The 258821-nt window shown below is 38.4% G+C and overlaps 2 protein-coding genes across 3 annotated transcripts; one reads left to right on the forward strand and one right to left on the reverse strand.

Annotated features, from left to right (window-relative positions):
• Positions 1–3158: 3158 nt before the first annotated feature.
• Positions 3159–15116, forward strand: REELD1 (reeler domain containing 1). The gene is made up of 6 exons (XM_045550671.1): positions 3159–3366; positions 7395–7617; positions 9436–9599; positions 12451–12763; positions 13270–13333; positions 14143–15116. The coding sequence occupies exons 1-6, from the start codon at positions 3159–3161 to the stop codon at positions 14749–14751; spliced, it is 1581 nt and encodes a 526-aa protein (XP_045406627.1). The 3' UTR covers positions 14752–15116.
• Positions 15117–32357: 17241 nt separating this feature from the next.
• SLC10A7 (solute carrier family 10 member 7) lies at positions 32358–242893 on the reverse strand. Of its 2 annotated transcripts, XM_045552085.1 has the most exons (12): positions 242541–242893; positions 236279–236361; positions 230113–230249; positions 223848–223923; positions 180513–180551; positions 97458–97493; positions 82994–83077; positions 72261–72426; positions 71232–71283; positions 62660–62733; positions 37808–37953; positions 32358–34896 (listed from the first exon to the last, which is right to left on the reverse strand). In XM_045552085.1, the coding sequence occupies exons 1-12, from the start codon at positions 242638–242640 to the stop codon at positions 34867–34869; spliced, it is 1023 nt and encodes a 340-aa protein (XP_045408041.1). In that variant the 5' UTR covers positions 242641–242893; the 3' UTR covers positions 32358–34866. The 2 variants fall into 2 exon arrangements, with proteins under 2 accessions (XP_045408041.1, XP_045408042.1); XM_045552086.1 differs by lacking the exons at positions 62660–62733; positions 71232–71283 and having other exon boundaries at positions 242541–242828.
• Between the last annotated feature and the right edge of the window lie 15928 nt (positions 242894–258821).

The following is a 258821-nucleotide window of genomic DNA, read 5'->3' on the forward strand; positions in this document are numbered from 1 at the left end:
GTTACCACTCTCCCCCAGCAGCAGGGTCTGCAGCAGGACCCAGTGCAGGGGCCCTGGGGAAACTCAGAAAGGAAATACACAGGGTGCAGCTGGGAAGGCTGAGCCCGCAGTGCCCCCAGCAGCAATGGAAGCACTTACTCTGATTTTCTCCACCTCCCAGATTTTCTCATGGTTCAGGGAGACTGAGATTTCCTCCTTCCTAGTGGGATAGAGACTTAGAGAAACCAGGTTTAATTTATTTGATTTCATTCTGTGTGTGGGGAACACTGGAATCACAGGCCAAGGAAGCTCAAAATCCCTTGGTATTTATAAGGCAGATAGTCTCATTTGCACTTGCAATGAAAAGCTAAGCAACTTGTTCTGCAAACCAGTGCTTTGCCTATTAAGTCACTCCTTTCATTATAATTTTCTGGAGCAGAAATGTGGCCTTAAGGTGAGACCATTGCTCTCTCCAGAGCTGCCTACTTCATATGACCCTGCATCATCAATCCTGAGATTCTCTCTCTCTCTCGGACATCCTACGTTCAGTCAGACGCCAAATCCTAATTCTACTCCTGAGCCCACTCCTCTTTCTTTATTCTCATCGTTACTGTCACAAGCCTCCAGGTGATGCTGAAGTTGTGCTCTGGGAACCCAACTTTGAGGAACACTGATCGCTAGGCTCTGTGCTCTATCAGGTATCTCAGGTGGTTCTTATTTGCATGCAAAATCAGCATTAGTGTGAGGGCCATGGAAGGGGGTATATATACTGTGTGCTGGGTTTTGTACCAGATACTGCTCTCAGGCCGTGGTGTCAATCCCTCTTCACCAGGAATAACTTCAGCCCACGCCGACTGAAGAAAGAGAGAAGGCTGAGATGTGTTTGATTCAAACATTCTCCCCTTGGCAGGGAGGCCAAGATGGAAGCATCCAGCTCGTGCAGAGGATGCCAATGCCAGTCGCGTGCAAAACCTGTTCCAGTTCTTTCTCCTTCACACAGGCTTGAACAGTGATGTGGCCGAAAACTCTGTGTGTGTGTGTGTGTGCGGTTTTAGAGAAAACTAACGCAATTTAGGCTGGATTTAGACACGGGGACGGTTCCTGGAGATGCCGAGGATTAGTGGTAACAGCTGTTATCCTCCCCATTCGTGGAAACGCTGAAAGGAGAAGAAAAGACTTTTGTTTAAAGGATGTGTCTTCGCAACTCAGAGAGGGGCAAGCATCCCTTCAAGCCTGCCGGGAAGTGTGTTCCCAGGTAAGTGGATGTTTTTCAGGGTTCAGGTAGACAAGGTGCTGGGGGGAAGAAGACACAGTGAATTCTAAGGTGGGGAGCACTGGGGTGTGGCTGTGGCCGTGGTCTTCCTCCATGGGCACCGCGTCTCACCTGCCTTTGTTTTTTGGGTTTTTTTGAGACAGAGTGTCACTCTGTTGCCCGGGCTAGAGTGAGTGCCGTGGCATCAGCCTAGCTCACAGCAACCTCAAACTCCTGGGCTCAAGTGATCCTCCTGCCTCAGCCTCCCGAGTAGCTGGGACTACAGGCATGCGCCACCATGCCTGGCAAATTTTTTCTATATATTTTTGCTTGGCCAGATAATTCTTTTCTATTTTTAGTAGAGACGGGGTCTTGCCCTTGCTCAGGCTGGTCTCAAACTCCTGAGCTCAAAGGATCCTCCTGCCTCGGCCTCCCAGAGTGCTAGGATTACAGGCGTGAGCCGCCGCGCCCGGCCTGACCTGCCTTTGGAAAGGAGACCGCCTTCTGCCATCAGCCAAGGCTCGAGGGGTGTTTTCTATGCAGCCCTCATGAAAGGAAATGGAAAGGACCCTGTCCTCCTTGACTGAATGGGCCTCCACAGATCCTCTTTGTACCTCCTAAGGTGTCTGGGAAGCTGTGGGAAGGTCCCTGCGGTGTAGAAGTTTTGACGTTTAGTGACTCATGGAAAACAAACTTAGAAAAGGAAGGCATTGTCTGAAGGACTCTAAAGACAAGTCTGAGAGGTTTGAGTTCCAGGTCATATTCCTGTCACCTCTTACCTCATGAACCTAAAAGGCGGTGGTGTGACAGCTTGTGGGAGTGCGTGACACTTGATTGTTGTATGGGTTATTTCCTTAGTTTACTGTTTTTATAGCTTGTTTCACTACATTTTTGGATTTTATTTTTACCTTTTAAAACCAACTTTTTAGAGGGGAGAGATATTGTTGCCTTGCATTGCTCCCGAGATCAAAATATTAGCCAAACTTTTAAAATGCCTGTGCATAGGACTATAAAAAAATCAAAATAGAACACTTAAAAATGCCTGTGATCATCCTGAATATTTCTTCAGAGAGATCTCCTTTGCCTTATTTGCTATCTCTCCCTTTATTTTTATGTCAACCTCTTTTATATTGTCAACTTTTAATTCTTCCTGTTGATGAGCATTAGAGGTAATGGACAAAAATAAATTTACTCTATAAATGCTATTTTATCCAATCATTGTGCTCTATTCCTGAGCCAAGTTTATCTAATGTATTTAAGAAGGTATAGAATGAATTGATGTGGGTGTAACTTTCTCTGTTCATCTTCTTCACCACCAAAAGTAGTGAAATAATTAAAAACAGCGAAATAAAAGACAAGGAGATACCAAAGCATTGCAAACTTAACAATCACCTCTAAATAATTGGTAGTTGACAAGTTTTGTAGCACTTAACTCAGTAGCTTTCAATTGTGGAGCTAAGCTGCTAATCCCAGCCACCATATGCCATGTTGCCTGACCACGTTGGAATAGTAGGTGTCTATTCCAGCAGTTTGTGTTGGAGCTCACGCTGTCCCTGGGTATCGGAGGGCTTGCAAGCAGTTCACATTGGGATACAAACATTTTCTGGTCTTATTTCTTTGATTTCATAATTAAAGTCTCTCTTTTTTTTTTTCTAAAAAAAAAAAAAAAAAGCAATCTGGTCCTACATTATGAGAAAATCACAAAGAATAGATGTTAAAGTATTTAGAAAGGAAACACTTCCTATAGCCTAGCATGTCTTTTTGATCTTGACCTTGAGCATTTCAGTCTGGGGAGGCAGCACTAAAAGTATCTCACGTGCAAAGGCAGTGTGGGATTCAGGTCAGTCACACCCCAAACAGGCCTCATCTCGTTTTCTTCAATAGCATCTGGATTGAAGCTGTTTGTCTCGACACAGGGAGGGGCAGGATGAAGGTCCAGGCTGCCCTTGCAGGCTGGGCCTGCACCACCCTCTGCCTGGCTTCCTGCTGCTCTGCCTTTTCCCACGGTGCCAGCGCGGTGTCCTGCGAGGACATGCAGCCCAGACACATCCGAGCCCAGCCTCAGCGCCCTGAGACCCACCACATCACCATCCACACCAGCAGGTCCTCCTTCGCACCAGGTGACAAGATTCCAGGTACGTGCAGGCGAGGCTTTGAGACTCTAAGGAGCTCCAGAGCCCCCATGGAATCTTCCAAGTCGTGTTTGTCCCGGGCAGCAGCTTCCTGGACTAAAGTTTGGCTTAATCCTAAGAAGCCATTATTTGGCCAAAAATAAGTGTGAAATATTTGTGTCATGAAAGCCACATGATAATGAATCCCTGTATTAATAGTGATCTATATGAGAGAAGATGGTACAAATGACATTATTATGGAAATTATTTTCCTCATCATAACATATAAATATATATGTCATAAGACATAAATATATCTTATCACAGATATAAATGTAGTTACCCCGAACAACCTTCATGCATCATGTGTGTGTGAAATATACTTTTTTCTCATGATTTAAAACTAAAATTCATCTGTCAACAGATACTTCGGTGAGATGATGGATAGGTTAATTGATTGACTATAGTAACTGTTTTACTATGCATAAGTATATCAACACAGCATGTTGTACACCATAAATATACACCATAACAACTTAAAAATAAAACTAAAATTATTTGGGGGATAAAAAGGGAATTTCCTACTATTTTAGTTGAAGTATCTATAAACGCAGAGAAAGAACTTGAGTGCAGGTAGTTTATGTGGGAGATGATCCCAGAAACACAGGTGAGGAAGAGAGAGACACTGATAAAGGGAGTGTGACCTTGCAGGTCACTGCTGTGGGCAACTAGGGCTCAATGCCAGAGGGGACCCTCTGAGCAAGCGAGTGACATGTACTTCTGATTCATCCCTTGTCGGGGGGAGGGGTATTGGTTGCAGGTTGCCCTCCAGGGGTAAAAAACACCTCCCTTCCCTGCACACACACCTCAGAGTCCACCAGCTCACCTAGGACCGTGCTCCCAAGGTGGCCTCGAGAGACAGCAGGGAAGGAAGCTGCAGGTGCTTGGACCATAGCTTAGTGCAGGCAGAAAACTGTCCAGGCAGCCACAGGCAAGTGCAAACCATCTGCAGCTTTTGCTCTGCCCCCTTTTGATCTTTGCTGATTCTTTTGATGGGAATTAGAGGTGATAAATGAAAATGAAATTTACTCCATAAATATTGCTTTATCCAATCGTGTTGTTATATTGATAAGTGTGAAAAAAAACACGTGTGGGTAGTACATGGGCCCAACAGCAACATCCTCCCCACGCTGAATTAAGTCTATTCTAACAGAGCTTCCCCAACTTTGCCCCAGCATGACACAGAAAATGATGCCACGCGGACAGCACACTATGAATTTATGTGGGTAAATGCACGAGGCTCCTCAAGGATGGAGGCCACTTCTCTGGGGGCGCCAACCCCCCAGTATGCACCCAGTATATGTCCAGCCACCCCCAGCATGAAGGGATGAATGCCTAGGCACCCCTCTGTCCTGTGGCTAGAAGAATGAAAATGATAAAAATTGAAACACTATGTTAGGGAGGAAAATCGGTAGAAATGACCCCAAAAATTGTGACACTCAAATTCTGCAGGTATTTTGAGGGAAACATAATTGGATTGTGACTGGAACTAAGACAGCATATGTAATAAATGACTTGAGGTAGCACCTCATGGATTCAGGAGAGTCAGTTGTTACTTTATTATGTTGTGAGTTTTCTTGCTGGGATCTCTGAGGTCCTTGAAGGTAAGGACTATGTTACCTTGTTCATAGATGTAGGCTCTATGCCTAGCACAGTGCCTGGGGTTTAATTGTTCTAAATAGTTGTTCATATGTGTATTAATAAAAGTTCAAATGTATGGAAAATAAAATGATCACAGATACCACGCTGCATTTAGCAAGCCTATAAAGGAATGACCCTGATTTAGCTATTCCTTCAATTGAAAATGAGGGGCTAAAATTTTTAATAAGCTTAAAGGTATTATGTGCTTTAAAAATATTAAAACAGTATCAAAGGGTAGCAAATAAAAAGTAAAGTTTCCCTTCCCTTGCTCTGGACATTCAATTTGATTCTCCAGAGGTAAGCCTTGTTAAATTTCTTGTACATCTTTCCAGAAATTTTTCATGCATATAAGCATGCATGAATATGAGATCTCTGATGAATATAACTTTAAGCAGACACAAATTAAATCATTCTGTTCAACATTTGTATTTTTCACCCAACAATAAGGTTAATATCTTTTATTGTACATGTAGCTTATCAATGATTTCATGACAGTCCATTGTCTAGAGGTCTTGTGATTGGTTCGATGGTCCCCTAGTATCCTGAGGGTAGGGGGTGGGATTAGTTCCAAGACCACCCTCTTACATGCAAATTCACGCACACTCAAGTCCTGGTTGGCCCTGAAGATCCCAGTTTATATGTGATTTCACATCCCAAAAATACTGTATTTTCCATCCACGCTTGGTTGAAAAAAATCCAAGTGGTAGTTCATGCCTACATCATTCATGGGTCAATTGTATAATAGTTTCTTATTGATGGGTATGTACTTTTTTTAATTGTAGGCATTATAAACAATTACAATTAGCATCCTTTTACATATGCCTTTGCTCATTGTATAAGTCAGGATTCTTTTAGTTGTAAGCATCAGAAAATATAATTAATAGAAACTTAACCAATATAGACATTCAATTTTCCCTCTTAAGTCTGGAGGTAGAGCATCTAGATTTGGTGAGGCTATCCAATGACATCGTCTAGATCCCAGGATTTTTCCATTTTCCTGCTCTGCTATCATCAGTGAATTGAGTTTTCATCCTGTTTTGCCCTCATTGGCCAGAATTGATCACTGGTGCAGGGAAACAGAATTACCAACACTAGTTCTCATCTAATCACAATTTATCCCCTGGTGAGAGGGAGAGACCTTACTTCCCTGGAGAGTAGAGGTCTCTACTTGCCACATGAATGTAACCCCTGGGCTCTGTGAGCAGGGAATGATGGGAGCAAGGCTGTTAGGGAGTGAGTGTCAGTGTTTGCCATAGTTATTTATGCAGGTGTGTCAGTAGGGAAAAGTCCTAGATGTGTAATTTCTAGAGTAAAGGGTGACTGCGCTTCGGGAAGGAGTAGTTTCTTTTATTGTAAAGTATACATAACATGAAATTTACCATTTTAACCAGTCTTAGGTGCACAGCTCAGTGGCATTAAGAACATTTGCAATATTGTGCAACCATCACTTCTATCCATTTCTAGAACTTTTTCATCATCTCAAACAGAAATCTGTACCCATTAAATAACTTACCACCCCTCCCTACCCCCAGCCCCTGCTAACCTCTAATCTTCTTTCTGTCCCTATCAATTTGCTGACTCTAGGTACCTCACATAAATGGAATCATACAATATTTGTCATTTTGTATCTTATTTCACTCACTACATTTTCAGAGTCCATTGATGTTATAGCATGTATCAGAGGTAACTGCACTTTAAATATGGAAGATGTCAGGGTGTCCCCCCAAAATTGCATGGTTTGTAGACCCAGCACTGGTGAATGAGTGCCTTTGTTTTTCCATAATCCTGTCAGCACTGGTTATACTCACACATTTTAATATTTGCTAATATAATGGGTATAAAGTAGTATCTCATTTATAATTGCTTTTAAAATTATGATTGTGCCTGTTTTATTTTCTGTGTCTTTTCATCATTGGGGGGTCATTTTTTTACTGATTCACCATAACTATGTATATTTGTTTTATGTCTTATAATTTTTTTCTTTGAAAAATATTCTTTATCATTTGACTTTTTGATTTCATCTATATTCAGATTTTTTAAAATATAGCAAACTTTATATATCTTTTCCTTTATGGCAACTCAATTTTGCTTAGAGAGGCATTCCTAACTCCAGTATTTAAAAAAAGGAGAAAAAATTGTCTCTAGTTCTTTTGTCTTTTCCTTTTTACACACCTTTGATCCAAATGGAATTTATTTTGGTGTGAATTAGGACTTCCCCATCTCTTCCCCCTAATGGATTGTTCACTTTCTAGGGGCTGGTGTTAAGCTTTTAGTTTGAAAATACTCGTACAAAATCACCCAGTGGAACTAAGTCAAGCGTGTTCACCTTGCATGGATGTTTTCTGTTGCAGTGACTGTGAGAAGCAGCCGGGATTTCATGGGATTTCTGCTTCAGGCCCGAAGAGTGTCTGATCATCAAATAGCTGGCACTTTTGTCTTCATTCCTCCTCGTTCCAAACTGATGACTTGCTCTGAAGAGGCCGACGCAGTCACCCACTCTGACAAGTCTCCGAAGAGAAACCTCTCGTTTGTGTGGAAGGCCCCGGCCCAGCCCGTGGGGGACATCAGATTCCTGTGAGAGTGAAGTGCTGTTTCTTGGGAACTGAGCCTCCTACTTTGAGGAGAGGGGAGCTTCTCTCCCCACTTTCTTCTTATTCCCTGTCGCCCCCTTACATAGCCACCTTGTGACAAGGGCAGGGTCACTGGGGGCTGCCCACACTAGACAGCCCATGCAGAAGGTGGCCCCTCCCCATTTGCATTATCTGTGGTCCCGGAGCCTGTCACGTCCCCTCCTTCCCGGCACAGATGAGTCTTGGCCAACCTCCCAGGAAGTTCTGACTGGAGGACGTGGGAGCTGGTGGCAGGGAGACAGGGCAGGGAGCTGAGGAAGAGAGAGACAGGCAGGTGGGCCCAGGGAAAGCCACGCCAGGCTCTGGGCCTTGACTCATGACCTGTCACATGAGTGTGACAGTGACAGCACCTACCTCACAGGATTGAGTAAGGATGAAAGAGCCAGTATTTACAGCATGCTTAGATGAGTTCCTGGCAACAGTAAGTGCTATATAAGCATCGTTATTACTCAAAATGTGGTACTTGTTTTGTCATTGTTTTCAGACACTTGCATTTATCAAGAAAGATAATTTTTTTCTTTCAGGAAAGGGTGTGGGTTCCTCAGTTTCTTTCCCCTCCTCCTCCTCCTATGTATGTGAGGGAGACTGTGCCTGAGGGTGGAGCCACACGCTGCCCTCCAGGTCGAGAGCAATGAGAGACAGGTGGTGGCCCCGTCCCCGTAGTGTCCTTTCTCCACCCCTTCCTGGTGGCCCAATGCAGCAGACAGGGTGGCAGGAAGGAAAACGCTATGCACCTGTGATCTTGCCTACGTGGTGAGCCCAGGGCCCACGTACCTGTGGGTGTAACCAGCTTCTGCCCATGGCTTTGGTTCCTACCCGATGCAGAGTGTCTGTTGTTTGAAGTCCTTAAATCAGTACAGTCACTTTTATTTCTCAAAGTGACTCCATTTCTATTTTTGGATTTACCATCATAGCTGCTATGGCTACATAGGAAGTCGTTTAGAAGCTGTTATCAACATTTGACAGAAAAAGGAGCTAAGTCCCTTGATGAGAAGCCACTCTCAAAGTCACCCTGTGATCCCTCACCTCCGGGAACCCTTACCCCCGATAATGTCGAGTCGGGACACCTCATGTCGGTGACCTGAACTATGACTCTCATGTGTGTCTTGACTCTCTGGGTGACCTCAGCCAAATCAATCACCTTGCTCCGACTGCCTTCTGAATACCTTGGGTGGGGGAAATGATGCTTGCCAGTAATCCCTACCTACTTCAGTGAAATATTTGGGAGGATAAATGGCATAATGTTTGCAAAGGTGATTTTTACTGACGAAAGGCATTATGTATTCAAACTGTTATTTAGAATATTAAGGATTTATTTCTCATTTCCAATAGAACCTACAATTACAATAGAACTGTACGGTTATACAATAGAATTATGAAGTCTTCAAATAATGATGTGACTGACAGTCTATCAGTAATGGCTAATAATAAAGTCGAAGATGAAATGTTTTATCTGAGTCTAAACAGTTCAAAAAGACACCTTCCATCAAAATGAGATTTTTAACGACTATATTTATTCAGAAGGGTAATGGATTTGTGCGTATCCTCTCCTAGTCTAATTATTTGCAGCTACTGAGATTTTGTTTTTAAAAGAATGAAGTCACTCAGAGAGTAATAAAATAATCACTCTCTAGTTCTTCTATTTATTTAGACTTTTGTTCTTTATCTTTTAGCATGTTCTCTCCTTTCTATTAGGTTGGCCTGAGGCATTATTTAAAGGAAACTAAATCCATGAATCACTCTGCTCTTTCTTTTTCCACAGTTTATCAGTAGTCCAGTCATATTTCGTTTACTGGGCAAGGATTGAATCGTCTGTTGTGTCTCAGCAGACTCATAGCAGGGCCCATTCTGAGGACGGCGTGGAGCCCGGGTCGCTGGGGCCAACCCCTGGGCAGAGGCCGGACAATATTGAAGGAACCGCTTCAGGTACAGCTAGCCACTTTATTCGCCAGCCTGGTGGTCCTTATTATTTTTGCAGTTATCTATTTTCACTTAAAAGTGACTATTGCCAGTTTCCTGTCCCTGCAAAACAAGCAATAAACACCTGTCTTGGCCAACTGCAGCGGTTCTCAGGGACGTGATAACACATCAGTGAGAGAGGGGGAATGGCTTGCAGTTGCTTTGTTGGCTGGGCAAACACACTTTTCCCGGCCTAACCTAACAAATTAAGTCGGGCCCTGGGGTGGACAGTGAGAGCCGTGTTGCAATACCGAAAACAGCACACACTTTCTACCCCCATATTTACTGATCATCACAATATTTTAGCTGTTTTCCTTAGTCCCCTGAAGCTACACAGGGAGCACAAAAAAGAAATGAGCTTTCTTTCTTTCTTTCTTTCTTTCTTTCTTTTTTTTTTTTTATATGAAAACTCATTCTGTTTTTATTGTTACTTTTCACGGTAGGTGGGTGGCTCTTTGCAGCCGGTTTGGAGAATCCAAGCAGGAATAGGACATTTTCAATGGGAATGGACTTTTTCCTTGCTCACCATGTGACTTTATACTCCATTGGCCCATGAACTTCTGAACAAAGAAAACAAAACAAAAACCTAACAAGCTAGAGAATGTTTGAATTACCTGAAAATTCCTGGTGATATGGAACTCGTTTTTATTGTTTATTTGTAGTTAAGTGCTCTGAACAGACGCACTTATAAAGATATCTGATTACTTGCACAGAAGATTCCATCCTTAATCTATTCAGTCCCATTTTCCTTTGTTCTTTATTCCTCCCTTTATTCTTTGCTAGTACGATGAGACCAGAATCCAAAGGGAATCCCTGCCTCTGCTCAGCCTAGCAGAGCCAGGCACAGAGACAGCCAGGGACCACCATCCGTTCTCTGCCTTTGCCCCAAAACCTGTCTTCTTCCATTGCCAAGAACAACTCTTCCAACTTTTCCACCAAGACACTCCTCAAAGCAGAGCAAAGAGCTTGAGGTTTTAGAGAAGACCCTACACACCTAACATTTGTTTGAAGTCTCATGTTTTAGTTTATAAATCATGCAAATGTTGCATTCCAGCCCCAAGCATAACCGTGTTAGTTTTAATGTAAATACAAATAAAACTGAGGCTTCAGGAAGAAGCATCATTTGAGCTTTCAGCTTCTCTGATGCCTGGCCCTGCTCGAACCAGACTGTCCCTCAGGCCGTTCCTTCACAGCTCAGTTTGAATATCTCCTTTGTGAGACTTTTCCCCATACTTCTTGCTAGGCAAGTGTCTTAGTCTAGTACAGCTACCATAACAAAATACTTTAGACTGGGCAATTTATAAACAACAGAAATTTATTTCTTACAGTTCTGGAGGCTGAGAAGTCCAAGATCAAGGCGACAGCAGATTTTGTGTCTGCTGAGGGCCCATGTCCTCATAGACCGTGACTGCAGTGTACTCACATGGCAGAAAGGGCAAACAGACTCCCTCAGGGAACCTTTATAGGGGCACTAATCCCATTTGTGAGGGCTCTGCCCTCATGACTTAATCACCTGCTGAAGGCCTCACTTCTTAGTACTGTTGCATTGGGGATCAGATTTCAACATATGAATTTGGGGAGGACGCATTCTGACCACAGCAGCAAGTATAATTGCTTTCTTAGCTCTGGTACCCAAGTGCTCATCACTTTATAATTTATATGGTTGGGCATGTAAGGGTCTCTCCTCCTAGATTCCGAGTTCAGGGACAGCAATTACATCTCTGCATCACTTCTGTGTCTCCAGCAACCGTAGCAAAGCCCAGCACACAGTCATCTGCAGAAAATATCCAAATTCACTCAGTATTCAGGCAGGAATTTGAAGCTATTAGCTTGCCATGTTCTGTATGTCTGGGTTAGACTGCTTTGCTCTTCATCGCAATGTTTTTGAGTGTTAGAAACACTGTAACAAAGTAGCACTCTCCCCTCCCAATCCAAAAAAAGGAGGCTTCAGTGCATCTCAGTTCGAGCCCTGGCCAGAGAAACTTCTGTCAATACTGTTTTCGTCAACACCATTATTGTCATCCTAATCATCACTGTGGAAACCCTCCATGCATGGGTAATGTGTGCCAGGCACTGTGTGTGCTTCATGCTTCTACATCCCTGATTCCATTTCACCCCCTCAGCAATTCTATGCCATGGGTACCATTACTGGCCCCCTTTTGCAAATGAAGAAATGAATGCTCTGGGAGGACTTGCCCAAAGCCAGGAATTAGCAGAGTGGAAAGAACTGAACCCAGATGATAATGTGACTCTAAAACCTGCATTTGCTTTCTTGCTGCCCTGGGTGCAGCTATTTCTAATGTTCTGGGCTATCACATGAGCCAGTCACAAATGGGAAATCAGATGGTGGAGGCAGTGGAGGACAGACGCTCAAGTCATCATGGTTACCAGGGAAAGAAACTTTTAGTGTTGATAACACGGCAAGAAAGACCTAGGGCTTTTAAAGATCTGAGTTGTGGGAGTCCACTTTTTTTTCTAGCTGGAAGCAGTTGTGGCAGAGGTGGAAAAAAATATGGTGGTCATAGTGGTTTCTCTATTCCCTGAATGGTGGCTGTTAAGGAAACACAAGCCCAGAAAGGCCAGGGACTTACTCTGTAAAAAGATGTGAGAAATCAGGTGTTTTGCTGCTTGGTCAGGGGCTTCGATGACTGGGTGGACCATCATTCTGTTGACACTTTTACTGGCGCACACGAATGGTCTGTCCCTGTGGCACATTCAAGTTTCTACCATTTACCCTGTTCTCCTGTAGTTGTTGGTACCAATCGCTCCAGGGAAAACGCTCAAACTCTCTCTGTGGTGCCTTCGGGCCTCTGCTTAGCTCCCAGGGCGCCCATGGTTCTTCTGCAGCAGCACACAGATGCCTTTGCTGTTGGCCTTCCTGAAGCTGCAAAGGAGGACAACCTAGATCCTGTTCCTGCTGACATTTGGGTGACAAAGTTTCCTGGGGCTGCAGAGACTCTGTCCCAACCATCTTCACACACAGCTACGGCAGGCAGCAGTGGCCAGCAAGCCCTCGGGGGCATCAGCCCAGCCCTAGAACCATCCCTGGATGTCCGTGGGCTGGAGAGGCTTGTGGCCTTTAGGGAATTCTCCTCAGAGGGCTTTGCTTCCGGCCCTGGCACCCACCACAGGTAAGTGTGAGGGTGGCCCATTCAGTACGGGTGGTGAGACGAGGCTGAACACTGGGGCACTTGATCTGGAGTCTGACAAAGAAAGATCTCAGCCATATTTATTCTTAAGTATGTGAAAAACCCTGACTGTAGAAAGGCTACTGGTCAGAAGAGCTGGGTATGATAATCACCCAGGGAAACTGTACTTTCTTGGAGGGGGTGAGGTCTCTGAGATTCTGCTATAAATAAAATGAAATTTTAAAGTATTTTTAATATTTTAGATATATTTATAAGATTAAATAAATATATTTTTCTATAAAGTAGTAAGTGATAGCTTTTGGTGAGTTCTTTGCCACCATCCTCACTTGCCTGTCCCCCCAACTCTTCCCTTCTGCCCCCGACTCCAAACTCAGGAGTTTTTCCAAGGGAATCTGTTGCCATCAGTATCCATAATAGTGGTGGGAAACATTGCTTTTTGGTCCAAATCCTTAGTGACCCCTTCTCAGCCCTTCCATTCTTCCCTTTAGGACTCATGATGACCCAAGCTCTGAGTCAATGGAAACTTGCCTGTCCTCGGAGAGGGATGAACAGGTAAGAGCTTGAGTTGTGAATGGAGGTTGAGATTGGTATTTTGACTCCAGAGTGGGAAGTTCCAGACTGGGAAATTGGAGCAATTAGACTAGTAGCCAAAGTCAGAGAGAAGAGGGCAAAGGTATGATATACACATAGCGTCTTTCTACTAATCAATATCGGCCTTTCCATTATATGCAGTGTCTCTGAAGTTATAGGCAATTGTAGAAATTGATGGTTTTAGTGATTTGTTTTCCCACTTAGCCTTGGTTAATAATTTCTCTCCTCTCCCCATCCACCCCTCCTTTAAAACATTGGCCTCAAAACATCATGTATGGTCCCAGAAGTTAGATCAATTGGCAATATAAAATATACATGCCCACTGATTTACTATTCCTTTGAAGTCTTAGAAGGCACACAAAATAAAACATGGTATAATATTCTTACTTAAATTTATTGGAACCTACAGTAAGGTTAAATGGTCCCTCTTGCATGGGTCCTACCATAAAAATACACACTCAAAGCTTTCAGCCATCAGAGATGACACAACCACCTATATCAGTTTGGAAGGCTCTTAAAGGACCCAAAGCTTATTCTCCTAACTGGCCTCCATGCTCTCTGCGGGGTTTCCATTAGCCACCCCATCCCCATCAATACCAAATGCATATTTATCTACCTGGGCATGTTACTCTGTGCTCTTTTAGGAGCAGGGAAGAGGGTTTCAGCTGCTGTCGGGGAGTCCTTAAGGAGCACCAGGTAGTTGCAAAGTTCAGTGGCTGCTTAGGGGGAAGACAAGTCTCTTGGACCTTTTATTCCCTTTGTTTTTTTAGGACAAAGTGGAGGCCTCTAATAGGACTGTGACAAGGCGCCCTTTGTACACTGTCCAGCTTACCTCTCCCCAGCACCTCCGGTCCTCTGAAGCTTTCACAGGGAATGGGGCTGGGACAGCCGACCCAACCCCTGTCTCCCAAACATCTGGCACTTCCATGCCACCTGCTGCTGGTGACCAGTCAGAGGCATCAAAGCCCTCTGCCAGCTTCTTACCTCAATCAAAGCACAGGGACCCCAGAGTAGGGGAGGCGGATGGAGTGGGTGGACTGGGATACCCTAGGAAGACCAACCCAAGGCCTGAAGTTGGGCTGGAGGGAGCCAGGGCCCCTTCAGGGATGCAGCTCAAGACTGCCCAGCTGGGAGTCCTGCTTGGCCTGTCAGCCGTGCTGGGCATGGCCCTGGCTGCTGGCCTGCGCTACCTGCACACCCAGTATTGCCGCCTGCGGACGGAAGTGTCCTTCAGTGAGCCTGCTGCAGATACTGTCGCCAGGAGGGACAGTGGTGAGACTGTGCACGTCAGGAAGATTGGGGAGAACAGTTTTGTTTTGGTGCAAGCTGAATACAATTGGATCGCTCCTTCTGTGGGTAGCAAGAAAACAGTCCTCTGAGAAGACCGTCAGACCAGGCCTCCCAGTGGCCCTCCTTGGACCCTGTAGAGTGTCTCAGTCGGAACAGAGCTAAGGAGAATACCTGATGAGGACAGGGATCCGCGGTGCCTTCCGTCAGCATGCAGTTAGTGGAGGAAGCTGCGAAAGGACAGTTTTATCAACAGAGGGAGTTCTTCCCCGGCTTTGTTGTCTTAACATCTGTAATTTAGCTTCTTTTTTTTTCTTTTTGCAATTAGATGTTCTGTTTGAAGAGTTAAACTCAGCACAATGAATATTGTATAACTCGCTCATTAACTAGACTCCTGTGGCCGCCAAGCTTCCTCTGTTGCCTTAAGGAACCCGCAGAAATAGAAATTCTGCCCCTCCTCCGTGTCTCGGCCTCATCTCCTCTAACTCTTTGAAAGAAAAAAAAAAAGAAAAAAGAATGTTGAGTTTGTACCTCTTGAAATAAAAAGAACTGCAGCCTTCACTTTGCCTCCCTAAACCACCCCCAAAGAAGTTTTCTTTTCAAAACTAGAATGCAAAACTAGCTAGAGTTCTGATTGAGTTGACTAGGTGAGTGCAAGGATATTCAGTCTTCTTGGAAACTTAGCAGCCTGGCAAATCCTCCATGGAAATTGATCCAAAATATGGAAAGTTTTAGAGAGCTCGATTGAACACATCTTTGGGAAAACATAAACATGTGGCACAAGGCCATAAATACCAGCGTGGGGAAAGCAAACCTCTTCATCAGGTGTGGACGGATCTGAGGCCTCCTATCCATTTACACTTGATGGAAGACTCGTGTCTCCCAACAGCTAGTGGACACACTGCCTTTTGTCAAAGGTCAGGCTGAAGAAAATTATTTCCCCAGCACAGTTTGAAGAATAGTCTTTTACTTGTCTTTTCAGGGGATGCCAGGAAGAAAGTTTCATGGACAAAGACCATCTGTCTGTTCTCATAACCCTATGGAGACTGCCTTGATTTACCAATGTGTTCCATAGACATCTTATGGGGTCAAAACAATAGGTTTGGCTACAACTGTTAAGTATGCTCACGTAACATAACCCATTGGAATTAGCTGCCTTTTTAGAGGTAAACCTACTATAGAGTCATGATCCATTTTAATGTGGAAACAAAAACCACTACAAACTAGGAAAGGATATTTATTGATTGAGCACCCAACTCATACAGGTACTGTGCTAAGAGCTTTGCCTACATTCTCACTTTTAACACTCACAAAAATTTAGTGAGGAATAAGTTCGGTAACTTTGCAAGGAGAGCAAGGCATTCATGACACCTCAATTCAGCATCAAAAACCTCTTTTTAATTGGGTATGTAGGAAACAGACAGGTTCTGCTCTTTCCCCGGCTCCCTTTAGCTCACTGGCCATCACTTCCAAGACTCTTTCCTCCTGAATTCTGGGCTGGGTGGCTCTGTTCCCTGGCTTCAATTATGAGACACATGGAGGTAATTCGTGTGTTCACAAGTGATAGTGTTCCAGAAATGCCATAGAAAGAAACAGATATATTGTACTCCAGTAGGGCCACAGATATCCTTCCTGCTTACCCAACCCTCTTAAAAGATGTCCTCCCCAAGAAGCAAATGAGGGATCCTGGGAGTGGTGGGTTCTCATCTGGCCACATTACATCAGAGTCAGGTGCGCCATGTATATAACATCTTCAAGATCTCTTCTGTTCAAGAGGGAATTTTCCTGGGTAAACAGACTGTTTTGGTTATCTATTAATGTGAAACAAATTACCCCCCAAATTTAGTGCTTTAGAACAACCACTTCTACCACCATTTATTATCTGTCATGATTCTAGGGTTGCCTGGGCTCCACTGGGCAATTCTTCTGCTCCATGTGTTGTTGAAAGGGCTGGAACAGCCACGATGACTCACTTACACAGCTGGCGGTTGGTGTTGGCTCTCAGCTGGGGGCTCGAATGGGGCTGCTGAAGAATGTGGGAAGCAATTTGGTTCTCCTCTTTGTGGCTTATCATACCACGGTAGCTGAGTTCCGAGAGGGAGTGTTCCAAGCATACAAAACCACAGGCTGTAGATCTTTTAAGGCTAATCTTGGAAGTTCCATGGTTTTACTGGTACCACTCTCTAGTAGTCACAGCAAGTCATAGGACCAACCCACATAATTCCAAGGGAAGCACAGTAGATTTCACTTTTTGATGAGAGAAATGGTAAAGCATTTGCAGCTATCTATAATTCACTACACCTTCTGGTTAGACTGCTGACCCGCCATGGGGGCTTATGTGAGAGTAGGAGGAGAGGCCATTCATCCCGAGGAGATGCCCTGGGTTACCTGCCCTGCAGAGCATAAAAGCAGGTGAGGGAAATCTCCAGATTTCAGAGTTAAGGTTTTCTCTTCTCCAGCTGGGCTTCCAGCTCGGACAAAATAGTGAAACGATGCAGAAGGCTTAGCCAGACCTCTGAGTCTCAGCTTCCTCATCAGGGAAAAGTGGATCACAAAATTATTGACCTCTTTTGGTTATTGCAAAGATTAAGTGCATGTGCAATATGCAGCTATCCATAGCTAACTAAACTGACATGCCATTGTTATGTTACCCTGCAGCTGCAACACTGTCTTTAAATCTAGCCCATTGAGAGAAACTCTGTGACCACCCAAAAATGTCATTCCCTTTCCATGACAACTTCTCCTCCGGCAACCCCCCCCAGGGGGGGGGGCCCTCATCTCCCTAGCCCAGCAACTTGAACACCACACTAGTTGTCATGGCAGCCATTGGCTACAGTTCCTGCCATGTATCAGATATTTTTTACTGCAACATTCTGACTAAACTCTTTTTTGGCAAGGGCAGCCGGAGTCCATAGGCCTGTAGTCAAGCGACATAAACCCCCTCTGTTACTCTGATCTTAAAGGTCCTCTAAGCCTGGCTCTGCAGAAGCTCCAGAGGGGGGAGTGAGTAGGATGTGTTAACTTGAATCCTCTTCCTAAAGCACAAAGCCATTAAAAGTTAAAAGAGGGAAAGGAGTCAAACGCAACATCTTAAAATAGTTTTTTGTTTTGTAGGAACAGCTACAGAATTGCTCAGTCAACCTCTTCTTGGAGGAAAGGAGGTTTGGGGCTCAACACACATTTAAGGGAAAATAACAGGAAAACAATGGCTGAAAACTCGTTATATTTTGAACAAATGTTTTTACATCTATTGTGATAATTTAATAAACACAGGTGGGGAAAGTTAGGGGCAGCCTCAATCTTTTTACATTCAGAGGCTATTTCTAATATTTCCAATTAATTTTCTCCCTTGGATACAATTCTGGTAAATCCTAACTTACTGCTTGACTGTAGCCTGCCTGAGTTATCTCACTGTGGAGGCTGTCTGCATTAGTTTGATGTCACAATGTTTGTTTTCTTTAAAAAAATTCTAATTAACCAAAAAAAAAAAATAGGTCAGCAGGCCAGTAAATATTTAAACATGTGTCACGTTTTATTTCAAAAGTTATCTGGGAAGAGCTGGCAATTTATGAATAAATTACAGATGATGGCCACACCCTCTCCCTGCCTGGACTTCCAGTATTAATCAGTGATTCTAAGCCTTTCGGGAATGCAGACTCTGTTTTGATTTCATTTCACTCCAACCTACCCCTCTTCTGAAAGTAGTACATGGCAAGAAATTTCTTTTATTCAAGTGAAAGGAATTTGCATTAATTTGTTTTATTAAACTTGAGAACTTCTCCATACTTCTTAAGGTATTCCGAGCACCCTGCTCTATTCAGCCCTGGAGTGTTGCAAAACCAGCCGCAGTACTCTCTGGTTTAGAATATCAGGAGGGCCTTTATGATGAAAGGAAGTCTAACATTTCCTTTGTTTGTGTATTCTGTTCTTTAAATGCAAAAAGAAAATGGGAGCATTTTGGGACTCCTGCTTCATTGACAATGATAGTTGGAGCAGCCAGGACAACTGTAGCCTGTCAAATGTATTTTGGTGCTTTTTCACTTTTAAAACATAAGTCAGCTTATGACACACTGTCTCTGAATTCTCTAATGGCTTTCCATCTCTCTCAGAATAAAATCTGAACATCTGATTGGGCTGGCTAGGTCCTGCGAGACCTGCCCCTCCAACATTACCCTTTTTCCCCGGCTCCTGCATGGCCACTGTGCTGCCAAGAACACGGGCAGCTCTGCTCAGCTCACTGGTCCTCGCTGTTCTGGTTGTCTGGAATCCTGCTCCCCTGAAAGCCTTCAGAACTTTCTTCCAGTTTTGTCTCATCAGAGTCTTCTCCCAACCACTGCAAGCTCTTATTCCCTGCTAATAGCCTCAGTACATAGTTCCTAGTACACAGTAAGTAGTCAGTAAAGGAGTGAATGAGAAGTCCAGGATTTGTGTTACTATCATCAGCTCTTGGTATAGATTGAAGTTGAGTATATAACACCCTGGGCAGCTCCAGGGTGCTTGGGAATCAGGCAATGGAAGTTTCCCTTCTAGAGGTGAACTAAAGAGTTCTGTGGGCAACTGTCCTCAGGGCAGGAAATATTCTTGTGTCTCAGATCTAAGGCTCCAGGGAGTTCTGGGCAGGTTAAGTCTATTCTCAGACTTAACCCCTCAGTCTGAGCTGGGGCAGAGGAAAAGCTGAATGGAGTCTTCCCAACGCAGAAGCTCACCTGTGAGCATATTTTCTTCAGGTTACATAGATTCTCAACCTCCATGCCACCGACATTTGGGACTGGATCTTGTTTATTGTGTGTGTGTGTTGGCGGGGGAGGTCCTGTCCTGTGCACTGTAGGGTGTTTAGCAGCATCACAGGCCTCTACCCACTAGGTCCCAATAGCTTCCTCCTCCCCAGTTGTAACAACCAAAAATGTCTCCAGATGTTGCCTAATGTCCCCTCAGGGCAAACCACCCCTGTTGGGGAAACAGGGGTCTAGTAACTAAGAGATGCAATTACAGGCCCCAAGCAGAAGCAACTTTTCCTATGATGTCCATGCTCAAAGATGGAGTGGGCAATATTGAGATGGAGAACTGTAGGATTTAAAAATCGGAGTGGCTTTAAAGATCATCTGACTCAGTGGTTTTTGGCTTTGCAAAGACCAAGTCAGTAAAACCATAAAAGCTGAAAGCTCTAGTTGAAGTTAGGGGAAAGCTTCCCTGCTCTTTCCCACTGTGTCGTCCTTCCACCCCACACTGAGGCACTTCCTGGGAATCTTAGGGGTCCGACATGCACGGACTGACAGTCGTTAACAGCCCCTTCTTTTCAGATGAGGAGGACAAGGCCACTGAAAGGTCATAGTCAAACAAGTTAGTCTAGGAGAGTCCTCAGATTCCTTCATCTCATCTCGACTTCCAGATCTACTTTTCCTGCCACCATGCTCGGCAGCTCATTTATTTTCTTGGAGCATCTTGGGTGCTGTAAACATTTCAACGGATCCAGAGAGAGCCTGGAACCAAGAAGAGTGGCCTGGAATGATTCCAGCTGCCATTAGAACCAGGAGGACGATGGGACTCTGGGGACTGGCACTTGTGGCGGGCCAGGCCAGGGGATGACCTGCCGGGCTGTGACAGGGCCCAGCAGTGGGCTGATGGGAGGAGAGAGAACCAAGGGGAGGGGGCCAGTGGGCCCGGGTGGGGAAGGTGCTGACTGTCACTGTCCCAGCCGAGAGCCCACCACTGCAAGGAGATGCTCCTCATTGGTTTACAGCCACTGTCTGGAACTCACTGCCTCCCTTTCTCTGAGCTCTACATTTTCCCTCCTCCAAATGGTACCTTGGGAGCATCTTCCCCTCCTCAGCTGATGACAAACAGTTTCTGCAAAGTGTTTTGCAGTTTTATAGAGGGAAGAGGCTGCCTGGAAATATATTCCATTGGATATTAAAGAATATATTTCCCTGATTTATAGTCAAGCTAGGCAGGGCTGTCTGAGAGGCAAGGAACCAATGGGGATATCCATTTTGGCTAATGATTAATTATTATATTGAAAGTGATGTTTTCCTATCAACTGATAGGCGGGAAAATAGACTGGAGCTTGCTAGGTTAGCACCACAGGTCACAGATGCTGCCTCTGCACTTACAGATTATATTATCCATTACAGACGGCACCTTCTCATTTAGAAACATAATTTGTTGTTCTGCCAGACAAAAAAAAAGAAAAAAAAGGAAAGAGCTGACATTTCACATGCAAGCCAAAGATTAGAATCACTGCACAGGACCGCACGTGGAAGTGCATTAGGAAGTGGTGTCCCTGAATCAAGGACACAGGCGCTGGTGCTGGGAGAGATGTAGGCGGGAGTGACTTCTGATCTTTATTATGCAAATGCACGGCCTCGTGAGCCAGGCTGTTTAACCTCATCAGGGGAAATGTCACTGATCATTTCAAGCTCTAAATGTAGCATGAGCATTAGTACTATTATGTTGTTATTATTATTATTATTCTTTGGAGGGCATATGTATGCCTGCCTGAGCCCTCTGATTAAGGGGAGTCCCTACTTGCCCAGAGCCTCTGAGGTTGAAAATCAACTTCTCTTGATATTAAACAAACAAACATCCAACATATTTTTTCCCTCTCTTTTATGCTCGTTGATGGACCAGTTTGCAGATCTGGTTGTCGCCAAACATGGGTGAATATGGGGAGAGTTTCACGAAGTCCCATGCCCACCCCCGAGGCTTAATGACAGGCTGCCTTCTGTCTCCTCCAGGGCTTTGCACCCCACAGCAGACATGTCTAGAGGAAGCTTAGAGAATGGAGCTGGGGCAGGAGAAAGGGTAGATCTGGGGGCGGAAAACAAGGAGGAGGATTGCAAAGAAGGTTGCATGGGCACCAAGGGTGAAGGGCACTTCATTCCCCTTCCTGGGCATTGCTCTCCCAGAGCCGTAGAGAGAACGGAGAGGCATGGATCAGGCAGCATAGAGAAGGAATAAACGCGAAGGGGAAAAGTCAAGGCCAGTCGCTGTGTGGCCCAGGCTGGCTGAAGGCAAAGGCTGAGCATCTTTGAAATCAGCATTGCTTGACCTCCATTGGCAGGGTCTGACTTTTTGAAGAAAAAGTCCCTAATGTGGGAAATGAAGTAAAAAAATAAAAAAAAAAAAAGAAAGGCAAAGTTAAAACAAAGTGAAACATTAAGCTGTAGTGCAATTCTAGAGGAAAAAGAAAGCAAGCAGAGTAAGTAGTACCCTTTCCCTTTTCCTCCCTCAGCCTGGAACGAGGGGAAAGGTCCAACTTTAAGAAGTTACCCAGGAGAGAGATGGGTCAGTTGCACCACTGGAAAGACTAGAAGCTTCTGCAAAGACCCTCAGAGCCCCTCTCATCTGGCCCCAATTCCTCCCCGTATAAACACTGATATCGGGATCCCATCCAGGGAAATCAGACTTTTGGGGAGAGGAATCCACACCCACAGCTGTCAAAGCTTTCCAGGGGATTTTAACCTGCCACCAGGGCTGACACTGCTGCTGTGGACTCTGATGAATATAAACTCCACAAGAGTAGGGATTCTCGAATGTTTATTTTCTGCTATATCCCTAGCACCTAGCACAGTCTCCAGCATGTAGTAGAAATTGAACATAGATTTGCTAAATGAAAGGATGATGGATGAAACAAGGCTTTCCTGTAATAGACACAAGTCTACGTCACTGGGCCGTTCAAGGCATCTGTGGAGGGGGCGGCCTCCCAGAGCCTCCCAGAGCCATGCTGTCAGGCACACCCTTGTCCCTCATTGTTCCAGCATGAGTAGACACATGCATGTCCCCAGTTCTTCTTGGGTGTAAAGGAGAAGTGACACCTGTGGAACCAGCAATTGTCTATAGAGAACATCCCCAGGGAGCAGCACGGATCCCTTTCCATGGGCGGCACTTCCTGAAGGCCTCCTTTGTGGCCCAGAGAAACCCTTGTGCCCTGTCTCCATCCTTCTCTGGGACTGGGCAACACGGGCTTCAGACTTCCAGAGGTTGAACAGCAACGGATAAAGGAGTAAAAAGGGAGGGATGAGGCTGAAAGGACCAAGGAAAACACATCCTGAGCTGGAGACTGAACTGGAGCCCACATTAATTGGGATCACTTAGGCACACACTGATCGGTCACCTACCATGTGATGGGATTTGTGCTGGAAGTTGAGGTTGCAAAGGGAAGTAAGGTGTGGACCCTGCCTTAAGGAGTGGGCCGACGGCAGGGTGGAGACATTGTCCGTTTTCAAGGCCATGCCTTAGAGCTGACACTGAGCTAAAGGTTGTGACACATTCAGCCCCGCAGCTCAACTCATCTCTTTCCTTCTTCCAAGCAACAGAAGTTTCTTTTCCAAAAGGAACCTGCTCTTAATGGAAGCTCAGTACATTAAGTCAGATCGAAGCACAGCTACTCTGGGTTGGAGGGAAGTCCTTCTCTGTCACTTCTCCTTTACTCCATCACCCCTCCTAGAAAATGTTTTCTTTAAGTCCTTGGGGGCTGAGAACCCAGGCCAGGTGCCATTGCTCTGAATAACCCATTCTCTCTCCATCCAGGTGGTTGTGTTGACACCAAACTGACAGCCCTATTCAGCCAAGGAGTTGATCCAACTGTCCTCCTCTGCTTTCCTGGGTCAGATGGTGTGACAATATGGTGTTTGGAGGAGAGGAGGCTCAAATCACCACGCGTGATTTCCACCGTAATTTCCATGAGATAAGGGACCTGTCTTGGTGGTCAGAGTCTAGAACTGTGCCTGGTACCAGAGTAGGTGGTCAAACCATATTTGTTGAAAGGACCCATACGTGAATGGCAGCTATTGTGTTACCACTAGAATTAGCAGTGGTTTTCAAAGTATCAGAACAAACACAAATAGATAAAAATCAGTCATCTTTGGAAAGCTGACCAGAAAGGACTGAGAATGGTCAGAAGCCATTCAAGTTTCCTCCTCACAGCACTCTGCCTGGGAACCTTTATTAAGGAAGACCGACTTTGTCCAGCCTCCACCAGGAGGCCGTCATGCCAAGCGGAGCAGGGTGAATGTGGTTTCATGACGTGGACAAGGGCTGCCTCAGAGCCTGGGCTGGGGCCACACCCTCTCCCTGGACTCTGCACCACTGACAGCCTCGGTCCCTGGGCCAAGCAGCCCGGTTCCAGTGGGAAAGCTGACCTTGGCCAGGAAGAACCAGGAAGAGGCACAAATGACTCATTGTCCCACATCCTCCAAGGTAAAAAGCCAGCAGTGTGTGTGGCCTTTAGGGCTGGATGTTATTGCAGCCTTGGCTCCTTCCCCAGCCAAAATAAAACACTGGGCCAGTAACACACACACAGCCTAGGAATACACCCCCGGCTCTCCGCCATGGTCCCGTTCCACACACTTCCCCGCACTTAAAGTTCCAAAATACCGTACAGAGGACATTCTGATTTCCAGTTCTAAAAGTAAGGCATGATTTCTTTTTAAAGGCTTACAACAGCCCTCGTTTCCAGTCAAGGCATGTGACATTTTACAGACTCGTGGAAGAAATGCGATATGCTTCCAGATCACGTGTGAAGGTCTCACTCGAATGTGCTTAGTTTATTCACAAGTTTGGAATCCACGGCGTTTGTGCGTAAGACGTGCTACTGCCTCCAGATTTCCACTAGAGGGCAGTCTTGGAAAATATTTATACGTATCTGTTTTCTTGCTCTGTCTAGGAAATGCTGCTGTTTCTAAAAGGAAACAAAAACAAACAACAACAAAAACAAACAAAAACCCAGCCCATCTAAATTTCAGGGCAGGCTCTTTGGCTTCACTTGGAACTATTCCTCAATCTTCCAGAACGCAGCTAGGGAAGGAAGCTGGGAGCGCGCAGGCAGCCGCCTCCCTCCCCTGGTGCTTTTGTCCACGTGGGGTGCGGCTGCCCGGCGCCCCGGTGGGCAGGGAGACCCGCCGCGCCAGGGGCTGCGAGGTCCCGGTTTGGGGGCCTCTGGTTTGACTTCGGCCTTGGCCGAGATCCTCTCCGTGGCGTCTCGGACTCTGCCCTTCCCTCCGGAGTTAGCAGTGGCCGGAAATCCTCAGCAAAGAGCCAGGAAGGGTCACAGGGGCAGCTGGGGAGTCAAACAATTAAAAATAGGGCTTCCAGGCAGGCAGCCATGGAGATCTCGCTCGATATGTAAATAAGGGTCAGTGAGGCCCAGTCTTGGCGCTGGAAGGACGCTGGGCACATTTTGTGCAGCCAGGGCTGTCTGGGGCAATGGCGAGCACCGGTTTTTGTTTTTTTTTTTTTGCACACAGCCAAATTTAGAAAAATATATATATATTTTTTCCTCCCAAAAAGAAAATAGCTTCACTGAGTTCCAGTGATGGGGGTGGGAAGGAGATTATTCCTATAACTTAGATTTCTTATTCACTGAATAGGAGAGTATGAGTGGATGAATCAGAACTGCTTTTTAGCCAGCCACGAGATCCTTATTTCTGGAGCATATTTGATACACAGCACTCAACGCTCCCATCTCTGACATTTCTGTCACTCATGTGAGTGTCTCCTTTCGTCCTGGAAGCAGCCGGCTGCGGTGTTAGAGAAGCTCACCCAAGCCCGGGGAGGACAAGGCGTCGCAGCAGGGCCCCGCAGCGGCGGCAGGGCCGGGCGGAGTCGGTTCGCCTCTCCCGGGCAATGTCTGAGCATCTGTGGTGGGCCGGGCTCGGGGCCGTGTGAATGGGATGCTGCTTCCTGCCTTTGCTCGGAGACAGGGGCTCTAAATGTCAAGGCAAGCCCTCTGACTTCGCTGGGCATGACTCCTCATTCTTCCAGAAGCGCAGCTGGCGGAGGAGGCCAGAGAGCGCCAAGGCAGCTGCTGCCTTTTGCCCACCCGGGCCTCTCCCAGGTAGCCAGAGCTTTGCTCCGCTGGGCCTCGGAGCCGTACCACCTTCTGGAAGATCAGGGCTGTCTCAGGTGCCGCAGATCACAGCTTGCTTCATGGTCCCGCCCTTCTTGGGGCCGTTCCCTCTGCCGACCTTCTGCCCCCTCTGTGGGCCCCCAGGCGTGAGCAGAGGACTGATTCTCAAAAGGCTTCTCTTTGTCCAGAAAATTTGCACCAGAGGCTTGTCCTCTATTTCCTCTGCATGGGGAGAGCATAAAGGCTGCATTTGAAATCCACCGAGGGCTCTGGGAAGAGGCAAGGCGGGCTCTAGGTGACCCCTGAAGAGCTCCTATGTGGCCCAAAGGGAGCAGCAGCAGAGGACGGGGGAGAGGGGACTGGCAGAGGGGGGCTCTGGGCCGGCGTTCCTTGCCGTGCTGTGCAAAACCTGCTGTCTCTGGACTCCGTTCTGCATTGCTGTCTGCGAGCGTGGTACCAGCTCCTGTCCTGTTTGTCAGGAACAGTAACACCGTATGCGGGAACGGCGGCTGTGCATATGGGCTCAGCCTCGCCCGTAGAAGTTCGGATTCCGCAGGGAATCTGTATTCTAAACTTCTAGTGGACGTGTACAGCAACGGATACACTAGGGCTTGTCTCTGTTTAATAATACTAGTGTGTCTGCCAGAGGATGGAAACTGAATAAAGGATGCACAGTGGGCATTTGGGGTCTTCTTTTGCCAGATTGCTTTGGAAGACTCTGAGGAGGGCGGTAGGAAGATTGGGGAGGTGAGAGAGACAGGAGCAAAGGCCCTGGGGCCACTCCTGTGCCTCTCCTGGGCTCTCATCTCTTCTCTCCACTTCATCCAAACAAGGTCAGGGGACCACTAGCTCTTGTCCTAACCAGCAGAGTGCAGGGACAGAGAGAGGAGGAGAAATGGGTCTCCCTGGGACAGAAATGTGGCAGTAGGGTTCCTGGCTCTTTGCTCCCAGGGATTGCTCAGAAGGCCCCGGCACACACCTGTGCCAGGTTCCCAGAAGCCAGGTGAACACAAGAGTTGTGGGAACCATCACTACACCTGGTGGGGGCTGGTCCACTGTGATCTGCTGACTGCGGTCAACAGGAGGGAAGACGCAGTCTGCCCCCTGCTGGTCAAGGGACCCCCTGGCTAGCAAATCCCCTGGGGATGCACCCAAACAGCTGAATGGGCTTGCCTGCTGAGAGCCGGAGAATCTTGGGAGGAATGGGTGTTTCTGGAATGACCCAGGATGTAGCCAGTCTGTGGCAATCCCGGGAAGAGTTACGCATGACACCTTCGATGACGCAGTCTCCCAGGGCCCTGGGGAAGGGGAGGGAGTTTGGAAGCCTGTCACTAAGTAAGACCACGCTCCACCTTTGTCAGAATAATCCAGGGGTGGGCGAGTCCCTCCCACTAGGGTAAGAAGTGCAGGCTGCCAGTGTCTGGTGGCTACTTTTCTGAGGGTTTGGGAAGGCCTGTCTGTGCACAGGAAGCGAAGAAGTGTCTTTCTAAATTTGAAATAGCTTCAGATCGGTAGCTTCGATTGTTCTAAGAGAGAAGAAGAGAGGTGAAAATAACACACCGTAGAGGGAGTTGTCCCCAGTGCCCTTCACCCAGAGAGGCAGTGGTGCGGGCCATTCTGCCTGCCCTGCCCCTCCTGCTCTGCAGCCCGGAGGCGTCCAGGTGGACCTACTCAGCCACACAGCCCTGCCCAGCCCTCCCAGCTGCGGCTCCTCCGGGCCATAAAGGAGTGAGCTGGGTCGGGGTTAATGCGGAGGCTCAGAAGAGCACTAACCGCAGAGCATTCCGGGGCACGCCAGCCCACCCCACCTTGGTGCTCCCCGCAGCGCTATGGGATCCCGTGCAAAGCCAGGCCACCCTCGCCTTGCTGTGCACTGCGGCCTTCAGGGAGGAAGATTATTTGTCGCGGAGCCAGGTCCCCAGCGGGCCACCGCTCCGCAGCCCGCGGTCCGCACGCCCTGCGCCAGCCCTCTGGGCTCCCCGGGAAGGACTGCGAGCAGCGTGGGGTGCCGCGCGGAACAAGAGGGAGACTGCACGGCGGACGCTGCACCCCAGGTTCCTCTGGTAATAGTTTTCGTTCATTATTAAAATGTTGAAAAATCTGAAGCACTTGAGCGATTGAACCCAATTTAGGGCCAAGGATAAAAATGTTCTCTTGCTGTATTTTTCTGTTGTGATGTTGGCTGACCTTATTTCAGCGCTGCAGAACCCGATTTTCTCAGATGTTCCATTACTTCAAGCTCCTTGTTAAACAATGTCTTCAGCGGGAGGGGATAAAAAAATCAACTGATTAATAAAGTGCTCACGGAATGCGTGAGACGAGGGAGCTGCCAGACCCCCAGGCAGAGACGCCGAAAGGCAGGCTTGGCCTGGCCTCAGAGACCCGCCTGACACTGGGCGACTTTTGCACGACTTCTCTGTCTCCACAGAGTCGAGGGCTGGTTAGTGCCAAGTGTGATGTGGACACTCGCCTGCTGGATGGAGAGAGAAACTCATTTCCCATCTGTCAGGCAGCCTGACACAGAGCTGGTAATGATTTTCTGTCAGGCGAGGCCTGGCTGGATTTGAACCCATGACCCAGAGGTAAAAGGGCCTGATGGAGGTCGCCCTTTACAATAACTGGCTGCCTGTGCCTCCTTACTCCTGGCCCCATCTCCCTGTCACATCTGCCTGTGCTTTCTCCTTGTCCAGTGGAAGTTTGGTTAGATCCTAACTGAGCCTTGGGGCCGAGTGGCTGACGTCCCTGGGCCAGGGGGGGATGCCCTTTGCATTTCAGGAGTGGGAAAGGGGGGCCCTGTTTGATTAGCCTGGGGCCAAAGCCCTGTGCTCCTCCAGAGCGGGGGGCCCACCCTCCGCAGGGTCTTTGCCCACCCATAGGCCAGCCAGAAGCCCCCCCCACAAGAAGGCTACAAGGAATGGGGGTCTGGAGGGATATTGAGGTCTGGAGTCTCCGGGTCTCATCTATTCTGGGGTTGAAATTGTTGTCATTATTTGTACTGATTGTTTCCATGAAAAAAAAAATCCTTTCGGGAGCATCTGTAGATTGATTGACACTCTCGTTCACTGAATGATAATTGTGAGTCACATGCCACTCTCCAAAAATAGCGTCTCACAATCTGAAAACATCTGTCCTCCAGAATCAGAAAAGCAAACTGGAGGGCCTTAAGGGTTAACCTGTTATTCGGTAAACGTTTATTGAGTTTCCTACTATCAGAGAAGCATTCTATCGGGGTTATAGACATGAACAAAATAAGGTCCCCATTGAAGAAATTCATCGTTTAGAGGGGGAGAGACATGTGGACAAAGACGACTTGCTTGGTACAACCTGGTAAGTGACATAATAGCAGGTGAAGAGATTTAGTAGACAATTGAGAATCAATGACTATGTCTCCCAGCAGTGGTGGGTGGAGGGAGAGACTGGGAATCAGCGTGGAGGTGGAGGGAAGCACAGGTGTTGGCCATATCAGAGATCCCGGTGGAATCTAGGCTTTGCCTCTTTTAAGCTATGGGACTTGGAACTTAGTTTCATGGAACCTCCACTTTCTAATCTATGAAGTGGGACTGATTACACCAATGTCAAAAACCGTTGTAAGGATTAAATGGGATACTACATGTAAAGCATTCAGCAGAGCACCGCACCTGGTAGGTGATTGACTAATGTCAGCAAAAGGGTTCACTGGTTGGAGAGAGGCGTTACTGCAGGAAGAAAAATCAGCGAGAAAAGGTATTTTAAGACAGTGGCAGTGGGATGCAGAGGAGGGTAGAGATGAAGGAGAGGTTTTGCAAATGGAATCAATAGAATCTGGTGACTAACTGCGTTTGAAAAGTGAGATGTGAAGGTTGAGGAGGAGTAGAGCCATGCGGTTGCTATGCCTACACAGGAAGCTGGTGGGGAGGACGGAGTGTAGGGAAAGAAGTGACTGAGTTTTCCTCGTGGGCATGTGGGGTTAGAGGTGGGAATGTCGGGAATGCAACTGGAAATAGGAGCTCAAGGCAACAGACCGGGGGGTCTTGCTGGTTTACAGAAGGTGGCTGACATGATGCAAATGGCCCAAAAGTTCCCACTGGCAGAGCACTTGGGGTAAGAAGAAAGATGAGACCAGAATTCCTGGAAATGGTAACATTAAAGGGGTGAGTGGAAAAAGGGGCCTGGGAAGGGCACAGCCAGCCATTCCTGGGCTGTGGTGGCACCTGACAGAGTGGGAGGAGTGGACCCTGAGTGCCAGAAGCAGCCCTCTGGGAGGGCAGTGACCACAAAGTGACTGCTCTATGAACAGCCCTGCAGTTGGGACTCATCTCTGACAGGTGCTAGGCAATCTGACTCGGTGAGGGCTGCTCTGTCTGCCAGCCACACTGCCAGGTGGTTCCTAACCAGCCTCAGGGTTTTGGGGAGAATTGGGCAAAATTTATGGTTGGAATTCTTTGGAGCAAGGAGAAAAAGGCAAGGCCCAGGCCACAGTGGTAGGCCTGGAGGCCTTTCCATGTGCGTTTGCCCCTCGGTGCTCTGGAGGAGGCTTGTTGGAAGCCAGGGATTGCTGCGGCTGTCTTAAAATTCAGAACCCAATGTCTTCATTAGCTGATTCATCAGAGACTCATGTCCTGGTCACTTTCTGACCTGATTAGTAACAATTAATGGACTCAGTAATAGATCTTTTGCAAAGATTAGCTGACCAGTTTCTGGATGTTATCAAACTTTAAACCTTTTGTCAATCTTTTTCATGGTGGAAACCAGTATCTCATTTAAATGTATATTTCCCTGATCCATGGTAAATTTGAACATTTTAATCTATTATCCATTTTATTTCATCTTCTATGAATTACCCAATTATATCCTCTGCCCGATTCTCTAGTGTATCTAACAGAGTCACATGCTCCCTCCCCGCCTCCCTGGCATCTACCCAGTTTGCCCAGGGGATACCTGAATCCTCACATCGCCTCATTCCAGGGCCCATGCAGGAGTGCAGCCTAGCCCAGATGGGAGGAAAAGTGAGATCCCGAAGCTTCTATCGGGTTATGTTGCCGTCTAAGGGAAGGTGGCTTTTCAAAGCTTCCCATGGCTGTTGCAAGTAGGCTCTAGGGCACGTTTGGGAAGTTAGAGAATGAATGAGAGAGAACTAAATTTCTTTGAATTTGGGGATCAGGGAAAGAAGGGAAGAGAAAGGACGGGAGCAGGAAGAGCTAGTAATAGGGCAGGCAGATGGAGTCCCCGGGGAAGGGTGGTTTCCAGGGGGAAGATTTCTAAGACAAGAAGACAGCAAAGGCAAGAACACAGAGGTATGAAATTCTACACAAGGTAACTTGCTCATCAAAGAGAAATCCCAGTGGCAAAGTGGTTGGGAGATGGGTAGGAACAGGATGTAAACTGTCCAATTTTAAGTCTGTATATCACCAAAGATTTGGTGTGTTCAGACTGCTGTAGAAATCAAGTAACTGGAGCTGAATTCCACGTCAGGGTTGGTGGCGTGCGCGGCACAGAGCAGCCGTGGAGCTGGAGCTGCTGGAGGGTTTGGTACAGGGTGGAGCTCTGGGTGACCACCTGATGGCTCGCGATGGCCAGCGACCGTGTCCCCACTCGTGTCCACAGCTGCACTGGCCCCGAGCAATCGCTAGAGTGATGGCATTTAATGTTTAATACAGAGTTGCTTATAATCAACTCAGAAGTTCTCCAGGGTTTATGAGAATTTTTTTTGCCTTTTAAATGAGATTTGCACTTTACTCACATTCGAGAAAAACTGTCCTATAAAGACTTGTTAAAGAGAATCAAGTTTTATAAGACATTTTGTATATTGTCTATGATGATGATGATAATTTTTATCTAGTTTTCAAGGTAAGTACATCAGAATTTCTACTAGGAAATCTTTTATTTTTCATGTCTATGAAGTTTTCACTAATTCAGATTGACCTAACCTGATTTAGCCTAAATTATCTATTGTTCTGTTAAAGCAAGATGAAAGTTGTTTGCATATCTGCAATCTTGCCTTGGAGAGTTAGTATTTACCCAGCTATGAAGTAATACATTTCTATGAGTAGCACAAGGCAGTGCTTCACAGTTTTATTCAGGACAGGAATAGCAGTAAAAAAGTCGTTTTTCTTGTATGTAAGAAATGATCTAATATAGTGAAGAGCTCTCATCATTTTGAAGGCTCGTGTGCTATTAAGATCGCAAGTTGGAAAGTCAACACACATTTTTTTGTGCTACTACCCTGAGTCAGGCATGTGCAAGGCACAGTAGAAAACAGAAATGGGTACCACTCTGGAGAAGACAGAAATAAAAACTAAAAGTTAGACTACACAAAGATTTCAGAAGACTTGAGGGATATGTTCTAAGGGCATGGCAAAGGGGGCAAGTCTAGCACTGGCTGGGAAACCAGGAAAGCTTCATGGAGGAGGTGACATTTCTATCAGGTTTCCAGGGAGAAGACAATTTCTAAGGCAAGAAGACAGCAAAGGCAAGAAGACAGAGGAATGAAATTCTACAGAACGTAACTTGCTCATCAAACAAACACTGGATTTGGGAAAGGCATTCTAAGGTTTCATCTTTGATGTTCCTCAAAAATATGATCAAGGTAGGCAAAATTCAGATCACCTATATTTTGTCCCTTCTGTTTGTTGCACATGTTTCTTTTTTGATCCTTAACCCTGATGCAGAGAAAAATATATGTCTAATTCAAAGCAAGGGCTACTTCTGGATTTTAACACCACGGCATGGTGGAGGTACTGATAAATTTACATCTGTTTAACCATAAATGATATAACGGTGCTAAAATGAATCAAGAGAAAATTAAAGACACTCGGAAGGCATTTTGAGTGCATCTGAAATCAGGTTAAAAAGAAGCCACAGCTTTGCTTGTGATTTCTGAAACATTTCTTTGTTTAATTATAGAATTATTTTCATCTTCCATTCATCATAAATAATCCACTTCATTACTTAACCAAACCTTTTGAAAAAAATTTGGTATTTAGCATAAACAAACACTGAACATTAGCCAGAGGTGTGTTACTTTTAAACAGAATAGGGAAGAAATATTTTTAAAAACCCACAAAAAATTTTAGAACTTAGAAAAAAAACACATGAAAAGATCAACATTATTATCCATTAAAAAATCCAATTTCATAACAACCATTAAAAAACCAGGTGGAAAAGTGAGTAAACATAATCTAATATATTTCTTTCATAAATACACTTAGACAAAACAAATGCATAAAACAGACAGCTTGACAGTGTATAAACATAAAATATTTTAAGCTCTGAATAATTAAATCCCAATAAGCATGAATTAAAAATAAATTTTGATTTTATTTTTTGTTCTTTATGAAAAAATATGCCACAGCATTTGTATAAAAAAAGAAATAGGCACAAACATGTCACTAAAGCCACCAATGTTCACTATGTAAAGATTATTTGAAAACAAAACATTTTTTAAAGCAAAAGATCAAATGTTATCATAGCATTTTCAGTTGAATTTTATCCCATAATCACACCTACTATAGGTGTTAGACAATAGAGGTAGATAAGTTGGGGAGAATCAGTATTCTAATATTAAGAAGAAAGACTTTTATGATAGCTCAGAGAGACAGATGATAGACAGACATTTCCACTTACTCTAAAATCCAAAAAAGCTTGTAGAAACAAAACATGAGAGCCTTTCTGTGTTTTCTATAAGCATTAAAAATAGCACGCAAAATTACTGCAGTTTTAGACAAAAGTGAAATTCTCGATAATTGTGTATACTACAGCCTGTTTAGCATAGATTGTTTTGTAGGGTCTGGTACTAGTCTTAAAATTTACACTGAGAATAACTCTTGTGAAATTTCTGAGGTTCAATGACATGGACAAAAGATGAGACCTGGTATTAGCAATAATATAAACGTACAGTACTGATAAACATGGTAAGTTTCTAAGGAATGATTTCTTGTTGTTGTGGGCACAACATAGCAAAAACAGCTGTGGAGGATATTGCGTGGCCTCAGTGAGACTTAGAATGCCAATACTGTCAAATCAAGAGAGGACGTGTAGAGAGGATGTGTCAGGATGGTGTGCAGGAAACAGAAAAAGGGTTCCCTTAGTTCTGTATCTTCCTTTACTCTCTATTTGGGTCCAGTTAAAGTTCTTGCAGCCACAGTAGAAGCAATTATTGGGTACTCCTTTGAAAGCTGGTACCCAATTGGGAACTAAGTTTACTTCATATTTTGGTTAATGAATGCTGTTGCATTTTCTTTCCATCTGGCTAGACAGAATGTGTATAAGTAACATTTGTTTGCAACTATGACCTTTATATTTTCATTTATTCATAAGAGCAATATGGTTAAACTTTTTAAAAAATGTTGCAAACATTTCTCAGATCTGCCAAGGAAATTCTCATTAATTAATTGTCTCAAATGCCTTGAGTGTGCTTAATTCCAGGATGTAATAGGCTGTTTCTGGCTAAAAGGGGCAATTCAGAAAGTGTTCAGCACATCTGTGTAACAGGAAAAAAAAAATTTGGTTTCAGTCGTGGAATGTGAATATAATCCATCATTAATTGTTGCTGCTTTCAAACTGATTGTAACATTTGTGTGTCTCATATTTGGCTGTTACAAGTGTTCAAGTGTATTGGAAAACAGGTAAGAAAAAAATTATAGAAGAGGAAAATCATATTAAGATATAATTTAAGGACCCTGAAAACCAAGTTATATAATCTAACTTGAAAACTTCACATAATTCACTCATAACTCAAATATCAGGCTGCTTCTTTGAAGCAGCTTATAATAAATTTAAGCCCTATAGCATCACAACCTCTTATAATGGGATTGAGAAATTTCTGTGTGGAAACTATTTGAAAGAATGCCTTAAAAAATGATGTCAAGGAATGCAGAGAACTTACTCTTTTTAGCATCTTCGCTCTATGACCCCTGCTGAGTTGATAAGAAAGAGGCATGTCACAGTTGTAGGAAAAAAAGCATCACCGAGTAAATCAAAGTGTGCATGGATAAGACTTTGGAAATGTTCACTGTCATCAGAAGGGCATTTTCCTGATGGTGTGACCTCGTTTCAAACATTACAGTAACTTATAGTATTGCACAAAAGGTGGTGCAGGGAAAGCATGTTTGCTTTTTGTCACTTTCTATGACTGTTTCCTGCATTAGGGGAAAAAAAAAAATTAACTCAAATATTATACCACCCCTGGCAGCAACCAACAAAGTATATTTTGGAAATAACGCTCTTGTCAAATACATTTTAAGGCACTTAAGCAGGTATATCATATTTTTGTGTAAAAAAATAAAATATTCATCGAAGCAAGATTCACAAGTACAAGTCTTCAGAATGGTTTGCCTGTACACTCCTGTACATATATACACCACTACAGAAAGTGCGCCTCCTGTTATACTGTTGGCCTCGTCAACTTCACTCCCTGCAAGGAAGCAGAAAACATGTTGTTCAGAGTTGGACGGGATCTGTGAGCAAAGTGAAAGTATCAATTAACACCCAATAATTTATGCTACTAGAAGGAAGAAGAGGCCCGCCCAGATGGCATTCTATAACCGATAATTCAAACTTTTGGACACAGATTTACCAGCCCATCTTGCTGGCCAGCTCACTTTGTCATCTGCCCCTGGCCTGGCTGGCTATACTCATACAGATCTGTGCACCGGATGGTGCCTTGGGTCTTCATCAGCAGTGTTTGCTGATTAAGTAGAGGAAGTATTCACGGAGACCCCGAGGACGGAGTTTTTGTATTTCTTTTAGTGGTCAAAATCAATGGATAAATTCTGGGTTTTTCTGGATTATTCTAAATTAGCCACTGATTATTCTAAATTAGCCAGTGGCTCCATAGTTTGGAGTGGTTTCTTTGCGAAGGAAAAATGAACAACATTGTCTAATTTACTCTCCCCTTTTGGAAATGCTTCTGTTACTCTGCAGAACAAATCCCAGAGCTTTTAAACATTTAGAAGAAAAATTTACTATGATTAATTTGTTGTTCACTATGACTGCTTATTACTGATAAGAGTATTAGGATTGTCAAGTAATTTTCTTCATTCTTTGTCAAAATTTATACGTACAAATTCTGACAATGCACACACATATGAGTAAACATAAGCATAAATATAAGTGGAAGTTTTCAAAGGGGATAAATAGCAAAACAAAGAAAAAGGTACTAAACTGCTTCTCTACCAACTCTGAGTAGGAGGCTCAGAGCCTGGAGTGGTCCCCAGTATCGAATGGATTTTAGGTAACAAAATTTAACATTTTGTTAAGTAACTGAATTAGTGAACATGTTGGATGGGCTAAACTTCTCAGGTAGGAGGGCCCTGGGGCCTAGGGCCAGCCTTCTAAAAGTGATCGTATAATATATTTCTATCTGGAGAGTCATTGTGGTGTCAAGGAAGGATCCTGGGGTCCAAATAGACCAGGATTCAAGTCCAAACTCCATCACTGACTGAAAGAACCACATGACCTTGGGGTAGCTGCCCAACTCTCTGAGCCTGTTTCCTCACCTGGAAAATGGGCACAGCAGAGCTTGCAATGAACATCATTGTAGACAATGATGATGACAATAATTATAGCAGCTACCTTTTATCAAACACCTGCCAGTAATCCTCTACAACACTGAGAGTGTACATCTTATCATTAGTCTCACAGTGGCAGAAACTGAGATACGGAGAGATAAAGTATGCCAAGGTCACGTGGTGAGAGAGGGGTAGGGCCGGCAGCCTGAGCTCTGCGCCAGGGGGGCTGGCCTCAGATCCAGCCCCCGAATCAGATAAAGGATGGTAGGTAATTAGCAGAGCTCAGTAGGTGGTACTGTGGCCATTTCATTTTCAGGATATTAAGGACACGACACAGGGCACTTTGTCATTGGATGTCTCTTCTTCCCACACATCTCCTGCTAATAGCTACTGCCTCATGTACAGGCAACAAGTCCTGGCGGTTCTAACCCACCAGGAAGGAGCCAGCTCTATCAGCGATACCATGTTCTATGCATTGTCTAAACTTCTTGGGAATCACCCAGTTTATTTTGGTTGATAATTTAGGAAATCAAATTGACAAATGTCTAATATGTAACAAGACTCTAAGTTTGGTGAAATTAGCATAGTGTGGGCTCCTTTGCTACTTAAATTTTATTTTTTAATGCCCGAACACAGTTTTGCCATATAAAGAAGTTATTTTGCAGGCCGGGCGAGGTGGCTCACGCCTGTAATCCTAGCCCTCTGGGAGGCCGAGGCGGGTGGATTGCTCGAGGTCAGGAGTTCGAGACCAGCCTGAGCGAGACCCTGTCTCTACTAAAAATAGAAATAAAAATTATCTGGACAACTAAAAATATATATAGAAAAAATTAGCCGGGCATGGGGCGCATGCCTGTCATCCCAGCTACTCGGGAGGCTGAGGCAGGAGGATTCCTTGAGTCCAGGAGTTTGAGGTTGCTGTGAGCTAGGCTGACACCACGGCACTCACTCTAGCCCGGGCAACAAAGTGAGACTCTGTCTCAAAAAAAAAAAAAAAAGAAAAAAGAAGAAGTTATTTTGTGTCTGGAAAATTAAAAATAAATTAACTATTCTAGGCCGGGCGCGCCTGTAATCCCAGCACTCTGGGAGGCCGAGGTGGACGGATCGTTTGAGCTCAGGAGTTCAAGACCAGCCTGAGCAAGAGCGAGACCCTGTCTCTACTAAACATAGAAAGAAATTATACGGGCAGCTAAAAATATATATAGAAAAATTAGCTGGGCATGGTGGCGCATGCCTGTGGTCCCAGCTACTCGGGAGGCTGACGCAGGAGGATTGCCTGAGCCCAGGAGTCTGAGGTTGCTGTGAGCTAGGCTGATGCCACGGCACTCTAGCCCGGGCAACAGAGTAAGACTCTGTCTCAAAAAAAAAATAAATAAAAATAAATAAATTAATTAATTAAGTATTCTAGATAATGCCAGGTTCTGTTGTATTTAGAAAGGCATGTGAAGTCAGGACACAGCTGAAAGACTGGGAGGGGCAGAGATGATGTGCACCAGAGTGGAGTGCATACATATTTTGAGTATATTTACTGAACCTTTACCCTATGCAGTATGCCCTTCAATATGAGTGAATTAAGAGCTTTATAAAACTGCATTTAAAGTATCATTGTCATTTATAACAATTTAAAACCTTTAACCCTCAACCCTCCTGTTCAAATTGAAATGGATCAATGCACCATTATTATGGTATTTAGTTAAGAAAATATGTACTTGAGAATGTGGATATGCTAGCAAAAGCTAAAGTGTATGAACAGTTCAGGTTCCAGGAATAGCATTTCAGTCTAATTTGGATCCAAATAAGATCCTTCCAGAGTCTTACCTTCTGCCTTGACACCATCCAAGACTTAATTGTTGGCACCAACACACTTCCCAGAAGGATCTGAACTGGGTGGTAGATGAGCAAGGGCACGGATATCAAAGAGAGATGTTCATGGCCTGCGAACACTATCTTCAGCATCGGAATTCCTGATGAACAAAGAAGACAGAAAACCTAGATGCAAATTCAGTCTGCCATCAAATTAAAGACACAGTCCATTAAAATCAGAACTTCAGAATAGGTTATTACCATAATTCCCTGTGTGTATTCACAGAACTGAAGTGGGAGGAACTCACCAAATCTTCCTTTCACTATATAAACCTCTAAGCTCTAACTAGAACAGATAAAAACAGAAAAGGTAGTCTGTATTCAAGGGTACCAATAACTCTCACTGCGGATTAGCAGCCTGTCTAACAAGGAAAGGAGAGAAGATTGCATGTGACAAAATAGCCTAAAGAAGGTTGAAAAATATTGATGAGGGAGAGGTTAAAAATAGATCTTCTCTTGCTTAGTAGAGGAATAGGCTGTTGGTCTTTAGGGAGGTCTGCCTGGCACCAGTTCAAAGCCTCAGCGCTTACTTTTGAGAGTTGAAAGGATATGGTCAGATAATATATGGTATATGCTGTTCCAAGCAGGAGGGTACTTTAGTCAACTGAATATTAATAAAGGCTTTGCATGTTCTCTTTTGGCCAGGGATCTCAAAGTGCTTTACAATCATCAAACAAGGCTCATGCAATTTTGTGTATGGCAGATGAATTATAAAATTACGGCTAAATGTTTAACCCTCACAATGTCTTATTGGAACTCAAATATATGAATACTACTGTGTGAGTCTACTATTCTCTTCTACCAAGGGCAGGGTGTGTATGTTTTGTAAGTGGCTGCCTATAGAGCATACCTTTTGAGCTTCTATAACTAACAAAATTCAGATACTAGCAGTTTAACTATTATTACCAATTGTTTTAATACAGCCATAGTCTTCGGAATTGCTATGTACATATATCAGTTTTTTTGAATGAATACCTTTAATAGCTTAGCTTTCTTCTTGTTTCTCTGAGAACAGCCTCTGTAAAGGAGCTGAGCTCCTAAACGTGCACAATGATGGCTCATAAATAACTTTTTATTGTAACACAACAAGGAAGGCTTGGCTTTTTCAATTATTTTTTCCTTCTAATAAATTTCAAACCTTTATGCAAAAATGTATTTCATGGCTGATTTCTTTTTCACAGCCTCACATATCATCGCCATAAACTGAAAACACTTAACCCTTCCCAAACATCAAGTCTCTCTTAGAGCTTCCAGAGTACATGTTTAGATTTTTGCAGTTTCTGTCTTCACGCTAATATAAAAAACCAAAATAGCTTTTTTTTTTTTAAATCATAAGAGTTAAAACTCTATTTGTTGTTGAAAAGCAGTATCTGATTCTATAGTTTTGGAAAGTTACTACAGTGAGAAAATTTTAAGACCAGCACACAACTCCTCCTGTTTCCAAGAAAGGTTACTCCTTGGCCCAAAGGGATGATGCCGAGAAACTGGGGGATGGGATGGAGTAAAAGTGAGGCTAAAGGGAGCAAGTGATAGAAGTATGAAGATATTTTGTCTCTAAAAGTGACCAAAGTGGGACTTTCTGACCCAAAATTCAAGGACTATGGCTGCTGGGTTAAGTCACCTGAGTTATCCTTTCTTGGCTAAGAATCTGGGCTCTGTGTCATTCTTCAGCAAGCTCCTATGGTCTCAGAAGGGAAGCCAAAGCCACAGAGACAGTCCCAGGTGCTGCTGTCACAATAAGTAAACAAAAAATCGATTGCAAAATATGCAAGATATCTAAATGTAAGCAACATCACAAATTCACTGTGACAAAGTAGGTACACAAAGACAGTGACAGCACCAATGCTAAAGGTATGTCCCGAGTGCTCACTGTGTGGCCTGATGTGCCAAATGCTTTCCCATAGTAAGTGAACTACGCCTCACAATAATCCTGTAAGGATGATGAAAATTATCCTTTTCACCATTTTACCAATGAGGAAACTGAACCATCTAGTGGTCAGGAGACTTTCCCCAGCAGTAGACTCCAAACTGACACTCAGGACACTTGAATCTCCGGTTCTCTGTATCAGGTAAGGTCAGTTCAAGATGCTACGGGCACTGCAGCTCCAGAGAAGAACGGGGCCTGGCATGCAAAAAGCTTTCTAGTCCAGCCGTCCTTTTGGAACTCATTCCCCTTGAAGCACTTCCAGGGCAGCCAGACCTCGTCAAACTCCCCCGCTCCCCACACCAGGATGTCCCTGTGATTTCGGGTGGGTGAAAAGCTGACAGCTAGGGCTACCCCAAGGGTGGCAAAAGAGCCACGGATTCGAAGACATAGCCAAGAAGTTTCTGGCGTACAAGTGACCTCTACCTTCCTTGGACCCTAATAGCAAGTTGTAGGAAGCTCTCTTCTGGCCTGTGCTGGTTCTGCAGTTCTTAGCTCTCATATTCAGACACACCCTTCCATGCGCTGCTCTCCAGAGGGGGTGGGACTCTGCACACATCAGCCCTCCTGGTCAGCTTCTCCCTCCAAGGTTCTGCCAACAGGGGCACTAGAGGGAGGCTGGAGAAGGAGGAGGAATTTCTTCCCAGGTGCTTGGGCTTCCTGCTGGCAATAGCGCCTTCACCGGGCAGGGGTAGTTGGCTCCAGCCTGTTAACTCATCATGCCCCTTGGAGCCACGGCACCAGCCCTTTTCTCACTTTGCCTTTTATGACAGTCATTCGCCTCACTTGAAAAAGGGAAGGGATTCACAATGACTTGCAGCTGCTGCAGACATTTGTCAAATTAAATAGGAATTTCTCCCTGCCACCTTATGTACCTGCAATGCCTTCTTGCTAGTCATTAAGGTCAAGACCCGAGAACCCTTCATGTGTCCTCCGTGTGTCACCCTCACATGGGGGTTGCACAAAGCAATCACTCAGCAGGGAAAGAGCACTCCAGCGACTCAAGTCACATGTTATTTGTTTGGAGAACTTCTATATTCCCTTGGACTTAAAATCTACCTTACTTTTCAATCATTCAATGATCTACTTTCCCTTTCAGTTTTTAGACTTTCTTAACAATCTCCCAGTTACGGCGGCCTTTCTTTTTTCCTGCTTTCTTTCGCCCTCTTCCCCACCATCCCTGCGATCCCAGCAGAGCTTCCACTCGGTGCGTTTTCATTTTCTCCAAGGTCAGAGTGGAAACAGAAGTTGGGATAAGCAGATGAGAGTTAACCCCTCCGTGTTCGAGTGCTGTGTTCCATGTTATGGCGGTAATCACGTGGAAGCAGGGAGTTTACTGTCTCTGCTCTAGGGAATCTGTGCCATTCGCACTGTCTGGATGACAGCTGGAAACTCAACAGAGAAGTTGGAAACCTGCTTAAAAACCACTGCACTCACCATACTGTGATTTCTGTCACCTGGGTATGAATTTGGCAAAATTTGCTCAAGTAGTCAGAGAAAATCAGCTGTACCTCTTATTCCGGAAGCCTATGTAATGCACCACTCTTTGGTCTTCCTCTCTCCATAATAATTCACTTCACCAGCCACTCATTCTTTCAATTAGCACTCCTGGCACTGACCAACCACTCTGCAAACTAGGCATGCCCGGAGGCAGTATGTGAGGCGATGCTGCCTTTACGTAACTTACTGGGCACAAGGGTGACCGCTCACACCCCGATTCCCATCCCCATCCTCCAGGGCACCGTCAGCTCTCAGTCGCACTTCCCGCATGGTCTCTCTGCCTTCACGCTTGTCCTGTCCAAGCCATTTTCCATTCTGTGACCGGAGTGAACATTCTAAAGTGCAAATGTGATCATGTCAAATCCTGCAGAAGTTTACCACATGGGATAGACTCCTAAGTGTGGCATACGAGGACTTCATGACTTGGCCCCCAGATTATGCTCTTCCTCCCTCTAAATCTCATCACTCTTCTGCCCTTGGACCTCCGTGCTCCAGCCACCGACTGGCACCTTGTGGCTCCTCCCATCCCTCCATGCCCATGCGCCGTGCTCTGTCTAGGCCTTCGCACCTGACCTCCTTCTGCCTGGAACGCCCACCTCCCACTTCCTGATCTGCTCAACTCCTTGGTATGCTTCACCTGTCAGTTCCTAGGCTGCCACCTCTGGGGAGATTCCCCAAAGTCCCAAGACTGTCCTTCAGAGCCTCTCTACTCCATGCTGACCTGTGCCAGGGCATTCCAGCCTCACCTTCGCTCCCTGAGCACTGACCCTTCTTGTGTGTTTCCCCCACCAAGCTCTAAGCCTCTTAGGTTCAGTGACTGTTTCCTCTTCATCTTTGCGCAGATGGTAAGTGCTCAAAAGGAGTGTGTTGAATGAATGAATTTGTATTTTTCCACATCCCATCATAAAGTTACTGTGCAGACTATCACTCCATTTTTACTACGTTGGTTAATTAGGAAAAAAATAGTAATAATTTAAAAACCCAAACAAACTTACTAGAAAGAGTTTTCTTTTTAAAGTAAGATTTAAATATAGGACTCTTTTCATCTTGCTATCACTGCAGTAATATAAATGAAGCAAATTAATTTTAATGCTCCCAGGTACTGATTCTGTGTCACCATGGTTGACAGGATTCAACTAGACTTTATGAGATGGCATTTGACTTTATGGAAGTGAACACTATGCACGCATTTACAATTTTACAGGGACTTTAAGCTGTCATGCTGAAAAATGTTTATAAAACATTAATCAAAAATGCCTCTTTAATACAATGCATTGTCTGAAAGATGTTAGAAGGCGCATATTGTAAATGGATTCTTTTTCTGACTAAAGTAATTTCCACCAAAAGCATTTCCCCATTGCTCTACAAGTACACTGTGTGGATAGATAAAGAGCACTTTCTCAGCACATTACTACCTGATCCAAACACTTGGGAAATCACTAATGTACAGCATGCCATATTTCCATGTCACACATGACACATTTGTCTAAAATTATCCAACAGAGTTTGACACTGCAGCACATTCCTTAAGCAGAGCTTTCAACTGACATCTGCCAAGTAGGAACTTCAAGTAAGAGCTTTCTTCTTCTAACAAGCAAGTAAGGGTTTTCTTTTATCCTATACCCAGGATGGAAAGGATAAAACAATATGTACAAGAACAAGTTTTTCCCCCTATTTTAAATATGTTTATTTTATGTTCTCTGAATTAAAAAATTCCCTTTGTATCAGTGTTCAAGTTTCAATAATTACTACATCTATTGGACGAACAGTTTCTTATTTTTCTTATTTTTTTTTTTTTAAGAAACAGACATTTTTCTTCTTAGATTAAATATGGACTTTTATTTAACTTCCACTGAAGGCTGCTCTATTGTTTGCAGTATAAACCATCTACTTTACATCACCAGTCGGAGTTTACTTACTTGTGCAGGAGCACAATGTTCCCACCATTCATTCATTCATTCAAAAATACTTTCTGGGCCTCTGCTACATGTGAGTTTCTGTTCTAGGTGGTTGGAGAATAACCCAGACAAGGTCCTTGCACTCTTGGGTGCTGCTTTCTGTGGCTCTTGCCTGGACCCCGTCGGCTTCCCACGGTCTAGTGGCTGAGTGCCAGCCCTCGTGGTCCCGGCAGCCCCGACCACCACTAGCTTACTCACTTTCTATAACTCAAGGCTTGGGATCATCTCTGACAAATCCCATTTGTCTCTCTACAGCTAGATCAAGTCACCAAATTCTGTAGATTCTTCCTCATTTACCATTCCCTTTCCCCCTCGGTTTTGACTGCCATCTTCCTAATTCAGTTGCTTATAAAATGAAGCCAAGTTCATGCTTTCAGCCTCCTGACATAACTCCCTGTCTTCATACTCTTCCCCTCATCAATCCTACAAACCACAGCCAGATTAATCTTCCCCAAACCCACATTAATTAAAGCCGATACCCTGCTCAAGAACTGCAATGACTTTCCAGTGCCCATTCATCAAATCCTTGACCTATTTAAGTTCGGTAAAAAATAATTACTACCACCACTCTATATGTGCTACTGCAGGCTGAGCACTTGGCCTGCATTATCTCATTTAATCCTTACAACAGCCCTATGAGTAGGTGGCAATTTGTCCATTTAAAGCTGAGGAAACTGAGGTTTAGGGCAGTTAAGTAACTTGCTTAACGTCCCACATCTGGTAGGTGGTAGAGGCAGAATTGGACTCCAGTGTATGTACTTTTAATCACTAAGCTAGGTTAACTCCATTAAACCAAACTGCCCCTTGCCAATTGCTGTCACTGGCTTGGGCCTAGCACTTTCTTGTCTTTGTAAAAGCTGAGCCCCACCTGGATCTTGTCCTTTCTCACCACGCACCTGAATCTGATGGGTTCACCAAGGCTGTTTTCTATCTTCCTCCACCATGAAGGTGGCCTCCTTACTGATTTCTCTGTCTTTTGAAGAATGAAGGCACACTTCCTAGTTGTAGAATATAATTTAGCATTTAATTATGTTGTCATTATTTTCTTTGTGTAGGTTTTGGTTTCCCCTGAACACAAAGTATTATATTTTTCTTTTAATCCCTTGCAATGTTTATGCAAAGGCTGGCACTCAATATATAAATGATTGATTATTGAAGTAAGAATAGGTGCTAATGTTTCCTGTATTGAAAAAGATAGGATTTAGAATAAATACTAGTTGCTTCGCTAGACTTTAAAGAGGATGCATTTATATACCCTCTGGGAGATGGTTACACTTCATAGGCAAAAATATATTCCATATGGCAGGAAGGAAAGAAACTGGATGAACCAAGGAATACAAACTTTGAAATGCGTCTTGAACTATGGAGTAAGAGAGAAAATGTATTGAAAAACACCTTTGTGTCTTTTAAAGTCTAATATTACATTTGCTTTCCCACTTAGCTAAGAGATAGTATATTCCAATCACCTGGATCATTTCCTGTCTTTCAAAGATTCATTCGCCTGAATTCACATGACTTGTTTTCCATTTAAATGCTTTCTCAGACTTTTCACTGGGTTCTGGAGAGAGCTGCTGGCAAACCTGGAATCCAGTTGCTTCTCTCTTCAGTTGTCATGGTGATTTCCCACTTTTGTTTAGTTTGTTCTTAGTTAGAAACATCCATAAGTTTACCACCCAAATGTCCTGACGTTATTTGAATTCTCTCTCTTCCTCCTTCGTGAATCTTTCAGAAAAGCTCATGTTCGCCTTTGAAATTCATGGGTATGGACGGTCTCCTCAGGCACAATGTAACCCGGGAAGGCAGTTGCTGTCTGAGGAGGAAAGCCACTCCTTTCAGACACCACTAATGCCAATCTCTGTGCCCCGTACGCACCACACACGGCTTTCTCTTCAGACTTGCTCTTCAGAGACAGACTGGTCACAGAAAGTCAAACTCACTGGCACTGATTTATCTTGAATTACAAAACAAAGGGGCAATTATACAGTTTCTAGAGCACAAAATGAAGGCATGATAAGGTACAACAATGGTTTCAGGATTTGGTTAGAAAAGGCTTTCAGTTAGGATTATCCTAAAGCAAGCTAATTTTCAGTACTAATGGCTGTTGTTTCACGCAGGGATTTATCATTTATTATATCCAGGAGCTGACATGAGGCTGCACAGTGTAGCAGTTAAGCAGCCTGGCTCAGGAGTCAGAGTCCCAGGTCTGAATGCCCTGTCTACCATTCACCACCTGCATGATTTTGGTTGGGCCCAGTTATTTAACCTCAGTTTTCCTATCTATAAAGTGTACCTATTAGTTTTTTTTTTTTAAATAAAGAGTAGGTAAAATAATATGCAATGTTTGGTATATAGTATTTATCCATTATGTGCCAGACACTCCTGTAGGTGCATCAACAAAACCCCCTGCCCTCATGGAGCTTACATTCTTGCTCATTTACTAGGGAGACAAGACAGAGAACACCATGCCAAAGCTAAGCAAAGAGCAAATTCCACCCAATAACAAAATCATGGCACAGGGTAGTAGGAAAATGTTGCACTACTGTAGGAAAAAAGTAGTTAGGCAGAATGGATTCAGTGAGTTTAGTTATTCTAATTTTTCTCTCCTTTTTAGAGAGGTGTCAAAAGAAAGGCCACCTACTTCCAGGTTGAAGGGTATGGCTTGTCTGCTAGATCAGTGGGCACTGCCCCATGCTAGCTGACAGTGTGAATTTTCGGACCAGGCGGTGTTTAGTCTGCACAGCCCCTAGAATTCCATTCTGGTTGTAAGCCTGGCTGTTCTAGGTCTTCTTCCAAACCCATTCTGGGACATTCCAAAGGCTGGCAAGTCAACTTTCTGTAGAGTCCCCCCAGGAAGGGGGACAAAATTCTCTGGGCAATTTTAATATGCAGATCGCACTGCCTTGCACTTGCTAGTGATTTATATTTCACTTGCTTCCCTGTTCTTTTGTGTCATTCCATCTTTAACTGAAAACTGCCATTTTATCTTTGGTATGACCCCACCACAGCATCGGAGCCTCTACTGTTGCTTTACAGAAGACAAAGAAAAAAATATTTTTATCCTATTTATACAAAGAATCATCTAAAATGAGGTACAGCTAAATGATATATGTGAATTAGAGCTCTCTAGCGGTTTTCTCCGCATCCCAGGGGTGGGTTCATGGAATGTGTAGATTTAGCATTTTCCAAACTGCTGAATACAAAGCCAGCAGCAGCAGCTCTGGGGTGTCTGACAAACCCCCTTTGCTAGAGGTCTGGCAGAAAAATAGGACAATTTTGTACCAGGTTAACAGATATGTGCAAATGGACTTTTAATTTCCAAACTCTGAAGCCTGAAAAGTGTCATATGGTTATCTCTATAGGTGGCACATGACATGACAAAATCCACACAGGAGATGTCAGCCAAACGTGCTACACAAACTGGATCCAAACATTCTCTCTGTGTCCACTGAGGAACTGTTTTTCCATCGAGCCTCAGTATTGTTCTCCTGGTCCCTCCTCTCCTCTATAATGAAAAAGATTTGAAGCTCAGATTTCTTTTCTGGTGTAGTCAGGAGCTATTTAGCTATGCTAAGGATTAATAAAACTTCCTAAAAGTCTTAGCCTTCTTTCATATTTCAAAACCAGAATTCAAAAATATTCCCTTATCCAAAAAGAATTAGGTCAAGAAGAAGAAAATTAACACATATAAGGTTGTAAACTAGATGTCTAAGGCCATTATCAAGAGAAAGGAAAACACTTTCCAGCAATCAAATCTTTTGAAAAAAACAAAGTGGTATTCATGTTTCAGTCTTTCAGCAATCACACCTTACGCAGGACTCCGGAAGCCATATCTAGAGTTTACGGATATTTTTAGTCTTCATTTGCTGTTGGTAAGGCCGAATACTGACTATAGCAAATACCTACACAGTGCTTACTATGTGCCAGGCACTGTTTGGAGAATGTACAAACATCAACTAATTCACTACTCACATCCTCATGTGAGTAAAGCTACCATTATTATCCCCACTTTTCAGATTAAGAAACTGAGGTAGCAGATAAATAAAAATTTGCCCAAGGCCACACACAGGTAGCAAGGGAACATATCTAAGATGTGACTACAGACAGGCTGGCTCCAAAAACTGCTCTTCACCATTCTCTGTGTCTGAAATGCCTGAAAGGGCAATATGTCAGAATACTTAGGAACCCTAGAAAAGGGATGTTTGATAATATTAAGATGGAATAATGGAGGGTGAAAACCTAGGGAAAATCATATTTATACAAGAAAGGTCTGAAAGGAAGAGAGGTACCCCTTTCATCAAGGGTGTTCATGGCCTGGGCGGGTTTTTATTTGCTTTGAATAAAGGTTGATGACCATTTTCGGCACATTAGGAAAATCAAAAATTGGGTTTCAGCCTTCAGTTATGTGGGCTTTAATCCTATTGCTTTGCCGAAAGTTTTAAGCAAATAAAGATGCAAGAAAAGACCAAAATGAGCAGCTGGTGTTTTTTGTGTTTTGAAACAGGTATGTTCTGATTGGAAAAGATGTTTAATGAATGGCCTGAGCCGACTCACCAGATGCTGACAATGAAACATTTAACTCTACCAATTGAAGGTTTCTGCCTCAGAAGATTAGGTACACCTTCACCTGTCTGACAGCATTGTAGGAGTAATTAGCAAACAGGGAATTCAAGAATGAATTAAAGAACCGAGCCACAAAGCCTTCGTTCAAATACTGGCTGTGTCTTCCAGGAGGGGCCACCATGTTTATGGAGATCAGTTGGCAGGAAGTAGTGAGATTACTTTTTTCCTTTTCTGGGCTGTGAATGAAGAGTTGTTTAGTCTTCTAAAGAGACAATCTGTCTAATGTTCACACTCACAGGATGTGAAAACATCAAAAATAGAATGAGAATTTCATATGATGAAAATAACACAAGGTCATAAGAATATATTTAAGATGGTCACCAACATAAAACTGGTCTTGTACGACTCTGGAAAGCCTTGTCTAATTTTACAGAATTTTTTAGATGTAGTTTTATATAAATGAAGAAAAACAGTTGAACCTTTTAAGTCTGATGCAGAGAAGCTGATGGCGTGACGTGAGCTTCCACTGATTCTGCCTCTGCCTCCACGACCTAAACTTAGTTTTCCCTAAAATGTTGCATTGATAATCTCATCTTTAGACAGTGGAACTTCCAGGAGGCTTCCAAATATTAGTTAAAAGGTAAATGTGAGTAAGCTGTGACCCAAATGCACAATAACTATTTTTAGTATACATTTTGTTTTGTCAACATGACCTGCCAATCTTCTTCTGGCAGTAATTTTCTTCTTGACGGTACTGTGTTTATGACGAACAAAAAACCTCACAAGAGATGTCTTCTGACATAAAAGTACCAGGCAGTCTTGATATGGGGATCGAAAGTCAGACATTTATCCTTAGATCCATCTCTCTGAAAAAGGCTGACTTAGGTTTCTGTGCTTTTTCTTACCTAGATCATGTCCTGATAACCTACTCTTGACTTTTATTTATTCTCAATAATACGAAAATTTGGCAGTTCAGACTTCATTTAGAAGAATTCCAGGCAGAGGAAGAAATTAAGAAAATTCTGGAAGTCATTTCTGGAAATAATGATGTTTTTGTAATCTCAGTTTTCTCCTCTGAATACTTAGTATGTCTAATTATGACACAGATAATTTTGGTTTTCACAAATCAGTACAAATAAATGGTCAATTTTGTTAACAAATGAGGAATGAGTAGGTATAATTTTACCTTGCATTCTTTTTAGAAAATCGTAGAGCAAAACGCATACAAATACAGTAAACTAGACTAATGCAGTGGTTCTCAGCCTCAGCTGCACATTAGAATCACCTGGGAGGCTTTAGAAACTCATCATGCCTGGGAGAGGGGCCTGGCCTCACTGTTACCAGACGGCTCCCAGGTGATTCTAATGTAAGCTGGGTCAAAGAACCAAGCCTAGTAATGAGGTGGAGCCAGAAGGCTCTGCGGTGGATGGACTGGCCAGGTATGTCGCAGAGGCATGGTTTTCTAGTTTGAACAATGAGATCAATGTTATCTATTGTGCAGGGCTGTTGTAAAGACTATATGAGACAATAAGGCAAGTTAAGTGCCCAATACAGTACCTAGCACATAGTAGGTGCCAAATAACTACCAGTCCCTTCCTTTAATGTTTCAAAGTGTCTCCACATCTACTTTCTCATTGAATGTTCACCTCAACCTTGCAAAGTTGGAGAAAAATACGGGCTTGCAAGTTTAGATGTTTATAGGTCTGGCTGATATAGACTTTATTATGATTTTGTTATCACGATGATGCTGTATCTTCTCCAGCCTCTGGAGAATCTCAGGTTCTCAGTCCTAGGAGCTCTTTTCTCCTCCATTTATGCAATCCCTTAGTCTCTCATCCAGTCTAATAGTTGAAAATAAGCTCTACAGGCTGAAAACTTCAGCCTGGGTCAAAATGAGGACTCCACTGGGTGTCAAAAAGACATCTCAAACTTCACATGTTTAGAACTGAACCCAGGATCTGCTCCCACATCACTCTTCAACCACCAGCACCTGTTCCTCTGCAGTCACCAGTCCAGCGAACGGCAGCTCCATCCTTATAGCCCCTCAGGCCAAACATCTTTAATTCCTCTTTCTCATCCATGCATATCCAAGTTGCCAGCAATTCCTACAAGTTTAGTGTTCAAAAAGAGATCCAAAATCCAATGCGTCTCACCTCTTCCACTGCTATTTACCACCCTAAACTCTGCTCTGGATCAAAGCTTCTTACTGGTTTCCTATTTCTCACTGCTGCACCCTCCCAGCCGCCCAGCCCAGGCACTTTAACAGAGCATCCATAGGGAGCCTTTCAAAGCAGAAGTGGGATCTTGTGCGTTGTCCATTCAGAGCCCTCCAGTGACTTCCCCTCTCTTTCTCAGTCCCTACAATGGCTAGTAAGGTCTAGCACAACATTACTGCCCGCCCCCGTTACCTTTACGGTGTCTCCTATAACTCTCCTCCTCACTCACTCTGCTCCTTCTTCCTTCTAACATGCCAGGCACACTGTTTCCTCTGCTTGGAATCTCCTCCCCCTAAATATCCACACGCTTGCTCTGTCTTTCCTTCAGGTCTTTGATTCAATGTGCCCTTTAAGCCTGAAAGTTTCCCACCTCCACCCTGCATTTCTTATTCTTCTTTATGGTTTTATTTTTCTCCATCACTTACTACCATCTGATGTGCAGTATATTTAAATGTCTTCTTATCCCTACTAGAAAGGAAGCTAGACAAGGGCAAGAACTTTTTTGTGTTTTGTTCACTGTTGTACCCCTAGGGCCTAGCCCAAAGTGGGGCATATTGTAGCTATCAAACAAACATTTGAATGAATGAATGAATGAATGAATGAAGTATATTGATTTTTAAAAGCATCTTTTCATTGGCACCTTGTACAACAAACTTGCATCACAGGCAGTTCTGGGAAGTGTCAGGGCTACAATTTCATTAACATGCTCAGCTTCAGTACAGATGACATTCCAAATCAGCTGGCTTCCTGGGGCCCAGGAATCTTTTGAGTTGTGTCCAATTTTGTACTTTCTTCTGCCCCCAGGGTAACTTGTCAAAAACCTACTGGGTACCCCACAGCTTTAAAAAAGTGGGCAGCTAACTTTAATTTCTGGCTGAAGTTGCTTGGATGGGGCTGTAAATGGGAACATAGAGGGGGTGTGTGACAGCCGTGCTTTGCAGCTGCAGGTTCATTTATTCTTTACTGTAAAGAAGGACCGAGCTGGCTGTCATTAGATACACACAACCTGGTTTATAGTGTCTCGTTCAATTAAGGGAACTTCCAAGAAGAGACATGACTAAATAAATAATTGGACCGATCTTTGTTTGTAAGTTGAGATTGAGAGATAGAAACTTCAAGTGAATGGGATCTCCTGGGCAAGATTCTTCACTTCAAACACAGTAAACGAGTGTTGTTTTGTGATGCACATTTTAGTACTGCTAGAGGCAAACTTTCTAAATATTGATAGTAATAATACCAGACTGACAGCGAGCGCAGAGAACAGGCGGTACAGCGGGCTGCCGTGGCTGTCCTGGACGTGGCAAAGGCCTCGTCGGAAAGGACAAGCCCCAGAACAACAGAATGTGTTCCCCTCACTTCTTTGGAATTTCCTTTTCCGAAGCACAGGGTGGACATGACTGAGGGCATGTGAATTAGTTATTAATGTGTAAAATTAATCTCTTTAGTGCTACTTCTATGATAGGATGTCTCTTAGTTTGAAACAAATAAGGAACTATGGAATTAAAAGCTTCTAACACTAAGAGGTATCATTAAGGAGCATATAGTGACAAGGATTTGGTATATAGTGGGAGGTGCCCCTGTACAATGTGTGGGGTCTTTCCTGCCTCCTTGCCATTGAGCTACGGGGTGACAACTGCAGGTAGAGCTCAGCAACAATGAGGCTGATGCACGGAAACGCTCGCCTCCTCTCGTCCCTGCTCCATCACTCAGACTCAGCAAGCAGCAGACAGCTAACATGCCACTCTTAGCTATTTCTAGAGGGTTAGGTGGTGTGATGGAAAGGACGTGGGCTTTGAAATTAGAGGCTTGGGTTTAAATCCTGACTGTATCACCTACCAGCTACGTGAGTGGATGATCTTACCCTAATCCCATGCAGCTTCCACTGCTGCTCAAAATGAGGTTAAAGTAACTATCTCAAAGGGTGGTTGGAGGTTTCAAGTGACATAGTGTATGTGAAGTACCTAGTACAGTGCCTGGCATAGAGTGAGCACCCCCAAATGACAGCTATCAGGATGACTGTTAAAGTTATAAGAAGTAGAATTATGAAATGGTATTGTGGGGCTCAAACTTAGCAGTCTCCAGGACTGTCCAGGGAAGGGGCTTGTCACTGAAATCATTCAGGATGTGGTCTGGAGCCCTTCAGAGACATTTGTGAATGGTGACTGCTGAGGACTGCCACGGGAACAGAAGCTCCCTACCGTGGATGCTGCCAAGCCCTCACTGGCCCTCATCTGCTGACAAGTCCTGTATTCTTTTAAAAGATTTTTTGAATTATTATGGGTACATAATAGTTGTATATCTTACAGGCATACAATGTGAATAAATCAAATCAGGGAAATTGGGGTACTCATCACTTCAGGCAGTTATCATTTCTTTGTGCTAGGAGCATTCCAATTCCGCTATTTTAGTGATTTTAAAGTATACCCTAACTTACTGTTGCTTACAGTCACTTTATTGTGCTATCAAATATTGGTCATTCTATCTAACTATCTAACTATATTTTTACACCCATTAACCATTCTCACTTTATCCCCCACCTTCCTGCTATCCTTCCCATCCTCTGGTAACGGTCATTCTACACTCTGTCTCTGTTCCCTTAATACAGGCAAGAGTAACAAACCCAAGTCTTTAATTTCAAAACAATGGTTTTTAACATTTAGCTCCCACATATGAGTGAGAATACGTGAGATTTGTTTTTCTGAGCTTGGCTCATTTCACTTGACATAATGTTCTCCAGTTCCACCCATATTGTTACAAATGGCAGAATTTCATGTTTTTTTGTGGCTATACAGTATTTTGTTGTATATATGTACCACAATTTCTTTATCTATTCATCCACTGATAGACACTTAAGTTGATTCCAAATCTTGGGGAGTGTGAATAGTGCTGAAATAAACACGGGAGTGCAGATATCTTGTCGATATACTGATTTCCTTTCCTTTGGATATATATTGAGCAGTGGGATTGCCGAGTCATATGGTTCTATTTTTAGTTCTATTTTTAGTTTTTTGAGGAACCTCCATACTGTTCTCCACACCGGTTGCACTAATTTACATTCCTGCCAACAGTATACGAGGGTTCCCTTTCTTCACATCCTCACCAATATTTGTTATTGCCTGTCTTTTTGATAAAAGCCATTTTAAATGGGGTGAGATGATATTTCATTGTATTTTTGATTTGCATTTCTCTGATGACTAATGATATTGAACATTTTCTTCATATACCTGTTGGCCATTTATATGTCTTCTTTTGAGAAATGTCTATTCAGATCCTTTGCCCATTTTTAATTAGATTATTATTTTTTTATTGAGTTGTTGGAGCTCCTTATATAGTCTAGTTATTAATCTCTTGTCAGATGGGTAGTTTGCTAATATTTTTTCCCGTTCTGTGGACTGTCTCTTCCTTTTGTTGATTGTTTCCTTTGCTATACAGAAGCTTTTAAGCTTGATATGATCCCATTTGTCCAATTTTGCTTTGGTTACTTGTCTTTGAGGGTATTACTCAAATCATTGCCCAGATCAATGTCTTGAAGCATTCCCCCAATATTTTCTTTTAGTAGTGTCATAATTTCAGGTCTTAGATTTAAGTCTTTAATCCATTTTGATTTGATTTTTGTATATGGTGAGAGATAACAGTCTAGTTTCATTCTTCGACATATGGATATCCCGTGTTTCCAGCACCAATTATTGAAGAGACTGTCCTTTCCTGAATGTATGTTCTTTGCACCTTTATCCAAGATAAATTCACTATAGATGTTGGATTTATTTCTACGTTCTCTATTTTGTTCCATTGGTCTATGTGTCTGTTTTTATGCCAGTACCATTGCTGTTTTGGTTACTATGGCTATGTAGTATAACTGAAAGTCAGGTAATATGATTACTCCAGTTTTTTTCTTTTTCCTCAGGATGGCTTTGGCTATTTTGGGTCTTTTGTGGTTCCATATAAATTTTAGGACTATATTTTCTATTTATCTGAAGAATGTCACTGGTGTTTTGATGGGGATTGCACCGAATCTGCAGATTATTTTGGGTAGTATGGACATTTTAACAATATTGATTCTTCCAATCCATGAGGATAGAATATCTTTCCATTTTTTGTGTCCTTGAAGTACTGTATTCTTGATAAGTGCCCATGATCATATTTGTTCTGCTCCCCTTTCAGAGCACTGACTTCTGGAAAGTAGTGATTCCATCATTCCATCTCCTTTTTTTTCCACACTATCAATTGTGTTGTGAGAGTTTTTAAATAATTTTATATATATATATATATATATATATATATTTCCTTTCATAAAGGGATTTACATAAGAATAACTTTCAAATAGTAGGCATTCTGAAATTATTTTAAATATGCTTTAGCTTGCCAGGAAGACATGGTCTTAAAGAAAGCGAGGTCCACTTCAGGAGTGAGTGCTAGGAATTATGGGCATTAAATGGATGGTTTTCTTTTGTCCAGGTAATACTTGATGCAATACTGGCATACTTCCACATCCAAATGCTGTGGTTTAACCAGACTGATACAAAGGAAACTCAAAAGGACATCTGAACTTAGGCAAGAGTATGAGAACCCCAGCTACAGATTAGAGAAACTAGAGCCAGGTTTTATCCTTCTTATATAGGCCCATAATATCATATGGTGAAACCATGCAATTAGGAAGAAAGTGATTCCTAGAAATCAGGGTCCAGGCCTACTAAGTTGTTTGTTAAAAATTTTGAGTTTTTTTTATCCAGTACCTAGTAGTGTGTGATGAGCATTTATGTCCTAAGTATCTCCTTTTGGCTGCTGATAAGACATAAAGTATTTAAAAGTGAAGTATACCATGGCCAGGCTAAAGTACAAAAAAACCACCAGCCACTCAAGGTTGACCCAGACTGGTTCCCACCATCATCAAAAAGCACTTGCACAAAACCTGACTGAATATTTTGCTAGGTCAAAAGCTTCCCTAAGAACCTAGGTGCATGAGCCAGCACATTTCAAAGCTGAGAGGTGATTCTGGATGTAAGTAATGGGGTAGATTTTAAACTTTAATGAGCATAATACCCTCTTCTGAAGTGTGTTACAAATGTCCAACACCAGGGTCTTATCTTTAAAAATTCTTAATCAGTGGGCTTGAGCAAAGGCCCAGTAATCTGGTTTTTTTAAAAATTTTTATTTCTTTTAAGAAGCGATTTGCTATAATTTTGAGGGCCACCCTTTTAGAGATGCTAATCTATGGTATCCATCCAAAGGGTTCAAGATTCTACAGCTAAATACTTAAGACTTTCAAAATCAGAGAATTACAGAATGTTAGAACTAGAAGGGCCCCAGAGATCATCTAATCTGATCTTTTCATAGCTAGTGGATCATAGGATTGAGAGGTTTCACAGCACAGGGCTCTTTCTGCAAACTCTCACTACAGTTCAGCACAGTAGCTAACAGTCAGACCTGGGTTTGATTTCTAGCTCTGCCACTTGGGATCATGTGACTTGGGCAAGTTATTGATCACTTGGGAATTTTACTTTTTTTATCTGGGGTGATTGTGGGAGTCACATGACTGGTGCATGCTAAGTAGTTTTGGGAAGTGGCCTATACCAAGCTGGCCATGCAAAAGTTCCAGATTGTTTCCAGCAGATAATGTGTAGTGGCCAAACAAAGTTTAAGGTAGGTGAAGATTAGCTACACTCCTACAACCTTGCAAGCAGGTTTTAATGAAAGTAAACTGCCTCCCATATAGGTATGTTTTAACTCAACACGTACTAGCAATCAAACACAAAAGTAGTTTGTGCAACGTATCCCATAAAATGGTAGTCCCAGCTCTGACCTTTCAGGTGTTCTCATAGCATCTTGCATGGGAGGATCTCTCAAAGCCACACAATGACATTCCAGGATTTAGTGACCCTTCCAGTCAGCCTCAGGCAACCACAGTTCCTCCTAACAGTAGCTGGACACAAAACCAAGTGGGAATCAAGCCTCCAGCACATCCCTGTGGGTTTCATATGCGGCTACAGGACCTGCTTGTTTCTTATAGCAAGTGGGAAGTGTTTCTAATAGTTTTAGGCAGTCCACATTATCAATGAGAATCCATTTATTACATTTATCATACAAATTAACAAGTCAGTAATTTCACCAATCAAAACCTGTTTCTGAATTCATTATGCTAATTAGCAAAGTGTCCGGTTGATAGAGAGATAACAAAAGTATTTGTTGTAGCTCCCTCTGGAGTATTTCCATTCTCATAAAATAGCAGCTGGACACTACAGGGAGAATTTTCTGCGAGAGCAACTGGATGTTCCTGGCACTGAAGTCTAAACTAAGGAGTATGTACATAATTACCACACTGTCAACACAGAAGTATTTTAAAGTAAATTAGCTCATGTAACTAGCACTTAGCACAATGTTTGCCTATTCAATACCCAATTAATGTTAGCTGCTATTATTATTATTATTTACCGTTGAAAATGTATTGAATAAATCAAAAGATATAGAAAGTTTATCATGTAAACTGAATAAAATAAGAATCTAAATTAAAGTAATCTTACGTTATGCAAATCAAGAATTACTCTAAGTCTTAATTTAGCTCTGGTTCCTACATGGGATCAGAAATTTGGGTAAAAGTTCAGTGAAAAAGGGACTGCAGATGTCAAAGTGTACATGATAACTATTTGAGAAAAGAAATAAAACTTTTTCATTAAATAAGGTATAAAGCCATGTTTTTCAGATCTTGGATTATGACCCATTAGTGAGTTGCAAAATCAATTCTGGATCACATTGTAAAATATATTTCGAAACGTAGGTTGTGGCTAAAAGCCCTGGGCAGTCCCTGGTACAGAAACCATGGAGGAGGAGGAGGAGGAGGAGGAGGAGGAGGAGGAGGAGGAGGAGGAGGAGGAGGAGAAACACAGGGGTACAGGGCATTGGTCTTCTGGGTGAACATCTGGCACATCATTAAGATAAATGATACTTGGAGGTCAGGCTGGGATCCTTTAAAGAAGTTTTATTATCCTTAATTTCATACTTGTTGTCTAGAATCCTTGGGACTTCCTAAATTTTGATTACAAAGTCTAAGATACCCTAGCAATGATTTTCAGATACCCAATTCAGAATAAAAAAATCCAAACAAAATAGTTCGCCAACCTCTGAGGAACATTAGTGCGTCATTTTGTTTGAGAACTTACATTTCTCCCTTTCTTTATGTGGATCAGAAAATAGCACAAAATGACAGACACTCCTTCACTTTTCTTTAGCATGATGGTAAAATCTGCTGGGTCCATAATTTCAGTGGTATCTTTAAGAATCTGTCACACGGCAGAGACTCCCAAACTGCCTTTCCGTACAGAACTGTAACTCTAGAGGCAAACTGCATGACAGAAACATATTTACAGCTGTACTCCAAACACAGTCTTCTATTAATATCTTCTGTCTTTCCTCTGAATTTCTATTTCCACTTTAATAGCTTATTGTCAGACAGCGCTGTGGCTCTTAGTTTGCAAGAACAGAGCACAGACAGGGTTACCTGATGAAAGGTAAGGCTGACTCAGTAAGATCTACTTTAAATAGGATATAACTTTAAGTTAATAATAAAAGGTTATATCCTGTAAAGAGTGAATACCAGCTTATGATTGGGCCACATGGAAATACATGTTTATCAGAACAATTACAGGTGTTAACTATTTTAAAACTGTCTTATAACCAGCAACCAGAAGTAATTTTCTTTTTGAACAATTAATAAAAATAATTCAAATCCATGCCAAGATCAAACATTTACAATACTTGGCACTAGTACAGCAATTTTTGGTCTTCAGTGCAGTTCTGGAAGTTAGGAGGCCTGGAATCTAATTTCTCGAGTATGATCTGGAGTAAGTTTAAAAAATTTTTTTCCTACGCTTACATTTCTTTGTATGCAAAATAAGACAATAAATACTGTCTTGCTAAGATTCGAGGCTGTTCAGGTAACATGAGTTACTGGGTTAAGAGCTTTAAAACAGTGCTGCCTAGTTCAGCTGCAGGGTAGTTGTATTAAGATAATATTCTTTAGGTGGCAAATAGAATATGCTTTGGAAGAAAAGAATATCAGAAATGCAAACTTCTGTATTTCAATCCTATTTCCTTTTAACAAAATGACTCACAGGTTATTAAATGATCTTTTCAGCCCAAGTTATATGTAATCCTTTAACATTCTTGGAAAAGCTTCTAATTAAAATGAAAAACAAGATCTTTCTAAGATTTTGTTTCTCCTATGACAATCTTTGGAGAGCGTGAACACATGTTTTAATCTCTTTAGGAAGAAGCAACAGCCATATTTCCTTTCCTGTAATACTGTAACATTATTTACATAACTACTCCTTTCAAGAAAGCTTTTCCTTTGCACGTAGAATAGGGAAACTGTTATTATTTCATAGAGTGGAAATACCAGTCACAGACTCACAGAAACTTAAAACTGGAAGGAATCTCAGGTATCATTTTGTCCACCTTCTCATTGTACAAATGAGGAAATGAGGCCTATGGCAGTTAAATAATTTGTTCCACCTTTGGTGAGAGAACCGGAACTTGAGTCCAGACTAGAATCAGGTATGTGCTCTTTCCACTCTTGCCAGAATCCTACGTCTACCAAAAAGCTATATATATTCTTTTAGCTTAATGCATAGTTTCTTTTTATAGTTCAGCTGTGTAGCTGTGACTAGACCCATAATGAAGTGCATATAAACAATGTGAGGAATGGTTGCCTTGTACATATGTGTCTGTAAAAGGCAGGCTACATAGCAGACTTTTAATAAGCATTGATCATGACACTATTTAAAATTTAAATAGCACTCATTCAATTCAGAACTGCTTTTGGAAATAAGAAAAAAAATTAGGAGTCTCACCATTGACTGCCAATAGTCATTTGACATGCTCTGAGTCTATGTGCTTTCATTTTGCTATCTAAAAACATTAAAAACTAATATAAATATACGCTTAAGGACCTCAAACATCCTGAAATATTCACTTGCTAGGTATAGTGAGAAAGTTTTCTACATATATTGGAACTCTAGATAAGTAAAGTGATTTGAATACTCAAGAGAAAAAGATAAATAAAAGTAAAACACCAATTCCACAGGATATCTTGGATCTAATTTCTTTCTTGATGAGATCTATTGACTGACTGTGCACTGAGCCATTATTTACCAGGGTACAAGCTGTTCTTCCGTCTCCACTATGTGAAATATCTTCTCATTATTACACAAAAATCACCATCAAACTAGAGAATAATTTGGGAGAGTTCATGGCTTTTACGGCAACCCACAGCAAGTGATGCTGTCTTGACAAAATATAAAATTACCTCAACCCTGAGCTGAAACTATAGGAGAGCAGCAAACAAGCCCTGTAGTATTGTTTTAGATGAAGCACAGTGATAGCTCTGCACTTCCTTCAGGCCTCCTCTTTCTTCCTGAACGAACTCCAGGGAATGGCATCATGTCAGGCTTTCCAGATGGATTATGTGAAGCCATAGCTCAATGTCATTTTCAATAGGAAGCCTCATAATTAAAGGTCAAATAGTCACTTCATCTGCAATCAATCAATAGAAAAAGTACTAATACGAAGAACTAATCAATCAATGGCAAATGCACTAATAAAAGCAATGAATCAAATTCAGCATGTGTGTAGATGCAAGTACATGGAAGAGATTGAGACAGGGCAAAAGCAGGAACAATAAAATAAATCAAAGTTGTATATGCAAGAGGATATTCCGAAAACTTCTCAAGCAAGAGTTTTTATCTGTGGTTCATTAGTTACATATGTATCACTTGGCCTGCAATCATTTATTCTTAAATACAAATATTGCATGTAATAACGAGTGGCATTTTATAAGTTTCACTTAATGTATTCTACTCGAGATGTTATATGTGTGTGTGTGTGTGTGTGTGTGTGTGTGTGTGTGTGTGTGTGTGTGTGTATATATGTAAGATCTTTAGAAGAAATATTATGGCAGTGACTGCAATGGGAAAGATATATTTTTAAAGTGCCAAATAGTACATTATGATATGTTGTATTTCATCTTTGTGTGAGAGGTGAGAGAAAATATAACTCTGAGTGATATTACCTGGAATTTGTCCCTGCTTTCTGGAATATGAATTCTTCACACTCTGTGCGATGTTCTTTCATTTCGATGCAGATAAGAATTTCTATTAGGATCATTATCAGCCTGTAGCTGAGGTCACTGTCATGGCATATCCTCTGTACCAGTGAGGTCAGGTCACCAGTAGAGGGAAACATATATTGGATCTTGTGAAAATGGATACAGTAAATTTATAGGGCTTAACAAGGCCATTCTAGCAACAGCATCCAAACATCCCTTGCTATATGTGGAGATAAGGGTGATCTCTCTGAGATGAGGGAAACAGCAAAGAGGCCATTCTTATAAATGCTACCTACGAGACTGCAGGAATCATACCTGGGTACAATAGAATATTTGAGTTGGAAGTAAAATTACCTAATCTTAGAGCCAAGGAAACTGAGGCCTGGGAAAGTATCAGTGTAAGAGCCAGGTTGAGTATTTAGGTCTTATAATTCCAAGAGAACTTAGGTGTGTCATGTTATGAAAGTAAGCATTTTTACTACATGGTTACTTAGATACCACACTGGTACAGTATCCTATTAGAGGATCTAAGTATCTATTTCATGGGTGAACACTGCAGAAGCAAACAAAAATCCAAGTTAACTCAATCCTTTTTAGCAAAACTACTACTTCAGAGCATGTATCTCCTTGCCTGAAAATTAGCTTTCAGAAAGCATAAAAAACAGGTGTCTTTGGGATTAAGAAAAATGAAAAGACAAAATAAGAAACAATTGAATGGGTAGGTATTTTTCTCATGGAAAAGAAAAGAATACTGATCACATGGCGGTATGCTTCTTGTTCTTTGTTCAACACAGCTAGCTCTAGCACAGAAAAACTGTGGAGAAATAAAGAAAATCCATTTTGGCCTTTCAGACAAAAGCAAATCCCTAGGAGTGGGTCAGGTTTAGAAGCCCAATGCAGAAATGCAGAAAAGAATTTGTTGCAGCCGTGGTTCGGCATGGACACTAAGGACATGGGCTCACTGGACCCCTACATTCTACAACTGAGGAGTCTGGCTGCATCCACCCCTGGATTAACTAACTTTATAAAAGTCCCTTAGTTTTTAGAAGACCCGGAACACCAGATATCACACCACAATAAAACACATAGGAAAGAAGTACATGGGGACTTCTTTGAGGTCAACCACTAAACCACACTTGTTACAGGAAAACCTACAAGACAGGGTCAGGGGACTGGAACTCTGGAAGTGGCAACAGTTATAACTAATATAGTTATTAATAATGAATAATTATAGCTACTGCTTGTAGAGCACCCACTATGTGCGGGGTATCCCATTTAGTCCACAGTAATCTATTCATGGCACAATTGACTACCTATGATCTACCAATTGCTGTGCTAGGTACTTAACAAGTGCCCTTACAAAGTGAGTGTTTTTCTGCTCATTTTACAGATGAAAAAGCTAAGGTTCAGGGAGGTTAACTGATTTGTCCAGGGTCACAAAATCAGGACTGGAATATGGCTTCCAAGGCTGTTTCAACTTCAATTTGATGATAATTATGGAGAAAACCAAAAATAGGGCCTTGCATGGATTGTAGATATATAATTTATTCAAATAAGCTGAAGCCCTAGATAACAACAGCTCCTTAAGAGTTTGTCCAATTTCTAAATCATTTTCCAAACTTGGGAAGACTGAGATAGTAGACTCTGTCAGACAAATGTGTTTGGGATTTGTTAAAACACGAAATGTCTTCGTTTCTAGCTTACAGAGTGAATTTCTTTAACATGAGCAGACTTAGAGCAATGTCACAATTCTCCACTCTCTTAAGTGAGTTGCATGCCAAAATGTGGAGGAATTTTTATATTAAGATTTTGCCATAACACGCCCATCACCTCAAGCAGTTTGTGAATGATGTATATTTCAATAAAGCTGCTAATGACTTAATGACTTTTAATGACTAAAAACATAGATTCTGGATGTCTAACAGGTTCTTGGGATAATGCCACTAAATTGGATAAAACTAAGTAGAAAATAGCACTTTTTTCCTTAATCCATTTTTATCCATTAAATAAATACTTCTGCTTTTAGTGCTAATCCTATTCAGTCAATGATAACTATATTGTTTCTTTATAGAAGTAATGTAACATTCGGAAATGATCTTTAAACTAATGTCAATATCAAATTAGAGTACTGACATTATTCGCACCTTGCTTTGAGCTCTGAGGAAATAAGTTAACATTTTCCAGGGACAACTCTAGAGCCTTCTAAGGCAAAGTTTTTGCCAATTCCTTTTTCAGAAGCAGTATTCTCCCCCACCTCTACCCCACCCAGGCTCTAATGTTAACATTCGACATTGATAATCTTTCATGAGAATTGAAAACATGATTACAAATTATGCTAAATTCTCTGCTGTTAAATTTAGGCCCTCAGATATTAGTTTGATCAAATAACAGCATTTGAAAGCAATGACCCATTCTCACTTTGCTATTGTTCTTCATCTACCAGAGTGGACAACACCTCATTCCATTTAATGTCAAGAGTTCCTTGAATTTCAAAATCATCAGTTGTAACTACATGAGGACAATGTATGGCTTTTAGCTCTGTGAATCACTTACCCAGTGTCAGGGATTTGTGTGTAGAACAGAAAATGATAGCCACTGTGTCTGCTGGTGTGAAACCCGAATTATTCCTAGGGGCAAAAGAAGTTTTTTTATAAATACTTTTATAAAAAGCCTATTTAACATATCCTAAATCAAATGTAGTACCTACCTTCATGTTAACATCCCTTTGATCAGTCCTGGTGACAGAAGTAATTCTACACCCAAATGTACAGAAGTGTCTGAATTTCTTTTTAGAGAATCACTTCTGAGTCATTTATCATGAAAAGGAGAACAGTTTTAAAACTGTGGTGGAGGTCTCCTAAGATCACATATGCAATCAGCCTGTGGTGTAGGAATTTACAAAAATAATGCAGTAAGGAACCCTTTTAGCTAGATCTTTGGATTATCACTTAATACTACCCAGAGGCTTCAAAGAATTAACGTATCTCCAAAAATGCTTATTTCAAGGAGCAACAAATCCTTTTGGCAGCAAACACACATTTTTGAGAAATACATGGTATGAAAAAAGATTTAACATTACATAGTTTAGTAAAAACAATAAATGATCATTTTTTGAGCAGTCACTGTGTATCAGACACTTACTGCTCTTGGGTCTTTATATGTAAAGACAACCACCCCACAAGGTAAGGGATACACTATCCCTATTTACAGATGAGAAAACTGAGGCACACAGAAGTGTGTAACTTACTCGGGGCCCATGGCTAAGTGACAGAGCCAAGATATAACAGTCTGGCTCCTAGGCCTGTGCTCTTAACTACTATGTTCTACTATTGTCATGTAATGTGTTAAGCATAAAGAAAATCTAGCTTAGTCAAAGCTGATTACATGTTCTGGGAGGTCAGTGCTGGGTGTGGATATCATAATCAGGTTTCCTATTTTCCGTAAGAAAGATTTAGAGAACCATGAGCCAAAAAGGTTAGAAATGTAACTATTGTTATTGTGCCCTTATATTTTAGAAACTATTTCTTCCTGCAGGAATCAGGGTTTGACAGTAGAGTGAGTCCATTCATTACCTGCCCTGAACTCTGACAAAAGATTTCATCAGCAAATGGAAATGCTCCAGAAATTGCATGTATACTGTTGCAGATAGAACAATCTACCCAATTTTAAAGGATCTCCAATGAAAGAGATCCTGCAATTTCCCTTAGTAACCTCATCTCCATGCATAATTTTGCCAGGAGAAAAATCTTCCCTAAATAGATCTCACATCCTGTTTTCTTTGTTATATACTCCCTGGAGGGGGAAGAGCTTTCTCCTTGTGCCTGTGTCAAGAATATTTGAATGGCCCTTTGGTCTCTTCTTCTTTGAAAGGCATGTATGTTCCTGCCTCCTAACTTGTCTTATTTCTAGCTCTTTCTTGGTAACAACTTTCCAAACTGAATTTTTGGTGTCTCACCTCAGTGGACGATTCTCCCCAGACATGCATCACTTGAGAATAATAAGACTGCCTTACTGTTTCCACATTTGATTCTCACATGTACATTGTGATGCCACTCTGTGCCTTAACCATTGCACTACACGGCTGACATATTTCTTTATCCCTTTATTCCTTATGCCAGGGGAAAGAGCTCCGTAAGGGGCTGTGAACACACGGGCTGAGAGATGAAAGGAGTACAGATATATATATGACGGGGAGAGAGAGAGGGCAGAGAGTAAAGTGATTTGCCACTGAAAGCGAAGGATTATCTCTAGCTTGGTGGGAGGAGCAGGAGGTGATGACGGAGCATGAGAGAACCTTCTGGGAGGAGATCACAGTTGAGCTGGGCCTTAAAGAATAGGTTTCGACACGTGCAGATGTGTGTTTTAGGTACGGGATGGTGAGGCTGTGGTGTGGGCGAAGAGAGGCCAGTGGGCAAAGAGCAGACAGACCTTCAGGCTGACTTATGTGCAGGGACGCTGGCTTGTGCCCAGGAGTGTGGATTTGCTAAGATGGGATGAGGGGAACTGCTGAAGGGTTTGGGATCGTAGAATGACACGATCAGACCCGTTCTTAATGAGGAGTAATCACACAGCGCAGTATAAGATTGAAGATGGTGAGGCTCGGCAGGAAGCAGCGAGCCGCAAGGGCCTGAGACGGCGACAAGAGACATGGAGACGGAATGAACTTGTCAACTGTTAACCTCTATGCAGCTTAAAAGCACAGGCTTTGGGGACAAACACACCTGATTTTAAATCCAGACCATCCTTTTGCTTATATATAAAATGAGGATGATCCTGCCTGCCTCTTAGTGACATTGTGAAGATAAATGCCACTGCTTATTAAGAAATTGGCACAGTGTAAGTGATTAATACATGCTAGCTGATATTTTTATGATTATTATTGCTTTGAGAGGGGAGGAGGAATTATAAACTTGGAGCACATAGGACTGATAGGAGCACTGAGGCATTAATGGAACAGAAAATGGAAGAGAAAGCCCAAGGGGGCTTGCGGAGGAGGCCTAGGGGCTGATGTTGAAGTGTACTGGATTCGCAGGAGCAAGAAGGACTGTGTTTTTAAGAAATCTGGTGAGGATAAGAAAAGGTACATAGACTAGTCAAACATGATTACAGAGAAAGAGTGAAGATGTAGCAGACAGAAATAACTGATGAACCCAGGTTCCCAAAGAGGGCTGAGAGGACAAGACTGAAAGAATTAGCTGGAGATGGGTGTTTCCTACCATCTCTGAGCCGGAAGCAAAAGTAGACAAGGTGAGTGAAAAATATGGAAATTATTCAGGTAGAGAATGGGAAAGCGAAGGCAACTTATGTCAGAGACTTTACTTCTTTGAAAAGTGTGAGGCATGTCACTCATCTACACGTAGTTGGAAGTAATATCGAGGCCTGGGAACCAAAGAAACTGGGAAAGCTTGAGCTAGGCAGATTGGAGAATGTGATGTACAGTCCATTCACAGTGAGTAAAACACCCCGTGCAGGAGCGACTGCCCGGGGGGGACTGTAGAACATGTAGTGTAATCAGCTGGCTTAGTTTTGGGATGTTCTCCTGCAATGCTTGTAGTGTTACTAACAATGCAAAGACCTTTTCAGTCTTTTTTTGCCCTTGTTTATAACCAGTGGTTGGCTGCATCTGGGTTTATACAGTTTGCTTTTCTTCCTAGGGAGTCTGGCAATACACTTCTCCTTTAGTGAACTCTGTTCTGCTTGATATCTTGTTCTTTCCCAGGTTGTAGCACATTTCCAATGTGTCTGACTGAGTCTCCCTGGTCAGGGAGGCTCTGATGTGATCTGGCACCAGCTGCCATTCACTAGAGCAGCGTTTACAATGTGGCCACAGAGGATATTTGCTAGATATGCTTGCTTGTCCTCTGGTCCAGGTGGAGACACTGAAGCTAGGCCCACGCTGGGAGGTTTCTGGCTTGTTTGAATTGGAACACTGCTTTACAGCCCTACTGACACAAAGTCCATCTGTGGGGAGGGAGGATTAGAACCTTAAGGCATAAAGATGGAATATTTAAGGTTAATAACAATATTCCTCCTCAACAGGGTGGACCTGTCCTTTAGCTATGTAGTACCAGAATGCTCCACCTCACGGCTCTCAGGGCAAGTGGACAGAGCAGATGCTCACTTAACCCTCCGTTCTTGATGATGACGAAGTACCACAGCGGTAAACATTATGGAGGACTTTTCAGAGCACTTTGCATCCAATATTCCTTCCTTCTCAGAATGGCCTTATTAGGGAGATAGTACTATTTGCCCTGCTTTTTCCACAAAGGGAACTTGCGCACAAAGAAGTTAAACAACGTCCCCAAAGTCACACAACTAGTAAGTCAGCTGTCCCAAATCTTAGACAAAAGTTTGCCTTCTGAGAAAGAAAATATGAAAAAATATAAAAAACAAAAAACACTACAAAATTTAATGAGTGAGAGCAGCTACTTTGGTAAGTAACCCACCCTTAGTCACACGCTGTCACGGGAGGCTTCTTGGCACAAGGTCCTAATGACACACAGAAAAATGAAGTGTCCTGTATATTATATTCAAGGAGCAATGACTGTTGTTGTTTTCAGTGATTAACATCTCTATTGTGTCTGCTCACATTCTTGAAAGGAATCACATTACTATTTATTTCTAACTCTACCTTATCTCTTTTTAATATTGATCTCCTTTTTATCCTGTTTTTAATGATTCTTTTGATCACTTGGCCTTCCCCTGAGATGTTTATTGCCTTTTCTTCCCAACTGGTCTTTTTATTCTCTCTTACAAAGCTTTCAATCAGTGTTTTCCACATAATATTTATTTTGCCTTCCTTTGCAGTACCCACAAAGGAAAACATGTCAGTTTTACTCGTGGAATCACAGAATGTGGAGCAGAAAAGGTCCTCTGAGAGATTTCTGTCTCAGCCTACTGTGTTTAGAGGAGAAAACTTCCATGTGAAATACTTTCCTTTGTTAACTGCTGTATCTGTGTTTTGTCTGTGCCCAATTTTAGAGAAGACCTCTTCCGTCATCAGCTGTGTGGCACTAAACAAGTCACCCAGCGCTCCATGGCTCAGTTGCCTCACCTCTGCAATGGTAAGGAGACCATCATGACAACGCCTGTCTGCCTTCCTCGCCTCCCTTCCCCTCCGCCACCCGTCAGCCACCCTCCTCCCAGAGCTGTGGTGTGAGGCCGACTGAGACATCTGACTGAAAATGTACTGATAAGACTTTAAACACCCATACAAATATTTGAATCTTTGTTTTCTTCCTTTTCCTTTCTTAACGGTTTCTTTTATCACTCTAGTGACAATCTAGATTTCTGTTACTCTAGTTAATAAACTACCAAACTATCTTTTATATAAATTTATACAGTTTTAAGACTCCCAGTTACAACTCTTTTTCTTTTTCAACTTTTTAGAAAACCTTTCCCAAAGTTGCAGAAAGCTTAGGTCACTATGGATAGCTGACTCTTGGCTTGAGGAATCAACTCTCATTTCCTAGCAACTGTGACAGAGAAAAGTAAAAAATAATGTATTACAAAGCTAGCAAATTCCCCTTCATCTATCATTAGTTTTTCATATAATATAAACTAATTTGATATAATTATAGTCTACAGTAGCTATTTATTGAACACTTACTATATGCTAGGTGTTATGCTTAGGGATAACTAGATATTATTTAATTCTCCAAATGAGCCTGTGAGATAGGTACTACTACTATCATCATTAAGAAAATTGACAAAAGTTACAATGTTATTAAATACGACTGAAACTCATGTCTGTCTGATTTCAGAGTTGGAATGTTTAACCCTGACTCCATTCTGTAGACAGATAAATGAGAACATAGAATAATCACTCTCAAATATAGTTTAAATGTGCACTAGCATGGTAACACATTAGGTAAGTGAATCTAAGAAATGCTAACCAGTTAAGCAAAGTGTTGTAGGAAATTTGAATTTTCTGGGCTGGGTTTTTCTGGGCTTTACGCTAAACTTTCATCATGCTACACACACACACACACAAAAGAACGGTTTCCATGCTGAGATTTTTGTCTTTGATATCCAAATTGGTTTTAGATTTACTGAATTGGTAAGAAAAAACTTAAAAAAAAAGGCACATACATACACACATACACAAGGCAATTTCACAAATTTTAAGTAGGAAGGAAGAAAAAGTAGGAAAAGAAAATGGTACTCAATAGAGTATAAATTAGTTGGTCATAGTTCAAACTTTTGGTATCTTTGGATAATTTGTTTATTTGTGTGTAAACTTAAAGAATTTAGTCAAGTACTCTTTATAAATTCTCTAACCAAAACAACTATTATGAATTTTAAAAATAATTGAGGCCAGGCATGCTGGTTCACGCCTTTAATCCTAGCACTTTGGGAGGCCAAGGTGGGAGGATCACTTAAGGCCAGAAGTTTGAGACTAACCTGAGCAAGAGGAAGACCCCGTCTCTACAAAAAAATAGAAAAATTAGCCAGGCATGGTGGTGTGCACTTATAGTCCCAGATACTCAGGAGGCTGAGGCAGGACAATCGCCTAGCCCAGGAGTGTGAGGTTACAGTGAGCTATGATGATGCCACTGCACTCTAGCCTGGGTGACAAAGCAAGACCCTGTCTCCAAAAAACAATAAAGTAATTGAAATAGTTTAGTATGGTGGAAAAGGCATGGACAAATGCTATTGGAAAAGTCAAATGGAAATGGATTTTAATTCTAGGTGTACTGCTTGCCATCTGATTTTGGTTAAGTTACTAAACTACTAAACTCTGATTTTAGGCAAATTACTAAACTACTCTAAGCATGGGTCCTCATCTGCAAAATAGCAGTAAAAATACAAAGCATCACAGTCTCTGATGCTTACATAAAATAACATACACACAATTCCTACGACAGTGGAGCAGGGTTCAATAAAATCCTCCAATAAAATCCTCAAAAGCTATGAGGTCTCTCAACATGAAAACAGAATATGAAAACTATCTTATAAATTTTGTTCATTTGAAAAACTCCCAAATTTTAACGGAGTATTTTGGGGCTTCACAACCTCTGACCTGGAGCTTGACTGCAGCAGTTCCATATGCTGTTGCATGTCTGACAGGGGTTGAGGAAGTTCAAAATGTGACAGAACATTAGTGAAGGTAGAATAAAGCAGAAAAGAAGGATCTCAAAAACCACAGGTCCTCATGAAAGTCCAGTCTGCTCCATGCTGAAAATTCTTCATTGCAGTCCGACTAGCTGTGACGGCCCTGTTCCCCAGCCCCCGTGCCTCCCGCAGCAGTCCCAGTGGTGGCTGTTCTGTGCTCTCTCTGTTCAGGGGATGTTTCAGCCACTAACAGGATATCTGCATTCTACCTAGTCTGATAGGATGAGGGGGTCTGATTATTACTTTTGCCACAAGGACCAGCAAACAAACAGCCACTGAAAGGAAAACATCTTTCCTAAGGTGACATAACAAGCCATTTACAAAAAGAACGTTAAAATAGCTCCTACTCTCAGATTTACCCAATTAAGTCACATTTTCTCTGTGACTTAATGGCTCCAGGCTTTACTCTTACTTCATAAATCACAATCTCAAGCTTGGGAAAATGCTTCAAATTACATCAATCAATAAGTGTATATTGACTGTTTACAATCAACCTAGTGCTATACCAAGTGCGGTAAAGCCAAGTGCCTAAGGTGAGGCCTGAACCGTCGACTGCTCTGACTTCAAGCCTCATAAACAGCCTGGGCTCTTTCCCTTGTGGCCACTCAGTGCCATCACCCGGTGTTCAAGGGCCTTGCAGTCTGGCCCAAGCCTACCTTTCCACTTATTATTTCAATCTTCCTCTCCTCCAAGTGTCCCACCATGTCTTGTTTTTTTCATGTGTGTGTCTACGTTTGCATTACTGCTTCTTGTTCCAGCAAGAACCCCTCTTGGCATCTCTGATTGCTGAACAATTAGCCATTCTTTGTGATTCATGTCAAACACCATCTCATCCATGAAGCCTTGCTCTACCACTGTCTTTGGAAAGTGCTTTCTTCCTCTTTGAATTGACTATAGGTTGCCTTACTGTACAACTCAGTTAGGCACTTTCGTGAGAACACTTAGTTATCCATGCACATACCTAGTCTATAAACTCCTGCAACATCAGAATCATCTCTTATTCGTGGCATTCACTATGGTAACTTTTTCACACTAAATGCATAATACTTTCTGAACATATAATATAGTTGGCAGAATTTACATTGGAGGTGAGCCTTTGAGAACAAGAAAGATGAACTAAGACATGGAGACCAATTTGGACATGGGGATAGCCTAAGCAAAGGACAGACATGAGAAAGCATGAGGTTCTTCCAGGGAACAGCAAAGATTTTACCTCAGTCTAAAGCTTAGACAGCATGAATACTAGTGTGGTTCATGAGGTTGGAAAATAGACTGGAGGGCCTTGCCCTCTAAAATGAACTTCATTCTGCGGGCACTGAATAACCACTGAAGATATCTGCACAAGAGAGTCATTATCTGAACTTTTAGTCATTGGACACAGGATGAAATGGCTAAGAAAAGTTGGGCCTAGAAATGGAGTTACCAGTAAGATATCCACCACAATAGTGTAGGTAGAAAAGAAGCAACAAGAGCTTGAATTAGGGAAGTGGCTTTGGGAGCAGAAAAAATACAGAAGTAGGATCAAGAAATTTTAAAAAATAATGACGTGAAGGATTCCAGCTTGAGTAACTCTGAGGATGGTGGTTCCACTAAAACTAAGTGAAGAAATAAGAGAGAAAGAGGAAGTTTGGGGGGAAAGATTAATCCATTTTGAGTATCTTGAGTCTGAGGGCTTGTTATGACAGTCAGGTGAAGATATTTAAATGATAGGTGAAAAATAAGGCTGAAACTCAGGCGAAACATTGGAATGGAAGGTCTAGACTTGAAAACCATCAGTATGATGCTAGCAGTTGAAGTCAGCAGAATGGATGGGGCTGCCCAACTGCATGATGTAGACAGATAAGACAAGGGCCAAGGACAGATCCTTTGTAATGTCTACAATTTGAAGGTGGCAGCAGGGAGACAGAATGGTCAGGAGAAAAAAATAGAACAGTATAGTAGCACAGTAGCCAAGTAAAGAGCATGACTCCTCATTTCGGAAACTAACAACAAGAGATACCAAATCACTTACCTTGTTGAAAAGATGAAGGTTAAAAGCATAAAACTCAGCTGAATAGAAAATACTGAAGAAAAAAAGATTGAATCTAAATTAGCCCTTGTAAAGCATTATCTGTAGCATATTTACTGGCATGTTTAGTTTTATCTGAAACTTATGGGAATTCGAAAAGAAAAACAAATGAATAAACCAAAAACACATTGCTAAACTGATAAAATCATTTAAATTAGAGGGACTCAACCTGTTCTTATTGATAATAGCCCCAAACACTGTCTTTGATACCTACTACTCAGGAAAAATCTAAAACCCTTTTGATTTAAGATATGGTTATTTAACTTGGTCAATTTAGAAAAAGCTGGTTTATACTATGAGTATTCATAGCAAATAGCACAAATGCAGGGGCATATGATATATACTTTGAAATAATTCATCTTGATTTTAATAACCAAAGATTCTTTAATATTACAATATTAATAAAGGTTGTCTTTAGTATTATAGGATAAATAGAACAAAAAGGTTGATTTTTGAGCCTTAACAGTTACCTGCAGTTGATAATCTGTTGCTTCTCAAAATGAAATATTACTTTGGGTATATTTTATTAGAAAATATGATGTAAATATTCACAATTTAACCAATGCAGCCAAATTATTATGGTTATAAAATATAGTAGTATCATATATTATAAATCCTGTTTTTAAATCACAGTAAGGGGTGAGATCAGTTTAAAGTTATAATAAACTAAATTAATGACAAAGTGCTCAATCTAACATTTGAATTTGACAGATATGAAGGCTTCTCTCATCTGACATCAACTATTCTAAATCAGAAAATAGTGCATCAGACCCAAAAAACAAAGGCGGTTAAGATCATAAGTGTATAACTGATGTTGTTTTACAGAACAAATATACATGATAAATGTAATTTGAAACTAAGTATTCCTTTCTAGTCATATTAACATTAGAAATGAATTTGGAGAGCACAACTTGCTACACTTTGCTACTGAGGAGTCTGAGGGATGGCCAGGGCAGCCCATTTCCAACTTACTTATGACCAGTATGAGAACAAGGCTGAACTTGTCCAGGTCGATGTTTGGGTTAGAGAAGGTGTCACAGAACGTTGTGTAGATGATCATGAGGAGCACACTGCTGCTGACGGCACCAAAAGGAGGCTTCTTTCTTTCAAGCCAATCCTTGATGTATCTCCGGACAATCTGAAACACAGAGATCAACAGGTTGCCTCTTTTCAGAGATGTAGGGAGTTGCATTGGGCATCACAAAGTGATTCTGACAGCAGAAAGACATAAAGAAAAGAGAATAATTTGGATGATGGCCACAGTGGATTTCAAAGCTTCCCTGAAACACCACTCTTCTTCAGGGGAATTTAACATTTGTAGTGCAACTTCCACTGGGTGTCCATAATGAGAGTATATTTTCAACTGCATTCAAATCCATCCTTAATCATGCCAAATGCTCTTTGCTAGCTGTCACTGAGACATGCCCATTAAGCCTCCCCAAAGTTTATCTCCTCTGCTGATCCTAATGGATGTGTGTAATTATCACAGTCCCCTTTGCCTCAACAGACAATTCCAAGTGCAACTTTGGGAATCTTAAAAATCTGACATCTTCAAGAATTTCAAGACAGTAGATAATCGAAAGTGATCCATGGAACATATTAATATTTAAAATGCTAGCAATGCACCAGAAGTTTTTAATTAAATTATAACTCATGCTTGAAAAGCAAAAGTGCATGTGTTGTGGGAGTTTAAATAATTCAAACTCTGAATATCTAGAGTTTTTGTGAATCCAAAGACAAATGCCATTTGCATACTTTTAGAATTCCAGAATTAACACTTAAAAATGAATAAACCTGTCCTAACTTTCCTACAAAAGGATCAGTGAAATATAAAGTTAAAGAGCAATCCTGTCATATTTTAAAATCAGATATTTAAAATCAGGTCAGTCTGAATACTGGTGATAACTTTCGTTTGGACATAAAAGTGAACCACTCTACTTAAAATCTTATTTCAGTTTTGAAAGAAGCTGTACAATTCCTATCATAAGGATGATAGCTGAGACATGTTAAGTTTTGAGTCACTCATTATCCTGCATAACTGAACACGAGGTTTCACAACAGGCTGACGTACCATGGATCCATTATCAATAATGAGGTCAGGGAACTTCTCCTGATAAGGCTGGTGGGGTTCTGTCATCATCTACTCTGTCACTAAAAAGGCTTAATTCACAATGGAGCATATCTTTACAGATGCTCAAGAACAAAATAAACTACTCTCCACAGAACCTTTGAACAACTGGCCGTTGGATCAATTTCAACTGTTTCAGGGACTCACTCAGTGAAATGGCAGTGGGAATAAAGGAAGTGCTGGCAGAAAGCTGACCAGCTGGTACAAGGTGCAGGTACAAAACCCTGAAGATTGGGTGGGGTGGGAAGGAAGGGGAAAGTGTGTTATATACAGATAAATAGTGGTTGATTTTTTTCAAAGAGTAGAACTTGTAATTAAAATTACAGATGGATTTATAAAATATTATGGGTAGAAGTGATCCCAAACCTTAGTTATTTATCCAGTGTTCATTTCTTTCTTTAAAGTTAAAGTGCAGTGAAGTATAGGGAAATAAGAGCAGTTCTGCCACACAGTATCATGGACTGAAGTATTAGAATACAAACTTCAGATAATAGCCCTAGAGGTATCATGGGTTATCCAGATGGCTCCAGGTTCAGATATGTCCCCGAGGGGGTAGCTGGTTATTAGAAAGCTACAGAGGGATGTCATTTAAAGGATTGTTTTATAATATTTTGTGTTTGGTAGTGTAAAACTGGTAGCTGCCCAAATTAAATGCAATTTAACTCCTTTAGAAAATAAATGGAAATTACTGGAATTATGGAAATCGATGCTGTCCTTCAATCTTGTTTTAATAATCAATGGGTGAAAGCACTAATGTTCTCTCTCTGCAACAGGCTATAGAATGTATGATTCCAATTCCAAAAATAAAAGTATCTTCCTGTCCCACCACCATTGCCCCTTCCAAGAAAATAAAGAAATAAACATGAATGAAGTGTAACTTGAAAGTCAAAGCCATTTTAAAAACCAAGACAAATCTGTAATAATTAATCAACTTTATAAGCAATAGAGATGTCCCTTGGTATCCACAGAGGATTCATTCCAGGAGCCCCGTAGATACCAAAATCCACAGATGCTCAAAACCCTGATATAAAATAACACAGTATTTGCATATAACCTATGCACACCCTCCAGGATACTTTAAATCATCTCAAGATTACTTATAATATCCAGTGAAATGTATATGATATGTAAATAGTAGTTATATTAGGTTTTAATGTTATTTTTATTGTATTGCTAATTTTTGTTGTTGTTGTTGTTGTTTTTCCTGAACATTTTCTATCTGGTGGTTGGTTGACCCACAGATGCAGAACTCATGAATACAAAGGACAGACTGTAATTTGATTTAGTTAACCGAATAACCTATTTCCTGATTACAAAGCACTCAGAGTCTCATAATAGAGTAGGACTCTCTCAATATGGCTCCACAGTCCTTTTAGCCAAAATGTCTTTCTTTTAAACACACCAGTAGGTTAATGCTGGATACCTAATCTCCACAAGGAAAACAACCGAGAACTCAGGAATTGGATGGGTCTATAAGTGAAACCATAACCCTAGGAGAAAACAGATTGTCTTTCACTATTTCTAGTCTTAGTATGATATTTGTCTGTGTTTTCTAAGTAAACCATTTTATATCTTGCCTGGCTCCATAGAGCTTTTCCATCTTCCTCTAAAATTAAATTCACAAAGCAGCTGCTTTTGCACTGTGCAGGCAGAAAGTGTTAAAATGGTTCATAAACAAAACTGGGTGAAGTAGTGTTGACATGCCTCAAAGATGCGCTTTGGACATAAACTCCAGGAAACCTCATCTTCTCTCAGTTCAGCCACTTACACTTCGGATGCAATCATTTTCCATTTGTCAAGAATTCGTGTCATTTTAAAATTCTCCAAACTTCCTTGCCTTACAGAAATCTGTAATAACCTTGGGGAAACAACACTTTGCTAGATAGAGATAGATCAACACAACCTGATAGAGACGCCTCCGAATTCTCTCTTGGGAAAAAAGAAAAATCAAGATGAGATGGGAAGAGGCACTCTGGTGAGGTGGCCCCTTCTGTCTTCCTTTAGATCTATGCTAATTCACTGCCCTCAGAAACTTAAGCATTCAAACTGAAGTGACAAATCCTCATTAATTGTCAGCTTTTCCCTGTAAAGAGAGAAGGGGAAAAAATCTTCCCCAGGAAGCTTTTTATTTTATTGTCTCACTTTCAAAATTTTGGTTTTATTTATTTTAAATTAAGTAGCAGAAAAGGTTAAAGAGAAACTTAAATTTGATTCCCTGCACTTCTAATAAGCTGAGCTACATATCAATTATTGCGTGACTTCCAAGCTGGAAGCCTGTAAAAACGACATGTCTTGGGTGAAGAATGTCGATACACTGAGATAACTGTGAAATGTAATATCCATCATTTTAATTTTCTTAATTTTTTTTTTTGTCCAGGTGTTTCCTTGCTTTTTCTTTCTATCCTGTCTTTACATTTATAAATTGATTTTTGAGTGAGGATATAGGATGGATAATTTTTCATGTTAAGTCCGAATTTTAAAATTTATTTTTCTTCAAGATGATTTCAGATTGTTTCTTTAATTTTTATTCCCTGTTGCACTGAATCCATATATTTTCATGAAGAGTTTTGTTTCTTCATTAATATCCTATTGAAATGTATAGTCAGATATGAAATCAAATCCACCTTATGGAACACTTTTCTTTAAAATATTTTTACTAAATATTGAGTAAATTCAAAATAATATTGATACACTTTGCAAAAAGTATAAACAGTAATAATAAATGGGTACAATAAACACCTATTATCTACTTCACTTTTTGAAAACTCCCACTATTGCTTTACTTCATTCTCATGAGAAAGTTGTACAGATATCACCCTGCTGAGTTTGCAGTGGAAAATGGAGGCACAGAGAGACTAGACAACTCGCACAGAATGTCAGGAAGCCAGTCAGGTGGATGAGCAGGAATACAACCCCTGCTGCCTCAGGGAACCATGACCTATGGGTTCAGGACACAGATTTTGAAGCCACAGTGTGCCTGACTTTGAATCCCAGCTCTCAACTCCTTACTCTGTGATCTTGGGCAAATTTCCTAACTTTCCTGTGCCTCATCTGTAAAATGGACATAACAGCAGTTGTCGTGAGGATTAAGTCATTAAATAAATATAAAATGCTTTAGAAACAGGGCCTGTACTTGGTAAATGATCACTACTCTCACTTCTGGGTCCCAGCTTGATGATGTTTCTATCACTATCATTATATCCCACTGCATCATGTCACAGTTACTTCTTCCTCAAAGCAATTCAGGTGAAGTAATGAAAATAGTAAAAGCTGTTCATATCTAAAATAATTTTAGAAGTGCAAAATTTTGCTAGTATTAATAACACTACCTTCAACTTTAGCAGAAGACTATTTAAAACAAAAGGCCAATCTCAAACTGAAACGAATCACTAATGGAAAGACCAGAGAATGCACAAATGATAATGTATAGGTATGCTTTTTTGTTATTAATTTATAGAGGAAAAAAAGTGAGTTTTAGTGTGCTGCTTTGAACAATATTCAAGGTGATAGAAAATAATGAAAGGTGGTAGAAATTCTATTTTATTATTTGTAAATCGCTTTTAAATATAATGCATAAGTATTTGTCATAAGCACTTAGATATATTGAAAGGGTTTGTCAGAAAAGGAGAGGAGATACTACAATGGCATAAATTTTATTTCTTTCCAGAATTGACAGAAGAAGCAATCTCCTAACCATCTACAGAAAGACTAATCTTATCTCACAGAGTCATGGCACCTTTGGGCTAGAAGATATAAAACCCCTTGTTCTACAAATGAGGAAAATGAGGCCTAGAAGTCATGTGTGCTGCCAAGCAGTGATGAAGACCAAACTAGACCTCACAGGAAATCTGAGTGGGTCAATACTGATTTTAGCCAAAAAGAAGTATTCTATGGGGAAAATGCATAAAAATAAAATTCACTCTCAGAAATACATCAAAAACAGAATGATAAAGTTTTATCCACTAAAAGATTAAAGAAAATATATTTGGCTCATACTTCTTGGTCTTTTTCTTCTTCCCCCAGTTCCCATTCTTTGTTTAATAGGTAATAATAGGCCGGGTGAGGTAGCTCACGCCTGTAATCCTAGCCCTCTGGGAGGCCGAGGCAGGTGGATCGCTTGAGGTCAGGAGTTCGAGACCAGCCTGAGCAAGACCCCATTTCTACTAAAAATAGAAATAAAAATTATCTGGACAACTAAAAATATATATAGAAAAAATTAGCCGGGCATGGTGGCACATGCCTGTAGTCCCAGCTACTTGGAAGGCTGAGGCAGTAGGATCGCTTAAGCCCAGGAGTCTGAGGTTGCTGTGAGCTAGGCTGACGCCACGGCACTTGCTCTAGCCCGGGCAACAAAGCGAGACTCTGTCTCAAAAAAAAAAAAAAGGGTAATAATAAAATCTCATTTTTTTGCATGTAGCAATCTGTAAAAATGTTTCTTTTCATAATCTGGGACTCCTAGTTACAATTTAGAAACTAGCCTGCCTGGCCTGGCCTCTGTTTTCTCTGAACTAGTGCATATGAACATGTGAACACTTCTAACAAGGTCCTCAAAGGTCCCGTCACACAGTTTAGGTGAGCCAACAGATTAAAAATAAACACAGAGATAAACTAGGCAGACGAGGTCCCTGCTCTCACGGGGCTTACATTCTAGTTGGAGAGATAAATAAAAAACAAAACAATGAACAAATAAACAAGAAGCAAAATGATGATATATGTTGAGCAGAAGTTTAAACTGGATGGTACGGCATAGCTGCATGGCTACTGAGCAGCCGTTGCAGGAGGGGCGGGAAGAGGTCTTTCCAGGGAGGGGAAAGGCGGCAAGGTGTTCCAAGCAGCGGGAACGGCCCGTGCAAAGGTTCTAAGGCAGGAGCGAGACTGGCATGTTTGAGAAATAGAAGCGAAGTCAGTGAGACGCGAGTGCAGTGGGCAAGTGGGTGAGTGCTGGGGAAGTATTACTACAAGAGGCTTGAAGATAGAGGATAAGGCGAAACAATCCTTTTGAAGAGTAGAAGAGGAAACACTATAAGGAGGCAGAGTAGGATTTCTGGGAAATGTTAAATGACATTTTAAATTTGGGGACGTGGATTTAAAACAAGAGATCAGTGTGTATTGCTCTCTGAAAAGCAAAGCTCAGCTGCTCCTGTAGAGGCATGACTGGGCCTTTGTGAAGTTAGAAAAGTGGAGAGAGAGGGAAGTAAAGAAGCTGAGAGTTTTGCCTGCGAGTGAGGCTGTTGATGGACTATGGAATGTGAGCAGCTCAGCTGCCCGCATGGAGCAGGCAGAGCTGGGTCTGACCAGGACTGGGCCTTTCTGAGCAAGTACAATAAAGGGAGGAAAGGGTGAAGGAGTTGAGAATATTTGCAAATGAGGGATTATAATGATACACTATGGACTCCAAGCTGGGTAAGAAGGGCAGTAAAGTCACGAGGATGGCGACAGATAGAAAGTAGTAGGGCGGACTGATCAGGGCTCTCGATGAGGCTGAAGATTACTGAATAAAGTAGGTGAGCTTAGAAGGCGAGGAGGTGGTGGCTGAGAAGCGGGCCTGCTGCTGGCCCTACAGCACTTTTGCGTGCATCAGAAAAAAGAATCCCTTCTTTAATATACCTTATTTCCTCCTGCCAGAACATTTTAATAATAGATATTCAAGTCCATGGTGCCTGTAAGGTGAGTACATTTCTTTGAAACATTGCGTCCTTGCGCACTACACAATCTATACCACCGTGGGTGAAGACACCCCTAAAAAGGCATGATCACAGGCAGAGGTGGCTGGGGCAGCGCTGCCTGCCCTGGAAACCCCCGCCGTGGGGATGCTCCTCGTCCTGCGACACTGGAGTCCCTGGGAACCGCGCAGCAGCGCCCCCACGACAGGGTCCGCCCCCGGGGTGCAGCGACGCCCCATCCGTCAATGCGCCTGTGGACCAGAGAGGGCGCAGCTCCGGCTGTTCTTTCACATAAACTTGGGAATCATTTATTTTTCATTGAACTAGCATCTTAAAAAAAAAAAAAGATATACATTTTTTTCATATTTGTTTTTCAGGTAATGGCTAGGAAAGAAAAAAGTCCTCATTATTGTGTATCTGTTATATACAGACCTAAAAATATTACACCCTGAATGAATGGAGATCTAGGGAAAATGACTGCTGGGGGCACCCTGGGGGCAAACTCCAAGTTTTCTTCAGTGAATCCTTTCCCACAGCTTACACCCTGCTGTTGAGTGCGCTATTAAACACACCTATAAACAGTAACCTATGGAGACCACCACTTAGCATGGAATAAGAGATTCAGTAAACAAATATGTATTGAGTGTCTACTACAAGCAAGAACACAGGAAGTAAGAAGATATAGTCTCTGCTTTTAGGAAGCTCACAGATAAATTGTAATGTCTCCTGATACATATTATGAATCAAGTCCCACGGGAGAAGTGGAACTTAGTCTCGGGCAGGGGAGTCAGAGCAGGCAGGCTTCTCATCACAGGGGATCTCGGTACTGAGCCTTCAGGAATGAGGAGAGCTTGCTGGCAGAAGGGATGGCAGCAGTAAGCGCAAAGGCACGGAGCAGGGAGGAAGGGGCATGGCCAGGCGAGGGGCGGCGGGTACACAGCATGGCAAAAGAGGAGCCCCTAAGGAGGGAGCGTGGGAGGGGACATTGGAGAAGCAGCTTGGGCCAAACTGTGAAGGGCTTTGGGGCTGTGCAAGGAAGTGGCATCAGGGAGCCACAGACAGGAATAATGCGACCCGATCTGCCTTTTAGGACTACCCTGGAGGCAGTAAAGGCACTGGATGGGAAGTGGAAGAGACTCGCAGCAGAGACAGGGTCAGGAGGTGCAATAATCTAGACAAGAGATGATGGAGGTGGGCCATCCTCTCTGGCAGTGAGGTTGGGGCTGTAGGTGCAGACGTGAGAGATTTCTGAGACAGAAACAGTGGCAATTTAGTGACTGCCTGGATGTAGGAGAGGAAGGATGTAAGGAGAGGCAGGGGGCAAGGCTGACTGGTGCTTTCTAGATGTGGAGACTGTTAATTTCTAAGGCCAGAGCACAAGAGGAGGGGCAGGCAGATGCAGGCAGACAGGCTTCCTCATAGAAAAAGCCATTAAAGGACTGTGGTACCTAGAGTGCTTACAAAAAAAAAAAAAAGAAAACAAAACTACCTATACTACTTTCTGACTACCTTTATTACTTTATAACTGACAGAATACTACTGTACACACAAAGAATAAGCAATCTAACAAATCCTTATTCTATCTGGATAAGTATTCTTTAATTACATGAATCATTTACTTCTACATAAAAAAACTGAATCATTTAGACACAGATTTTTTTTTCTTTGTCCAAATGTGTTAAGCCAATAGGAACATTTCCAAGATCTACTAAGAGGAGAATGTATGAGCCCCAAGTTATAAGAAATTATTTTCAGAACCAAGAAAACAAGTATAGATTTAAACTAATGCTACCCACAGCTTAAACTCTGTAGTGATGAGAAAAACAGGTAGATTTGGTTATACCATAAGACAAAGCATATCCCTTAGTGATCACAGAAATTCTTTCACTCACTCATTTGACACATATTTATTGAGCACCTGTGGTCTGGGAATGTGATTGTAAAAAGAACAGATGTGGTTCCTGCACTCATGAAGCTTACAGTCTAATGATGGAGATACACAGTTAACAAGCAAACAAAACATGAGTACATATTGTGAGAAAAGCCAAGACAGGAGTCAAGCAAGGTGCTGTAATGAGGACATAAACATCAGGGACGTGTACATCAGATATACGGTTCAAAGAAGGTATGAATTAAAGAGTCAAATGAAAAATAAGCTGATATGGGCAAGTGGGCAGCAAGACATTCTAAACAGAAAGAACAAGCAGGGAACGGGAAAAGCCAGAGAGGCTACAGGTAGAAAATCTGGCAGAGGTTAGAGAGGGAGGCAAGGATGTAATATTTATTAGAATTCCTGTTATGTAATCAGCATTGTGGGAAGTTTTTTTCCAGTACCGCTTTATATTTAATTAAATGCTATTCTTTGAATGCTTTTGAATTCTCCTCTTTTAAGTTAAATTTAGTCCCTTTTCTAAGTATAGAAAAATTTTTAAAAGAAAAATTTTTAAAAATAAATGCATGTGTGGTGGATGCTGTGGTGTGCCACCCAGACCCATCTCTTCGGGAATGAGGTGCGTATATGCACAGCTACAGGGAGTGCTGGCTGAATCAAAGATCTCAGTTGAATTACTCTTTGAGACTTGCCCTCAGCCTAAGAAGGCACACCCCTCACAGTGGGTAGGAGGGAAGCCAGTATCTAATGACCAGTCAGTGCAGGAATATAGAACCAGATGCTCTTGCCTTAAGGCAGGACAACTCCAAGGGGTCACTCCAGCTCCAGAGCTCCCCAGGGATCTATCGAGGTCTTTGCTGGGACTACATCATCTCCATTCTACCTTCTTCACTCCTCCAATGGTGTTGATCCCAAGGTTAGTCCCCAGCAAACTTCCTGCATAGAAACCTCTGTCTCAGAGTCTATTGCTCAGAGAATCTGACTTAAGACTGCATGTAAATATTACAGGTCTATACATATATCATTTTTATAGTCAATATTTCAAAGAATTGTTTCCAGTTCAGTATTTGTAAGGGATCTGATGGTGATGGTGATGATGATGATGGTGATGATGATGATGATGTTGATAGAAGCTATAGGGCACTTACCAGTGTCAGGCTCTATGTGCATGCATATTTTATTTAATCCTCACAACAACTCTTTAAGATAGATACCATTATCATAATGTTTAATAAATTATGAACCTGGAGCTAGGAAGATTAAATAACTTGCCTACAGTCACATAGTTAATAAAAGGCAGAACCAAATTCTAGCTGCTCTTAAACTAAAGTCTGTGCTCTTACCTATCCTAACACACTGCTTTCCCAAGACTCATTCTATACTCCATTACCATAGCATCCTATGATTTTAAAGAAAACAAAAAACTCTTGTTTTAAAATTTGTATGCTAATCATTAAATTATATGCTACTATTAACTTGTTATAAGCTAAAATAGAAGAACTTCTATCAGTACAATTGAATAAGAATGAGAAAGGAAACTCTAAATTTTCTAAGATCCAATTGTAAGAGATAGTTGGATTAAATGTTTATTTCATCAATTACATGATTACAATTATAACTGTTGTTGGAGGGGTCTATAAAGAAGCCAACCAAAGACAGATGCTTGTTCCCGAAAATGGTCACAAACACTGAGATCTTATCAGAAGTTACAGAATAAGGTAATGATTTGCTAGATGTTTTCAAGGTAGCTACACAGCTACAAAGAAAAGAGAATAAATTTTAAAAGTCAAGATTCTCTGCCGGGGTCCCTATATATAGATAACCACAAAGCAGATTAATCTTAATTTAAAAAATTAAAAAGATGAGAATATTGTGATTTATGAAACCTTGTGCTTTCAGTCTTATATTTTCATTCAATTGTCTCCTTCCTCCCTCTGAATATCCTGTCTATCAATTGCCCTGACTTTATGTAAGATTTCACACTTAGATCTATAAAGAGATCAGATAGAATTGGAGACCTTACCTGTCCAATAATGAGAGGAACCACAACAGTCATGAAAAGCTGAGAAAAAATAGATGTAAAAGGCACAGATGAGGATGAGCCAAGCTGAAAAACAAGAAAATAGGAGTTAGAATTAGTTTGAATCAGTTATTAAATATTGGTGTTAATTAAATAATGCCATAAATGAGTTCTCTCACATGTATTCATTCTCTCAAATTTGGTAGCTATCTACAAAGAGCAAGTGAAGTTACCTCTAATTTTCTAAATTCAACACACAAAAAACCTGCTAAGTATTTTAATATATAACTTTTATGGAGAGACTAAGATTTAAAAAAAACTATAATCAATTTAAACTGCTTATTATTAAATACATTTCTGAATAGTAAAGTCATTCTGTGTTCATACTGTCTATAATCATATGGCATGATATTTCATCTACAAATCATAGTTTATATGATTTTTATTTCACCTGTCTGTAGATATCTAAAATAAACATGTCTCACTCTTTTATCAAGATAATATTTTTATTTATGCAAATGAACTAGTTTCTAACCTTCCTACTCCTTCCAAACAAACACAGTGAATCGCAGATCCTTTAGAATTTAATCTTACATGTGGTCTAGCAAATGGGAAATCCTGAAACATAACTTATTTTTCAACTTAAAATATTGATATTCCTTTCCTAAATTTATATGCCTTAACACTGTTCATAATTCCTATTTTTCTCCTTCCCATTTTTGATTCTTTCTTTGCTAACAATTACAATCTCTGCCTCATAAAGATTTTATTTCCTGCAGCATAAGAGTATTTATCTGAGGAACAGTAATACATTCACATTAGCCTCAATCACCATGAATTGCTAAGTCTTCCTATTAATTTTCTAATGTTTCTCAAAACCTCCTCTGGTTTTCAAACCTCTCTGGACAAACAATACCCTGCCCCATAGATGTTTCTGTCTTTTATGAGTACCTTTTGCAACCAGATTCTCCCAAATCATCAATAATTCTCTCCCTGGCCCTTGGAACTTACTTTTCACCTTGCCCCTACAGAGCAACCTCAACTTTCATGTTTATCTAAGTCTAGTTACACTTGGAAATATCTTTTGGAAAATAATTTTTGTGAAAGGACATTGAGGAGGTGATGCATGAGGGGAGAGAATGTCAAATAAAACATATTCAGATAAATTAAGTTGATAGTTCTGAATGAAGTGATATGGGATCATTGTTTTCACTCATTTCTGGATGAATGGCTTATTAAAATCTTTTCTCCACTCTGCTGTATTTTTTTATATTCTGTCTCCCCTCCCTAGCCCCAACCCACATTCAATCAAAATGCCAAGAATGTATGTCTTGCCCATCAGTGGCCCTGTGTCCATGTAATACTAGCTTCAACACTGACCGCTGGCTGTCAATTTAACCCATAACAATTGGTGGCCTCTAGCCCTTTTCTTCCATAACCAATATAAACTAAATGAAGAGAATCAGGCAGAACTAGTGAAATTGGTGAACAACACAGACAGGATCCCTGCTGTGTTAAATGTCACATGGCTGTTAGATGTTTCTTTTTTATGCAAAAGTATTAAAAGCTAATAATTATACCCTATTTTATAGCAACTATGTCTTTGAAGCACATGGTACTTAACAAATATATTCTCTCCACAAATATTAACCCTATGGATGTTCCTGGTTCAAGGATTAAAATAAAGAAAAAAACACATTTTACAGAGAAATCAAGGTGCTAGATGAATAGAGAACTAAACTTTCAAAAACAGTGTTTTCAAGTTCAAAAATGTCCAGCTCCACACTCTATTCGCAAGGTTGACAGTGTTTAGAGACAGGCAGTAGGATTCAGAGTTATAATCTTCATATAAAAGGTGACAAATCCTGCTTGGAATCTCATGAGTGATCTCACATATCCCTGGCTCCTCTTTCTATCTCCACTTTATTAATGTGTTTTAAAAATTTTTAAATCAATAACCATGTCAAGCTATATTCCCTCTGTAAGACCCCCAAAATAAAGAAAAAAAGTCCATTTCAAGTTTGATGTTTAAAAATACTATGGATTTTAATACCTCCATCCTTCCCATAATAGACCATTGGCATGTTCAAGATTTGGAAAACTCATGTTCCTAGAAGACAGTGGAACGAGGCTATGGCTTGAAGAGGTTGTCTGTGATCTCCAAGGTCTCTTTGTCCTCTAGAAGGCCTATGATCTCTCGTCCCCTTGATCGGGAACACAGGTTAGAGCAGCCTTCCTCCGAGACCCTGTCAGAGCAGAGACTGAAGCAATCTAACCAGGGATGTAATTAAATGGGTACAAGAAGCCAGATGAGGAATGGCAGAGATGCTGCGGAGGAAGTCCTGCAGGACGGCTCCCTTAGAAGTGGCCCTGAAAGGCAGGAAACCTCAGTACTGGAGTCTAATTTGGCATAAGTCCTTTCCTTTGAATTGGCCACTAGACCTGTTGCTGTGGTCAGCGTGAAGATGCAAGGGACCCTTAGGGAAGTTTCTGATGCTATGAAGTACGCCCTGGCATCCATAAAACAGAACAGCAAGCATCTGGCTCAGGGCAGCTTATGAGAACATGACTAGGAAAGAACCAGACCCAATCATTTTGTATGCAGAATTGATTTAACTAAACCAGAAGGAAGTATGCTGCCTGGGATATTTGGTTCTTCATATTTTAAGGAGAAAATACTGTTCCGGCTTCTATTGTAAAGACCAATGTATTTATAAAAGCATCAATAATTTGCAGCTAAAGTCTACAGGTACAGAATAAGCTTGTTTGAAGCAAGTGCTCTGGGCTTCACTGAGCTACCCTGGCAGATTTAGAGTAATATGTCTCCTACTGCCAACCCATACTTTAAGATACAGCACATTAAACAAACAATCCAGGCATTGGCTAATTTCTTGCCAGAATATGTAGTACTTTAAAGCAGAAAACTCCCCATGAGGTTGGCTTGTTTGTTTTACCATCCTATGCTGAGGCGAAATGATTCACAAAAATTCAATGTGCGTGAATTTAGGATCTTTGTGTTCAACTATCCAAGTAGTTACTGAGCGCTTCCTGTGAGCCAGGGGCATGTGCTAGGCCCTGGGGTTACAACAGTGGACAAAACACAAAACCCCTCCTCTCTAGGAGCTGCTTTTTAAAAATTGAGTTCTGTGTGCCTGCCTGCCCATCACAAATACACACGTCATCACTCCTGTCTCTGGGATGTCGTTTCTCCCACTTATAACTGGAAAAGTTCTAGTGTTTTTCCAAGACACAGTTCAAGCATTACTTCTGCAGGAATTCTTTCCAAACCTTCCTCCCCAACTGCTATATTGGCCATGCCCTCTGTGTGAAGCACTGTTCCCTGTGTCTCTGATGTACCTATCAGAATCCTAGGCTGTTCCCAGGAGCCTGGGTGCTCCTGAAGGTCGGGACACCATCTTATGCATGTTTATATTCCCTGTACCCAGCAGAGTGACTGTGCTGCATCTAGGGCACTGGTTCTCCAACTTTAGCACATCAGAAACACCTAGAGGGCTTATTAAAACATAGATTGCTTGGCCCCACCCTCCAAGTTTCTGATTCAGAATGCCTGGGAGGGTCATGGCAGTGGGAGAGGGTGGTAATAATTTGCATTTCTAACCAGGTCCCAGCTGCTGCTGCTGAGTTGGGGTTCATACTTTGAGAACCATTAATCTAGTACATCATTGGTGCTCAACGAATGTGTGTCAATTCGTGAATGACTACAATACATGAGTCAAAAAAGCTTGTCAATGTTTTCTTTCCATCCTTCTAACTTCATTCAGGCAAGTTACAAAGCCCTACTTAGTTCACAGACCCAAGAAAGGATCCTTAGCCCGGTCTCCCACTCAACTGTCTCCTATGATTACAACCAATGTTTACTGTGCTTGTTTACCTGCCAGACACTGCTTCACACGCTGAATGCCTGGTGCATAACTGAATCCTCACAGCAACCCTTGAGGTGGGTCTTACCATTAGCCCCATTTTCACATGAGGCAACAGTGGCACAGAGCAGTTAAATAACTTGGAAAGAGAGGTTGCCAGAGCCTAGAAAGTAACTGAGCCAGGATCTAAACCCAGAAGGGCAGCTCCAAAGCCCTCAGTCTTAATCCTTACCCTCTGCTGCCTACTCGTTGCAGACAGAACAGAGCGCTGACTGAGGAGGGGCGGGAGTGGGAGCCAAGGCTGGTCTCCCCTTTTTTGCCTCTGTGAGAGAAAGCGAGAGTGTGGGGATGCACAGAGATGGGGATCTGGGGGGCAGGCAGGAGCAAGAAGAGGGAGGAAAAATAAGAGAGAAAAAGTGGGGTGGAGAGCTTGATAAGAATGGTTGATAGGTGCAGCCTTCCTCAGCCGGGGTTCCTTATTTGAACCACAGGATAGTTACTTGGGTGACCATTTTCTCAGCTCTCTCAAGGATGGTACAGAGCTAGTACCAGAGTAGATGCTTTAGAGTCAAGTTAATTCAGTTCACACAATGGATGTGAATTAAGGACATTAGGGCTTAAACTCTGTACACTGGCAGAGAAAGGCTGAGTGGAAGCAGGATTGATTGCTATCAATCCATTCATGGAGATTGTTTCATTTGGAAAGAATCTGGGGGTCCAGCTGGTAAAATATTATGGGGAAAAACTAACTAGACTCAGAAAGACAAATAAGTAACAATTCTTGACGAAGAGCCATTGGCTGTCTGGAATCATAGCTATCAACCTACAGTTAGAAAACAGATGGTGCATTTTAAATCACTCCTGTAAGTGAGCTGACCTGTAAATTGTCATTAATGCAGCAGTTCTTCACTTGCTCTGCTGTGTAATCAGCCTTTTATCTCCTATCAGAGAAATCCATTAGCCACAGGCGTCTTCACTATTTGTGTCTCTTCTCAGCTATTAAAACATTATTGTATTAAATAATTCACCCTTGATGATTGGTCCTTGCTTTCATTAGTACTACATTCAGGGAAAAATAAGAATAGATATTTACAGTTTATATGTAGATGACAAATGTTAAATCTTTTTTTTTTTTTTCAGCTAGAAAATCAGGAAGCAACAGCTTCAGAGGTAGAGGAGGATTTTCTCCCTTCCTGTCCAAGTTCCACAGAGCTCAGCCCTGGGGTAAAGGAGAGGGAGGAAGGGACTTTCTTACTATTGCATCTAACTTTCTTGTACCCACACAGACACACTCATAAATACCCACAGATCTTTCCTGACACAAAGACAAACATTTAGACAGAAGGGAGAGTCTCCCCAGGCCCCAATCCCTAAAACTTTTCCAGAATTCTATCTTGCCCCACAAACTGTAGTTCAGCCTTTCTTTCATTCCCTGCTGCCCCTTCTCTCACGGGGACATATGCAAACTAAACTGATTACTTACACAAAACTGCTAAGTAAAATGTATGTCAGGTGACAGACTCAATGTAAAAATGACTGATTTTTATCAAACTTAGGAAGATGCTAGTTGAACAGCCATACCCATTCAGTTGCATGCATCAAACTAAAATTGTGTTGTTTCATGGAAAGTATATAATTAGTAGAGGAAATGATCTTTTTATATCTAAATGCATGGTCTTTTGCCTTCTCTGAGAAATGAAAAAACAAAATAAGCTTTAAAAGATTCTTTTAAAGGCAAAAAATTATGTGACATGTGGCTTCACCTTTCTTTTTGTTTATATGCTAGTTTATCTTTCTTTTTTCAGTTTTATTGAGGTAAAATTGACAAATAAAAATTGTATCTATTCAAGGTATACAATGTGATGTTTTGATATATGTATACATTGTGATATGATTACCACAATCAAGCTATTTAACATATCATCACTTTACAGAGTTACCTTTCTGTGGGGGTGGTAAGAATACTTAAAATCTACTCACTTAGTAAATTTTAATTATGCAATATATTATTATTAAGTATAGTCACTATGCTATACATTAGTTGTCTAGAACTTATGCATCTTACAACTACAAGTTTGTGTCCTTTGACCAACATTGCTCCGTTTTCCCAACCTCCTGACCCCTGGTAGCCACCCTTCTACCCTCTGAGTTTGACGTTTTAGATTCCAAATATAAGTGAGATCATGTAGTATTTGTCTTTCTCTGTCTGGCTTATTTCATTTAGCATAATGTCCTCCAGGTTCATCCATGTTATGTGCTAGTTTAAAATGTAAGATGAAAAGGTTACCTTCTAACAATTGTGAGGGAAACTTAACGTGTGCAATCATTGTTTCTGGTTACTCAGACCACTCAGACTGTTTAGTGAAATGTGACAAAATGAACTGTGGACTGTAAATTGGCTTATCCTAACCCAAAGAGGAAAGCTGTGGGGAGATGGACTTCTAGGACATACAGGGCTGGAGGCAGAAATGCTCAGGCATCTAGGAACAAACTTTGCTCCCTATTTTCCAACCAAAGGATCTGGTCTTGTCAATCTGGAGTTTGATTCAGGAACCAAGGAGCTTGCTATTATAAAATACTCTCTTCAGCAGAACAAATGCCGAGTTCCTCCAGCCTGGGAGCCAACAGGCAAGGGGGTGGCCAGGAATCAGTGTTTTTCTTACTGGGCTGGACCCCACCTGCTCAGGGAGCACCGTAGTGGTGGGTGCTGGAGAGGGAACCAAAGGGCAAGGGGAAAGCCTGGCTAAGATAGTGCCGCCCCAAGTGCATTTTGTGTCTCCACCTCACTTCAGTTAAGTCTGAGAAGTCCCAGACCAGCAGTGGCATTGGCCTCTCTGGGTCAGTGGTCCTTAATGGTGCAGGCAGTTTATCAACGTTGCCTCCATCACCTTGGGAGTATTTGAAAACTGCCTACCAGGGTGCTTCCCCTGCCTTAGTCAGAAGATAAGCTACTTTCAGCTTCAAGAGATTTGTCTTCACTTGCTTTAGAAAAAACACTACTGTGCACAAGATGGAGAAATTGGCTCAGTGTGAAGCAACTGGGGCAATCAAATGGCTAGTTTCTTTTTAAGTGCTTTATGTTTTATTATCATTTTATACATCTCACACATGTGACCATTAATTATGCAACCATAATGGGAAAAAATCATAAAAAATAGAGTATTGTACATGATAATAATAGCTGTATTCATTGTTTTTGTTTATAAGTGAGATCAAAAGTCGAGGAACTTTCTATCACAGGCAGCCAATTACTAGGGAAATTAATGACTGTTGCCTTGAAAGCTGCCCCCCGATCTCTTTCTCTGACCCGGACCTCTCTCTTCTATGAACTGCTATTAAATTCAGTTTGAATCGCACAGTTTAGCAGTTGATTTTTCCTCTAAATTTCTTCCGTATTCTCCATTCCTGTTGCCCAAATAAGTTTTACGTTTCTTCCAGGCAATTATTATGCCTTAGTCATTTTTGTCTTATATATCTTACCTAGGATATGAATGTTCAGGAAAAAGTAATTGCATGCTGATAATACATCTTAAACTGTGTCTCCAAAGAGGCCTGCTTTGTAAGCATGATCTGGAAAGAACATTCTAAGGGAGGCAGACTCAGGCGGAAAGTGCCTTGTGTTCTCTACCAGTTGTGCAGTCTCAACTGAGTTACGAAACCTCTCTTCTCTATTATATGCTGCTGAATAAAGATCATAATAATGGCTGCTAAACATAGTGTTAGTGATAAACCACATCACAAGGAAGATATGCAAGTTTTTAAGTGATGTTAGACATAACAGAGCATGGGAACTGTACAAACGAAAAAATTTGAAGTAAGCAGAAGATCCCTTGAGAAACATGAGAAGTTTCCATCTACCTTCTCATTCTCCTCAAATTAAAAATTTTCTTTCAGTATACAATTTATTATAAAAAATACTTCAATTTAATGAAATGTTTTCTATATTACTAATCTCCTTTGAAGTATTATGGTACTTGTGATACTTAAAATTTCTATCTTGAATTTTAATTATCTGTGCATGTATCTGATTTTCTCTATTAAACCATAAGTTCTTTAAGGGAGGGTTCAATGTCAGACTAATCTACGTAATATTCACAGTACACAGTAGGTACTCAAACATTGAATAAAAAATGGATATTTTATTTAATATTATTGAAAAAACTGTCACTTATTTTTCACAGCAAATAAAAGGTAAGATTTTATAAGTCAGGTTGAGTTCCTAACCTTCTAACCATTCATTTATCATCTGAACCATTCTAATTATTCATTGCTCATCCACCTTTCTGTTGCCCTGCTTCCAACAAATATTTATTGAATACTTGGCATTGGAGAAAAGGTAACGAATAAGACATGTATGACTCCTGGCTTAGTAGAAGTTAAAATCTAGTGGATAGTTGCCACTTGTAACATTGTTTCATAAGGAAAATTAATAAGAATTTATAAGTACAGTTTTTAAAGCTAGACAAGGCCTTAATTTACCCTCACAGATAGAAACTCCATGGACTGAGGTATATACACTGACAAAATAAAAAAAAACCAATAATTCCTGCCCTTGCCAAAATGAGAGGTATGTTATCAAGATAGTTGAGGTAATATACATCAAAGTACTTTGGGTCTGCTATGATCTGAATGTTTTTGTCCCACCAAAATTTGTACGTTGAAATACCAGCCCCACAGGTGCTCGTATTAGGAGGTAAGGCCTTTGGGAGGTGATTAGGTCATGAGGGTGGAGCCCTTGTGAATTAGTCCCCTTAGAAAAGAGGCCCTAGAGAGTTATCTTGCCCCTTCCACCAAGCAAGGACAGAGCAAAAAGGAGCATCTGTGAGCCAGAAAGTGGGCCCTCAGCACTCACTGAATCTACCTTGATCTTGGACTTGCCAGCCTCCAAAACTGTGAGAAATAATTTCTGTTGCTTATAAGCCACCAAGTTTATAGTACTTTGTTACAGCAGCCTCAACAAACTAAGATAGGGTCTTAGGAGCAAAAGGTGATATTTTAGGAAAAGTTTCACTGCTCTCACTATCAGCTATGGCAAGCATTGGATTCCCTTACACGCAAGGTTATAAAATTATAGGTTATATATGATTATAGAATCCTAAAGTTTTAAGTATTAAGACTCAACTCATCATTATTAAGATCTGAACCAGCTAGACTGTTGCTGCATTTCAGATGAGTGCTTTCACAAAAACTTGTGCTTCCTGGGACTATTTTCTATTTTTCTCTAATGAAGTGTCAAATTTAAATAACTAACATTTGCATGGTTCTTTACAGCATGCTTCCACATCCATTAATTAATTTCATCTTACCATAATCCTCCTTTTACAGAGGTAAAAACTGAGGCTGAGAAGTGTTAAAGAAAATCTACTGTTATACAACTGGTACTGGCTGCAAATTAAACCAAGATTTCATGCCTTTTCACTATACCATGCTACCTCTCTACAAACAGAGCGTGAGGGAAAATGAACTCAGTCCCTTCAAAGTGGCTTCATAATAAAGAAGGTGTCCCTGAAGGTAGATCACGTAACAAGTAAACATCAGTATCTGTAGCTCCAACCCAGCTTTGTGGACACATACATCCATCCATTTGTCCAATTGTGTGTTCAAAAAATGTTTTTGAGGGCCGGGCGCCCTGGCTCACGCCTGTAATCCCAGCACTGTGGGAGGCCGAGGCGGATGGATCATTTGAGCTCAGGAGTTCCAGACCAGCCTGAGCAAGAGCGAGACCCCATCTCTACTAAAAATAGAAAGAAATTATATGGACAGCTAAAAATATATATAGAAACAAAAAAAAATTAGCCAGCCATGGTGGCACATGCCTGTCGTCCCAGCTACTTGGGAGGCTGAGGCAGGAGGATCGCTTGAGCCCAGGAATTTGAGGTTGCTGAGAGTGAGGCTGACGCCACGGCACTCTAGCCCAGGCAACAGAGTGAGACTCCGTCTCAAAAAAAAAAAAGAAATGTTTTTGAGTGGCTTCCATGGCCAGACGCTATTTTGGATATTCGGATTAAAACAGTGACTCAAACAGATAAAGTCCCTGCTCTCTTGTGATGCTTACATTCCAGTTGAGGAGGATAGATAAACAAATTAACAAAAGATTAAGATGTCATGTGATGATAAATGCTGAGAGGAACCTGTGATGGTTAATTTTACACGTTGACTGGGCTAAGGAATGCCCAGATAGCTGGTAAAACATTATTTTAGGGTGTTTCTTGGAGAGATTAGCATTGGAATTGGCAGACTGAGTAAAGAAGACCTGCCCTTGCCAATGGGGAAAGGCATTGTCTAATCCATTGAGAGCCAGAATAAACAAGAAGAAGAAAGGCAAATTTGCTCTCTCTTCTTGATCTGGGACATCCATCTTCTCATGTTTTTGAATACTGGGGCTCTTGGTTCTTGGGCCTTTGGACTTGGACTGGGACTGAGAGTTATATACATGGTTTCTCTGATTCTCAGGCCTTCGAACTTGGACTGAATTATATCATTCGCTTTCCTGTTTCTCCAGCTTGCAGATGGCAGATGGTGGCACTTCTAGGCCTCCATAATTGTGTGAGCCAATTCCCATAAAAAACTCCTCATATATCTGTATCTATATATCTATATCTATATCTGTATCTATCTCCTCATGGTTCTTTTTCCTGGAGTACCCTAATATAGAACAATTAAGCATGGTAGGTTGGGGAGAGTGATAGAATATATTATTTCATATGAAGTAGTCAGGAAAGGTATCTCTCCTAAAATGACATTTGACCAGAGACATGATCAGAGTGAAGAAGGGAGCCATGTAGACATTTAGGGGAAAAAATCCAGGCTGAGCCAACAGCACATGTAAAGACTCTGAGGATGGCCCTTGGTGCTGCTGACTATCCCACTGCATTTGCTCATTCCACTCACTCTTCACTCTCCCACATAACTACTTCACCTCTTCTCACTTGTCAAATCTCCAACACCTCCTTGCCTTTCTTGTCCTCCATCACTAAGTTTACCTCCCATTTCACTGAGAAAAAAATAATCAGAAGAGAACTTATGTAAGCTCCTATGGTCCCGTCAACCAATTTACTTGCATCTCTGCCCATGTACCAGGACTTCCCTCCTATTACTCTCTGTGTTTAGGAGGCCACACTTTCCCTTTATGCACTGGAGCTTACTCAATGATATGTGTTCACAAATTTTCCCTTCTTTTTACTATATCAATTTTTCCCTCTATAACTGCATTAATTCTATTGATATGAATATGCTACTAATTTTCCAAACTTAAAAAAAAGAATTTTCTCTTGATTTTTTTATTAGCTTTGTGACTGCCCCACTTTCCATATCCTTTACAGTAAAGTTCCCCAAAAGAGTTATTAATTATCACTGTCTTTAACTCTTCTTCCATTCTTTCTTGAACTCACTCCAGTCAATGTAGAATGCAAATATTTTCTCCCAAGTAATATTCATTGGGTGCCGGTCAGGTGGGAGGAGGTGGTGGGAGTGGGTAAACTCACAACTAATGGGTGTGGAGTGCACTGTACGGGAGAGGGGCATGCTTGTAGCACTGGCTTGGGTGAGGCAAAGGTATTATAAGTAACCGAAATTTTTGTACCCCCATAATATTCTGAAATAAAAAAAAACAATTCAGAGGGCAGGATATTGGAAGGATCCTCTACCTAAATTTTGAAAATACCAAGAACTAGAAATATGCGCTATTAAAAAGAAAACAATGTGAAGATGCTAACATTTTTTGGACTGATAGTGACCTGGGGTTCTATTGATAATTACAACAAAGAGGAGTAGCATATGGTACAGTTGTGTTGTCATAACCCTTCAAAGGAACCAGAGGATTGCATGGAGAGGACATGGGAGATGATCTGGAATTGGTAATGAGGCACAAGGAAGACACCTTACCCCATTTCAAGGCTCAGTGACATGAAAGATGCCTGCAGCAGAAACATGAATCAGAGGACAGGTTTCAGTTGGAGCAAGAAAGTAAAGGGGATAGCCTTAGAAGAGGTTAAAAATACAGGGTACTAATATTCCATCAGCAAAAATGGCCTTCATTAGCTACTGTGCCTGGATACCACAAAATTTCCATTTTCATGGTGTGAGAAAACAATTTCCTATAACACAGCCCACAAACTGTGGCAGCTTAAAACAACAGGGATGTATTATCTCACAGTTCTGGAAGCTGTAAGTCTGCAATCAAGCAGAGCTATGCTCCCTCTGAAATCTGCAGGAGAGGATCCTTCCTTATCTCTTCCAGATTCTGATGTTTGCCAGTAATCCTTGGTGTTCCTTGGCTTGTAAATGCATCACTCTAATCTCTGCCTCCATTGTCATGTGGAGTTCCTCCTGTGTGTCTCTGCCTCCTCTTCTTACGAGGACACCACGCATATTAAGGGCCCATCCTACTCCACTATGTCCTCATCTAACTAATTACATTTGCAATGACCCTATTTCAAATAAGACCTTATTTTCTGACGTACCGAGGGTTAGGCCTTCCACATATCTTTTGGGGGGAAATAATTCAACTCATAACAGGGGTATTGAGAAAAAAATAATACATCTTTTATGGAATATGTTCATATTTTAAGTCACTCAGGTTTTGTCCTGCTCAGTAAATGAGGCTTAGTAACCCCTGTGTTTAAGAAATTCCCATTGTTTATAAAATGCATGACAACCTAAACAGACAAAAAGTGCATACACACTATGCACGTGATTTAAAGTCATATAACATAGAAGGATCTATTGATGAGTGTGATGATGCCACTGAACCTATTGGGACAGCCCAGTTGGCTCAGAAGGGAAGCATTAAACTTTTAAGTTGAAGGTCTTGACATCTCTTTCACTATTCTTATAGGTCTATGAGTTTAAAATGTTGAACCAACTAATGCTCACAAGCCTATGAGTCTGTGAATGCGAGAAAGCTTGTAATAAAGAGATGCCATAATTTTTATCAACTGAGAAAATGTATTGTTATGGCATGTAGATGGGAAGGAGAGGGATAAAAGTATTTATTTGGTTCTTCAATCATGAGCTGAAACAGGGTCCCTGAGATTTCAGCCTCCAAGATACTCAAAAGTGTTACCCCAGGTTTCAGGCCCCTTGTTGCGGCTATAACGTCTCTCCTGCTCTTCTTAAATGAGTTACATGAGTAACAGTTGCCCTCTCCTGCAACGGAGAACAGGTGGGCTATGCAGCCATTTGCTGGGCACTTACTAGATGCCAAGCTCTATACTAGTCCCTTGACCCACTGCGAGTGGGGACCTCAGACTGGCCGGCATACTATGCCACTGAGGACTGCTCCTGGGTAACTGCCCTTGTGATCCCAGGATTTGGAAAAAAGCACTGATGGATGATTCCAGAATCTCACATTTAGTGAGCAGATCGGTACATAAGAAGTCTTTTCTTCCAAATTAATGCAAATATTCACTTTAGTTTCAATTTAACTCAGTGCAAATTCTGCATCGGTAAAGTCCAAATTCATGAGGTTGTTTCATGTTGAGGAAAGTGATCTGATTATTTGACTCTTCTTACCTTGCCATAATGGAGCTAGCATTTCAGAAGGGAGGGTAAGGCTGAGGTTTATTACTTGAAGGTAATGTCTTTCATGAAAGATGCAGACTCCAACTGTTTAGTAGTATATCTATTCCTTTCTATTTCCTACACAGCTGGTAAGAAATGAAGTCCCTCACTCTATTACTCTAATTGAATTCCAACTTGGGTAATTATACTATAATTAAATAAATTTTCCCCATAGTTTTAATTCACTGATAAATGGTGCTAGTCAAACAGCTGCATTATACTCCCAGAAACACATCCCCACTACATTTCAGTGATAAGTAGAGTGATTTATATTTGGAATATTTGTGTATGAAAAAATGCACAGTTCATAAAATATTTTAGGTATCATTCATGATTACATATGCTTTGCTCGGCATGAGATAACATTAATTTCTATTATAGTCTTTCATCTAATTTCTCACATGCTTAGTGCCAAAAGAAATAAGACAGTTAATTAGCATTTCTTGTTTTCAGAACAATTTTTGTTTAGTTAACCAGGAGCTTGTATCTACTTGTATGTTTTATTTCTAAAGCACATTTCATTATCCCTTGGAGACAGAATGGAATAGGTGTCAACTGATTCCCATCCTACAGACGAACAAATCGAGGCAGTCTTCCACAAGGTGAGAAACTGGCTACTATCAGTATCAGCCTTGGAACCCAAACTTCCCTGATCCCCTGCTCCAAGGCTCTTTCTGTCAAACACTATCAAACACTGGGTCACTATCAATCACTTTAGTTTTACTAATCAGAAAATAAAGAGCAGTACATTTGTGACCTGTGTCACAGGTTATTAATTTATAATAGCTAATGACTTAGCCAGGAGTTTGAGGCCTAATAACTGGGTCCCGATGCTGTTCTTGGATCACAAGACTGTGAAGCTGCTTTGTGTGTGTGTGAGTGTTATTACTTGGCAGAGCTCAAATAGAACAGTTCAAAATGTGGTGCAAAAAAATTCATACTTCAATTTTATCCTAATGACCCTCTTTAAAGGGGTATAGATAGCTTTTAATAAAGAATATCAAAGACAACATCAAAATACTCACAAAAAGCAGCAGTAGCAGGGGTGTTATAACGATGCCCTGAAAGAAATAAAAGAGATGATGATCATTTATCAGCCTGGAAATCAGGATATTTTCTTTGCCATTTTAAACTCTGAGGCATGGAAATGCTTATCCTTCTCACTTTAGTTTAATAAAATCTAGGAGATAAAGAAGAGGGAGCCCTAGTCTTGGCTTTCCCTCCCATCGTGCCTTAACATCTCTGTTACAATTATTTGTATTTGGCATCAGTAAAAGCACAACCACTGATCTTCCTTAAACTCATCTTTCCTTTTGTAAACCTAAGTTCCCTTCCACATTGCACATGTATCACATGGATAAGAAGCTGTGGCTGGCAAGCTTTCTCACTCCATGGTTTTCAACTCTAACTTGGATAAAGTGCCCCTTTTTGAGAGAAGACAGGTGGTTTAGTCCCAGTTGGGGTCCTCTCCTGAGCAAAGACCACGTCAGCTGTGATGAATGAGATGCCGTGATTTTGTAACGTGAACGGATCTCCCCTAGGAAATGAGCTGGGATCTCAAAACTCATTTCACTTGATTAGACTCCATGTCTCCATGGTGGAAGGCAAGTCTTTCATCTAATTCAGCCACATAGGACCACCTCAGTCCCTCTGCCTCCCCTAGGCAGAAACGAGCAAAAGATTTGTTTTCTTCGATGACAGGGAACAGTTTGAGGCTGTTGCCAATGAGGCCGGATACCAGCTTTTAAGGTTTCTTGAAGGCAAATCTTTAAAACTAAGTGCTTGAGTTGGGAGTTGAAATGACAGATTTCAGTTTTGGAGCAGCAGATGATTATTTGCTGGTCTTAGTTCTTCTTTATCTCTCAATACTTTGTTATGATTTATACAAGAAAAAGCATTTCAGATTTTTATTAATGAATTCTACTTGGAATTTTAAATTTTCAGAGAATCTGAGGATGTGTTTGTGTGTATTTAAAAGAGAGAGAGAGAGAAAGGAGGAAGAGGGAGGGAGGGAGGGAGAGAGAAAGAGAGAAGCACTCTACCCAGACAGTACCCAGGATCCAGGTCTGGGACCACTTCATTACTTTTGGAAAAATGTCCTTTTGGTATTTATATGGGAGTCCTTTTGTCATTACAGTAACTAAATTGTTTTGGATGTGGCTCAAGAGGGACTGGCTTACTTTATATGAACATTGCTACCATGACTTTCTTGGGCATATACACATGTGAATATCCACAATGCAGATTTGTTTTATTATTAAATAATAGAATAACTGCCTCTTTATTGTGCAAGCTTTTACAATTGGCAAAACATTTAATTTAAGAGTAACTTTAAAATCTACTTATTAAAACAGGTATTGTGGCTTATCAACTCCATTGGTGTCTATAAAACAGGTTCTCATTAGTACATTTAGGAGAGCTAAATGTGCTAAATGCCAAAATAATTTTTAACTTAGAAAGGCTACTGTCCTTCAATGACACGGACGATGTTCAGACTCTAGGAGGAATTCCAAACTTTATAGAGCTACATGGAAATGAAAATATCTGTCTGTTTCAGTCTATGTGAGAGCCATCCAATTTCAAGTCAGTTTGCTTAAATACTGATTGAACATCCACTTTTTTGCGGGGACTATGCTCATCACTGGAGATTCAAGAGCAAATACAACATGATCCCACACTTAAACAGCTTATAACCCAGTAAGGGATACTGACTTAGGAACAAAGTTCAATATAGAGTAAAAGAAGCTGCTATCACCACTGCTACCACCACCGCCTGTGCACATGCATTGTCCAGGGGCCTGAGGATTGACAGCCCCTCACCTGCCACCACTGCCAGTGCCCGGGTGCACCATCGGAGGCCTGCAAACAGTCCCATCCTGCCCACTTCTGGTGCCCGTGCACATCGTCTAAGGGCCTGGGGATTGACATACCCCACCTGCCAGCACCCACATACACAATCCAGGGGACAGACGACAGGCCAGCCCTACCTGTTACCACTGCCACTGGCACCTATGCACGTCCTGTGGGGAACTGATGATTGACCCATCTTATTTTCTGCTACCAGCACCTGCACGCTCTACCAGGACCAGCTTGAAAGAGGTCCACAGCACCTGCTGCTACCACTGCCAGCACCCACAAACACCATCCAGGGTACTAAGAACAGCCCCACCCCACCCACTATTGGCACCTGCAGACATCACCTGAGGCCCTGGGGATTCATCTATCCTGCCTGCCAATACCCACATGCACCATCTGGGGGCCTGAAGATGGGCCTGCCCTGCCTACCACTGCCACACCGGCACCCATGCACACTGTTTGGGGGGCCTAGGAATTGACCCGCCCCTGCTCACTACCACTGGTACCCACATGCACCACTGCGGGGTGGGAATAGAGGCCTGCTTCACCTGCCACCACCAGCACCCACGTGTACCACTCAGAGGCATGAAGAGAGCCCTGCTCCACCTGCCACTGCAGCTGCTGGCACCTATGCACATCATCTAGGGGCCTGGGAATTGATCTGCTCTACCCCCTACCACTTTCACCCTTGCATATCAGTGGTGGGCCTTAAGAAAGACCCACCCACCTCCACTGCTGCAACTGCTGATGTCTGTGCACGTTGTCTGGATCTGCTATACCCACCACTGCCGGTGCCTACGTGTACCATCTGGGGGCCTGAGGACAGGCCCACACTGCCCTCCACCACTGCAACTGGTGCCCAAGGACCAGCCCATCTGGTGTTGCTGTCCCCAGCAAAGCGTCACCACAGTCTCCACTAAAAATCACACACCACTGATGCTGATTATAGCCAAAGAAATCATATGGAGATTGTACTACTGTGCCCACACAGAATTGAAGCCAAAGCACCCTACCTAACTGACACAGATAAATCTATAGGAAAAAGTCTTTCCCTATGAAAGTCAATCTATAAAATTGAAAGAAGCAACTGTTACACCAGGTGCACATATATCAACATAAGGCAACAAGAAACATGAAAAAGCAAGGAAAGATTACCCCTCCAAAGGAACACAATAATTCTCTGATAACAGATCCTATAGAAAAGGAAATTTATTAAATGTCTGAAAAAGAATTCAAAATAGTGAAAGCAAAGAAACTCAGTGAGATACAAGAGAACAAAGCTAAATGACACCAAGAAATCAGGAAAACAATTCATGATCTGAATGAGAAATTAAACAAAGAGACATCATAAAAAAAGAAACAAACAGAAATCCTGAAACTGAAGAATTCAATTAATAAAATAAAAAAATACAATCAAGAGCTACAACTATAGATTAGATCAAGCAGAAGAAGTAATTTTTGAACTTGATGGCAGGTCTTTTGAAATAACCCAGTCAGACCAAAAAGAAAAAAAAAAAAAAAGAAAAAACAATAAAAAAGAAGAAAGATGACATGACATATGGGATACAATAAAGTGCCCAAATATTTAAAGTTTTGAATTTTCAGAAGAAGAAAAGATAGGCAAAGGCATAGAAAAGCTATTTAATAAAACAATTGCTGAAAACTTCCCAAGTCTTACAAGATATAAAGACATAAAGATACAGGAAGCTCAACAATCTCCATGTAATTTCAACCCCAAAAGGTCTTCTCCAAGGCACATTACTGTCAAACTTTCAAAAGTCAAAGACACAGAATTTTAAAAATAGCAAGACAAAAGCATCAAGTCATATAAAAGGAATCTTCCTCAGACTAACAACAGATTTCTCAGCAGAGATATTACAGGTCGACCAAACCCAAAGTCACACAGCCAATAAATGGCACACCCTGGGCTTGAGCCTGCTTCATCCAATTCTAAATCCAGAACTGACTCCACCATACCAGGGAGCAGATTTCCAAAACCAATATCGTTTTTACAGAGTTATGTTTATGAAATATATGTAGCAATTAGTTGCTGTATGATCTTTGTCTCAAGTTGACAACTGATTCTTAGGGATACTCATTCTGGAAAGCAGAGCACTTTTATCTACGGGCTTTCTGCCTGAATGTATAGTCACCAACACACAACAGTTTCTTTCCAGCTTTTCCAAGGACTTGCAATATTTATTCCTAAAATACTAAAAGTTTCCTGGTGAATAGGAAGTATTTTCTAATTCTGGATTCAGTATTCCTCCTTATTTTTTTAAGAATAGCTGTTCAAGTTTATTAACTAAGACTAAATTATTACATAATGCTGAAACTTACTTTTCAGTTGTATTAGGAAATAAGTTAGCCATGATATATTCTTTGACAAGAGTGCCACAATTGAGCTTTGGTGAAGTCATCAAATATTATTAAAATAATAATAGCTAACATTTATGTAGTACTTATATCAGATACTGTGGCAAGGACATTATATACATTATTTCATGTAATCCTTACAACAACTCTATGAAGTGGGTACTATTATTATCCCCATCTGTTGGGTAAGGAAGCTGACTAAAGTAGGAAGAGGCAGTGCCAGGAATTGAATCTCTCCTTGACTCCAGAACCTGCAGTCTTGAATGGTGTAAATAAAATCTTTGCAATATTAAGCTATTTTCTCAGGGTTTTATTTGAAGAGTAAATCTGAGAGGAGCTTCAGGCTCAGTACGTCTTTTTGATGACATGAAACAAATTGAGAAGCAAGCCTTCGTGTCACATGGCTGATACATTTTTTTAAGTCAAGTTTTTGCAAATATCAATGGTAGAAAGGTTGAACTAAAAATTTAAACTGTGTCAGCAACAATCATTGAAAACTGGAAAGTCAAACATGTTATTTTATTTTGGGTACATAAGGGCTCAATTTAATTCCCTTCCTTTCTCTTTCCTAAGTAAATTCTACACAAATGGATAAAACCAAACAGGTGGATGAGCACTTCTGGCAAAAGATGTTATCCTCTCATTGCAGATTCAAGATCAAGACATAGTTTTAGCATCCTTGCAATTGGGATGGTGTATGAAGCTTTCTGATGGCAACACCTGAAGATGTCAAGTCACAAAGTGACTGGCTTTCACTGTCTCCTGAAAAACTTTCAGAAAATCCATTTACACCTCAATGTGAATGACTGGGTGAATATATTTCAATGACTTTGGTGGAAAGGGGGGAAAAAAGTGTCAAATCTGAGATACTGAGACTTAGTTGCACTGAAATACACAAACATATTAAAAAGTCCCAAGTAATAAAAATAACAACAAAACTGTTAATGCACTTCTCTCAGAAATAGGACTTATATAAAAGGCAAAACTAAAGTGAACTTATGATATTTTTTAGTAGAAAATGCTACCAAAAAGTTTAGCTGCAACAACTACAGTGATCACATAGGTACCAAAACTGACTTCTTAGGTTTCTGTCTCCAGGATATTGCATTAGCTCAGTTTTCACAGAATGACCGAATATCAGTTTTGCAGGAATCTTCGAGATACCCCTGTCTGGTCCTCATCTGAAGCGTTAACCCCTCCATTGCCTCTCTCATGTCCTCACCAGTGATGTGAACTGGGCCAGGTAGGTGCACCTGTGCCAGGGAACCTCCCAGAGAGAAAACACCCTTGCTCTCAAGGCAAACAATGGCCTGGCTGAAGGTTTCTCACAAGGGAGAAGCTCTCTCTCTTGGTCCTGGTCCAAACCAGGACCATTACTGCCCTTCTTCCCCCTGAAGCAATTTAGAGCAAGTCTCACCCTCTTTCCTGGTGATGGCCTTTTAACTGATGCTCTTCAACGGTGTAAGTAAAATCTTTGCCCTCTTCAGCTATTTCCTCATATTTGAAGAGTAATGCTGAAGTTAGCATTTTGGTCACCACACTCAGTCTTCTCCAGGATAAAAGTCTTCAGTTCCTCCACACTTCCTCTTAGGGTAGAGTTCTGAGATTTCTCTTAGACACACACCCAGATGAATTTAAGAGACCACAGTACTCACTTAATAAAAATTGACTGAAACTTGGAAATGAGGCAAAAAGAGGAGTGCATGTCTTTTTGATGTCATCCTGGAGCACCAACAGGCCAATCAAAAGTTCATTTAACTACCTAGAGGGATACCTTTGTTTGACTTCTATTTATATTTGTTAGGGCCCAGACTATAAGATCATATGTTTATTTACAGAGTTTTTTTCCCCAGCAGAAATGGAAATGATTCCTGGTTATAGAAAAAATAACTACAATGATTATGGTTTTATTGCCCTGTGGGCATTAGTCAGTTTTGTTTCTAATTTAGCAAACTTATTTCAGTATGCTTTTCAGATGGTCTATATAAACCCCATTTCTATAATCTTCTCGGAACTAACTTTACCATCCTGTTGGTTTCATCATTATTCAGTGAAGTAAGTATTCGATGTGTGCATTCTATATGTGCAAGAAAACCATGTTTTTAACTTTTCGAAAATTATACTTTGACAACTCCTTTCCTCTGAACCTTGTATTGGTGGAAAGGTCCCTTAAAAAAATGATTAATGCCACCCTAAACCCCCAGGCTATCTTTACCTTTTGTCCTGTGGTCAGTATATAGTGAGAGCTTGAAAAGTTTGAAAAAAAGTTTATTCTTCAAGAATGAAATGATGTCAAACCAATGAGTGAATGAGACTGGCCAATAAATCCTAAGCAATAAATTATCAAGGGGTGGTATGGGTAATTTTGCATACATCTAAATTTAAACAAAATGGTCAGGGTATATGATCTGCAAAGACTATGATATTATAAGATGGATGTCAAAATATATAGCTGAGTCAACTTTAAAAAGAAAGAAAGAGGCATTAGGAGGCTAGGAAGGGTAGCTGGAAAGAAAGTGGTGGCTGATTGGCGAGTCACGGGCCTCTTTCCCCTCCTCTACCTACACTTTCCTCTTTACGACTGGACCTTCACAGGCTAAGCACCTTAGCATGCCCAGATGGCGCATTCAGCACGGTGTTCGTAGCTCTGTCAAGGGAAGAGGTGTTCTAGCAGCTGACGCGAGCACGCTGGGTTGTTTACCAGGCGCCCTGCACTACAGTGAAGACAGCTGCATCGGACTATTTGAGATGGACAATACCAGCCCCTGACACCCTCCAGTTAATGCTCTCCAGTCTGAGACCACGCTTGCCAAGAAAACTTTTAATAATAATTTTGTGGTAGTTTTTGTGCAATAATAGTTTTTGTGAAAACTTTTAATAACATTGTGGTGACCCCATTAAAGCAATGTCGCCCTGTGAGACATTAAGGGAATGGCAGCTGGCTTGTCTCAGTGACATTACGTTTAATTAAACAAACGCTTACTGAGTACTAACTATGGATCGGACATCACTGGTGCTGAGGGGAGAGGGTGAATATGTGGTTTATGTCCATAAAGAGTTTCCATCATAGAAAGCTGTCCTATCTTGTTCCTCTCTACCTTCAACATTGTGGTTAAGAAACACTTCTATCGTCCAATTCTAAAAAGATTGGGACTTTTTCCAGGCCAAAATTAAGGGTCTTATATATATTCATATTAAACATTAGTTTATTAGATTCGGCCTATTATCTTTCTAGATTTTGATCTGTCATTGATACGTTCAACAAATACCTCCTTAGTGATTACTACACCAGGCCTTATTAGGCACAGTGGCAAATCTCACAGACACATACACAATCAATGCCTGCATAGTTTTTTTTAGAGAAGACAGATAAGCAATTACAATAAAACGATAGTATTTCCAACGAAAATCTCAGCAAACTATGAGAGTGCTTAATAGGGAGGTCAGAGCATGCAGGATGAGAACTGAAAGAACAATAGGACTTAACCAGGCAATGGAGTCACAGAGCAGAAGGGGAAGGAGAGAAAACATAGGCAAGGAGAAGAGACTGAAGAAAGGCTTTGGAAGCAGGAAGAACATATAGGAACTGAAAGAGAAGAGTGTGAGAGGTACAGTTGTGAGAGATGAAGTTGGAAGCCAGGTGAAGCAAAAAGGCCTAGTAATCCATGGTAAGGGGTTTGGGCTTCACCTCAAAGCAAGGGGAAGCCACCGACAGCATTTATGCAGCCATGGGTGTGGGAGAGGGGCCTTGGTGATGGCATGATGCTATTTGTGGTTAGGTAAAAATCACTCTGGGTGTAGAGATTAAAGCAGAGCAAGATTAGAGGGAGGCAAACTAATTAGAAGGTTGTTCAGTAGTCTAGGCAGAAGCTGATCTGGGATACAATGATGGAACTTACTGATCAAGATAGGGAGACATGATGGATTCAAAAACTATTTGAAACGTAGACTGGTGGACTGTCCAACTAAGTGTTGAAATGGAAGGGAGGATGGTCTGTTAGCTTTCTGAATTGATTCTTGACCAAATAGTAGTTCACAGGGCGAATTACTGAGCCAGGGTAGAATTGGGGATGAACAGATTCGTTTTTCTTGGGGAAGATGATGAGTTTGAGGTCGTTGTAATTAAAGATGCTGTAAGTAGTGGGATACATGGGGCTGAAGCTCAGAATAGAGTGGACAGTGGATATAGTTGAGTAAATCCTCAGCATATAGTTTGGTGGTTTATTGCTACAAAAATATAAGGAGTTAAAGAATATAAAATACAGATTGAATCTCATAGAAGAAAACAATCTCAATGGAATGACTAATGTGAACATTAAATTGGAGTAGTCTGAAGGCTGAGAAGCTCAGAGGGAAATGAGAGACAGTTTGGGCAACACTTTTAAGAAGTCTAGCTGTGGGAAGGTGGGAGGAGGTGAGAATGAAAAATTACCTCTGAGGTACAATGTACACTATTCAGGTGATGGATACAAAAGTTGGACTTCATAACTACACACTATATACATATAATAGAATTCAATCTGTACTTCCCAATTCTATGAAAATGAATAAGAGTCTAGCTGCAAAAAGGAGGAGAGAGACAGCAATAACTTGAGTGGAATGAAGGTGAGGTAAAGGAAGTTTGTTGTTTCTTGTTTTGTCGTTTGCTTCGTTTTGGAGAGGAGAATCTTGAAGATTCTCAAAATTCACAGAAAAGAGACAAAAGGGGATCAGAGGAATGGAGATTGAGTAAAGAGAAGAAATTATAGCTACTGAACCTAAAGAGGCATCAGTGAAGGAGTTCCAGCACACAGCTGGAGGGTTACCTGTAGAAAGGACGTAGGACAGATACCTCTTCATTGTAAAAGAAAAGGACAGAGTAGGTACAAATGAAGATAGCTTGGTATGTTTGATGTTAGAAAGTTGAAGGAATTTTCATTTTAAAGCTTCTCTTTTCTTTTTTTTTTTTTCAGACAGAGTCTCACTTTATTGCCTGGGCTAGAGTTAGTGCCATGGCGTCAGCCTAGCTCACAGCAACCTCAAACACCTGGGCTTAAGTGATCCTACTGCCTCAGCCTCCCGAGTAGCTGGGACTACAGGCATGTGCCACCATGCCCAGCTAATTTTTTCTATATATATATTTTTAGTTGTCCAGATAATTTATTTCTATTTTTTTAGTAGAGACGGGGTCTCGCTCAGGCTGGTCGTGAACTCCTGACCTCAAGCCATCCACCCGCCTCGGCCTCCCAGAGGGCTAGGATTACAGGCGTGAGCCACCGTGCCCGCCCTAGAGCTTCTCTTTTCTCTATTAAGTGGAACATCAAGAATTTCACTAAAATAACGGGAACATGGTTGCAGAGGGACAGGAAAGTCAGTAACAGAAAACCTGCGTTGTGACTATCTGGAGAGAGTGTCTAAAATTGTGAGGGGTCAGAGATTACCATACTTTGAAGATAACAAGTTGGCCTGCTACATTTTCAAGTATGCTGGCAGAAGACACAAGACTCTGGGTCAGAGCCAAAGGATTTTTATCACTCACAGCACAGCAAGCAGCCTAAGCATGATGTTGCCATCAGTTCCCCTTGCCCACAAGTCAAACAGGGTGATGCAGATCGGCTGAGATGGATGCCTGCACAGGTGATGGACTGCATTACAGGAGAGGAACACTGAGTTTAGGGAACCTGAATCTTTCACAATGGGCAGAAAGCAAACCTGCCCTTTGTTCCAGAGTTGAGAACAAAGGGAAGTCAGTGCTTCTGTTCACAAGATGTACAGAAATATAAGACAAACAAAGAATTGTCTTCTAACAGAGGAACTGTCCAGCAGACCAACTCAGTTAATATTAGTCATCTAAACACATGAGTTATCAACTCATTATTGCTGACTTCAAATATTACCATTAAGCTCATACAATGATGATCATATAATCATTTCAAAATGACCAGGAAAAACTTCCTTCCAAAATGACATTGATCTTCTAACATTTCATGGATACTATCATTCAAATAAATAAGATTCTAACCAACTGAACTGACTTCCAATTCATAGTTTACCCTCTTTCTTTATTTAAAGTGAGAGAATCTGCTAAATGTCTTTTAGAAATCTTGATGCTCACTAGATTAAAATGTGGTCTGAGAACAAGCAACATTGGTCTTGCCAAATCTTCAACTCCACCCCACAGCTACTATATCATAATCCGCATTTTAGCAAGATCCCCAGGTAATTTGTAGGCATTGAAAAAGAAAGAATGAATTTAGATTCTAGAGCAGAGGTTGGCAAACCTTTTCTGTGTTTGGCCAAATAGTAACTATTTTAGGCTTTATAAGCCATACTGTTGTAATTACTCAAATCTGCTGTTGTACCTGGAAAGCAGCCAAAGACAATAGGTAAACAAACAGGCATGGTAAGATTTGCTCCAAGAGCCATAGTTTGCAGATCCCTGCTCCAAAGTATTGCTTTGAATTAGTAATTGTATGTCAAAAAGAAATAAGTGGAACTAACTTTTGTTTTTAATAACTTCGCTTTTAGTGAACCCATGCTGGCTTTGAAACATCACAGCATGTTCCTTTGTAACTCCGTATAACCCACTATTTAATTACTGAGTCTTTAGTTTTTCTCTAGACTACTATCAAAATTCCTAGTTAATAGTGTATAACATACATTTTCTTCCCTTTTTATTTTTTTGAAATCTGCAGTGACATTTGCACATCCCCAGCTGTTGATTCTGTTCCTTTTCTTTTATCAAAGATAGTGATTCAGCAATCTCAAATGTTAGTTTTCTCAGGACCCTTCAAAGTAATCTGTCTGGGACAAGAGATAGAGTTTGCTTATCTTGGATCTATTTCCCTTTTGCCAATATTTACGTTACCATTTCTAATCTGAAGATGGTTCTCCTTGCCAAAGGTGATGGAAGCAAAGCAAAGGGGACCACCGGGGAGGGTGCAATTAAAGATGCTAAATAGCAGGCAGAATGCGTGGAGTTTGGGGTCCTTATGTCCAGAGCTGTACAAAAGGTAATGAATAAACACAAGAACACAAAGGAAGAATAAATGTACATTGCTAATTAGAACTATTATAGTGATACATGTTAAAGATGAAAAAATATCATTCAAACTCATGATTTCCCTTTTTACCTATTAAGTAAAAAAGTGAATTTTCTTTTCAGGCTATGTAAGCTCATAGACCTGTATTAAAACTATTAGCTATTAACTTGGCTTTTTCTATCCAGACTGGGTGACAAATACAATAAGAAATTTAACTAAACCCCAAAGTAAGATGGATGTGGGAACTTTCTGTTAATTTCTAAGAAATTTTCACATAAATGTCTTCTAAGTTTATAGATTTAACATTCCAAAGAAACTTCTTAAATATGCTTATTTGTAGAGTATATATTAGACAGAGGAGGCAGCAAAAAATTAAATCAAAATTTGTTGCTTGAAGACTGGAGTATAAAAATGTTAAGTTTTCATAGCTAAGACAAGACCTGCCAGGGTTCATTTTGGCCTGTGGGCCTCTACCATGGGCACACACCTGCAATCTGAGGTGTTGTGATTTTATTTTCCCAGGAATACATGGGGAAGCCAATCATGAGTAGCACAGCAGACATTATACACAAGAAGCACAGCTCTCTTAAAATGTCAAGAGGATGGTTCCACATTACCCAGTGGTCAGCCAAAGTTCCAATGGCCTGAATCTTATACATAGGAGCTTGTGGTATTTCTTGCTTTAGAATCACCGCTTCAGTTGATACCAAATACCACCATCATAACAATAGGCAACATTTATTGAGGTATATTATGGACTAGGAACTGTGCTAAGTGCTTTATAAACATTATTTAATTCAAAATTCCAATAAGTAAATTGATTATCCTAATTTTATAGGTGAGAAAAAAGGGGGCTTATAGAGACAATGGCTAAGCTATAGGAAGTATCAGGAGACAGAACTCAGCAAAAGGAATAAAAACAAATGTTAAGAGGTCAGGAGATGGTCTAACGGGAAGAAAAGTTGTAAAAAGAAAAAAAAACCACGCAAATGAGGAAGTAGAAAATTACAAGAAAAAGATATTCAGGAAATGAATTGTAGGAAATCAATACAAAATATATAATATAAAATAGGATCAAAGACTACAAACATAACCTGCCAATGGTATAGGAATATGCACCAAGTAACCCTCTTGGGTCACTAGAGTAACACTGGATATTTATTCCCACTGGCTTAAAAGATTTAATGTGTATCTGCTCATTAATGTCTATAACATATTAGGTACTCAATAATTTTTTTGCTGAATGAAAGAACAAATGAATAAATGAATGTGTGTCCACAAATTCTTCTCTCAGGGAGCAGTATATCCATTTCATGAGAAGCACACACTTTCTGAAATGCTTTACAACCCTCATATTTGTGATCATGAGACTAGCTGACATTTATTAAATGCCTACAGTGTCTGTGTCAGAAACTGTCCTGTGCTCTTTGTATGTACTAACTCATTCAGTCCTCACTACAAACCTATGGGAAGGGTGCCGTTATAATTCCCCATTTTAAAGAGGAGAAAATTGAGGTGCACAGACAGAAAAATTTTACAGAATTTCCAAGCATTAAGTGGCAGAGTAGGAAATAGGCCATTCTCTCCAGAATCCATGGTCTCTGCCATTATGTTTATATACTGATAAAGGTTCTTTGAGAATATAGATAAATCAAAGAATTATTGCTAAAAGAGACTTTGGAGATAATCTGCTAGCTCACTTTACAAATTGCAAAGCTGAGCCTCAAGGAGGTGGTGTCTGTCACTCACAGGCTCAGAGTCAGGGGAAAAACAAAGATTATTAGCACCTAAATATCTCAAATTCACTGCCCAGTTGTTTATTTCTGATACCACACCTGCCTCCCACAAACTAGTTGAGTAGAGCAAAGCTCACACATGGAAGATCTGGATGTTGTTATTCAGTGCTATATAATTTGTCATACATATAAGACAAAAAAGACATAGATAATAAAATTAGAACAGATTAGAGACAAGTTTTGAAAAAAATAAAATCTTAAAACAGCTCCTCTCCACACCCCCCCACCCACTGCCAAAAAGCCCATGAACTGCCAACAAGACTATGGGAAAACATTTCTGTAAAAGTCTGCAAAAGCAAGGCAGAGATGTGGAAGATGAAGGAGAGGGATAGTATGAAGATCAATGAGGACAGAGAAAGAAGGTAACAAGAAGTGATTTGTGGGCAATTTGGAAAAGGGGCTTTTAATTCAGACCTCTGAATGTTAAAATAAACTTCTAGATTAATTAAAAATTGATTTTCTTTTAAACAAGGCATTCAAAATAACAGTTTAATCCAAACTAATGTTCAGGCGTATAACAGATCTTTAACATAAAAAAACAAACAAAAACCCAGACCATGTCTACACATGTGAAATGAATGGGTTTGGCACAGCTCATCCATTCCTTTTGGATGTGTCTAAATGACAGCACACAGTGCTGTTAGATCTAGCTGTGGTGATCAATACTGAGTATTGATGGACAAAATGAATGGAGACAGCTGCACTCCACTTGCCTTGTCTTATACATCAATAGTCTGATTTACTCCAGTGTTTTAATAATATTCCTTAGCCAGAGCCATTCCTACAGCTTGGAAAAGTAGCCCTGAACTTTGTGACTCAGAGAGGCTTCAGTCAGGAGAAGGAGGTGAATTAACCAATAGTCCTAAGAAAGATTTGCACCTCATATGAGTGTCATTGGTCCACAAATCTTCCCCTGCCACCCCTAAGGCACAGAGGCAGTAGGAGTCAGGTATTTAGGCTGACTTTTGGGAGTCTCTTCTTTCCCTACCTACCCTTCACCATCAATGCCATCAGTGGGCAGGAGAAGAAAATTATACACTACACGATTGGGATGTGAAAAACCTAGAGATCCCAGACTTTGAACTCTTTAAGGCAGTGCTACCCAAAGCCTGCCAGAACTCCTGGAGGCAGAAGGAAAAGCAATGATGGCACAGGGAAGAAAACTGTCTTATCAGTTTATAAGAACTAATCAAGGGACCTAGCCATTTTATAATAATGTAATTTTTTTGGCATAAAAGTTCAACAATTAATAGAACAAGTAAATTGCTTCACCATAATCAAATTTCATCTTATGACCCAGGAAAATGCAAAGGCACTGGCAAAAAAAAAAAAAAAAAAAATGAGTGCTTAGACTTTTATCTGAAAAATTCCTATGGTGAATTGTTATAAACAGTAATGACTCATTTTTGGTTGTATCATTATACACAGCTAATTCCCCTTAATGTTTAGATAAAGACTCATTACAATACAATTGCTTCTACACCTTAACTATGGGTGTTGTTACTTTAGGAATTTTTAAGAAGGAATAGTGAACAGCCAAGATTTTCAATCAGAAAGGGCTGTAGGTATATTCATATCGGATATTTATTTTTAAGTGTACTTGGCTAAACATTTCAATATCTTTAGAACTTAAAAGTGCCAGCGAGCAAGAAGCGATCATCTGGTAAATCACATCAATGAATTTAACTAAGAGTCTTTAAGGAAATTGAAAATCTATGTTAACTTAATTTTTCTAGTTCCCCAGTAGAGGGCAACTTCTACACACTTTGACAGTTAAAAAAAAAATCTATGCACACCACATTAGCAAGAAACACTGTATGTTTAAAATAAAACAATATAGTTTATGCTTATGAATGGATTTTCACTAACAGGTAACTGTAAAATGTCATGGAACTTTAAGTAATTAGGAATTGAATATATTTAATGAGCAATTAGCATTTTATGATTAATATAAGTATAATTGCAGAAACTTTAAAATTAGTAACTGATAGGTTGCTATGATAGAATTATCAGTAACTGAAATATAAAAGGGTACTATTCTTTATTTTCATTTTTAAGTTTAATTTTAATTTTTTTTGGAGACAGGGTTTCACTTTGTTGCCCAGACTACAGTGCAGCAGCTAGATCATAGCTCACTGTAACCTGGCTCATGTGATCCTCCTGTCTCACCCTCCCAAATAGCTAGGACTTCAGGCATGTGCCATCAGGCCTGGGTAATTTTTAAATTTTTTGTAGAGACAAGGTTGTCCTCAAACTCCTGGCCTCAAGTGATCCTCTCACCTTGGCCTCCCAAAGTGCTGGGATTACAGATGTGAGCCCCCACTCCCTGCCCAGAGTACTGTTCTTTAGTAACCATTTTGATTGAATTTCATTATGACCAAGTTGCAAATATAGCTAACGTGATATATAAAGTCTTTTATCAAGAATAGGCAAAAACCAAACCAAACAAAAATAAAACTAGCCATACACAAACATTTGAAGATACAATTGAATGCTTTTGATAGTGTAAGCTTTGAACTAATTCTTATCAGTGTTCACGTTTTCATGACATCAGACATTAAGAATATAATTGTACATACACATATATATTTATGTATATACAAATAGAGTAAAATTCTATTATCATACATCTCATCACTATATAGTATTCTATATAGTAGTTACACACAATGTAATATATTCTCATTCATTCACTCATTCAACACTAATTTACTGAGCACTTACTATGTGCCAGATACTATTCCAGAAGTCAAAGACACAGTGTGATAAATCCAACAAAATTCTCCGCCTTCTTGGGGCATATACACTGTCTCTCTAAAAAAGAAAATAATGTATCATAAAGCCTCCTAAAAAGATAAGCCCATGAGATGGATGGCTACCTTGTTTTATAACGCTAGTTTCTTTTTTAAAAATTGCCTTTGTTTTTAATACAGAGAAATATTATAAGGAAAAATGAAATGATTTATAATCTTAATACCCAAATAACCCTTGTTGACTTTAAACAAAGTTATACATGAATCTCATTAGAAAATTTTTAGTTCTATAAAAGTATAAAAATTGAAAATTCCTAGCATGCCATTCAATTCAGAGACATTAGCAGTTTCTTGTAACTCTTTATATAATAGAAAAAAATATACCAGTATCCATCCATTCCTCTATCCCCCAAACCATCCATCTAGCCTTCTTAAATTATTCAGATTTATATAGTTTTCTTAAGGTAATCATATTATACATAGTATTCTGCACATAGCTTAATTTTTTTCACTTTATTGTATTTCTTGAAGCTCTTTCCATAAAAGAATATTAAGTGCACCTCATTCTTTTACTTGACCCATTTTATTTTTTTAATGTAGAAATATTTTATCCATCTCTCAATATCACACATTCCCAGTTTATAAAGTGGTTATATAATTTTGTCTGAAATTGAGAAGGGCTGTGGCATATGGTTTTAAAAGTGTAATCTATGAAGACTTAGGATTCATGGACTTTAGGAAGAAGCCTAGAAAAATTACCTTTAACTTATTGTAGAACAGCAAATAAGAAATAAAAAGAATAAGTATCTACTTTGGATAAAAATTTACCAATAGCTCCATTAGATCCCACCCAATGTAACAGTCTTCTAAAGAGTGTCTTTGGTTGTGAATTAGAAACACCAGTGATCTTTTTTTTACCAGTAAATTTTATTATAATAATGGTGCTGTTATATAATCATTTTTAGTTCTACTAAATTTTTCAATTAGACATGTAAGGATTACTTTATATCATTCTATTTATAATCTACTTAAACCATGTATTTATTTCAGTGCCGTATTTTTTATTAAAATGTCATCATCAGAATTTTTGAATTTATAAAAATATTATGCAAAATAAAATACAGGGCACTAGGTGGTGCTGTGGGACCTTCCAGCTAAACCAACGCTACAAAGTTCTGCACTGAACAAATTAGTTGTGTGGTTGATTCCACATATTTAAATGCACATTAAGTATCTCTAATAGATAAACCAATGCACATAAGCAAGAAAAGTATCATAATGCAAAAGCAAAGTTTTGATAGATGACCTCTTTCAGGACGACATGACTTACTCCATAATTACACACCCTACCTACTATCTTGAACTACTGGAAAATCTTTATATTTCTAAGAAATATCATTTTTGAGGCATGTTTCTCAATTATTATTTTCATTTATCTTTAAAATTATTTTTCATATGTCCAAGAATTTAAAAAATGAGTAATTATACATTCTTATCAAATAATTTTCTATTACATGATTCCTTATATATCAGTTTATGTTGTAATCTTGGGTTCTGTTTTTCTATTCTTCCTGGATGTGACTGCTTGCTGTAAAGCTGCTAATTCAAACACTGACAGCAGCCAGACTGGCAAGGTAAATGCACGAATTGGGCCATAAGTAAGATTATAGGGAGTGGGGCAACCTAGGAAACACAGAGTATATACACTCAAATTCAGATGAACACACACACACACACACACACACACACCATGTGAGCCGAAGAAAGCACATCTGTGGTTGGTGTGTATGTGGGCTGTGAGCCACTCATTCATGATCTCTGACTAAGCCAAACATGTTCCTAACCATTTACTTATGAGTGACACATCTCAAAGATAACCCAAGAATTTCAGTTCAAATGAAGGAGTGTAAATGCTTTTCAACTGTCCTTCTAGAATGTTTTATCACTTATGTACGTCCCTCCTTAAAGAACAGAAATTACTAATGATTCGGTAGATAAACTGTCGGGGTCAAGAGCATTAACTGCCCGTGATGAGCTACTTGTTCAAAGAGAAGGATAGATTTAACAGTCTTTTTCCATCAGCATGGTCTTCATCACCCTGTAGGTACTTTCGTGATTCTGAAGGAAAAAAAATGAAGTGCTTAATATTGAATGGATAGCAATAATGTTTAATATAAATGAAAAAAGGGGTAGCATCTATTCCCACTAATAGTGATGGTGGAACTTAATATTATAGGTACAGGCTATGATTAAAAGGAATGAAAATGAATTTCTAACAAATGTAACAAAACTCATGTAAAGCAATTTTGTTCTTCAAGTTTGTCAATGAGAGAAGCCAAACTCATTTTTAAATGATACATCATTTCTAACACTTTTAGCTGCCTTCAGAAAGCACTTGTGTGCCACATAAGAAAATAATATAAAATCATGTCATTTCTGACCTGGAAGAGACCACAGAGATTAACAATCCTCTTGTTACTTTAGCTACACCTCACAAATCATTTCTTCTTGAAAGACGAATACGGCAAAGCTGCAATATCTAGGCAAGGCTGTGTCACAGAAAGCTAAGGGACCCGATGCTCCCGGGAAGCTATGTGGGAATCACAATTTACTTTGAATGATGGATACGTCTTACACCAGGAACCAGCACAAAAATATACCATGTTTAAGGAATTTAAAATATTGTCTAAACACTCACAGGAGTCTCTACCAATGCTAAAAATCATTTGGAATTTTCAGAAAATTTAATGAGTTAAAAAAATTAAGTGGGAAAAGTGGTAAAAATCAGAAATCAGAAATAAATTAGTGCCATATTGCCTAAATTCTTTCAGTTCGCTTGTAGACTACCTGAAATGCCATTTTAGATGAGAGTCTTTTGGTTTAATAAGTATCTTGTTTTAAAATTGCATGCCTTCTCCTGGAGAGGCAGTTTTCATGGTGTGGTTCGGGGACTCCAAGGGCCCCTAAGACCTTTTTGGGGGGTGAGTGAGATAAAAACTACTTTCACAATAATATGAATTGATTATTTTCCTTTTTTACTCACATTCTCTTACAATTGCATAGTAGAGTTTTCCAGAGGCTACATGACATGCGATACTGAAACAGATTTAATACAGAAGCAGATATGAGACTCCAGCTGCCTTGTAATAAGCCGGGCATTAAAGAAATTTGCAAAATGCAAAACAATAGTACTTTTTCCATGGGTTTTTCTTTTTGTTTGGGAAAATACAGTTATTTTTCCTAAAAATATTCATATTTACATACCATGGAGGTTATTTTTAAAATGAATTAATAATTTTCTAGCTTTAATTTAAAATATGGGAAATATAGATAGATATCACCCACATAAACAACAGCTCTTTGTGGTCCTCAACAAATATTAAGCATGCAAAGGAGTCCAAAAATTCGAGAACACTGTTCTTGAGGTAAGCTGCTCACATCTTAGCATACTTTCCTCTCAATACATACACTAATCTAAAACTTCTTTATAGAATGAGATTTGGTTAGAAGCAGGAAAGGTTAAGCATTTTGGAGCAAGAGACACTTTTGTAGGCAAGACAGGCCTGACTAGTTTGGTGCAGAGGGGTAAACAGTGGCATGAAAACTACAGGCCTAGGTGGAATAGAAGAAGGAACAGAGAGGAAGCCAGGAGGATGCAATGGCAAATGTTCGGATTTCAATGCTACATTTAGGGAGGGGTCATTCTTCCTTCTCTGACCTCCTAAACTCTGGGAAACTCCAACTGTGTCTCCACACTAAAATGCAATCCTTCATTAGTTTCCCACTAGTCTTTAAAAACCAACATTCTAATTATGGTCTACAACATCCTACATCATCTGCCCCTGCCTACCTCTTCATCTCCATCTCTCCCCATTCTCCACCTGGCTCTCCATACTCCAGCCATGGGGCCCTCGGTCCATTCCTTGGCTGGGCTGCATTCCGTCCCACCTGCAGATATAAGCTTCCTTCAATCATCAAGGAAGCCTCCCTGCCAATATCAATTCCCCTTGAATATGAACTCTCACGGCTCCATGATCTACTTTATGGCCCACATCACAGTTGTAATTTTGCCTTTATTTGTGTGATTCTTTCATTAATGTCTGTGTCTCCTCCACTAGGCTGTAAGCTTTATAAGGGTAAAGACCATGCTTGTTTTTACTCCATCTTGTATTCCCTGTACCTAGTAAAATGCCCAGGACATACATAGTAGGGGCTCAATTAATATTTTTGAATGAAGGAATAAATGATTTCTTGCTTCTAGGACTGATTACTACCAATAATAATAGGTAGTACTTATTGAGCATATCTGCCGGACACTGTTCTACACACTTTACAAGTGTGATATAATTCTGAAAACAAGCCAATGAATAAGTACAATTATTATCGCCATTTGCAGATGAAGACACTAATTGCACACAGAGATTAGCTTATTTGTCCAAAGACAAACAGTAATTTTTGAGGTCAGTTTTTGAACTCAGACAGTTTGATTCTTTAGTCCACATCACTATATTATAGTTCAGTTCGCTAATGGATGGAAAAGCATATATGAGCCTAATCTCCATTTATAAGGTTGAAATTCAAAATCATTCCTCATAGAAATCAATGACTGATTTACAAAGTAGGAGGCCAATTTCCAAACTGATGACTGACTCTATTAGGGAACTGTGGCATATGTTCTGAAATTAAGCAGTATTAAGAAAACAACAATAATAAAAGACAATAATGACAAAACTGATGTTCTCCTCCATATATCTACAACTAAATCGTACATATTAGGATTCAGAAAACGTCTTTGTTCTTCTAAGAAATTCTAAAGAAAGTGAATCAAAATAAAGCAATGAGCCTAAACTCTCAGAATTAAATAACTATATGTCTCCTTCCCCAGTTGGGTTTAATTTCAGTTATAGCCTTTCAGCTATATTTATTTCTTAACTACACAGGTTTCCTTTATATTAACTTGGTACTTGAAATTAAAAAAATAGTTTCATGAGTATTTAAATGTACAACATAATTGTAATTTAAATCCATTTTTTTCTGTTATCACAGCATTCTTAAGAATACATATCACTATAAGAAACAGAAAAAAATCTAGGAAGCCTATAAATTCTAACAATTATTATGTAAAACCTAACAGTCCACATCATTTTTATGTTTAAAGTTCAATTTTATATTACTAGGATCTTTGTAATTTCACTCAACAAGTATTGAACACCTCCTCTATGTCAGGCATAGAGATTGGGGAAACAATGATAAAGGTGTTCTGGCTTGTACCCTAAAAGATCTTACAGGCTAGTTGTGGCAAAGTAACAGGCAAAGCCTGGGTTATGGGGTAAAGGAAGGGCTGCTGACCTCCCCTAACTGAGCGAGGAATTTAGAAAGAGGTGACATCTAAACTGAGACCCAAGTGATGTGTAGGAATGGCCCAGAGAAGAAAGGCAGAGGTGGGAGATACCTAAATATGGTCTAGGGTGGGGGTGGGGGGCAGAAAGAGCAGGTACAAAGCTCTATAGACAAGAACGTGTGTGCAGAGGAGAAGGCAGGCATAGTGAATGGGACATAACAAACACCACTACCATCACACGAATCTCTCACAGAATCTTCTAGTAAATCAAAGAAACAGGACAATTACATTGAGAAATTCCTCAAAAGGTCCTATTTGGAATTTAACTTTCCTCAGTATGAAAACTCTGTATTTTTAAAATATTACTACCAAAATGTCAGCAAACCAAGTGCTGCTAAGTTGAGACAGGGCTGGAGTGGAGGACAGGATGATAAAGTTAGAATCTTAAGACTGTCCAAATCTTCTCTGCCTGGCCAAGGCTTTGTTCTCCGAAGAACATTTATTACTATCGTAAACTTACCTCTGAAATTTTTGCTATTTAGCAAGAAGTTATTTCTATTCAAAAATGGGAAATTCAAAGCCCTACAATCCCTCGCTGTATGGTAATCTATATTGTTTGTGTACCGGTGCTGTCTGCCCGGCCCCAGGTCATCAATTATGCATAGAAATGTACAGCCACAGCACTAGCCAGTGTCATGGGCCTGTCAGGGATTTCTTAAGAGGAACAAAAACATTTGGTTGTGTCTACTTTTAGAAAACACAGCCTAGGTAGAAAGAGGAAGATCCATGAAAGAAAACATGAGTCATCCTCCATACATAAATCGACCTCTTATAAGAAATGAAAAATACATTTTTAAGAAGCACTTGAAATAAAATCAGAAATATAACTAGGGCAAAGCCTTGGAAATAGACACAAGAAAGGCTGACATGAGCTCATCACAACCACACACTTTAGAAAACAAATGCATTCCTTATATTTGAGGAAAAATAACTAATGGGGGTCACCAAGCCCCAATCTCTCTAAACCAAATTCACCAGATCCAGTGTTTATAACAAGGAGTAGTCACGTTATTTGAAATAAAATGTCTTGTAATTACCAAACCTGACTGGCTTCTGAGGTGTTAGTTTTCATTCTAAACGAATGAAGCGTGTTTACAAACTGACCTGGGAGCACAAGGACTATGAAGATTAACATGAAGAAAATGCAATCTAAGATATCTTATGGAATTTTCCCTATTATACCAAACACAGCAAAAGCTTTCACTGGGATTTCAATAAATTTAGTTCTATACAATGCTGAAGAAATTTAGTTATTCTCCCTTTCTCTGGTGGCTAGCTGGGGTAGCAGCTGGTGTGCTGTGTATTTAAAATGTGGAAAGGAACTCTTGTTCTCTCTTAGTACCTACATAAATGTGCTTGAGAAAATTTGGAAACATGATTTACTTTAAGTAAAATGACTTTATTTCCTTTCCTGTAAAGTATTTGACAAGCTTTTAAACATCTAAGAGTCACGTTTTCAAAAGCATACGGATTTCTTCCAGAGAAAAGTATAGTACATAAAAACTTATCATTTAAATTTATGTAAATTTTCCTGAACCACACATTCTTGAGCATATATCTTCATCCTTTAGCACTTTCTGGGTAGAATTTTTAATGCCTGATTTTTATAAAATAATTTAGTTGACATGTAAATATTGTGAGGTAGCCAAAGATATCATAATTTTACATTACTTTAAAGAGTGTGTAACAGTCACATTTTGTCATTACTATACAGGTTGGATCACACGCCATATTATTCAGCAAAATTCTGTAAAATTGAAAGCATATTTAAAAATCAATGCCAAGACATTAGGAAATGCCTGAAACAGATGAGAACCAAATCAATTCCCTTATTTCCTAGATTTAAAATGGGCATAATTTGCTGATCATTCACAGAAAGTGTAATTTAGCAAAACAGACCCCAATGAATGCTGAAATATATTTGCTCAGCTCTTATTTCTTTTAACAAATGATTTTTGCCAGTCTGAATGTAAAAAAAAATTCCAGTATATTTAAGCACATGACAAACCCATAACACATCGGATTAACCACTTGTTACTAATACAGACCATTAAAAAAGACAAAGTTACAATTCCACAACTGTTATAGTTTAATTTATTGACTTTCATGTTTTGGCTAATATATGTGGTTAATTAAACATCTTGCAAAATTCAGTGAGAAACTGACTTGAGACCATTTTAAAACTCTGTTACTATAAATTTATAAATTCATATTTTATTACACACATGAAGTGTGGAAAAAATCTTCACTTACCTGTTTGCCAGGTGAAAGGTGCTTTATATAAATTATCTCACTTAATCCAATATATTATTTACTATTGCTCCAAAAGGTAAACAACTTGCCCAGGGGGCGTACGGCTACTGAGAGATCCTCACGTTACTCCTTCACTCAATAGCATTTGACTTCTTCCTTCTTTAACACTTTGTTCATTGGGCTTCTGGAATATTGCCTTCTCCTCTTTTACCTTTTTCCCTAGATAGTCCTCTCTCACTTTATTCAAGTCTCTCATAAGGCCTCCTCTGACCACCAGTCTACAGCAGCACCCCCCTCCCCAATTCCCCTATCTTCTCTCTCCTAACACTTTCTATTGCCCTATCTTGCTTTATTTTTATTCACAAAACTTAGCACCACTTGACATTCTATTTAGTTATTTGCTTATATTGTCCATTTCCCCCACTGTTCTCCCACCCCTATGCCCTCAACTCTGCTCCAAAAGGGATCTTGATTGTCTCTTTCCCCTGCATTCTCAGTGTCTGTAACAGTGCTTGGCACAAAATAAACCTTCAATAAATTTGTTGAATGAACAAATGGCTAAAGTTGTGGAGCTAGGGTTTGAATCCAGAACTTTCTAACCCTAGGCCTGAGCTTCACTTACCACACCTGGTTTAATTTCAATTATAGCACATCTTTATTGAAGTTTCCAAGTAGTAAACTTGCAAGGAAACAATACATCTATACAACAAATCCTATAGTCCTTCCCTTTCTGTTCTATGCAGAACCTGTAACTAAAGAAAACTGCTTTGTTCAAAGAAAGGGAATGACAGGTCACATTATCCAGAAAGAAAAAAGAAGAGAATATTCATGGCACCTTTTCTTTGTTCCGAGTAATATACATACCATACGTATATTTCTGTGTGTACATAATTCATTTCTATTTTATTTTCATGGCAATGATATAAAGCAGGTAATATTTATTCCTTATTTTCAGATATGGAAACGGAAACTCACAGACTTACTTGCAGTCACCCAGGAAGTCCCAATAATCTCTATGCATGGGAATGTGTGTGTATATGAGTACAGGATAGAGCCTATATTTCTCAATCTTCACTTTCTTCCTGAAATATTTTTGAAGTGGAACACTTAAAAAACAAAACCAACTGTGCAGTACTAATACTCCAGAAAGCTGGTTTTCATTTAGAAAAGTCTCTCAAGCAACTGGCAAAGAGGGTGAAGCAAGTAAAATGATCACTTCTCTTTCTAGGCAGGAACCACTTTTGTCATCTACCTTAAAACAATAACCGTGCCCTACCCTAAGTCCATTATCCACTTTCAAGGTACACACGAAAGATAGAAGTAAGACTGGTAGAAGCAACTTCTTTGACGAGAGCTGTCATTGGACCATGGAAATTCAATCTCCTCGCCCAGGTGGTTTCCACCCAAGGTAAATGAGGGGAGCTCGAAGGACATGTCCCCTGGACTTTGGGGAAGAGAAGAGGACACCAGCAAGTGAGGCATGGTTTTCTCCTGGAGAAGTTTGAAGCTCAGAGGCTGGAAGGGGAGAAAGGCTAGTTCTAGGCTAGAACACGGTAGCAAGCTGTGAGTTCTCCATTGGCCAGGCAAAGATGTGTCAGTTTTCCTACGGGTCAGGTAACCCAAAAAAGAGAGCTGGGCTTGAGTCATCCTGATCAGGACTCCCCCTAGAGAGATCACTAGGAACCAAGAGCTGTGGCTGGAGTTCTAAGAGGATCATTGCCCACGCCTGATGCTGTGTTAGGATGCTCCTCATGAAGCAGGGTCACTGAAAAACCCACAGAAGCATCCCAGAAGAAAAAGAGCTAGGCTTCGGAGACGTGCCACACTCAGAGGGCATCAAAGCCAGATTACAACTCAAGACACATGAGATTTTGCCTGTTCTCTGATCCCTCCTCCCCCCATGTGCCTGATCCTAGAGGGAACAGCACAGTGGTTCAGTATTGGGGGAGGAGGCGGACCAACGAGGAGAGAACAAATTTACCACAATTCTCCTTTCCCTTCTGCAGATTATTGATTGTGAGTTGATGTGGGAGAGGAAGAAAGAAGCTTTCAGTTGGATAAGAAACTGAAGTTTTTGACATTAGACTAGACTAGGTTTTTGGTTATTGAAGTATAAGGAACATAGTATGAAATTTTACATATATATCTCATATATACATACACATACCTGGGTAACCACCACCCAGATCCAAATATAAGACATTTTTTTTTTAATTTCAGGATACTATGAGGGTACAAACATTTTGGCTACATTTTATGTCTTTGCCTCAGGCAAGTGAGGATTAGAGGCATGCCCTTCCCCTCTACAATGCTCACGGCACCCATTAGTTCTGAGTTTACCCCCCAGCCCCCTAATCCCTGGAGAATATTACTACCATGTGAGCACCACAGTGTTGATCAGTCAGTGCCAATTTGATGGCGAGTACATGTGGAGCGTATTCTTCTGATCTTGTGATACCTCACTTCGGATAATGGGCTCAAGCTGTATCCAGGAAAATATAAGAGGTGCTAAGTCACTGTTGTTTCTTATAATTGAGTAATATTCCATTGTATACATATACCAAATTTTAATAATACACCCATGAATCGGCGGGCACTTGGGTTGTTTCCACATCTTGCAATAGTGAATTGTGCTGCCATAAACATTCGGGTGCAGATGTCTTTATTATAGAATGTCTTTTGCTCTTTTGGGTAGATGCCTAGTAGTGCTATTGCTGGATTGAATATTTTTATTTCTATTTTTAGCTCTTTGAGGTATCTCCAAATTCTTTTCCACAGAGGTTGCACTAATTTGCAGTCCCACCAGCAGTGTAAGAGTGTTCCTATCTCTCCACATCCTCGCCAGCATTTGTTGTTTTGGGATTTTTTGATAGAGGCCAATCTCACTGGGGTTAGGTGATATCTCATTGTGGTTTTGATTTACATTTCTCTAATGATTAGAGATGTTGAGCATTTTTTTTATATGTTTGCTGGCCATTATTCTGTCTTCTTTTGAAAAGTTTCTGTTCATTTCCTTTGCCCATTTGTTGTTGGGGTTGTTTGATTTTTCAGTACTACTCCAGAAAAATTCCTCCCAGTCAATACCCATTCTGCTAAAAGTACCTCTATTCAGACTTTTATCAGTACAGGTTAATTTTTCTTGACCTTCATGTACATGAAATCATACATATGAACTCTTTTTATGTCTCCCTTCTGTAGCTTAGTATTATGCCTGTCAGAGCCAATTATGCTCTTTGTGGGGGGCAGTAGTTCATCTTTTTCATTCATATTTTTTGTCCTATTGGGTGAATATACCACAATTTATTTATCCATTCTCCTGATTATGGGCATTTGAATTTTTTTTCCTTTTGATTTATGAAACAAAGTTGCTATAAATGTTCCTGAACATGTCTTTTGGTGGGCATATGCATTCATTCTGTTGGGTATACACATGAGAGTAGAATTGCTAAGAATTGCTCTAGGGTAGGCATGTGTTTAACATTAGTAGATACTGCCAGTTTCCCAAAGTACGTGAACCATTTTCCACTGATTCCTACCAGCAATGTATTAGAATTCCAGTTACTAGACATCTGCATCTATACTTGTATCTATTGATACTCTTTTAAAATTTTAGTCACTCTGATTTATGTGCAGTGGCATCTCATTGTGGCTTTAATTTGCATTTTCCTGATGACTTATGCTGAACCCTTTTTCATATGCTTATTGGAGATTTGGATATCATCTATTATGAAATGTTCATTCAAATCTTTGCCCATTTTTTATTGTATGAGTTATTTATTTATTTGTATGAGTTGTTTATATAGTTTGGGTACAAGTCCTTTGCCGGATATCTGACAAAGGATGTGTGTATTATAAACATCTTCTCAGACTCTGCGGCTTCCCGTTTACTCTCCTAATGGTGGCTTTCGGTAAGTAGATGTTTTTGATTTTAATGAAATCCAGTTGATCAATCTCTTCATATATGGCTATGTTTTTGTGACTGAAGATGTTCAACTATGTTTTCTTCTAGTGGACTGGATTTTTTAATACCTGAAAATGACTGGAAAACACCTGAGTTTATTTGCAAATTTTATCCAAAAAGAGGAAGAAATGAATTTACAGAGCAAGGGTACAGTAGTGCTAATGAGTGGCAATCATATTGCTTTCTGCTCGTGCCCAATAGTCTAACTCATTCAATAAATCAGTTGTACTTGGCTCAACTATGAAGATTCGTTTGAGAAGAGTATCTTTTTTTAAAATGAGCTCCCTAGTGAATACATCAGATACTCCTGATTTATTAGCTAAATTTATTATAGGTATGACATAGTTATACAAAATCAGGAGACTTTCCAGTATTCAATAGACATTGAGAGCCACAGGGCAATCCACACAAAGATGTATTTCTCTTATAATTTGATTTTCTTAGACATGATATTTGCTATTGAACTTTGTGTCTCAGTAAAAAGATGCTGGTCAGGAAGTTAGAAGTGTTTCCAGTCCTACCCTGTCACCGACTACCTGGCAATGGCTCATCCATATTCACAGAGCTGATTTTTCACAATTATACATTATACTGTCAGATGTGGAGTTCTAATCTGTTTTTCTGTGCCCACTTAATGGTCTAAAACTAGAAACCTAGGAGTTATCTTTAACTCCTCTCCCTCTCACTGGCTACATCTAATCACTCACCAAGGAGTCTCTATCTCTTACATAACTTTCCACTATACATTTGCTTCTCTTCCTTCCCACTGCCACTACCTTACACTAAGCCATTAATCATTTCCCCTCAAATCACTGTACCAGCTTCCCAATTAGTCTCCATGCCTTCAGCCTAGCCCTGCTCCAATCCGTTTTCCACATGCAGTCAGGGTGGCCCCTCTAAATTAATAATCACTAAGTTTCCTACAGAACTTACTCTGTTCTTGATACTTTATAAGCATGATCGCATTTAATATTCACACAATCCTAAGAAGGAAGCACTGTGTTACTCTTTCTTTTTAAATGGAGTCACTAAAACTTGAAGAGGAAGAGTAACTTTCCCAAGTTCATTTAGTAAGAAAGGAGTAAAATAGGATTCAAAGCCTGGTAGACAGTCTTCAGAGCTCAGGACTTGTGACTATACAAATCTAATCAGCACCCCCCCCCCACCCCGCCGTGCTTTGCCCTTGATTTCATCAAACTTAGTCTCTGTGCTGGGGCTTTGTGCATGTGGTTCCCTCTGGCTGGAATCTGTCTTTTCTACTCTCTACTCCTTACACTCCCTCTTCCTAAGTACCTCCTCAGCTTTCAGGCATCAGCTCTCCTGAGGACCCCAGAATGGGTTATAGTCTCTAATATATACTCCCATGGTTCCCTATTATCTCCAGTCATAGCATTTATCACATTTTATTTTAATACTTGTTTAACTATTTTCTCCACTACATGAAAACTCCGCCAAGGAGCACGGTGATCTATGTTGCTTATTATTGTTCTGTGGTACCCATATAATGCTTGACTTATAACAGGCACTCAACAAGTATTAATTAAAGGAAAAATGTTGACAAAATATTTTATGATTTGTCGATTGTTCAACGAGAAATACAACAGATCAACACATGACAAAATAAACTATCAAAGAGAAATTATATTCTTTTATCAATAGCACCTAAATAGATCATTAAGAAGGTTGTAAAGACCTGCTGTAAGTTCCTTGAGGGCAATGTCTGTATCTTACTCATTTCCGTAGTAATGTGTAGTGTCTTCCACATTATAGGCATTTATTAAGTTGATTTTTGAGCAGAGTTGCTTACAATGATGCATCTCTTTGGATAATCTTCCTTATCTATCATTCAAGGTATAGCTCATACCTCCCTTCATTTAAAAATATAGACTAGTATATGGATTTTGGAGCCATACTACCTGTGCTCAAATTCTAGCTCCACCACTTATTTGCCAATCATGACCTTGGCAAATGATTAAATCCTCATGTACCTCACTATCCTCACTTGTAGAATTGAGATAATCATACCTACCTCATAAAATTAATGCAAGAATTAAATGAGTTAATATACAGTATCAGAAGGTACTAGACACAAAGAAAGCAATATGATACTGTTGCTGCTGCTGTTACTGCTATTGCTACTATTATTGCCACTGAAACTAATACTTCTCTGAAATTCTTGAAACCAAATGCGCTACTTATCCTTTTATATTCTTCCACATTGTCAGGTACAATAATGCCCCACACATTATTGGTCTATAATAAATATTGATTGGGCAGATTGAGGGATGGTTGCATTTCTGAAACGAGTCAATGAGCAACACAGTCAAAGATTTTTTTTAAGTGGGTGAAAGCCTCGCTATTTAATTCAAGCTAAGTCAAATTGTGTTTTGTAGATAAGTTGAAAGAACAGATTTCGAAGGCTTTAGAAGAATTATTTTGATGCAACCAATTAAAATGTGGTTGCCAAAGAAAAAACCCAAAGAGAATTAGGTCGCTGATTCTTGCTTGTTTTTCTAAGATTTCAACAAGTGCACAGCTTAAGTGGGGAAAAGAGCCAATATAATAGGGAGCAAGAGGGCCAAACAGAACCCTCTAGCGATCATCTCCTGGCAAGAACACCAAACTGAACAATTATCCATGCAAGAAAGTACCTTCAAAAGAATGAAAAATTGAGGTGAGTGGTCACAGTACCTGGTTTTAACATAATAACAAGGAAAGAAGCATTAAAGAAAGAACAGCCTTGAATTGCCTACCCCACCCCTTCCCCAACTCCAGGCAGTACCGTGTGGAGATAGAATCTGTGTGCTTGGGGGAGAGAACATGAACTGAGTTGGGGACTTTCCATTGAAACTCTGTGCAGCCCTGTCACGGTGGAACACAGCACTGGGCAAAATTCCACCAGTGCCCATGGAGAAAGCATTTAAAACAGTCCCAGGCCAGAGGGGAATCCTCTGTATCAGTGGGAAGAACTTAAGTCCAAGCTGGCTTCACCATCAGCTGACTATAGTGGCCTAGGGACCCAGATAAATTTGATTGACAGGGCACAGTGACTGCAGTCCTTGTGCAAGACCTGGTGCTACAGTAGTCTCAGAGGCACTGGGCTTGGGGTGCAACCCAGGGTGAAACCAGCTTTGGTAGACAGGGGAGTGCCTATCCTACATCACCCCTCCCTCAACTCTAGGCAGTGCAGCTTGGGGAGAGACTTGTTCCACTTGGAAGAAGGAAAGGGAAGAGAGCAGAGGACTTTGTCTTACAACCTGGGTACCAGATCAGCCACAGCAAAATAAAGCACCAGGCAGATTCCTGAAGCACCAGATTCTAGGCCTGTGCTCCCTGATGGAGTTTCTAGACCCACCCTGGGCGGGAAGGGAATCTGCTGCCCTGGTGGGATGGACCTAGTCATGGCAGGATTCACCACCAGCTGACCCAAGTGGCCATGGGCCTTGAGTAAACACAGAGGCAGCCAGGCAATAGTGGCCATGGGCCTTGGGAGAGCCCCAGTACTGTGCTGGTCTGGAAGGCTGTGGGCTTCAGGTGTAACCCAGCACAGTGCCAGCTGTGATATTCACAGAAGTGCCCATGCCACCCATCCCCCCAACTCCAGGCAGGCCAGCATGGACAGAGACTCCTTCTGATTGGGGAAAAGATAGGGAAGATAATGAGAGACTTTGCTAGGTAACCAGGGAATTCTCCCTTATCTTCTCCAAGTCCACCAAATCTGTGTATCTAGGAGTCTGCAAGAATTGCAGTTTTCCTGTGCTTAGGGTGCCCCCTAGTGCTGAAATGGCTGCAGTGACCACAGGCTTAGGTTACAACACTCAATCCCCTTTGAATTCTTGGAAAACGCTCTTAAGGATGGGTACAAACAAGCCCAGATTGTGAAGACTAGAATAAATACCTAATTCTTCAATGCTCAGACATTGACAAACATTCACAAGAATCAAGAACATTCAGGAAAACATCACCTCACCAAATAGACTAAATAAGGCACCAGTGACCAATCCTGGGGTGACAGAGATATGTGACTTCTCCTATAGGGAATTCAAAATAGCTGTCTTGAGGAAGTTCAACAAACTTCAAAATAAGACAGAGAAGAAAGTGAGAATTCTATCAGAGAAATTCCACAAAGAGATTGAAATAATTAAAAAAATCAAACAAGTTCTAAAGTTGAAAAATTCAATTGACAAACTGAAAAATGCATTGGAATCTCTCAACAGAAGAACTGATCAAGCAGAAGAAAGACTTAGTGAGCTCAAAGAAAACAGGCTACATGAAAATACAGTCAGACCAGAAATAAGAAAAAAGAATGAGAAAGAATGAATTACCCCTACAAGATCTAGAAAATAACATCAAAAGGACAAATTTAAATGTTATTGGTCTAAAAGAGGGTACAAGAGAAAGAAATCAGGGTAGAAAATTCATTTAAAGAAATAGTAACAGAGAACTTTCCAAACCTAGAGAAAGATATGAATATCCAGGTACAATAAGGTCAAAGAACATCAAGCAAATCTAACACAAATAAGACTAGTGGTGGTTCCCAGGTTAGGGATGAGATATTTTCCTAAGAATGTGTTTAAGTTGGATTTGTATGTAACCATGATGAACAGTGTATATATGGTAATACTAAAATGGCTCATATGGTAATAATAATACAGTGTAATACTGTAGCAATAATCATAATATTATAATAATAAGTTACAGAAATTACTGTGCTCTTTCTTTTAATTCAAACAAAGAGAACATAAAAAACAAACTCATACAAAAACTTTAGATAGGAGAGAGGAATAATTTCAAAAAAGAATATTAAAGGTTAACACTCATCTAATGTAGCATCAACCCTAGGCTAATAGAAGTGTTTTGCTTATTTTTATCTTCTAACCTTTCCATTTCCATAATTAATCCACTATGCTGCTTAGTAATGATAGATGTTTTCATTACAGTACTACTTTTCACATGTTCCATGATTCTCACTTTATCCTTTATAATTGTTCTGATAGTCGAGAGACTGAAGCTTAATTCTTTCACAATGTTTGAAGGATAATTTTGCTGGATGCAATATTCTACATTGGGAGTTTTTTTCCTTTAGCACTTTGAATATGTCATCCTACTCCCTCCTGGCCTGTAAAGTTTCCACTGAGAATTCCACGGCCAGACATATTGGGGCTCCTTTATATGTTAGTTGCTTCTTTTCTCTTCCTGTTTTAGGATCCTTGTTTCATCCTTGATCTTTGAGAGTTTGATTATCACATGCTTAAGAGAGTATTTATTTTCCCTTCATTTGAAAGGATTTACTTTAAGCCTTTTTAAAATTTATTTCCAGATTTTCTTGGTTTTGCCTTTTCCTTTATCACTGAAAAATTCTTCTGAGTTTCCTGTGTTGAAAATGTTCTTGGGCTATAAATTCATTAGGGGCAAAGAAACTTTTAATTCCATTTCAGATTTTTTTTTTCTCTTCCGTCCAATGTATAAACAAGGTTTTTTTTTTTGTTACTCATACATGGTTTAGCTCATCTACAAGGCATTTCTTCAGTTATTGGGTTACTGGAACAATGCATTTATAGACCTGTGAGCTGTTAGGTAATCGTAACAGCAAGATATCAAGATGAATACAAACATTCTCATATTAATTCTTCTATCAGTTATAGTCTATGCTTCCATAAAGGAATATTTTTAAAATTATAACTAAACCCAAAACCAAAAACAACAGAACATGACAAAAGACAAAGAAAAACTTCTGTTGGCTTCCCTATTATTGTCCAGAACAGTGCTGACAACAGAACTTTCCCTAATGAAAATGTTCTATACTCTGCAGTGTTCAATACAGTAGCCACTAGACACAAGTAACTGTTAAGCACTTGAAAGGTGGCTAATGCAACTAAGAAACTAAATTTTAAATTTTATTTAATCTTTTAATTAATTTAAATTTAAATTTAATTAGCCACATGAGGCTACTTACTAATATATTCGATAGTGCAGGTCCACAAAACCCCACCTGTGCTTAGGCAGTCCTTTTCAATGGAGACATTGAATGCCAGTTCTATTTTAAAACTATTTGTAATGTTTTCCATGTAATAAAATTTGAGACCTCCTTTCTACAATCTTACTTGAAAAGGAGCATTTAAAATGCAAACTGTCAGAACCTTCACATATGAAAGCTTCTCCTTTATTTTGATATGTTGGGGCAGTTGACTATAGAATTCATAGCTTTATCCAACATTTGTGCTTCTCTTTACTCAGCAGTTCTTTAGTCTCTTCTATACATCCTACTATATCAATTATGTCTAATAAATAAATATCCACAAAGTGGCTTCAGGCTGACAAACATTAAAAATAAAACAAAAGAAACATCAATGTATAGTCAATAACAAATAAGCCTTCAATCAAAGAACCACAGCAAGTGAGAAAAGCAATTTAAAAACCTATCAGTCAAAAAAAAAAAAAAACCCCTTTAAATTCCACCTCAGGACACTGACTCTCTTGCTCAGGACTAAAAACTTTACTGAATTTTTGGAAAAACCCAGAAAGCTCTGTTTTGGCATTTGTTATCCCGCAGCTTGCAATTAACACTGCCAGACTCCTTTGTAATCAATTATTCGCTAAGATGTTTAGCATTTCTTTGGAGCCCCTTACCTAAACATCAGAATGATTTAAGAGATGACACAAGCCTGTGTGTACTTTACAGAATAAAAGGAAGACTTTAAGCAAGTTTTAACACTAAATGAGAACAAGGGTAAAAGCAGAGAAGTCAACCCTTTTAGTCAAGGTTGAGCTTCCGGCAAGCTGCAGGCAGTGCACAGCGTGAGAGTATCCGGCTCCAGAAAGTGCCCAAGTGTTGACAGCTGAGTAAGAGTTTGAAGGCTTAACGCTACAAATGTTCTGTCAATGGTACTGTTACAGAGCTTTGCTTAACCAGAACTGCCAAAAACCTCCGAAGCTGTTGACAACTAATCACTCGAAATTAATTCACTCTAGGCTTTGACATTAAATTAGCAAGTTATTATTTCTACATAGGTAGTAACCCTACACTGACTTAAGTGAAGAAAACAAAGGATCATTTTCTCCAGCCCAAAACTTTGAAGAAGTAAGACTTAAAGACCATAAATGATAAACAACTATATGCTAAATCCACATTATGTAACATATTTTTATCAAGTGTATATTCAATTTATGTCATAGGTGAAAGTTCTACAAATAGAAAGTTTCCCCAAAAATAAAATGTTCAAAATAACTTTTGGGGTAAATTAGAATCATTAAGAGATAAGTTCTACCAGCATCTAGAGTCACATGTAAAAATAAAGATACTGCAGTCTACAAAAGTGCATCCAGCATTATTTAATAACATTCAGTGGTTTTGAATTTTAAAGTTTTTCTTAGGCTTCTCAGTTTTCAGTAAATAATGACACGTTATTTTGAGAGCTACCCGGCCTAGGCTCGTTTTCTCTAGAATACCTGCAGCACCTATCAGGGAGCACTTGTTCTGCTACTTATTAGTCTGTCTTCTATTATAACCTAACTATTCACGATTAGTATCACCAAAATGAGAAAGCAAGACACTGAGGACAGGGGCCACACCTGTCACATATTCCTCCAGCAGGTATGCCATATAAGAAGATAGGACCCTGGGGTCAGACATCCTGGGTTCAAATCTTGCTCTACCACTTGCTGTCTGGTGATCCTAGGCAAGTTATCTAGCCTCTCTGGGTCTCAGTTTCCTCAGTGAAATGGGGATAACAACAGTACCTCCACACTTTAGTGTTATTGTGAGGATTAAATAAATTTATATGTGCTAATTGCACAGTACTGTATCTGGCACATAGTAACATTCAAAAAATGTTGGTTAACATTATTATTATTAATCTTTTTGCACAAATATATTTAAACATCAGAGATAAAGGTAAATAATAGGAAGAAAATAGGTTGACAAAAGAAATAGGGTTTTCTTCCTTTCAATATATATCTTCACTGGTAATATTGACAGGTAAATTCTATCATAAATGATGTTTCCATGAACTTTCACCTTGTGATTCCTATAATATGAGAGCTCTACAGCAGACAAATGAGGCTTACTCCTAAGGCCTGATTACCAATAGAACATAAAATGAGTAATGTTAGAGGCATTATCTTTGTTATTGCAGTGAATGATTTATTCCATAACATAGCTCAGGAATCCTAATATTAACATATCTCGTAGCAATCAATCATATTCAATTTTGACTTTCAAATCTTTGTGAAATATCAAATGATACTGCTAAGCATACAACTTAATTGTATAGACTGCTGATGTGAACGGTAATGCCATTAGCAGGCCCAAAAAGCTAAATCAGCACTATCGGGTGTGAAAATAAAAACGGTTGAATTCTGAAGAAAAAGAGTTAATCCACCAATTTAAACAAGATAAAAACACTAAAAATAATTTGCAAAACAATTTTCTTCATGCATTTAATAAATATGTGTCAGAATAAACAAAAATCACAGAAGCTGAAAGTAAAAAAAAAATCAATTAAAATGAAGTCACAGGGTATGATAGAGAATTATTTCTGGCAGTTATTTGATATAATATGGTTAATATTTCTAGTCAGTCAAATTAACACGATTTTGCCACTGTAGATTTACAGTCACAAAATGCATGCTCCCAAGAGGCTTGCTCCAAGAATGGGAGTAACAAATGCCTTTTAGGCATAGAATAAACTTGACCGTTCTCTTCTGAACAAAAGTAATGAAAAAGAAATCAACCCTCAAAAAAAAAATTAATTTGCTACACATTCTCATTTGGCCATTGTTTCCCTCCTTGATTTCTCCTTCAAAGTCCTTGGATAGGAACCAGTCCATTTATCGCTCCATTTGTATCAACAGCTATGCTTTTCTTTCTTATCGGTCTGCCTATTCGTATCATGTGTACTCTGCCATGTTATTGATTGAAAGAAGCCCAGGCAAGGTGGTGTCAGCTTATACTCCTAAAGGGAGTCCCCTGAGCAGACTGGTGAGCACTTAAGGTCAAATCAGAATTGTTTGTTTGTACGTTAAACTGCAGGACACAAAGAGAAGAATGCAGAATTCTCAAGCATGCAAAACGAATACCAGCATTCAAGCTTTTTGTTTTTATCTTCCCCCATGGAGCTCAGAGGTACTTTTCATGGAAGAAAACTTGGCTCCAAAAATAAAAAAACTCTCTGTTGTCTCTTATTTATCTTTCTGAAATGTTTACTCCAAAAAGAGAGAAATCATAAGGCAAATAAAGTCACTAAAGCACATCATGACTAGAGAAAGAGGATCTAGTAACTATCCCCAGAAGTTAATTTGGCATTTTCCTGATGATTTGAGAAGTAATCTGTACACTTTGAAGAAGGAGAAAGTAAAGTTAACCACATTTGCTAACTGTGTGATTAGCAGCACCATAAAAGTTCCGCAGTTCTGGTTTATGGAAAAACCTCAGAATTCGTTCATCGAATACTTTTCGGAGCGTGTTTTACAGGCACAGCACTTTTTCTGGAACTAGGGTTTCAATGATGGATATGCTTTTTGTCCTCAGGGAATTCACAATTCATTATCTTACGAAGTGATATGGGGCTGTGCTATGACATGAATAACATGTCATAGGACAGAACAATGTGTCATGGATCAAAAAAACTGGGAGTTAGACAGAGTAGGGTTCAAATCTGCTTTCTCCACATATTCGGGGACTCTAGGAAAAACCACCACCTTCTTGTACCTCATTTCACTCATGTATAACATAGACAATATTATTTACCTTACAGGGTGCCCTTGGTAGATGGTTAGTAACTATTAGTTTGCTTTCCTCCTTGTGCACAAAGTCAAGAATTTATCTGGTCTAAAGGCAGTGAAGATGATAGAAGAAGGGGCCAAAGAAAGGCTAGAGCTCATGCTAGGCATTGTAAAATAGAACAAGTAGGATTTTAGCAGAGAAGAATGAGAAATAAGGGATTCTTAGCAAAGGGAGCATCATGAGAAAAGAATTGGAACTATGAAAAAAAGAGTACATGATGTGTTTACAGGTGGCAGAGCAAAGTGGTTGAGATATATATATACATAAACACGGTCTCACACATAATAAATATTATTGCTACTATTGTTAGAGCTATTAGTAATAGAGACCTATTATTATTGTTAGAGAAGTCCAAATGGTTGGGGGCGGGGGCATAAGGAAAGCATAAGGAAAATGGAGTAAGTGTGGGTTATCAGAGCAGTGTTTCTCTTTCTGCTACGTGACTCCCAGGCATCTTATTATGTAGTACCCAGGAAGCAATATTTTATCTCAAATGGGTGAATGGATTACTTCTATCAGTATATTATTTGTTTCCTCCTATTGCTAAATATTTTTTGGTCCAGTGGTTACCTACACTTGGCTGGGCATCTGAATCTCCTGGAGAATCTGATAAAAAACTGGGTCTCTTGGGCCTAAACCCAGAGACTCTTATTCAATAAATTTAAGGTGGAGCTGAGAAACCTGTGTTTTCCTCTTTAAAAAAAAATAGGTGATTCTAATGAACAGCCAAATTTGGAGGCCTTCTTTCTAGTCTACTCAGGAATCAATGTCTTACCCTTATTGCCCACTGAATAAAATAACATCTAGCTTTTCTAATAACAGATTCATTAAATCACTGGCCTCCTTATTTTTAATCTTAAAAAACTGATTCGTTTATAGAAAGCATTAGTAAGATTACGTCTTCTTTCTTAATTAGTTACTGAAATATTTTGCAAGCAAGATGGCATAAGGGAGCAGGGAATGGCAGAGAGGCAAGTTAATTTAATGTTTCATCAAACATTAAAAAAGAAAATACCATTTTTTGGATTAAATATCGCAACACTCCCAAAGTAAGTTGTTTAGCCATTATTTCTTCTCAGTTACATTTAGCAAAGTAAATTACAAAATGAGAAATCCAAGTAATTCATCCAGGTTTCAACATTATTACTAGGAAGGTCTAAATTTTGATTGGCCAGAATCCATTTGTTCTTGCTGTAGATCTGTCTTAAAAAGTATCTATCAGTCATATCAGAGAGCTCTATTTGCTTTACAAAATAATGATTTATTTCATTAAAATCATATAGCGTCTTAGTGCACCTAAGAGTTTGTTGAACATTGACAGAAAGGCCTGGAGGAAGAACATTTTATGCAAAAGACTGATTAGAAATACAAATAAACATCTCTGAAGTTATAATATAAAAACTGTTTTATGTGATTTACAAATAAATACAAGGGCAGGACAAGATACAAGGTATAAGATACAAGATACAAGGTAAGCACAAGGATCATATGAAGATGTGCTGTAGGAAAAGTTTGGACTTTATTCTGCGAGAATGGGAAGCTAATGAAGGGTTTTAATAGTGAAATTTACACTGTAAATGGGTCTAATACAGTAGTTCTCAACCTTAAGTACACATTAGATTCAATCAGGCAGGTTTTCTAAAATATCAATGTCCAAGCTCCCCTCCACCAGGATCCTAATTTAATTGGTCTGGAGTGGAGCCCACACATCAGCAATTTTTTTAAAAACCACCCAAGTTATTTTAATACACAACCAAGGTTGACAACCACTGCTCAGACTGGAAGCGAGGAGCTCAGCAAAGGCTATGAGAGATGATGGCCGACACAGGATTCTGGTGGCGGAGATGGACAAATGTGGATAAAGTTGACAGGTATTCAGGTGGTAAAATCAACAGGATGTTACTGATTGGTCACCTGTGGACAGTAGGAAAATACATGAAGCAAAAATGACCACAAGGTTCCTCCTAGGAAAATGGACAAACTGCTTACTATTCATCAGCCTTGGATTCTAATGGACCTGGGTTTGGATCTGGCTTCTCCATTTTCTATTTAGAAGCTTTGGGTAATTATTTAATCTCTTTGAACCCTATACAAAATGGAGACAATATCACTTTACCTTACAGAGATACTTTAGAAATTACATGAGATAACATACATTAAAGTATCTAGCACCATGGCTATTATATAATAAATGCTCAATAAATATTTTTCCCTTTCATCTTGTAACATAGCTATTCCAGGTGTAGCCACTATGAAAAGGTGTACTCATTCAGATTCCTAAAGGAACTTAATTTGTTTCAATATATGAAATTATTTTAACACAGTATTTAGCAAACACTATGATTTATACATCTCAGAAGATGAAAGGCATTTAAAAAGATGTTTCAGAAGATGTAAGACACTAAGAAGACTTATTTTAGGAAAAGCATTGTGGTTCTAACTTGTTAGAATTTCATGTTTTAATTTTACATTTGCTGTTCACTTTGCCTAGACCCCCAGGTTGAAGGCTATGTAACCTGAGCAAACCCAGATGAACCAAGTGTGCATCTATGGACAAAACCTAAGTGTTTGGACCGAGGAATGAGGACTGAATGAAGTGGACACCACACGGCAGGATCCAGGACTCTTGGCTTCACCCCATGGCAGGATCCAGCCAGACCATGCCTCCAGCATCACCTCATTGCAAGATCCAATCAGACCACACCTCATTAACCTATGCTTGGAAAACCATCCCAGCCCTCTTATTCAGGGACACACTGCTTTGGGAACTATTCCCAGTGTGCTCCTTACTTGTGCTAAGTAATAAGAGCTCCCTTGCTATAACCAACTTGGCCATGTCTATAGACTTGATATCTGCTATGTGAATGAACACCTCTGTTCGGGAAGTAACACTGCCAACAAAATTTATAGGGTTATATTCCAGTAAGGACTCTACTAATAAGAAACCAAGTCATCAAAACTGATTTACTGGAAAAAAAAAAAAAAAAAAAGATAGGTGAATGGGTTGAAGCCAAAAATTCTTGTTTACTGGTACTAATCAATGCTCTCTTTATTCTTAGGGCATCCATGCCAGGGCCACTGGAGAGAATATGTGTTTTAGTGGGTAAAGACTGGCTTTGGAAGCAGTACTTTGGGAGGGAGGCATGATCTAGTGATGAGAGCAAAGATCAGCATTGAAGAGTCTGCTATTTTACTTTTAAGTGTGTAAGGATGCTTTCTTATGCCCAAAAAGGGCATGAATTCACTTCCTCATCAACAATTTATTCAGGATACCACCTGCCTGGTGATAGAGAAGATCATATAATCTCTCTCTCTAACCTCCTCTCTATCCCCCTCCATCCTTGTTTCAGAAAACACAGGAGAACGATGATAATATTCTGGTCTTTAATAAAAAACATAATCTACAATACAGCCCTGGTTTCCTAATCCATAGAAACTGTGACTCACAGAAATAACAAATCTTTCTTTTGACCAAACCACAGTCTGAAGGGGCACAATCAACCAAGATTACCAGAGCACCAAGGTCAGCCTAGGTTGGAATGACTTCATAATTTCCAGAGAAGAAATTAAATCACATCATAATGCTATGCTTACATTATAGAGAGTGTGAAAGAAGGAAAGGTGTTGAGTCATTCCATTTTGCATAGATTTCACAATATGTCTGTTTCCTAGTCTAAAGATTTCTAGGAGATACAAATAAAATAAAGGAGGTTTAGGTGACTCTAGAGAATATAGATTAAAGTAGAGAAAATGCCAAACCAAATAAGACTAAAGTCATTTAACAAAGCAGTGCTTGAGTGATTTATATTTGGTTTTGTATGGTATTGCACACAGAGTCCACTGTGCCTAACTTCCTGCACTTCACATTTTAGCCCCTTCGTTGGCAACTCAAAGCCCAATGGGAAAGCTGATGATAGAAGATCAGATAATCTGCAAAGCATATAATCTGCTTTTCACAATTGAGTATTAGAACAGTCCCGTAGACCACCTGAGCCCCTATAATATACCGTTTCCAGGCCCACAGACATAGCCTTTTAGGCTATTGACCCAAGCCCAGAGGCATCATGGAAGCTCACAATTAAAAGGCTTTGACCCAACTTCTGACCTCAATGTTCGCTTCCTGTGGAGAGTATCTGAACTGGCCTAACAGAATTGCAGACTTAGGAATGCTGCCCAAATTACTTTCATTCTACCTTCCAGCTCACAAAACTATTAGGATTCTATTTGTACAGATATATGCTGGTCCAACAGCTCTAAACAGTTCACATTAGTCTGTTTCACTGAGGGCTATGTTGTGCTCAACAATTACTTATCCCTCACTCCTCTCAAAAGTGACAATCTTTAACACATACATACGTGTATTTCCAGCTTCTGTGCTATACTTAATTGATGAATACAACATCTTTTATTGATGCATATTTATCAGAAGCTTCAGTAAGATCATCAGCATAAATAGGTTTTTGAGAAATAAGACCTCCAATAAAAAAGTTACCAGTTATCTTAACATCGTAATTGCTGTTGCTGGTAGGACAAACATTCAAAACTAGGACAGCTGATCTAAAATGAAACAAATATTTTGTCTCATTTATTTGCCTATCAAGATGACTGAATAACTGAGAAGATCAGAAAAGTGAGAAATAAGCTTCTCCAAAGATAAAAACTCTAATATTGAGAACCATTCAGATGGAAGGAAAAAATGTTAAATGAGCAATGTTGAAATTAGCAATTAATTATTTTGTTCTAAATCAATATATTCCTTCCTATGCTTTTTATTCTCCTCAAAGAGCATGACATTAAGCATTCTTTCAATGAGTATTTCTAGACCCTGCCACCACTGACATTAAATCAAATATAGTACTACTTGCTGAGGGACGTAAAATTCCTGATAACTTGAAGAATGGCCCCAGGTCTTGTCAAATTCTGCAGTTCAGAGTTCATTCAGTCATTCATACTACACAAATATCTGCTTGCCAAATAACTGTGTGTGTGTGTGTGTGTGTGTGTGCACATGCATACAAGAATGTGAGTGAACAAGCAAGAGAGAGCTGCAAACTATCCAACGGAGGTTGCAAATGCAAGTATAAAACAAGAAGTACTATTGGTCAAATAAAATTTTGTTTAACACCAGGTATATATTAGTTTTAATTTCTCCAGGTCCATCTACAATCTTCTCAAAAGCAGGAAGACAAACTCAACAACAACAAAAAATAAGGTAAAAAAACCATCTTTTGAGCATATGTGAATTTTCAGACAAGGCACATAGGCTGCCTGAATTAACCATGCATTCACTAATCAAGTAATAATGTGGTAGTAGGCTTGTGATATTATATTAATTGTACTTGCCAAAACATAATTATGTAATTTCTGGAAAAGCAGAGAGTACTGCTCTGTAAAAAAGTTAGTTGCCATTAACGTACAAACCACTATATTTCATTTATGTGTTTTATTTTTTTCAAACCAGAGAGATTTGGCCAACATTTCTTTTTAGGTTTAAAAACAGTTCAGTTCACCACATACGCTTAGTTTCAAATCAACAAATACTTTTTGAGGACCTACTACATATGGGGCACTGAATCAGGTGTTGCTAAAGGACACAAAAATGAACCGCATCACAATTCAAAATACAGAAAATCCATTGTGACCTTTGGAAATTAATCCATTTGATCCCTATTTATAATTGTACAAGTACACAGAAATATATAAACTGGCATCTTTATATTATTATGTCATAGGGTTTTTTCTTCTGCTTTTCCTTCTTATCTTTACTCACACTATATCGAGGGGTAATCATTATACTTACAAAAACATGTAATTAGCTAGTATAATGTTTATTTTCATTCCCAGAATTTAAAAAAAATAGATAAACAGATACAGACCTAAGCATTTATATAAATTTAAACAGTTCCAAAATTTCTAAAGAATGAAGAAATGTTGGCCATCATTTTATAGAACTTTTCTATTTATGCCAGATCACTCACTTACGATTGGAATTTTATCAGCAGGGACAAATCCAGGTTTTGTGAGACCTGAAGCCTATATAATGGGGGGTTCTTCTTTAAGAAAGGAACACAAAATTAGTTCCAGGGCCTCAGAAGTGGCCCATGCAAATGAGGGGCCAGCCATAAAGTTTAAAATTCATTAGCTTCTGAGTAAATCTGTCTCTGGTTTTCAGTCATCAATAACAAACTTTCGTTAATGGAATGATGTAAAACAGAGCAACAAGTATGTGAAATTTAAGTTGAACCGGAAACATATTTCTCTGAAAGTTAATTATAGGAGCTATGTGAACTTTTGTGAAATTGAACTACTAAGGACCCTCTCCCCCTAAGAAACCTATTCTAAAGTTACCAGGCACAGTGTCAGGAGGAGGCTCAAGGTTAATCACTCATTTCCCCTTTCAATCTGTCTCAATTACTGTTATGGGATGCTTCAATTAGTCATTCTCATTCTCTCCAGGGACAGGGAGAGACTGCAGATAACTCATCCCAAATAGACTTCACAATTTGAATCCCTCCACCCGGCCAAAGAAAAATCTTCACTGGAGACGAGCAAGATTTGCTATCATCCACTCTGCACTCTGTCAATGCCACTCTTTCATCAGACAAAGAGAAGCCATCAGTCTTCAGGGAAGCAAGGCCTTCTCTTCCCTTCCCCCAAAGGAGCAAGTCCTGTTCCTACCACACACTCAGCCCAAGACAGCCCTAGGCAATTGTTCTTAAAACTACCCTTGGAAGGCCCTTTCCAGAAGCTAGCCCCTGAGACAGACAGCCACATTATCAATCACCTAGACAGCATCTATACCTTTTTCTATGCCTGCTCTCTACTTGTCATAAGAAGATTGCTTAGCCCTAAAGTCTAAAATCTACAAAAGCAGACATTTCAATGACTCTTTTTAAGAAGCATCTGCAGTGTCAATAGTTTACAGAAGACTATGCAGAAAATAATGATTTCTAAACCTAGGAAGAGAAATGCCTCTCATCCTTACAGAAGGCATTCAAGCTCTATCAATTCATGGGATAAGAAAAATTCGAATCCAACAAAGGCCTTTGCTGCAAAGCTTGTGTTTTTACCTTTGCAAAGACTCTAAGTAGTCTGGGTTCTGTTATCATCATATGGAGATTACACATGTTGGGCAATTATAGCAATAGTATAAAATAATACCTATGAATGCAAAGAGATTTCTAGTTATGTTGACATTTTTAGTAATTGTTTCTTCTCCCATAGAAGGACTAAATTTGCTAAAAAAAAAAAAAAAAAAAAAAAACTGTGCAAAGTGGTCTACTTGTGATCAGTCATTTTTTCATTTGTGCCACCAGTGGATTTACACCATCACAGCACTAACATCATGCTGCCATGACTGGTTCTCATAACTGTTTCACTCAATAGACTATAGACTCCCAGGGGCTGTGGGGAGGAGGTTGCACTGGGGCTGTTTTCATTTTTGCATCCTTAGTGATGAGGAGAGTGCTGACCTACAGTTGGCACTCAATGAGTGAATTTACTGAATAATATTAAATGGCGAGATCTAAGTATTTTAAAAACTGACTTTGAATTGTGTCCTTCAACTTAAATGGGAATGGCAAGAAGCCCAATATCTGAGGAGTTACCACGGGAGATTGAAAACCAAATAATGAAGCTACTTTATGAAGAGCTGGCACAGAAGATGCTTGGGATGGACCATGCAGTCCCAAATATAGAGCAATTTTTAATATTTAGTAATGTCCCCTTCTAGAAAAACATTTCAGAACCCAGAGATTAAAAATATTCCAAATGCATTTAAAAGCAAATTATTTATTTCAAATTTCTTATAAAATTACTACCTTTTGTCCTGACATTCCTCTTCATAATATCTGTAGTTTTGTACATGAGATAAATGCAACACACAATCTTCACTTATAACACTCTTCTCTATTATGAGCCCAGGATACCACGCGATAGAATTATATCAGTATTGGCAGGAGGAGGGGTTAATAGAATCAATATTGGAGAAACTTTCCTTAGTACCTGGAACCTCCTCTTGGCACCCCCTCCCCATGCATGGCTCCCACATTTTCTTTTTGCACGTAGGCCTCTGAAACCATTGGGAGCTCAATTTGTCTCCTTATTTATTGTGCTCTGCAGCCTCATCATACAATCTAAGTCAGCATGTTTATTGTTTTAGCGACTACTTTAGATTGTGTATGCAATCTAAAGGATTTGGAAGCAACTAGACAAGATTAGGTGGTTCAAACTGATTTTCAGAGACTGAGCAGATCCATAATAATAACAGTAAATACTTATATAATGTTTGTTTTGATCAAGGCAGTGCTTTGCATATAAAACTTACTCCTTCTCTCAACTCCCTATGAGATAGGTTCCCTTACTGTCCCATTTACAGCTGAGAGACCTGAGGCTCTCAAAAAAAAAGGTAAACTATATAAACCCATGTCCTTAGTACAACAATTAGCAATTATCTCTAATTTGTTAATCTTTATAATAATTTTCATTACACATATAAAGTATACCAAAGCTTTTAAATGTTGCCTCCCTAAATTTGAACACTGCAAATGTGTTAAGAGGAAAACAATGTTAGGTATCCATTTATGATGTTGCAAATCAATGTCTCTAAAAAGAGTAGCCCAGACTATGGATTATTCTTGGTACCAAGCAAAAAAAGTCTTTGTTATTATCACCAAAGAAAAAAAACAGCATAAAGTAAAAACCCTGCTAAAAGCAAAGAGAATTCTTGAACTCTTTGACCTAATTTGAGTTGAGAAATAAAGTGTACCTCAGCCCCTCATTCACAGTCCTCTCAAATATTGGGGGCAAGTCTGTAGAGCTGTATTTCATTGAGTGGCTGGTCCACTGTTAGGGACTGATTTGTACAAAAGGCTTATGAAGTCTTGTCTTCTGGAGATCAATACGTCTTCTCTAAGGTCCCCAAACATCCCATACTTTAATCAGTAATTGTCATTAAAAGCTCTCATTATGAGAAGTAAGTGCAATTAGAGCATCTTGCCCTCACAGGGTGTACCATACCGAGAAGGCGGGAAGGGCTCATAAATTAGTGCCAGTTCACTCGCCCTCTACCTACCATGCAATCTGCTGTGAGGGAGAAGAATGATATTCATACACATTGAGGCAAAAACCCACTGGCCCCTACAAAATTAGCCTAAACACCGACTGTGGCTATTTGAGGGACTGACTCCCTATTTCATTATGTGTCTCAGAAATAAAAGAGATAAAGTTTGCCATCAATAATACTGAACATATCTGCTGAATCCCACAGATTCCAAGACATTAATAATTCAAAATCTTGTGGGAATTTTGTCATGGTGGAGATACGACTTGTCTGCATACGGAGCTAAGGAGATGCTCAGTATGATCTATTCTTGTATACATGCACAAATGCTGCATTCATCATGACATGCAGAAGAACACGGGACGCTGTTGTATCTCTACAATTTCTGCAATTGGTGAATCTATATTATAAAGTCATTATGCATAATATAATAAGTTCCCATTCTCACATAAATATGTTCCCATCATGATATGTCATTATACCTTATAGATAAAGGGGACTGGCAAATATATTTTATCTCCCTCATCTCTTAAACATATATGCCATAACTCAAAAAACACTGAGATTGAATGGTCAGAGGCAGAAAAGAGGAAAGAAAAACACTTTGGCTCTCTCCCTATTGGGAGAAATGTATGTGTATGTGTGTGGGTCTGTAAATGTGTACATGAGTATATATATATGTGTAGGTGTATGTATATTCATGTTTATATATTTTATGTATACATGTGTATGTACACACACACACACACATACACACTCACATGCCTATTACCCTCAGATTTACTGAAAAATCAGAAATTAGCAATGCCAATTATGTCATTCACTGTTGTCTCAGGGACCATCACCCATGAAGGTGACATTAACAAAAATATCCACCAATATTTTCCACCAAAAGTCCCTTTAGAGACCAGCCAGAGCCTCAGATGGTCTCTTAACTCCTGAGCTCAAGCGATCCTCCCACCTCGGCCTCCCAGAATGCTAGGATTATAGGTGTGAGCCACTGTGCCCGGCCCTGCACTTGCAGATAAACATATACATCATTTGTTTTTCTTTACTCAATCTGGACTTTATAGAACTTAACATTCATAAAAATCAATAACATGTCCTCATAAAAGTGAGCAAAGCTGGCCTTTGAATTTGAGACACTGATTATTCTTCTTTTTGTTAGGTATGCATCATGCATTGTTCTCATTATAAGACAATTTATAAGGTTCCCATATATACACCCCCTACATCCTTCCAACATTAATTATTCCTTCTTCTCTCTGGCTTGGCCATACTCTTCAAAAGATTGCTTAATCATGTCTATCTGAAGAGGATTAATAAGGTAACTAAATTCTGGTATCATTTGACATTTTGTTCCCCAACTGAATCACTCTGCTTGGTCCAACTCTTTGACCACAAAAAGGGCCCATTATGTTAATTTTTACATAAAAGGGATAACTAATTAAACCAAAGTAATTCAAAGAGCTCAGAACATGGAAAGAAACACAGATACTGGTAGAAAAGCCTATTTCAGTGGAAGGACATTATTTAAATAAAAATTCTCCCTCCAGTGACAGACATTTTACCAAAAGCTCTAAATAAAATGAATTATTTTGTGCATTATGGTACGAAAGTCAAAGGCTCATGAAAGTAGAAAAGGTTGATAGCTTTAGATTACATTACTGTAAATAAAGAAGGAATTGTTGCTGACATCACCTTAAATATATTGCATATTGACATGTTTTTGAAGGAATTACAGTTGTGTGGCACAAGTCAAAATCAAATTTAGTTCAATCAGTTGCAGCAGATTTTAAAAAAACAAAAAGACATTAGGATACAAATATATGAGAAGGCCTTTTTCAACCTTACTCTTTATGTACCAAAATTTTAAATCCCTGCTTATTTGCAAGCAAAAAATATGTACATCAGTAAAATTGTGGAATTATGTATATATTCATAAAAAGAATAATTTCACACACACAAAAATTCCGGACCACCACTTCCTCAAAAGTGTACTGAAAAAAAAGGAGGGAGGGACTGGTCCCTTTAGAAATTCAGTACTAAATGTTTAAACCCATAAAAGGAAAAGTCACCAAGATTTAAACATAAATAACAAAAGGAAAGGAGAAAAGAAACAAGAGAATTAAGTCAAACACTCTGTTAACTGAATTCAGACTTTGGGATTTTATAGGGCATTAATCTAATATATGCCAAATTAGATTTTCAAATTCCATAATATTTGATTTCTTTTCTAAAACCAGTTTACCCTCAATCCCAGAAGTTTTTCTTTCAAAGATAAACTACAATTCTAAGTGGGATTTCTATTCAACTAGGAGCTCTGTTGTTTCTTTAAGTATTTATGAATCATATTTATGATTTTACCCTCCCTAAACATTACTTTTGACTTTAATGAAGTTAAGACTGATGTAAGGACTAAAAGATGGTTTACTATGGATTAAATAACACTCATTCTAAAGCAGTGCCACTTGCACACTATTTGTCGACTAATATAATGTCAGAAAAATTTTCAGGCATCTGGGAATTCCTTTCAACTGAACTTATCAATACCAAAGTTATCCAGAAATTTCGGAGTAAGATAGGTCTGTTTTAGAAACATATCCCCAATAGTATATACAATTAATTTCAGATAACTTTTCTAGTCTTTGTTGTGGGGACCAAATCCTTTAGTTTGAAGAGACCATAACTATGTTCCAGTCTGCACTAGGGAGAGTTTGCACAGGATTTTCAGCAGTTGGAGAGCTTGAAGCTTTCCGCCCTGCCTAACGGGGCTTCTCATTAGTATCACTCCTGAACTTCAAGTCACAGAGTGAGATCATCCACACACAAGTCCTTCATTGTGGCTAGCCCACGCATGCTGAAGCAGCGTTGAAACAGTAAGTCCGTGGGTTGTTCAAGGGCAAATAAAAGATTACAACAGGATGTCCAAGCAGTCATTTTACAATGAATAAATTTGATGTGGCTTCAAAACAGGAGAGCAGAAGAAACACCTTTAAGAATTCTCTGGAGTGTGATTTAACAGTACAAAACAAGAGTGGAAACTAAAGCTGAAAGAAAAACTGGATAAAGCAATAACAAAAGAAGTTGTTCATTTTGGGCAGAGACTCTGGGGACCAGAAGTTTAAGAAATGGAGTTGTAAGGCACAGTTAGCTGTTCAGGCAGCCTGGATGTATATAATGTCATAAGTGTTCAAAGCATTATTGATGGAGTATTGGTATTTTCTGCAACATCATGTCATCAGAACACAATAACTCTTAGGAGCATCTTGAGATTTCTGAAAATATGTGGATATGTGTGTGCATGAACAAATGACTATGAATGAGAAGAAAAAAGATTTTATTCTGTACTAAAAAAATAGATAAATCTCTTTATACAAATCAGTGTCCTACAATGTGACATTTCTTTTAGCAATACAATATCAATTAGGATATAAGGAAAAGCCATGTGAAAAAGGTAGTACTTATATACATTTATATGTGTGCACGCACACACACACAGAATGAATGTGTGCCATCCATTGTAGCTTAAACATTTAGTTATCTTTCTGGTTAAAGACATAGAGAAGTAGTATCAAAAAGATTCTTCATCACAAAGGAAGTCAGAGAAGAAAAATTAAAATCAAGAAAACCAGAAACACCAAAAGATAATCTATGCTAGATCTACATCTTAGCAAGAGTGGAACATTTGTTATTAAAACAAACAAACAACAAGCAAAAAACAGACAAGCCTTGGACTAGTGATCACGAAGTCCTTTAATTTGATATAATAAGAAAAGAACTTATGGATCACAATATGCTGGAATTATTATACTTCAGAAAAGAATCTCTAGGTGATGTCAAAAGACAAGAAGAATAAAATGTTGCTTTGTAAAGGTTGTTTAGAGACAGAAACAAAAGACTAGTCCATCCTGAAGAAGGATAAAAGGAGGGAGGGAAAAAATAGCCACAGTAAGAAAAGTAAAACCTTGTCCGTGACTTGGTATCACAGACCAATGATTGGCAAGACTCCCAAAGTCGAAGGGGTTTTGTTCTAGCTGAGTCCTGGAAAACGGTTTGTTTATTCTGCAGCTACTGAGCACATAGGAGGTGCCAGGCACTGTGTAGGCAGCAGGGAGACTGCAGTGGGAAGGGCAGCCAAGGGCCCCGCTCTCTCGGAGCTTACACTCTAGTGGGGATTGACAGGCAACAGAGAGATGAGCAAGATTAACTTTTGATAATGGCAACTTGGCTGTGAAGAAAACAAAACAGGTTAATGTGACAGAAAGGACTGGGGACGTACTCAGGGAAGGCCACTTGAGCTGACACCTGAGTGACAAGAGGAGCCAACCTAGTGAAGATCTGAGGACAGAATGTTCCAGACAGAGGTGATGGCTAGTGCAAAGGTCCTGAGGAGAAAACAGGCATGGAGTGTTTGAGGAGAGAAAGTCTTTGTTGCTGCCCTGTGTTAAGTGGGCAGATGTAGTGTAAGATGGGCCACAGAGGTAGAACAGGCTAGGTAATAGGACCTTCCTGGTTGGGATAAGGAGTCTACATTTTATCCTAAGGGCAACAGGAAGAAAACAGAGGTTTTAAAACCGGAAGAGAGTTGGGAGAGAGTATGGTGACACAGTGTAAGGCTTATATTCTAAAAAGACTACTTTAGCCAACGTGTGAGGTCAGAACTTCAGGGGGATTAGAGTAGAAGCCTGGGGACCAATCAGGGAAAAACTGCAGTACAACAGGCAAGAGTTAATGGCATCTTAGATTTGAATAGTGACAGTGAAGATGAAGAGAAATTAATAAACCAAGATACACATTGAAGGTAGATCCAATAGGGCTTTCTGATGAATTAGATATGGGGAACCAGAGATGATGGAACATTCTTAAATCCAAGTAACGGGTAGAGGCATTTATCAAAATAAGAAATATTGTGGGAGAAGCAGTTTAAGGATGGGGAGATAAAGACTTCCATTTTGCACATGGCAAACTTGAAATACCTATTAGATATCCAAGAGGAAACATCAAATAGGCATTTTGATATATAAGTCTGGCATTTGGGGGAGAAGTTAAAGCCAAAGATTACCAATTTGGTAGCACAAACATTTTGATATTATATAAAACCAATGGATTGATTTTCCTATGGAGATACTGTAAACAAAGAAAAGGCCAGGACCCAAAACCAAGCACTGCAATGCTCTACTATTTAGATGTTATGCAGAGCAGAGAACCCATGTCGGAAACTGTGACAGAGTAATCAGCAAAGTAGACAGAGACCCCAGGAGAAGGAGGTATCATGTTAATGAAAGGAAGACATGTTACAAGGAGTGAGTAATCAGTTGTGTCTAATACTGCTGATAGTTTTGAGTAAGATGAGGATGGAGAAACTACCACTGCATTTGGCAGACGGAAGTCACTAGTGACCTCGATAAGACTTGATAAGTCACTAGTGACCTCGATAACAGACTCAAGTGCTGAGTAGAATGCTAGGGAGACTCAATTAGAATAAATTAGCAGGAGGTGGAGGTGGGTGGTGGGGGTGGGGGTGGGCACTACCATTAGAAATGGATATTGGGGCCAGGAATGGTGGCTCATGTCTGTAATCCCAGCACTTTGGGAGGCCTGAGGCAGGAGGATCCCTTAAGGCCAAGAGTTTGGGACCAACCTGGGCAACATAGCAAGACCCTGTCTCTACGAAAAATAAAAAATAAAAATTAGACAGGCATGGTGGCACATGCCTGTCTGTAGTCCCAGCTACTTGAGAGGCTTGAGGCAGGAGGATCCCTTGAGCCCAGGAGTTCAAGATTATAGTGAGCTATGATGGCATCACTGCACTGCAGCCTGGGGGACAGAAAAAAACCCTGTTTCTTTAAAAAAAAAAAACAAAACGTAGAGATTGGACAGCAGTTTCAAATTTTGCTTGGAAGAAGAGTGAAATAGAGTAGTGGAGTGGAACTTGGGAGGTTTTACAAGAGCATGATCCAGTAGAGGTTCACAGGCAATGCTATTCTGGTTTCTAGGTTTTAGTACAAATATCTGGGATAGAAAGCAGGCTCTTCAGTTATTTATTGAGTCTCTGATACAATAAATACTTACTGAAACATTTTTTGAAGATCTACTAGATATGAGGCCCTGTGGTAGGAATTAGACTAGAACTAAGGATATATGGGCTCAGAATTTCAGCACTTGAGCTCTTACTAGGGAGCAGAACCCTAATCCTAGACCGGTGGAATTTTCCCACAAGTTTTTTGGTTTCAAGGAACCAAAAAAGTAAGCTAGGCCCCAGGTCCCACTGCACTTACTGTACTTCACATCTGATGACAGACATGAATGGACAGGTTGTCAACGAGGGCTCCTACCTCCACACACACATGTTTATTTAAAGCACAAATTGTCTGGTCTTGCAGATATGAAAAGAAGAAGAAAAAAAGAAATAGAAATGAGCTACCATACAATAAAAATTGCATAAAATGCATGTTGACATTTAGAATATCTACTTATATATTAAAAGTGTAAAGAAAGTTAGCAATAAGAAAAATACTTTCCCCACCCTCTCCCCACAAAAAGAAAACATTGAAAGTATTGATGAAAGAAAAAAAAACTTGTAAACATTGAATGGTCCCAAGACTCAGAACAGCTAAAATTTGCTTGATGAGTGAGGAAACAGAGAGGAGAATCAGCCGGAGCCATTCGGCTATGATCAATCAGTATTTTCCTTAGAGATCACAAGCTACTCTGACAGCAGACGGTAATAGTCTTCCAGTTGGAAAGACCCTCTCTATTCTAATCTTCTCATTTACACCGGCCGCTGTTCCCTTAGTAACCCTCAGTGCTCCACAATCCCCCCATCCCCTCTACCCCCATTTACTCCCCCCCAAATTATGGTCACTGTGTGGCTTGATTCATCTTCTGGATGATGATGGATGACTTAATTATAGAAATAAAGGTAAGAACGAGATACAAGGAGAGAAGCCAAATATGAACAAAAGGGCAAAGAAAGGCCCTCTTACTATGGTCCCTTATTAATAAGCTTTGCATTCCCCTATGCCCAAGAGACCTACATGGCCACTTTTGGTGACAGAAGGAATGAAGAAAGAACAAAATGAGGGAAGGCTATGTTTATCGCATGCCTCTTACACGCCAATCATTCTGCTTAGGTTTTTCATATTTTTCCACATTTATTCCTGAACAAGCCTGAGTTGCCATGGATGAGGAAACTGTGACCAAAGGAAAGATAAAAATTTTGTCCAAATTCATACAACCACATAGAAACAGAAATGGGGTGTAAAGCCAAGTCTGTGTGCCTCGAACTACCATTTTCTTCCCATTATAAAACATTGCAGATTACATATGCTTAAAATATATTAAATTGAGAAGAAATTATATGAAAATAAATCATATATTTGTTATTTGGGGTGCTTTGAATTAGCATTTTTTGTTCAGTTTGCAAAGGTCAACTAAGCTAAAAACTGGATAAAGTAAACTGTATGATACACTTTTTAAAAACCAGGTAAAAGGATGATAATTAGGTATTATGTAGATCTGTTTAGAATGGAATAAAAATTTACATCTACACACACCTTAAGAGGTATACACACACACACACACACACACACACACACACAAAATTATCTTATCTTCAGACCTAACTGAGAGTGAGTTGCAGACATGATATCCCACTGGTGGAAATAGCATCTAGACACCAACATCTGGTGGGCTAGTTATGCTTCTTGCTACTGGGGAAAAACTGATTTTAGGCCTTCCAGTGGACACAGGTAAGAAAGAGACATATATATATGTATACACACACACTGGGAGCTATGTTATTTGTTTTATATCTATCTATGTGTATTTTTAAAACATGAGACCATACTGATACATCCAATTTCAGTCCAATATCACAGGACTTATTCTAGTCTTTACATTTTCTATATTTGTAACTCCCTTCTGCAACAGAGGCTGGGATCCCATTACTCTTAATTTATTTATTTCCTTATGCCTTGTATGTTACCAATGTTATGGCCCTGTCAGCCCCGACTGCTTCGCTAGTCTTACCGCCCTCCCCAAAACTAGTCCCGGTCACCAACCCAGCCCTAACCCCAGGGGCCACCCCCGCCCTGGCTGCCTCAAGGGGAGGGAAGGGAACTGAAAATATTTTTTAAAATAAAAGAAGAGGAAAGGAAAGAAAGAGGGCAGGAGGATAGGAAGAAGAAGAGGAAGAGCTCACCCCCACTCTGGAATGATTGTCTGTTTGCTAATAATCTTATAGGCTAGCAGTCATTTTCCAATTTCATTCCCCCTCTTAGAGATTCCATTTTATTTTGGCCTCTATTACTGCTTTAGAGAAGCCAGCTACCAAACTAATTGTTGGTTTTTTTGTTGCTGTCTTTAAAAAGTTGTCTTTTTTCTCTGGTTGTTTTGAAGATTTTTCTCTTTGAACAGTGTATGTGGTGGTTAAGAACACAGGCTTAGATGCTAGATTGTCTGGGTTCGAATCCCAGCCTGGCCACAGCCCAGCTGTGTGATCTTGGGAAAATTCTGTAACTTTTCTGTATCTTATTTTTATCTTTATCATGGGCATTATAATGAGTTAGTGTCCATAAATAAATGACTTAGTATTTATAAAGTACTTTAGAAGATTACCTGGTACAAAGTAACCACTAAGTGCTTGCTATTATTACTAATAGTAGTAGTAACAGTAGTTGTTTTAGTAGTAATCTTTGTTGTATTGAAGTTTTATTATGAGATATATATAAGTGTGGTTTTATTTAAATGTATCCTGCTTGGAATCTGTGAACTTTTTCAATCTAAGGATTCATGTCTTAGTAATTCTGAAAGACTTTCAGCCACTCTCTTTCTGGAACTCCTGTTTGGAACTAGTTTTAACACTAATTTCTAGGCTTGGAGTTTCCAGTAGCATGAAAATAGTATAAATCCATACTCCACAAACACCTGTGGCACAGGTGTGGTGCTTCCATTTTCCCCCAAGAGACTTATTTTGTCCCATTCTAAGTCCCAAACTAAGATGACACTATCACTTATCTTGACCAATGAGCAGAAGTTTTCTAGAATGACTTTTACTGAGAGGGTACCTTTCAGGTTCCCAGGTTTATTCAGTGGTCTCAGTTGCAGCTAACTACATTGAACATGCCCAAGGCTGCATTTCACATATCTGCATGTATACTTAGCACCTATGAAAGTCTATCACATTCTTATGAGTACAACTTGAGCATTTGATAATTATCTTTTTGACATAAATTTCTAGAAGTAAAAATGATCCACAAAGAGCAAGCTGAACAGCAAAGCGGTTATCATGATATCTGGAGTTAGAAAGGTGTAAGTTCAAATCTTGAATTTACCACCCAATGGCTATATCACCCTGGGAAAAAAAAACTAAAGTCTTGCTTTTCTCAATTCCAATGTAGAATAATAGCTATTGTGAGGAAAAAATATAATACATGCAAAGTGTTTAGCCCAGCACCAAATCCATGATAGCTTTCATAGATGTTATTATTGCTGTTATTATTCTAAGTGTTCAATTTTTATTCATATTGCTAAACTACTAATTAGAATGACTACACCTATTTACCCATATACCAATAGTATGTATTTCTATGTCTTTCCTTTTCCACTGACAATAGGTCTTGTGAATCTTGTTAAACTTTGTTAACTTTATAGACGTAAACTATTTTTGTTTGCACTGATATGATTATTGGTGTAATTGTACATCTTTTCATATGTTTGCTGCTCATTCTTGGTTGTTTTTCCGTGAATTGCCAGTTTATGATCTCTTCATTTTTCTACGGGTTTATAAAATATGTTTCTTCTTGATCTGTAAGACATTTATATATTAAAGATAAAAACATCCTCATCTATATGTTGCTTTTATTGTTACATGAACTTTGGATATCAAAGCACTTCTTTTACAGAGTATGAATCCACTGACATACCAGTGTAAGAATAAGCTGAAGATGTAGTCTTTAATGATGTATACTGAAGTGGCTTGGGTTACTACCAGTCTTGTTTGCCCACTTCATATGAAAACAGCATAGGGATTATCTTTCTAGGTCAGACCCTATCTTGCCTAACCAGTGCAAAATTCTATTACTAAAGGATGTTCCAGAGAATACGGTCAAAAAAAATAAGAAATCATATTTAGCATAATACTTACGACTAAGTAGGATTCATTCAGAGTTTACAGGAAGACTTGTTATATCTTAGTTTCTCATTGGTTTTGAGATAAATTCACCTAAAGCTTTTAAAAATTACTTTTCTTCCTTTGTTTAGTAGCTGTACTTATTTTGTAAGAAAGTTTCAAGAATGTCCCTTCAACTTTCTATTTCTGATCTACCATGTTGGTCCATGTTCACTTTATCCATGCCACTCATGATTTGATAGATTTCCACTCTCTAGGCCAAACAGTCTGAATCTTTCACTTTGTCCTCACCTGTCAATTCCTCCTCCCTCCCTGCTACTCCTCTGATCATTTTATAATGAATTGGCAACCACAATAATGAAATTTACTGAGAAAACCAGATTTTGAGATGCTGCCATAACTAATGGAGTCAGAGAAATGATGAAAAGACCTTTAATGAGGTTTGAAATATGGTTGGAGCATTACAGATAGAAAATCAATTTGGAAAATGCTGTCAGTTTCATCTATAAGGAAAGAATTATTTAAACACACATATCTAAAGGACAGGAATAACTTGAAGGCAATGAAAAGCTAAGGATTGCTTTATAATAGAGAAAAATAGTTCTTTTTTTATCTGTCTTTCTAACTATCATCTCTATTTTGCTATGATTAAAAGCCTAACCAGATAGATATCCAAATACCCTTGATATTCAAATTCTGAAAGGACTAGTAAATAATTAAGCATTTGATTGTCTTAACTAACTTACTCCTAGTGACATACAATCTTGGAAGCAGAAAGAAGAGTTTTTTGGCTCCACTGCAATACCACTTACATCTCATATAACATATTTTATCACGATAGGGTCTGAATTTGTGGACTCAGCACTGACAGATATTTTGGAAAAAAACATCTTTTCCCTAATGCCATTTGTGATATGTACTGTACGTATTGCAAAGCACCTGGTACAACAAAGGGAGATTACTATTTAAACAGATTTTCAGGTCATAGGACAATTGGGAACTACAGTTCTCTTAAAATAACTCTAATTCATTATAAAATAGCTCTTATAAGACCTGGAATATTCCTTCTAGTCTGGGTTAAGCATTCAACACATTCTCACTTCTTAATCTTTGAAAATTAGATAAAAGTTCTAGCCTTTCTCTCTAGAAAAACCCATATGCAATTTAGAGTAAATTTTGAATACAAAATTTCAGAAGTTACTAGGATTTCAGGACTCTAGGCTAAGGAACTCTTGCTCTAGAGAAAATTTGGGGTTTTTTTGCTTTCTGTTTTGTTTTTAAGACTATCACTAAATACTTTATATATGAACTAATCTCCTGCCTCTACTTTAGCCACCCTGTTTATTTTAGAGCATAGAAGACTTAAAGTTCCGTGTCCTCATCCATGAGCTCTTCATTGGTACTTTTCAGGGTTAAAGCCTTATCAAGGCCTGAAATCTGATCTGCTATCTCTGCCATGAACAACTCACTTGGAGCGTCCTGTTTGATGACACCGGAAACATAATGATTTGCCAGAGCACTCTCAGCAATTTGACATAAGAAGCCAACTACCAGCTATCTGCTCAATGCCTGGTCCCTAGGATCATTCCTTATGAGTTTACTAATTCACTTGGGTGATGGAGCCTTTCCTACCCCTTGCGTTCCCTTTTCAGAACATCAGGATACCTCAATGTATGTAGGAATCGGACTATGTCAAGTGAGACTAAAAGTATACCTGGGAAAAGAAGCCAACTTCCCAGCTCCAATCCTCTTTCATAGTATAGTTTCACTAATTTTTAAACAGCTTTATTGAGGTATAATTGATAAACAAAGAACCACATATATCAATATGTGCAGTTTGATGAGTTTGAACACATGAAAATACCTGTGATACTATCACTATAATCAAGGTAATAGACATATACAACACTTCTCAATGTTTCCTTGTGTTCTTTTTTTGCTCTTTGTTTTTGTGGTAAGAACACTTAACATGAGATCTACTCTCTTTACAAATTTTGAAGTGCACAATACTATATTGTCAACTATAGGCATTATGTTATACAGCAGATCTCTAGAACTTACTCATCTAGATAACTAAAATTTAATGCCCCTATTCCCCCACATTACAGTAGTTTCATTATTAAAGGGGAAAAAGTGACTTATGAGAGTAATAGATAGACATTTATTCAAATCCAAATATAGCACATTCTAAAATCAAATACAATTTTTTAAGCAAACAGCTACTATGCCAGACTCTAATAACTGCCCACCTAATAACCATTCTCACCTTCTCATATGCTAACAGAACCTCATTTTCCTTGGAGCAACAATATGTCCAATCTAGGATATGACTCACCATTAGTCTAAACCAGTCACATTTCCGAGCAAGGTGTGTCTCAAATACACAATAGATAGCCATGATACTGATTCCCCTTACTCTCTGGGCAGAATGACTGGGCGGGGAGCAGGCTTTGTTTACCCTCAGGATATACGAGTGTTGTCATTTCCTACGTGTGCCACAAAGGGTAAAAGGTAAGAAAGCAAACTAAGCCAAATTCTTTTCCCTTTGATGGATGCTCAATTTCTCTCCTTTCCTGTTTAATGCAATTCATTTCTGTTGCATACTTCATAGCTCAGAACTTCAGTTTCCTAAGAATTTGAATATATTATGGTAGTACTGAGTGTTAATTCTGCAGCTAAATGGAAATTCCTAGAGCCACAGTAAATTTTTACATTCAAGGGCTTGGTTATTAAAAAACAAAAACTGTGAACTAAAAATGTGGGAGGGAGCAAATACATTTTCACACATTCTGAAAGATAATTTAACATTCAATATATAGGACAGAGAGAAGAATTTTTAAATGGGTATGCACAGGCAAAAGCTTGAGTACTATCAAGCTATTTATAAATACAGGAGTCAAGAACATCAAGCCAGTGTTTCTCAATAAATAAAAAGCACACTCCAAAAAAATGCAACTTTGGAAAAAAAATAAGTGCAATAACATTTTTGCTTCCAAAGAGAAAAAAAAAACAGTCTTTAAAATGGCGCAGTAAAAAAAAAAAAAGCTGCATTTGTCAAACTCAAAAAACCATGTAAATATATGATTCAATCTACACAATGTTCAGGAAAAGGCAAAACTAAAGAGACAAAAAAGAGATCAGTGGGTGCCAGGTGCTGGGAGGGAGGGGGGTAGAGGCATTGCCTACAAGGGGGCACAGGGAAACTCTGAGGGTGATGGAATGTTCTACATCTTGATTACGGTGGTGGTTATATCGTAAGCAATTATTAAAACTTACAGAACTGTATACTAAAAAAGGGTAAATTTTACTAAATGTAAATTATACCTTAATTTAAAAATGGGCCATTTAGCACATTTGTGAAGTAATAAGAAACCAGAGCTATTCCATACTAGATTAATCCATGCTGTGAAAACTAGTCAAGAATGTGAGAAATAGGGCGACTGCCCCACATGTTATGTAAATATTTAATCTACAAATGTCTATGGCAGAAATAGTGCTGTGTTATAGGATACTATTGTATGTGTTCAAGACTTTTTAATGGTGTCAATTTCATATCTGAGTTAGATATCAAATTATTAGACTTAATTTACTAGTAAGGGATTGCAGAAAGTGATGTCCTTTGCTGTGGAAATAAGCAATTAATCTTAATGTTTCATAGAATAATTGTACCCTCCAGTGGGAAGGAGGGAAGACATGATATATCTGATAATGATAAATTGCAGATGATAATAGTTTACTTAACTTTTAAGAATATTTAATAGTTACAAAGTATCTCACACACATTATCTCATGTGATTCTCATAGTAATCCAGCAAAGTTAGATAGGTAAAGTATTAATAACTATTATTCTCCAACTATACAGATGAGCAAATAGAGGGCCAATAAGTTAGATGACTTGTCTACGGTCTTAAAATTAGTACACAGAGAGTCAGGAAATGAAACCATATATTCTGACCACAAATCTAATGCTTTCCTTCAGGTTATCAGGCTGCCAATTAAAGGCAATATACCTTAAAACTCTTCCTCAAATCTCTAACTACAAAGCCAAATAAAACTGAAAAAAGGCTATGTCAACCCTCAAATGCAGCCCTTCAGCTCCTTAAATGGCTCTATAAAAATAAAATGAGAATATAGCACAGGCAGCATTTTCTGCAAGGGAAGCTACTGCTCTAATAAAAAGGAGAGTAGATACACATGGAGTTTCTACAGTGTGCCAGGCCCACTGCTTTATATTTAGTCTCACGACAACCTCTAGGAGCAGCTATTATTATTATCCTCATTTTACATTTGGGAAAATTTGGATCAAGAGATAGTAACCAGGTTGTCTAAAGTTACACATTTTATCAAGGATGGAAATGGGATTCCAAGCCCGGTCAGCTGGACTCTGAAGCCCTTTGTCCTAGGAGCGAAAAGAAAGATATTTCAAACTTACACATTTGTACAGATTGAGTCAAAATTTCAGTATTTCCATAACTTAGAATTTCAAAGGAGATTAAATAAATTTTTTTAAAGTCATATCTTGTGCATAGCTTTTTCACCTTTAAAATGAGGATTAAGTGTTGATGTTTTCCTCTCAGACATGTGTCAAGCTTCTTTGGATGTCTTGAAGTTATCTGAGTTCACCAAAAGCAGGTATTTTGACACAGGTATCAACCTCTATTTACTAGTATGGTGCATTTTAGCATGGTCAGGCAGCCCATGAGACCGAGAACCAACATGAGCAAAATGAGACAAGAAATAATTTCAAGAATTGTGACATTTCCCTTAAAATATAACTCTGCTTTAAAATTACATAGTAAATATTTTTAAATATCTGTTTTGTGTTAAAAAAAAAAAACTTGAAGACTTTAGAATTATAAGATAGAAGGAATGGCTTATTTTTTAAAATCTTCTGACCCAGCACAGAATAATATACATACGGGTGCTTGAGAAATATTTCATAGTGAGGGTGATGGTAATGATGATTAGATAGCTACTTTCACATTTATTTGTCTTTATGGCTTTCTTTATAACAAAAGTGAGGGAGAAAAATAAGTTTTGGTTTCTACTGTTTTATATTGCCACTCAAGCCTATGGGTTATCTGTTTCTAGGCATACTTTTTTAAATATAGAGATGTAAGTCATTCACTTGCTGGAATAAAACTTACATAATGAAGTTCGTTTTGCTTGTCAAGTACAGATAAAAGGAAGAAGAGAAATAACAGTTTAAATGTAAAAGGCACCTTTTCCCTAACTCCTGAACTAGTTCACACAATAAAATGAATAATTTAGCTACGGGAACTTCATATGTGCAGAACACCGCATGCCGACCAGTGGCATTTTCACTTCAAATTTGTACAGTCTTTAGTCAATACACTTCATCTGCATTTCTAACACCTGCTTCAGCAGGCTGTGAAGTACCCTGTTATCTCTGTAGTCCTCTTTTATCTTCACTCTGTCCATCTAATGAAAAAAATTACATTATAGAATATAATTACTTGGCCTAAAAGAGATAGGGAGTAATTCACATGCTCTTCTGAAAAGTATTTTCCTTTATCTTATCAAAAGGTAATTTTAAAACAAGTTGCTAATTAATGTTGTCATTCTTTATAATATACTCTCCTTCAAACATTAATATTAATTGTTTATAGCAAAAATAACAGCATCTACTTCCTCTGCAATGTATCGGTTTTAAGTGCAAAGGGAAGAAAAAAATTAATGTAATGACTGATATCTTATAAAGCACACAAATATCTCTAAGCTCATTATTATTATACTGTTTTTTTTATTAAAATGAAGCTCTTCAGCTGAGCCTACCTAACATGACCTAAGTTAAAATTTCATGTATCTTGACATAAACATCAGCCAGATGTTGGCTGTAAGTCAGCCTATTGTTGAACACTCACATTATTTGACCTGTATTACATAACTTTATATGGATGATCTAAGCAAAACATTTAAAGGCTGAGGTTCTCTGATACCAAAATTATCTTAAGAGAAAAGGAAAAAAAAAACAGAGTATGTGGAGAAAGAACTAGAATAAAATTGCACAATTGTTGGCTTATCATCTCTCTGCTTCTTTTCTTTATAGCACTAATTATAATGTAATTATTTTATTTGTTATCTGTTGCCCTGCTTGAATGTAACCTCCATCTGGGCAAGGCTCATATCTGGCTATTCATTACTCCATCTCAGTGTGTAGCTTAGTTCCAGGCACACAATAAATAATCATTAAATATTTCTTATATTAATACAAACAGATTTTTAAAATTTCAACCAGATTGAAAGGTGTGTTAGTTTGTTTTTATTTGTTAGTTTCTTTTTCATTGCTATAAAGGAAATACCTGAAGCTGGGCAATTTCTAAAGAAGAGGTTTATTTGGCTCACGGTTCTACAGACTGTACGAGCATGGCACCAGCATCTGCTTCTGCTGACGGCTTCAGGGAGCTTCCAATCAAAGCAGAAGGGGGAGGCAGGCGTGTCACATGGTGAGAGAAGGAGCAAGAGGGGAAGGAGGTGGTGCCAGGCTCTTTCAAACAACCAGCCCTCCCATGAACCAATGGAAGAACTCAGTGATTACCATCAAGAGGGCACCAAGCTATTCATGAGGGGTCTGCCCCCATGACCCAAACACCTCCCATGAGGCTCCAACACCGAGGATCAAATTTCAACATGAGATTTGGAGAAGACAAATATCCAAACTATATCAGAAGGGATCCTGAAAGACTGTTTAAACTTCTTTATTCCTTTAAAGCTTCCTTTAGGCCTTTATACACACACACACACATGCACACACACACACACACACACAGGGAAAATCCTCATTCATCTAGGATCATTGTAAGAAATATATTAGCTGATTTTCTACACAAGCTGATTTTCTCAGACAGCCAAAGATGACCGCTTTAACATACTACGACATTTTAATTCCAAGTTTTTTAAATGAATCATTCTTCAGCTTATTTTTTAAAAATAGGTTTCACATAGTTTAATTATTTACTGATGGCTTATAACCAAAATTATATATAAAAACTCTCTTATATTCTGCCATATAATATTGTGGTCCCCTCAGATGGTGGTGAAACAGGTAAGGCCATGTGTCCCTAAACCAAAGGGACCTATCAATATAGACTTATATCTAACGATTTTGTTGTCTCCTTCCCTGTTTTCAGTTTTCAGTATTTCACCTTCTAGCTGCTGCTTCACAGGTTCCTCCACCCTGTGCCTAATAAGTTCTAACTTATTACTTGAAATGAATTAAATGTTGCTAAAGCAATCTTAGCCATATAATCAGGAATTTAGAACAGAAAATATAGTTTCATGAAAATATTAAAGTATTTTTTTTTCTTTTTTGTTCAAATGTAAATACTAACCCTTGCAGCCTTTCCATTCAAGGTGAGCCATTAGGCTTATCAGCCAGAGTACAGTGACCATGGTCTATAGCATCAAGGTAATTATTCAGTTTTGACAGTCAAATGAGATTTATTTTAATTTCTAGAGGGAAAAGAGTCTTAAAAAAGATTCTCTGTATTCTTGAGAGGAAAAAAAAGGATTTTATAAAGTCCTTAAATTCCTATTACAGATTAAGGGTCAAATCCAGTGAAGTTGAATATCAATCTTTCCATAAACAGAAAATTGAGGGTATGATGCAAGGGAACTCTTAATGGCCCACAGAGCAAGCGGACTATGCTTCTGAACTGCAGGAAGGGAAATTCAGAAAGACACGAAGGAAGAGGAGGGTGGGGGGGTTCATATACTATGGTCCTTGCTTGAAAGGGATGGTTAAAGTAGAAATACCCAGAACTTAGAACACTGGGGCTAATCACTAATTTGCTCAGGTATGGCCTTGGGGAAGCTGCAAATGCCTTTCACACTGGGCCTTACTCAACACGACTAGGAAATGATAGCATCATGCTGGTGAAAAGAGGTTTCTAACTAAATAAACGTTAAATATAGCTCCTATACAGGTGATCCAAACATGTCTACATGCCCCAGCAAGAAGACACCAAGTTGACACTTGAAAAATATGGCAACCCGGAACCAATCATAAGGCTTTTTCACAACCCTTCTTGCCTATTCTAAGATTCTGCCAGGGGCTGACATTAACTTTATCAGTGTTCAGAACTCATTGAGAAACTGCCTAAGAGCCTACATAGATATCTGGCTATGACTTCTATAGGAACCCCATACATTACTCATCAATAAAATACCTGACAGAGGTTGGGCAAAACAGATGCAAAAGTCAGGCACGGGAGTAAAAACCTCATTAATAATCTTAATGTAATAGTCTCAGAATCAGTACTCTCATTCCTAATGAAAATAGGACACAGTGAATGGTTGAGAAAACAATAGAAAGAAATTAAGCAATTTCCAAAGAGGAGGATTAACTTAATAATTCAATGGAGATTCAAATTTTTAGACTACTTCAAGGAAATAAAAGGCTAAACTTTATGAATAGATATAGACACATGCGGAAATCTCATTTATATGGATTAACATCAGAAAAAAAAGAATGTGAGTCAGGATTGAATACTGAAAATATTCTGAAAAGTTCAAAATATAGAATATTTTAAGAGAAAGAAATGTGTACAACATTCTATAACTTGAACTAACCTCTGGTTTCAAATGGAACTCCTTCAGCTACATGACAATATAGAAAATAGACTGTCAAAAAATCGTAGGAACTGGATTCTAGCTCTGGTTCTTCTCATCAGTAGCTGGATAAGCTTGGACAAACCACTTGACCTTTCTGAATCTCAATTTCATTACCTATTAAATGGCAAAAATAATGACAGCCAACATTTATTATTTACTTATGTGCCACACCTCCTATTACATTTAACACCAAATATTTCATTTGATCTACACAACAATCCACAAGGTTGACGCAAACAACCCCATGGCTTGCTCCCTCATCTCCTTCAAGTCTCTACTCAAATGTTCCTTTGTAAGTGAGGCTGTCACCTATCACCTTGTAAAGAATTGCAACCCCTCTAGCTTTCTCCCTTTCATGCTTCATTTTTCTCTATTTTCTCCATATGACATATATATATTTTTATTGGTAAAACTATATATTTTAGTTGTTAAATTCTCTCACTAGAATGTAAGCTCTATGAGTTTTCATCATTTTGTACATTTCCATAGCCTCAATACAGAATAGGAGCTCAAAGAAGGATTTGTTGAATGAATGAACTGGAGGAACTAGGATGCCCTCAGGGCCGATGCCTTGTGGGTGAAGAAGAGGGTGGCTTGGGATGAAGCTGGAGAGGGAGGCAAGGGATAGACCATGCGGAACCTTGTGCACCACATAAGGGATTTTGGTCTTTGGCTCAAGAAAGCCATTGAAGGATTTGAAGCAGAAAAATGATACAATCAATTTATATCTTTCAAAATATTAATAATTTCAACTACCATATGAACAATAGAATGTGATGGGCCCCAAAAGAGAAGGAAAAATCCAGAGCAACCCTCATCTCCAAGGTTAACACAGTGTTGGTGCCTCTTTGTGAGGATGTGCACAGCCTTAACACATGCTCATGTAAATATAAGTTATTGCTCACCTTATCACAGTGTATTTTCAAAATTCCCAATACTGTTTCTCAAAATTTAAGTGCTTTTTTTCCCAAATCTTTTCCTTCTGAATAAGCCCTGAAATAAAAATGTACTGATAAAATGCCTTTCAGCAAATTCTAATTACTTAGAAAGCAATTAATACAGTTAGTATTTTGAGCTTGCACAAAAACTATCTCTGAACAAGGTCCATAAAGGTTAAGAGTAGCTTAATCTTCTGAGATTCTTTTAGCTACAAATCTGGCTAAGAGCTTGGATAGTATGGGAAAGAAGATAAGTGAGAAAAACACTGGTGATTTAACCTCCAGTGTTCCCTTAAGGACAAACATTTGTCACCTTGACAGCAAGGTGAAAGGTTTGCAGCGAGTGTGCTTATAACAGGACTCTCCCTCTCTCTCTCCTCCCGAGGGACCTGTGAGTTCTGAACAGACGTTATCTGAACAGATGATGATGATGATGATGATGATGAACCACAGAAAGGAACAGGGGAGGAAAAGAGGTTGAGACCCACATAACTCAGAGCCTCCAACCTAAACGTTGCTCCAGGGACTGTCACAAAGATTTAGCATTTGCGGCTCTTCTTCCTAAGCTTCCACTTGAGGCTGGAGTAATCAACCCTATAAATTATCACAAAACATTCAACATTGTCTAATGTTAACAGCATGGATTCCACTGCTAATAATTACTAGTATGTTCTACAGCTGAAGTCCTAGGTATATACAGCTCCACTGTCTATATAAACCTCTAATTTTTAGAGTTTACAATTCTGATGTGAAAGTCTGCTGCAGGCTTAAATCAGGCAGTAAAATGAGCCTGATTTTTACTCTTCATGAATACATATAACCCAAATTAGCATTACCATGATGACACTCATGCGTCAAAAAGAATAACAGAATCTCTGTTTTAGCCTAAAAGCTAAATTGCTCATACCATTTTCAAAAGTGAAATAGGAAAAGATATTTTGAAAGCTAAGGATTTTAAAAAATATTAAAGCTATGCATTTGTAAGAATTTTTAATTTATCTGTAAGACAGGAAAAACCAAAGCAAAGTGCTTTTCCTACTCTCTCATCACTAATTCAACAATTCCAACACCAGATGTGTAGGGGTATTTCCCCCACACACCAACCAATTCTTCAGCAGACACCACTGGGTGTCCTCTAATTCAGTTCTGACACTACCTACCTGGAAACAGTTTAGACCCCAAGGTTGAGGACCAGTCCCCAAGACTGTCCCCCACCTCAGATGCCAACTGCAAGCCCCAGGTTGTGGCCTGTGCTTCTGATTAACTGGCTATAAATCAGGGTTCTCACAAGCCTCTCCTCAGGTTCAATTAATCTGCTAGAGTAGCTCACAGAACACAGGAAAAACACTTATGTTTACTAGATTATTATAAATTATATTATGAAGGATACAGATGAACAGCCAGATAGAATAATAGATGCAGAGGGCAAGGCATGTAGGAAGGGGCACAGAGCTTCCATGCCCTTTCAGGGCACACCACCCTCTAAGAACCTCCATGCATTCAGGTATCAGAAAGCTCTCCAAACCCTGTCCATCTGGGTTTTTACAGAGGCTTCATGATGTAGGCATGATTGATTACATCGCTGGCCATTGGTAATCAACTCAACCTTTAGCCCAGGAGGCTGGGGGAATGGGACTAAAAGTCCCTACCCTCTAATCATGCCTTGGTCTATCTAGTGATCAGCCCCCATCTTAAAACTACCTAGAGGTCTCATTAGTATACAAAAGACACTTATCATTATAGAGATTCCAGGATTTTAGGAGTTGTTTGCCAGGAAATATATATTTCATAATATCACAGTTAACATAATTTAATTTCAGGAATTAGTGGCATTTATCTATGTGTTGCTTTGATTAATGGAATTCTATCTATAATACTATTTTATACTTTTACTTGGGAAAATATCTTACACTAAAAATCACTGTAAAATTCCAACTGAAGCTATTGTCCATTCCATTGAAATGTTCATCACTGCCTAATCATCACTCTCTCTAAGTACTGTCAGAAGGGCCAAAATTATTTTCAAGAAGAAAATAAGCTTTTTAACACAATGAACTCCAATTCATAATTAACAGAAAAATAAGGTTACAAAGGATACCAAAAAATGTATGGGAATGAAGAGGAGTGGCAGTACAGAGCTAGAGGCTGGGACACAGAAAGGATGAGATCAGAAGTTAAGGAAAAACGGGGAGTAGGGGAATTAATGATCAACCTAAAAGACTATATGGGTTTAATATTTATATGTACTTCATTTATGAAGAAAAAACAGGTATCAACCATGTCCACCCCTGGACACACACATAACTAAAAGGTATCAAATGAAATGCTTAGTTATCTCACTCAAAATTATTTTCTCACCTAGATTCCCTGTTTTTGTTCAAGACCCCAGAATAATTAATCCTAAAATCTTTGAGTCCCTAGTCTCTTTATGTTCCTTGCATTTCCTGGCCTTTCTACTGAAGGAACTCAGGGAACTTTATCCCAAAATATAACTCCTTGGTATAAACAGTATTTTGAATTAAAGTCCCTTGGAGAACATCAGGCATTGGAAGGGGCTTTCCCTCTATCTTCATACAACCAGACTGACCCATCAAAAAGAATAATTGTCTTCCCTTGCCCTCCCAGTTATCGCAATCTATTGCAGAAAAGATCAGGAACGCAACCAGACCTGGCCCAACCCATTTTAAAGATAATAACAGTCTCTGAGGTTAATTTGATTTCCAAAGAGAATCATTTACAAGTCAATCTGTTTCCCTTCATCCATTCATTCTCCCAAGTATCTATTCATCCTCCCTAGTAACCACTTGTTGCCCTAAACAGAATCACCTATATTCCACCTCTCTTCCTCCCCTCTAAAATGAGGGTACATAAACTTCTGAACCCTATTGGGATACTGGGTAATCACTCTGTGATTCTCCTCATGTACAAGGTAAATAGATTTATAATCTGTTTCTCTTAATTTCACATTAATCTGCTTTATTGTAAGTTGACTTTCAGCAAACCTTCCAGGGGTGAAGAGGAAGTTTTCTTTCTCCCCTGTCCTACCATATAATATTACAGATACTTTCATGAATAACTTGGCCAGTATAAGTATTGAAGTAGGAAAACACCATTATAGTGACATTTAAAAAGCTAGAGAGAGCCCATACCTATTAGAGATTCATGTTGAAATGATATGATGATTGATGTTTGCTTCAAAGTAATACCCACGAGGACGAAAGTGGATGGGAGTGTAGAGAAAAAGACCGGGTTGAGTTCACATCTGTTGAAGTTGAGGGATGGGTACACAGGCTCATTTATATTATTTGGTCTACTTTGCATATGTTTAAAGCTCCTAATTTTAAAAATGTTGCTGTTGTTTTTTTAAGGAGCCAGAAATTTACAAAAATACTGTATCTGAAACCACGCTTTACAAATTAATAAAGGGGTGCAAGACGAGAACTAAGGTAAGGGTCGAAACTCTGCAAAGACACAGGCATATTTAAAAATAATAACCAGCTATTGTCCCCTAGTTTGCTTTCCTATTATTGCTACTCAGGAGTTACACAGCTGATGGTCATAAACATTCTTAACTTTCCCCATAGATAACATCACCCTCATGAAACCCACGGCTAGTTTTTGAGATCTCTTCCAGGCCCTTCATTCCAGTGGACTGGCTAACCCGCCCAAACAGTGGCCCATACCAAGGAACTGGCTCAACTGGTATTGCCACCCCAACCCAGAAACTGACTTAACATGAGAAGATGATTTCTACACCCCTATGATTTTGCCCCAAACCCAGCAGACCCAACTGTCTAACCCTTTGCTCACTAAACTATCTTTAAAAACCCTTTCTCCTAAATTCTCAATGAGACGGAATTGAGAAATTCCTCTCATCTCCTCACCTGGTGCTCTGTGGTATCTTTCTCCACTGCAATCCTGACTGTCTCAGTGTATTGGCTCTTCTGTGTGCAGCAGGCAGTACACTCTGGTTGGGCTGTAACATATCCAGAAGCCAGATAAAAAGCCTCCACATAGGTTTATTGAGGTTTTGGCCATAAGGGTGGAGAGGGGCAGGGTAGTACTATTTCCAAAATAAGCTGGATACTAATAATACCAGCTACCATGTATGAATGCTCACTACTAGCCAGATACTCTGCTAAGCATTTCAAAGACTCGATTTTATTGAATTTCTTTAATAGTACTAGGAGGTAGGTATCCCTAGTTCAACACTCAGTAGAGAGACTTCTTTTGTGTCAGGGCCTTGCATACAGTAGGCACTAAGTTAATATTAACTGTCTAAATAATTGAATAAGTGACTAAGAAAGTTTTTCCTTTTGTGTGTCTGTTTGGGGTTCTTCCTTTGTAAGACAATTCAAAGGCTCTAGCTGGGGTGTTCTTCATTGCTCGTCTGGGCTCAAAATACTCTACACATCAGTCTTTCACTTACCAACTTGCCAACACGTTGCTGCCAGGCTATTTCTCCCAATACCACTTCGGGCATGATATACTCCTTGGAAACTCCTCAGCAATGCCTCACATAGTATCGAGTCTAAGTTGAGCTCCCATAATACTATCTCACCTAATTTCCACTGGTCACCAACAAGAATGAGCTTATTCCAGTAAATGTCCCTCTTTCACTCTTGCCTGTTACTATTCATTCATTTATTCATTACACATTGATCATCTACTATGTATCAGGCACTGTATCTGCCATTACATCTGTGTATGGGGAGATACAACACTAAGCGTAACAGACGTAGTCCCTGCCCTTAAGGGACGATCCACTCTCAGGCTGACCTTCTCCACTTGGGCTATTCTTGGTTTTCAAGCTCTTACACTTAACACCCACCAGGAATCCTTTCTGGATCACTTTACCCTATTGTGTTTTCCCTTTCTTGATTGATAATACCACACATTTGAGTGTTTCATTATATTCTGTCCTGTGTCTTTTTTCTCCACGCATTTTACTTATGCAGGTCTCCTTTCTTCAATTACACTAACTCTCTTAAACAGAAATTGTATCTTATATTCTTCTTCATCACCCAACTAAATGTAACTCAACTGAATTCGACAATAGGTACACAGCATGTGGTTAATAAATAGCTTTTAGTATTGAAAACAGTTAAGAATAATAACAAAGTTAAGTCAAAATAATTATAGACCAGGATCTAATTTATCTTTAAAAAAGGAGATACAAAATTACTCTAGGAAAGGTATAGGTATGCAAATGGAAAAAGGAAAGTTACAAAAAGAAATGTCTCATGTATGGTATAACTGTCTCCAATAATGTATAATATTTTACAAGTTCTATGAAACATCAGTCTTTTTCTTTAATTCTTACATTTTGTAGAATATAATTTAGAGGCTATACCATACGCCAAATTTATTAGGGCTCTGCTGTGATGTCAATAATATTGATAGGAGCAAATTAAGTCTTTACTTATTTAGAAGAAAAACTATTTTCAACAGAAGCAAAGATTAATATTCTGTGTGTGTATTACATTTACCTAAAAAGGACATAACTATAGTTTAACCATGTCTAAACTGTAACTAAAAATTCTAATAAATGAATTTGCAGGCTTTCCATGTCAAACCTACCTTTCTTGCAGAAATTTGGCTATGACAAATATTAGACCAGGGTTCCTTGTATGTATTACTTATTTCTTTTGATTATTTTGGATTATACTACACTTTTTCTACAAGGCACTAACATTGCAACTCATCATAAAATAAGTCTATTAGATAGATTTTTGCGTAGAGAATCAGTAATACTAAGATCCCCTTAGTCTGAATGAATGTTATTATTTTCCCAAATTCTACCCATTTGACAAAGCTTCTCCTCATACCATCTCTTCTGGGAGGTCTTCCAAATTGCCCATACTTTAGCTAATCTTTTACATGTATTAAATACTTCTGTATATACTAATTACTACTTAGCCTGTACAGAGTATAATTTGAACAAACTTAACCCAGGTATGAATACTTAGACAAAGAAAAACAAGGATAATAGTCTGCATGGTTAAAACTGTTGAATAACTTTGTGATAAATCACCATCACTTGTCAAACGTTCCCCAATCATATTATAGGATTTCCTTGAATACAGACAGTCTTTGCCTAACTAATAGCACAAAATCTAAATCAAAATCATAATCCAAAACACAAAACAGAGGTGGTAAAAAGATTAATGAAGAAAAAGAAATCCAGGTAATAAAGGTTGGTAATTTCAACAGTGAAGAGCTCAGCTTTGGGACTAGTCAGTAGCCCTAAAGGAATAACTGGGAAAATAAGACAAAATGTAGTAAAGCTATCATAAAGCTAAATTTATTTGAGTTATTCTGAAATACATCCTTTTGGATTAAATGTCCATTCTTCAATGAAATGATAATAATAACAAATGGTAGTTCTATTTAGCAAAATAGAGAATTGAAAACATTAGACTCTTCCCAAAATTTCTTTTGAAATTTTACTGACTAGCGAAATCCAAATGTTAGAAAATCTTCTATGTTCATCTCCATTTTACATTTTGAACAAAAAATTTTATCTTAAGTAATTGTATTAATGTCATGTGTGATATCCAAAGATAGAGAAATGATTTTTAACAGTCATGAATACTGACCCAATTATTTTCAGAGTAAAGCATATATATCACTATGCAGATGTGAAAATAAAACTACGAGACTAGACTTACACGGGGGAAAAAGAAACAGTAGAGGCAGCAACAAACAGAAATTGACTTCTTTAACCAATGATGCCATAACCATGTGAAGTGCTTTCAAACTACTATTTGTATTTATTGAACCCCTATATGATGGGCTTGCTTTTCAACGTATATGGTATTAAATCTGCATTTTCACTACAAAACTAAAGGAAATTACATGTTAAGAATTTTTATCTGACATTGTGATAGGAAAAACCTTTATAAGTATAAAGGTAATGGGAAAATCCATAAAGGAAAAAATGGATAAATTTACCAGATCTAAGAACTTTAAAATTCTACAACCATAAGCAAATTAATTGAACCCCAACCCATATATGGTACCATATACAGACATTAATTCAAAATGGATCGTAAACCTAAATGTAAAAACAAAAACTAAAGCTTATAGAAGAAAACACAGGAGAAAAATCTTTGTGACTTTGAGTTAAGCAAGGACTGCTTAGATGGGATGTAAAAAGCATGAGCCATACAAGGAAAAAAATAGATAAACTGGATTTAATAATTTCGAACTTCTGCTTTTTGAAAGTCACCGTTAAGAAAATAAAAAGACAAACTACAGATTGGGAAAAAATACGTTCAAAATACATACCTGACAAATAACCAGTGTTCAAAAACACATTTAAAAACTCACACCCAATTATACAAAAACAAATAATGCAATAAAAAATGGGTAAGAGATTTGAACAGACATTCCACCAAAGAAGATATATAGATGGCAAATAAGCACATTAAAAAGTCAGACTCTAATAATCATTAGTTATTAGAGAAATACAAATTTAAAGCTATGATGACATACCACTACACACCTATCAGAATGACTAAAATAAAAAATATTGCTAATACCAAGGGCTGGAGAGGATGTGGAGCAACTGGCTTCCTTATACATTCCTGCTGGGAATGTAAAATGGTACAACCACTTTGGAAAACAGTTTGGTGATTTCTTATAATGTTAAACATATACTCACCATATGATTCAGCATAGGTATTTCCCTAAGAGAAATGGAAACATATGTCTACACAAGAACCCGTACACAAATATTCATAGCAACTTTATTCATAATCACCAAATATAGTAAAGAACCCAAAGTTCATCAACTGTTAAATTGACAAACAGTATAATAGTACTTAGCAATAAAAAGAAATGCGCTATTAATACACATGTATGTAACAACATAGATGAACCACAAAAGTATATGCTAAGTGAAAAAAAACAGACTCAAAAGGTATATATTGTGTGATTCCACTTAATATGACTTTCTGGAAAAGTAAAAGTATAGGGACAGGGAAAAAATTCACTGGCTGCCAGGGGCTACTGATAGTGGAGGGGATTGACTACAAAACGGCAAGAAGGAACTTTCTGAGGTGATGGGAATATTCCTCATCATGATTGAGGTGGTCACCACATGACTACGTACATTTGTCAAAACTCATAGAACTGTATACCTAAAATGGGTAAATTTTTCTGTATAAAAATTCTACCTCAGTAAATCTGACTTAAAGAAGTTTTAAACTTCTGTCAACCAAATATTACCCCCCTCACCCACAAAAGAAAAATTAGAAGGCTAAAGACAGAGAAAAATATTTGTAAAGTATACAATAGAGTATTCAAATCCTCAATATACAAAGAGCTTTTGAGGTCAAATAATAAGCATCTCAATAAGAAAAATGAGCAAAGGATATGAGCAAATAATTTATAATAGAAGAATTTTAAATAATAAACAGATAAAAGATCAACTCAAAAAAAATTACAATTAAGATGAAATATAAGGTTGTTAAAACTTTTTTAGAAAAAAACCAATAACCAGAGTCAGTGAAGGTAAAGAAAAATAAATATTTCTGTACACTCTTGGTAAGATGATAAATTGGTTCAATATTTCCGGGAGTAATTTAGCAATATCAAAAATTTTTTAAAAGCATATAGCATTTTACCCATTTACTTTATCCTAAAGAGGATCATTAAAAGGGAGAAACACAAACATTTATGTACAAAAATGTTGTGGCACCTTTTTTTATAACAGTGAAAACTATTCCATCCAAAAAATATTACATATTATATCATGATTATACAAAACAAAATCAAACTGTCAAGGTAGAAACAAGAATATAGGGAACTGCTCATATATAGTTAAAGGGAAAAAGAAGAAAAAATTATCTATATCATGTACTATCACTTTTGTAACTATATCTATATAATATACAGGACACAGACCAAAATGCTAATAGTAGTTATAGCTAGGTGATTCTATTGAAATTTTTAAAAAAAGTCTTATTAATATAATCAACATATTACAACTAGAATATTTTTTAAAACGTTAATTTTTAACACATTGTTCCCACAGAGTAGGTTACACATGGTAAGGCACCTTTTTAAGTCAGCTTTTGATATACTTAAAAACTGAATCTGGTGTCTGATAAACTGCTTTTTCAAAACATCTAAATTGGCAGGCACACAAACGTGCCAATCCAGTTTTCTTCAGAGTTGCAACAAAAATACCAGTTTCTTAAAATAACTGACATGACAATCACCTACTTTACTTGAAGTTTTATAGTTAAAATAAGTGGTCCTCAAACTCTGTGGTTCCAAATCACCTGGGGGCAATTCAGAATTAGGATGTCTGTGGAAATCACACTATAAAAAATATCATTTAAATCTAGGAATTTTAAGATCCTTAAGGGCAAGAATCATGTTTTTTTATTATTTTTTCAGTTCTAGAAGGTATACAAGAGCCTATCACATAGTAGGAAGTCCACAAAAGTTTCATTAAAAAAAATTATTATAAGATCAAACAGCAATATGCAGTAAGTCCAAGCTAAAGAAAATGATTTTATTTTTTATTTTAAACTACAATCTGCTGTTTTCAATAACACAGACTGTTGTTTTTTGAGAAATGCCAAATGTTTATTTGAAATCTTGAGTCCATGATGGAGTTTGGATGTCTGACACTGCTTTTATTACAAGAACCAACAATTAAAGACAACGTTCTCTTTAGCTTGTAGAACCTACAAGTTTATACGGTTTATGCATACTCCTGCTTTGCTCCACATGCCTGGATTTATTTTGGAATGGCAGTGGGATCTGAGTCAATGAGGTATACTAATAATGGAAAAAGCTTTCAAGAAGTTCTAAGAAAATATTTAACACTAATCACCACCACTACCACCCCACACATCCAGTTAGGAGATGATATTCTCACTTTAAAATCTGTAATGCAGATGAAGACAGGAACCTTAACTGTTTGGCTCATCCTACTAATACACCCAACCTCAAAATATTAGCTCAATAAATAGATTAATCACACTAAGTTTTTAGTTTGGAGAAACAGAAGCAAATAAATGAGAACTGTTTGCCAAATTATAATATTATCAATTAGTAATTAGTAGGCATCTCATACTAAAGGCTATAAATTAAGCAGTTCCGTAGCAGGCTGGATTCAAATTAAGAAAATTTAATTTTGGTTTTAACCAACTGCTGGCATCATGCTTCTTAGGAGCCCCTTTAGAAACATCCTGGCCCAGAATAATTTATATTTATTTATTTTTACCCAAATGGGTATAGAAGCAAATACTTTTCGAGTTTGGGAATGATGACATTTTAAAAATTAATAAAAATAAAAATGAAAGTACATGGCATTTGTTAAAGGGTAATAAAATAACTCCAGTCAATTGGCTAGTTCTACACCAGTAGATTTCTTTAAATAGTAATGAAATCATTGCTTTAAAAAATCCATCATTATTAAAATAAAAAAAAAGTTGCCTCAGCCTCTGCCAAAATTAGATTTGTAAGTTGCTGGTCATTCCTATAATTAAATCTGTGTCACAAATTTGCAAGAAAAATGGTCACTGTGACTAATGCATTTACTTGCTACACAAGTCCTGTCAGACAGCACAGAGCATTACACTGCTAAAACGGAGTAGGTAAAGATTCTATACATTTTTATTAAGTAACAAAGACCATTTTTTATTTACAATGATCGCACTTCAGATAAGAGTTTATTTTAAAAACAAATCCAAATGCAGCTATTTATAGCATTATAGCATATTTTTATCTCCATAGACATGTTTGGCTCTTTGGTATACACATACATACTGCTTTTCTGGACAGGTGTTATGTAGAAAATACTCTATCTAGTGAAAGCAACACAAATGTATTCAGCTTGCCAGAGTCCCTGATTCTGCAGGTTTCCTCATTTGACCTCCCCAAATGGTTTTAATTGACCTCTTTGATAAAGTGATTGAGAAATGACTTCAGAGAACAGCATTTCCCAGAGTGTAATTCATATCAAGATGGCTTGAAGGAGGCATGGACAGAGAATTAGTGATTAAACTTGGTCTCTTTTCAAATCTTTTTCAATCCTTTGGATTGTAGAAAGGGAAAGTTCTTGGTTTGGTACTGGTGCTAATTTCACCTTTTATCAAAAGAAAGGTAGTCATCGGACTCAGAGCCTTATATAAGAAGCAGAGGTTAGCTACAAATTACTAGTAGCTTTTTTCCATTTGATTTAATTTGTTACCTTCTATTCATGACAAAATAATTTTCATGACAAAATAATTTTTTATTTATGTAAAGTTTTGGCTTGAAAAAATTTTTTGATTTACAAAGTGAGTCTTATTTAACTTTAGTCTTATTTAATAAACAGTATGCTGACATGGCAAAAACCACAATGGTGCCTGAATGCCAGAAAGCACTGCATTGAAGGCACTTTTTGTCTTCCCTCTTTCTTAAATCTTGTATTGTTACTTATTTTTTCACATATTTATGTTTTGTGTATTTGCTTCAGTATCTAGAAAAGTGCCTTGAATCTAATGGACTCAGAATATATGTGGGTTAATTTTCTATCCTATTTTCATATTTTATGCAACACTGCTAATTGAACTAATGGTATTTTTTAAAGGGAAAGTAGTCTGTTCTCAGAAATCCAGCTTTTATAATGTTCATTTGCCCAAAGAGTTGATCAGATGAAATATATAGCATGATGATAAGTTCCATTTTGTAAAGGTGGAAACCAGCTTCCATTTATCTGAACACAGTTTATAAGACAAGTTTTAAAGCCCAGGATGGGCCATGTAGGAAGCTGGTTTTATCAAGTTCTTAGCAGTAAAAGGATGAACTTGAAATAGCATCCTATAAGATGGTACTGAATACTGCTTAAAAATTAAGTTGTTTGTTTGTTCTGACATTTAAGTTTAATAAAAAATCTGTATTATAAAGAAGTCATGAACTTTTGGGGGAAAGACCAAGATCCTGAGTGAATAATTTGGGTTTGTTGAGATTTTAAGAAAATTAAGTGCAAAAAAAAAAAAAATCAGCATAATCTTCAATTTGGTACAAAATGAGACACTCCATAATCTACATACATCCTAGACTTAGGTAAAGCAAAACAAAATTAACAATGGAGTCTTGTCTAGTACCACTCTTAAGCTTCTTTGTTAACATTTGAGATTCTTGCCCTAATTTTTAAAAAGCAGTGTCCCACACCAATCAATGAGCAACAAAGTTAATGTGCTTCCTTTCTGACCATTCTAAACGTTTCGGAAATTCTTATGTCTATGTTGCCATGCATTGTTCTAATGCTGTGTAACATAGTTATTGGAAACTCAATTTGGCATGATCATCTTTTTCATTCACTAGGATTTCCCTTCAAGCTCAGGAGTTACCAAAAATAATAAAATAGTCTTGTATTTTTGCACAAGAAAGAATTAAAGAAGATGATAAACATATACCACAAGCTATTAAAACACGGCCTTTGTGTTTGGGATTTCTTTTCTTTTAGCAGCTACAATAACATTAGTTAACTATTCAAGTCTTTCTACAAAGTAAGGCATTAAGGGGCAGGGGCAGCCAAAGCAAAGAGGGAAAACAGAGCAATTGGGTAAGAGAAGAAAAATATGTGCTGGCTAATTCTTGAGCCCAACGCAAGAAGTTCCTTTTAACCTCTGATCTGGCATGAAAAGAAAATTGTTCATCTTAGAATATCTTCTGCTAGTTCCAGTAATGAGTATTTTAAAGAAGAACTATGTGACAGAAACCCATTTCTTGACACTTTAAATGAAGAGATTTAGAAAGTAAACAGTGACTCATAGATTTTTTTAGACTAGATTTTTGGATTCACAAAGATAATTTAAATTTGTAACTCCTTGATATGGTTTCTGAAATTCTTACGTTTATGTTGCTATGAATTGCTCTAACATTGGCATAACATAGTTACTAAAAACTCAATTTGGCATGATCACCTTTGTCATTCACTAGGGTTTCCTTTCAAGATCAGGAGTTACCAAAAATAATAACAGTTCTATCGATTCCTTTTAAACTTTGACCTATAATTCTTGGAGATACGGAAACATTGAATTCAGCCTCTAAACCAAAAGTGCTAAAGTTCTAACAAATTATGTGATCTAAATTTAGTTTCAGGAATTTTTTTTCAACACAATTGAATCTTTTGAAATTAAAGAGAGAATTTTGCAAATGGAATTTTTTTCTAAAAGTTGCCAATATATATATTTTTTAAAAAACCAAAAAAACCTTCTTCTGATGAAGAAGCAACATGTGAGATGCTTGAACTTGAAATACATGGTTTTACATAGAAAAAATATATATGTATATAAATTTTGATAGCATTTTAGTTATTCAGGGTGCTTGGCTATCAAATTTTATTAAAACCTCATTAAGAGGGAAATCTCAAATCACTTATTATGCTCCACAATTATTGTAAATGGAACAATTTAAATGAGAGGAGGAGATAATGACATTAACTTCTTAACTTAAAGCAATCCTCTGTGGCATGATTTTAAAATATTCTCTTGGTCTGAAATTTATGTAAATTGAATTCATCTATCATTAGTTATTACCAGCCTAGCTACATTAAAACACAACAACAGTTTTCTGTAACAATTAGTTCTTAAAAACACTGTGTTTAAATTAGACCAGGGACATTATTAAACTAGCTATAAATATGTACAGTATTTTATTTGGTATACCCAGATGTCTGAAAATCAACAAGAATGCCCTCAGAGTTCATTCTTCAAAAATTCTTCTAATAAAGGCTTTCCATTCAAAGTTTTAAGAAATAAATACCCTTTTCAGAGTCCATTACGTACATACGAAAGGAATGACCACTCATAATCAGAGAATAATCATTGAATCGGTATATTTTAGAGCTTGTATGGCTTAGTCAGAGATAATAAATTTCTTCATTTTATGTATGTCCATTAGTCATGTACAAAAAAATTCATGGCAGAGCCTGGACAAAAATTTAGATGTAAATTTTTGCTCAGAGGGATTTCTATCATATCATACAAGCATTTTATATAGATTATTCCGTTTAGTCCGCGCCACAACTCTACAGTTTAGGTACTATCATTGCCCCATTTTACATGTAGGGAAGGTTATACATGGTTGAGTTAGTACTCTGTCAGTAAGGATTCAAACCCAGGCAGTCCCACTCCAGAAACCATACTACTACCCATAATCCTAGATTTTAAGGATAGGTGGGTAGTTTCCATTTATAAAGAAAGTTTCCAGATAACTGTAATAAGTGCCACCCATTAAGAATAATAAAATAAAACATAAAGGTTTTAATTTAGAATTTCCCGCCTCTAAAATAAGTCCTCTTCCCAATCCCAACTCAAGCACCAACTTCTTCCTGAAACTTTCTCTTATCATTCAACTGAGATTAATTTCTTTCTTCAAAACTTTAACAACTGCTGTATATTACTTATATGCAGAAAGTGCTAGCTGTCTCTTGATATCTATCCTCCTCTTCTTCCTTAGTAACAGAAATCTAATTTTTAGCTCCTGACAAATTGCCATATTTCCCAATCTCTCCGGTAGCTAGGTATGATCATGTGACTCAGTTCTGCAATAAGATGTTAATACAAGTATGGTGTTGGAATTCCAGGAATGCTGTTTAAAGAAAGCAGACTTTACCTTTTGTCCTTTCTCACTATTTTACCTTGCTATCCAAAATCTTATTTTGGCTGGAGCTATTTTTGTGGAGCAGCTATTTTGGATCATGAGGCAACCCTGAGGAAGGAAACTGCATGCTGTGGATGGTAGAAGAGAAAGACAGACATCTTGGCCCATGATGAGACCATGAAGCCAGTCTACCATGGTTGGACAGCCTCTTTTCAGATTTTATGTAATAAAGAAGTAAACCTTTAGCTAAGTCACTATTATTATTTTTTTCTGTTAAATAAGTGGAACCTAATTCTAACTGATACAGTTCAGATCCATGTGTAATTCATAATCCAAGTTTTGTTGTAACTATGGTGAAGAGACGGGGGAAAAAAGAGAAAATTGTTTCTCTTATAACACTAATATAAAACGTGCCCAATCATAATTTTCATTCTCAAATCTCTGTGGTAATTTTCAACTTTAGGAAAAAGGAGAGAAAAGAAGAGGAGGGAAAAATGGAAAATGCACTTCTCTCGGCCATTGTTCATGCTATTTCCTCTTCTTTCTTCTGTACCAGCTAAGTCCTACCCATGCTTCAAGGCCCAGCTCAGAGAAATCACTTCTGTCAGGCCTTTGAATTCAGACTGCACATCACCTGTGCCATTTATTTGACAATCATATCTCCAGTAACATCTTTCGTTCAGCTTGTTAACTTTTACGTTGTATTTCTTTTTCTATGTGTCCTCTCCACAATCTAGTGGGACCCACCTCGTATTTCTTTGCACCTTCTACAGATACTAGAAAACTGCCTCCATGTGGCAGGAGATCAATAAACCTTTGATTGATTAACTGAATTAAGGTAAGGAAAAAATGAATAAAGGAAAAAGAGCAGAAGACTATGGAGTGAGAATGCACAACTTCTTAGAAGAGAAAGAACATAATAAAAATCCCAAAGAACCACAAGACCAAGTTTTACTTCAATGGACCTTATCAAACAATTGCACCTGGTAGAACAAATATGGTAGGTTCACATAGTCAGTGCAAAGCTCAAAACCATACTTGGTAAGCTTGCTCCCCAGCAAGCAAACAGTGTATTTTGCTTCAGTTATTCAGACAACTGTGTCAAGTTTATTTTCTCAAATAGCCTGGACATTGTAAAGAGAAAGAAACCCAACTTAGGAACCCATATGTTGGTAGTGAATGCATAGGATTCCAAACCATATGCAAAAATTGGCTTCTAGCAAAATCATGTTGTATAGATATTATTCTGTCAAACACTTGTGACAACATAAAGAATAATTCTTAGACAACTAAAATAATGACTTAACAAACTATTACTGAGTCTAAACTAAGTAGCCCAAGAGATCATTTTTGTTAAATAGACTTCATTATCTCTCTTCTAAAACCCAATAATAATACAGCATCACAAAAAAATATTACTACCTCTTTAAGAATAGTATATACTCTAAACATATATTTCGTAAAAACTACATCATAAAAGTTCTGTGAAGCTGTGGGATGTTAAAAGCTGTGCAGCACTATGTATGTAGAATTAATACTATGTAACAATGTTTAAAAGCTTTAACTACATTTAAATACATGTAATAATAATTGACATACAGAGTATTTTAAACAGAGGTAATTGATATTTTACCTAAACTCAAGAGCCAGTTGGTACCCCTCTGATTTTATTCTCAATTATTTGTAAATCACTGTACTACATATCTACTAATGAGTTAGACACCTAAAAAATACAATATTCTAATTTATTTTTATGAATGTAGCAAAGTTTCAGGGTATAAATAAAAATATTAAGTTAACAGAAAACTTAATTTCTTTCTCATTCTTTCATAACACAAATTGTCTTTGTTATATCATGTATTTTAAAAATAATGATTAAAATGCTAAAATAACATCCTTATATTTGTTCTACTTATGAAAGTTGAACCACTTTTGACTCTTTTTACACATATTAATAGTTCTAATCTCAAAAAAATCACATTTTCTTGCAAATTACTTATTATTTATATTTTCCTTTCAAAATTTTTTTATATAGATTTCTCAGAAGTATCCAAGACAGTAGCTTCTTTGACAGTGAAATGTACAAAACAAATGACATGTCAACAAGTAAATTAGCATTCCCTTTCTGACCAGCTGGGTCATGTTTCCTTTTCAAAATCCTCAGTCCCATGATACAAAATAATAATAATCTAAAAGACCTCATTAAATGATCAATATATTGACATAACCTCTATAAGGAGACACATAGTATTTTAATTGATTCCTTGAATCCATTAACTGGAATATTAAAACCCAAGCCTCTAAAATATATTGTAAAAGAATATTCGCTTTATTTATTAACTAATTTTCTTCAGGGTATGGATAATGGCAGATGAAAAGATTCAAGGACTCTTATATTTAGCCAAAGAGTAAAAGAAGTCCAGCTTTTGCTAAATCTTTCATACAAACAATATCACAGCAAAAGTTATAATAGACAAGTTAAACCACATTTACTTACCAAAAAACTTCCAAACGCTGAATTAAATATCGCAGCTGCCTATAGAGAAAATAAATGGGGGAAAAAACTCATTGAAAATAAATAGAAAATAGGAAAAGCACAGATGATCATTCTCTCTTCCCCCACTATTCAAAATCTTAAAACATTGATTCTATAAAGCAAAGTTAGTCACTGCTTACAAAAATTGCCAGTGGCCTGTAGTTTACTAAGATAGATGAGCTGCAGCTTAGGAATTCATAAATAATGGGTCTCAAAAGCAGGCAGAAAAGACTTGTCATGCCTTGAACCTCTATGACAGCACCAAAAGAATCATCACCAATACTAAATCAAAACCTTGTTGTTATCGATTTTGCTACTAGATTTAAAACAATCAGAGATTGATTTATTCACCAAAAAATTCATATTACGGGGAGAAGGAAAAACAGAATTGTAAGGCAAACATTAACTGCTCTCTGTCAGTGAGCATAAGTCTTGTGAACTACAATCATAAGGTGAGACCTGTTCTTCCCACACAACGCACACTAGAAATACGAACAATGCTGTTAAGACCAGGAAAGTCATTGCTCTACCATTAATTCTAAGGTAAAAACAAGCAAGAAAAACTTCAAGCTGGTGTTCAAAATTCAAAGAAGAAATATTTGACTTTATGCTTACCTAAATATCCATGCATACATAGCAGATGTTAATATAGCTCTTAACTTTAAATTAATCACTATATTCAATGAAGCTACACCAGAGTCCTGAAAGCTTTCCACATTATCCAAAAAGGAGAAAAACTTGTATAATGTCCAATGTGATGAAAGAAAATAAGAGGAAAAAAAAAATAGTAAAAGGAGTAGAGGAAACCTATTTACATCTCCTGCAGATCCAGAGCAGAATTAAATTAATCATCATGGACATTAGCAGCCACACTGTAGTAAAAAGAGGATGTCAGTTAAGTAAGTTTGAATAAAGTCCAAAGCCGGGCTAAGAGCCGTAGCTGAAAATGCCTTCTGCTCCAGAAGAGGATGCAATGAGAGTGAATGGGTAATGAGATCCTTGGCTCCAGAGAGCTTAGCTCTCCTATTCCAGTTCATAATTAATTCAAAGCTTTGATAATTTCATTAGATTTCTCCTTTGCTGGCCCTATCAATAAAAGATGGCACTGGACCACAGCTCCTCTGTGGCATAAACATAGGCACAGGCACAGACTAGGGAAACCTTTGCTTTCTGACAGGGACAATGGCATATGGTGTTTTGTGTTGTATGGGGAGCAGTGGAAAAAAAAAAAGTTAGCTAAATAAAACATTACAGATGACAACTGTAAACTATAGCAACATATTTAACACATCTTCCTGGAATTACATTACGGATGATTCCAGGAACAAGTTTTATATATGGAGAAAAATAAGTAAAAGAGTATAAATAAACGAGTTGTGGTGAGATCAACAGGGAACACTGCCCACAGACCATTTTTACATCTAGACCCTACTTTGTACCTGAAATGGATTTATCTCTCTTTTTAGTAAAGGAATGAGGTCTTCCCCGTTGAGCTCCTCTCTTCCAAATTCATTTGTTTCCACTGCCTTTCACTAACCTTATACTAGATAACTAGCAGTTTTGCCTACCAGTTAATGAAACATGGAAAGACTCCAAAGTCAAAGTAAAATAAGTACCAACTACTACTCATCAGATCAAACTGCCATACTCCCATTCCCGTCTGTTCTCTTTTCTAACCCAAACACAAGCCATATATTTTATGTGAATTGGCTGTGTTCCTGCATTTTATAAAATGACAGTGATAATAGTGATGGGATATTTTAGGTACTCGAAGATGCCACAGGCCAACTCATTCTTAGTTGTTTCCCGACAGTGGTGATGGATTTGAACTCACTCACCTACAATGTTCTCCCATGCAGTGAGCTCTGGCAATCTTCTGTGAAGCGGTTGAATAAGTATGGTTCTGGGTATTTTGAAGACCATGTGATATCGGACACTGAACCAAGGATCTTGGGCCCAGCAGCAACAGATAACTAAGCTAATAGTTGGCTTAATTCTGCAGTTGCAGCATACAACTCTGGAAAGTATGATTTCCAGAGTTCCGAAGAGTAATGATAAATATTTAGAGAGTATTTTATTGATATGTAAAAAACATACATGTCTTTTGATTTAAGGAGGAATTACCAGCTCCTTAGAATAATGTACAAGGCCCTCCATGCACAGGTCTCTGTCCATCTCATTCCCTGCCTCAAATTTAGTATTCTGACATTAAACTACTTGCAATTTCCCAAATTCATCATGCTACTTCTTACCTCTTTGCTCCCTGGCCAGAAATACTCTTCCTTCCTCCTCTACCTGTGTGACTTTCACTTAAGTTGTTGACTCAGCGTGGGCACCATCCTTCCAAGATGTTCTCTCCACACACACACACACACACACACACACACACACACACACACATACAACTTAGCATACACACACATCTACACTTATAGGTAGACTGAATGTCCCCATGCCTGCTGCCAGAACATCCCGAGCCTATCTCTTTCTGCCATGGCACTTGTCACACTGTATTGAAATGAGCTATAGTTTAAGGTCTTCTAAGGAAGGAATCTAATAAAACTCATCCTAAGCACCTCATTAACTGAATTGATGAATTAAGTAGGATTCCCTGAAATGCCCAAAGTCTTTCATTCGGACAAAGTTATTCTATGTGTGTGTTTGGCAGAATGCAAGGATTGGCAGACACGGAAGACTCCATCTGACACCTGGCACCACAACCAAGCACTAGCAATGACAGGCAATCTAGACTTCTGACTCTCCTCTAATCTAAGAATCCCTTTCACAGCATTTTGTTTTACTTCCTTTAAAGTGTTTGAACTTTTCTATTATGATATAGTTACATAAATTATATTTAACATAAATAATGCTTTAAAACTTACCACTGCAATACAGCAATAGTTAAGCAAAATCTAGAATTACCAAGGAAAACTTTGCAACCATTAAAAAAGGATGATCTGCATACACTGATATAAATGAAAGCAAGCTCAGATATTTTAAATGAAAATGCAAGTTTTAAAAGTATGTATAATTCCTATTGTGTACATACATACACACACACACACATACACACACAAACACAGATAAAGTATAAAAACGCACCATTTTTTCTGAAAGGGATCACCAAAAAAATTCCTAACTATGGTTAAATTTGTTGAACAGGATTAAAAGGGGGTCATTTTTATTTTTCATTTTGTTCTGTTTGTCATGTTTGGCTTTTTAATTCTTTTTAACACATTACTTTTTTAATTTCAATAAGGATTATGAGGGTAGTGAAATGTTATGCCATTTATTGTTTGCTTTCTGAACCCCCTTTGTATTAAAAATATAATATTTTATTTAAAAATAAATTAAGATTTCAATTCCTACTATGCATGCTAGTTGCATGTTTTCTCCAAAAAGGAGAAAAACTTGCATAATGTCCAGTTTGATGAAAGAAAATAAGAGGAAAAAAAATAGTAAAAGGAGTAGAGGAAACCTATTTACATCTCCTGCAGATCCAGGGTAGAATTAAATTAATCATCATGGACATTAGCAGCCACACTGTAGTAAAAAGAGGATGTCAGTGATCTGTCTTGCTGGTTGCTCACAGGCTGGAGGCTGAGCACACTCTGGAGCACACATGATTGTGCTGGGGGGCGTAAGAAGCCACAGGATGAAGAGAAGACATCTTTTGGGAGCATCTACAGCATGTGAATATTTGATTTTAAAAACAAACAAAAAATCAACTATTATTTTTACATTAGCACAAACATGGCTATAGAGAACACAGTCTTCATGAACTGAGATCAAATATGAGCCACCAAAGATAATTTGTTGTGAAGACAGGACCCTTTGGGTTATACTAACAGACACTCTTGGAATTTGAGTTTTCTCTTCTCTGCCTTCTGAAAGCCATACCTGGGATAGTCCACTGATTTTTAAATATAGCACTTCTCTTGTTAATATCCATTGGCTAGAAACAATTTCAAAATCCATTCCCCTTCTAGAATGTTTCATCACAACCAGAATTTTGTCTTATTTGTCAAATGAATGAATGAATGAACAAATACTTCTTGTGCTCACCAAATGCCCTATACACTCGTGTGTTTAATATTAACTCATGAATTCCATCTGTACAGTGTATACCTTGGAGTAATCATATCTGATGAATAATTACATCAATGCTAACTGAAAAAAGTTCATATTGAGGTAGTTTTTTAATATGGAATAGATTGGCTTCCTTTATATTATATATTTGTACATAATATATTGCTTTTGGTATCAACCCGATTTTATCCAATATAAGGTATTTTACTAATGTTTCATCATATATTGTACACCATGTCTTTATTAAATTATTTGGAAAACTGAGCAAGTTCAATAATGAATTAATTTCTTCATAACCTACTCGGAATTATTTAAAATAAAGGTAAATTTAAAAAAACTAAAGGAAATGGGGAAAAGAGTTCTCTAATTCATAAAAGCAAGCTCTTTTATTGCTGAATGGCTCTAAATATTATGAAGTTCTACCTTATGGTAAGCCTGAAACCTATAACTACCTGTAACTCTGTGCACTGACCATGTTCCATGCTTGGTTACATAAGTATGTCTAGTCCCTTTCTAAAATGCATTTCAAACATGTGAACACTGCTGGGCCCTACCCAAGTCTTCTCTTATGACATTATATCAAAAATTTTCATAATTCTGGTCCAACACCCCTCTTCTTCCTTCCCTCATGATTAAAAAATAAAATCCATTATTTACAGTGAGTATGAATGATTTATGACAAGTTAATGTATGAAACTTCTGGCTTTTGCTTTTGAATAAATACCCTGATTCCCAGTCAGAGTACACAGAAATGTTTATGGAAATATTAAAATGGGACATTTATGGTGATTTCAGAATTTCTAATAATGTTCCAAGCTTAGGATAATGTGTGGCAAGTGCCCTACTATTCAAAAAGTAAGATATCAGACATATACCTCAGTACTTATAAAAAGAAACCAAAAGTAGGTCAGGGACCAATTCCCAGGTAAGCTGTATAGGTGAAAGCTAGAAATTCCAGGGGAGATTGATAAAAGGACACTCCCAGGGAGAGTGAGTGTTTTGACTTTGTCTCCTCCTCTAGGAGAGACAGCTGATATTTTCACCGCACCTCCTAAGTTGGGGTGACATCTACAAAAGAACCAATGGTGGAAATAGAAGAAATTGCAAAGAAGCCAGAATAGCATTGCTTTCCGATGCTAGATGTTTCCTGAGGGGATAAATTCCATGCTGGGCTGCCACAGGAGCAGAGGGTATGCTCTGTGATAATTTTGGGGAATTATGGTGCATGCCCTATTGGATGGAAGGGATGGGGAGGATGTATAAGTGAACCAGCAAAGGTGTCGGGCAAGGAGAGAAGGGTACAACTGGACAAAGTATACTTCAATTCTATGATGGGGCAAGGTTCTGCTAATTCCATAGGATCCAAGCAGATGCCTCAGAGGATTGCCTTCCAACTTGATTCATTTCGACAGACCACACCCAAGAAGAGACCCCAGCAATAAGAGCTGCAGGGATATGACAAGCAGCAGGGGCTGGAGGTGTACTCTGAGGAGCCCCTTCCTCTAACCTGTCCAGCAAAAAGACAGCATATGGAGGCCTGCTCTGACTGAGGGCATTGAGGGTCACATTACCACAGAACAATAAATAAGATAAAACTATGTCCCATACCCTCTGATGCACCTGTCCTGCCCTCACCCTGACTCTGAAAAGGCCAAAAGTAGGAAAGGTGAGAAGGTTAAAAAAAAATAGTGAAACAGATCATGACCTCTTCTCCAATGGTCCTATTAAAAAATTTTTATCATATGTATATATTCATTAATTAAAAAGCATAATTTTCTATGTTTTATAAATACAAGTTAGGCCTAAATTGGAAAAGAAGGACATTTGAAGCTTTAAGCTAGACTGTTCTGGATTTTTTAATAGCTAAAATTTAATTCTAATGACTAAATATACGACTATTTTTGTAACAGAGCGACTAGAAAACCATGAGATCTGACAGAGATGTTGTCAAAGGACTGGTGGGGGTTGGGGAGAGGAATATGTGAAAAAGCATTTCAGGTATATAATCCTTAAATTCACATCATTCAATAAAAGGATTCTAATAACAATTCAACATTTTAAATATATAGCAGGAATAAAACAAAACAAAACAAAAAAACAGGTACAGTTGGCCCTCAGTATTTGTGGGTTCCACATCTGTGGATTCAAACATCCACAGATTGAAAATATTATATTCAAGAAAAAAATAAGGAATGGTTCCATCTTTACTGAACATGTACAGATTTTTTTTCCTTTTCAATATTCCCTAAACAATATAGTATAATAACTATTTACATAGTGTTTATATCACACTAGGTATTATAAGTAATCTAGAGATGATTTAAAGCATAAGGGAGGATGTGCATAGGTTCTATGCAAATATGAGGCCATTTTATATAAGGGACTTGATCACTCTCAGATTTTGGTATTCATGGGGGTTCCTGGAACCAATCCCCCAGGATACTGAGAGACAACTGCACTAAATATATAGAAGTTCGTGAAAGCCAGAGTGGTAATGCACATGAGTCGATGCTACACTCGTGCCCATGAAGAAATAAGAAGTATAGGCTTTTGCCTGCAAAAGGTGGAGAACTGGCACTGAAACACCTGTAAAAAGTAGAGTGGAAGTCTGGAAGGACTGTATCACTGTATAAGAGCAACTAGAAAACTCTACTTACAAATTTAAGAAAGTAACATAAAGCCCACATCAGGGATGGGTGTAGGGACTGAATTTACACTACCCATGTGATTCAACAATTCCAAACTAAGGATTAATTTAAACAACAAGAGAAGATAGAATTGATTAAGGGACAGTGGAACTCCTGAGGCCCTGAAAGAAACAAATGCAAACTTTTCTTTGAGGTTACTTTAATAACCCAGAACAAAGTGGATTCCCATATAAACAACCCCTACTGAAGAGAAACAATAAAAAACTATAAGCAATGTGAGAAAGCTGTATAAGAAGAGTATACCATTACAAAACAATGAGGAAGGGAGAAGCAACTGCCTTTTTCACAATATATTAAAGAAAAAAATACAAGATAAAGACCTAAATGTGGAAGAAAAAACTTTAAAACTTTTAGAATAAATATGAAACTATCTTTATGCCTTCAGAAAAGGAAAGAGTTTTTTAAATAAGATACAAAAATTACACATGAAAAAGGAAAAGCTAAAATAGAAAACCTGAACAAACAAATAACAAGTAATGAGACTGAATCACTAATAAAAAGTCTCCCAACAAGGAAAAGTCAGGACTGGATGGCTTCACTGCTGAATTCTACCAAACTTATAAAGATGAACTAACACCAATTTTTCCCAAACTATTCCAAAAAATCAAGGAGGAGGGAATTCTTCCTAATTAATTCTAAGAGGTCAGCCATTACCCTGATACCAAAACCAGACAAGGACACTACAGAAAAAAAAAAACTACAGAGCAATATCTCTGATGAACACTGATGCAAAAATCCTCAACAAAATACCAGCAAACTAAATCCAACAGTACATCAAAATCATAATGTACAATAATCGAGTGGCATTCATCCTAGAGATACAAGGATGGTTCAACATATGCGAATCAATAAATGTGATACACCACATCAACAGAATGAAGGACAAAAACCATATGATCATCTCAATGGATGCACAAAAAGCATTGAATAAAATTCAACATCCTTCATGACAAAAACTCTTAACAAATTAGGTATACAGGTATGTATTTCAGCACAAGAAAAAGGAAAAGCTAGGGGTTGCCATGCAACAAAGTTCTGGCTGAAGAGATAAAAACTGATACATGCTTGATTGTGGGGGCTTAGGGAGGTTTCTGGCACTGCCCCTTCTTCCTGCCCAGAGCAGTGAAAGCTCTCTTGCATTCATAAGCACATTGCAGAGGCAGCCACTCTAATACCATTAAGCCTCAAGATAAATGCCAGCAGCTCCTACCTCCATGCATCTTGGTATATGAGAAAAAATAAGTCCCGGCTTTTTTAAGCCACTTTTAGTCTGATTTTTTATTACTAGAAGCCTAGCTGACACAATCATGTTCCTAAACAAGGAAGAAAATAACAAAGGGCTAATCACGCAGGTTGGATAAATCAAAAAGTACTTCCTCTAAGATATGAATTTGAGTAGGCATATTAAGTTTTGCTTAGAACAATCTCTTGTCTCCATTGCATATGGCATCATCGAAAATAAGGAAAATTGAGTATTGCTCACGATTGTTGGAGATCAAAGCTGAATTGCTTTACCCTGGGAAAGTCTCTCAACTATGTGAATTTGTATCACATCAGCCACAGGAAGGAAAACTGGGCTTCACATTTATTTCCTTTCTAAACATAGGTTCAGTTTGAAAAACATATGATGACTAAGATATCAAATGCTGAATTCCAATCCTTAGTCTTTGATTAAATATGGAAACACAAAATACTTTCTTTGTACTTGTAATACATTTTGTAAAGTGCTATAGAAAAGCAAAAAAAATTAAGAAAAGTTGTTCTGTTTTCAAAGCCAATTATTAGTATATTAATAATTGGCTTGCTCGTATGCAACTTAGTTGCTACTTTTACTACTATTTAATTACCACTATTTTCACTGTATAAATGTCATAACAAGTAAAATTTGATTTATACATTTCTATATCATAGTTAAGTATTATTAAACCATACCACAGATAAACATATATAGAATATCAATTAAAATGTGAATTTATAGTTCACGCTCAACATTAAAGGGGCACTTTTCATTGGATTCCACATGTATGTATCATTGTATTTTTTAAGCAGCCATGGCTAAAACGGACACTATTGTTTTGAAAGCGTTATTTAATGGTTCTTCTCCACAAAGAAATCTCAACGGAGACTATAGTACTGCTACAAGGCATTCACTAATTTAAAGAAAACAGAAGTTTATACACAGACACATACACACACACACACACACACATGCACACGTTAATGGTAAATGTTTGACATACAGCTGCTTTTCCAAGAGTAAGCTACATTTCTTGCCTGTTTCTACAGGTCCATTTCTTGATACTGGTGGAAAAAATCATTTAATATTCTAAATCTTGAGGTGAATGGGGGATTGCTATTCTTGTTTGTAACTATTCATCTCAATTCAGGCAAGGAAAAAAATATATTCAAGTTACTGTTTCTGGGTGCTAAATTGAATCAGGTGTCCTCTCCTCTTAAGAAAATTAAGTTGCTTTTGTGCAAGAGTGTTTTAATGAGAACAGAGCCGGCCGACAGTGATAAATTGGAATGACACCAGAGAGAGCACGTAAGCAGGACAATATGTGCATGTTACAGTCTTACAGCCTATTTTTCACTGACTATTCTGAATGACTTCGCTGTTTCTTAAGGGGCCTATTAATCTCAAATTTAGTTATTACACAACGTTTATTTGAACATATATTCTGCGGATGATGACAGTTAATAAAGGAAATCGTTCACAAGCTGTATTTTTACATATTGTTCCAACTACAGCTCCCAGTCATTTGATGGTATTGATGGAATAACCTACATTGTGCTGAGGCTTTAAAAAAAAAAAAGGCACATATATTCAGATTCCTTTCTAAGCACATGGGGACTCTTAAATAACCGTGTTAAAATGCATACAAAAAGCCTAGTACAAAATGGTAAAAGGATATCTTAACTGTTCAACAAAAAGCATTTCAAGTGCAAACTGACTCTTCTAAGACAAACCAGACAGCTTTTAACACTTTTAAAGCCTTGGTGCAAAATATGCAATAGTTCTTCCATGCCAATCTACATTTTCACAATATGCATAGAGCAGGAGAGAGAGGGCAAAATCAATTTTCTTGAGGTGCAAAAAGAATCAAGTAACACAGCTGCTTTGATTTTCTCTTTGGTATGCTTTTTTGATAAAATACCATGTACTTAAAATAGTAGTGATTCTGTATTTCTTATTCCAAGTAGCATACTTTTAAAAAGCTTAAAAGAATTGTTTTAACATTTTCCTAAAAATATATTTATAAGCTCAAATAAACTCATCAATTCAATTTTTGGTTCTGGTTCTGGAAGCAGTTTATTACTTTAAATGTTACTGGTTCATAACAACAAAACCTAATATTAGCAGGAAATATTTACACTAATTCAAGATTTTTAAATTGCCTTATAATTAATTGAGATGAATAGAGAATTAATCCAACACTTTTGATTGCATCCTCCTGAAATATCAATCTTTGAAGGTGTTCAATTTCAATGAAGTCAGAATTTTCAAGTGGGAAGGGCTCTTAAATACTATGGCAATCCCTTTATAAATCAAGAAACAGAACTCCAGAGGCAAAGGATCTTTCCCAAGGTCATACTGGACAGTAGCAAAGCCAGAATAGAACTCATCTGCAGACATTCCCTGCACCCTGTCTATTACACACGTATTCCCTATTTTATATAATATTTTAAACAGACATTGTAGCTATATGATAGAAAAAGGGCATATGCCAAAACACTAATAGTGGTTATGCTGAGGTAATGAGATTATGGATATTTTTTCCTTTATACTTTTCCTTGACTTTCAAGGTTTGTGTACAGATTAGATATTTATTAGAAAAAAAATCATATAATAAATGTTATATATTAAGTACAATTAGACTTTTAGAGGCTCTCTCTTTAATCTTTAGGCAAACCTTGAACAATGCTGTGCACATACATATTAGGTGCTCAATCAATGTCTGACTAAAAATTGAAGGAATTGAGAATAATATCAAGAAGGAACTACTGAAATAGTCTTCTTTGCTATAGTAACACTGAATATTCAGAGGAACAAACTGTGGGTGTAAGCCAGAAGACCAACTCTTGAATTGAAAATGGATCCTATTTATCTATTCATACTTATTAACCACTCCAAATAGCTAAGATTAAGCTGAATGAAGCTTACTTAAAATGTTACATACTGCCTGACATGACAGCTTTTTAAAAAGCCAATTTCTCAACATTCCTGAAAGTTTAATTGTTCTTAAGCATTTGGGTTTCCTATCTGCCAAAAAGGAATAAAACAAATGCTCCTCTAATTATTCATTCATTCAACACAAATTTATTAAGCTAGACACTCAGAACACAAAAATAAATACCAGAGAGTATGAACTCACAGTCTAGGCCTAGAAGATGGACATCATAATAGCTACAATACAAGAAGATTAATGGTATTAAAGAGTTATGGTAGCATAGAAATTAACTTTAAAAATGGGCTTTTTCAATATCTCCTAGTGATACACAACAGGCACTTTTCTGATCAATTAATGGAAGCTCTATTTAATGCCAAAACATGAACTAAGCTCTCAGCACACCGAGAGAGGAATTAGCCAAGAATTCCCCTAACACTTTGTTTAGAAGGGCATCCACAAAACATAAGTGACAGCCTATGTCAAAGCATCTCGTGCTTCTTACAAATTTTAGACTCTAGCTAACTTAACTCTGTTATTTCTGCTCTTTTCCATCCATTAGGTCTGGGAATCTCAGAGCTTCTTAAGAGGGCAATGGATCGATCCCTCAGCAATAACTCTCTCATCAGCTTTTCATTAGCAATAAAATAGCTTTCCTACCACCTTCTGGGAAATAACTTACCATAGATTCACAGAACTGCAATGGACTTCTGTACATCATCTAATCAAGGCACTTTTCCTCAAAAAGGACTCCACTGAAATCACTAACAAATGGTGCCTACCTATCCTATTCTTCACGTCTTCAGGATCAAAGCACAATCTCTTTTTGAGTTTTAGATTTAAAATCTATGAATTAAACCACATTTTTATTAGCAAATTCTTTCTGTTTCTGAACTATCTTTTTATTGGAGATCATTTTTTCACGTTACATCCCCTGAGAAAATTTAAAAAGAGCTGTTTTTGCCATTACAAGTAGTGGGCTGGCAAATGCTTAACAACTGACTCTAAGGCTAAGGGGAGGAATGCCAATTTGTAATATTTGCTGATTTTTATGCTGTAAATACTCCCACCATGGCCAATTCCAAGCTGCAAACATGATGGCACTGAACAGGAAGATGGGGAAAATGACATAATTCCAAAAGCATACCAAATGACAAAAAGAAGGGCAAATTATGCGCAAAATAAGCACAGGAAAGAAATAATGAAGATATGACCAGAAACTAATGAAATAAAAAACAGAAAAACAATAGAGAAAATCAATAAAATCAAAATTTGTCAAATCATTTCATGAGACAAGCACTAGCCTGATACCAAAACTAGATTAAAACATCATAAGAAAACTTCAAAGCAATAATCATCATGTACATAGATATACATAACACTCCTTACAAAATTTGAACTAATTGAACCTAGTAATGTATGAAAAGGATGATACATCATGACCAAGTGGAGTTTATTCTAGGAATATAAAGTTGGCTTAAGATTGGAAAATCAATCAAAGCAATTCACCTTATCAACAGATTTTAAAAGAAAAAACATATAATCATTCCAATAGATACAAAAAAAGTATTTGACAAAATGCAACAGATATTCATGATAAAAACTCAGAAAACTAGAATTGATAAAAATTTCCTCCCCCTGATAAAGAGCATCTTTATCAAAAACTAAACAGCTAACGTTATACTTAATGGCAAAAAAAGTGAATGTTCCTAAAATCAGGAACAAAGTGAAGATGTCTACTCTCACTACTATTTCTATCCAACCTTTGCCTTGTCGAAGTAAAATCAAATGAAGACCAGGACTGAAAATTCCCCAGACAGACCATGAAAGAGACCTTAACCTTACTTGATTTGCAAATGTAAGCAAAACTTGACTTGTGCTATTTCTTGTACATGCCTCTGATAATCAGCAATGAAACTAAGTCATCTCCAAAAATGGTAAAAATAATTGTTATTGGCCAATCCCCTGCTATCTGCAAATCCTCAATGCTGTAGCCAATCATTGCAAAGGTTAAACAACTCTCCCATTTTTGCTATATAACCCAATCTGTAACAATCCACCTCTGAGCTTCTAACTACTTTCGATTTTGAAGTCTCCTGGATCGCGCAATCTGTATTTACTCTTTTATTCAACAATAAACTAAAATTTGCTGTACTAATCTAATTTGACTTTTATTTTGACAGCCTAAAAGTCCTAGCCATAATGCAAGAAATAAAAGGCATACAGATTATAAGAGATAAGTCTTATCTTTATTTGCAAATTATATCATCCTAGAAAATCCCCCTCCTCCCAAACAAAAAACTACAAAAATAATGAGTGAGTTTATCAAGGTTGCAGAATACAAGGTCTATATATAAAAATCAATATATTTCTATACACTAGCAAGGAATACTTTAAAATTAAAATAAAAATACCATTTACAAATAGCATCATAAACATAAAATACAGAATAAAGCTAACAAAATATGTACAGAATATATATGCTAAAAGCTATGAAACACTGATGAGAAATTTTAAAAGGCCTAAATAGAGATGGATTAGAATCCTCAATATGAAGATGTCAAATCTCTCCATATTGATCTGTAGACTCAACGTAATCTTAATCAAATCCTCTGCAGGATTTTTAGTAGAAATTGAAAAGAGGACTAAAATTTATCTTTTGAAATAAATTTTATTTGTTTGTTTACTTATTATTTAAGAAATTTTTTATTGGGGAAAAAAGTGGGAAGACTCACAGTACTTGATTTCAATTCTTAATAAAAGCTATACTAATCAAGACAGTGTGGTACTAGCTTAAACACAGATACAAGATCAATGAATGGTACGGAATAGAAGGTTCAGAAACAGACCAGCACAGATAGAGTAAATTGATTTTTGACAAGAATGCTGGAGTCATTCCATGGGGAAAGGATATCTTTTCAATATGTGGTAATTGGACATACATATGCAAAAAATCCCACAAAAAAACAAAACATAAATTAAAAAAAAAATCCTTGATGCTCACCTCACTATATACAAAAAGTAAGTTGGAATGGATGATAGACCTCAACATAAAAGCTAAATCTATAAAACTTTTAGAACACACACAGAAAATCTTTGTGACTTTGAATTAAGATATTTCTAAGTGAGGACACAAAAATCATAAACTTTAAAATAAAAAAAATTGATAAATTGGAATTTATCACAATTTAAAACTACTTGCCTTCAGAGACAGTGTAGAGAAAATGAAAACACAAGCCACAGGCTGGGAGAATGTGTTTGTATTTAATATTAATAAAATACATATCTGATAAAGGACTTGTGTGCAGAATATATTTAAAAATAAAATCTTGCAACTAAATAAGAAGACCCAATAGGAAGAAAAGGGGCAAAAGATTTGAACAGATATTTCACTAAAGAAGAGCTATGGATGGCAAATCAACACATGAAAAAATGCTAAACATCATTAGATATTAGAGAAATGTAAATTAAAATCACAGTGAGATACTACTATGTACCTACTCGAAGGGCTAAAACTCAGACACTGACACTTCAGGGTTGGTGAGGATGTGGACCAACTAGAACCCTCATTTGCTTTGATTCAAAATGATACAGCCACTATGGAAAATAGTTTGGCAGTTTCTTTTAAAGTTACACATACACTTACTATGTAACTTGGTCATCCCACCACTAGGTGTTTACCAAAGAGATAGATATCCATATGTTCACACAAAGACTTATATTCAAATGTTCAGCTTTATTTGTAATAGCTCAAAACCAGAAACTGCCCAAATGTCCATCAAGTGGTGTATGGATGGATAAAGAAATTGTGATACAGCCACACAAAGGAATATTCCTCAGCAATAAAAATAAAGAACTACTGATACATGCAACAACATGGATGAATCTCAAAAGCATTAAGCTAACTAAAAGCAGCCAAACACAAAAGGCTATGTACCGTATGATTCCACTGAAAGAATATTCTGGAAAAGGCAAAACCATACAGATAGAAAACAGATCACTGATTGTCAGGGACTACAGGTAGGAGAAGGGGAAAGAGGCATAAAACAATTTTTTGTCAAGAGAGCAATGACCTAAATCTTCATTGTGTTAGTCTTTACACAACTTTAACTTTTCCAAAATATTGTACTATATACTTTTAAAAGTTGAATTTTACTATCTGTAAATTATACATTTAAAAACAAGACTTCTGAAATCCATAAAAATTTTAAAAGTCAACAAAAAGTAGAAAAACATAACTGACATTAAGGTTTAGCTTTTTCATATTTACTTGGTTTTGAGGTTTACACAGAAAATTTCAATAAACAAATAAGACTTTAATTAATAAAAATAGAAATGAATCAAAACTGCAGAATTATATGCAGTTACTATTTCCTGTCTTAGAAAGATTAAGCCTCAGGGCTTTGCTTGTGATTTGAAAAAACGTCTTTTCAAGTCATTGTTTTCAACAGTAACATAATTTGGATGCTTAAAGGCTCTATGACTTTATCTGACATTCAGAAAGATACCCTGTTTTTCACTTATTTAAAGATAAGGATTTCATGTAAAATAAACTGTTTTCATTTATACAAGCACTTATAATAGAGTCAGAAGACTTGATTTCAAAACAACTTGGTCACACACTTAACTATGAAAACACGTTACACCTCAGTTTATTCATTTTATTAAATGGGAATAACAACATCAACTTCATAAAATTTTTGTGAGGATTAAATGAGAGGGCAAATGTAAAACTACTGGGGGCTGGGCCCGGTGGTTCACACCTGTAATCCTAGCACTCTGGGAGGCCAAGGCTGGAGGATTGCTTGAGCTCAGGACTTCAAGACTAGCCTGAGCAAGAGCAAGACCTCCATCTTTCCTAAAAATAGAAAAATTAGCCAGGCATGGTGGCACACACCTGTAGTCCCAGCTACTCAGGAGGCTGAGGCAGGAAGATCCCTTGAGCCCAGGAGTTTGACGTTACGGTGAGCTATGATGAGGCCACTGCACTCTACTTGGGGCAACTGAATGACACTGTGTCTCAAAAAAAAAAAAAAAAAAAAAGTAAAACCATTGGGTATTCTATAAAACCTCATGTAAAGTAAGGCCCAGCAAGCCTTCATTATATAAGAATTCATTCTCCAAATCCCTGAGGAACTTAGGTTGTACAAGGAAACAAGAGATACCACAGTGGGAAAGGGTTTACTAATGAACTGACCATCTCTCAAATGATCCCCAAGAAAATCTTTTCCTTTCCTGTACCCACACCCCAACTCCTTCACAATACCTATCTCTGCATTTTAGCTTTGGTTGGCTTACTCTCAATAATTGTAAAGTATTCTAAACATTTTGTAATATATCACAAATAAAATGCAAATAGGTTGCTAAATAGAACTGCCAGTCCTGCAGAAGATGTAGAATTTAATTAAGTCAATGAAATCAGAACAAAGTCAATAAGAAATGAGGGGGAAAAAAGACATGCTAAGTGCTTAAAAGGAGAGCAAGCAGAATTTTTTTTTTAAATAAGAGCACCTGTGAAAATTGATGAAGACTCAATTCATTTTGCAAATTCGTATCTTTATGACTGTGTTGCAAAAATAAACAGGAGCAAAAGACATGTCATCGATTCATCATACAATTTCCTTAGGAAAATGACATCAGGGCCTGCTCCCCAAAAGCAACACTTGATTTTTTTCTTCATTAATTCTCTAATGAGAATTAGTGAATAGTTATAATCTAAATTTTGTTAAGCGAATGGTAAAATAAGCTTATTTTCACAATTTACAGTTTTACTTTTTAAAATAAAGACTATACTTTTCAGTAATTACTAAAAAGTGTTGATTTTTTTAAAAAGTTAGGTGATTTTAAGTGAGCTTTCTCCTACATCACTTACCATTGAATACTCATCTCCTTTTTTTTTTCATTCTATTTACTCACATTTTTGTAAGGGTTAGAACATAGAAATTCTTTTTGTGTTCTATAAAATAGAACTAGAAATAGCTGAGGTTTAAACAAAGTTTCCAAGTGCTACATTCAACAGAACATAATGTATATTTTCTGCAATAAATACAGAAATAACTATTAGATAACCTCTTCCCAATTTCTTAATTTTATATATAAGGGTTGGACAGCAGCCCAGCGTGTGGGAAGTGACTTGCTTAAGATCACACGATGTCTGACAGTGGCTGAGTCAGGACAACAAGGAGGAGCTCCCAAACAGTCTACCTCCTCTAGGCCATTAATCTTTATTTGACTCTAATATACTATGTAGATAAGATATACATGAATATCAAAAATACACGGCATGGAAATTGTACAGACACGCTAAAAAGTAAAACACTAGTCAGCAAGCAGTGAAGCACTAAATCGACTTCAAATTTTTATTAAGGTTATCTTTCTGTTAGTGATTGAAGGTATATTAGCTTAGTGGGCCATGCAATAGCTGTAGCACCACAACTAATGGACTGCCAAGAGATGATTTAATAAAGAGGCCCAGCTGAACAACAGTGTATAAGTAACTCTGACAACCTGAGGCTTTCTTCTGGTCAAACGTTTTATATCTGTAAGTGACTGTCTCTAAAAAAAAATTACCTGAGAAGATAGTCTCAGAAGGTTTCACTGTAATAACAGTAGCCCAAACATTCTTATATAAGTTCAGATTCTCCAAGATCTTAAGATGTGATTAAGAAGAAAAAAAGCTTAAAGGTCTCGTCCCCTGATCCTTCCACAGGCACCATTCATAACATGGTTAGAGATCTAGTTAAACAACACATTCAGCAACTACAACGTGTATTTTTTTGGTTGAAGCAAATAAATGAATAGAATAACTTTTTAAATGTTTCCCTCTAAATTTTACTCTAAAATAGGAGTGATAAATATTGGGGACAGGATGTAAAATGAAAATATTTATTTAATACACATTTCTAAAAAATACGTGTATTCCTCATCTTTACAACATGGACCAACTTGCTTTGAGAGGAGAAAACAAAAATAGCATGAGGAGAAAAATATTAAATGAGCAAAGATTTTTTAAAATAATAATGCATATGATCAATGAGAATTCAAGGAAAAGGTAACTTTACACTCTTGATAACCTTGCTGAAAGTGTGGTAAGCACAAATACCTTAAAAATGTCCATATATGCCCCTTGACCCAACAATTTCAGTTCTAAGACTTTATCTGTGAAAATAATACAGACTTAAGAAAAGATTTAGCTAAAAGGAATTTCATCAACCCATTATTTTTTAATAGCAAAAAGAGTTGGAAATATCCAGGGCTAAAATGAATCCTTGCACATCCATACATGAGAATAACAAACAGGCTATAAAAAGAGTGTTTGTAAAGCACCACGGCGAGATGTTCACAATACGTTGTTAAGTGGACAAACAGGACTACAAAACAGTATGCAACGTATGATCTCATTATATTAAACATATGTGCAGAAAAAAAGGTTTGGAAAGATATATATAAAAATATCAATATGGTTATGGTATTTCTGTGTTTTATTTATCTATAATTTCTAGATTATCCACTAGGAATACATAATGCTTTTGTAATAAGAAAACAAAGTTATTAAAAAATTTTAAACCATACAAGAACATAAAATTTTATTATAGAGTGAGTGTGGAATTTTGTATGTGACTAGAAGAAGTCTCATTGCAGTGTGCTTCAGGACAGGGAATGAATGGTAAGCCTTTCCCTTGATAACACCATTGGTCAAAAATTACGTTCATGTGATAATGTGAATCTAACCCAAAAGAAAAAAAGTCATTTTATTGGGAATAACAGTAATTTTATGTTATTAGAAAAAAGAACCCATGACAGTCATTATCAAAGTAGTCATTTCTGGGGAAAATAAATTGCAAAAAAAAATAAGGACATTTATGTGGAATAATTTTAGGTTGCAAACAAGATAGATGAGGGTTCAAATACTTAAAGCTGCAGATAGTATCTTAGAGAAATATAGAGTTTTTATAACCTTTTAAATAGAGATTATTTACCAATATTAAAAATGTATTTCTTTACTCCCCACAACAGAAAAGATAAAGTCAAAGAACTATGTTTCGTATGTAAAGCTCAGATCCATGATTCTTTTTTTAACGATACTCAATTTCTTATGAAACAAAGAGCTTCCTGCACAAATTTTCACATGAAATATTTCCACTAAGAGCAACATTTTAAAAGACTTTGAAATTTGTTTCTTAAAAAGTTATCTGTTTTATGGAGTCCAACAAAGTATTAGGCAACTAGTGTAGTAACTAACACATATTCTCTCTCTCTCCCTCTCTCTTTCCCTCCCTCTCTTTTTTTTTTTTCTGCAAGAAATTTGTGTAGCACATTTAGGGTATGACTCATTCAAAACAGGTTTATGAAGTTAATTAACATTTTCCTCTTCTAGATACACATGAAAAATAAAGAAATGACTTAAAAGTAAAAGCAACACTTTTGTTTTTAAAATTGTATTTAGACTATTTAAAACTGATCCCTGATTAAAACTCATTCTTAGGAAAACTTATGAATAAAATGAGGCTTATAGGTACAATCTATTTTGGAAGCCTTTTGAATAATTGCTTTTTGACTCAAAACCAAATAATTAATTTAAACACTTCATTTTTGCAGCACTGCCTAACACTTTTTAAAATCTTAAATCTCAAGTTTTAGTATTCTTAACTATTATATTAGGAAAAAATAAGACATAAGCGTTTCTTGCAAGCCTACTCTTTATTTCCATTAAAATAGTGATGACTTCATGGAAAAGCACTGCTTAAATATAAATTGTTCACGCACATAGCTCATATTACATCAAATTATTCAGAAAACACTCCCTTGGCAAGGAGATTGTAAGGAAGATTGAAGCATCAGATAACAGTTGGACCAAAAGATCTCTGTAGCCACTTCCCACCCAAGCATTCTCTGCAGTTCTTAAAGATCTCAGTTTCACTGAAGTCTTTATCAGACACCAAGTGAGTTAACATGTACTGAAAGACTCCTCAAGAATACAAATGAGAAGGTTACTTAAACCAGCCCCCCTTCCTAATAACAATTAGCTTAAGTTCAAGATCAAAATTGTGAACATAGTTTGAGATTTTTCTAAGATATCCTTTCAGCCTGCTTCCTCCTCTTGTCTTCTATATTTCCTTCATCTTTCTAATCTTAAAGTTGAAAGAGGTTTACATTTTTTAGAAAAAAAAAAGTGGATGCTTTTTTAATACGTATTCCCTTAACTACTCCTTACATCTATTTTCTAATCCCCAACTCAATTAAATTCAGTGTGAATTTAAATTGCAATTAACATCTTTTGAGGGATTACATGTTCTAATCACAATTATGCAGTGAATATCTGAAACACATACATTTTGTTATATTATCTGAAATGCAAATTGGAGTCCAAAAAAAAGATGTTTAATAAAAATGTATAGTATTGAAGACTTTATTATGGAACCTAAGGGACTAGCCATAAGATTTAAACGAGTTAAAGCACTGATACAAGTATAAAAACAAATTGCTTCACCTCCAAAACCCCTAGAAATGGCCCCACTTGGCCCCCATTTAACCTAGCTTCATCATAGTTTAAACATTGCCTTCCAAGATGTTTTATTAACCAAACTGAATTTCATTCTTTTCCCCCTAGATCAGTAGCTCACAGAGTCCTAAATGAGAGATGATGCATAAAATTCTGTAAGGGCAGAAGACAAAATCTGTTTTTCTGACTCAGGAATTTATAATGGAATAATTAACTTACTTGACTTTTCCTTCAAAATAGCATTTCATAAGCAGCAGAAGAAAGCTGACACGTATTGAGGATCTTCTATGTGCCAGACAATAAGTGTTATTTTATGTAATCCTCAAAATAACCCTATAAAGTAAGGATTATTCCATTTTATAGATGTAAAAAAAAATAAGACTCAAAGAAGTCAAGTGGTTGAGAGAAATAAATTAAATGACTTGACTCCTAAACCCATGCTCTTGTCAGGTAAAAGGATAATATCATTTCTGCAAAGGTGGGACTTTAGGAGGAAAGCCTATGACCAAGCACCTATTTTCAATTTTCAGTTTAACTGTAATCCCCTCAAACAGGCTGTTGGGATTTTGGTGGCCCCAGAAGACATCTTCATCTTTTGTGGCAAGCTTGGACAGAACGCTTCAATATGTTTCATTCTGGAGGTTCTCAGGGCCTTTCTACAAAGACCAAGACCTTGCTGCAAGCCAGGCTTACTTGGCCATCTTATCAATCGGCGTTAGGCTTTATCATAAAGTAAGGATCTGGGTGACAAAGCAAGATGCTATCTCAAAAAAAATGAAATCAAATATCACTATAGCTAGCATTTAATGAGCACTCGTGCTATGTCAGAATAACTGATTTATATTCAATATCCTACCATTTAAAATTTATATTATACCCATTTTACAGTGGAAATAAATGAGAAGTAAAACAATTTATCTAAAAATCAGATAGTAATTAAATTAGCAGAGCCAGGATTTGAACAGGTTCACTATGTTAAGGTATCAATAATAAAAACCCCAACTAAACACAAAATGTTCGAACCACCACTCATATCAAATTAATAAACCCAAGAAAATATCCCTCTGACTCATGCAACCCTTTCCTGTCCTCCATCCCCACCTACTCCCAAAAGGCAGGTTCATGCAGTTTTCTAAGCTTATAGCAAAATAAAGGCAAATAAAAGTGATGTCAACACAAAATGTACATTCTTCATCGTCTTAAAAAAATAACTTTTCTATAAAATATAGTGGAATAAAGACTGAGATACAAATATTAAAGAATAATGACGGTGCAAAAAAATGCACAGCTGTCAGCATGATACCTGGGTACCAATTGTTAGAGCATCTTAGTTTAAAACAAATCAACCTAAGTGCCTGTTTTGGAAAACACTTCCGTGTCTTGTATACATACCAGTGTTAGGAAGGAAAGCAAGCCCAGAAATTAATTAAGAAAGGAGTAGTTTTACAGAGAGCTATGAGAAGAACTTTCTAATAAACTTTCTCTCTAGACTTAGAGGGAAATCTTCCTACAGATTTCCTTCCCTCATTTACATATCTGTGCAGGCCTATTCTTTTTTTTTTTTTTCTTTCAAGCCCCTTTGCCCTTTCAATCATGAAGCATATTACTCCACTGTCAGTGCAAAGCAGTTCCTAACAACAGGGAACCCAGCTGGGATAGGAAGAGGGCAGCGGGCTCATGCATTAACATAATAATCCAACTGTGTTCCCATAGGCCCTAAGGGCAGACAGCATATTAGGTAGGCCTCCTGTGCAGACCCTGGTGGAAGCTGCCTTATCACCTGCCTATCAACCTGTGGCAGCTATAGCTGGCTCAATAGCACCAGCTCCTGCCAAGCAGTGGTGCCCAATTACCTTACTACAAAAGACAGAAATCCATTTTTCTATGTCTGTTTAATGTACTCAATGCATTTCCTTATTTATGATTTGAATCTACGTTTCTGCATCGTTTCCAGGGGAGTGACTTATTGCCTTTTAACTTTTTAAAGTCTAGTTGTCTAAAGGCCATTCTGCTGCAGTAGGCAGGAATGAGACCGAAATGTGAATTTCAAATACAAAAGCCCAAGTTGGTAAAAAAACTGATCGCTTGGTCACCAATTGTCTAAAGATTCTTCAATCAATACAGGGGACCAGAGGTGTGAGGAAGACCTGAAGGGCAGCCATCACTGTGTCCTCATGGGAACAAAACTAAGGGGAATCCTACATCAACGTCTTCCTTAAATGTAGTTATTTATTCTAATCCAAGCATATCCTTAAAGCATAAGCCTTCGTGCACGCTGATCCTGATGTGGAAAGTGTGTGGATGGATCACTACAATTGGCTGAAAATACAAAGAATCACAAAAGATATTACAAAATTATTCTTTAAATCTCAAATTATTATTGGAGACTCTTTAAAAAAAAAAGCTGGCCCATTGGTATGCTTTTTACTGTTTGCATGTATGACATGCATGTTTTATTTCAATGCTGCTCAGTTCCTGGAATCTTTGATCTATGTGTGATTTTCTTTCCATGTTGCAATACGTATCAAATAAGGAAAAGCCAAGGGGTATATTCCACTAAAAAGGTATATTTACTACACGTTACACAAGATCATCTTTAAAACACCTTAATAGATGTTTGAAATCATAATTCACTTCACTGAATTAAACACAGTAGTTTCCTACCTTGAAATTGTCCCTTAAAAAGGTTACAAAGAAGGTGCATAATTTGACAGTTAATATGGGAAAATGATGTGCTTTTAGGAGTATTCTAAATAATGTTATTTAAAAGAGCAGAAGACTACCAATTTGGCTAGGGAAACATTTTCCACTATTTAAGTATTTCTAAAAAAACATGACTCTCTAGAAATGTTCCATTTAGTTTTTTATGGGTATCTTAATAAAAAATGAATCCTCCAGTCAAACAAAAGTGCATTTATCTAACATTTTTATGAATTTTAAATGTTAGGGAACTAATACTATTATTTAAGGCAACCAACATGATATATTTTATGTACTTTCTAATAATTAAGCAAAAATTAAGTATCAAGGGCCATATTTACACATGGCACTGATTTTCATCAGCACAATTATCTGTTATCTTAGCATTTACAGTTTTTGCAATACATTAACGGATGACAGTGACAATTCAGCAACTCATCAGTTCTTTGGATTACTTCCTTACATACTAGACAGGGTTTTATAGAAGGTAAATACCCTCATCATGAAGAAATTTGTTTGCTCTTTACCAAACAACCTGGGGACAATTCAAATACGGGAGGAGAAAAAAAAGAATTTTTTCTTCTGTGAGTAAATGCTGGGCTATTTAATATACTATATGTTGATGGAAGTATAAAGACAAAATACTAAACCCCATTATAAATATTAATGCTTATATATGTGTTAAACAAAAATTATACACATCCCCTTCTTGATCTTTTGGGGATTCTAGGAGTTCTTTATTCTTCAAAAATTCTTACATTTTGACAAAATGTAATGCATCTTCCAAGTCATTAAATACAGAAACTTGATTTCTGATTAGAAAACAATAAACAACAGCCATGTGGTAACAGGATAAATAGTGGCCAGACTTTACCATTTTAATTCCTTAAAGGGGTATGCTTCCACTCTAGGGTAAACAAAGAAAATCATGTGTACGAAATAGAAATCTAGCTATCCCATTCGTAAGAACTTGATTTTAACTTAAATAGCAACTTATGCAGCTAGAATAATTTGGTCTCTAAAGGAGGGTAGAAAAGGCAATAAGGAAAGAATTGCATTATTTCCAACATTAGCAATTCAACTTGGAATGCACTCAAAAGTTTAAAAACACAAAAACTGAAGATAAATGAAGGTGTTATTTAAAATTTTAAGTGGGAGTAAATATAAACAGAAAGTCATGTGAAAGAAATCATATTTATCTTTAAGTGTGATATACTAATTTTAAAATCTGCCCCCACCCCTCCTGCCAGCAGTTTCTTTAAGCTATACCTTCCTATATTTGAAACAAGCCATGTCTTCATTTTGATTCTACTAGAGCATTCCCTTCCCTCTGGAGAATTACCTAGAAAGGACCCTCCTCTCCCCAGTGAAAACCATTTGATTCCTAATGACTTTACCCAAGTTAATTTGGTAGTGGAGATATGGCTTCAGAAAGGGTTTGCAGCTAGTATATTTTGACATTTCTGCCAAGGATAAGATTAAGTATGAAATACCGAAATTACATGTTAAAATAGATGCTATTTTACTTTGTTGCTTCCTGAATAGCCCTTCAGCTGTTGAGGCACATACATTTTTCCCCAGGCAAAATCCCCAGGCTAAAATAACTGAGCCTCACATCATCAGGAAACCCAGCTTCCCAAACATTATTCTTAGGTATCTGCTTATCTATCAGCTGTAGTTTCATTTCATATTTAATCATGTAAATCTTACTCGGAAAAAAAGAAAAGTAATCCACTTAAAACACTTATCTGTCAACTGCTTATATTGGATATAATCGATGACAATACTTAATTTTATATTATTTCTTTTTAAAATGTTGATCTTTATTTTAGGAACAGAGTTAGAAGTCATAAGGATTCAAGAAGTGATCATTTTTTGTCCCCAAAACATAACTTTCTTTCCAGGGCTGCCCTCTGCAGCAGCATGCTACCCCACATTTGGCACTGAGGAAAGGACCCTCTCATCTGTCAGAATCTAATCCTATCACTTTGCAACTTCAGCCTTTCAGGCAACTTAAGTGTCAAAGACCACCATTCTAAACAGTAACAGATGTTCCAAAGCTATTACTCCAAACCTCAGGTGAAGATAAATATAACTTTAAATTCAAACTAGAGAAATTCATCAAACAAGTAAAAAAGTAAATAAATAAACCTTTCAGACTGTCACAGATTAAAAAGAAAACTTTAAGATTGTACACTTAACCTCGAAGCTTTTAAAATTAAGAGAAATTAAAATGCATATTAAATCATCACATTCTAATAAAGCAAACTGGATTTCTATTGTAAGTGTTTTTAGTTAGGACATAATTCTATCACAAAAAGTTTATATTACTACCTCAATATCCACTCAAGTAATAAATCATTATGCTTAAGTCACTAAAAGAGTTTTAGAAAGAACTCTCAATTGCCTGCTCTTACAATTTAGCTCTCATTTCACATCAGAACCCTTCCTGAAAAACTACACATAGAATGAAGAAACAGAATTAAGAACTGAAAGATAAAGAAAAGGAGAAAAAGAAAATATGAGAGGGTAGAGGAAGAGGCGGCGACGTAAAAAGAAATCTATGAATGAGGAAGGTAGAGGAGTAAATAGAGCAGGAACTAGGAAACTAACACTCCACCTCCTTAAATTTGATAATATCTGTTTTTAGAGCACAGTTAAGCACTTCTCTGTACAGGGTGTCGATATGCCACAGGGAGACAACAGACCCAGTAGCAGCAATGGTTGGTAAAGTAAGTAGGGTGAGGAGTGAGGGAGCAAGAAAGTGCCAATGGACAATGAAGCAAGTCAAGATAAATACATTAAGAGGTAAGTGGCCACTAATAGTGGCAACTTCTGGAAGACAAAAAGAAGAGGTACCTTTCAGTCTCCTCCTTAGCAAAGGCCCACTGAAAATGTGCGTGCGCGCCCGTATGTGCGGGCACGTGCACCGTGTATTGGTCTAAAGGGGAGGCACGTGTGGAATTCCCTAAAGAGAAGAAACAGGAGCTGCTCCCTGAACCACAATAGAGTGGGATGCTGCGTTAACTTTCCAACCATAGTCCTAGAACTCTCATTCCCTCAGATCAAATCTTGTTTTACTTTAATCAACTCTAAGGAATTGACACCACGAAGGTATTTTGTTATTCTGAATACTACTTGCTTAAAATAATCCATTAACTGGGGCTCAGGAATATTTGTGGGACAGTGGCTATCACTGACTCAACTTGCATTCAAAACAGGAAAACAGACAACCAGACACATTTAGCGATAGCAAATAATGTTGTTGACAATGGGGACAGCAGTAACAGAACACAGGTATAAAGAGTAAAAACACAGCTCAGCCTTTGTCAATGAAGTAACAACAAATTCTGCTCTAAAAAAAAAAAAAACACGGTTGCTCTTCCACTTCTTTGTGTCAGAAGCTGATTTCATTCTTGCTACAATACTTAAATCTAGAAACAAAGAGATAAATCAATTAATCCTTATAAACTGTTTCTAGGAGCTTCATTTTCCTCAAGGAGTTAAAAGAAGCCTTGACCACTACACAAAGAATATGAAATCTCTGCACTAAATTGCTAACACATATCTCCAATTAGATGTAAAGACATTTTTATAGCTTTTATGCCAAGTTTCTATTACTAGATGCTAAAGAATGTGTTGTAGCACTTAAAAGCACTAAAGCTGACTAATCATGCTGTTGATAACAATGCTTTATGATTATATCTCAGGAAAAGAAGGAATGAGGCTTTTACACGCTTTTGTTGTTACATGATAATGTTGAACAGAAACAAAAACAAGTAGCAAAGCCAACCAAAAATCTTTTGTTTTTTCTTCTGCTACTCTCATCTAGAGGCTAAGAAATCAGAAGTTATAATTGGATTTTTACCCATCCCTTGGAATAAATTCAGCTAAAAGCTTTTAGAAGCTCTAGAATTAAGAATAACCTAAAATAGCCAATGTATTCATATTTTCCAAATGTGTATGTCTAAACTATGTAAAATTGTACCTATGAAGCAAACAGGTAAAAGATAATGAGAATTTTTAATTAGCATTTCATTAGTAACACCAATATGAAAAGAAAGAAGTCAACTATTAATAGGGGACAGATTTCCCACCACTGGGATTTATTCTGAATTCATTTTAAGACGAGGAAGCCATGATCTAAAAATCTCTACTCTAAAACAGTTAGAAGTTGAAATCATAGTGCTAAAAAAGGAAGGATTAGGAATCTATGAACAGCTCTTAGTACATATAAACCATGTAGATCCTAGCTATTGATTTATAATTTTAACTTACAACCATAATGCATGACAAATGATAACACACTTGATAGCATATCTATTTGGGACAAGAATAACGGCTTAGAGATCAATCAAGCACATGAGTTCCTTTTCATTGCTCTATTTTGGTGTGTGCACTTCTTAAAATACACAAAAGAAAACATATCAAAACAGAAATATATTCACTAAAATTTAAGGTTACTCCAACAAAAGGGTTAATTAGGGAAACAAATTTTCTCAGACTGTTAATAATGGGAATGACACATACTATGTGCCCATAAGTAATTCTCAGGTATCTTTGATCTTCAGCCCCACGCGGTTTCTGTTGCCTACCGTAGCCTGGCCTCTGGGACTCTCTCAAAACCAGACATCTGGCTACTTTGTTGTTTTAGACTAATCTCCTCCCAGGAGAGCTAAAGAAATGACACCAGGCAAGGAGGGTCCTGGCAAGGGAAAAAACATTACAGTATTAGCAGATTTCTTTTTGAGTAGATGGGAGTATCAAAATTGTCTTCAAATTTCTACAGAGGTCTTAGTAGCTCTTCTGTGGTTTTACTCTGGCATCATTTAAATAGGATGTGTATATTATATATCTTTAAGTCCCATCAATCATCTTTAAGAATTCACTGAATATTAAACATAGAATATTACAATATGTAGGAGAAAGTTGTGGGGAAAAATACAAATCAGATTAATTCTTCACCCATCTGTTAGGGTTGGGTGATGACTGATAAAACAAAGATTTTAATTGTCAGCTGAAGGGTTACACCAAAATTGTGGGACAATGTCTAAGATTTGCAAATACAGTCACATGCCTCCCATTATGCCAAGTCCCTATCCTGTTTCTTATAACTGGGATTTTTTGAAAGAACCTTAACTACCAATCTATCAGAAAGGTTTTATTAAAGTGAGCTTCTGTAAAGTGCCTCTGAGGAAACCAAGAAAAAGCAACAAGAAATGATACAAGCTTTTTTAAAAAAATAGTTAAAGTCAAGAACAAAATGTTAGTTTTGTAGTGAAAATATCATAAATGTTCTCCCCAGGGGAATGAATGATCATCGACATCTTAATACCTTTTTAGGTATTATTGTTCGATCTCAAAAATCTATATAGTCTGAGAAAGAAAATATAATTTACCATTTACACAAATAGAATATAAGCCAAATGGGAAAGCTGCTAAATTTGCAAACTTTGATTTTATCCTAAAATTTCATTTTTATGCATTTCTAATACATGATTATAAATTTAGGTAATATATAAAATCAAATGCTACATTGCAATATGATATTTATATTGTTCTACAGGGTGATGGAAAACTCACAGATTGCTAAAATACCCAATGCACTCATCTCAGGTCTATGGTTAAGAGAGATTACTCAATTTATGTTTCAGTTGTCTTTGGAATAATATAACTATATAATGACTTCTACTTTGTAATATATTTCATAGGTTAACATTTCTATTACCCTATTTTATCATAACACTACCTACTCTGTTAACGTCTGTTATAATTATCAAAACATAAAAATTTTCAGAAGGTGAAGCAACTTAAGCATGAAAGAGAGAAAATAGTAAATCTTTTTTCAGGTATCAAAATAAAACTATGGTTTCCTAAACCAAGGTAGAAAATAACACATTTAACTCCTAACCCCAAAAGTAATAATACAACATTCAATAAGACAATTCAATACTCATCTAGAAACTGTAGTTCATTCAAATAGGCTATTGAGAGAACAATGATTAATTTATCACCAATTAACTACATCCAATAGACTTTCCAATTACAAATTTTTAAGAAGCCAGTCTTTTAACAGCAATAGCAATAGCATAATTGTATAATGTTTTGTAATTTACAGAGCTGGTTCACACTCATTAATTTAATCATTCAACAAGCTAACCCTAAACAACAGATATCTATTGCCAGGAAATATTTTATATAACCTAATCAATGGTGGATTATGAGGTGGGGGAGTGGGTATATACTAATAAGTCTTCTAGCATTACAGTTAATTCTTTCCCTTCATTTGAACAAATAAATTTTAAAGAAAAAAATGTGTGCATCGTATCTTACAGTTTCAGATACCTCTTATAACATTTGTTAGAACGGAATATATCTATGGCTGTTTTCATGGGTGGGAGTGGCTTCCTGGTAGAGATTGAATTAGTGATATCACAACAAATTCAAGACAAAGGTCCTCTCATGTTTGAGATGTAGAAGGAAACCTTAGCTTTGCTTTCACCTTCTCATCCTACAAGAAACGGAAGTTCCAGAGGTGGACATGGAAAATCTCCCTGTGTCTAAGTGACAGTCTTTTCTTTGAACTCTACAACTGCCATGATGCAGGACACCCAGGCTTGGCCTGTGACCCTGGCCCACCTATACCACCCAAGCATTTGGTTATTCATTTATATTTTCTATTTATAGGGGTGGGCACTATAAAGCAATAACTCTCCTACCAAGTCACCATGAGGAAGCAACTTTCCAGCCAAATTGTCAGCCAAACTGCAATTGCTTCATCAGCCAGCCAGATCTCCTGATCCCACAGCAGGTAAGTCTGTTCCATCGACCAGGCCCTGGGACAGGATTTGTGAGCAGCACACCCTCTGCCAGATCTCTCCTCTTGAATCTTAAAGCCAGTTTGTTATCTTAACCTCACAGGAGAGGCCTTTCAAAAATCAACCTCGCCACTGGGAGAGAACCTGAAAACCTATTACTTCCAAGAATCAATTCTTCAACCAGGACCCGTGGGCCTGACTCAAGCTCATGGTCTGATTATTTGAGAAAGTATAGCATTTTCAAACAGGTGTGAACTTAATATAAGTGTAATTTGACTGAAGGTTTTGATAACATTGTCTCTGGATCTGTATCTGAAGGATGACTAAATGAGAAACACTATTGAGCGTAAATTCTGAACAATTCCCATAATAGTCTCTCTTAACAGGAACTAAAATGAATTTGCAACAAGGAGAATATATGTCTAATCGAGGACATTGTTCAATTCTATCCCCACTTTATCCTGGCACAATAAATACACAAAAAGATCCTGAAAGAGAGGTGGAGAACATATAGTTTTGGAACTTACTTCAACTATATGACTAGAAGGAAACTAGATCATCAGCCTCCCAAACCCTCCTTTGCTATCATTATTATGAATATTCCTGTATTGCATGAAAAGGATACAAAGAAAAGTAGTTTCTGCAAAAATAATTCAAACACTGGTTGGAGAGCCAAATAAATGCAAGAATATCTGATTAAGAGTGAGTCTCAAAGGGGAGGGGCAAGATGGCAGACTAGAAGCAGCCCACGTGCATCGCTCTCAACGAGAGGATTGAAAGCTGTAGGTGGATGCCCACCTACAGATGGGCCTTCTTGGAAAGAGCATTGTGAATCACTGGAAAAGGACAGGGGACGTTCTGAGTGAAGGAGGAAGTGATGGGTTGATCCACTTGGCAAGATCAGAAGGTACCTGGAGGAGGCATCCATACATGGGGAAGAACAGGAGGAGGGAAACCCTGGGGCTCCAAACCTCCCCACCCACCACCCAGTGAGTATGGTGGCCTGAGCTAAGAGGGGGCCTCCAATGCCACCACAACCTCTGGACTGATCAGGGAGCTGCTTAGAGTTTGTGCAGTGATACTGCACCGGAGAATAGGCACAGCAGAGATCTGGTGGCTTCTGTTCTGGGTTGCTGCAACTGATGCCATTCTGAGCTTTCAAGTCCAAAGTGCCAGGTATACATGGTGCTCAGCTTTGCAGCAGCCACCTCTGCATCAACCCTACTGGGCTGGGGAGGGAGCAGGCAGAGCAGATACTCTTGCATGCTCATGACTGGGAGTTGAGCACCCCTCTCCCCACAGGGAATTTGAGCAGAACAGGGGCCACAGATACTGCCTGAGAAGCCCGGTGGTGACTGCCTCTGTAGGCAGAGACAACCTGGCCCCACGGCCCTATGACATCCATGCTGCTACCTGGCCTCAGAGCACTGCCCCCAAGGTTCCTGTACTGCCCCCGGACCATAGCTCCATCTCCAAGGTTCCCACACTGCCATCTGACACTGTAGCCCTGCCCATGCAGCTACTCTGCTGCCTCAGCTCCATTCCTGAAATTCCACCACTACTGCAAGGCCCACAGCTGTGCCTTTGAGGCTCCAGCACAATGGCAGGGCTCCATGGCTCTGCCCTCAAGGCTCCACCACTGCTGCAGGGTTCAATGGCTCTACTCCTAAGGCTTCATCACTGTCAACAGGTCCCATGGACCCTGCTCTGAGGCTCTTCATTGAACCTCATACTCCCATCCGCCAGGCTCCCACTAGATCCCTAGCAGGAACTGCCCCCTGGTACAATGCTCCACCAAGAATCCCGAAGCCTCAAGCTGCCATTGCACCTGGACACAGTTGTAGCAAACACCCACAGCCTGGACATCCATGACCACTACCTACACAGCCTTCCCTAGCTGCCACTATCACTTCTGTGGGAAGATCCAGGCAAAGGAATCTCCAACAATGCCAGCCTCCAGGGAGAGGGTCTTGCCCAGCCCCCAACATGAGCTTCCAACAGCAGCCTGGGGAATAACCTACCACTCCACATGAAGATCATCCAGCACTGGCTTGGACTGTGACAAACACAGGGGAACGGGACAACAGAGAACAGCTGCATTACAGGCTCTCAGTATATCCACCCCTCCCCTGCTGAGTCAATCTTCCAGAGTAGTATACAAAAGCACCATCTAGGGATTTCATCTTCTTCTCACTAAATAAGAGAGTTCCCAACAAAGGAGAACAGGTACACTGCAAACCTATCTGCCCTGAGCTGAGAGATTTCAGATGAGAATAAACCAGCAAAAGAACCATGGCAACATAAAAAAACAAGCTAGTTCAACACCCTCAAGAAATCACAATGGATCTACAGCAGTGGATCCAAACCAAAAGGAAATTGTTGAAATGTTAGAAGTGGAACACAGAATATGGATGGCAATTAAGATGAATGGGATTGAAGAGAAAATTGAAAACCAACACAAAGAAGCCAAAAAAATATTTCAGGACATCATTGAAAAAAATGAAAATATTGCTGAAGAGCTAGACAACATAAGAAAGGATATAATAGAACTTAAAGAAATGAAAGAGTCAGTTAGGGAATTTCAGAAAGCTTCAGTAACAGGCTAATCCAAGCAGAAGAATCTCAGAGCTTGAAGACAAGGCTCTCGAACTAACATAGTCAAAGATGCAGAAAATAGAATAAAGAAGAGTGAATAATCACTCAGAAAAATAAGGGACTATGTGAAGCGAACCAATATACAAACTATAGATATCCCTGACAGAGAAGAAGAAAAATCAAAAAGCGTAGAAAACCTATTCCAGAAATTCAAATATCCAGATACAAGATGGTCATCAAACACCAGGCAGATTCATAGCAAAAAGGACATCTTTAAAACACATAGTAATCAACTTGGCCAAAGTCAAAATGAAGGAGAAAATATTACAAGCTGCAAGATAAAAGCAACAATTAACCTACAAAGGAAAAGCTATCAGGCCAACAGCAAACTTCTGAGTGGAGACCTTACAAACCAGAAAAGATTAGGACTCCATTTCTAGTCTTCTTAAACAAACAACTGTCAGTCAAGAATTTTATATCCTGCAAAACTAAGTTTCACAACTGATGGCGTAATAAAGACTTTTCCAGACAAGCAAACACTAAGGGAATTTGTTGCTCTATAGAGATGTTGCCCTATAATAAGAGACGTAAGATTTCAGTTTTGCAGGGCTTTTCCCTGAAGGAATATGTGAACATGTTAGTTCACTTATCAAAAGCTGCCTCGCCTCAGGAGGGCATCTCACTGATCAGTAGCACTTTCCATGGCAATGCTATCTCAGACCTGTTAGTTTGCACCTGAAGCTTCTGTATGACAAAGGTCAGTATGGGGCCACAGGATAAGAACTGATCAAAGAGTGCCCGCCCGACAGATAGACACCTGTGGCTAAAAGCAATTAGCCTGAGGGACAGTTCCTGCTTCACTCCTAACTACCTGTCTCAATCAACAAAAAAACTAGATAAAGAAATATACAGCCACTACATTTCTGTTTAGCCTTTCTGCTAAATGATAATTTTATCTTAGGACTTAGAAGTTTGTCTTAGAAAGATTTTGTAACCGTTTGCTCACATAGACAAATTAAGGGATCTCTAGAAGCTCTTTGGGAAACTTTTAACCTAAATGAACTACCTGTTATTATGTAAATCTGTTACCCCTGACAACCAATGGTTGTACCAATAAATACTGATGCGGGACTTCACTCGTGACCTCACAGCTCATGGGAATACCGGAGGTCGCCTGGCTCCCCATCTTTATAAAAACTGTACTTTCGTCTCTGTGTCTTCTTTTATTTCTATATTCTCTATTTTCTATTTCTATTATTTCCTTATCCCTTGCAACAACCCCTGCCAAAGGGACCCGATTTTTCCTGGGAGCATAGCCTGTCCTATAGGAAATACTCAAAACTGCATGATACATGGAACAGTACAATTGGCAACTACTAGTTTAAAAAACACTGGAAAGTTAAAGCTCATAGATCTTATAAAGCAATAGCACAAGAGGAACACACAACAAGGTAACATCCAATATGGTGAACAGAACAGTACACCACATATTAATATATTCATAATAACACTGAACATGAACAGTCTTAAAGTACAACTTAAAAGACATAGACTGGCTGAACAGATGAAAGAACACATCCCAAGTATATGCTGTCTCCAAGAAACAGATCTAACTTGCAAGGACTTACACAGACTCAAGGTAAAGGGATGGAAAAAAATATTCCACACAAATAGAAACCAAAATCAAACAGGTGTAGCTATTCTCATATCACATAAAATAGACTTTAAATCAACAATGGTTAAAAAAAGACAAAGATGGTCATTATGAAATGGTAAAGAAAGCAATTCAAAAAGAAGACATAACAATCCTAAATACATATGCACCTAACATAGGAGCTCCCAGATACATAAAGCAAATTCTACAAGATACATAAAGCAAATTCTACAAGCAAAGAATAAATAGTAATATGATTGCCAGGGACTTCAATACCACACTGAAAGAGCTGGACAGATCATCAAAGCAAAAAAAATCAATAAAGAAACACTAGACTTAAACAGGACATTAGGACAAATAGACCTAAGAGACATTTACAAAAAATTTTACCCCAGAACTACCAAATATACATTCTTCTCATCAGTACACAGGACAGTCTCCAAGACTGATCATGTTTTAGGCCACAAAACGTGTAGATATGAGTGCATGAGGAGCTATTATAGGTGCAGACAGCTCAGTTGCACTGACTACAAGCAGCAGAAGTATTCACTAGAAAGGCAAAGTTCTCAAAGTGGCTTGAGAGCCAAAACTAAAAGAACTGTTGTAATAGGAGGCCATGAATTCCCAAGTATAGACTGAAGGCCAAGAAGTTTGTCCAGATGAACAAAGGAGCTGACTCAGGAGGAAATACGCATGGCAGGTTTCCACTAGAGTTTAAAGTACTGTTTTTCAAGCTATGTTCACTAAATTAATTTGAATACTGATTGGCATTTTTTTTTTCAAAATGGAAGGGAGGGAAATAAAAGGTAGGGAAGAAAAGATGGTGGATAAGGAGGGGAGAAAGGGAGAATGGAAGAAAGGAGAGGAGAGAGTGAATTACACATGAGTAACTATACTTTGGAAAACATTTCAGTTTCTACTTATCGGTTGCATTTTTTTAAAAAAAAAGAAAATCAGTCATTTAGAGGTCGCATAAGTCTAATATCTCAGCACTTGATTAGAAAGCAGCTCAGTCCACTAATATATTCAGACCATTAGTTTGGATCCAAATGTTCTTGGCCATGCATAATCTGCTTGAAAATCTTATTGCACTATGCAGGATGTTCTCATTAGACGCTTAGAAGACACAGTCTGATGTCTTCATGAAGCAAGTGAAGTTTAAAGGAGTCATTTCCAAAGTTTGTAGCAATGCAGTAAAGATAAAGCCAACTCCTTTAGCCTAGCTCCACAATTTCCATGTTCTTAATAGTCTGATAAATGTCAAACACTCTCTTATGAAACATACATGTATAATGTAACACTCATTTAGGAAACATATAATATCAAAAAGAGAATAAATTGAGAAAGCATGAAGATCTACAATTAATGCAATAAAGTAGATCATATTTCACCAAGAAGCAAATAGTTTAAAATGACAGATTTATAATACATAAGTCCTTATTTTTTTTCCACAAATATTTTCATCTAAAAACAACCCTGCCTACACTCAATTGATTAAAAAGGTGAAGAAGAGAACACCAAAGATCTCAGAACTAGTTAAGGATGGGGCCAAGAGAAGAAGCTAAGTCTTCTGAGATTTAATTTATTGACATTTCCATAACTCCATACTTTAGTAAATTACTGAGAATAAGTCTCCTATTTTCAAGAGTAACAATTCCATAAATATTCACAAGTACACATACAACTGTCATGCAGTCAGTGCACAGATAAGCCATAGAACCAAAAAAAGGCATATCCCCAGAATTTGGAAATAAAGGTAAAAATAATCAAATTCTCTATAAGATACAAAAAATGTGAACATTAATCAGATAAGATTAACTACAAGAAGTTATAAGTGTATTGTTTAGACTAGTGCATCCCTAAAAAGGAAGTCTGATATTTAAAACGTAACTAATTGAAATAAGCCAAATTATCAAAAAAATTTTCCTAGTCATAATATATGCAAACTTTCTAATACTGACAAAGGAGAATGAGATTAATAACAAATTTTCAATGTCTCTGTAGAACTGTTTAAGAGAGACATGGTACCTGATTGCTTTTGTGGCTTGTTTTCTTATTTGTTAGCGTGAAGCTGGGATGGTTTTCCAGGCTTTATAGTTTAGAGGAAATATCCTGTAAATATATTCAATTCCCTTTATCTAGTTCTGAATTCTCAGAGCAATCTTTCAATTACTCATTTGGCTTCCTATGCCCTTTAATTCCAAAAAGGGTTATCTTGGCTATCTGACATGCATATTCCAGGTTATGACAGGAAATATTTATACAAAAATATTGAGGACTTATAATGCAAATTAATAAACTTAAATTACCCAATTTATCAAATTTATTTAAATACTAAACATCTTATACTGCATCTGTTTTATGTCATTTACTAAACTGAAAATTCTATAAATGTACTATGTGTATACAGGAAGCTATAGCAAGTGCGTACTCTCTCTCTATATATATGTATTTATATATATATATATATATATATATATACACACACACACACACACATTTTTTTTAAGAGATAAGGTTCACTCTGTCACCCAGGCTGGAGTGCAGTAGCTTGCTCATAACTCACTGCAGCCTTGAACTCCTGGGCTCAAGCGATCCTCCTGCCTCAGCCTCCCAAATAGCTAGGACTACAGGTATTCATCACCACACCCAGCTCAACATATAGTTCTGAATAAATGAATGAAGTGAATGAATGAGTAAACTTAAAAGATCAAATTCTAGAGATAGCAATGGTAATGATTCAGAAAACCAAGTAATATGATTAGTAACAAACCTCTGTAATAATGACAATGCTGATGCTTGCTTGACATGTTCCCCCACAATTTACAAGTATGTCCACATATAAATTCATGATATCCTTGTAAGCAATCCTATGAAATAAGTTGGTAAATATTATAGCTCCTCAGATGAGGCAGCCAAAGCTCAGAGAGGTGCAGGGCTTACTGAGGCCACTAGGTGAGTAATGGTAAAAGCAGGAATCAAGCACCTATTTTGATTCCAAGGCAGGGGTACCCTTTGCTCAAGGTCAGGTGGCCTAGCAGCAACGGAGGTGATGCTGTCCATAGCACGTTAAGCAGCAGTTATTTAAATACCTCTCACCCAAGCTTAGGACTGGTACCAATGTCTCAGGCAGAGTCAGATCCACAATCCAAAAGTCACATGGCTTTAGTTATAGAGAGAGGGACTCAGAAACAGGAATCTGGCAAGGCTAAACAAAGTGTTTTAAAACCAGGTTTCTGAAAGATACTCCCATTAGGGTGGGAAAGGAACCAGACAAGAAAAAAAGAAGAAGTGATGAGAGATGCAGAAAGAAAATAAGGAGAGATTAGTGTGAGGGAAGCAGAAGGAAGCTGGATGTGAGTGATCCTGGTGTCAAGGGCTACAGTTAAGTCATAGAAGATGAGACCTGAGAATTGGCCACTGAATTTGGTGGTTAGATATCACTACTAGCCATTAAGAGCACCCTTCTGGTTAGAGTAGTAGAAATAGAAGACAATTTGAGAAGCAAGATGAGAAAATTCTGTTATACAAAAAAATTCTGGAAAATCTAGGTACATTTCAACAAGTTTTACAGCAGCTTAAAACACAGTCAACTCTTTCTACCCCTAAGAATTCTCACCCCACCCAGAAGATAAGATGGAAGCTAAAGGATAGGTATGGTAGAAGAGTAGGGACATAGAATTTCTTGTTGCAGCTGCTGTTACTTCTGTTCTTTCATTTGTCAAAGAGGGAAAAGTGTTACCATTTCCCAGGCTGGGGGATAAAAAATATATTAATACATCGGCCAGCTTGCAAGAAGGCTTAACACTGACAGCCTTTTTCAGACATAGATTCCTCCAGGATGCCATTAACCTTCCACTGCAAGCCAGAATAGAAACCCCATTTAGCAGAGGAGAAAGGCAAGGAAGAGAAAGGCCAAGAGATTGCTGAAGCAGCAACAGTGACTGACAGATCAGGTTTCTTTCTCACTCCAAGTCCTCTCTCTCTGCTGACAAGATCTACACTAACTACCTTTATAAATGTTTCAATGAATCTTATCTTCATGCATTGGATTAGCAAGACCAACTCCCCACTGATAATGCAAACTAACCCTGAAATGTTTCATGCCTCACTGAAATTGAACTTTCAGTCTCCATTTGGACTGTGATGATCTTGATCTTTCACCTCTAGCAAAAATCTCATAGCTATACTTTTAAAGTTAGTAATGAGTGCTTCATTTGCTTTCCAAGCAGATAGAAAACGTATTTTAAATACATTTAGATGGCCATGACCTTTGTCTATGACTTAAAGGGTTCACCACAGGTAATAATTTTCTTTGCTCAGGAGACATTCTTAAATTTTCTTTGAAGAGATTTGGGCACCGACTCCATTGATGACACCACACACACACACACACACACACACACACACATACACACGTACACACACACATGCACGCACATGCACACATTTATTTTCACTTACTGCCTTTCTTCTACATCCAAAATCAAAATGTTTCTTTAAAGTGTATTTGGAAGTTAACATGACTATCAAAGGGTTCTAAAATCTGTCAACCTGCTAAATAAAATATAATGAAAATGCCAGCTAAATATGTCTACATTAAAAGACGTACATCATCTTAACACTAGACTAAGCAAGACAAAGGTCTAATGTCTATAAGCAGCAAATGAGGTCCAGATCCCGAAACTGAAGTTCTGACTGTCATATACAGCCAGGTGGGGCCAGAATCACATGGGGTGGTTTTAGGTTTTTCTACACTGAACTAGGAAAACAATAATTTCATGATAAGGGCCAATCTAAAACTATTCCACTCTATTTTGCTTATTTCTGTGAGGTTTACAACATGAAATAGAGATTTTTGAAAACTGTAATATCACACTAAATGTAAGCTTCTAAAAGGCAGACACCAGATTGTCAGGGCTCAGAACACAATACCCCAAAGTCTGGTGCTTGACATCCTGAGTATTTTTGAGCTAAAGGAAACAGGAGGGCCTCGAAGGCTAGAAAGTCTCTCTAAACTTCCCCCACTCACCTGTCCTTTGTCCCTCTTTCTCTTGCCCCTGAGAGGATTATAGAAACTGGAATTACTCTCCCCCAAGGAGGATTATAGAAACTAGAAAGGTCACTCTCTGACTTCTTCCATTCTCTCCTGAAGACCCTCATGTGTCAGGTGTCCTGCCCCATACCCACGGTTAGGGGAGAGGCATGTCTTACAGAGACACAGAAAAGAATCTGAAAAAACAGGCCTGGCTAAATTGCCCCCAGTTTATTATCATTAGATCATATACCCTTTTGTCCAATCATGTTTCTCCACAACTATCCACTTCTTTCATCAGACTTAGCATAAAAACAGTTTTCCCTGGGTCTTTGGGTCTTCATTTCTGAAGCCTCCTGGGTCACGTAAAACTTGGGTTAAATAAATTTGTTATGCTTTTCTCTTGTTTATCTGTCTTTTGTTATAGGGGTGTCAGCTATAAACCTTGCGATGGGTGAGCAAAAGATTACTTTTTCTCCCTACAAAATCTTACTGTCCTTATTATTGTTTATGGTGGAAAACAGTACTTAAGACAAGTTAAGTGGATGCTTAACTACTGGCTGGCTACTGCATTCTATTTTTAAAGCTAGATGGTGGACATAGGGTTGTTTATTATGCTTTAAACTGTATGTATATGTTTTACACACTTTTTGTATCTATAATCTATTTTGTAATTTTAAAAAGAAGGAGATTCCTGAGGCCCATTTGCCAGACATTCTAATTCAATAGGCCTAAGGTGGATATAAAGAAAAGTTTATTTTTCTAATCACCCAGGTAATACCAGTGTAAGTGGTCTGCGACATCCATTTTGGGAAACAAAATAATAAACAAGTAAACATAAATAACATGTCTATAATCAGTACACTGCTATTAGGGTAAAGGTGCCTATTATGTTGGTTCAAATGATCATGCTTAGCCTTAAACACAGATAACCTGGAGTGTAGCATAAATATTACTCCCAGATCTGATTGGAAACTCCTTCCTAACTTGCCCTGACTTTTATGATTCTTAATGCTTTTCTTTTCTTTTTCTTTTTTCCTTTGGAGATCTGAAGACAGAAATCCTTAATTATATTTCTCTCCTACTCATCTTAATACATAGACTCCCAAAATTTTACAAAGTTCTATAGCTTTGTAACTTTACTTGGAAGTTAAAGCCTCATATTCACTTCACAGTTTAGATAATGGCTTTTAGCTGAATCCTTACAAGAAGAAATATTGAGGTAAAAGAAGAGAGTGTATCTTTTCCTAAACCCTACCTTTCTTGCTTTTTCACTAAACACCAGCATAAATGGTAGACAAATAAAGTATCTCTATAACAACAATATGAAAACCACATAATCTCTCCAAACATGGGGGAATAATTCTCTAGTATCTTAAAAAAAAAAGTTCTTTTATAACAGGAATCCCTGTGGTAGTTGCTATAAGGCAGAAGTAACTTGACTTTAAATACAGTGATTCTCTTAGCAAGTCTCACAAGGTTTAAAACTTTTGCAGCGTTTTGGAGGAAAAAAAAAATCAAATTTTCTACCACAGAACTTTATATTTCAAACAGAAAATTCAACTAAATTAATGTACATGGTTTTAAACAACGAATAAGTGTTTATTCTGTGCCTCTCATGTCAGAATAAAATATAAAACATTCTGATCTATCTTCTTATATTTGGCAATGAAACTAGGATTCTCCAAGTCTTATTACTTTTTCTATTGTTTAAAAAAAGGAACTACAACCACATGTGCACACACACACACACAAACACCTTCACCACCAGTTGGACCACATTAGCAGCACACCCTGTAATTTTGCAGTTTTGAAAAATTGTGTTTCAAATACTGGAATGAATAAATAACAACCACAGAAGAGAACCTAACCATGTTTCCAGCATTTAAATAAAAATAGTTTAAAATTTAAAAGCCACAAAATAAGGCTGTCAGTCAGCTATGTCCCTAAACAGTCTCATTTAAATACCTAAAATATATACTGGCATTCCAGTCTATATACATTGTTATGCACATACATTGAGTTCCTTCTGCTGCTAAAATCATTATAAATTCTAGTGGGCTCACTGGAACAAAAATAACCTAAGTTATAAAAAAAGAAATCATTGTTTAACTTTAACAAAAAGTAATAAAGTTACTTCTTGCCAAAGTACAGGCTGTGAGTTTAAAGGCATGCAATAATTCTTTCATTCCATGATAAAATGGAATTATTTGGTAACCAATAATTTTACTAAAAATCATTTAAAATGAAAGGTATATAAGTAACAAAGAAAGTCCTCCCAAGTTATATAATAACTTTGTAAACTAAAAATAAAAGAATCATTTCAAATGACACTATTATATCTGTATACATTCGCAAATCTTTAAAAACAAATACACAGTACACAACCACGCATTTTCTTTAATACATGAGAGCATATACTAAACATGCATATGTTATATATAAAGTATATGTAAATATACAAGAGCATAAATGAAATGTAAAAAAAGTTAATAACACAAAATCCTGAAGAAACATACACTGTATGACTCCAGTATATAAAACTCTAGAAAACACAAACTAATCTATAGTGACAAAAAGCAGGTCAGTGGCTGCCTGGGGAAGAGGAGTGCTAAGAAGGGCAGATGATGAAATGCCAAAGGGACACAGGAAACTTTTGAGGGCGACGGTAATATAGTTGGGATATTTGTGTCCTCTAAATCTCATGTTGAAATTTGATCTCTAATTTTGGAGGTGGGGCCTGGCAGGAGGTGTTTGAGTCATGGGAGTGGATCCCTCATGAAAGGCTTGGTGCTCTCCTCCCAGTAATGAGTGAGTTCTCATTCTATTAGTTCCCATGAGACCAGGATGTTAAAAAGAGCCTGGCACCTCCTTCCCTCTCTCTTGCCCCCTCTTGTCTTTCTTGCCTCCTCTCTCACCATGTGACTGACATTCCTGCTCCCTCTTTGCCTTTCACCATGATTGGAAGCTTCCTGAAGTCCCCACCAGAAGCAAATGCTGGCACCATGCTTCTTGTACAGCCTCCAGAACTGTGAGCCAAATAAACCTCTGTCTTTATAAATTACCCAGCTTCACGTATTCTTCTATAGCAATGCAAAATGACTAAGGTAGACAGACATGTTCACTGTCTTGATTGTGGTGATGATTTCACAAGTGTACACATATGTCAAAACATTAAACTGTTTAAATTCATACAGTTGATTGTATGTCAATGATACTTCAATAAACCTGTTTAAAAAAGAATATAGCAGGTACTCAGGAAATACTTTTGGAAAGCATAAACTGGATGAAAATGAAAATAGATGTTAAGAACACAAAATCCTAAGCATGAACTGAAGTGGGAACCCATTATGTCTTCCCTCGTTCAATAGTATCCTTTTCTGAATGAGAGAATATAGGTAGAAAAGGAGAAATAAGCCATCACAAAAAGTCCCTCAGTATGAAGTTGTAGGGCCTTTCAGCCAAGGAAGAACCACCTGTAAACAGCTTCTGAAATGGACAACTGCTACCTCAATAAACAAATACAATTCTTTTTGCCAGTCCCCTAATAATTGAATGATTTCTTTGATCTCATCTTAGAAACCTGCCCTAATTTCTCCTTTCTATATCACTTTCACTTGCCATTAAACATACTGACCCTTTTACCACCAATTTAGTTCATTATGAACTTTTTAGCAACTAAGGACTAGCCAATAGTGGGTATCCTCAGTCTGTGAGTCTTAGATGAAAAGTCCCTTTCCTAGGACGCCTATGTCCTTTGTCTTCCAATTTCCCACTGAGGTAGAAAAAAAATCACCATCTCTATTTCATTCATCTCCCTTGCTCTGCTCTTTGAAATCCTCAATTCCACTCATCATGACCAATTCTAGCATCATCCTACTATGTGAATACACCTGCTTCTTTCATAAGCTGCTATGGTTATGAGTTTTCTGTGACATGATTCCTTCATGTTCAAAACATAGTTTTGAACAAAATAAAAGCTCAGCATGCACTTACGTCTAAGTAAAGTTAGTCCCCATGACTCACCTCATTTCCACCAACTGCCTTGGTTAAAATCACTGCAGAAGACACAGGAGGAGGCATGCAACCTACTGTCTGTAAACTGAAAAATAAAATAAAATCCAATTATAAATAGTTTTCTTCAATTATAAATAGATTTCACTACATTTATTTTAAAACAGAAGAGCTGAGCAAATGAAAATAGGAAATTATTTATTGATGCACATGCCCTGTTGGATTTAGACAATTCTATGTGAGGCAACATGGCTTGGAAGATGCTGCAAATGCATGAGTTCTAAGCTCTCATTCTATTCCACAGGCTTGGGTGGTTTTATTTGTTAAGTTACTTAAGCTCTTATTACACAACTGGAAAAGCAGTTGAGTTATTCTGAGTACAGTCATTAAAAGATAACCAAAATGTTTAATCATCTGGTAAGTGTATATAATCTTAGGTTATTTTCAAGAAAAATAATAAATTTTTCCTTATACTTTTTGTAGAAGTCTTTTGGTAAAATTAAAGCTTTAAAACCACTTCCAAAGTTCAAAAATATATAATAAAACACAACCTTACATTTTCTGATTTCCTTCTATAAAACAGCAGTTCTCAAACTTTCATCTCATAAAAGACAGTTTCATGCTATAATATCATTATAGAAAAAGGCATGACACAATCATATACTTCTCGCATTCAGACTCTGTAGTAAATTCTAGTATCTATTCTCAATTTGGTTTTTATTAAATTATGTGCATACTCCCAAGATCACAAGTCTATTCTCTCAGCTTAAGATAGACAATAAACTGCATGAGAAGCAAATGAAACTATGAGTAGTAAATATAAGTGCTAAAAATAAAAGATAAAACACTATTCAGAATTCATATAGAATATACCTTCTGGGGAGAGTGAGTGGCTGACCTAAGAGGAAAGTTCCTACAAGGCATAGAGGACACAGAGTATCTGATTTAGATTTTGAATGAGTATGAGTACGGATTACAGTGGACCCTTTAGCAACACAAAATTGAACTACAAGGGTGCAGTTACACATGGGCTTTCTTCCGCCTCTGCCGCCCCCAAAACAGCAAGACCAATCCCTCCTCTTCCTCCTCCTCCTCAGCCTATTAAACATGAAGATGATGAGAATGAAGACCTATATAATGATCCACTTCCACTTAATGAATAGTAAATATATTTTCTCTTCCTTATGATTTTCTTAAAAACATTTTCTTTTCTCTGGCTCGCTTTATCATAAGAATACAGTATATAATACATGTAGTACACAAAATCTCTGTTAACCAACTGTTTATGTTATAGGTAAGGCTTCTGGTCAACAGTAGGCTATTAGTAGTTACGCTTTGGGGGAATCAAAACTTATATGTGAATTTTCAACTACACGGGGTCAGCACCCCTAACCCCTGAGTTGTTGAAGGGTAAATTGTATTTTTATTCTTTTTTGTGAGAATTTATTATCTAAACTTTATGCAAGGAATTTACATTAGCTCTGAAATAAAAAATAAAAATGTTTTAATTCATTTTGATTGAAACATAAGAAAATATGCTTTATGGAATTTCCATCTTAATTCAGTTCAATATGATACGATCCTTTAAGGTCTATTTTCCCATGTGATGCTAAAGTAGTCTGTCCTATTATGAATTCATAATCTCTGAGCCTTCCTTGTGGTCCACTATTATCATCACTAATACTTACTAAGCTTTACCATTTGTAGTAGATACTATTCTAGATATTTTACATGCACTATCTCATTTAGTCCTCAAAATTATTTAAGATAAATACCATTATTATTCTTATTTTACTGAAAACTGAAGTGAAGAGAGGAGTTAAGTAACTTGCCCAAGTTCACAAAGCCAGCTACCGAGGGTTAACCTTTTATTCTGGCATCCAGCGTCAAAGACTAATCTAGATCTCCCTCTCCAGCCTCTGTGCCTTCTATTCCCCCTACCACCAACACTAGGGACAGGTATTCTCAGGTACTTTTGATATTTCTAGCTTCTCCAATCATTCTCTCACTTCTGACCACTTTCCTTCTATGTACAAAAAAAGAGAATTCTTCCTATCTTTAAAAACATCCCTAAACTATATATTGAACACATATGCCTTCCATGGGTAGGATCCTATACCAGGGTACTAAAAAAAAAAAAAAAAAACAGCATAAGACATTATTCTTGCCTTCAAGGAGGCACAAGATTCAATGCACAAATATAGATAACTAACAACAAAATTATTACTATTGTCTCCTGAGGATACAATCCTGCTTTTTTTCATTGTGACTCGCTGTTGACCTTTTTTAAAGAGTGCTCTACCTCCATGACCCCACAGATCATTCTCCTTTTACTACTCTAAAATGGGCCTTGTGCCCCCTCTACTAATAAAAATTGTAACCTTAAAAGTAACTGAGACAGTATAGGGACAAGGCTCCGTCCTTACTTCTGACCAAGGGAGGCAACATTGGACAGCATGACCCAGCCTAATTAACTTTAAAAGAAGGAAAAAAAAAAAAAAGTAAATTACCTCCTACCCACTGGAATTCAGCCCATACCCATAAAAGGACAGGGCCAAGCCATCTGTCTCTTGAGTAATGTTTTCCAAGACCACTGAAGCAAGATGCTGACACTAGCTGATAAAGAACCTGGCTCCAAAGAAACCAGACCTGTATGGGTCTAACCACCTCACGCCAACAAGGACCCCCATGCTGACCTTATCCTGACTTTTCCCTCATTATAATCTCATTTTAATGCTAAAAATCACACCTGGGGGAGAGATTTAACAGGATAATCAGACATAGAACACATGAAGAAGCAGGTAACAGGACTACGCAGGCACAAGACTATCTCAACCTCCACGTGCCTACACGGCACCCTTTTGCCGCCTAAGCCTCGTTAAAACTCTCCCTGAACTCCCCTCCAGGGGCCAGACTGGGGATTTTTCCTTCGTGCTGTCTTCCTTGTGTTCAAACATGAGCCTCGATAAAGCCTTGCCTGTGACTCCCATTTGGCCTCTTACTATTAATAATTTCTATTACACAGAGAGCCCGAGGGCCTGTATCAGTAACATAAACAGTGATCTCCAAATCACCAAATCTAAAACCCTTTTCCCATATTCATTTTGTATACATTCTTGCTTCTCAGAGCACTCTTGGTTACCTTCGTACTTCCTCATTCCAATTTATCTTCTATCTTTTCAACCAGCCCATTCTCGGGTTTTTGCTGGCTCTCCTGCTTTCTTTCAAATCTCATTTTCAATATATGTACGAATACTTTCAAATTTACATTTTTAGCCCTAAATACCATTCCCAAATTTGTAACTGCCTATGACTGCCACCTCAAACTAAGCATGTCTAATATTGCATATATTTTTTTCCAGCTTTATTGAGGTATAATTGACACATAAATATTGTATATATTTATGGTATACAACATGATGTTTTGATATATGTATACATTATGAAATGACTACCACAATCAAGCTAATTAATATACCCATCACCTCACAGTTGTTTTGTTTTCTTTTTGTGGTGAGAACATATAAGATCTACTCTCTTTGCAATTTTCAAGTATACAATACACTATTATTAAGTATAGTCACCATGCTGTACAATAGATCTCCAGAATGAATTTATATAATTTCTAAAACAATCAATTTCCCCTCTGACTTTACCTATTTCTGTCAATGGATCAGTTTTTTTCCTAATGATCCAGTTTGAAACTTTGAAGTTACATGTGACTCCACTTGCTCCTCAGAAATCAATCCATTGCCACAACCAATTGTCCATTCTTCCCTCTAACTATTGCCACCATCCCTGTTTAGATGCTTTTCACCCAAGTCTGGATACCTAAAAATGCCTGCTGAATGTTCGCTCTACCTCCACTCTGTCCCTTGAACATAACAAGGCAAGGAAGGAGCATGTGTTCAGAATGTCTTTATTTCAATGGCTTAAACACAATTCTGAGGTAGGAGCTATGCAACTCCCTCAAGTTAACATACTAAGGGAGTACTTTCAAACTGGGGAGAAGGAGGGAGAAAAACTGAGCTAGGAAGAGCTTTCTTTAAGTGAGTTTGAGCAAGTGTATACTTCTTTAGGTTTAACATCTTAAGGCGAGAATTGTATGTTTGTTTTATTTAGCATCCTGAGATTCTAAGTATTACTCTTCTAATAATAAACCCAGTATAATGCTATCAGATTAATCTTTCTTAATGACCATTCTTTAACACATTGTTCTCTTGTTTAGTACTTTTAGGAGCTCTCTCCCCATCATCTATATCTTCAAATGCAAACTGTTCAACCCAGTAGTTCAGGTCTTCTGCAAGTTGGTTCTAAGGAAATGTTTTATCTCTTTCTCTTACTAATGCCTCATTTTTGAACTCTCTACTTTAGGAGTACCCAGCCTTTGCTGAACTGCTTATTCTTTAACTGATTACACCACTCAGCTGACAAATCATATGCTTCTCCATCTTGGTTAATTACTATCTTACATATATGTCCTACATACCCAACTAGCTTGAAGTTTCTGGGAGACACAAAAATGAGTAGCTATCTTCCTATTCTTTGAGTGCCCTACACATGGCAGATACTCAGTAACTATTGGTTCTTGATATGAATAATACATACTTGCTGTAAAATAATGTTATATTTATGTGGCATTTTATGCTTTTTGGTGAAATTTGATGTTTATTCTCTCAGACTCAATCTGGCCAAAACAGCACCCTTTCCCCCTCTCTTCCTAACCTATTTCTCCCCTATTAAGTAATGATGCCACCAATTACCCAGTGGTTCATATCTAAAACCCAAAAGTCACCCTTGGTTCCTCTCTGTCCTTCTCATTCTATATCCCCCCACCCATGGGTTCTGGAAGCTCTAACTCTGAGATCTATCCGGCACACGTTCATTTCTCTCCCTTACACTGCTACCTCACCATGCTGATTTCCTAGCTTCCTCTCTATTCTCTACCACCTACTCTCCACACAGCAGCCAGAGGAATCATCTGCAAATATAAATCAGACCACATCACTCCCTCCTTTCCATTCCTCCAACACTTTTCCTGCAGCACTCAGAATACAATCTGAATGGCCTATCTCTGCATACCGGGCTCCTGCCTACCTGTCCACCTCCAAGTCATATTTTTCTTCCTCTGTATCACCAGGCCTGGCCATCGTGGTTGCTTTGCTGACCTGGCAACACATCAGGCTTGATTCTGCCTTAGAGCCTTTGTACATTCTGTTTCCTTTGCCTAGAACATTCTGTCCCCAGAACTCTGCAATCTAAATTAATCACCAGCCTGCCCACCCAACCACTTTCAACCATATCACACCATACTTCTTTTTTCACATCACTTATCTCTATCTTGCTCATCAATTTACTTGTTTATTGATAATCACATGCCCTGAGTCTCCCCAACATGCAGAACTAGCTGGCATTTCACTATTTTTCTCCAATTCCTATAATAATTCCTGGCACATAGTAGGATATAAATAAATGGCTTGAATAAATGAATAAATAAGTGAACTCAATTGATATCTCCAACATCATTAGTAAGTAGGCAGTAAAAACATGATTATCCATTTTATAGATGGAGAAACTGAGGTCCAAGACTATTGAATAACTTTGCTCAAAGTTACATAGTATGTGAGGGATGGGGTCAGAACTCACTCTTCAGGCTCTAAGTTCCGTGTTTCAAATATTATACTATAATGCTAAAATGTGGTTACTTTTAAACCACTTCAAATAATTTTTTTTAAATTGTTAAATCCTTTTAATATACATGATAACATTTTTAATGAAAAACTCTAATAAAAATCTACTGTTAATTGAACTATTATATCAAACTTAGAACAAGTGAAAAAGTAAATATTTTTTCTTTCTTATACATTTTAAAAATACATATTATACTCAGCCATCACATGTTTACATTTGGTAAGATTTAAAATGCAAAGGCAAAGCATCCAGTAACAGTCTACGTTATATACATGCACACAGATCTTACATCCTCTAGTCCTTTTTATATTTCTCCCAAAACCACTCTTTTAAATTTCCAGAAAAGTATCCATCCCAGAACTTTAAGATGAAGCATGAAGGTGTATTTTAAGATTCTGTTAATTGTTTGAAGAACCTCCTTGACGAAACACTATTATTTTAAAGAAAAATAATAATGTTAGAAGTGTTTTTATTTCTTTATCAGGTAGTATGCCAAAGCATACTTTTGTATATAGTTGCCATAGAAACAATAATATCACTAGAGACACCCCGTTAAAAGTAGACACTTCAAAAGATTTAAACATACCCTTTTAAAAGCCATTCATTGATGGGTGTGATTGATAAAAGCTGAAGAAAAAGCCATATTGCTGTCGGGAAAAACGCAAGTGTAAAGATCTGAATAAACAGATGCAGTTTTATATGCACCAAAGCACTGGTCAGCTCCTGGAAAAATGAAGGACACAAAATAAACAAAGGTAAGAAAGCTATTTTGGAAAAGAGATTGCTACTAAAATAACATCACATGAGTTAGCTTTTAATGTTGAGGTTATTTTTCATAGCTGAACTTTTTATATACGCATATGAGACAGAATGTCATGATGATTATATTTTCATATAAAATTTTTGAAATATTCTAATTTCTTTCAAATATGTAATATGCCCTAACAATTCAGATTTATAAGATTATGGACCATGACTAATCTTTACAATGGTATAGATTTGAGGATTGTTGACACTATAAGCACACATGTATGTTTACCTACATAAAAAAAAATCTTTTAAAAAAATTTTAACAGTACCTATCACATTTTAATTAAATAATCACTATTCATTACATCAAACCTATAAGGCCTCAGTGTCACAAGATATTACTGAATTTACAAATAATAATTTGTAAAATGTTTTCTTCCATGATAGTCTCTAATTCAAAATGGCTTCTTCACCTACAATCTATTCATTAGCTTCTTTGTTAACATTAGCTGAATACCAGCTATATGCCATGATCTGAGCTTGTCATTTTACATGTGTTATCTCTTCTAATCCCCAAAATGACCCCATTAAGTAGATAATATTGTCCCCATTTTACTGATGAGGAAATTGCTACCTCATCCAATTCTCATAATAAACCCATTAGGTAGATAATATTGTCCCCATTTTACTGATGAGGAAATTGAAGTTAAGAGCTACTACACGGTGCACATCAGAATTAAACTCATTTCCAGCATGCTAGCAAACCCATGCCTGCTTCTTCCCACTGTATGACACTGCTGCCCCAAGAGGGGAAAAAATGTACATTAAACATGACAAACCAGGCACATGTTATGAATCTTACAGCTAAAAAAGGATAATTAGTTAACCTCTGGGGTTCAACTATATATAAATTTTAAAACATTAGTATTTGAATCTGTGTTATGTGGTTATTCAGTTGAAATAAAACAAATTCAGAGAGCAGTAGAAAAAAGTATAGTCCTTTAACAAAAAGCAAGTAATCATTAAAACATATTCAAAGATGCCAGAGATTCACTGATTATAAACATTGGACTGTAACGGCCCCTCTAGTTTAAGTAAGAGATCCAAGAGATCCTCAGCCTCAAAGACATTAGCCAAAGTTTATCAGTTTAATAGACAGCAGGTTAACCCAGATTCATTTGCCAATGGTAACGTTCTGAGATCTGCCTCACTGGGTCCCACTATCTCCCTGTGTGGAGACATACAGCAGTTACTTTTTTTTTTTTTTTTTGGTCACAAGATATCCCTAATGATATCTAAAGAATTTCTGGCAATCTGGGTCTAATTTAAGACCCCTGGGAGACACTGGGCCTACCAGAAGCCACATTAGGCCCTTGGATTAGACCTAAGAAAAAAACAAGCCACCCTTACAATGAATCAGAATTCCTAAAGTTCTACCCCAGATAAAACTCGAGCAACAGAAGTTCAGAGCATTTTTGACAGTCTTGAAACCAAATCTCATTTATATATACTCAGAGGCATTTGATAAATACCAAATAAATATTAGTATTTTTTAGTTTAAAAAAAAAATCATAATAAAATGATTAGCCAGAATGCTGTAACTAATCCATTTGCATATAATTCTGATAGGAATAGAAAACAGCATTACTTTTTTGAAAAACAATTTGGGAATGTATAACAAGGACTATAATACAATTCACATTCTTGGGCCCCCAAATTTTATGTCTAGGCATTTATCTCAAGGATATAAACGGTGGTTACAAACATTTATACACAGAATTGATCATCACAGTCACAGCACTATCTATTAAAGCAAAATCTGGAAGCAACTTAAATGTACAAATATGGGAGAATTAGATAAGTATAACCAGAGTGTTATGAGCTATGAAAAACTATGTTGATGAGGCTGTGGGAGTACAAGATCTCTGCCCTACTTTATCAATAGGAGTATAATTGGCATAACCTACGGAGAGCAATCTGGAAACTCATTCCTTCATTCAAAAAATACTTACTGAGCACCTGGCACCATTCTAGGTACTTGGAATATCTATCACAACCTAAACTACATATATCATTTGACCTAGCAATTCCACTTCCAGGAATTTATCCTTCACATATGTTCACAAATGCCATATTTTTAGGTTATCCTTTACAACATGTTTGTAATAGCAAGACCTTGTAAATTACCTGAATGTCCATCAATAAAGGACAAGTAAAACATATCACAACACATCTATACAATATAATACTATTTGGTGTACAAAAAGCAACAGAGTTCTTTATGTGTTGATATGAAACAATCTACAAAATGTTTTTTCAATAAAGTAAGGTAAGGTGCCAAACATTATAAAATACTACACTTTGTAGAGGGATGGGATACACATCTGTATGTTTTGCATAGAGTATCTCTGGAAAGGTACATAGAAACTGCTAACATTGGTTATCCCCAGAGAAGAGAACGAGATATCTGGTGGAGGGGTGAAAGGAAGACTTATCATACATACACTTTTGTACCTTTTGATTCTGAACAATGTAAATAAATCATATGTTCTTAAAGGAAAAAATTTATTTTTATTATAAAATATAAGTAAAGAAAAAATTGAATAATATTAAATTACATGGAAAAAATAGGATAAGATTATGTATGTGTATATGTTTGTAAGTATGTGTATACAAATACATACATATACAATTTTACTTTTAAAAATATTTTGTTTTTAAACTATTCTATATATAAAATATGTTTTAAACAAGGGCTAAAAATACATGAATGATAATAAGTTGTTTTTATTCTTTCTAATCTTTCTATAATGAGTAAATACCATTTTTATAACCAGAAAAAGTTATAAAAACTAAGATGTAGATAGAAAATGCTAGCTTACCTAATAAATGATAATTAGAAATTGACATTGCATCAGAATGTGGTACAGTAAAGAACCCAGCAAAATGAGTCACAACAACCTACCATGTTGGGCCATGAGGGACTTCTTAACAAAGGGGAAGTATTTTTAATAAAGATTTTTCAAGACTGTCACAAAAAACCCAGGGTCATCTATTTTCCACATCTTCATACAATCATAAAGATGAAATAAATTAACAATAGAAAAGAAGCAAGTAAACCCTATAAAATCCAAAATAGTATTATTCTATATATACCCGTGTAGAATTTAGGGCCACATATTCAAATAAATGCCATCATGAATAATTGAAAAGTTGCCTCTGCATAACATTTTGTTTATTCACATGTAATACAGGTCAAATTCCATTAAAATAAACTTAAGGAGACACTCCACATAATGTACCGATTATACCAGAGTCTCACTGACAGCATCAAGAATTGCTTAAAGCCAGGGCTCTGACTGGGACGTAGAAATATTTTCATTACATACCAATTTCCCTTCTAACCCTTATTTGACCTTTATCTGATTCACTTTCTGAGAGTCAGTCTCATAGCTCTGGGCTTGAAACAAGCAGCATATGCCTAAAGTTAAGAATTTGCTATATTTACTTTTCAGCTAATGAGATTTAAAAAACAATAAACTGTTTAGAAAAATAAAGAAAAATCTGTATATTCTGCCCTATTCAGGACCCTTTTTCAGGCCTTGAGTCTGAAGCTCATCTTTGCTTCCAACCCCAGCCCAAGCACAGTGCCTTGTAGCCATGGCACTTAATTGGTATTTGTTTAAGTGAATTGACCCTGCCACAGTCTGTTAAGTGACAAATACTCTGAAACTGTAGGTTTGAAGTTGGCTAAATATAAAATAAATTTTAAATGTGACCTTATTTCACTTCAATATATAACATAATTTCAGAAACTATTTCAACAGGTATTTCAAAAATGAGTTAACAAATGTCATAAAACTGAAGACATGGCATTGCATTAGCACATGTCCTTTATAATTTCTATAAATTAGTAAAATAAATTTTAGAATACACATCATTAAATCAATGAGTAATACCATAAGAAATGTTCCACATAAATCAAACTTGAACGGGATCAACACAAATGCTTCCAAATAAACTCAATTCAATAATAACTTACTGTCTTCTGTTTTCAAAAATGCACTCTCCTAGGACCCCATAAGATATAGAAATCATAGTCCCAGCTGAAATTAATTTAGTATTATTAACTAGAAAACAAATAACAAGACTGCTACTTCCTAATTAGTAAGTTAGGTTACCCAGGAAACTAGCAGGGCTTAGAGATGATTTAATAGTACACAATGATGCAATCTAGGACATCTTAAGTTAAATGGCTTTTGAAAATGACTTAATGTATTAGTTTGAAAAGGGCCTTTGATGGAGGAAATGGCTTTGATGGTTACTTAGATACCATGATAAACCATGAGATCAAGGCACTTCATCATTACATCCAAATTAGCTGAATGACTCTGAATGTTTCTTAGGTGCTTACGAAGGAAGTTGGTCCTTAGAGAAATGCTGATAGCTGTGACATTCTTCCTTCTTTAATTCTTGCATCCCACAAAGTTGGCTGCTTTACAGAATAGCATTAAGTAAGAAGCTAAGGAGTCAGAGAAATCAAGTCTCTTGCCAGCTTTCTCATGTCATAAGTAACAGCTGTAGCCATTAAGCAGCCACCAGGGGACGTAGTTAGAGCAACGTCCCAAGTAGAGGACTTGGGTAAGGCAGCTGCTCCACAAAGAGCATTAGCCAAGGCCAGCAGGAAGACCTCCAGGTAACTTTCTGTATTACTCTGTCCCACATTTGAGAACCAATATTAGAACTCGGGTGTTGACAGAAAAAGCCTGTGCTCTGTAAGCACTAATCGTGGTCCTTTCATATCAATATTGTTTACAAAAACTGGAATTTGACATATTTAGGAAATCCCATCCTATGCCAGTTTTTTCCAGAAGAGCAAGTAATTTTCAAGAATATTTAAAATTCTTGAGACACAATTTATCAGTTGTAAACACTACATACTAATCCTACATGTATCAAAAAATACCCCCCAAAAACATTTATACCAACCTGGTAGCTACAGAAGACATAAATTTAGTAAAGTAATATTTTTCCATGTTGTTACGAGGGTGACCTAAGAAAGAGTTAACTAAATTTGGTCTTCATTCAAATCACACTTAAAAGAAAATGAAAGTAAAATAAATAAAGGCAAGAAATAACACTGAACCAGAATTTTAACTTTTAAAACCATTTCCAAAAAAAAATCCTTCTTATAGTCAGATTTTCCTATTTACATAAGAATGAGCATATTAGAATAACTTTATGTAATTTCTTCAAAAGTAAATGGGTATTTTTCCTCTTTGTTTTCTTCCATTAAAAGTCAAAAGAGAATCATAAGTCCTACTTATTCCTCTCTCCCATGTAAAAATGTCTGGATTTCTTTACTTCAAAGAGAATCCTATGTTTAGTGAAACCTGGATCAGTAAATAGCATTACACATATTGTCTGTATGAAATTGTTATTTGCATGAAAAATACCAATATTCTATTAATTAATTAGTTAATATTATTAATATTTGATAGATATGCTAAGGAAGAATATGTTTTTTAAAAATAAAAATTAGTTGAAAGTTATAACAAAATAAGCAATACTGAACAGCATGAGTCCTGGGAAAAAAGGATGATCCGCAGAAGTTACAGAAACCCAAACTAAACATCAACAGCTCAACTTGTGCCCAAGCATAGCAGGCACCACTGTAGTTATCACCATAAGTTGAAGAAGACATGAAGATGCTTCATGTTCCGTTGCCGTATTAAAAACATACTCATTATAACCACATCCTTAGGGTCCATACTGCTCAACTATAAAGTTTTCATAATATGCATACGTAGAAACGAAACACAAGTCCTTTGCACATAAGGACATAAGTTCTTCAAGATAACTGGAAGTCCAAGTTATCTTCTGTTATAGTGAAGCCTTCAGATTATAGCTATAAATGGCTTTACAAGGGGACCCTAAAATTTCAAGTAAGTATAAATTAAATTTTTCTCCCTGCTTTTCATGTGCCCCATAGGTGATAGTACCTCCGTTTTTAATGATAGTCCACTGTTAAAGAATATTGTTGCAACAGCAATGTAGGATACAGTTATTTCTGGCTTCAGTGGTCCTAAAAAGAGAAAAATGAGTTACTGTTAGAAAAAATATTCCAGTAGATACCTTGGTATAAAAGAAGAATCTATTGCAGGATAACAAGTGGTCGTTTATGTTTTAGTGTTGTCCCTAGTGTTCTTCTGTCCTGACAGAGGTAAGCTTTTGTGTGATGCAGCCTAACTCGAGAGAGGATTTTCCAGAGGGCAAGGATCATAGCTGTCTGGTTTAGCACAGTATCCTCAGACCAGAAGAAGCAGCACACAGGATAGCATGTAGGTAACATCCTTCAACACAGGTCCTAATTGTATCTATCATGGTATCAGTGCTTATATAACAATCAAAATACCCCTGAACCCAAAGAACAGACTCAATGGAAGAAGTTCCCTTCTGTTGAGCAAATATTACTTTATTCCTTCTAGGATGCTAGAAATAAAAGCTTGTAATCATGTATGCATTCGGTATTCATTCTACAAATACTTTTTGAGCACTTACTATATGAATGAGATAATACATATAGAGTACTTAATAATATATTCCTATGATTATAATAATTATTAAATTGTTCTAAGCCCTGGGGAGACTGTGATGAACCAGACAGACCTGGTCCTAGCCCTCCAGGAAATCCTCTCTGGAATTAGGTTGGCTGAATTGAAAATATGTTAACACTATAAGAACAAGAGGGGCAATCCTGATATTTAAAGTATCATTTGTGACTTGTACACAGTTGGCTTCATGACCTAATGTACTAACCAAAGAAGAATATTCTTTTAAAAGATGCAGTTCTGAGAAAATGACATTTATACTTGTATACCAGTGGTTCTCCAGCAGCGGCAATTTTGCCCCCCACCCCCAGACATTTGGCGATGTTTGGAAACTTTTTGGTTGTCATAACTTGGAGGGTAGAGTGTGCTACCGGTATTTAGTGGGGAGAGATCAGGAATTCTGCTAAACCTCCTGGAAGGCACACAACAGCCCCTCCAACAACAAATTATCATGTCCAAAATGTCAATAATGCCAAAGCTGTGAAATCCTGGACTATACCAACATTTTAAAATCTGAGATCATCTCGTACTTGACATTCTATTCAGCCCTCTTATACTAGATTGAGGAGTGTCCCCCTCCAAAATTAATGTCCACCCAGAACCTGTGAATGTGACCTTATTTGGAAATAGGGTCTTTACAGATGTAATCAAGTTAAGATAGCTCTTCTAGAATTAGGGTGATTGCTAATTCAATGATCCCGGTACTCTTACAAGAAGGAGGAAATTTGGACACAGACACACACACAGGGAAGATGATGACATGAAGACTGGAGTTATACTGCCACTAGCCAGGAATGCCAAGGGTACCTGGCAACCACCACAAGCTAGAAGAGGCAAGGAAGAAGTCTTCCCCACAGCTTTTGCAAGACATCTTGACTTCAGACTTCTTCCAGAACTGTGAGAGAATAAATTTCTATAGCATTAAGCCACTTGGTTTGTGGTAATTTAATGCGGCAGCCCTAAGAAACTAATACATCCCCTAAGCAAAACAACAAGACCACAATCACAACCCCTTCACACCCCAAAACCCTCCACTTGCTCAGTAAATGGACAGAAGACCAAGCTCAGGAAATATCACCATTTATTCATTCAACAAATATTTATTGAGGACCTACTATGTCTTAGGCATTTGAGGTACAACAGTGATTAAAAGAAACAAAGATGTCCTCAAACACTATAATAAATTCTTTAATATGCTTGGCATTTACACAAATCATTTTGCTGGGGTCTAAAAAAGGGAGCAAAAGGGAGAAGGCAAGCGCAAAAGGCATTACATTTGGGAGCAGTAAAGGTATTCAAAAGCTGTTAAAAAGAGATACATTATACTCATGAGTGAATCTGTCTCAGCAGCTCACACTTAGAAGTATTTCTGCAACAGTTGATGAGAGTGATTCAGAAGCAGATTTTAAAGTCAAGGCATCTAGCTTCTTTGGGAAGAAGATATTTCCCAAGAATTTTAAAAGACCTGCTTTTTAAAACTCATATCATTTTGTATTTTCCTCCAATCCCTTGCTTTTTATGAGACCTTATTCTTGTTCATTGTAGTTACCCACAAGAGTGCAATATGAGGGGTTAGAGTTAGCAATATGGTAGCAAATGAGAGCTCAGGGACATATCCAAAGATGCTTCTCCACAGCAAACACATGGCACTTACTTGGATTGCATGTTTCTTTGAGGTAGCCAATGCATCTACCTTATTTGGCCAACTTTCCTTTTTAAGAAGCTAACTCCACCCACACATACATAAATATGCATAACTATTAACTAATTGGCATTAATTCAATGGAAGAATTCATGACTTTTAATGTATTAAATTCTTGAGAGAATACCATCTTCTGTATTAGATGCACATCAAAATAAATCTAATCCATGAAAGGAGATGGGTAAGGATATTCCAGAGCTACCTACAATGCACCTTTTAGGGGGAAAGAGTAATTAATTTTGATTTAGAGAAACCCAAGTCCCCTCTGAGACATAATCAACTGAAAGGCTAACAGATCAGCCAAGTTGGGAATGCAGAAAAAGAAGTCACCTAGGGCTAAAATAAAAACTTGGTAAATATTTGCACAGCAGTGAGCATTGAAACTATTATAAGATGTAAAAATGATGTGTCCCCTCCCCAAGCTAATAACTATATCCACCAAGTCACTAAAATAACCAGATTCAGATTTTAAGGTGGCTATAAAACTCAAACTGGAAATATGTTTTTACTTTTCCATTAAACATAAAAGAAAAAAAGGTTTATCAACAAAATGGAATGGGCTAGCACAATCAAAAGAAAAATTGGCCATAAAAAATGAAACAATTTTTGGGCTCCAAAACCCATGCTTTTTAATGGGAGGAAAAAACGAAAATGTTTTTGGAATACTTAAGAATGCAAGGAACTATTACCGTTTCACAAAAGCCACTCATCACCAAAGTAAATGTTACTTCCAAACCTAATCTAAGGTATTCTAAGATATTCATGCTAATATACTTAAGGTTATAGCATGTTTCTGGTTATGTTTTTTTAATGGAAAACAAAGCAGTTTTCTTTTTAGGATTAATGTCTTATTAACAACAATAATTTAAGTTAAGATGCAGGTGGAAATGAAAAACTTACTCTCTACTTCCAAAGAAGTAAACCTTTCTCTTCCCAAGAAAGAATAGCACAGTATTCAATTCTCTTAAACTCTAAAGTGTACAATAGCTCAGGGCTTCCGTAGGTCTCACTGGAACAGATTATCATATTTACATCTACTATAACTTTCTAATTTCAACCTTCTTTTACATATTTAACAACGAAATTTAATTTATTAAAAAGAACAGTGAACTAAGAATTAAATTATCTAAGCTGTTATACTTTTGCCCATTTGGATAGTCATTCAACATCTCTAATTTAGAGTTCCTATATCTATAAATTTCCGGCCATATTAACTCACCAATTGGCTGTAACGATTTTTTTAAAAGGGAGGTCAGACCACATGTATGTGTGATACTTTAAACGTACAAGTCTTATACTTAAATATAGTGTAGTCATTAAGGTATTAATCCAGGTAAAGGTGAAGTGAGCATCTTAACAACAAATTAAAAACTACAAAAACTTTTCCTATTTAAAAGAATGTTTAAAAAATTGTTCAATTGAAAATTGTCCAGTCAATGTGAATGCATTACAAATCACATTACCAGTGTACAAAGCCCATAAATGGAACCTTTTGACTAAAAGTTACAAGCCAAAGAGGCGCTTTAGACTACTCTAAAGAGCAAGATATGACAGTAATACTTTCAACAGCCTCTCCTTGTTCCTAGATTTTTGTTGTTTTAAGGTGGAGTGTGTACAAATGTGAACCTGAAAGAGCCAGTCCTTCAAGATGGATCCTAAGCGGCTAACTGGGCCTAAATTTAAAACAGAGCTAAGCGGCCATTTGCTGACTAAGGGTCACATACATACCATGAGGTCCCTAAAAACTCACACCTTTTTATCTTTGGGACTTTCAGAGCTGTTCACCCACCTCAACTAATGAGGGCTTAGCTATATTGACCAATCAGAACTAAGCAAGTTTCAATCCTATATTTGCATAAACAGATCTGATTGGGTACCTTGGGTGGGCACTTTTGCTATAAAACCTGGGCCTTCTCCTTGTTTTATAGAGCACCTTCTTTGATACCAAAGGGTGTGTCTCCCTGGTTTGTAAATTGTTCACTGGAATAAAGTCTCTTTTCTCCAAATTCCTTGTCAGGGAACTCTTGTGCACAAGTGAAAAGGTGATTTGGTACTATTTTGAGGTTTGTTTTTATTAAGAGGTTTTACGGGTGGGAAGGTCAATTCAAAGTGCAACAAAGTATCAGTAACTTAGCCTCATAGCCTATAAAGGAAATCCAAACAATTGCTCATTTAACTTTAGGTTTCAGAAAAAGTAACTTTTACACATAAACAACTATCAAAGAAATCGTATGAGGACATTGTGTCTAATACTAGCTGATTTTGCTCTGCTCCTTTGGGCTAAAAATCAGGGTGTGGAAAATATCTTTATTACATAGAGTCCTTTCTTATAATGGTTATTCATTTGTAATATTTTTTTTTGCCAGAACCATTAATATAGATTTTGCAACTGGTAGGAAATAAGGGGGAGTTCTGGTCTCCAGTGGTTCCTCTTCCGTAAGCTAGCTAACTTAACCTAACTCACCTGGCCTCGAGCTTCACTCAGTATTGTCAGCTTTACGTAAAAGACACATGTTAGCTTCAAATACTTTCAAAGTCCCTTCCAGCTCATAACATTCTACTCTTTTATAATTAAAGGAATGAATTATCCTATATTAATGACATAAGGACTAGTGAAATAGGAAACAATATTTCTAAGATACAATAATGTACCAAAACTTCTATAAGCACAGTCCAAGGGAACAAGTAAGATTGCAGAATCTATCTCATACATGCCTCAGCAGGAAAGCCCTAGGGAAATGATTCAGCATTCAACAATATTTCTTCCCACAGAGCATATACTCAACACATTGTGTAGTAAGCTGTATATAGAAGAACAAAATTTTAAAACAAAAAAGCTTTAATCTCCACAATCTTTGTTTAAGTAATTCCTTTTAAAATGTTCCCAAAAGCTACTTCTAAATAGAGGAACTGGGTGGCAGTCGAGAGGAGAGAGAACCATTACCATTCTCCTGAGAGATCATTCACTTCCATCATGTTTTAACAAAAAGGTACAAATAACTTCTAGTATCCTCATGAGCACTTTCTACCGTAAAAAGACTGTGTGTTCACTTCTGTCCTTATTTTCCCCGTTGTATGACATGTATTAAACCTGTCAATAAGCTTGAAAACTGACAAACAAGGTCAAAAGACGAATGAATTGAAGAAATTCAATTAATGTTTTTGAAAAGTAGGACAACAATGTCCAAAGGTGTGGGGGGAAAATAAAAAGCTACTATTTCTTAGTGTTCCTACCAGTGCCCATCACCCCAGTGCAAAGCTCCTGCTATTCAGAGATTTAAGTATGTTTTTAGCCCATCTACACTTCCTTGCCAAAATACACACCACGCAGTCTAACACAGGCTGTAACTGTTAGACTGCTAGTGTAGCAACTGAATCCCGGCAGCACACGGAAGTAGTGTCCTGTAATGAAAGAGTGCAACGTGTCAGTCGGTTTGGGAGTTTCTGGAGTGCCAGCAACTGCAGCAAATCATCACTCTCCAACATGTGGGCCACAAAATCTGAGTTGGGGGCGGGGGTGCCGTTGTTTCTTTTTTTTCCTCCACGTTTTTTTAATGTGGGGGTGAGGAGGAGTTGGAAGTAGACTAGATAATGAAGTCCACTCCAAGATAGATAAGGAACTCCTGGCAAGCTAGAGTCCCTTGGGATAGGATGCTACTTTGAAGGCAAGAGGAATAAGTTTCATTCTCTGTAACCTCACTCCTTGACACTGACAAGAGTCATTGTTTGTTCGCGGAAAAGGCTACCTGCGCTTAAATTCCTTTGCCCCTTTCCTAATTACAAGTTCCCTCTGGGGTTGGCAAATTAGAAAATCAGCAAAAGGGCCAAAGGCTGGTCAGTGCCCCTGAGATCGGCAAGCGCTTGCCAATTGCGGTTGCCCCTCCTTTCCCAGATTCACATACTAGTTCTGAAGTGGGAGCCGCGGTGGAGCCGGAGAGGTGCAACACTTACCCCCGTTCACCCCAATGGACGGCTCCAGCTTAGCTCCGGCGATCGCCAGCACTATTCCGACCATGAACCATTCTTTCCTCATTCTCTCCAGCAGCCTCATGTTTGTTAGGGTGGGTGGGTTTTGTTTATTTGTTTGGCTTTTTTTCTTTTCAAACTGCGATCGCGCAATCCCCGGGTCGTCTCCACACTTTCCTCAGTCCCTCCAGACATGCAGCAGAGCAAGTCAAATTGCCACTAGTAAACTACAGACCTGGGGGTTGCTCCGGCGGCTTTGAGAAGGGCTGGGAGTAGTAGTATCCAGTGACAGGAAAGTCTCACTGAGCGCCGCCATCACTACCACGCGCCTCCTAATAGACGCGCACCAACGCCCCCAGCACCTCTGGCCACGGGCTCGCAAGGGCAGATACTCCGAAACAGAGACTTAGGCCAGGCTGGCAAGCGCAGGCGATCGGGGACGGGAAGCCGCTGGCTGGGGCTGGTAGAGCCACCGCCGCCGAGACTTGCAGAACCTTCTGAATGACAGGTGCGGGAGGGAGTCATAAGACGACCCAGCCACCCGGCTTCATCGAGGCTCCTGCCCCACCAAACCTTTATAGCACAGCCGCCCGCGCCTCTGGAGTATATCCCCAAGGAGAGCCTCTCTTTTGCTCTTCCCTGAGCCCGCGGGAAGGGCTGGCGTGCGCCTGGGGCAGGGGTTTCTCTGTTGGAGCTGCGGCGGCCGGCGCGGCGCAGGTTCTTATGTAGGCGCGCTTCTTCGGGCCATTACGGCGTTTCCCCGACGACGCCGTTGACGTGCGCGCAGGGGAAGGGGAGGCCGCTCGGTGGCTCCGGGTTCCCAGCCCCGGCGGCCGGGGTTAGACGCGCTCGGCCGTGGGCGCGGGAAAGCGGCTGCCTCTTGGGGGTAGCTTTAGCCCGGGAATGGGTTGCAAAATCGGGCCCGGGCAGACGCCCAAGTTCGCAGGACCGCCGCTTTCCAGCGTCCTCTGACCCCTAGGAGGCCGGGCCGGACCTCGCCGGGTCGGTGGCCTGAGATGGGCGCTCTGCCCAGATCCCCTCCGCTCCCGGGTCAACACCTGCCCCTGGGAGTTGGGGGAACTGCTAGGGTGGAGGCAGATCTTACTCTCGGGACAGTGAGTGAGTGCTCAAGTCCCCTTCCCGCCAACGAAGTACCCGTGGTCGGAGTGAGGTCTGTGCTGGCGAGTCCCGAGGGCGCGCGGGCGCCCGGGCTCGCTTGACCCCCAGAGCTGACCCACCCGATTCGACAGGAAAACTCTGCGAAGGGCGTCAGGGGTTCCAAAGCAAAAGTGGCGAGGGACCGAGTCTGAGACGTAGGGGAGTCCTGCCTTTCCTTGCCCCACGTGCTAAATTCTATCCGTCCTCCAGTTTCTCCCTTGAAATGTTTTGTGGCGACCAGTGACACTGATAAGTTTCATAAATGGACTTCTTACCGGTAGACCCTGAAGTAGCATCAGCTTCTCCTTATGATGCACCAAAATAAGGAAAGAAATAAAATAGTATGTGACATTCTGAAGTAGCCTCGTATCTGCCATTTAAATGGTTAAATATGGAACTTAAGGTTTGGAAGGGATTGTTTAGCGATGCCAGACTTTAATTCTGAATTTATTCAAAGCTTGAAAGAGACTTGTCATGTAATTTCCTCTGTGTAATTTAATTTTATCTTGATGATGTGACTTGCTATCCAAAAACCAAGGCACTTTAAGCAGTTGTGCTACCAGTTGTAAGTTACACAGTACCAAGTGTCATCTAATTATTTATCCAGCACCCTAAAGAAAAGTTAATCTCAAGATAAAAAGAATTTGATAGGGAGACACAGATGACATTAAACAATTTATCCTGAAAAGAGAGAAGCAAATGAGGTGTGATAAAATTTGATGTTAATTATCAGGCAGTCACAGGACAAGTGGAGACACATGAAAGAGAGTTTACAACACAATTAGTTTCTTATGGTAGTTTCTAGTAAGTTAAGGAGTCATTGAAGGGATACTTTTGTATTAAAAGATTATTAAACATATTTACTGAAACTGAGCTGGTTTAACTTATAAAGTTAAAACTTCAAAAATTCTTACTTACTAAGAACTCTTTGATATATTTAGAGCAGAATCTACCTCATAGAAAGATTTTTTGTTTTGTTTTTAATAGTACTTAAAGAAAAAGAATGTAGAGCACTCTGAATTCTATTCTGTTAAGGCCTATATTAGTTTATTAATACTGTGGCTACTGTAACAAATAATCCAAAACTGGATTCCTTCAAACAACAGAAACTTATTCTTTCATAGTTCTGGAGGACAGAAGTCCAAAATGAAGATGTTGGCAGGGCCATACTCCCTCTGGAGGCTTGAGGGGAGACTCTTTCCTACCTCTGACTGTTTCCCGTGGTGCATTCCTTGGCTTCCTTGGCTTGTGGCTACAGTGCTCCAATCTCTGCCTCTATCTTCATATCACATTCTCTTCTCTGTGTCTTTCTAGACACACATCACTCCATTCTCTGCATCCATCCTCCTCTGTATCTTTTATAAAGTCACTTGTCTTTGGATTTAGGGCCCAACCTGATAATCCTAAATGATTTCTCAAGATCCTTAACTTAATTCCAGTAGTCCCCCTTATCCTCAGGGGATACCTTCCAAGACCTCCAGTGAATGCCTGAAACTGCCAATTGTACTGAACCCTATATATACTGTGGTTTTTCCTATACATACCTACCTTTGATAAATTTCAATTTATATATTAGGCATAGTAAGAGGTCAACAACAACACAGGCAGGTGGCACTTAATGACTGGGATATGTTCTGAGAAATGCTTTGTTAGGCAATTTCATCATTGTGCAAACATCATAGAATGTGCTTACACAAACCTAGATGTGATAGCCTGCTACACACCTAGGCTCTTTGGCATAGACTATTGTTCCCAGGCTATAAACCTGTATAGCATGTTACTGTACTGAATACTGTAGGCAGTTGTAACATGATGGTATTTGTCTATCTAAACCTAGAAAATAAATAGCTTATAGTCTAGTGGAGAAAACGTGTACAAACAACTTGTGATTTGTGGAAAGAAAAAAACAGGATGTTGAGAATAATCTAGATTGGGGAAGACAGGGATCTCTGAGATCTGAAGGATGAATAGACATGTGAGAGAAACTATTGCTCAGGCAAGGAAGAATTTGACACTTCATAGAATAGAAAGACCAGTGTGACAACACCAGTCAGTGAGGGCACAGTGATGTTAGAAAGGTGGAGAGCTGAGTAGGGTTCAGATCACATGAGACCACTCATGTCGTGGTAAAGAATTTAGATTTTATTAAATAGTGTAAAAAAGGCACTGAAGGATTTTAAGCTAGCAAGTGGCATCTTCAGTTTTGCTGAAGAGATTATTTTAGAAGCAGTCTCTGGAAAAAATAGTTCAGGAAGAAGTGAGTTGTTGGGAGCGGTCTCTGATTACGGGTGAGCACATAGCCAATAGAATCATTGCTGGGAGCCTTGTCAGGGCCCTCTACCAATCACTTCCCGCCACGACTACCTGCAATGGTATATAAGCCCACGGTCCTTCCTGTTCGGGGTCTCTCGCCATGTAACTAGACTAGATGCCTCATTAAACTGCTGTTGGAAGAACTCCAGTTTGTTGCGTCGTCCTTGCAGGCGAGTGCGGCGCGACAGTGAGTAAGCCAATGGAGCTGGAAAAGGCAATTAGTATAAGAATTGTTAAACAGAAAGAATCAAAAGTAAACTATCAGTTATCTGTAGGGGAACAGAGAGAAAGTTGAAAATAACTCCCAAGAATTTGTTTGACAGATGCTGATGCCATTCCCTCCGCCAGCGAATCTTTACAGAGAGGATTTGGGGAAAAGATCTTAAATTCAGTTTTATACATCTTGAGTTCAAGGTACATTGGAACATGTAAATAGAGCTGTTCAGAATGCAGGTAAAATAGGGATTTGATCTCATAAGAATGGAGTTAACTCAAGCTGTAGCTCTGGGATTCTTCAACAACAGATTATGAAAACCATAGGCTTTAACTTTGTATTCTAACATACTCTGATCTACATATCCAATTTGATCTTCCGTTACCCACTTCTAGCAATCTAAAGTGAGATTTCCTGCTTTTGTAATTTTTCTAAGTGATGTGTGATTCCCCAGGAATGCTCATCCTATTTCTATAAGTCCAAATCTAATTGCACCAAGACTTTAAGCCCCTGCACAAATGTTTTCTTCGCCATGAAGCTTTTTCTGATCATTCCCAGTTATGAAAGAATCATTCTGTTCTCTAACTCCCTAGCATTTTATCTCTATCCCTTCTAGACAGTGTAAACTCATTAAAGGAAGGCTCCACATCTGATTCATCTTTTGATCCCACCGTGATACTCCATATATCCACAGCAAAAAAAAAAAAAAAAAAGAACCCATAAAATAAAAAAACTACTTGAATGTATAACATGGCTTAGCTTTTCTTTAAGCATAGGTCTCATGTATGCAAAATCTTTAATATGCCTCAAATGATTCTGTTGTGAAAAAAAATCCTTATTACATAAGTTATGATACCACTGAATAAATCTTTTCACATTTATACACTGTGTTTTAAAAGATATGTTTAAACTGTCTTGATTCTTTGGGATTTTGGTTTGTTTGTTTGGTTGGTTGCTTATTTTGGTTTTGGGGCTTGTGTTGTATTGTTGTTCTAACATTATCAAACTGGAATTTTTTAAAATCAGAACACCAGGTTTTGAGGAAAACCACGAGCTCTGTTTTGTACTTGTGTAGTTTGAGATACCTATTCTACATCTGCCTGGGAACGTCAAGAAGGCAGCTAATGTGTGAGTGTAGAGATCAGATGAGGAGTTTAGGCTAGAGGCATACATTAGTAGCCATCAGCATATAGATAGCACTTAAAGCCATGGGATTGAATGACCTAAGCAGCGAATGTTGGTGAAAAAGGAAAGAAATTGGATACAGGATCAGGATGCTGTTAAGAAGATGAAAAAGAAACAGCCAGAAAGGTAGAAGAAAATCAGGAGAATGTGGAATCACAGAAGAGAAGGGAGAGAGAGTTTGATGAAGGAGGGGGCAACCATCTGGGGTGAATCCTACTGAGAAGTTTTGATTACATACAGGTTGTAAGTGTCCTCAGCAAGAGCAATTTTAGTTTGAAAGGTGGGCATAGAGGCTGTGGTTGGCAGCTTCTAAGGGGTTTCTACCTCCACACCCTTGTGTAATTCCCTTCGAGTGTAGATGAGCTTACTGACTTGTTTATAATAATGAATATGACAGAAGTGATCAGATGTCACTTCCATTAGGCTACAAAAAGACTGTGACTTCTGTCTGGTTTTTATCTGCAGACTTGCTCCTTTGCTAAAGGAAGCCAGCTGCCATGATATGAGCTGCTCTACACAGAAGCCCATGTGGCAAGAAAATGATATCTCCCTGCAACAGCCAGCCAGGACCTGAGGCTTGGAATAAGTCCTCCCTCAGTGAAATCTTAAGACATCTGCAGCCGCATCCTACACCTTGATTATAGCCAGAGGCATTCAAGCCAAGATTTCCTACCCACAGAAACTGTGAGATGATACATGTTTGCTGCTATAAGTTGCTAAATTTGGGGGTAATTCATTACACAGCAATAGATAACTAGGACCTATGCCAAACTGGAAAGAGTTGAAAAGTGCCTGCAGTGAGCATAAACTCAGTCAAGAAATTTCACTATTCTGATGAGCAGGGGAATTACATGGTAAGTGTAGAGGGATGAGGATCAGAGGGTTTTCTTCTTTTGAAGATGGATGATAGAGCATTTTCATATGCTGATGAAAATGGTTAGTTAGAAAGGGCAACCTTAATAATGATGGAAGAATCAGGGTTATGTGATATTGTGATATAATAAAAAATATATATACTGGTCTCTGCCCCATTTTCTGGCACACAGCTCCTAAAACCCCTGGAATGTCTAAAATGATGAGTATCTTCTTGTATGCTAATGAGATGGCTGGTGGCTGGGGGCTCTGGGATAGGCTCAGGGATGGGGCTACTTGCTAGGTGAACCAACTACATAATTAGAGGATTGGAACTTTCAGTCCCAGCCCCCTAACCTGGGGATGGGGGAAGGAACTGAAGGTTAAATAGATCACTAGTAGCCAGTGAATGATTTAATCAATCATGCCTATGCAATAAAGCCTCCATAAAAGCCCAAAATCATGGAGAGAGCTTCTAGGTTGCTGAATACATTCATGTGCCAGGAGGGTGCTGCACCCCAACTCCATGAGGACAGTATCTCCTTCATGGAGAGAGGACATTTCCAAACCTCACCCTATGTATCTCTTGATCTGGCTGTTCATCTGTATTCTTTAAAATATCCCTTGTGATCAATTAGAAATAGTAAGTAAAGTGTTTCCCTGAGTTCCCTGAGCCATTCTAGCAAATAATTGAACCCAATGAGGAGATCATGAGAACCTCCGATTTTTTGCTGGTCAGTTGATCAAAAGTGCCGTAGACTGAAAACTTTTGATGGGTGTCTGAAGTGTGGGACAGTCTTGTGGGACAGTCTTTTGTGATTTAGCCTTTAACCTGTGGGATCTAACTCTAACTCCAGTAGATAGTGTTAAAATTAAATTGAATTATAGAACATCTTGCTGGTGTCAGAGAACTGGTTGGTGTGGGGAAATAAACCACATGACTGATCATGGAAGTATTCTGTCTGTTGACTGTGAGTGTGGTAGGAAAAAACAATCAGTTTGTATGATTTTTTTTATTTCAAAATATTATGGGGGTACAAATGTTTTTGGTTACCAGGAGCACTTTCCTAATACTTCAGTCAGGGCTATAAGTGTACCCATCACCCAGATAGTGTTCATTGTACCCATTAGGTAGGTTTTTGCCTATCCCCTCATCTCACCTCACCCCTGCTTGATTTCCGCTGTTTTACTTCCTTCTGTGCACATTGTTGCAAAAGACTTTAATTCATCCTTTTTTTGTGGCTGAGTAGTATTCCATGGTATACATATATCATATTTTGTTAATCCACTCATGAATTGATGAGCACTTGGGTTGATTCCACATCTTTGCAATTGTGAATTGTGCTGCAATAAACATTCGAGTGCAGTGTCTTTTTGATAAAACGACTTCTTTTCCTTTGGGTAAATACCCAGTAGTGGGATTGCTGGATCAAATGATAGGTCTACTTTTAGTTCTTTGAGGAATTTCCATACTGTTTTCCATAAAAGTTGACTAATTTGCAGTCACACCAGCAGTGTATAAGCCTTCTTTTCTCTCTGCATCTATGGCAGCATCTATTGTTTTTAGACTTTTCAATAAAATCCATTGGTTTTAATTTGCATTTCCCTGATGATTAATGACATTGAACATTTTTTCATATGTTATTGGCTGTTTGTCTATCTTCTTTTGAATCATCTGTTTATATCTTTTGCCCACTTTTTAATGGGATTGTTTGTTTTCTTCTTGCCGATTTACTTGAGTTCTTTGTAGATTCTGGTCATTAGCCCTTTATTGGATGTATACCTTGTGAATATTTTCTCCCATTTTGTAGGCTATCTATCTAGATTAAAATCTTCTCAAGAAGAAGGATTGGGTGTTTTTTTCATCCTACAGTCATCCATACCAGCTAGCATAGTACTATGAGATATAGTAAGTACTTGACTGACTTGAACAGTTGGCTTAGAATCAGAGGGTACAATGTAGAAAGAAAAAAAAAATCACAGGATTTATCTTAGGTTTTGGTGGGTAATAAAGATGTATTTTTTGATTCTTTAACTGCTCCCAAGGTCTAGATGTTTAAAAAGTATCTTAAGGAGCCAATTAACTTTTTTTAACCAATTAAAAAGGATTTACAAAATAAATAAACCTAATATATTTTTTCATTCAGGTTTCTCCTTTCTACCTAATCAGGACCTGATTGGTAAACTCAGAATTGTGGTGTTATGTGAGTGGCTAAGAAATATGGGCTTTAGACTTATTTATTTATTTATTCAAGTAATTCAGCATAAATGAAACTGCTTTCAAATTTGGCTGTGTCATTTAGCAGCATTCACTTTTGGCAAGTAACTTAACGTCTCTGTAACTCAGTTTCTTCATTGGTAAAAACGTGCCTCATGGTGTTGTGCTCCCAAAAACTTATGTGAAATATATAGCCTGGCAAGGAATACATGCTTAAAAATGAGTGGTGGTAATGGGAATTATTTCTGGATACATATGTGTAGTTCTTTTTGTTATTATATCATGTATCAGAAGTTAAAATTTTCCTGGATAAATTTGTTTGTTTCAGTTCTATATTAACTTGTCAATTCATTTGTTTGGTAGCACGTATCCTGAGTGTTTAGTGTAGACACAGCCAAACCATATGTTTTGGGTCACATATGCATGAACATTTAATGTAGACACAGTGTAAATGTGTCCCTTGATGAGTGAGTGTCTTAGTTCATTTGGGCCGCTATAATAAATTACCATAGACTGGGTAGCTTACTAACAACAGAAATTTATTTCTTACAGTTCTAGAGGTTTGGATGTTCACAATCAAGGTGCCAGGAGGTTCAGCGTTGGTGAGGGCTTTCTCTGTAGTTCATAGATGCCACCTTCTTGCTGCCATCCTTACTTGTGGAAGGGGCCAATGAGCTCCCTTGGGCCTCTTTTATAGGGTCACTAATCCCATTCATGAGGACTCTGCCCTCATGATCCTAATTCCCTCCCCACCTCTTAATACTATCACATTGGGGATTAGATTTCAACATAAGAATTTTGGGACGCAAACATCCAGACTACAGCAATGAGATAAGTATGGGCTCAGGTAACAAATTACATATCAGGCAAATGTGTCTGTGAATCTAATAAATATCTAATAGGATGAAGTGAGTGATAAAAATAAGTGAAAAGTTTAAAATTTAGTCTCTATTAATTCTTAGTTTCAAAGTCAAACACCTGGTTACTTCCATATGCTTCAAGTTAACTGCCTATGCTGTAATAATTTGCCCAAGACTTTACCAACACTTTCATGTCCTCATGATTCTTTTACTCAAGCCACTGCCACACCCTCAATCAAGAATTTCTCAGAGTCTCAGTATAGGCTTATAAGGGCACTGAAGTATAGAACTCCATTCACACAAGTTCAATACACAGTCACCTGGCAATGTATAGAAACATAATTTAGATGGATGTATTTGGTTCAAAATTAACCCCTGTAATTTATTTATCACTGGTAGATCATTTGTGAAAATTATATATGCATTGTTATATTGTTTTATATTTTTCTTTTAAGAAATTATATAAGTTATTAGTATTCTTTTTAATCATTTGAAGTAATTAAAAATTATGTGACAGATTCATAAGGACATATGTAATCTTCAAGCAAACATATTTAAGAACAACTGTTTTGGTCAGGGAATGCTTTTTATATTTTATAGTGTTAGCTCCTAAATGTGACCATGAAAGGAAATGCTGACTTCTTTTTCTGTATTTCAAATATAGCAAAGATAAAGATATATAGTGGTCGTGCCAATTACAACAGAATACCACCAATACATACATAATTTGAAAACATATTGGAGCCAGCTAGATAATTTTCAAAATAAATGTCTGGTAGTCCACTTCTCTGAGCATTGCTAAAATGCTTTACGGAGATAGAGTATTATTTTCTTCTTTGATATTGCCTCTGCCTAGAACAACTGACAGACCAATATTAAACAGTTATGAAAATTCCAACTCAAATACAGGAAGTCATGTTTTACATTAGACTAGGAGAATAACCACTTCTCTTTTCTCTGCACAGGAATTTAGGCACTTAGTTTCCATTGTATTTGTGTTAATGAGAGTTATGCATGTAGATTTGCTCAATTCAAATGTGATTATGCCCGCTGCACATTGATAGTGACTGGGTTTGTCAGCCTGGAAGATGTAATGCTACTTTCTTTCTTTAACCCATAGTAGGTGAATATGTCTCTCTGCAGAAGACCTTATGCTCTGGTGGTTTGTGGAAACTCTCCATCTAATAGTTTCTCCGTCTCCTAAGTGGAAATCTATCTCGGGAAATTAAGGGGAAAGAGAAGAGTAGACAGTCATGGATGATAAGCTATTGGGAGGCACAGTAAATAATGGAGGGAAATGCAGCTCAAAAGAGAGGGATCATTTAAGGCTATTAGGTGACAAATCCACTCAATGCAGTTATTATACCTGTAAATATAGAAAAATGATAATGTTGACAACTCTTCATCACACAATCTGTGTCATTAATAAATGATGAAGGATAGAAAGAGTAAAAGAAATAAGCCAGCACTGTGCATAACAATATCACAGAAGCACTTGGAAAAACTAGCTAAGCTAAAAACAAAGGCATAACTTGGCACCGTTGATGAAGGATGACTGGGATAAAAAGAAAAAATTCAAAAGCATGTTTGTGTGGAAAACAGCAGGAATAATAGAGGTTTATTGTTTCAAATAAATATATAGCTTTATTTTACATTATTGGGAAAAATTAATGTATAATAATTACTGGTATAATTTTTTTTTAATATTGATTTTCAGGGAAAAGATAGCTACCTCCATTCCTTTAGGGCAGATCAAGGTTATTTATAGAGTGGTGGCCCATGTCATATTCCTGAGAGAAATGCCAAACATATTAAAATTCTCCAGAGAGTATTTTTATCTCCTCCTGGAAAATTATATACAGTTACTATATTTTTGAGTCTCCTCTAAGGTGGGACATCAACTGGAGTTATAAGTCCAATTTAATAAAGATCTAAAAGAAACTTGGAGAGCCTTATGTCTCTGTGATTTGGAGATCTGTATACATCCTAGGTTCACAGAGCTCCCAAAGGCTGCACATTTCAAAGAATAGACTGGGTTGACTGATATCAGGGCTGTCTAATTAGAATGGGTGGTAGAGGTTGCTGGCAGTCTTCCATTATATATTCTCTCCTTTTTCCTTAGTGCTAGACCCCCTGATTCTAGCTGGGCACATGTATGCTAAACAAAGATTACCGCTTCTTTTGAAGCTAGTAAATGACATGTGACTAAATTCTAGCAATAAAATGTAACTGAAAGTGCCTGATTTCTAGGAAGTTAAAGAAAAAGGACATTCACCACTACTCCTTCCTTCTTGTTGGCTGGAATACAGATGTAAAGGCTGAAATCCCCAAGACTGACAGAGCAGCAAGATGGGAACTTCTTGGAGTTGCCATACCAGCTCTAGCCTGTCTACCTCCAGATTGTCTGTATATAAGAAAGGAACAAACTTCTATCTTGTTTATCACTATTATTTTGGTTTTCTGTTACTTTCAGACAAGCCTAATCTTAAAATAAAAAATTGTGCATTTCTGAAAAGTAGAAAAGTAAGCAGTTATCTCTTTATCTAAAGGGTGCTAAAAAAAAACCAGTGAATTGTAACCCTGACTAATGCCTAATTGATTACTTTCAACTCATACAACCTTTTGAACTTACACAGTAGAAACAGAATCGTTGGTGATTAATTATTTAAATAGAAAACTAAGGCTAGAATTTGCTGTTGTGATTGGCCTACCTATCTTGGTAAATCAAATTTGTGCATATTTGGAGGAAGAAAATGCCAGAAGCTGTATCTGAAGACACTTTAGAGTCATATCAGACCAGACATCTTTAAATATTGTTTCTGAATACACTAGGTGTCTTAGCACCAATTCTGAGATTGGATCTTGACTTCAGAATGACTCTGGGTACTGGGATTGAGACTCTTGAACAATGAGGGAGAAAACAAATGCCACTATCATTCTCCAAGAGAAGTATCACTTTATTCTCCCCTGACTTCAAGGACTATCACAGTTGTGCTTCCCTAGAAACAAGGGCTTGAATAACCGGACTCATGACATTTCCCAATCTGTACAGCTTATTCAAGCAGAGCTCTTAAATTCATATCTCCTAATTACTAGCCTAGTATTTTTTGTCTTATACCAGGGGTGGACAAACTAGAGCCTATGAGTCAAATCCTAGTTTTGTAAATAAAGTTTTACTGAAATGTAGCTACAGCCATGTCCATTTATTTAGTATCATCTATGGATGTTTTGCTACAACAGCAGAGTTGAGTAGTTGCAACAGAGACCTTGTCATCCAGCAATGCCAAAATATTTACTATCTGGCCCATTACAGAGGTTCACCTTTGTAAAGGAAGTTTGCTGCTTCCTCCCTCCCTATGCTATGCCATTTTAGGTAATAAAAAGTTAAGGTTCTTAAGCTTTATTTTTAACTTTTCAGTCTTTCCTACTTCTAGATACCCCCTAGATCTGTTTACTCCTGGGTGCAGCTTGCATGGCTTGCTGGGCATGGTGGAGCTTTATTATTAAGTCCTGCTGGTGAATTTTCCTACATCAACCCAAACGAGCAACACTTTGCTGAAAATGCAATCTGAAGACCCGACGCTAAAAAATGTATCAATGGAACTTAATGCCTGCAACTAGAAAGTTATGTCCTTGGGTAGCCAGAGGATGTCATGACATAATTTTTGTTCCTTTCTGGAATGTAGAAAAAATGCAGGTAACAACAAAAGATCAAGGACACAAACATAGAAGAAAGATTCAGCAGATAAGGGAAATAAGTAAAGTTAAGAAGAATTAGGAGAATTTAAGATAACATTGAGGGAAAGCAATGCAACAAAGTATATTGAGGTAGGCAGAAGTAACCCAGATAAGGCAAAGAGTTAGCTATTCTGGTTGAAAATTATGGGTAAGTTTTTCCTGAGTGCTTAACAACAACAAAACAATTGTTACAGAATCAATTCTATTTGAGTTTGCCACCATTTTCCTGAAATTTTAGAAATGCAAAACTGGAGGTGAACTTTAAAATAATTCTAGTCCAAATGCCCATTATACTAACACGAACCAGTTGTGCCCTGCCTAGAAATCATAAGCTGTGTAGTGACATAGCTCTGACAGTCACAGCTCCCAATCACTGTTCTTTCTCCCATGTTCATTACACTGGGACATGCCCTCCCAGGCAACCTGTTTCAACGGTGAAGACTATTATATACAGAACTCAGTTTTAGGAAAGAAAATGTAAAGCCTTTATGATTTAGTTTCTTAATTGGGAGATCAGCCTTTAGGAGTTCATTTGAAAGATGAATTCAATTCTAAAGTGTATACATGCTAGTTGCAAACTGAATGAAATGTAACAGTACTTTGGTAACTCAAATATATCTTCAGATTAAAATTAAAAGGGGAAAACTCCACTAATATTTTTCTCCTTCTTTGTGTGGAAAATTAATAACATTTTTGAGTGTTTTAGTTATTATATCTTTGAGAAATCTCTAGAAATTGTGTACCATCTTCCCTTTATCATCTATTTCCAGTAATTAAATTTTATGATTCCTTTGACATCTACCTGTCTTCTACTTTCTTCAATGCTGGAGCATTTTTTTTCCATAAAGTGGTCTCAACCACTGTACTCCCATAGTCTGTTATGGAACCACCATATAGAATATGGCATCTATTAGAGATTAGTGCCTAGAAGCTAGAATAAAAAGGTTAGCCATACTACTACAGAAATATTAATTAGGTCATTATAGTACTTATATTTTAGTGCTTCCTTGTGGTTGCAGTAGCACATCTTCCTTACAAGTTCACTTCTTTGTGTTTACCTGAGTGGTAGATAATGTTTTTTGCATCTCTTCTTCAGCTGGGTACCAGCTGCATTGTCCCAGTGGTTTTCAAAAGGAGACTAATGGACCTAATCCATAAATACTGACTAGAAGCCAGAGTAAAGGCAAGAGGCTCTGTTTATTGGCCATTAGTCATCAATAAATGATAGCAGTGTTAAACAATAAACACGGAGCACTGAGAATATCATTAACATTACTTACAAAATAAATGTTTCTGCGATATATTGGTTTTTGGTAGGTAAATCCCCAGAGGGCGCTAGGACTGGATTTGTCATCTATTGTGTTTTAAACTGAAATATCTTTTCAAAAGCTATTTCTGGTTGTCTGCTTTGATGGACTTGTAAAAAGGCTGGGATTTTCTGAAAGAATAAGATCTTCATTTCCTCTGAATGTGTTATGTGTCACTGGGTTGACTTGAAGAAGAGCAGGAAATAGCTGACAAATATTTTAATCTCTTCACAGCTTGGGTCTCTGCACTTGTAGTATATGTTATAGGAAGCATGGCTACACCCACCAAGTATCTGATCTAAGAAAGCAAAGTATAAACATCAGACATTAAGAAATATTAATAACTAACCCCCAAACAAGATCAGTCTATTTTGTATTGCTTTCTAAAAGAACACAGGGAAAAGCAACAAGAAAGTACTTTTGTAAGCAGTCTGCTTCTGTCCCCCTTTTTCCTAAGAAAATGATCCCTCACTTGGTACCACATTGCAAACAGCTGGAGTTTATCACATGTCATAATATTATTCCCACTTGTTGAATTTTCTAAAAGCAATAAGGAGGAAAAGAATAAACATGTTTTAAATGATTCCATTTTCATGCTTTATGACTTTCTCATGATCACTTTAGTCATCTACCTGAAGATTTATTTTGAAGGCTAAGTGGTGATTACAGATAAATGCACTTCTAAAACCAATGTGAAATGCCTTACTTTAAAACATTTAAGAATGCAAGAGAGAGTGAAAACCTAGAGGCTTCAAGCTCCACTTCTACCATTTGGGTAAATTACCTAACCGCAGTTACAGGTCTGTTTCTTCATTGATAGAACAGAATAGTCAAGGAGAAGGTTTAATATGGCCTCATTCCCAGATCTGGGGGATAGGAGTTTTGCTCCTTTCTCTCTTCGTTGAAGATTTCCCAGAGAATCACTTTGATCTGATTTCACATTAGCCCTATTGGGATGGTTTTGGTGCACCCCAAGGGACTACAGTCAATCACAGGAGCAGGCTTTTTGGATTCTGCTGCAGCTCAGGAGGCTTAAGATGGTCTAAACTTAGCTTTCTCAAGAGGCTGCAAGCTGTTGGAGGTTCTAAGACTGAACCACACTGTTCGATTTTCCTCAGTCACCGAGGCCATTGCCTTTAGATGTCTTTAAATATCAGAGATGGATGGGCGAATGAAACTGCACAGCGGTCCTCGCTGACATTTAGCCTTATTTGCGGTGAGGACCCAGATATGCCATCAGCCTGCTGCTACCTGGCAAAGTGCACTTCAATTTCAAGCTGATGTGTTTACTTTCCAGGGTTGAACTTGTTGTCAGCAATTTTTATTTTAAATAGAAGTTGCAGTCACTGGCCTTTTAGAATACTTCCTATTTACAAAGGTGCATTTTATAAGAAGATCCTAAAGTGCTGTATGAATATCATTTCATTTATCCTCATAACATCTCCGTGAGGGAAAGAAGTCCATACTGCCTCCCCCATCATCACCATACCCCGTGTTCAAACAAAAGCACACAAAGGCACGAAGGCCCAACACGGAGGGTTTCTAGAGGACCAGACCAGAACTCACACTGGGCCCAATAGGCCTGTTAGGGTTGCATATGAAAGTTGAGGCACCAGCAAGGAGTTGGGGGAATAGTTCTATACACCAGGAGAATAACACTGCCACCAGGGCAGAAGAATGGGGCTTGGGAAGAGAAAGCTCCTAGATGAGCCCATTGTGTTGAAGACCCTTGCTCCCTGCCTTCTTTCTCTAGTTCTCTAGTTATCCGTTATTCCCATCACTGAGAAAGGACGTGGAGGGGAGGCATGGAGCAAACTGGTATGTGAGCCCATGAATTGCTGATGCTGTTACTTGCTTTTGAAATAGTTACCTGTGTTCTAGGTCAGAAGCCAACTGATTTTTTTATTGTATAGCACTTTCAAGTGATTAGGGTTAATCCATTAAGCATATCCCAAGAACCTTTATTTCCTAGGATTAAATCAGTTTGATTCAACTATTTTTTTCAGTGGTATCTTTGATAACTGTACACAATAATATGGCAAAAAGAGTTGGGGAGGGGTAGTGATGGATGGAAATTTATCTCTTTCTTTCATCAAGAAGTAAGAAGATGAGTGTTTATGGAGTATCAACCCCTGATACGGTCTACCAAGAGCTCTTCTAGATGACCTCATCTGTGCAATTCACGGAACACTGAATTTTGGGAATTATGGTTCTCATGCTCCCTTTCAAGAAACCAAGACTCAGAAAAAATAAACAATTTACCAAAGGTCACACAGTAAACTAAGAGTCTGTACTCAATGCAGACCTTTCTCCTAAACTCCAGCTAAGAGTTGCTTTGGGGTTATTCTCATATGCTAATGTGAAGCTACTCAAGAATACAGCAGATTCTCCTACCAGGAGTCAATTGTTACAGCTTGATAG

Source organism: Lemur catta, chromosome 5 (genome assembly GCF_020740605.2).
Source record: "Lemur catta isolate mLemCat1 chromosome 5, mLemCat1.pri, whole genome shotgun sequence".
In the NCBI taxonomy this organism is placed as follows: domain Eukaryota; kingdom Metazoa; phylum Chordata; class Mammalia; order Primates; family Lemuridae; genus Lemur; species Lemur catta.

Excerpts from the sequence above, each read along its gene's own strand:
- REELD1 (XM_045550671.1), top strand. The coding sequence starts at position 3,159 with ATGAAGGTCCAGGCTGCCCTTGCAGGCTGGGCCTGCACCACCCTCTGC. Across the intron at positions 3,367-7,394 it reads ACCAGGTGACAAGATTCCAG|TGACTGTGAGAAGCAGCCGG; the intron begins GTACGTGCAGGC and ends TTTCTGTTGCAG. Across the intron at positions 12,764-13,269 it reads GGCCCTGGCACCCACCACAG|GACTCATGATGACCCAAGCT; the intron begins GTAAGTGTGAGG and ends TCTTCCCTTTAG.
- SLC10A7 (XM_045552085.1), bottom strand. The coding sequence starts at position 242,640 with ATGAGGCTGCTGGAGAGAATGAGGAAAGAATGGTTCATGGTCGGAATA. Across the intron at positions 62,734-71,231 it reads ACCTTCATCTTTTCAACAAG|GAATAATTCGGGTTTCACAC; the intron begins GTAAGTGATTTG and ends TTTTGCCCCTAG. Across the intron at positions 34,897-37,807 it reads GGATGGTGTCAAGGCAGAAG|GGAGTGAAGTTGACGAGGCC; the intron begins GTAAGACTCTGG and ends GCTTCCTTGCAG.